The 288,358-nt window shown below is 43.6% G+C and overlaps 8 protein-coding genes and 4 pseudogenes across 17 annotated transcripts; 4 read left to right on the top strand and 8 right to left on the bottom strand.

Moving 5' to 3' along the window:
- Positions 1–2,663, bottom strand: part of LOC109571625 (zinc finger protein 154-like) — a 6,693-nt pseudogene extending 4,030 nt beyond the window's left edge.
- A 4,867-nt stretch (positions 2,664–7,530) lies between these two features.
- Positions 7,531–26,190, bottom strand: LOC109571613 (zinc finger protein 256-like). Of its 2 annotated transcripts, XM_019978133.2 has the most exons (3): positions 22,706–26,190; positions 21,262–21,388; positions 7,531–12,363 (listed from the first exon to the last, which is right to left on the bottom strand). In XM_019978133.2, the coding sequence occupies exons 1-3, from the start codon at positions 22,736–22,738 to the stop codon at positions 10,040–10,042; spliced, it is 2,484 nt and encodes an 827-aa protein (XP_019833692.2). In that variant the 5' UTR covers positions 22,739–26,190; the 3' UTR covers positions 7,531–10,039. The 2 variants fall into 2 exon arrangements, with proteins under 2 accessions (XP_019833692.2, XP_070628501.1); XM_070772400.1 differs by lacking the exons at positions 21,262–21,388; positions 22,706–26,190 and adding an exon at positions 18,898–19,712.
- A 163-nt stretch (positions 26,191–26,353) lies between these two features.
- LOC109572776 (zinc finger protein 154-like) lies at positions 26,354–57,226 on the bottom strand. 3 transcript variants are annotated; one of them, XM_019979861.2, is made up of 3 exons: positions 56,912–57,214; positions 37,043–37,169; positions 26,354–32,404 (listed from the first exon to the last, which is right to left on the bottom strand). In XM_019979861.2, exons 1-3 carry the CDS (start codon positions 56,945–56,947, stop codon positions 30,606–30,608), a joined length of 1,962 nt encoding a protein of 653 aa, XP_019835420.2. In that variant the 5' UTR covers positions 56,948–57,214; the 3' UTR covers positions 26,354–30,605. The 3 variants fall into 3 exon arrangements, with proteins under 3 accessions (XP_019835420.2, XP_019835421.2, XP_070628519.1); XM_019979862.2 differs by lacking the exons at positions 26,354–32,404; positions 37,043–37,169 and adding exons at positions 45,222–51,849; positions 53,389–53,515 and having other exon boundaries at positions 56,912–57,226; XM_070772418.1 differs by lacking the exons at positions 26,354–32,404; positions 37,043–37,169 and adding an exon at positions 45,222–51,849 and having other exon boundaries at positions 56,912–57,226.
- Positions 48,065–48,524, top strand: LOC139177339 (large ribosomal subunit protein P1 pseudogene; annotated as a pseudogene).
- An 8,754-nt stretch (positions 57,227–65,980) lies between the features above and the next one.
- On the bottom strand, positions 65,981–85,333 carry LOC109573040 (zinc finger protein 585A-like). The gene is made up of 3 exons (XM_019980248.2): positions 84,900–85,333; positions 79,528–79,654; positions 65,981–72,299 (listed from the first exon to the last, which is right to left on the bottom strand). The coding sequence occupies exons 1-3, from the start codon at positions 84,930–84,932 to the stop codon at positions 69,541–69,543; spliced, it is 2,919 nt and encodes a 972-aa protein (XP_019835807.2). The 5' UTR covers positions 84,933–85,333; the 3' UTR covers positions 65,981–69,540.
- A 28,947-nt stretch (positions 85,334–114,280) lies between these two features.
- Positions 114,281–117,179, bottom strand: ZNF671 (zinc finger protein 671). The gene is given in 10 exon segments (XM_070770279.1): positions 114,281–114,345; positions 114,348–114,542; positions 114,545–114,790; positions 114,793–115,081; positions 115,083–115,194; positions 115,196–115,263; positions 115,265–115,366; positions 115,368–115,513; positions 116,295–116,444; positions 117,044–117,179. Coding segments are annotated over 10 exon segments (1,407 nt in total). The 5' UTR covers positions 117,078–117,179.
- A 10,900-nt stretch (positions 117,180–128,079) lies between these two features.
- On the top strand, positions 128,080–221,137 carry LOC109572191 (zinc finger protein 814-like). Of its 7 annotated transcripts, XM_070771904.1 has the most exons (6): positions 128,080–128,341; positions 130,134–130,263; positions 194,664–194,782; positions 196,518–196,797; positions 215,333–215,423; positions 220,997–221,137. In XM_070771904.1, exons 1-5 carry the CDS (start codon positions 128,309–128,311, stop codon positions 215,416–215,418), a joined length of 648 nt encoding a protein of 215 aa, XP_070628005.1. In that variant the 5' UTR covers positions 128,080–128,308; the 3' UTR covers positions 215,419–215,423; positions 220,997–221,137. The 7 variants fall into 7 exon arrangements, 4 of the variants coding, with proteins under 4 accessions (XP_070628005.1, XP_070628007.1, XP_070628006.1 ...); XR_011561735.1 differs by lacking the exons at positions 196,518–196,797; positions 215,333–215,423; positions 220,997–221,137 and adding exons at positions 185,161–185,362; positions 186,283–186,321 and having other exon boundaries at positions 194,664–194,793; XR_011561736.1 differs by lacking the exons at positions 196,518–196,797; positions 215,333–215,423; positions 220,997–221,137 and adding exons at positions 185,161–185,472; positions 186,283–186,321 and having other exon boundaries at positions 194,664–194,793.
- LOC109572199 (histone H3.3C-like) lies at positions 203,058–204,599 on the bottom strand. The gene is made up of 2 exons (XM_019978778.2): positions 204,554–204,599; positions 203,058–204,279 (listed from the first exon to the last, which is right to left on the bottom strand). The coding sequence occupies exons 1-2, from the start codon at positions 204,597–204,599 to the stop codon at positions 203,855–203,857; spliced, it is 471 nt and encodes a 156-aa protein (XP_019834337.2). The 3' UTR covers positions 203,058–203,854.
- LOC109572197 (zinc finger protein 154-like) lies at positions 221,098–230,603 on the top strand. Its single transcript, XM_019978776.2, has 3 exons — positions 221,098–221,324; positions 227,351–227,477; positions 227,959–230,603. Exons 1-3 carry the CDS (start codon positions 221,292–221,294, stop codon positions 229,257–229,259), a joined length of 1,461 nt encoding a protein of 486 aa, XP_019834335.2. The 5' UTR covers positions 221,098–221,291; the 3' UTR covers positions 229,260–230,603.
- Positions 230,597–258,826, bottom strand: LOC109572196 (zinc finger protein 154-like). The gene is made up of 6 exons (XM_070771909.1): positions 258,538–258,826; positions 257,117–257,243; positions 253,224–256,011; positions 234,797–242,053; positions 232,808–233,584; positions 230,597–231,432 (listed from the first exon to the last, which is right to left on the bottom strand). The coding sequence occupies exons 1-3, from the start codon at positions 258,568–258,570 to the stop codon at positions 254,687–254,689; spliced, it is 1,485 nt and encodes a 494-aa protein (XP_070628010.1). The 5' UTR covers positions 258,571–258,826; the 3' UTR covers positions 230,597–231,432; positions 232,808–233,584; positions 234,797–242,053; positions 253,224–254,686.
- Positions 258,827–270,115: 11,289 nt separating this feature from the next.
- LOC109572198 (large ribosomal subunit protein uL22-like) lies at positions 270,116–270,700 on the top strand (annotated as a pseudogene).
- Positions 270,701–275,666: 4,966 nt separating this feature from the next.
- LOC109571891 (zinc finger protein 551-like) lies at positions 275,667–278,146 on the bottom strand (annotated as a pseudogene).
- Between the last annotated feature and the right edge of the window lie 10,212 nt (positions 278,147–288,358).

Below are 288,358 nucleotides of genomic sequence, written 5' to 3'. Positions count from 1 at the left end.
CAATCTTGATCTGTGAGCATCCTTGATCAGAAATACTCTGTTCAGAAAATGCCTCCTTATCCTCTTCTCCATGCCAACAACCCGAAAGCAGAGAAATGCTGGTGACATACACATTGACTTTGTGCAAAGAAAAAGGCCCATTACAAATGTGGGTATCATAAACCCTGGAATGAATCAATGGGATTGTTTGCAAGACAAGGTGGTTACATTCAAGTTAAGGATGGGGCTGCTTAGCAGCACTGGGCTTTTAAAGATTACAGAATGGGGGAGTCCTAACAAAGTAAAGGACACAACCATGGAGAATAACACAAGAAGAGGCAGAGTCTACAGCACATTCTGCAAACAATTTTCAGTAGGACCTTGACTAGTAGTGACACATGAATACTATGTAGTAAGTTATATGCAGGCTCAGGAAATTCCAACTGTAACAGAGCAGCTGGTGTTGAAGGATTAAAGATGTACACACTTTATGACATAAATGGTATAGGCTGATGTTGGACAGCACTGCAGAAGAAGCAGTGTGAAAAAGCACTGAGGAATGGAGTCCAGGGAGGTAAGAATTAGCCCTAAGTCGGAAATAAGAAATGACAAGTAACAGTGTTGAGAAGGTGGCTAACCGAAGAGTGGGGAAGTACAGGGAGAAATGAGGTATGGCCACCATTGTGATTGGCACCCCAAGGCTAGTCAGAGAAAAGCTTTCTGGTATGATCTGTATATAGCCCTGACATTACACCCTCCCCCAGGGGTCACTTATTAGGACCAGACTATGTCCGAGTTCCATGTGCTGTAGTCGGAGTCCTTTCTATTCTGTGAACCTCTCCACTTCATCCTCTTGATGAACAACTATGAAGAACCTGGATGATTCAAAGACTATGGTAAAGACAGGACAGAAAAGTAGCCAGCACTGGCCAAAAATAACTCAGCACATGACAGAGCACAAGACATAAAATTAAATATTATAAAAAGAACTTCAGAGGAGTATCTTGCAAGAATAGCCCATGCTCCATATAAAAGGAGCAGATCAATGATGGCAATTTCTGGAACAAGCAAGAATGAGGAAATGTTAGCTACAGAAAGGAAACAGAACCTGGGGTACACTGGTACCTTGGATCTGGAAAATTCACCTGGCTATGGAGAGGGTAAACAAGGTGGAAAGACTCCTGACTCTGGATCCATCCCTGCGAGGCAAGGGGTAGCAGGTCTTGGATCTATCAAGGAGAAAAGAGGGCAGTGCTCAATGCTCAGTCCTACCAGCCACAACACCTACTCAGGGAACTGAGAAAGGAAGCAGTGCCCAGGGTCCTGACATGACAAGGGAGACTTGCCAATGGAAAAAGAGAAAGGGCCAAGACTAGCTCAGGGCACAGGGGTGGGTTTAAGGTTCTTACCCAGGGAGCTTTAAGTGCAAAGTTCTCCAGCATCTCATCATGATACAGGTGTTTCTGAGACTCGTCAAGGAGACCCCATTCCTCCCAGGAAAAGTTCACAGCCACATCTTCAAAAGTCACACTACCCTGTCATAGTCGGGACAGATGAAATCACAAACAAGCCGCTCTCAAGAGGACCTACAATCCATTCCCCCATACATCTATTCTATGACCATCCTCCTCCCAATCTCCCCAGTCAGAGGAGAAACTAGGCCCTGGTGCCATTTTCTCCCTACAGGCCCAGTGATTATGGGGTCCAGCCATCAGTGACAAGAGACAGGTGCACAAACAGATACTTAAACTGTGAACCTGACATGGAGGAATCCAACACTCCTGCCAGGCAATAACTCTGATATGGTCAAGGTCATGTAAATTACAATACCAGGGACCTGGGACCATCAGACACACACCCTCTCCATGTACACATCACTCTCTAGCTTGCACATCCCTCTTATCTCCAGACACCACAGTCATGTGCCCTCAGCCAGCACCACCTCACCATCCCGCTCTATAAGCCTGTCCTTGGCCTCCCCTGATGTTGAACTATGTTGATCACATCCTTTTCCCTCCACTGGTGAGGAGGGGATTCCTGCCTAGAGTTGTAGTGATGACCAAACATAGGACAACTAACACTGGACAGATGCTATCAGTAGCATCTTATTAATCCTATATATTCACAGCTAGAATAGGAGGACACCACACACCACACAGGGATACATGGTGTTACACTCTGGAAAAGAGTGGACAACCAAGAGCTGTGGGATGTAAGCTTTATAGTACCAAGAAGGTAAGGTGCCCGTGCTCTCCAAAGGAGGATGCAATTTTCTTTTCTAAATAACCCCAAAGGGCTGGCTGACAGGGCACTGAAACCCACTACGAAGGGATAAGCAGGAACTATACCTCATCCCCTTTATGAAAAGGGTAGTTTAGTTAAGGAGACCCTATCCACTGGAGCAGAGCAAGGTGGGGAACTGGTGCTCGGGTCATTTGAGGTCCTGCCAGTTTTAACACATGTCCAGGCAGCATATAATACTGGGACTTGATTTTAGGACTTATACCACAATTTAGCAGACAGCATCCAGAGTTATGTTTGGCATATTCATACAGGATCCAGTAATTCCCTAGACCTCTCATGGCTCCTAGTAGCAGTGGCAGTGCCCAAATCTTCTATTAAAGGCCTCCCTGACAGGATCCATTTCTTACCTGAGACTCAACCACACACAATCGTCTGTTCATTTCCAACATCCATGGCCCCACACTATTTTGAGCCTGTACCTGCTCTCCCCTGAATGGTATAGTGGTTTTCCCTACTTTCTTCAATTTAAGTCTGAATTTGACAATAAGGAGCTCATGATCTGAGCCACAGTCAGCCCTGGTCTTGTTTTTGTTGACTCTAAAGAGCTTCACCATCTTTGGCTGCAAAGAATATAATCAATCTGATTTTGGTTTTGACCATCTGGTGACGTTCATGTGTAGAGTCTTCTCTTGTGTTGTTGGAAGAGGGTGTTTGCTATGACCTGTGCATTTTCTTGGCAAAACTCTATTAGTCTTTGCCCTTTTTCATTCTGTATTCCAAGGCCAAATTTGTCTGTTCCTCCATGTGTTTCTTGACTTCCTACTTTTGCATTCCAGTCCCCTATAATGAAAAGGACATCTTTTTTGGGTGTTAGTTCTAAAAGGTCTTGTAGGTCTTCATAGAACTGTTCAACTTCAGCTTCTTCAGTGTTACTAGTCAAGGCTATGGTTTTTCCAGTGGTCATATATGGATGTGAGAGTTGGACTGTGAAGAAAGCTGAGCGCCAAAGAATTGATGCTTTTGAACTGTGGTGTTGGAGAAGACTCTTGAGAGTCCCTTGGACTGCAAGGAGATCCAACCAGTCCATTCTGAAGGAGATCAGCCCTGGGATTTCTTTGGAAGGACTGATGCTAAAGCTGAAACTCCAGTACTTTGGCTACCTCATGCGAAGAGTTGACTCATTGGAAAAGACTCTGATGCTGGGAGGGATTGGGGGCAGTAGGAGAAGGGGACGGCAGAGGATGAGATGGCTGGATGGCATCACTGACTCGATGGACGTGAGTTTCAGTGAACTCCGGGAGTTGGTGATGGACAGGGAGGCCTGGCGTGCTGCGATTCATGGGGTTGCAAAGAGTTGGACATGACTGAGCGACTGATCTGATCTGATCTGACATGTATTAAACTTGATTATCAATTTAGAGATAAAATATATAATGCAATAAAATATTAAAGTGGATTGAAAACTGAGATGGAAAAAATTTTCTCGAATTGGAAAATAATTTAATCAAATCTATACATGAAAAATCATACCTGTATGATTGAGTAAAAATTTTCTCAGTCATTATTCTGATTTATATAGCATTTTATAAAATTGAACAAAATTAGGAAATTGGCAGTACTATAAATATGCCAAGAAATTAGAGTAAGAGAAGTATAAAAAGGAAAAAAATCTCACTCTCCACAAATGGATTGAAAGATCCCTATCAGTGTGTGATCAGGGTATGATTTGTTAGAATAAGCCATCTCATGACTACTAGAAACCTACTGATTCACCATTGAATCATCAGAGATCTTTCTAGAGAGAAGAGAGCAAAATATTAACAATAATGAAGATATTATATATATAAAAAACATGATATCATACTTAGATAACCTTTAGCTTTGAGATTCTTTATATCCCTGATTATCTTGTTATCTGTATCTTACAATCTTATTCATGTTGCATGACTTGCTCTCACTAAAAAAAATCTGACAAGAAATTTTAACACTGGCACTCATCAGAGGCATCTTAGTAAAACTCTCCTACAGATTCCATTTTCAAATGATGCTCCCAAAAGGTAAACAATGCATATCCAACAATTGACATAAATATCCACTCAAAAACTGAATAAAACAGTCTCCTTACTCTTTGTGGGGAACAAAGCCTTTAGAATGGACATTGTGAGGTTCAATGTGTTTGGTCAGCAATGAGAGCAAATATAATCCAGTCTGTTGAGGAAACTACTAGGTAGCCCTAAGGCAAGTGTAATAGATAAGGTGGCACCATGCCTCTTGGTTCCTCAGACTGCATCCCTTCTGTCACTTTGAATTTTGAGACATGCTCTATTTCTTTTAAGAATATGACATGGATCTGTGGATATTAGTTACTTACCAAATTTATACTTGTCAGGATACCTGAAATGTCAGCATCCGTGTAGTGGTAAAAAGTGGGCACCCAACAAGAGATAAAAGTTGTTAATTCCATGATCTCATCTACTTGCTTGGAAGTGATTATCATTTTACCTATAAAAGGAATCATTGTCACTGCAAGAGTACATTAGAGTATCTCAGGAAAATAGCTGTAGAGTGAGCAAATTACAGTTATTAATGTTGATTAATTGGGTCATCCATTGGGCACTGTTGAAATCACTAGAAGAGAAAAAGGATTTGTGAATCCTGAGAAAAGGTTAAGTTTAATGGGTGGTAAATGAAGGACACTGAATCCTAAATTTGAGAGAATTGAGTCCATGATTATGCTAGAAACATGGCTACCATGAAGTTCTTATTTCCACAAAATGTGAATCCTTTCCATTTATGACATCTCTGAGGAAAACTAACTTGAAGAAAAATAGACCAGAAAGGGGTAGAAGAGTAGAAAGAAAGCCACATCATGTTTTATTCTATTGGTAATCACTTATTAAACATCTCATCTGCCTAAGAGGCTCATCTAGATAATGAGTTATATACATCAGCAACCAAAGACATGTGTTTTCATGCAGCCTTGCTTTGCTAAGGACAGGATGTTTGAATTCAAGGAACACAGTTTTATCAATGCCTGCAACAAACCCAACACCTTGTCTGTGCTTAGGGAAACTTGGCTGTGACCACTGTTGTAATTCTCTTTTAAATGACCTACCTTTTATTTTTCTTATGTAGACAGTATCTTAAAAAGAATATTTGTATCTGTTTGCTATTTGGGAAAACCAGTTTGATTTGCAACAAGTGGAAGTTTAACATGAAAAATGAAATCGAAATAATGAAGTCCCAGGGACCTCATGGGGTACGCTCAAGGCTGCTCCCTGTGTTAAAGAGGGACATTAGTTTCAAGTCTGTGTTTGGATTCCCTGCCGCCCCCCCCCCCCCCAAAATGGGGGATATTAGTAACAGTGGGTAAATGGAGGTCTAGCACTATAGTGCAGCAAAACTTTCTTCAGACAGAAGCAAGGGAAAGAGCAGGGAAAAAGGATCGGCAGCTTTCTCAGCATCCAGCCATGCCACTTGATGTTGTATCTGTGCACACTCTAAAAAATGGTCTCAGGCCGCACAAGACTGTGGTCCAGGCCTTAGAAATAAGGAACAATGGTGTAGCACTGCAGAGCCCATTTCAACTGGGATTGTATGGTTTGGGAAGATGCCCTTGGTCAACTGATAGCAAACGGCTTCCAAGAAGTACTGTCTGAATCACCCTATTCTCTGACACACCTATCATCCACGGCCCTGCGAACTTGGAACACGAGCAGGCTGGGCCAGTCAGCTCCTCTTCTGTGGCATCTGGAACAAGGACCTCAGACGTGGCCAGAGCTTGCTGGGCACTCCAGTGAGGATTCGTGTTAAGGAGTGTGTTTTTTTAAAAAAAGATTCTTGGTGTGGACACATAGAGGTTAAAAGAGAGGATGAGGGTTCAGAACATGTGCAGAGTGCAGGGAAGAAGGCTGGTGTATGCCAATGGTCTTCTCAACCAGTCAGTCTTCTCAACCTGCTCCAACAGGCAGTAGGTCCATGAATGGAGCAGAGGCAAGCTGCTACCCAGTGAGACCAAGAGCACAGATTCCCATTATCATTTACTGGTACCAGGTCCTCTGGACTGTCTCTGCTCTTCCAAGCTGAAGGTTACAAACACCTGAGAAAGTTAAACCTCCTACCTGGTTGTTAGATGATGTCAGAGGCTGTCAGTCAACCGCTGAGGGTGGAGACCCAGCTCAGAATCACTGATTCTTGAAGGTTGAGCTCTCTGCTGTGCTCAAATGGAAGATGTGGCCTTGGGGTATAAGCAGTTGCAGCTGAGAGAAAAGCCTCCAGTGGGGGAAGCTACTGGCGGTGACAGACAAGGGTATTACAGTGAGAACTACAAGGGCAGATGGTACAGGGGTACCTTGCTGTGTTGATGATTCCAACAAAGGTAAAGGCAGCTGGGACTCCTTGGAAATCTCTGTGTGTCTGCCTCAGGCTGAGGGCTTCATGTACCGAGGTAAATAGATTAAACATCTCAAGTTTTGGAGCTAGACTGAGGGGTATGAATCCATCTTGACTCAGGTACTTCTCCACTGTGTGACTTTGGGGAACCCACTTCATTGTTTCGACCCTGGATTTTGCCAGGAGTAAAACAATAGTTCCTACTTTCTCAGTTGTGAGAATTAAAGAGAATATGTTTATAAAGCAAACCCTGGAATCTTGGCACTCAGTGTGACACTCACTTAAGTACTCAGTGTTTTGTTACTTCTATTGATTCTCACAGGGACCAAGGTAAGCACCTTCTTCACCTCCACGTCAGTCAGCAAATAGGCTCAGGAAGCTCTAGTGAGTTGCCTAGAGATTCCCAGGAGGGGAACCCATACTGAGATACCAGCCCTCTGCAGCCTCTGCCTCCTTCAGGTGAGTGTGTCAGTGGCTTATGAGAAGCCCCATTTCTTTCTCAAATGCACTCGGTGCCAGTGGGGCTCAGGGACTTTAGGGGAAATGAGGGGTACCTGGCCAGGCTAGTGGGGAGGTCCAGTGAGATTGTGGGTACAGTCACGGGGCAGCAGATGGGTGCTCCAGCTCAACCTCCCACGGTTCATGGGTAGAGCCACATCTTACACCTGTCTTACAAGGGGAAACTGAGGCCCAGAGGTGGGGAATCATTTGCCTGTGAGTCATAATGATGTTTTGTGATCAGGATTCAAACCCAGGCTGCCTGAGCCAGGGCTTGGGGAGTCTGATTACTGCCCTCTTTCCAGCCCAGCTGGGCTCTGAGATTCTTCATTCTGATGCCATCTTGTTCCCCTTCCTCTAGAGTTCTGCTCCAACCCAAACCCCATGATGATAGATCAGGAAACTGGTCAAACACTATTAAGCAAGGGTTTGCGGTTTTATTAAATGCTTGGACTTTAGAAAGTGATGGAGAGTACATTAGTAACACAGATTAAAAGTGAATGATATACGTGTCCGTTACAGTGCACACAGCATAAAAAAAGTGAAAAAATTAGAACACATTATTCCATTATTAAAATACTCCATAAATTAAAAAGTCACAAAATGAGTGAAATTCCAGTATGACTTGGCTGTTTCACTGTTCTTTTGTGAAAGGAAGAAAATAGCCAAAACTCATAGACTAGGCGGCAAATATGAACATTCCACTAAAGATACAGAGATAGCAAATACATATCTGAAACATGATCATGAATCCTTAGCGAAATGCAAACAAAACAACAGTGAGATAGTATGACGAACTTATCAGAAGGGTTAAAATTAAGAATAACTGATCAGAAGAAAAATAAAAATTAAAAAAATTAAGATAAACATATTCCTAATAAAATCACTAATATCCTGGAAGTTTATCCTCTACCCCATTTATGGAGAAAGATATATATATGTACAATATATTAAAGTGACAGCTTCCTTAAGAGGAAAAAAAAAAAGACTGACCAAATGAAGTATTCACTAGGATAAAAGAGGAAATGGACCTTTCAAACACTGCTGCTAAGAATGAAAAACACAAAAATTCCCAGGCAGTCCAGTGGTTAGGACTCCAGGTGTTCACTGCTCAGGGACCAGGTTCAATCCCTGACTGGGAAATTACGATCCCACAGCCACACAATGTGACCAAAAATGGAAGAACAGGTATAATTAGTTCAGATCAAAATTTGATAATTTAACACCCACCTATCTTATGATTCACACTTTGCACTCTGAGTTATTGAAGTAAAGACAAATGAAACATATACCCACATAAAGAATTATACACAAATGTTTTACCAGCTTTCTTTTTCAATAGTCAAAAATTAGAAAAACTTCAAATGTTCATAAACAAAAGAATGGATAATAGTGGTATATTGAAAAACAAGAATATTTCTTAGAAAAAAAGTATGAGCTGCTCATAATTATTGATGACTCTTCAAGTATTTAGGCAACTTAAATAAAAGCAGGAGAAAGAGTAACTTCCCATCATATGAATTCTAAAAAATGCAAAAGTTATCTATTACAATGGAACATAAATCAATGGTTACATGGAGGGTTGTGAAGGGCAAGGAAAGAGAGTATAAAAGGTCGTGAGGTAAATATACAGTAACATAGTCATTACCATGACTATGATGATGGTTTTACTTCCATACATATGTCAGAACTCATCAAATAGCTTTTGAAATGGCTCACGATTAAAATCAACAACAACAAAAAACAAACCTCTATGTCCAACTTTCTGGAAAGTAGGTTTGGCAATTCTATATTCATTCCACTTTCTCAGGCCCTTTGTGGATCAGTTTTACCTCAAGACAGCAAATAGATTGTGCAATGAATGACTTTCCACCTGAGTCAATAGGAATGTGGCCTGGGTCACAAATACATTTGTGGATGAGACTCTCCTTTTTTCTATATTTATTCTTTTTTGCCTGCCTCACTCTTGGTAGGACCTGGGGAAGAAATTCCCCTCAGCCCTAATGACATCCCTTGTGGAAAAGGAAAATATTTATGCTGCTCCCAGAAGCAGTTATGTTGTCACAGCTGACCCCTCCTCAGTGGGATCTAAGTCTCCTAAAACTCATCATAGCATCCAGGCCTGAAATGAGGACAAGAAAGTCCTGCAGCCTTTCACAGGAGGCTATGGGCAGAAATGCAAATTTGGCAAAAAATAGTAAGCCAATTTCTGCCTCTGTATTATCTACTCTGAAGCACAGAAAATTTGATACACCCATGAAAGCTGCACACATCTTCATGCTTGTATAGCCCAATTCTGTTTATAAAGCAGATGACATGGTAAATGGAATGTCCAAGATTAAGGAGGACTTAAACAGTCAAGTATTTGTTATTGTAGAAACCACAGCAATGGTCAGGCAGATCTGCCAGCAGTGGCTGGCAATTCTTAATTGGTGACTCGGAAGCTAGAAAAATTCATCACTAGTATCTTCAGAACAACATGTCCCTGAAAATGGAGGTCCTTCTCTGCAAGCTGCCAGATGAACTCTTGATGTTCTCTGGGCCAATATTGCATCAGGGCCATGCAAAAGGTGCTCAGAAAGGGAATGAAGACATCCCAAGGGTTTATTTAGGCTAATCCTAATTTCCTCCAACAAATGAGAGAACAGAGTACACTTCCCTAAGTGTGTTGGGGTAGTGACTGATGCATACCGTGGAGACCTGCCAGGTTAGAGGTGAAATGGATATGGCGACAGACACTGGAAGTGATGTAAATCTATCAAGAGCAGATTAGTGTGCAACACAGTTACATGTGCTTCCCACATAAGTGAAATTATGATGAAGATTCTCTTTACTCTTGGTGTTTGGATTTATGAGGCAATTAGTGTCTCACAGTTTGGTCCAGTGTCATTACACTGAACAATGAAACTATATATTTCTTATACATCTAAGGCCTTTTTCCAGTGTGAATTCTCTGATGCTGAGAGAGGTTAGATTTTCGGCTAAAAGACTTCCCACATTTGAGGCAGTCATACGGCTTTTCTCCCGTGTGAACTCTCTGATGATAATGAAGGGTGGAACGAGAGGTGAAAGATTTCCCACATTCACTGCATTCATAAGGCCTTTCTCCTGTGTGAACTCGCCGGTGAATAATGAGGTGAATTCTTTGGGTAAAGGATTTCCCACAGTCACTGCATTCATGAGGCCTTTCTCCTGTGTGAACTCTCCGATGTCGAACGAGTATCGAGCTATTGGTAAAAGATTTCCCACAGTCACTGCACTTATAAGGCCGTTCTCCAGTGTGAACTCTCTGATGATAGCCAAGGGCAGAAACAGAAGTAAAAGACTTCTCACATTCACTGCACTCATAAGGCCTTTCTCCAGTGTGAACTCTCCGGTGTTTAGAGAGGTATGAATTCTGGCTAAAGGATCTCCCACAATCCGTACATTCATAAGGCTTTTCTCCAGTGTGAACCCTCTGGTGTTGATTCAACTGGGAACTATCCCTAAAAGATTTCCCACATTCACTGCAGTCAAAAGGCCTTTCTCCTGTGTGAACTCTCTGATGACAACGGAGGGCAGAGTTAGAGGTAAAAGACTTCTCACATTCGCTGCACTCATAAGGCCTTTCTCCAATGTGAATTTTCTGATGATAACGAAGGGCAGAGCCAGAGGTAAAACATTTCCCACATTCGCTGCACTCATAAGGCCTCTCTCCTGTGTGAACTCTCTGGTGTATGTTGAGATGATTTCTTTGGGTAAAGGATTTCCCACACTCATTGCATTCATAAGGCCTTTCTCCTGTGTGAACTCGACGGTGTCGGATGAGTATTGGTCCATTGGTAAAGGATTTCCCACAGTCAGTGCACTCATAAGGTTTTTCTCCTGTGTGAACTCTCTGATGATAACAGAGGGCAGAACCAGAGGTAAAAGATTTTCCACATTCATTACATTCAAAAGGCCTTTCTCCAGTGTGAACTCTCTGGTGTTGAGACAGGTAAGATTTATGGCTAAAGGATTTCCCACATTCACTGCACTCATAAGGCCTTTCTCCTGTGTGAATTCTTCGGTGTATAATGAGATGGTTTATTTGGGTAAAAGACTTCCCACAATCAGTACACTCATATGGCCTTTCTCCTGTGTGAATTCTCTGATGATAACGCAGGCCAGAGCTAGAGGTAAAAGACTTCCCACATTCCCCACATTTATGAGTCTTTTCTCCAGTGTGAACTCTCTGATGATAATGGAGGGCAGAGTTAGAAGTAAAAGATTTCCCACATTCATTGCACTCATAAGGCCTTTCTCCTGTATGAACCCTCCAGTGTTCAATTACATCTGATTTTCGTTTAAAGGACTTCCTACACTCAGTGCATTCATAACTGATTTCTCCAGTGTGAACTGTCCGTTGTTGAATAAAGATGGAGCTATGGCCAGAAGACTGTGCACAATGATAGCACACATGGCAATTTTCTCCAGTGTTACTCCTCTGAGGATAAATGAGGACGAATTCTTGGCTAAAGGATTTCCCACATTTGCTGCACTTGTACTGCCTTGCCCCAGTATGAATTCTTCGATGTTGAATGAGGGCTGAGCTTCCTCTGAAAGATTTTCCACAGTCACCACACTCATAAAGCCTATCACCAGTGTGGGCTTTCTGGTGCACAATAAATGAGGATTTATACTTGAATTTTTTCCCACATTTACTGCACACAAAACGTTGTCTTTCAGGGCAGGCACTGTGGTCCTGAACAAGTGTGTGTTTGGGACTGATGGCTTTCTTGCATTCTCCCCTGGTACAATGACTTTTTTTGCTTTGTAAATTTTCCATGCAGTGGGTGACTGTATTTGGCTTCTCCCCAGTGTGACTGGCCTGTTGCTTCAGATGTTCTGAGGTGCTTCTGAAGTCATCCTCAACTTGCTTGCTGGTTAGAGGCTCTCCTGACACATGGAAATTGGAGCTCTTCACAAATGAAGATCTGTCCACGCTGATTATGGGTGGTTTTTCTTGCTTGTGTGGCTCCTGGTGCTGCCGAAGGTCTGTACTGAAAGAAAATCCTTTTGCACATGCCCTACACTTTAGTAATTTCTTGCTGTGTTGTGTTCCCTGCTGCTCAGCCAAATGGAAAATACCTCTCAAGACTGGACCACACACTTCACAGGGGTGAGTCTTCTGAGAAGAGGAAGGTTCCTTGGAAGTCCTGGCCTGTGACACTGCCACAGAAACACTCTGTTCAAAGGAAGTCTCAACTTTCTCCTCTCCACTCCAGAAGCCTGAATGGAAAGAAATGCTGATGAGGTACACATTCACTTTATTGGAAGGCGCAACTCTTTGCACAAACATGCAAATGAAACAAAAAAAGACCTTGCATGTAACAATGAAGACCCCATGAGCCACAATTAAGACCCCGTATGGGGCATCCTTGGTGGCTCACTAGTAAAGAGTCCACCTGCCAATACAGGAGACACAGGTTTGATCCCTGGTCTAGGAAGATCCCACATGCTGCAGAGGAACTAAGCCCATGTGTGCCACAGCTACTAAGCCTGTGCTCTAGAGTCCAGGAGCTGCAACTGGTGAACCCATGAGCCACAACCGCTGAAGCCCATGCACCTAGAGCTCATACTCTACAATGAGAAGCCTTTGCACTGCAATGAGAACAGTCCCCACTCACCACAACTAGAGAAAAAGACCACGCAGCAAGACAGATCCACCACATCAAAAATAAATAGAAAAATACCTATTTTTCAAAAGCAGGGATTACATAAAACAAGCAGGGTAATCATACTATGTCAGATGAGATACTCTTTAAGTAAATAATTGTCACAAGAGACAGAGGAGGTCATTACGTAACGATAAAGCAATCAATTCATCAAGAGGATAAAAATTACAAATACATATGTGATATTGGAGCACCTAAATATATAAAGCCAATATTAACAAATCTGAAGGTAGAAATAGATAGCTGCAATAATATTAAGGGTTCAATATCCCACTCTGGGTAAGAAAACATTGGACTTGAACTGCACCTAAGACCAAACAGACCTAATAGACATGTACAAAAGACGCTCTCCAATTATAGCAGAATACACATTCTTCTCGAGTGCATGTATCACTCTCTAGGAGACATGACATGTTGGGTCAAAAATCAAATACTAAAAAATTCACAAAGATAAAAATCGTATCAAGTATCTTTTAAAACTACAATGGTATGAAACTAGAAACCATTAATAAGAAGAAACCTGGAAAATTAACAAATATTGGAATTTAAGTGACACGGTCCTGAATGACCTATGGGTTAAAAAGAAGTTAAAAAAAAAAAAAATATATAGACAACTGAAAATGAAAACATAACACACCAAAATTTGTGGGATGCAGCAAAAGCAATTGTAAGAGGATTGTGTAGAGCAATACATGCCTACATTAAGAATAAAAGAACGATCTCAAATAAACAACGTATGCTTATACCTCAAGACATGAGAAAAAGAACTACGATTAAAATTATCAGAAATAAGCAAATAACAAAGATCAGAGCAAAAAAATGAAGTGGAGACTAGGAATATGATAGGAAACATCAATGAAACTAACAGGGTTTTTTTTTGTTTGTTTGTTTGGGCCACACCATGCGGCTTGAAGAATCTTAGTTCCCTGACCAAGGATCAAACCTGGGTCTCCTGGAATGAAAGTACAGAGTCCTAACCACTGGACACCAGGGAATTCCCACGAGTCAGTTTCTTAGAAGACATAAGGCCTTTAGTTAGATTGACAGGCCTTTAGTTAGATTATGAAGAGCGAAGACTCAAAGTCAGAAACAGAAGAGGAGATATCACAACTGATACTACAGGAATACAATCAATCAGAAGAAATTACAATGAACATTTTTTCACCAACAAATTAGATAACCTAAAGAAATGAATAACATTCCTATAAACATAAAACCAACCAAAAATAAATCATGAAGAAATAGAAAATCTGAACAGATCTGTAACTGATAAGGAGACGTAATCACTAATAAAAAAAATCTCCCAACAAAGCAAAGTTCAGGACTAGACAGAATCACTGAGAAATCCACTTAATATTTAAAGACTTAATATTAATCCTTCTCAAAGTCTTCCAGAAACTTGAAGCAGGAACACTTCCAAGTTCATTTTATGAGAACAGCATTACTCTGATATCAAAGCTACTTAAGCATAATACAAGAGAAGAAAATTATAGGACAATATCCCTGATAAACATAGATACAAAACTCTTCAACAAAATACTTGCAAATCAAATCCAACAGCACATTAAAAAGATCATACATCACAATCAAGGAGGATTTATCCTGGGGATGCTAAGATGGTTAAACATCATGTACAACATAAAAAAATGTGACAAACACATTATCAGAATGGAAGATAAAAACCATAATCATATCTATACATGCTGAAAAAGCATTTGATAAAGTTAAATATCTTTTCAAGATAAAAACTCTCAACAAGTTAGATATAGAAGGAATGTACCTCAACACATCTGATATGCCTGCAGCTAACATCACATTCAGGGCTTCTCAGGTGGCCCAGTGGTAAAGAATCTGCCTGCCAAGCAGGGAACAGTTTTGATGCCTGAATCAGGAAGAGTCCCTGAAGAAGGAAATGGCAACCTACCCCAGTATTTTTGCCTGGGAAATCTCAAGGACAGAGGAGCCTGGTGGGCTACAGTCCATGGGGTCAGAAAAGAGTGAAACACAAATCAATGACTAAACAACAACAACATTATATTCAACACTCAAAAGCTAAAAAGGTTTTCCTCTAACATCAGGAACAAGACGAGGATGCCCATCACTTCTGTTTTTATTCAACACAGTACAGGAAGCCCTAGCCAGAGTAAGTAGGGAAGAAAAAGAAAGAAAAGGCATTCAAACCAGAATTGATGTCATTGTCCAGTTGTTAAGTCCCATCCAACTCTGGGCCACCTCTGGGACTTCAACACACCAGGCTTCCCCATCCTTCACTATCTCCCCGAATTTGCTCAAACTCATGTCCAAAAAGTTGGTGATGACATCCAACCAGCTCATCTTCTGTTGCGCCGTTCTCCTCTTGCCCTCAATCCTCCCCAGTATCAGGGTCTTTGCCAATGGGTTGGTTCTTTGCACCAGGTAGCCTAAGTACCAGAGCTTCAGCTTCAGCATCAGTCTTTCCAATGAACATTCAGGGTTGATTTCTTTTAGGACTAACTAGTTTGATTTCCTTGCAGTCCAACTGACTCTCAAGAGTCTTCTCCAGCACCACAATTTGAAAGCATCAATTCTTCGGTGCTCAGCCTTCTTTAGGGTCCAACTCTCACATCTATACATGACTACTGGAAAAACCATAGCTTAGACTGTACGGACCTTTGTCGGCAAAGTGATGTTTCTACTTTCTAATATGCTGTCTAGGTTTGTAATAAAGCTGTTCTTCCAGGAAGCAAGGGTCTTTAAATTTCATGGCCGCAGTCACCATTTGCAGTGATTTTGGAGCCCAAGAAAACAAAGTCTGTCACTGTTTCCATTGTTTTCCCATCTATTTGCCATGAAGTGATAGGACCAGATGCCATGATCTTAGCTTTCTATTCGAGTTTTAAGTCAGCTTTTTCATTGTCCTCTTTCAACTTCATCAAGAGGTTCCTCTTCACTTTCTGCCCTTAGGGTGGTATTATCTGCATATCTGATGTTGCTGATATTTCTGCTGGCAATCCTGATTCCAGCCAGTGATTCATCCAGTCTGGAATTTTGCATGAGATACTCTGCATATATGTCAAATAAAGAGAGTGACAGTATACAGCCTCATCATACTCCTTTCCCAATTTTGAACCCAGTCTATTGTTGCATGTCTGGTTCTAATTGTTGCTTTTTGACCTGAATACAGGTTTCTCAGGAGAAAGGTAAGGTGGTCTGGTACTCCCATCTCTTTAAGAATTTCCTAGACTTTGTTGTGATTCACATAGTCAAAGGCTTTAGCATAGTCAATGAATCAGAAGTAGATGTTTTTCTGGAATTCCCTTACTTTCTCTACGATCCAATGAATGTTGGCAAGTTGACCTCTGGTTCCTCTGGCTTTTGTAAATCCAACTTGTACATCTATAAGTTCTCAGTTCACATACTGTTGAAGCCTAGCTTGAAGGATTTTGACCATTACCTTGCTAGTGTGTGAAATAAGCACAGTTGTACAGTAGTTTGAACATTCTCTGGCATTGTCCTTCTTTAGGACAGGAATAAAAACTGACTTTTGCCAGTCCTGGGGCCATTGCTGAGCTTTCCAAATTTGCTGGCATATTGAGTCCAGCACTTTAACAGCAAGAATAGAAGAAGCAAAACTGTTTGTAGGTAGCACAGTCTCATATTTAGAAACCCCACAATTCTACTCTACTAAATGAATTCAGTAAAGTTGCAGGACCAAAAAAAAAAAAACCCAATATACAAATTGGTTACAGTTACATTTATATACACGAATGTAAAAACTGTCTGAAAAGAAAATTAAGAAAACAACCTTATTTTAAATAGAATCAAAAACAAAATATTCAGGAATAAATTTAACCTAGGAGTTGAGAAATTTATATTCTGAAAATTATATGACAATGATGAAAGAAAGTGGAGAAGACATAAATACATGAAAAGATATCCAGTGTTCTAGGATTTCAAGAATTAATATTGTTAATTTTACCAAGAGCAATTTACAGATAGAAAACAATCCATATCAAAATTCCAAAGACATTTCTGCAGAAACAAACAATCCTAAAATTCATAGGGAACCACAAAAAATTCCAAATAGCAAAAGCAATCTTGACAACGAAGGACAAGCGAGAGGCATCATACTTCCTGATTTCAGAGTAGTACAAAGCTACAGTAATCGACATATTATGTTACTGGCATAAAAGAAGACACATAGACCAATGGAACAGAATAGTGAGCCCAAACTCTAATGGCAGAAAGTGAAGAAGAACTAAAGAGCCTCTTGATGAGAGTCAAAGCGGAAAGTGAAAAGTTAGGTTAAAACTCAACATTCAAAAAACTAAGATCATGGCATTTGGTCCCATCACTTCATGGCAAATCAAAGGGGGAAAATGTGGAAGTGGTGACAGATTTTATTTTCTTGGACTCCAAAATCACTGCAGATTGTGACTGCAGCCATGAAATTAAAAGACACTTATTCCCTGAATGGAAAGTTATAACAAACGTAGATAGCATATTAATTAAAAAGCAGAGACATCACTTTGCCAACAAAGGTCTGTATCGTCAAAGCTACATTTTTTGCAGCAGTCATGTATGGATATGAGAACTGGACCATAAAGAAGGCTGCGTGCCAAAGAATTGATGCTTTGGAACTGTGATGCTGCAGAAGACTCTTGAGAGTCAGATGGACTGCAAGGAGAGGAAAATGGTCACTCCTAAAGGAAATCAACCCTGAATATTCAATGGGGAGACCCATGTTGAAGCACCAATACTCTGGTTATCTGATTCAAAGAGCTGGCTCATTGGAAAAGACGCTGATGTTGGGAAAGGCTGAAAGCAGGAGGAGGAGGAGGCAACAGAGGAGGAGATAGTTGGGTGGTATCACCAACTCAATGGACACGAGTTTGAGCAAACTCCCGGAGACAGTGGAGCCTGGTGTGCTACAGTCCACTGGGTCGCAGAGTCAGACACAACTTAGTGACTGAACAACAATACAAGATCAAGCCAGGCATAACGTTCCCTAAGCCAAAGCCTAAGGGAGTAAATCCCTAACCCTCTCCAATTCTGTGATGACTGAGAGAAGTGAGAAGCTGAAAAAAAAAAAAAAAGTTTGATGCTAGCTCAGGTTAGTTCATGAGGTTCAAGGAAAGAAACTGTCTGCATAACACAGAAGCACAAGGTGAAGCAGCAAATGCTGATGTAGAAGCTGTACCAAAGTTATCCAAAAGATCTAGCTAAGCTAATGAATAAACACTGCGACACTAAACAACAGATTTTGAATGTAGATAAAACAGTCTTATGCTGGAAGAAGATGTCATCTAGGACTTTCACAGTGAGAGAGAAGTCAATGCCTGGCTTCAAAGGATAAGCTAAACTCTCTCGTTAGGGGCTAATGCAGCTGGTGACTAGATGTTGAAGCCAATGCTCTTTGATCTGAAAATCTTGGGCCCTTAAGCATTATGCTAGATTTACTCTTCATATACTCTATAAACGGGACAACAAAGCCCGGACGACAGCGCATAGATTTATAATATGGTTTACTGAATAATTTAAGACTACTGTTGAGACCTACTGCTCTGAAAAAAAGATTGTTTTCAAAATATTACTGTTCACTGAAAATGTACCCAGTCGCCCAAGAGCTCTGATGGAGATGTACATTAATGTTGTTTCCATGCCTAGTATGACAACATCCATTCTGTAGCCCATGGATCAAGTAGACTAGACTGCCAACCTTAAGAAATACATTTCATAAGGCTATAGACACCATAGATAAGAATTCCTCTAATTGTTGTTGTTGTTTAGTCTCTAAGTCACATCTGACTCTTTTTTGACCCCCGTGGACTGTAGCCTATCAGGCTCCTCTTTCCATGGGATTTCCCAGGCAAGAATACTAGAGTGAGTTGCCATTTCCTTTTCCAGGGGATCTTCCCAATCCAGGGATCAAACCCATGTCTCCTACGTTGGCACTTGGAATCTTTACCACTGAGCACTTGGGAAGGCCTGATTCCTCTCATATATCCAGGTCAAGTAAATTGAAAACCTTCTGGAAAGGATTCATCATTCTAGATGCCATTAAGAATATTTATGAACCATGGAAAAAGATCAACATATCAACACTAACAGGATCTGGAGAAAAGTTGATTGAAGACCACTCTCATGGGTGACTTTGAGGGGTTCAAGACTTCAGTGAAGGAAGTAACTGTAGATGTGGTGGAAAATACAAGAGAACTAGAATTAGAATGGAGCTAGAAGAGAACTGAATTGCTGCAATCTCAGAACAAAACTTTAACAGATGAGAAAAGAAAATGACTTCTTGAGATGGAGTATACTGGTGAAAGTGCTGTGAACAATGTTGGAATGATAATAAAGGATTCAGAATATTACATAAACTTAGTTGATAAAGCAGCAATAGGGTTTGACAAGATTGATTCCAACCTTGAAACAATGTCTACTGTGTGCAAAATGCTATCAAACAGCATTCCATACTACAGAGAAATCATTCATGAAAGGAAGAGTCCATTCATGCGAGAAATTTCATCGTCTTATGTGAAAACATTGCCATAGCCACCCCAGCCTTCAGCAACCTGATTAATCAGCACCTCGATCAGTCAAAATTAAGGGATGACCCTCCATGAGCAAAAAGATACAGCTCAGAAGACAGTTAACATTTTTCTAGCAATGAAGACTTCTCTTTAACTAAAGTATATTTGTTGTCATTTTATATATAATGCTATTGCACACTTAGGCTACTGCACAGCGTGAACGTAACACTTACATTCACTGGGAAACAAAACTTTGTCACTTGCTTTAGGGTCATACTCACTTTTTATTGTGGTGGTCTGGAACCAAACCTGCAATATCTGTGAGGTGTGCCTTGCCTGTATCTGCACACGAATAAATGGATAGTCTGGTATTTATACACACTGGAGTTATCACTCAGCCAAAAAAGGAAAGCATGCATTGCTGAACCTGGAGGGCTTAACACAAAGTAAAATAAGCCAGAGAAAAACAAATACTGTATGACTGAATGAATGAAAGTCGCTCAGTCATGTCTGATTCTTTGTGACCCCATGGACCACAGCCCACCAGACTCCTCTGTCCATGGAATTCTCCAGGCAAGAATATTGGAGTGGGTAGCCATTTCCTTCTCCAGGGGATCTTTCCAACCCAGGGATCGAACCCAGGGCTCCTGCATTGCAGACAGATTCTTTACCATCTGAGCCACGAGGGAAGCCCAAATACTGTATGGTATCACTTATATATGGAATCTTGAAAAAGAGAGTTGAAAGCACAGAAACAAAGAATGGGGGCTCAGGTCTACAGAAAATGGTGGTTGGTTATAAGATGAATAAGCTCTGGAGATCTAATATAGCACAGAGACTATAGTTAATAATGCTCAATTGTACACTTCAAATGTGCTAAGAGAGCAGATCTAAGTGTTCTCACACATATGAAAAAGGTAAATAGATCAGGAAACAGATATGTTAATTAACTTTATTATAGTCCTCATTTCATAATACGTGTGTATATATATAAAATCATAACACTGTATACATTTTTTTTTTTTTTTTGGCTGTCTTCATTCATGACACCATCTGTCATGAATGAGATAGATGAAACCATAAGCATTCTCTGAGAACCCACAATTCAGTTCACATCTTCACATCTATTCCAGTCATCCTCCCCCAGAGTTCACCACCTCAAGGTTTGTGGGATCTTAGTTCCCCAAACAGGAATTGAACCCAGGTCACAGGAATGAAAGAACTAATCCTAATAACAGGACCATCAGGGAACTCCCTGTACACTTTAAATGTATACAGTACTGTTAATTATAACGCAATAAGAGAAAAGCAAAAAAGAGATCTAAACACTACAGACAGAACCATAAAGGATATCCTTGAAAAACAGCCCATGATCCAGGTTATGACCATGACAATGCCTTCAACTCTTGGCATACAGAGACATGAGGAAATGTGAGATAATAAAAGGGAACAAAACCAGGGACACAGAAGCGCCATGGATCTGGATACACCACCTGGTCAGGTGAAAGGGAAGGAAGATGCAATCCATTAGCCTCACTGCGAGATTGCTGACTTCAAATATATCCATATGAGGGTTGAGTACAGAAATCCCTATGCTTATTCAATTATTAGTATTGAAATAGTTTCAATACTATATGTATTTCATATATATATATAGATATTTCAATAATATATCAGTATCTCATTTAATTCTTACAATGACCCTGTAAAGGAAAACAGTAATATTATTTCCTTCTTTTTGGAAATAATAATTGGGGCTACAAGGCGAGACAAGGGCAGTGCAAACAACCCAGCCCTACCTATCAAAACAACTAACCAGAAAGCCGAGGAAACAAACAGTGCCCAAGGTGCATGTGTTTGAACAGAGCACCCCTTGAGGAAAGGAGGGTGAGGCAAGATCCAGAGCCTAGCCCAGGTCACTCTGGGGAGGGTGACAGTCTTACCCAGTGAGGATATAAGTGCATAGTTCTCCACCATCACATCATGGTACAGGCGTCTCTGAGCCGCATCAAGGAGCTTCCATTCCTTCCAACTAAAGGACAGGGCAACGTCCTCAAAGGTCACACCACCCTGTCATGAATGAGATAGCTGAAACCATAAACATTCTCTCTCTGAAAACCCACAATCCATCTCACACATCTATTCCAGTCATCTTCCCCCATAGTTCGTCCACTCAGGGTCTGGTGCCAGTGATGCCTGATGTCTCTTCACTGTCCCGTTAATCACTGTTGAGCCCTCAGCCACAAAAGGCGGTGCCCAGGAGGGATAAACTCCACCTAAACTCTGGGCCTGGCATATAGGGCCCCATCCCTCCCACCAGGTAATTCCCCTGAGGACTCCCACATTGTGCCTCTAAGACACAGCCAAACATGGTCTCATTGTTACCCTTAAGTCCCCAGCACCAGGGCCTGTGGGCCCTCAATTCGCACTTCCTCTTGATGTGCACATCAGCTGACCAAAACTCCTTCACATCTTCAGACCCCACAGTTGCACTCTCGCAGCTCTCCCACCACCCTGCCCCACATCACAGGCATCTCTGTGGACTCACCTATGTACCTGGAATATGACATCCAGAGCATGCTTAACAAAATCAAACATGATCTAGTATTATCCCAGAACTCTGAGGGCTCCCACACCCAGAGAAGTCCTGAATGCTGTTTTGAAGCACTGCCTACTTTCCCTCTGAACTTTGTTTCAGTATTAGCCACCCAGAACCAGAGAGGGGCTGGGACATCCTCTCCTGCTTTAGGTAGGTTCCATATGTGCCTTTTCAACCTTCAGGACCTGGGGGGAAAGGAAGGCAACCATGGCTGGGCTCAATGTGTATCAGCTCGCCTGTATCCCCACCTGGCACTGGAACCTAGTGACGTCAACCTAACTAACCTCTGCGCTTCAGTCCTCAGTGCTGCCTCTTATCAGACCCTGAGACCTTAGACGAAGACTCAACTTCCTGTGCCTTTCTCTGTCACCCCATTCCAGTACGTTCCTTCTCGGAGTAGGTTTTTGAAAACTTTTAAAGCCCTGACAGTGTTCCTTGTCCATTCAAAACTCTCCATGGTTCCCAAGTCCCTCAGAATAAAGGAACAACCTCTCTCTGCCAGGCCAGGCCTGATTTCACCTCACACTCTTGTTTACTGCACATATAAGACGGACCCAGGTTTCCCCATCCTCCTGCCTCAGTCCGACCTCCAAGCCTCTGCGCCTGGGGGTCCCTCCGCCTGCCACCCTCTCCCACGAGCCATCACACTGTCAGACACAGGGCCCCACCCACGACCGCCCCACCGTCCTAGATCCCGCGGCTGCGGGCGCTTGAGCTGGAGCCTCGCGCTCGGAGCTTTAGTGTCTGGTGGGGTGAGGGCGGTGCAGGCCCGGAGATCGAGCGTTTACCTGAGGCGGGTCCCTCAGCGCCGCCGCCGCCATCGGACTCTGGCCGGAGCGGGTCCGGAAGCGGCCTGAGAACTCGGGCACAGCAGGGCCTCTCCTGGGCCTAGAGCGGGTCACCCCGGGCGGCGTCGCCGAGTCTCAGATCTGGCTCTGTGCAGCGGGTACAGGCTCTCCTCTCGGACCCTCTTGGTGCGGCGACCTAGATCCCGACACAACGGTCTGCAGCCGGAAAGGACCCAACAGGCGCGAAAAAATCACTGCCCCAACGACGACGCCGGAAGTCCCTCCCCAAAGCGAGACGCTGGCGCAGGAATCCCTCGCTCTGATTGGTCTTTGCCTCTTAATGGAAGCTTCTCGGCATGCCCTCTTCTGGGTTTCTCGCTCTAGAGGCGCAGTGAACGGAGTTATTGTTCATCTGGAGCATTGGTTTTGCAACCCCCTGAGGGACCGTGGCATCCACTCCCAGGTGGCACAGTGGTAAACAATCGGCCAACCAGTGCAGGCTTCGATCCCTGGGTCGGGAAGATCCCCTGGAGACGGAAAGGGCAACCCACTCCAGTTATTCTTGCCTGGGAAATCCCATGTACAGAGGGGCCTGGCGCGGACTACAGTCCAAGGAGTCGCGAAGAGTCGGAGGCGACTGAGCACACACGTAAGCGAAACGGACTAGGGAGGAACGCTGGACTGCTGCTGCTGCTAAGGCGCTTCAGTCGTGTCCGACTCTGTGCGACCCCATAGACGGCAGCCCACCAGGCTCCCCCGTCCCTGGGATTCTCCAGCCAAGAACACTGGAGTGGGTTGCCATTTCCTTCTCCATTGCATGAAAGTGAAAAGTGAAAGGGAAGTCGCTCAGTCGTGTGCGACTCTGCGCGACGCCACGGACTGCAGCCCACCAGGCTCCTCCATCCATGGGATTTTCCAGGCAAAAGTACTGGAGTTGGGTGCCATTGCCTTCTTCGAAGGAGGAACGCTGGACAGTGGTTCTTATACCTCAAAGGAGGGAGAGGCTTTGCTTGTTGGCGAAAAGATACTATTTCAGACTCCATGAAACAGCCAGCTCATATGTGTGTGCTCATTCGCTTCAGTCATGTCCGGCTCTGCGACCCCGTGGACTGTAACCCGCCAGACTCCTCTGTCCATGGCATTCTCCAGGCAAGAATACTGGACTGGGTAGCCATGCCCTTCTCCAGGGGATCTTCCTGATCCAGGGATCGAACTCTTGTCTCAGGGTTCAAACCACCTGCATTGGCAGGTGGATTCTTTACCACTAGCGCCACCACCTGGGAAGCACCAATATACAATATGATTTATCCTAGATAATCCAATCACTTAGTGAGTCCCTAGTTGGCTCCAGAGGCCAAAAATGAGATTTTTGACTCAGAGGCTGAATCCTGCCTTTTCACTTCAGAGGCAGAATCCCAACTTGTGCATGCTGTTACCAGGGTGCACCAAAATTATGGACACGGGTTTCTCTGACAGGACAAGGGAAGGACAGGGAACCCTGGCAAGCCGCAGCCCATAGAGTTGCAAAGAGCTGGACACAACTGGGCGACTGAACCACCACTAGATGCATGAGTGACGGATGGTGGGGTACTACTGGCTAAGTTGGAGAGCCTGTGGATCCCCATGAACTGCGCTGCCTCCCTCAGAAGCCTCCAGGGGCAGATCTGCCAGGAACTCTGGGCAGGGCCTAGCCTTTGGTGATTTTAGAGGGAGAAGCAAGGATTCAGCGCAGAGGGTCCTTTGTGCCTCTCCACAATGGGCAGACACATGCTAGGCGTCTCCTGCGGCCCCTGTACCATCCCAGCCTCCCCAACTGACATTTTGGATCTGGCACTCTCTACTGTGCTCCTCCATCACCACTGTACCCGTATTCCTCCTCCTGAGATACAACCTGAGATCACAGGTGTCCCCACAGACTTGATACATGTCCCTCCTAAGGTATAGAGCGAAGAGTGCATGCCCCAGGCCCCTGCCCTGTACACTCCCACCCCAGTTCTTGAGACCCTGCCCCAACCAGGAGTGAGTAGTGGCCCTGAAGTCCAAGTGTCTGGAAAAGCAGCCAAACGTGGTGAGATCCACAGAAGGTAAAAGCAGTTGCAAATAGTCAACAGTTACAGAAAGGGAGAGAGAAAGAGTTTTGGAGAGTTTGGTGTAAGAAGCCCTTGCAAAGTAACCAGTGAGTCAGACGGGGCAACTCAGAATAGCATGACCACTCAGATACCCTGACGCTAAAAAGGTCAGGCCAGTGAGGGTGTCCAGGGATGCTCCAGTGTGTTCAGGGACACGCCTACCCTCTGGTCAGTAAGTTATGTCTTTGAGGCCTCTGAGCCTCAGTCAGGTCATGGTGCCCTGAGCTGTTGCCTGCCTGCCTTGTAAAGTCTCCTCCTGCACAGGTGCAGTTTTCCACCAAAAGCCTGGTGGAACTTGGGTAGAATTTTTCAGCTCCACAGGACTTCCCTGGCAGTCCAGTGGCTTCACACTCCCAGGACAGTTAGGCCCTACTCGATAGCACAAGGAACTCTGCTCAATGTCATATGGCAGCCTGGATGGGAGGGGAGTTTGGGGGAGCATGGATACATGTATACTGTATGGCTGAGTCCCTTCACTGTTCACATGAAACTATCACAACATTCTTAATCAGCTATACTCTACTACAAAATAGAAAGTTCAAAAAAATAAAAGACTCTATGCTTCCATGCAGGGGGTGCGGGTTCCATCCCTGGTTAGGAAACTAAGATCCCACAGGCCACATGGCACAGCCAAATACAAACACATATACACACAAAGAAAGTTTCAGCTCCTTCTCTGACCACATTCCAAATTAGTGGTGATTGGGAAACACTATAAAGTAAGACTACATTTGTTGTATTATTGAATACCTGGGTTTAAGTAATGGAGGTCATGTTTATAAGGCAGACTGACCTTAAATATGTGTGGGGTGTGGTCATGACATTGTGCATAACTCAGAAAATTTGAAGAAAAATGAGGAAATATCCTACCTGTATTAAAAACAATGATTCCATATGGCAAATGTTACTCATTTAAGAAAGAGTAAAATTCCACATGTCTTTGCTGTTTCAGTGTCTTATTTGTAAATGAATTGGGAAACTGTCATAATGCATATTAAAAAATAGCAAATAAGAAGTGAAACAGCACAGAAACAGATATACAGGTGGCAAAGACTTGCAAAGTGCTCAAAACCACAAATCATTAAAAAATGCAATTAAAGTCACACTGAGATAGCACTCTGTATGTGCATGCTCAGTCACTCAGTCATGTCCAACTCTTTGTGACCACTGGACTGCAGCCCACCAATCTCCATTGTCCATGGGATTCTCTAGGCAAGAATACTGGCATGGGTTGCCATTTCCTCCTCCAGGGGATCCTCCCAACCTAGGGATCAAACTCGTGTCTCCTGAATTGCAGGTGGATTCTTTACCACTAGGCCACTGGGGAAGCCTCGAGATAGCACTATTTAGTTTTTAAAAAGGGCTGCTATAAATCATATCAAGCATTAGCAGGGATGTAGAAGAAGCATACTGTTAGTTAATATGCCAAAAAAAAAAGTACAATCATTTTAGATCTATCCTGTAACTCAGACATCCCAGTTTAAGTACTGACACAAAATCAAAGAAACACACATCCATGTAAACTAACACAAATGTTTGTAACAGGTTTACTTCCAATAGTCACAGCCTAGAAATAACCTGAAGAACCATAAAGAGATGGATAAGTAAATCAACAGTGGCATATCCAAAGATAAGAATATTACTCAGGGAAAAAAAGAGATACCCATATCTCAAAGTAATTACAAAACAAACAAAACCAGGAAAAAAAAAAAAAAGAACAGCTTAGTCCCATGACATAAGAAAATGCAAAGGTTATCTATTATAAGGGAGAGTAAACGGTTACCTGGAGAGGTGGGAAAGCAAGAAGAGATGATAAAAAGACATGAGGTAAATACACCATGACAGATCTGGTCATTATCAAGAGTAGGATGATGTTTTCAGAGGTCTGTACATTGGTCAAAATTTGTAAAACTGTGTATTTTACTTATAAGCTGTTAATTACATGAAAATTGTATCCTTATAAAGCTTTAAAAACTGGCTCAAGAAAAAAAACACAATAAAAAGCCCATGTCCCACTCTTTACGGAAAACAGGCTAAGAAGCCCTGTACTGACTCCAGCACCTTTCTCCTTATGCCCTCTGGAAGGCCAGTCTTGTCTGAGTAGCAGCAAATACAGGGAGCTACGAACATCTCTATCCATCAGGAGGAGTGCCACACTAGCCAAGAGCCACATCCTCGGAATATGAAACCTCTTCCCTTTTTTCCTCCCTGCATGGTAAGGGCCTTGAGGTGAACATCACTGAGAGGCTACAGCAATCCTCAAAGCCTGACTAATTTCCCTGACAGCATCCTTAGCTACATAAGACAGGCGTGCCCACAAGTCCTGAGGTTTGCAGGATCTGTGATCTTGCAGAGTCACAGAAACATTGCTGGCTACACTTTTGCTTTATTTTGGCGACACTTTGAGGTTTAAGGGATTTTAGTTCCCCAACCAGGGATTGAACCAGGGCCCTTGGCAGTGAAATCGTGTAAGTCCTAACCACTGGGCCACCAGGGAATTCCCTCTAGCTACATTTTTAGAAGAGGTACATTTCATCTAATTGGCTGCAGTCTTCTACACTATATACCAGAGTTTCCATACTTATTATGGTTCCCCTTACAACTGTTCTGTATCTATCAGGGTTCTCTTACAACCAATGACAACCAGCGGATTGTGGCCATCAAGGAATGTGGATCTTTGTAGACCTCGGGAAGACATTCTGACAACAGTGGTGGGAATCTCTGTGATCTTAACTCCAAGTAAGAGAAAAAAATGATGTGGTTCTCAGAACCACTCCCCTTCCTTAAGAGTCATCTGAGACTCATAAAAAATACAGCATACAGGCTCCAAATGAAGAGAAAGTCCTTCAGTCTTTCCTAGGAGGCTCTGGGCAGTAATGCAAATTTGGTCAAAACCACAAAGTTACTTCCTGCCATGATGCTGCCCCTCCTCAGGTACAGCATGTAAGATCCATAAAAATTTCTCCCCTCCTTCCTGCCTGTAGACTAGAAATCTGTACTAGTTTCTAAACTACCCTACACAGGAACAGAACTGTCAAGATTAAGGAAGACTTCAACGGTAAGGCCTTTAGTTACTGTTCAAAGCAATGTGTAGCTGAGCTCTGGAGTCCATGACTTGCAAGCTGGACATACTCATCACAAGTATCACATGACACCAACATGTCCCTTAAAACTGTTGTCTTTTTTGGAGCAGTACCAGCAAACTCAAATGACGTTCTATGGATCAGTGTTGGGTTAGGTCTATGCCCAACACTGTAGAGGACAGAAAGACCCCCTAGGGCTCAGGTAACTCCTGATTTGGCCAATACATGGGAGGACAGAGTTCAATTTCCCTGAGCACACTATGTGGACTGCGAGGTGGTAGGTGTGAGATGGCCTTGACCACAGAGATGGCTTAAATTGAAGAAAGTAGGGAAAACCACTAGACCATTCAGGTATGACCTAAATAAAACCCCTTATTATTATACAGTGGAAGTGAGAAACAGATTTAAGGGACTAGATCTGATAGGTAAGACTGCCTTATGAACTATGGACGGAGGTTCGTGACACTGTACAGGAGACAGGGATCAAGACCATCCCCATGGAAAAGAAATGCAAAAAAGCAAAATGGCTGTCTGGGGACACCTTACAAATAGCTGTGAAAAGAAAAGAAGCGAAAAGCAAAGGAGAAAAGGAAAGATATAAACATCTGAATGCAGAGTTCCAAAGAATAGCAAGAAGAGATAAGAAAGCCTTCCTCAGTGATCAATGCAAAGAAATAGAGGAAAACAACAGAATGGGAAAGACTAGAGATCTCTTCAAGAAAATTAGAGATACCAAGGGAACATTTCATGCAAAGATGGGCTTGATAAAGGACAGAAATGGTATGGACCTAACAGAAGCAGAAGATATTAAGGTGCAAGAATACACAGAAGAATTGTACAAAAAATATCTTCACGACCAAGATAATCATGATGGTGTGATCACTCACCTAGAGCCAGACATCCTGGAATGGGAAGTCAAGTGGGCCTTAGAAAGCATCACTACAAACAAACCTAGTGGAGGTGATGGAATTCCAGTTGAGCTATTTCAAATCCTGAAAGATGATGCTGTGAAAGTGCTGCACTCAATATGCCAGCAAATTTGGAAAACTCAGCAGTGGCCACAGGACTGGAAAAGGTCAGTTTTCATTCCAATCCCAAAGAAAGGCAATGCCAAAGAATGCTCAAACTACCACACAATTGCACTCATCACACATGCTAGTAAAGTAATGCTCAAAATTCTCCAAGCCAGGCTTCAGCAATATGTGAACTGTGAACTTCTAGATGTTCAAGCTGGTTTTAGAAAAGGCAGAGAAACCAGAGATCAAATTGCCAACATCCGCTGGATCATGAAAAAAGGAAGAGAATTCCAGAAAAATATCTATTTCTGCTTTATTGACTATGCCAAAGCCTTTGACTGTGTGGATCACAATAAACTGTGGAAAATTCTGAAAGAGATGGGAATATCAGACCACCCGACCTGCCTGTTGAGAAACCTATATGTAGGTCAGGAAGCAACAGTTAGAACTGGACATGGAACAACAGACTGGTTCCAAATAGGAAAAGGAGTACGTCAAGGCTGTATATTGTCACCCTGCTTATTTAACCTATATGCAGAGGACATCATGAGAAACACTGGGCTGGAAGAAGCACACGCTGGAATCAAGATTGCTGGGAGAAATATCAATAACGTCAGATATGCAGATGACACCACCCTTATGGCAGAAAGTGAAGAGGAACTAAAAAGCCTCTTCATGAAAGTGAAAGAAGAGAGTGAAAAAGTTGGCCTAAAGCTCAACATTCAGAAAATTAAGATGATGGCATCTGGTCCCATCACTTCATGGCAAATAGATGGGGAAACAGTGGAAACAGTGTCAGACTTTATTTTTTTGGGCTCCAAAATCACTGCAGATGGTGACTGCAGCCATGAAATTACAAGATGCTTACTCCTTGGAAGGAAAGTTATGACCAACCTAGACAGCATATTCAAAAGCAGAGACATTACTTTGCCAACAAAGGTCCATCTAGTCAAGGCTATGGTTTTTCCTGTGGTCATGTATGGATGTGAGAGTTGGACTGTGAAGAAAGCTGAGCGCCGAAGAATTGATGCTTTTGAACTGTGGTGTTGGAGAAGACTCTTGAGAGTCCCTTGGGCTGCAAGGAAATCCAACCAGTCCATTCTAAAGGAGATCAGTCCTGGGTGTTCTTTGGAAGGAATAATGCTAAAGCTGAAACTCCAACACTTTGGCCACCTCGTGCAAAGAGTTGACTCATTGGAAAAGACTCTGATGCTGGGAGGATCAGGGCAGGAGGAGAAGGGGACGACAGAGGATGAGATGGCTGGATGGCATCACCGACTCAATGGACATGGGTTTGGGTGGACTTCAGGAGTTGGTAATGGACAGGGAGGCCTGGTGTGCTGCAATTCATGGGGTCGCAAAGAGTCGGACATGACTGAGCAACTTAACTGAACAGAGATGGCAGTGACATAAATGTGGCAAGAACTCTGGATAGGTTGGAGAGTGCAACACAGTCACACAGGCTTCACACATAACCAGGGCTTCTCTCACTGTTTATGCACAGATGGATGAAAGTCAATTAAGACAGATTGGCTCCTCAGAAAGTTTCCTCCAGTGCCCATAAACTGAATGCTGAAACCACATTTCCTGCCTATCTATGCCTTTGTGTGAACTCTGATGTTGAAAGGGGTTAGATTTTTCCTACAAAAGATATTCCACATTCAGTGCACTCTTAAGGCCTTTCTCCAATATGACCTTTCTGATGACAACGCAATTTGGATGTGGTAATAAAAGATTTTCCGCATTCACTGCACACGTAAGGTCTTTCTCCAGTGTGAACTCTCTGATGATAATGGAGAGTGGAACTACAAGTAAAAGATTTACCACATTCACTGCACTCATAAGGCCTTTCTCCTGTGTGAATTCTCTGGTGTATTATGAGGTTATTTCTTTGGATAAAGGATTTCCCACATTCACTACACTCATATGGTCTTTCTCCAGAATGAACTCTTTGATGATAATGGAGGTCAGACCTAGAGATAAAAGATTTCCCACATTCACTGCACTCATAGGGTCTTTCTCCAGTGTGAGCTCTCTGATGATAACGAAGGCTGGAGCTAAAGGTAAAAGATTTCCCACATTCATTGCACACATAAGGCCTTTCTCCTGTGTGAATTCGCTGGTGTAAGATGAGGTTATTTCTTCGATTAAAGGACTTCCCACATTCACTGCACTCAAAAGGCCTTTCTCCGGTGTGGACTCTCCAGTGTTGAATGAGTGTCCACCTATTGTTAAAAGACTTCCCACATTCAGTGCACTTAAAAGGCTTTTCACCAGTGTGGGCTTTCTGGTGTTGATTCAATTGGGATCCATACTTAAACAATTTCCCACACTCAGTACACTCATAAGGCCTTTCTCCTGTGTGAACTCTCTGATGTTGAATGAGAACCCACCTATTGTTAAAAGATTTTCCACATTCACTACATTCATAAGGCCTTTCTCCAGTGTGAACTCTTTGATGATAATGGAGGTTAGAGCTAGTGGTAAAAGTCTTCCCACATTGACTGCATGCATAAGGCCGTTCTCCTGTGTGAGATCTCTGATGATACCTGAGGGCAGGCCTAGAGACAAAAGATTTCTCACAGTCACTACACTCATAAGGCCTTTCTCCTGTGTGAGATCTCTGATGGTAAGTGAGGGCTGAGCTAGAGGTAAAAGATTTCGAACATTCACTACAAACATAACTGTTTTCTCCACTGTGCCATGTGTGGGGAGAAATGAGGACAGATTTGTGGCTTAAGAATTTCCCACATTTGCTGCACTTGTACTGCATTGCCCCAGTCTGAATGCTTTGATGTTGACACAGGGATGAGCTTTGCCTGAAGGATTTTCCAGATTCACCACACACATGAATCCATTCTCCAGCGTGGACTCTCTGGTGCACAACAAATGAGGATTTGTACCTGAATGCTTTCCCACATTCACTGCACACAAAACAAGGTCTGCCAGTGCGGACACCCTCGTCCTGAACAAATGTACGTGGGGGACTAAGGGCTTTCTTGCATTCTTCCCATGTGTGATGACTTTTCCTGACATTTGAGGTTGACTCGCACTGGGTGACTATGTTTGGCTTCTTCACAGCTTGTTGCTGCAGGTGAACCATGATGGTCAGGAAGTCCTTTTCAAAATCCCTGCAGGTAAATGGCTTCTGTGACACATGGAAGCTGCAGCTCTTCACAAACGAGGCCTTGTCCACGCTGCTTCTGAGGGTTTTCTCTCCCATGTGCTGCTCCGGGTGCTGCTGAAAGTTTGCACTAAAACAGAAGTGTTTCACACATGCTCCACACCTCAACAGTTTCTGGATGTGTTGTGTTTCATGGTGCTCAGCCAAGCGGAAAACTGGACCACAAATCTCACAAGGGTTCATCTTCTGAGTAGACAAAGCTGCCTTCGGAGTCCTAGCCTGTGACACTTGTAGAGAAGTGATCCGTTCAGAAGGTGCCTCTGCATTCTCTGTTCCACAGCAGCAACCTGAACAGAAAGAAATGCAGGTGAAGTACATATTGACTACAGGGAAGGGTCAAGCTCATCACAAATTTGCATCTGCATCAACAACAAAACAGCCAGAAAACAATAAACAGTGGCCACGATTTCCCTGGAGATCCAGTGGTTAAAACTTCACCTTCCAATACAGGGAGTGTGGGTTCAATCCCTGGTAGGGGAGCTAATATCCCACATGCCTCTGTCAAAAAACCAAAACAGAAAACAGAAACAATACTGTAACAAATTCTATAAAGACTTTAAAAATAGTCCACATCAAAATCTTAAAACAAAAACAGCAATCAAATTAGACCGAATTTTATGTTGTCAAAAAAAGACTCACACATCAGTACTAAGGACACACAGAGCTCAAAATGAAGGCAACATAAAGATACTCCATTCAAATGGAAAACTGGAAGTCAGCATAAATACTGTATAGCTTCAGACAAAACAAACATTAAGTGAAAAACTGCCACAAAAGACAAATGATATGGTATCATGATATAATGATAAAAGAGTTAATCAAGGGTCTATAACAATAGTCAGTGTATATGCATTGAACATCGTAGCATGAAAATGTATGCATCAAATGTTAACCAATCTAAAAGCAGGAATAACAACCCAATAACAAGGGATGTCATAGAACTTTCCTGGTGGTCTGGTGGTTAGGAATTTACCTTGCCATGCAGGGGACAGGGGTTTGATCCCTAGTAAGGTAATTAAGATCTCACATGCTACAGAGCTACTAAGCTGGCATGCTACAATTTCTGAGCCCATGAGTTCCAGAGCCAGCTCACCACAGTGGAGGGCCTGTGTGCTGTGAATACTGAAGCCCATGCGCCACAACTAGGGAGTCCATGTACCTCAACAAAAGATTTCAAGTGATGAAACAAAAAAGATCCTGTGTACTGCAACTAAGACCTGACACAGTCAAACAAATAAATAAAATTAGGGAGGGAAAAAAAAAAGAGCTAGAGGCTTCAATATTCTCCTTTCAACAATAGGTAGATCATCCAGACAGAAATTCAGTAAAAAAACTTTGCACTTGAAAATATACTTTAGATCAAATGGACATATACAAAATATAATGTCCAACTGCAGCAGAATATACATTCTCCTCAACTGCATACAGAACACTGCCCAGAGCAGATCATATGCTATAGGTTATAAAACCAGGTCTAACAAATTTAAGCAGATTGAAATAATATAAAGTATCTTTGCTGACCACAATGGATTGAAGCAAAAAATCAGTAACAAGGAGGAAACTGGGAAAATTCACAAATATGTGGAAATTAAACAACAGAATCATGAAAAAATAATGGATCTCAGAAGAAACCAAAAAATACCTTAGCAGTTCAAAGAGGGAAATTTAGAGCAATAACTGCTTACTGTAGGCATATATAGGGAAATAAAAATCCTGGCTTCACAGGTGACTTTTACCAAACATTCAAAAAAGATTAAATACCTACCCTTTTCAAACTCTTTCAAAATATTGGCGAAAGGAATGCTTCCTAGCTCATTTTACAATGGCAACATCACCAGATATACCAAAACCAGATGAAGACAACACAGACAAAATTATAGGACAGCATCTCTGATAAACACAGATGCAAAAATCCTGAACAAAATATTAACTCTGAATTAAGTGGGTAAAGAAGGAACATACCTCAACATAATAAAAGCCATAGATGGAAAATCCTTCAGCTGACATCAAGCTCAATGGTGAAATGTCAAAAGCTATCCCTCTAAAATCAGGAACAAGAAAAGGATGTCCACGATCTCCACTCTTATTCGATGTAATATCGAAAGTCCTAGCAAAGAGCAGTCAGGCAAGGGGGAAAAAAAAAAAAAGGAAAAAAAAAAACGCATCCAAAATGGAAAGGCAGAAGTAAAACTTTCACTATTTGCAGATATCATGGTTTTACACATAGAAAACTCGAAGGACTCCACCAATAATCTATTAGAAATAACCAACAAAGTTGCAGGGTACAAAATCAACATACAAAAAGCAGTTCAATTTCTAAACTTGAACAGTGAGCTAGCAAAAAATTAAAACAATGCCATTTATAATTCCAACAAAAAGAATAAAATACCTAGGAATATTTAACCAAGAAGGATGAAGACCTATACATGAAAAACTATAAGACATTGTTGAAAGATTGAAAAAGATACAAATGGAAAGAAATTACGTGCTCACTGACTGGATGAATTAACAGTATTAAATTTAAATTAAAAAAAAAACAACTTGAAAAAAAATAAAATAAAATGTCCATACCACCTAAAGCAATCTACAGATTGAATGCAATCTCAATCGAAATCCCAAGGACATTTTTCACAGAAATAGAACAAAAAATCTGACAATTTATATATAAAACCACAAAACTTAGCAAGTAGTCAAAGGATTATTATAAAATAAACAAAAAACCTCAAGAAAACAAAGCTAGGGGAATTCCCTAGAGATCTGATGGTTAGGACTCAGCGCTTTCACTGCAATGACCCTGGTTCAATCCCTGGTCAAGGAACTAAGTTGACCTGCTTGCTACAACTAGAGAGAGTCCAAATGCAGTAATGAAGACTCAGCACAGCCAAAAATAAACGAATCTTTAAAAAAATTTAACCACCCCTCCCCCACCCCCGCACAGGGTAGTCCAGTGGTTAAGAACCCAACTGCCAATGCATGGGACACAAGTTTGATCCCTGGTGCAGAAAGATTCCATATGCTGAAGGGTGACTGAGCCCATGCGCCACCACTAGTGAAGCCCACTTGCCCTAGAGCCTGTGCTCCACAGCAGAAGACACTGCAATCAGAAGCCTATGCATCTTTGACTCAGTTCCAATGAGGTGGATGAAACTGGAGTCTATTATACAGAGTGAAGTAAGTCACAAAGAAAAACACCAATACAGTATATTAACACATATATATGGAGTTTAGAAAGATGGTAACGATGACCCTATATGCGAGACAGCAAAAGAGACACAGATGTAAAGAACAGACTGCTGGACTCCATGGGAGAAGGCGAGGGTAGGATGATTTGAGAGAATAGCATTGAAACATGTATATTATATGTGAAACAGATCGCCAGTCCAGGTTTGATGCATGAGACAGGGTGCTCATGGCTGGTGTACTGGGATGACCCTGAGGGATGGGATGGGGAGGGAGGTGGGAGGGGGGTTCAGGATGGGGAACACATGTACACCCATGGCTGATTCATGTCAATGTATGGCAAAACCCACTACAATATTGTAAAAATAATTAGCCGCCAATTAAAAAAAAAAAAGAAGCCCATGCATCACAACTAGAGTAGCCCCCACTGATCTCAACTAGAGAAACCTCACACACAGCAACAAAAACTCAGTGCAGCCAAAAATAATTTCTTTTTAAAATGAGGGGTAACATGCTAGCAAGGACACACAGAAAAGGGAACCATTGCACATGGCTGCAAAGAATGTACATTAACGTAGTCATGGAAAATACCACAAATATTCATCAAAATATTGAAAGCAGAACTACCATATTATCAAACACACCAACTTCTGGGTATATATCCCAAGGAACAAAACCAGTATCTTCATGAAACAGGTGCATGTGCATATTCATTGCAGGATTATTCAAAAGAGCCAAGATACAGAAACATTTTAAAGTGTTCATTACTGGATGAAGTGATAAAATATGGTACACACACAAACATGTACCAACTTTCCCATGATTATGTGTGCAGGAATATTCAGACAAGAAAAAGGAAAAACTGCCACTTGCAACAAGCATGGGCCTAGAGGACATTATGCTAAATGAAACAAGCCACAGAGAGAAGAACAAACAGTTTATTAAATATAGAATCTTTAAAAGTCAAACTTAGAGAAGCATAAAGTAGAATGCCAAATATTGAGAGCTAGAAAAACGGGGAGATGGTCAAGAACATTTCGTTATGAGTAAGTTCTAAGAACCAAATGTGCAGAATAGTGACTACAGTCATTAATATTGTATTGTATAATTGAAATTTGCTAACAAATCCTAAGTATTCTCACACACACAAAAGAAAAAAGGTTATGTCTGGTGATAGGTGTGTTAATAAATTTCATGGTGATAATTGTTTCATTATATATATATCAAATCATTACATTATATATATTAGGTACATACAATTTTATCAGTTATATCTCAATAAAGTTGGGATGACAGGACGAAATGGAAACAAGAGGTCTAAACATCATAAAAAGAACTATATAGGAGAGAGATCAAGAGTAGCCAATGCTCACATAAGTAGTCACCATGACAACGGCTGCAATTCCATAAACAGGCAGAAACAGAATTGTCAGCTAAAGGAGGGGCAACCGCATGGATCTGGACACACTGACCCATTCAGGGAAAGGGGAAGAAAGCTGCACCCAAAGGCCTTACTGCAAGACTATGAACCACAAACCCTTCCCTGTGACAGTTCAGTATAGCAGGTATTAGGGCTGTAGGGGAGAAAAAAGGGCAGTGCAAACACCCCAGCCCTATTAACCACAACTACCCAGAACACTGGGGAAGCAAGCAGTGCCTACACCATGTGAGGACAGAGCACCTTCTGGGGCGTGAGGCAGGATACAGAGGCCAGCCCAGGTCAGTAGGGAGGCTGAAGGTCTTACCCAGTGAGGATATAAGTGCATAGTTCTCCAGCATCACATCCAGATACAGGCGTCTCTGAGCCTCATCAAGGAGCCTCCATTCCTCCCAGGAGAAGTATACAGCAACATCTGGAAACGTCACACTACCCTGTGGTGAAGGGGACAAATGAAACCTTGAACGTTCTCTAAGAATCCGCAACACATCTCTCCAAACACCTATGCCATTCCCATCCTCCACTGGTGCCACTGATGCCTTCTCTCTCTTCACCACGTGCTTTACTCACTGTGTTCAGCCCTCAGCAGTAACTGGGCGGGGGGCAGTACTACAAGGCTTCTCCAGAATTGTGTGCACACAGATGCCATCTAAACTCTGGGTTTGGCCTGCAATGTCCTGTCCCTCCAAATAAGCAATTCCCCTAGAGTCTCCCAAATTATGGGAATCCAGACACAGCCAAAGATAAGCTCATGCTTCACCTGTAAATACTCAACAGGCCATCAGTTCACACTTCCTCTCAATGGGCACATCATTCTGTAGGTAGCACTTCTCTCACAATTTCAGACTCTACAGTTACACTCCCACAGCACTGCCATCTCCCTGCACCACACCACAGAATTCTTCCTGAACATACATGCACACCTGGTGCTTGCCATCCAGAGGATGCTTGAGAATTTAAAGAAGATTCACTACAACCCCAGTCCTCTGATGGATCTGACACCAGACTAAGCCACACATGCTGCTTAGATCTTGCCACCTGCTGCCAGTCCTTCCTTCAATATTCCCCACCCTAAAACCACATATGATTTTCACATTCCCATAACTCTCTTCAACTTCTTTACTGCCAGCTTTGCCCTTTCAACAACCACAACACGCCTCTCTCCACTCAACCTTTGTAAAAAAAATCCAGCCCTAAAAATCTCCCCTCCAGTCACAGTGACGCACAAATGACATCTGCTCCAAACCTTATCCGCTAGCAAGACTAAAACATCCCAGACCCTGTCAAAGTTCATTGCAACATTCTGGAGAAGCCATATAGTACTAAATGAGAAGCAGCCCCAGCCTTACTGCCTTCTTGTCTCAATTACTCCTGGGTCTCCTCAGCCATATCTCAGACTCCATTCATCCCACTGAAGCCTTGGCCGCCTGCCAAGCTGACGTCTCTTACACGGGTCCCACGGCCACTTCTCACTTCACTTGGGTTTGCAATGCCCTACAAACCCTGAGCAAAAGTACTACTCCTTAGCACACACCCTAGTCTTTCTGACCTACTAATACCATGGCCACTGTAACCTGCATTCCCTTCCTAAATGTGATCCACAGCTCCACTTGTATCCACACAATGGTCATCACTTTTGAAAATTTCCATTCCTAAACATGTCCCCCAGTTTTCCAGACCTGCCTAGTCAACTGCCCACGTTGCCTACACTCAGTCTTCTCGGAAACACTTCAGACTCTTCAGAGAGCCAAAACAAACTCATATTTCCAAGGAAAATTAACCTGCTGCTAAGGTCCCCATCCAGTTGATGGGTCTTCTACCCCTTTGTCTACTAGGGCCAAAACCCGAGTCATCCCTTACAATTGCCTGTCTCTTATCACCAACAACACCCACAATTTTATTTGTCCCTTTGTATGAGAGCAGGATGAGAACAGCCCTTAGCAGGCAGCCATGGCTGTGCCTCATTACTTTGCGCTCTGTAACTAGGCAACAAGTCTTGCTCAGCCACCGGTCAGTGCCTCAGAGGACCCTCCCCACAAGCAACCAACTGTCAATGAGTGACCTTTAGGGAAGTGATTCAGTCAAGGGTCAGTGGTGTGGTGATCATCAGTTGCCGAGTGAGCCAGGATGCAGATTCAGGCCTTCTTCTGGAGGCCCTCCAGCGCAACCAGGCTTGGGCCAGTGGGTCACCTGGAGAGTCCAGGAAACAGGCTGGGGATTATGTCCTGCAGGGCTTCAGCGCCCTCATAAGGCCCTCTACTAGCCGTGGCCCAGGCCGTGAGGCAGTAGTGAACCTCTCTCCCATCCTTGTCTCTGAGATGTAACAGCAGTTGCCGTTACATGGTTTGCAGTCTGTGAGAACTGGTTTCCCACTTTGGGCAGTCAGAAGAGCCCGAGTTGGATTATAAAGAAAGCTGAGCGCTGAAGAGTTGATGCTTTTGTACTGTGGTGTTGGGAGAAGACTCTTGAGAGTCCCTTAGATAACAAGAAGATCAAACCAGTAAATCCTAAAGGAAATCAGTCCTGAATATTCGTTGGAAGGACTGATGCTGAAGCTGAAACTCCAATGCTTTGGCCACCTGATGCGAAGAACTGACTCATTGGAAAAGACCCTGATGCTGGAAAGACTGAAGGCAGGAGGAGAAGGGGACAACAGAGGATGAGATGGCTGGATGGCATCACCGACTCAATGGACATGAATTTGAGTAAGCTCTGGGAGTTGGTGATGAACAGAGAAGCCTGGCATGCTGCAATCCATGGGGTCGCAAAGAGTCAGATACGACTCAGTGACTGGGCTGAACTGAGACTGAGGGCCAGTTGGGTCGGGTGCCTGGCTCCCTCAGGGATGACAACGGGGCAAGTCTGGGGACCTGGCCTTGAAGGAGCTGCCAACTGCAATCTGCCTCCTCTTAGCTAGGACTGAGACATTGGAGGGTTAAAGTTGTGCCTCGGGACTTTGCCCTTTCTTGTCAGGACAGAGAATAACATTCATCTGGTAGAGACTTATAGGAACATCCTTACCTGACCATGAACTGATCGCAAGAACAAAGGATCTGACATGAGAAATTTACAAAAACTAACCACGCCCACACTTCATCTTTTGCTTTTAAAGGGCCTTGCTGAAAGCTTTCAGTAACTTTGGGGCTCTTAGGGCATGAGCCACCCATCTCATTGTACAAACCTGTAATAAACCTCTGTTCGAAACTCTGTTTTAATATTGATGGGCCTGACTGTGTGTAGGGCACAAGGACTTGCAATTTCAGTAACACCTTCTCAAAAAATTGATCCAGAATTCAACCACTTTTCACACATCCAAGGTAGTCACTCTGGCCCATCAATACACACCCAGGCTATTACAATTAATACCTCTGTGCTTCCTGTCTCCTTCCTCCCTCTCCTACTTTGTTTTTTTTTCTTGCCAGTCAGAGGGAGCCTATTTTGGTCTGCATGCAATCACTTCCCGCTTACGATTCAAACCCTCTATTATCTATGAGATAAATGGTCTTTTCTTTTTTCTGGCCACACGGTGGGACTTGTGAGATCTTAGTTCCCCAACCAGAGGTTGAACCGGGGCCCTCGGCCAAGAGAGGCGGAATCCTAACCAATGGGCTGCCAGGAAATTTCCATAAATGGCCAACCTTTCTCGCAGCAGCACTGCAACCTTCACTGGCCCAGCTGCAACTTGCTCCTAGCAGAAACTGCTAGGAGGATGGAGAATTGCTATACCTTAGTCCCTGGTCTGGAGAAGGCAATGGCATCCCACTCCGGTACTTTTGCCTAGAAAATCCCATGGACGGAGGAGCCTGGTAGGCTGGAGTCCATGGGGTCGCTAGAGTCGGACACAACTGAGCGACTTCACTTTCACTTTTCACTTTCATGCACTGGAGAAGGAAATGGCAACCCACTCCAGTGTTCTTGCCTGGAGAATCCGAGGGACGGAGGAGCCTGATGGGCTTCCGTCTATGGGGTCGCACAGAGTCGGACACGACTGAAGCGACTTAGCAGCAGCAGCAGTCCCTCGTCAGTACCACCTCCAAATCTCTGCGCCTGCAGCTCCTCCGCCCGTCACTCTCTCCCACGCGCATTCACAGACTGTCAGACACAGAGCCCCACCCAAGTCGGCCTCACCGGCCTGGATCCCGGGCACGTGGGCAGGCGCCCCCCACCCCCTCGACGCTCGGGGCTTTAGTGACTGGTGGGGTGAGGGCGGGGAAGGCCCAGGGGGCCCAGCGTTTACCTGAGGCGGGTCCCCTAGTGCCGCCGCCATCGGACTCGGTGGGCGGAGCGGGCCCGGAGCAGCTGGAGTACCCCGCCCGGGGGGCCCCTCCGGATCTTGGCGCGGCGCACCCTGGGCGGTGTCACCGAGCCTCACACCCGCCTCTCTGCAGCGGGTACCTTCTCAGTCTCATCCCCGCTTCCCAGCACGAGTAACCGAAGCGCTTGAATTAGGAAAAAGCTCTAGCACTTTCAAAATGACGCTCATAGCGTCGCAGCCGGAAGTCCCGCCCAGACATTATTGCCTCACAGGAAAATGCGGCTTTGTCTTAATTGGCTGATCGTCGCAGCCACCCATCGCACAGCCGCCTGGGTAATGTATTTCCTACAGATACACGAACCAAGATCCCGTTTGAGTTATCCCTGACGTCCAGGAGAAAAGTCGAAGCTACACTGTGAGATTTGCTAAAATAACAACCTAAGTCCAGAGACTGAGGTGGGGCGTTCCTTCTTAAAGAGAATGCACTCAGATGTTTGAGGATTACTATCTGTAACTGATCACCCAAGTGTTTGGAGACATTTTTTTTTCAAAGTCTTCGAAGCTCAGAGTGTTCCTAGAGTCTAAGAGCACCTTTCCAGATGCTCTCAAATGTATCAATCCAAATGCATCCTGGAACTACCCAGGCGGTCCAGTGATTAAGATTCCTCCCTTCCAAGGCAGGAGGCGTGGTTCAATCTCTGATAAGGGAACTAAGATCCCACAAGCATCCCAGCACGTCCAAACAAACAAAAAAACCCAAGTGACCTATGCAGAGTCACTTAGACACAGAATGGAGACACTGGAAACTGAAGCTAATAGACAATAGTGCACTGTTCATCTGTGTTTGATATAGACAAATACACAAGAGTGTAGATAAGGAAAAGGATGCTGAGCCACTTTGAGGAAGGAATACAAAGATAGGTCTCTGATAATGATTCCCAAGACAACAGAAATTCTGCCTTTATAGTTGCTGGGAGAAACAACCTCAGATACGCAGATGACACCACCCTTATGGCAGAAAGTGAAGCAGAACTAAAGAGCCTCTTGATGAAAGAGGAGAGTGAAAAAGTTGGCTTAAAGCTCAACGTTCAGAAAACTAAGATCATGGCATCCCGTCCCATCCCTTCATGGGAAACAGATGGGGAAAGAGTGGAAACAGAGGCAGATTTTATTTTGGGGGGCTCCAAAATCACTGCAGATGATGACTGCAGCCATGAAATTAAGAGACGCTTACTCCTTGGAAGGAAAGTTATGACCAACCTAGACAGCATATTCAAAAGCAGACATTATTTTGCCAACAAAGGTCCGTCTAGTCAAGACTATGGTTTTCCCAGTGATCACGTATGGATGTGAGAGTTGGACTGTAAAGAAAGCTGAGCACCGAAGAATTGATGCTTTTGAACTGTGGTGCTGGAAAAGACTCTTGAGAGTCCCTTGGACTGCAAGGAGATCCAACTAGTCCATCCTAAAGGAGATCAGTCCTGAATATTCACTGGAAGGGCTGATGTTGAAGCTGAAGTTCCAATACTTTGGCCCCCTAACGTGAACAGCTGACTCATTTGAAAAGACCCTGGTGCTGGGAAAGACTGAAGGCGGGAAGAGAAGGAGACGACAGAAGATGAGATGGTTGGATGGCAACACTGACTCAATGGACATGAGTTTGGGTAAACTCCAGGAGTTGGTGATGGACAGGGAGGCCTGGTGTGCTGTAGTCCATGGGGGTCCCAAAGAGTCAGACACAACTGAGTGACTGAATTGAACTGACTCTGTCCAATTCATTGAGCAGTACTTTCATCTATTTAATATATATTACCTCATATCCTCACATATATTCAGTTCCTTTCTGAATCTGTTGTCAATCTCAAAAAAGAGAAGAACAAAACAAACGCCATTTTGACACGTGACAATGGCTGCAGTGTTTTGCAATATTCCAGCACTATTTGCTATTTCATGGTCAGTCTTGTTTCATCTACCCCATGCACCTTAGTATATTATTTCACCTGTAAAGGGGATGACAGAGCGTGAGATGGTTGGATGGCATCACCGACTCAATGGACATGAGTTTGGGCAAACTCCAGGAGTTGGTGATGGATAGGGAGGCCTGGCGTGCTGCGGTTCATGGAGTCACAAAGAGTCAGACACGACTGAGCGAATGAACTGAAATGAATCCCAGACAGCATGTATTTTAATGTATAAACTCTTCAGATTGTTTTTAAAATGTAAGGGTTTTGGGGACTTCCCCAGTGGAGCAGTGGTTAAGAATCTACCTACCAATGCAGGAGACACGGGTTCGATCCCTGGTCTGGGAAGATTCCACGTGGCTCAGCGCAACTAAACCTGTGTGCCACAACTACTGAGCTCACATTCTGCAACTACTGCATAATGTCTTTGTACCGCAAGATCTAAGTTGTTGTTTAGTCACAAAGTCGTGTCTGACTCTTTTGATACCTCGTGGAATGTAGCCCACCAGGCTCCTCTGTCCATGGGATTTCCCAGGCAAGAATAGTGAATGGGTTGCTATTTCCTTCTCCGGGGGATCTTCCCAACCCAAGTCCCTGGCATCACGCTAGGATCCTTTACCACTGAGCCACCAGGGAAGCCCAAGATGTAAGGTTCTGTTGTTGTTGCTGTTTAGTCACTAAGCCAGGCTCCTCTGTCCGTGGGTTTTTTTCTGGCAAGAAAACAGAAATGACAGATGCCATTCGTCATAAGCACAAACTAGGTGTAAAACATCTGATGAACTGTGGTCCATTTTGTTTCTCTGGGAAGAAAGCATTGTCCTTACACCCCTTACATAGCCCAGGACAAAGAGAAACAGCCACACCAGCACTCCAGTGAATTTTACCTAAAGTCTCTGGGAAAATTCTCTGAAGATATTTTTTTTTAATGCTTGCAATGATTATTTTTTGGTGATTTACTAAATGTCAAGTGTTGGGAAGAATATTCCAGAGAGAGAAAAGTACACAAGAAGGACAAGTATGTGGAAGGGTGTGAGCACTCAGGAAGCTGAGATAAAGGGTGGAAAGAGAATGAAGGGTACTTCACATTAAGATGCTGAACTGAGCAGACACAATTATTTGTGGAAATATTAACAAGTTAGCTGACCCATAAACCCAGTGGAGTATATTCATAAATTTCAAATCTTTAGATACTAAATTTTAGTCTTCTATAAACGACAATAGTGTGATAATATTTTTCCATGGTAGAAAATGTAGTTTCTGTTTTAAAATTAAAATTATGAAGTGTTCTTTGTTCAAAAAGTCATCCTGGTACGGCTACTGTAGAAACTTTTAAAAATATAAATTATAAATATCTATATACATAAATCAAATGCTTAAAGACACTTCAAATTATGCAAAAGCTCTGACAGTCTCCTGTTTCTTCTCACCTGGTAACCCATAAGTGGAAAATATTAAAAATTATACTTTTTAAACTTTTGAGAAAACAACTTTGAGCAAGATTGTGTTTACTAATGTGAAGTGCTGACTCCATCCAAACCATTAGAACCTAATGTTTATCGTTCCTTTACTAGCTTAGTATAATTTCTTACATTTTCTAGTGCCCTTTTAAAAACCTTTTTAAAGGGGGGAGGTTGTATTATTTTTAACCTTTAAAGTCTACAAGATTCATTAATCTTCAAATCCTTTTCAGGAAAGGTCTAAGAGATTTTCCAACCAATGTTGTTTTTCTTGTCTCAGTCAGAAGTTGCCCGGACTGTGTGCGCACAGAAGAGAAATGAATGTTCTAATAAACTTTCTTTTCCAACCTGGGATTTAGGAAGTCTTTGACAATGCCAGAGATCTGAACACAACCACGCTGAATGTACATGGAAGGTTTCCTCCATGTGGAAATTGCAAATTCAGGGGACACTGAGTGGCATTTCCCTGGTGGCCCAGTGGTTAAGACTGCGCTTCCACTGTAGGGGGCACAGGTTTGATCCCTGGTCAAGGAACTAAGATCTGGCAAGCCATATGGTTCAGCACACACACACACACACACACACACACACACACACACACACACAGGACACTGAGCTACTTCCACCTAAATCCTGCCCCTTTAAGTAACACAAAAGGGGCAGGATTTAGGTGGTTTCACCAGTGAGAAAGCTTTAACTTATTCATAAATTATCTATAGCTAAGTCCCCCAGATGTTCAAGCTGGTTTTAGAAAAGGCAGAGGAACCAGAGATCAAATTGCCAACATCCGCTGGATCATGGAAAAAGCAAGAGTTCCAGAAAAATATCTATTTCTGCTTTATTGACTATGCCAAAGCCTTTGACTGTGTGGATCACAATAAACTGCGGAAAATTCTGAGAGATGGGAATACCAGATCACCTGACCCGCCTCTTGAGAAACCTATATGCAGGTCAGGAAGCAACAGTTAGAACTGGACATGGATCAACAGACTGGTTCCAAATAGGAAAAGGAGTACATCAAGGCTGTATATTGTCACCCTGCTTATTTCACTTACATGCAGAGTACATCATGAGAAACGCTGGGCTGGAAGAAGCACAAGCTGGAATCAAGATTGCCAGGAGAAATATCAATAACCTCAGATATGCAGATGACACCACCTTTATGGCAGAAAGTGAAGAGGAACTAAAAAGCCTCTTGATGGAAGTGAAAGTGGAGAGTGAAAAAGTTGGCTTAAAGCTCAACATTCAGAAAATTAAGATCATGGCATCTGGTCCCATCACTTCATGGCAAACAGATGGGGAAACAGTGGAAACAGTGTCAGACTTATTTTTTTGGGCTCCAAAACCACTGCAGATGGTGACTGCAGCCATGAAATTACAAGACACTTACTTCTTGGAAGGAAAGTTATGACCAACCTAGATAGCATATTCAAAAGCAGAGACATTACTTTGCCAACAAAGGTCCGTCTAGTCAAGGCTATGGTTTTTCCTGTGGTCATGTATGGATGTGAGAGTTGGACTGTGAAGAAAGCTGAGCGCTGAAGAATTGATACTTTTGAACTGTGGTGTCGGAGAAGACTCTTGAGAGTCTCTTGGGCTGCAAGGAAATCCAACCAGTCCATTCTAAAGGAGATCAGTCCTGGGTGTTCTTTGGAAGGACTGATGCTAAAGCTGAAACTCCAGTCCTTGGCCACCTCATGCGAAGAGTTGACTCATTGGAAAAGACTCTGATGCTGGGAGGGATTGGGGGCAGGAGGAGAAGGGGACGACAGAGGATGAGATGGCTGGATGGCATCACTGACTCGATGGACATGAGTTTGAGTGAACTCCTGGAGTTGGTGATGGACAGGGAGGCCTGGTGTGCTGCAATTCATGGAGCTGCAAAGAGTCAGACACGACTGAGTGACTGAACTGAAGTCCCCCTAAGTGGTTCCTACAGTATTGTTTACTCACAAGGAAAAGAAAATTCTGATTAACCAATGGACCACTTTCCATATATGGTGTGATGAGGCTTCCAGATGCAATTTAGACTAACAATGCCTCCTTTAAAGATGTTAGTTAAGGGTATCTCCTTAGATCCATTTGTTGCTAAAATGTCAATAACCTAAAATGGAAAATGAAATACAACAAACTAAATGTATAAAATGAATACTTGTATAATCACATAGTCAAAAACTATTTCAAATCAATTTATAACATAGAATTTTGACTACACTTACTTACACTTGTGGAAATAAAGATGGCCAACCAAATGAGAACACTCAAAGCCTATTTATTCAGAGCTACAAATCATGGCTTGAAAACGTTGAGTATCTCGATTTAAGAATTAATCAAGAAACAAGGTCAGGGAACTATATTGAATACTCTGTGTGATAAATCATAGTAGAAAAGAATATTTTTTTAAAAAGAACGTATATATGCATATAACTGAGTCACCGTGCTGTACAGCATAGATTGGCACATGCTATAATAAAAAAGTTTTAAGTGATCAAGAATATTAATGATTAAACTTTAAAAGTATATGCTGTATGTGGCTACTGCATTGTGTACAGTACACAAAGTGTTTATGAAATACTCCATTAAAAAAACAATTATTTTTATGCCAGAGAGGTCACATCACTGAAAAATAAATAAAATTCCAACATAAGTTTTTGCTGTTTCACTATCTTTTTTGTTAGGAAAAAAACAGAAACTTCAAAAAAAATTTTTTTTAATATTTAACTTTTTTGTGGTTGCAGCTTGTAGCAGAGACTGAACCTGAGCCCTCAGCAGTAAAAGTGCCAAGCCCTAACTACTGAATTGCTAGGAAATCCCCCCAAAATTCAATAGGAATGCAGGGGTGACATTGCATTCAGTGGGGACAGCACATCCTCACTATCCTCATTTTCCTGCGCAGCAACACATCTGAAGTGAAATCACATAGACACTACAAAACCACTGATGATTTTTTCATCTCACAACAGCTTCCCTATACCAGATACATAGTTCTGAATGCCATGACAATTTCTGCACTGGCTCATCCTTCACAGCTAATAGCTGGAATATTGTGGAGGCCCCTTCAATATAGACACATTTCCACAAACTTGTGGTAGCCTTTCCTCCTCCCTACAAATTCAGTGTTCCTTTAACAGATGATTCCCCGTCTGTACGACTGTATAATCTATCCTGCCACTATCTGGAATTCTACATATGAGGATACATGGCTCCACTGCAGGACCTAGGGAACAGACTTCTCTTACTAACTGGACGCAATCCACGATCCCTGGGAACAAGAAAATTTTCTTGCCTTAGGAAGCAGCAAAGGTATCACAACTGCCCGTCTGAAGACTGACATCTGAACCAACAAAATACCAATGCATCCAGGCTACCAATAAGAACCACAAGTCCCTGCAGTCTTTTCTTGGAGGCCCTGAGCAGCAATGGCAACTAGGACAAACTAGAGAGAGGTACATTCACAGCATACTGTTCCCTCTGAGGCAGAGAGTGTGCAATTCCACAAAAAAACTTTTCAACCCTGATTGCTGCTAGAACCCAGTTGTTTTCAAGTCACCACAGTGAATAAAATCCCAAGACTGAAGGAACTTAGAGTAAGGTCTTGCTTTATCCTCCTCTGCTGCTAAGGTGCTTGGTTCTTCCGAGGAAGCTAAGGCCATTTTGGGATGAGGCCCTCACTTCATCCGGTCACTAGCACCATGCCTGGCAGCCCCCACCTAGCATTTGCCCTCACCATGGCCTCAATCTCAGAGCTCACCTGCATCTACTCTGCCCTCATTCTGCATGGTCATGGAGGATAAAGTCAATGCCCTCATTAAAAGGCAGCCAGTGTAAATGTTGAGCCTTTCTGGCCAGGCTTGTTTGCAAAGGCTTTGGCCACTGTCAACATCGGGAGCCTCATCTGCAACCTGGGGGCTGGTGGACCTGCCATGGCAGCTGGTGCTGCACCAGCAGGAGGTCTTGCCCCATCTATCACTGCTGCCCCAGCTGAGGAGAAGAAAGGAGAAACAAAGAAAGAAGAATCTGAAGAATCTGATGATGACATGGGCTTTGGTCTTTTTGACTAAACCTCTTCAGTAACATATTCAATAAAAATCTGAGCTGTTGGAAAAAAAAAAAAAAGAGTAAGGTCTTCATTTTTCACACAAACCAGTACAATGGGACGCAGACTATTCCTAGGCTTGAGGCAGGAAGAGGAGGAAAATCTCATCACAGGAGCCACAACAGACACTGAGAAAAGTAGGCTCAGTTTGCAAGTCACCAGCAGAGTAGTCTAGGACAAAAACTGGTCAACTCAGAGATGTAACCCATCAAAGGAATTAGAAAGGAATGAGTGCTCATATTTATCACGAAGGCTCCCATAAAAGGGACAACATCAAAATGTTCTTCCTTGGACTCAGGGTGGTTCAAAAATGTACATCATGAGCACCTGCCACACAACAGTGGTGAAATGGCTTTTGCTATGGAACTGGCAATGACACAAATCTGGCAAGGGCTCTGGGCAGGTTAAGAAATGCACTGAAGCTCCCATAAACCTGGAATATTAGTGGTTTGATGTCGGGAGCCGCATTAGGCATTGCTGACAAAATGGAGGCACGGCCCTAACCCCCTTCCCTTTGTTCCATAGGCACGGACCCGGAATGGAGGAGTTAGGCTTTGTGATTCTGACTTGTTTTTTCCTTCCCTAGGCTGAGTTGACTGAAGAGAATATTAAGGTGCTTATTGTTTTTGAGAGGAGCATGAGAAGGCATAAAGCCTTCTGCAGCTGTGCTCAAAGAATAATTCATAAAGTTAATCTGTGACATTTGTTCAAGGACTTTTACAAAAAAGTGTTCCAGAGTGAGCACACAGGCCACAGCTTGAAGCCATGGGAGGGATTGCTATCTGAAGCCCATTTGTGAGAAAAGTGTTTATGGCAAAGGAGTTTGCTGAATTTAGGGCTTAGGAATAATTAAAATAATTAGAAGCTAAAGATTTAAGGATTGCTGAAATGTTAGCATATTCTACTATAGCTTACAGAAATTAGGGACTTTAGAGATACTATTAGCTAGAAGCCCTTTCTAAGAAATATTTCTAAGAAATAGTGAGCTTAGGATACTAGGGGCAAACAGGACTTAGAAAGATAAGAATTAAACTGAGGAATGTGGTATGCAGCCCATACATTAGCATGAATTACAGTGTTTTCACAAGGACACATAAGAAGAAGTTGATAAGAGAATCACTGAGGAAGGAGCTCCTTTTGAGGGGCAACAATGATTTTTGGAGAAAAATAAATCTGGGTCAATGGGAACTAAAAATATCAAACCTCTGACCTAATGCTTTTGTAAAAGTATAAAAGAGAATCATAAGCTTGAAATAAACAGGAAGTCCAAGAAAAATGAGAGGCTGCCTCAGTTTCTCGCCCACACCGCTCACCCCTTTAGGTTGAATCCCTGGCTGCTGGAGATGGACTCCGGCAGTTTATTGCATGTATGAGGTCAACAGAGGCAGACAACACCCTCATAAGGGATCTCCACAGTGTTATACTGACCGATAATTCATCCCTGCACAACCCTTTTTTCTGAACTTTGTGGTATTCAATGAAATAAGAGTGAAGCCTGTGAACTCTCCAGTATGTCATGAGGCTAGAGTTTTGGCTAAAAAAACAACTTCCCACATTAGTCACATCCGCAAGGCTATTATTCAGTGTGAACATTATGGTATTCTATGAGACTAGAGTTGTAGGTAAAGGAATTCAAACCTTTTCTACAATATAATGCCTTTCTGCAGTATGAACACTCCTGTGTTTAATGAACCTGAAGTTTTTGCAAAGTATTTCTGACACTCATGGCACTCACACGGCTTTGATCCAATGTGAGTTCTCTGATTTTGAAAAACAGCTTGGGCTAACCAGCTTCTCAAATTTTCTTTACTTGTAAGATTTTTTCCCAGTGAACTCTCTGATGTCGAAGGAGTGAAGAACTTTGGGAAAACGCTTTCCCACACTTGCTGCACTCATAAGGCCTTTCTCCAGTGTGAATTCTCCTGTGTTTAATGAAGGTGGAATTATCAGCAAAGGATTTCCCATAATCAGTGCACTTATAAGGCCTTGAACCAGTGTGAAGTCTCTGATGCTGATGAAGGGCAGAACGTTGATTGAAAGTTTTCCCACATTCACTGCACTCATAAGGTCTTTCTCCAGTGTGGATTTTCTGGTGTTGAAGGAGCATAGAGTTTTGGCTAAATGATTTCCCACATTCATTGCATTTATATGGCCTTTCCCCAGTGTGAACTCTCTGGTGTATAATGAGGTAGGACTTCTTGCCAAAGAATTTCTTACATTCCCCACACTCAAATGGCCTTTCTCTAGTGTGAACTCTTTGAAGGTTGAGATGGGACTTATTGCTAAATAATTTCCCACACTTATAAGGTCTTTCTCTAGTGTGAATTCTCCAATGTTGAATAAGGTTGGGCTTTTGTCTAAACGATTTTCCACACTCTCCACATTCATAAGGCCTTTCTCCAGTGTGAACTCTCCAATGTCGAAGGAGTGAAGAACTCTGGGAAAACGCTTTCCCACATTTACTGCACTCATAAGGCCTTTCTCCAGTGTGAATTCTCCAATGTCGAAGGAGTGAAGAATTTTGGGAAAACGCTTTCCCACATTTACTGCATTCATAAGGCCTTTCTCCAGTGTGAATTCTTCTGTGTTTAATGAAGGTGGAATTATCAGCAAAGGATTTCCCACAATCAGTGCACTTATAAGGCCTTGAACCAGTGTGAAGTCTCTGATGCTGATGAAGGGCAGAACGTTGATTGAAAGTTTTCCCGCATTCACTGCACTCATAAGGTCTTTCTCCAGTGTGGATTCTCTGATGTTGAAGGAGCATAGAGTTTTGGCTAAATGATTTCCCGCATTCATTGCATTTATATGGCCTTTCCCTGGTGTGAACTCTCTGGTGTACAATGAGGTGTGACTTCTTGGTAACTTCTCCCCAGTTAGGATAAGTTTTTCCCCTCTGAAAGGCTGTCTCACACTCAGTTCTGTTTGACCTCTCCCAGGTGTTAGTAGCCCATTGCTGGAGAAACTGAGACCTGGTCAAGAAGTCCTTCTCAACCACCCTGAAGACTAATGACTTTCCTGACACATGGAATTTGCAGTTCTTCACAAATGAAGTTCTATCCACATCTCTTCTGAAGAGTTTCTCCCCTATGCACTGCTTCTGATGCTGATGAAGGTTTGTGCTGACATACAACTGTTTCCCAGACCTATGTAATTTTAGCTTTGAATGTATTGCTTGACATTCATCAAAGTACAGAAAGTCTCTCAATATTTGGACACATAGTTCACAGGGGTGGGCCTCTTTGGAGGATAGATCTGCCTTGGGAGTCCTGATCTGTGACATTCTTTGAAAAGAAACATTTTGCTCAAAAGAAGTCTTCTTGTTCTCCACTTCATGGCAACAACCTAAAAGCAAGAAATGTTGGTGAAGCACATGTTGACTTTAGTGGGGCAGGGGAAGCCCACACACCAGTGTGTGTCTGACAAACTCATGAATGAGTCCATGTGATTATTTATAAGAACAGGGAGTTGGCTTCTTGATGACATTATCATGAGCAATACTGGGCTATAAAGGCCACAGGATGGGGGAAGACCACATGAGAAAAAAGATAACCATGTGATGTGTCATAGAGAAGAAAAGCAGGGTGAAAAATTACTTAATTGTTGACAGTTAAAATATCAGTTACAGGGACTTCCTTGGTGATCAAGTGGTAAAGAATCTGCGTTCCAATGCAGAGGACATGGGTTTGATCCCTAGTTGGAAAACTAAGATCCCACAAGCCACAGGCAATCAAGCCCATGAGCTGCAACCTAGAGAAGCCCATGTGCCACAATGAAGACCCAGTGTAGCCATTAACAAAAAAAAAAAAAAAAAAGGAAAAAATATATAAATTAGTTACAAACAACTGTCAGCAGGACTGTGTCTGCTGGTAACACATGACTGCAATGTAGATGAGTATTTCCAGGGCCAAGAAAAAAGAACTGCAAAAAAGTAGATTTTGGTCAGGAACATTTTAAGAATGGGTATGTTTGATTATAGAAAGTATATGGGCCAATGTTACAGAATGAACAGATAAAGCAGGGAGGAAACTGGGTGATACAGGAGTTCAGAGATATAAGGATTAGGTTGGACTACAAGTAGAAGAACCACAATGCAGAATTAAGTCAGCAATATTACGAATGGAGGGGGAAAAAAAGGAGAAAAAAGTTGTGGTCACTGGAAATAGCCATCAAAATTCAAGTCGAACAGAACAAATTCCTGGTATCACTTGAACTAGCATCATGCACTCCCATAGGGTGCTACTGTACAGCAGTCCTTTGAGCCTACTTGGTTGAGTTGGAATTCATATCCAGCTTGTGGACAAATAAGAGCTCCCCACTGCACTTCCAAAATGAACAAGTGTATGGGACCTGGATGATGCAAATACAAGGGGAAAGACACCACATAGGAGCAGTTGACCCATATTCATCACATCATAAACCAGAGGAAAACATTTAAATACTATTAAGAGAACTTTTGAAAGGTTCTTGCAAGAAGTGCATGCTCTACACCATAGAATTAATTCCCAGCAAAGGCAGTTACATGGAAATGTTTATGAGAAGAAAGAAGTAGAACCTGAGGAGCACAGATTACTTGCATCTAGATGTCACCCAGTAGGAAGAGGGCAAGTATGGTGGAATATATTAGGCTGAATGGAAGATTCCTGACCCTGGATCCTTCCAGGGGAGGCTGCAGGGTAGCAGATGTGGGGCCTCTTCAAGGAAAACGGATGGCAGTGCAAATACCTCAGCCCAACCAACCACAGAACCAACCTAGAGTACTGGAAAAAAAAAAAAAAAAAAGCAGTGACCATGGTCCTGACATGAGAAGGACAAGCTTGTCTCTGGGGAAAAGGAAAGCACAGATACTACCTCAGGTCATGAGGAAAGGTTTGAAGTTCTTACCCAGGGAGGTTATAAGTGCCAAGTTCTCCAGCATCACATCACGGTACAGGCATCTTTGAGTCTCATCAAGGAGACCCCATTCCTCCCAGGAAAAGGTCACAGCTACATCTTCAAAGTTCACACTGACCTGCCATGATGGTGACAGATGAAACAACAAAGAATACACCTCTGAAGAGTTGCAGTCCATTTCCCCACACATCTACCCTTTGACTGTCTATCACCCAGCCCTTCCAATTCAGAGAAGCAATCACACCCTGGCACCTTGGTGTGGTTGTCTTCCCACAGGCTCACTGATCACTATGTATAACCACCAGGAACAAGAGGCAGGTGGATGAACATATATCTCAACTATAGGCCTGGCATAGAGGGATCCACCCCCTGCTGACAAGCAATTTCCCCTGGTATGGGCATTGCCCTGGACATGTTAGCACCATCAGACATGCTCTCTCTTCAAGCACACATCACTCCTTGGGTTGCACATCCTCAGTCACTATATCCCATAGCCATACATGACCATGGCCACCAAAACCTCACTCTCCCACACCACAGACATCTCCTTACCCTTCCCACACCTTATCTGTATTTAAATCACTTTCTCCTAATCCCAGCATAGGGCTATGATGGTGACCTAACACATGGCATCTGAGACTGGACAAATGCAACTAACGGTAACTTTTTAATCATAAATTCACCACTCACCACAAAGGCCCACAGGGAGCAGTACTCAAAAAAACCCAGCACAATCAGGGTCTGTGCGAAGGAATCTTTGTGGGATGAAGGGGTTGGGATGCTCCAAGGAGGATGTGACTACCTTATTTGAATAATTCTGAGGGCTAGTGCTACCTAGAAGTATCTGGTTTCCTTTGTAAAAATGGTTGTTAGGCTAAGAGACATTATCCATAGGTGAGGAGAGGAACTTGCACTCAGGTCATTTGAAGGCACCCAAGTTTCACCAAATGTCAAAGAAGCACATCACACTGAACTTAGTTAGGCTTTATACCACAACTTGGCAGGCAGTATCCACAATACAAATGGCAAAGTCAAACAGAACCCAATATGACCACAGAACTCTCAACAATTCCCAATGGCACTATCAGAAATCATCTATAAAGGCCTTACTGCATGACTCTGATCCTTGTCTCAGATTTAAAACAACAGAACCGTGTGTGGATCTCAGATACACATAGTCCCATGGTACTTCTGTACTGTCCTTGATGTAAATCAGCAATGACAACCTTTCTTTGTTCCCTTACCCTCATTCAAACTCCAGCCCCATTACTCGCCTACCCCAAGCCCAGTGATTCTTACAGATGACTTGATTGCTCGTGGCCATATAACTAGGTTGAATGAAACACGCCAGGTACCACCGAAGTTCTCACAAAACTTGGTGAGCTGATAAAGTGGTAAAGAAGTACCAGTTCTGGCCTGAGTGTCATATGGATGAATTACCCCTTGCTTCTTCATCCACCTCATGTTAACTCTTCTCTTGGAAGCTTTGGCTGCCTGCCAGACTATCCTGTCTCATACATCAAAACTTCTTGGCCATTTACTTATGTTTATTAAGTAAATGACACCATCACGTATGGAAGCAAGTAAGAAACCCAATCGTCTGCCCCCTTCTTCCATACCTCTTCCCTAAAAGATCTGCCACCACAGCCTGAAGCTTGCCTCTTCCAAATGTTGAGACACAGGTCATTCAGTATGGTCTACACTGTAGTTACATTTTGGATGTCTCTAACCAGAATCACTCTCAAGAATTCCAAACTTGTATGTCAGATGTTCATTTGATGCCTCCACTCATTGGTGTCTAAAATATCTGACTCTTAACATGGTTAAAACAAATCTCTGAATAAACACAATGAATATTACACCTACTACCAACCTGCTTATCTCTACTGATGCAGCTTCCAAATCTACAGCTGCAAAGCCAGGGGTCATCTCCGGTACCTGCGTTTCATTCCCTCACCACCCACTTTACAAAATCTAGCTGCCTCCTCTAAAAACATGCAGCTAGGGACTTGCCTGATGGTCCAGTTGTTAACACACTGTGCTTCCAGCACAGGGGGAACATGCAAGATCACAGATTGGGGAACTAAGATCCCACATGCTGCATGGGATGGCAAAAAATAAAAACAAAAACACGCAGCCAGAATACAGCCACATTTTCCAAGGCATGTCCCTGCTCCATTAACCCTCACCTGGACTATGGTAGTACCCTCCACAATGATGGCCCTTCTTCCTCTCTCAAGCCCACAGTTTGTTTTCCACTCTAAAGCCAAATGAAGCTTTAATCACATCACCTCCATCCCACAACCGAAACTTTTAATTTCCTCTAGAACACAAAAATTGACATCTCAGGCAGTTGTTCCTCTCCTGACTCCAACCCACCTGCTATTTAGTCCTACCTAAAAGAGAGGAGACCTGTGGGTCCTGAATATTCCTGAGCTCAGTTTTACCTCTAGGCATTTGCACATCTTGGGTTAGGTTGACCTTACGCACGTTTACCGTGACTGCCAGAAATGGGAACACCTCTCCATATAACCTCTAGCATGGACTCAGGACGGTAGGTTTGACGTTTTTCAGGAACCTCGGACTCAAGGAGGGGATAAAGGACATTAAGCGTCTCCTGTGTGAGTGTGTGCTAAGTTGCTTCAGTCATGCCTGACTCTCTGAAACCCCATGGACTGTAGCCTAACAGGATCCTCTGTCCATGGGATTCTCCAGGCAAGGATACTGGAGTGGGTTGCCATGCCCTCCTCCAGGGGATCTTCCCAACCCAGGGATAAAACCCGTGTCTCCTATATCTCCTACATTGCAGGTAGATTCTTTACGCTGAGCCACCAGGGAAGCCCATTAAGTATCTCGGGGCGACAACAAGTCCAGGGAACATGGGGGTGAGAGCAGGCCAGTGAGGCAATGGGACACCCCCTACTTTCCTGTTCAGGTTCCATAAGCACTTCTTTAACCCTGAGAATTGTGTGAAGAGGAAGGAATGCATCCAATGTGGGATTCCACCGTTCACCGTCTGTACTCCTGCCTGGCCCTGGAAGCCAGCTGACCTCAGGCTGGCGGATTAACCTCTGGGCCTCAATGCTCAGTGCTGCGTCTTACCAGCTGTGGGGCCCTGAACGAAGATTCAACCTCCCAGGACCTCAATGTCCTCATCAACCCTCTCCACCCCGTTTTTCCCTTAAACAGCTCTTGGGGATTACATCCCGTTAATGCACTAACCCGGGGCTGACTGCGCTAACACTCTTATTTCCGGCAAGCCGAAGGCTGATGCTAGGTTTCCGGAATTCCCCCGCCTCAGTCCGACCTCCAGGCCTCTGCACCTACCGGTCCCTCCGCATGTCCCCATTTCCCATGCGTCACGACGCTGTCTGTGAGACGCAGGGCCCCACCCAGCACCGCCTGACCATCCTGGAGCCCAGGGCCAGGGCTGCGCGCAGGTGAGCAGCCGCCCCGTGGGGCTTTAGTGTTTGATGGGATGAGGGCGGTGCGGGCCCGCAGGACGAGCGTTTACCTGAGGCTGCTCCCTCAGAGCCGCCGCCGTCGCCATCGGACTCTGGGGGTAGCAGGGCTAGGAGAGGCGGGGAGACCCGGGAGCGGCGGACCCCGGGCGGTGCCGCCGAGGTTCAGACCCGTCTCTGTGCAGCAACGACAGCGCCTCCTCTCGGACCTTCCTGTTCTGGTCACTCGGGTCCTGACAGCCCTCTCACACCGAACAGGACCAGCGGACTTAAAATGTCCGCCTCGAGGAGGCGGCCAGAAGTCCCGCCACTTAGTGTTGTGCCCCAGCGGAAATAGCTTTTTTCCTGCGCCATCATTGCCTCAGCAGCGTCGCCTTCGACGCTGGGCACTCTGGGTCTTGTAGTTCCCAGGTGCCGGGAGAAGAGGCCTGCGTCCACCTCGTAAGGCGCCAGGAAATGACCTCTCCCAAGCCACGCCAGAGCAGTGACTCGCCGCCTTTAAAGGGGCCAAACACCAATTGGTAGGGATGCGTTCTGCAACTGATCGCCAAGGAATCCATGCCATGAATTAAGATGACACATCTTTCCCAGAACGCCAAGGGCGCCAATGCAAATTCGCACGAAATATTTTGTTAATTTTGAGTATCTGTAAATGTTTTTGGTTATAAGGCAAATATTTTTAAAAAGTTTCCTTTATGCCCTTATGATTCTCATTTGTGGAATTGTAATTTCTTTTGGATACTAATCTTAAATATAGCAAACTTGTGGAAGTGTCGTAAATATGCCAGATACTCATGTTATTTTTTGAAACTCTTCTATGTAGATAATCATATTTTCAGATAGGCTTGAAAGTGAAAGAAAGTGAAAGTCGCTCAGTCGTGTCGGACTTTTTGCGACCACATGGACTATACTGTCCATAGAATTTTCCAGACCAGAATACTGGAGTGGGTAGCCTTTCCCTTCTCTAGGCAATCTTCCCAACCCAGGGATTGAGACCAGGTCTCCCGCATTGCAAGCGGATTCTTTGATTCACCAGCTGAGCCACCAGGGAAGCCCAAGTGGGTTTTCAATTATTTAAATTCTTTAATGTCTGTGTTAAGGTACCAGTTAGAATGTATAGTATATTTGATCTACACCAATAGTGAGAGCCTTGTTTGCTTGCTAATTTTAAACAAAGCGCTCTTATTACTAGAATGCTAATTTACTGTAGTGTTTTCTTTGGTACATTTTGACTAATTATATATATATTTCTCTGTATAGTTGTGTTGTTTTCTAACATGAATGGATCTGTTAGGGGAAGCACACTGATTGAAACCGCCCACCCTGGCCAGGCACCACAGGAGCCATTTGCATGAGTTGTATTGACAGGAGGTCCTGGTAAGGAACACAGAACTAAATAAATAAGCCTCCACCAACCAGAAGAGTTCGGGAAAGGTCAAAAGGAGACACCACAGGTCCGACCACCTCCCAGAATCCTTCTCTCTGGCATCCATCTTGGCTGAACAAGGCATGCGCCACCAGGAAGGACTCTGAGTCAGAATGATCAGCTAAGGACAACCCAGAAGCTAATCCCATCTCCATAAAACCGGAGACTGCGAGTCACGCAGCAGAGCAGTTCTCCTGGGTTCCCTTACCCTACTGCTCTCCACCCAGGTGCCCTTTCCCAATAAAATCTCTTGCTTTGTCAGCACATGTGTCTCCTCGGACAATTCATTTCCGAGTGTTAGACAAGAGCCCAGTTTCGGGCCCTGGAAAGGGTCCCCCTTCCTGCAACAGATTTATTTTTCTGTACCTATTAATATAAACCTGTTTTATAATTCATTAGTATTATGTCGAATCTGTTAATGTATTTCTAATACTAAACCATTCTTAAGTTACTGAGATGCTTTCAACTTGTATTACATTCTGGAAACACAGCTGAATTTAATAAGTTTTATGAGACTGTTATTCTAGCACCATAAAATTAGTTGAGGAACATGAATCTCTGCAAGATTTAGAATAAGCTAGATTCCTCGTTTCAGTGAATGATTCATGTGACTCCCTTCCTATGAATCAGGGTCTTTCTACAAATCTGTCAGATATCAAGTATCAGCAAGTATCAAAGAGATTTGGTATTTGTTAGTTTGATCAAGAAAGACATGCGTTTTAGGGAGGTTCAAGAGGGAGATGACATATGTATAACTATCAGGCATATGTATATGGCTGATTCATGTTGATGTATGGCAGAAACCAACACAATATTGTAAAGCAATTATCCTTCAATTAAAAATAAACCTTAAATAAAGAAAGACATGTCTAGGAGGTTGACTTATTGTTTTATTTTGTTATTTATTTTTTAATAAGATTTGCTGCTGCTGTTGCTAAGTCGCTTCAGTCGTGTCTGATTCTGTGTGACCCCATGGACTGCAGCCTACCAGGGTCCTCCACCCATGGGATTTTTCAGGCAAGAGCACTGGAGTGGGTTGCCATTGCCTTCTCCTAATAAGATTTATTGAGTTATAATATAAAACTGTAATGTATCAGTGTGTACATCTTGCTGATCTGACATATGTACACCATGTGAAACCATTCCTTCATCTAGTTAATTAATACATCATCTCATACAGTCATCGTGTGTATGAGAGAGAGAACATTTATGTTACACTCTCTTTGCATATATCAATTATAAAGTATGGTTTTATCAACATTATTCATGGTGTTTTACATTAGATCCTCAGACCTTAGTCATTTTATACCTGGAAGTTTGCTTCCTTTCACCAACCTCTCCCTATTTCTTCCACCCCGCCTCACACCAGTAACAACACTTATACTCTTTATTTCTATGAGTTTGACTTTTTAAGATTTTGTATAAAAGTGATACCACAGAGTATTCGTCTTTCTGTTCCACTTCTTTTACTTAACACAATGCATTGAAGGTCCGTTGGTGTTGTCAGAAATAGCAAGAGTTCCTTCATTCTCATGGCTAGGTTGTTGTTCAGTCACTGTCATGTTCAACTCTTTGCAAACCCATGGACTGCAGGCTTCCCAGTCTTCCACTATCTCCCAGAGTTTGCTCAAACTCATCTCCATTGAGTTGGTGATGCTATCCAACCATCCCATCCTCTGTCACCCCCTTCTCCTCCTGCTCTTAATCCTTCCCAGCATCAGGATCTTTCTCAATGAGTCTGCTCTTCACATCAGGTGGCCAAAGTATTCGAACTTCAGGCTTAACATCAGTCCATCCAATAATATTGAGGGTTGATTTCCTTTAGGGTTGACTGGTTTGATCTCCTTGCAGTCCAAGGAACTCTGAAGAGTCTTCTCTAGCTCTGTATCTGGAATTGTTGGATACTAGGTTAGTTCTATTTTGTGTGTGTGTGTGTGTGTGTGTGAAAACTCAACTCTTTACCATAGTGGCTGCACTAATTTACATTCCCAGAATTGATGCACAAAAATTTCACATTTCTCAACATCCTCTCTAAAACTTATTATCCTTTGTTTGATGATAGCCTTTCTAATGTGTGTGATGATATCTCATTACAATTTTCTTTGTGTATTTAGTAATACTGAACACATTTCCATGTACTTGTTGCCCATTTGTACGCTCTCATTGGAAAACATGTTTATATAGTTCCACTGTTCATATTTTAATTGGATTATTTATTTACTTTGCTATTAAGTTGTATGAGTTCTTCTTATATTTTACTTATTAACCACTTATCAGATGTATGATTTGCAAATATTTCCTGCTATTCTGTACATTCCCTTTTCATTTTGTTGATAGTTTTGGTTTCCTGTGCTGTGCAGATGCTTTTTTAGATTGATGTAGTCCCACTTGTTTATTAATATTTTTCTTTTATTAGTTGCTTTTGGTGTTAATCCCCCAAAAAATCAATGCCAAGGCAAATAACAAGGAGCTTTCACTCTATGTTTTCTTCTAGAAGCTTTATAATTCCAGGTTATGTGTTCAAATTTTACATCCATTCTGAGTTGATTTTTGTGTGTGGTGTAAGGATAGGGATCCAGTTCACTCTTTTGTATGTCTCTCCAGTTTTCCCCAAAACCATTTTTAGAAAAGACAATCCTTTCCTCATTGTCTGTTCTTGATGGCTTTGATGTAAGCAGATTCACCGTATGTGGACCTGTTCATTTCTGGGCTATATACTCTGTTCCATTGGCCTACATACCTACCTCTATTCCAATGATGGATTTAAAAGCTTAATTGTAAACCCACATACTATACTGGGAGTATAACTGTGTGTTTCTAAATTTCTATACACTTTGTAAACATTTATTGGGGTTAAATTCCAGGTGGTAAAGAATCTGCCTGTCAAGGCAGGAAATACAAGAGGTTCGGGTTGGATCCTTAGGTAGGGAAGACACCCTGGAGAAGGAAATGGCACCGCACTCTAGTATTCTTGCCTGAAAAATTCCATGGGCAGAGGAGCCTGGTGGGTTACAGTCCATGAGGCCCCAAAGAGTTGGACCTGACTAAGCAAACAGGCACTTCACAATAAGCTGTAATGAGGCTGTGTCCTTCCTATTCCTCCATTTACAGAATCTTTACAATAGAGTCAAGGGTATATTTCAGTAAAGCACAAAGACTTGAATGATTTCCAACTAGCGAAGTAGTTCACCAACTAACTTTTGCTCCCACTAGTCATAAAGTCATTTCTAACCCAGTCATAACTGAATAAATTTATGATGAAACATTCTCCTAAGCCACTTCACTAGTGTCCAACTCTTTGTGACACTGTGGACTTTAGCCTGCCAGGCTTCTCTGTCGATGGGAGTCTCCAGGCAAGAATACTGGAGTAGGTTGTCATGTCATACTTAAGATCCCCTAGGTCAGGGGATCTTCCTGACCTAGGGATTGAACCCGCATCTCCTATGTCTCCTGCATTGGCGGGTGGGTTCTTTACCACTAATGCCACCTGGGAAGCATTAATATAACATTATTAATGTTAATGTATAATGAAATATTAATATAACATTATTATTTTGTCTGATGACAGATAACTAAGGGACACTGTTAAGCAATGAATCCATAGTAAATAAAGAGGTTTATTTACTACATATTTACCATGTGACATGACCACACCAATGTCACAAAATCAGAAATAAGTCCTGTCTTGGTTTGCTAATTTGTCTTTTCCAATTATTTCATTTCTTTCACTTCTATCCCAGTATGCATTTTTTCTTTCTTTCTTTCTTTTTTTTTTTTGGCCAAGCCATGGGCATGCAGGATTTTAGTTCTCCCACCAAAGACTGAACCCGGGGCCCCAGAAGTGGAAAGGTGGAGTCCTAACTCCTGGATTGCCAGGGAATTCCATGATTCATATTCTATTGCCCCTGTGGCAAATTGTTACAAATTTAGAAGATTAAGACCGTTTCTGTAGATAATACTTAGGATCTTGGTTTTCTACCTACCCTGGAAATCTCTTGTATTTAGTCTTTTGCTGTTCAAAGTGACTATGAGATAGTTGGATTGTTGGATTAATATCTACCATGCTGTGTTGTGCTCAGTCACTCAGTCACATCTAATTCTTTGCCACCCCATGGACTGTAGCATATTTGTTACTAATTTGTATTCATTGCCCTTTTCCTTTGTTTAAAGTAAATTCTTTTTTTTTTTAATTTATGTTTGGTGTGCTGGGTCTTTGTTGCTGCATGACCTTTTTCTCTAGTAATGGCAAGCAGAGGCTACTTTCTGGTTGCAGTGTGTGGGCTTCTCATTGCACTGGCTTCTCTTGTTGTGGAGCACAGGCTCTAGGTTGCACAGGCTTAAGTAGTTGAAGTGCATAGGTTCAGTAGTTGTTGTTCCCGGGCTGTACAGCACAGGCTCCATAGTTGTGGCACACGGGCTTAGTTGCTCTGTGGCATGAGGGATCCTCCTGGACCAGTGATCTCCTGCATTGGCAGGCAGATTCTTTACCACTGAGCTACCAGGGAAGTCCCTTTATTCCAATTTTTGTTTTCTACTCTTTTCCTGCTTTTGTGGCTTTCATTATTTTATGATTCCATTCTATCTTGTTAGCATATCAGGTTATACTTCTTTGCACTGATAAAGAACCTGCCTGCCAATTCAGGAGATACAAGAGACATGGGCTTGACTCCTGGATCAGGAAGATCCCCTGGAGGAGGGCATGGCAATACATTCCATTCTTCTTGCCTGAGGAATCCCATGGACAGAGGAGCCTGGTGGGCTACAGTCCAGAGTTGCAAAGTCAGACACGACTGAAGCATCTTAGCACATGGACAATAGAGTTTGAAGTAAACATTGACAACTAAACCAAGTCCACTTTCAAATAATATTCTCCATTTCACAGATAGTGTACCTCATAATACAACAATCCCAGCTCTTCCCTCTAGTCCCTTGAATTAAGGTCATTCATTCTACTTATAATCAAATCCTTTACGATTATACAGTGGAAGTGACAGATAGATTGAAGGGATTAGATCTGATAGAGTGCCTGAAGAACTATGAACGGAGGTTTATAACACTGTATAGGAGGCAGTGATCAAAACCATACCCAAGAAAAAGAAATGCAAAAAGGCAAAATAGTTGTCTGAGGAGGCCTTAAAAATAGCTGAGAAAAGAAGAGATGTGAAAGGCAAAGGAGTAAAGGAAAGATATACCCATCTGAATGCAGAGTTCCAAAGAATAGCAAGGAGAGATAAGAAAACCTTAAGTGAACAATACAAAGAAATAGAGAAAAACAACAGAATGGGAAAGAATAGAGAACTCTTCAAGAAAATTAGAGATACCAGGGGAAATTTTCATGCAAAGATGGGCACAATAATGGACAGAAACAGTACGGACCTAACAGAAGAAGGTATTAAGAAGAGGTAGCAAGAATACAGAGAAAAACCATACAAAAAAGATCTTAATGACCCAGATAACCATGATGGTGTGATCACTAACCTAGAGCCAGACATCTTGGAATGTGAAGTCAAGGGGGCCTTAGCAAGAATCACTATGAACAAAGCTAATGGAGATGAAGGAATTCCAGCTGAGCTATTTCAAGTCCTTAAACACAATGCTTTGAAAGTGCTACACTCAATATGCCAATAAATATGGAAAACTCACCAGTGGCCACAGGGCTGGAAAAGGTCAGTTTTCATCCCCACCCCAAAGAAAGACAGTGCCAAAGAATGTTCAGCTACTGAACAATTGTATTCATTTCTCATGCTAGCAAAATAATGATCAAAATTCTCCAAGCTGGGCTTCAACTGTGTGAACCAAGAACTTCCAGATGCTCAAGCTGGATTTAGAAGAGACAGAGGAACCAGAGATCAAATTGCCAACATCTAGTTGGATCATAGAAAAGGCAAGAGAATTCCAGAAAAACATCTACTTCTGCTTCATTGACTACACTAAAGCCTTTGGCAGTATGGATCACAACAAATTGTGGGAAATTCTTAAAGAGATGGGAACACTAGACCACCTTACCTGCCTCCTGAGAAATCTGTATGCAGGTCAAGAAGCAACAGTTAGAACCAGACATGGAACAGACTGGTTCAAAATTGGGAAAGGAGCACATCAAGGCTGAATATTGTCACCTGGCTTATTTAATTTCCATGCAGAGTACATCATGGAAAATGCTGGGCTGGATTGAAGCACAAGCTGGAGTCAAGATTGCAAGGAGAAATATCAATAACCTCAGCTATGCAGATGACACCACCCTTATGGCAGAAAGCAAAGAGGAACTAAAGAGCTTTTTAACATAGGTGAAAGAGGAGAGTGAAAAAGCTGGCTTAAAACTCAACATTCAAAAAGCAAAGATCATGGCATCAGGTCCCATCACTTCATGGCAAATAGATGGGGAAACAATGGAAATATTGACAGATTTTATTTTCTTGGACTCCACAAAATCACTACAGATGGTGACTGCAGCTGTGAAATTAAATGATGCTTACTCCTTAGAAGAAAAGCTATGACAAACTTAGACAGCATATTAAAAAGCAGAGACATTACTTTGCCAACAAAGGTCCATCTAGTCAAAGCAATGGTTTTTCCAGTAGTCATGTATAGATGTAAGAGTTGGAGTATAAAGAAAGCTGAGTGACAAAGAATTGATGCTTTTGAACTATGGTGTTGGAGAAGACTCTTGAGAGTCCCTTGGATGGCAAAGAGATCCAACCAGTCCACCTGAAAGGAAATCAGTCCTGAATATTCACTGGAAGAACTGGTGCTGAAGCTGAAACTCCAATATTTAGGCCACCTGATACAAAAAGCTGACTCATTAGAAAAGACCCTGATGCTAGAAAAGATTGATAGCAGGAGGAGAAGGGGACGACAGAGGATGAGATGATTGGATAGCATCACCAACTCAATGGACGAGTTTGAGCAAGCTCTGGTGAAGATGGTAAAGGACAGGGAAGCTTGGCATATTGCAATCCGACCAGTGAGTTGGACACACTGAGCGACTAAACAATTGTACTTACATAGAAGCATACATATACAGGATATGCATACACATAAGCATACATAATAGAATGTGTTGGTATTAGTATTTCAAACAAATTGTTATCAGATCAATTAAGAATGAGAAAAATAACTTTACCTTTATTCCTTCTTCAGTGCTCTTCTTTAACTGGACTTTTTGACCTATACAATTTTGCTCATCTCTAATGAAATTTACACATTTCTTACAAGGCAGAAGCTATGGTCTGAATGTTTGAGTTAGTCCTCCAAAAGTTGTGTGTTGAAAGAACAGTCCCAAAGGTGCTAGTGGGGTCTTTAAGAGATTAGGAGTGGGGGTCTTAAGAGATGTTTCCGTTATAGGGTGATGGAGTCCTCGGAAGTGGTATTAATGCCTTTATAAGAAGCTCCAGAGAGACCCCTAACTCTATCACATGTGGACACAGCAAGAAAGCACCAACTAAGATCCAGGAAGTGGGGTGCCATCAGAAAACTCATCCATTCTGGTATCTTGATCTGGTACTCCACAGCCTCCAACTTAATAAGAAATATTCATTAAAAACAAAAAACAAACAAACAAAAACAACTAACAAGGTTGTGGTATTTTGTTATAACACCCCAAATGAACCAAGATGGTAGTCTTACTGGGAAAAAAAATTCCGTTTTTATTTCTCTTTATTTTTTTAAACTATTTTACATTGGAGTATAGCTGATTATCTTTAAAAGGCTTTGCTTTCCCTGCACAATTTTTGAAGATTATTTATTATTGGTTACGGTGGGTCTCCGTTACTGTACACAGGCTTTCTCTAGTTGAAGCCAGTGGGGGTACTCTAGTTGCTGTGGGGCGGCGTTCTCATTATGGAGGCTTCTTGTGTTGCAGAGCACAAGCTCTAAAGCGTTCAGGCTTCAGTAGTTGTGGCCCGTGGACTTACCTGCCCCTGGCATGTGTAATCTTCCCAGACCAGGGATAGAACCTATGTCCCCTCCATTGACAGGCAGATTCCCAAACACTGGACAACCAGGGAAGTCCCCCTTAACTTTTTTTTTTTTTTTGAGGTGGTGGCTGTGGTGGCGGTCTTTGTTGCTTCGTGCTTTCTCTAAGTTGCAGTAAGCAGGGGCTGCTCTCTCTTTGTGGTGAGAGAGCTCCTCATTAGTTTCTCTTGTTCTGGAGAACAGGCTTAGTTTCCCTGTGGCATATGGGATCTTCCAGGACCAGGGAATCCACCCCATGCCACCTGCATTGTAAGACCAATTTCACCCAATCTGAAATTGGTGAATTGTTAACCACTGTACCACAAGAAGTCACTGAAATATTTTATTTCCTTTAATTTCAAAATGATGTCTACATGTAGTTTTTAATCTTTAATCCTTGATTTCCTGGAGTTTCGAACTGATGGCTACATGTCGTCTTTTACCATTTATCCTGCTTAGTACTAAAGTTCCTGATTTGTGCTTTCTTGTCTGACATTAATTTCTTCCTTAATGATGTAGCTTGGACAACCTAATCAATACCAAGATTGAGTCTCCACTTTGCTCCAAAGACTGAAACTCTTGATTCGTGCCTCAGAGGCTAAGCCTTGGTTTTTTGCCTCATCGAGGAAATCTTTGGCATTTACACCATACATGTTGGGCACAAGGTGGGGCCTGCCAGCAGATCAACAAGACTGCATCCTGCCCTCACTGTCCTGCATTGCTCAGGAACCTCCAAGGACAAGAGGGATCTCTGACTTTGGGCCGTGCATCACCTTCGGGATAAGCCATGGTAACCTCACCCCAAGAGAATTGGTTACTCAGCCTGAATGGTCCTACCAAAATTCCCTTAGTGGGTGCCAACACACCTAGGTTTCTCCTGGGTCCCCATTACCACCACTACCTTCCTGCCACCTCCTGCTCTGCACCATACCTGGCTCACCCCTTTCCCTCTCCTGAGATGCCACCTCCAATCAAACATGGCCAGTGGTTTGGAGAATGTGGGCCTTGGACAAAAAGGCCACACCAGGTTCTGTTGGGGAACTTCCTATGCTCTAGATTTCCTGAGAAGTCTCACCAGGGATGGAGAGACCCACAGTAGCCCAATCAACCAACTGGAGCCTTTGAAAAACATCCCAAGTGTTGGTGAACTTCACGTAGGGAAAATACCTGATGCCATGAGTTATTAATTACAGAGAAAGATGACAAGAACCTTGAAGAGAGCATTTAGAGTGTAAGAAGCCCATATCAGGAGATGGTGAGACAGGGAAGCCTAGTGTCCTGCACTTCATGGGGTTTCGGAGTTGGACACGACTGAGTGACTGAACAACATAAGAAACTGGATGCTAAGTTTAGTTTTCCACCGAACACCCAGAGGACCCAAGCAGAATTTATCAGCTGCTTCCCTGAGTACATCCCACTTTCACAACCTAAGAATTTTTAAAATTGGCAAAAGCTACAAAGCAGGGCTAGGTTTATTGTTTCACTGAATGCCTAGACTTAAGTGATGGGAACAGGGATGATACATATTAAAAAAGGCAAATGATACAATCAGCAATTATACAGAAGATATACAGCTGGTAAACAGCACATTAAAAATGCTCAAAATCATGAATCTCTAGGGAAATGTAGTAAAACCAATTGAAAGCTCACTGAGATAGCACTACTCACTTATTAAAAGGACTGATATTAATGACTGGTACAGATGTTGAGAAACTGGAACTCCTACAATGCAGATGGAAATGCAAAGGGGAACAGTCATTTTAAATGAGTTTCTTAGTTTCATCAGGTGTTAAAATTTATCTACCAAAGTGACCCAGACATTCCCCTGAGTTATCAATAAAAGGAACATACATCCACATAAAGAACTGACACAAGTGTTTACAGCAGCTTTATTTTCAAGAATGAAAACCTAGAAATAACCTAAACGCTAAGAAAAAGATGAATGGATAAACAGTTGTACATCTAAATATAAGAACGCTACTCACCAAAAACTAAAGAGATGAGATATTTATATATATCATGGATGAATCTGAAACAATTATGAAACAAAGGAAAACAAAAATAGTAAGCCATTTATGACTCCAATCAGATAAATTCAAGAAAATGCACATATTATCTATTCTAAGGGAAAGTGCACCAATGGTTATTGGAAAGGTGGGAAGGGCAAGGAGAGATAAACATACCATTAACAGATATGGGCATTATTAGGACTCAAGAGGTTCATACCTAGGTGAAAACTTGCTTCAGCATCAGTCCTTCCAGTTAATATTCAAGGTTGGATCTCCTTGCTGTAAAAGGACTTTCAGGAGTCTTCTCTAGCACCACATTTTGAAGTCATCAATTCCTTGGCATTCTGCCTTCTTTATGGTCCAGCTCTCACAACCGTAAGTGACCACTGGGGACACCATAGCCTTGGCTATACAAATCTTTGTCGGCAGAGCAATGTCTCTGATTTTCAGGACACCGTCTAGATTTGTCATTGGTTTCCCGCCAAGAAACAATGGTCTGACTTCATGGCTGAAGTTTGGTGCATGTAAATTATACTTTGATATAGCTTTAAAGATTGGCTCAAAATGAAAAAAACCTTTATGTCCTACTCTTTTTGGAAAAAAAAGATTCTGCAACTGTATGCTGAACCCACCAACACACTCCTCATGTTCTCTGGAGATCAGTCTTCTATCAGTGGTAGCGAAGATGGGGTTAGGGTTTCTGCCTGAGTCAGCAGGAATGCTGCCTAGATCACAAGAGTCACATCCCCTTTTCCTTTCCTGCCTCTGCAGTAAGGTCCTTAAAGTAAAATTCACTAGAATCAGCAGATAAACTGATACTGCACAGTCAATGTCATATAAACATCAGGATGCACTTTAAGGAGAGGCACATTCCATCAAGTTGCCTGCAATTTCCCCCCACTCCCTATTAAACCAGAGTTTCTGTACCAATTGTGGTTTCCCTTGGACCCAGTTGTCATACAAATAATGAGACTGTACAAATAATGAGATTAGCTCAAAGATTTGTGGACATCAGGAAACACATCAGGTTCTTTTAGACTTGGAGAATACATACTTTTCAACAGTGCCTCAATACCCTATAATCTTTAATCTGAATAAGGAATAAAGATTCATGCTGCTCTCAGAAACACTTGAAATGAGATTCAATTCAGACCAATGGCCCCTCAATTTCCTCCAGTGTCCCTAAACTCAACAAGGAAATTGCACATTCACTGCACATTTATGACTTCCTGTAGGGTAAACTCTCAAATGTTCAAAGTGATTTGCTCGTAAAAGATTTCCTATATTTAGTGCATTCCTAAGGCCTTTCTCCAGTGTGAGCTTTCTTATGACAGTGCAGTTTAGTGGTGTTAATAAAAGATTTCCCACATTCACTACATTTAAAAGGCCTTTCTCCACGGTGAACTTTCTGATGGTAATAGAGGCTGTTGCCACGAGTGAAAGATTTCCCACATTCACTGCACTTATAAGGCCTTTCTCCAGTGTGAGCTCTCTGGTGTATAATGAGATGATTTCTCTGGACAAAGGTTTTCCCACAATCACCACACTCATAAGGCCTTTCTCCAGTGTGAGCACTCTGATGATAACAGAGGCCAGATTTGCTGCTAAAGGATCTCCCACATTCACTGCACTCATAAGGCTTTTCTCCAGTGTGACTTCTCAGATGTATACGGAGCTGGTAACTAGTGGTAAAAGATTTCCCACATTTGGTGCATTTGTAAGGCCTTTCTCCAGTATGAACTTTAAGATGACAACGAAGGTAGTAATTAAGGGTATAAGATTTCCCACATTCACTGCACTCAAAAGGCTTTTCTCCAGTGTGGGCTCTCTGATGAACACGGAGGAGGTAATTAGTAATAAAAGATTTTCCACATTCAATGCATTTGTAAGGCTTTTCTCCAGCGTGAGTTTTCTTATGATAGTACAAGGCAGAGTTAAAGTTAAAAGATTTTCCACATTCCCTGCATTCATAACGCCTTTCACCTTTGTGAATACTCTGGTGTTCAATAAACCTACACTTACTATTATAAGATTTCCCACACTCAGTACACACATAAGCACTTTTCCCTGTGTGAACTCTTTGGTGTTCAATTAAGGTACTCCTAAAGAGAAAGGATTTCCCACATTCACTACACTCAAAAGGCCTTTCCCTTGCATGTGATTTCTGATGACACTTGAGGGCCGACCTATACATGAAAGATTTTCCACATTCACTGCACTCATAAGGTCTTTCTCCAGAATGAACTCTCTGATGATTACGGAGAGAACTGATAGTCGTAAATGATTTCTTGCATTCATTGCACCTTACATAAGATCTGTCTCCAGAATGAATCCCCTGATGATAACGAAAGTTGAATTTAGAGGTAAAAGATTTCCCACACTCACCGCACCTATATGGCCATTCACTAGAATGAATTCTCTGATGGTAATGAAAAACAACAGGATTAAAAAAAGATTTCCCACATTCACTGCACTCAATAGGCCTTTCAGTGTGAGTGCCTTCATGAAGACGGAGACTAGTGCTACTGGCAAAAGATTTTCCACACTCACCACATGCATAAGGCCTTTCTTCAGTGTGAACTCTCTGATGACGATGGAGATGGGAGTTAGTAAGAAAAGATTTCCCACATTCATTGCACTTATAAGGCCTTGCTCCTGCATGAGATCTCTGATGATATCTGAGGGAAGGCCTAGAGGTAAAAGATTTCTCACATTCACTGCACTTGTAAGGTCTTTCTCCTGTGTGAGATCTATTATGACAAATGAATGAGGATCTAGACATAAAAGATTTCCCACATTCACTGCATTTGTAAGGCCTTTCTCCAGTATGAGATCTCTGATGATATTGGAGAGCACCGGTAGAGGTAAAAGATTTCCCACATTCATAACATTTATAAGGTTTTTCTCCTGTGTGAGATCTCCGATGATATTGGAAAGAATTGGTAGAGGTAAAAGATTTCCCACATTCATAGCATTTATAAGGCTTTTCTCCTGTGTGAGATCTCTGATGATTACGGAGTTTGAAGTTAGAGGTGAAGCATTTTCCACATTCACTGCATTTATAAGGCCTTTCTCCAGTGTGAGATCTCTGATGAGATCGGAGGATGCGGTTAGTGGTAAAGGATTTCCCACATTCACTGCAGTCATAAGGTCTTTCTCCTGTGTGAGATCTCTGATGATAAATGAGGGCAGATCTACATGTAAAAGATTTCACACAGTCACTACACCTATAAGGACGTTCTCCAGAAAATACTCTCTTATGTCCAATGAACACAAAGCTGTCATAAAAAGACTCTGCACAGTCACTGCACACAGAACTATTCTCTCCATTGTGCAATCTCTGGGGAGAAACGAGGACTGATTTGTGGCTTAAGGATTTCCCACATTTGCTGCACTTCTCTGATCCTGAACGAATATAAATTTTTTGATCCTGACTGACAGTTGAGTTTTGTCTAAAAGATTTGCCACTTTTGATAAACAAATGAAGTCTTTCCCCAGGATGAACTCTCTGGTGGATAATAAACGTTGATTTGTACCTGAATGTTTTCCCGCATTCCCTGCACACAAAACATGGCCTTTCAGTGTAGACACTCCAGTCCTGAACAAGTGTGTGTTCAGAGCTGAAGGCTTTCTCGCAATTTCCGGAGGTATGATTTCTGCTTGGTGAAGTTGATCTGCACTGGGTGACTGTATTCAGCTTCTCCACAGTATAAGTGGCCTGCAGATATCCCACGCTGGCCAGAATTTTCCCAGAAGTAAGAGGCTTCCCTGACACATGGAATCTGGGGCTCTTAAAAGATAAAGCCTCATGGACACAGCTTCTCAAAGACATATAAAATTTTTTTGCACACGCCCCACACCTCAACAGTTTTTGGCTGTATTGTGTTCCCTGCTGCTCCACCAACTGGAAAACATATCTCAAGACTGTACTACACTTCTCACAGGGATGGGTCTTCTGAGAAAATGGAGTTGCTGTGGGAGATCCAGTCCATGAGACTCCTATAGGAACAGTTTTTTCACAGGGTGTCTCCCCACCTTCTGCTCCACAGCAGCAACCTGAATGCAAAGAAACACTAGTGAAGTGCACATTGACTTCATAGGGAGGGAGCTAGTTCACCATAAATGTATAGCCATTTCATATAAGAATGACCTTCAAAGAAATGGGATACTTTTAAAGACTAGGGAGTTGGAAATCAGTTTAAGCAGCAGCTGCTGTGCATTACTGGGACTGAAACTGGTGGAGATCTCAACAAGAAAAGGATACAAAAATAGAGTGTGACACAAGGAAAAGAAGCAGGGTCTAGTGCTTGTTTCTCTGCCCACAGCTTCCTGTAGGACCTTTTCTACTACCGATGTGAAGCTCAGTAGAAGGGTGTGATCACAGCCACGAAAACAGAATCACAAATCATTTGCTTTTCAAGGTCAATTTAAGGATATATTCACACCTCACAGCATGATGCACAATGGGCAAAGTTCAGAGAGTAATAGAGAAAGCGTGGTAAGAGAAAGAGGTAAGATGTTGAGTCCAGAGAGGTGGAGCTGATCCCTGTGCTGGAAGTCATAGCAGAAATGACAAAGTAACAGAAATGACAGGTCAGCAAAAAGTCAACAGCGGAGGAGTAAAGGTAGAAATGGGGTGTGGTCACTGGCAATAGTACCAAAGTTTTCATTGAACAAAGACAGTTTCCTGGTATATTTTTAACAATGCCCTGATGTCACAGTCTCCCCAGCTATAATTCAGCAGGACCAGGCCCACTGAGCTCACCATGCCATAGCTAGAGTCATGTCCATCCCATTATGCACAAAGGATTCCTTTCCCTAAGAAAGTCATAACCGCAATTACTGGGTACATGGAGCACTGAAGGAAAAAAAAAAAAAAAAGAAACACAGAAAGGCTAGTAGTGTTCCAGAGCAACTCAGCATTACAGCAGACCCAGGAAAGAGCACAAGTTGAGTGACATCAATAAAATAGTAGAATAGGAGATACCACCCTTCACTACCAATGAAAAATAAACAGCTATCCATGAAGGACATTAATCAGCCTTGGAAGACACAAGAGTCCAGTGAAGAACGGACTCATATTCATGTATGGAAGTGAGAGTTGAGCCATAAAGAAGGCTGAGTGCCAAAGAACTGACGCTTTTGAATTGTGTTGGAGAATACTCTTGAGAATATTGTGGACTGCAAGAAGATCCAACTAGTCAATCCTAAAGGAAATCAACCCTGAATACTCATTGGAAGGACCGATGCTAAAGCTGAAGTTCTAATACTTTGGCCACCTGATACGAAGAGCCAACTCACTGGAAAAGACCCTGATGATGGGGAAAATTGAAGGCAAAAGGAGAAAGGGGCAGCAGAAGATAAGATGGTTAGATAGCATCACTGGCTCAATGGACATGAATTTGAGCAAACTCCGGAAGACAGTGAAAGACAGATGAGTCTGCAGTGCTGCAGTCCAGGAGGTTGTAAAGAGTAGGACACAACCTAACTGTTGAACACCACCACCACCACCACTACAGTGAAACATAATAAAAGGAAGAAGCACACAGAAAGGATCACTGGAAAGTGTCTTAAAAGAGACATCTGGAAATGACTAGGAAATGAGGGCTGGGCTGCCACTGACCTATTTCTCTCAGCCACAGGGCAGGGGCCACTGCAGTCCCAGTGGCCTCTGCTGCAGAAGACATAGCTGCCTGCTCTACAGAGGACACTGGAACTTTTGCCACTGAATTATCTGACACTCATGGTCAGAGTGGATACCCTGGTGAGTATGAAGCTACTGGTTAACACCCTCGGCAGGAGCTGTTGTGCTGATTCAGAAGCAGGGCTGCCACACCCCCTAAACCTGTGCCAGCATTTCAGACCCTGACTCCACCACTACACCATGTACTTCTGTGTCTCAGGCACTAGAAACAACTTCGCTATAGACATGCCAGTTTGACAGAACCACAGCCACTGTCTACATGTGCAGCCAGGCAGATTCCATGGCTGCTCCCTGCACAGCCACATATCTCAAACAAAAGCCAAGGCTGCTGAGGCTATCCAATCACCCAGACCCCAGAACCACTGTCACTCCAAAAGTGCCTGTATACAACACCCCAGGTCTGTGGATCCTCAACAGATGCACACACCTCAGACACCAGTGCTACTACAACCAATCAGGTACCCAACAGTCGATAGGGCACCAAGAAGGATCCCCTTGGTGACAAAGTCCTCTGGGAGAAAAAGAGATCAGGAGTTTGCTAGCAGCCTTCTCCACCACTTTGGACACCCTCAGCTTTGCTGATTGAGGAATCTTGATTATCTTTACTGACACTGACTTCAGGTGAAGAAGCTGCACAGAGAACAACCTAATTGGGTCTTCCACAGAGCCAGAATGGCCACAGCCCAAACTTGAACCCACCACAAATTGAGATCTTCCCACACCAAAAACTGTAATGTGAAGCCTGGAAGAAATGACTAAACCATCAAATCAGCATAAAGAAATGCAAGGCTACAGGAAACACACAAAAAATCAAAGAAACGTGAAACCAATACAGAAATACCATAATTTATCAGAAACCACACTCAAGGAAATGGAGACCTACAAAGGGTCAAAGAGTTCAAAATAATTGTTTGACCACAGTTCAGTGAAGCAACAACAAAGCAACAATTCAACAAAGTAAGGTAAACAATATATAAACAAAACAAGTTGTTTAACAAAGAGACAAAAATGAAAAAGCAGGTCTTCACTGGTGGCTCGGTCAGTAAAGATTCTGCCTCCAATGTGAGAGACCTGGGTTCAGTCCCTGGGTTGGGAAGATCCCATGGAGAAGGAAATGGCAACCCACTCCAGTATTCTTGCCTGGAGAATTCCATGGACAGAGGAGCTTGGTGGGCTACGGTTCATGGGGTCGTAAAGAGTCGGACACAACTAAGTGACTAACGATACCGGCACTCACCGAACTCATGAAGGTTGGCTGAGAGGAACAGGACTGAAGAATCGCCCCACACTTTCAACCAGTGATATTGGAGGTTCTGGTATGCCCACTCTCCAAAAAGGCCCATAGATGTGAAGAATCAACAGATAAATTGATAAGTGAATATGTGGGAAATCCCTATCACATCATTGATGGGATTCTTAATATGATACAACAGGGAGCTAAGACATATCAAAATAAGAAATGGAACAATACAAGATCATTACATATATTTATAATCAAACACTTTCATGCAGACACAAAACAACTATATCCTCTTAATACCAGTAGAGTGTCAACTAATACATGGGAAAGGCTGTTTTTACATTGACTGTCCTTATTGCACTGATCCTTTAGCAGAATTATTCTACTTGGTCTCCAAAAGAAAACATTCTACTATGCTGAAATAGCACAAACAACTTATGCTTTTACAGTCTGCTCTTACCTATTACCAGAACAGTTTATGTATTCTTACACCTTTGGACTTCTATGGGTATTAAAAACTTGAAAAACTAAAGTTATGAGAACCAAGATGGTATATATATGAAGTATACGCCTTCAGTTCAATTCAGTCACTCAGTCATGTTTGACTGTGACCCCATAGACTGCAGCATGTCAGGCTTCCCTGTCCATCATGAACTCCCGGAGCCTGTTCAAATTCGTGTCCATTGAGTCAGTGATGCCATCCAACTACCCCATCCTCTGTCATCCCCTTCTCCTCCTGCCTTCAGTCTTTTCCAGAATCGGGGTCTTTTCCAGTGAGTCAGTTCTTTGCACCAGGTGGCCAAAGTATTGGAGCTTCAGCTTCAGCATCAGTCCTTCCAATGAATATTCAGGACTGATTTCCCTTAGGATTGACTGGTTTGATCCCATTGCAGTCCAAGGGACTCTTTTAAGTCTTCCCCAACACCACAGTTTAAAAGCATCCATTCTTCAGTGCTCAGCTTTCCTTATGGTCTAACTCTCACATCCACACATGACTCCTGGAAAAACCATAGCTCTGACTAGATGCACCTTTGTTAGCAAAGTAAGGTCTCTGCTTTTTAATACGCTGTCTAGGTTGGTCATAGCTTCGCAAGCGTCTTTTAATTTCATGGCTGCAGTCATCATTTGCAGTGATTTTGGAGCCGCAAAAAATAAAGTCTGTCACTGTTTCTAGTTTCCCCATCTATTTGCCATGAAGTGATGGGACCTGATGCTATGATCTTTGTTTTTTGAATGCTGAGTTTTAAGCCATCTTTTCACTCTCCTCTTTCACTTTCATAAAGAGGCTCCTCAGTTCCACTTCTCTTTCTGCTATAATGGTGGTATATCATCTGCATATCTGAAGTTACTGATATTTCTCCCGGCGATCTTGATTCCAGCTTGTGTTTCATCCATCCTGGTATTTTGCATGATGTAATCTGCATAGAAGTTAAATAAGCGGAGTGACAGAATACAGCCTTGATGTGCTCCTTTTCCAACTTGGAACCAGTCCGTTGTTCCATGTCTGGTTTTAACTGTTGCTTCTTGACCTGCATATAGATTTCTCAGGAGGCAGGTAAGGCGGTCTGGGTTCCCATCTCTTGAAGAATTTTCCACAGTTTGTTGTGATCCACACAGTTAAAGGTTTTGGCATAGTCAATGAAGCAAAAGTAGATGTTTTTCTGGAATTCTCTAGCTTTTTCTATGATCCAACAGATGTTGGCAATTTGATCTATGCTTCCTCTGCCTTTCCTAAATCCAGCTTGAACATCTGGAAGTTCATGTACTGTTCAAGCCTTGCTTGGAGAATTTTCAGCATTACTTTGCTAGGGTGTGAGATGAGTGCAATTGTGCAGTAGTTTGAACATTCTTTGGCATTGCCTTTCTTTGGGACTGGCATGAAAATTGACCTTTTCCAGTCCTGTGGCCATTGCTGAGTTTTCCAGATTTATTAGCATGTTGAATGCAGCACTTTCACAGCATCATCTTTCAGAATTTGAAATAGCCCAACTGGAATTCCATCACCTCCATTAGCTTTGTTCATAGTGATGCTTCCTAAGGCCCACTTGACTTCACATTCCAGGATGTCTGGCTCTAGGTGAGTGATCACACCATCGTGGTTACCTGGGTCATGAAGATCTTTCTTGTATAGTTCTTTCGTGTATTCTTGCCACCTTTTCTTAATATCTTCTGCTTCTGTTAGGTCCACGTCATTTCTGTCCTTTATTGAGCCCATCTTTGCATGAAATGTTCCCTTGGTATCTCTAATTTTCTTGAAGAGAGATCTCTAGTCTTTCCCATTCTATTGTTTTCCTGTTTCTTTGCAATGTATATCCCTTAGGCATCTATTTTTAACTAAGTGAAAACTAGATGGAAATATGGGAGACCCAGTTGATTTGCAGGAAAGATAATTAAGTTTCTATCAAAAAATTATGACTATGGGCTTAAACTTTTATTGTCTTTTTGTGCTGTCTTTGTGTTTTGAATGTTCAAACATATAACTGGTGTATTAGAAGAGTATAAATATCTGTTGAAAAGGGGTAGTATCAATAATCTGATGATATTATCAATCTTTTTGGGGGGAGTAATTGTTTCCCAATGTTGTGTTAATTTCTACTGTACAACAAAGTAAATTAGCCATATGTATACGAATATCCCCTCCCTGTTGAGCCTCCCTATTTCTTACCTTGTTTAACTAAAATTCAGTCACTTGGAATTCTGTTTAGATTGAAAGTCCTTGGTACATTCTTATGTTATGGCTATTGAAAATCATTCCAAAGCAGCTACACTGGAATATAATTAAGAAATGCTCTGACTAGTCTGAGAAAACCATACAATAAAAATGGAAATTTCACGTACTTGCAAAAACTCTGAGTTGATAAAATTACCTTCATCTGTTGGGCATTATGTTTACCTTAGTAATACAATCATGACACTCATTTAAAAGAAACAAACAAGAGCTTCCCTGGTGGTCCAGTCTTTAAGAGTCCACCTGTCAAAGATCCCTGGTCCAGGAAGATTATACATGGCCTGTAGCAACTGAGCCCCTGCACAACTACTGATCCCATGCTCCTAAAGTCTGTGCTCCACAAGAAAAGAAACCACTGCAATGAGAAACCTACACACCACAAGGAAGAGCAGTCCCCGCTCACTGCAACAAAGACCCGCATAGCCAAAACTAACCAAATAAAAATGTGTTTTAAAAAAGAAAGCAAACAAACAAATGGACCCAAACAGAAGTTCTGCTGCTGAAGAATACAATGAAATAAAGCACAATGAAGACAGTATCAATAGCCAAATTTTATTAAGCAAAATAAGTCTAGGAACTTGAAAACAGGTGTTCTAATTATCCAGTGAGGAGAAAAGAGAGACAAAGATGAAGTGAAGAAAGCATACACGGATTATGAAACAAAAAGCAAAACACTATTTGTATTTTCAGAGTCCTGGAAAGAGCAGACAGAGAGAAAGGGGTAGCAAGCACATTTAAAGAAACAATGATTGAAAACTTTCTAACTAGAGAGAAAAGAGTACACATCCAGATACATGAGGCTCACAGGCTCAATCAAAAACTTCATTGAAGCATATTATAATAAAATGGTCAAAAAGCAATTACAGCGAATGCCCTGGAGGTCCAGTAGTTAGGACTGGGCACTTTCACTGCTGGGGCCTAAGTTCAATCCCTGGCCAGGGAACTAAGATCCCAAAGCCTCAAGGTGTGAGGTGTGTCTGGGAGCAGTGGGTCGAGGGGGGGCCGGGTATTACATACTAGTCATAAAAAGAATGAAATAATGCTATTTGCAGCAACATGGATGAACCTAGAAGTTATCATACTAAGTGAAGTAAGTCAGAGAAAAACAAATATATGTGATGTCACTTATATGTAGAATCTAAAAAAAAAAAAGTACGAATGAACTTTATTTACAAAATATACACAGACTCAGATAAAACAAACTCATGTTTACCAAAGCAGAAGTGAGGGAGGGATAAACTGGGAGTATGGGATTAACAGATGCACACTACCATGTATACAATAAACAATGATGTACTGTATAGCACAGGGAACCATATTCAATAACTTACAGTAAACTATTTAACAGAAAAGAACTGAAAACACATGGATGTATACATATATATGTATAACCAAATCACTTGCCCTATGAGAGTTTAGTACAGCAAAGATTGGGGTTGGAGAGAAAAGAGGGCAGTGCCAACACCCCAGCCTTCTACCTACCCCAACTATACAGAAAACTGGGGAAACCAGCAGTGCCTATACCACGTGAGGCCAGAGCACCTCCTTCAGAAAGGTGGGATGAGGCAGGATACAGAGCCCAGCTCAGGTCACTGGGGAGGTTGAGTCTTACCCAGTGAGGATATAAGTGTGTAGTTCTCCAGCATCACATCCAGATACAGGAGTCTCTGAGTCTCATCAAGGAGTCTCCATTCCCTCTGGGAGAAGCGCACAGCAATATCTGGAAAGGTCACACCACCCTGTCATGAAGGGGACAGATGAAAGCTTGAACATTATCCCTCTGAGAACCCACAATCCATGTCTGCACAAATCTATTCCAGATATTCTCCACCAGAGCTCCCAACCTGAGGGAAGATGCCAGGCCCTGGTGCAACAGAGGCCACTGTCTCCTCACAGCCCATTAACCACTGTGTTCAGCCCTCAGCAGTCACTAGGTGGAAGGGGTGGTGGTGCACACAGATGCCATCTGAACTCTGGGCTTGGCCTGCAATCTCACCACCTGCCACCAGTCCTTCCTTCCATATTTGCCACCCTAAAACCAGACGTGAATTTCACATCCCCACAGCTTTCTTCAACTTCTTTACTGCCAGCTTTGCCCTTTCAACCACCACACCTGTCTCTCCACTCAACCTTTGTAAAAAACCCAGCCCTAAAAATCTCCCCACAAGACATCACTTCAGTTCAGTTCAGTCGTTCAGTCGTGTCCAGCTCTTCACGACCTCATGGACTACAGCACACCAGGCTTTACTGTCCATCACCAACTCCCAGAGTGGACTCAAACTCACGTCCTTTGAGTTGGTGATGCCATCCAACCATCTCATCCTCTGTCATCCCCTTCTCCTCCCACCTCAATCTTTTCCAGCATCAGAGTCTTTTCCAGTCAGTCAGTTCTTCGCATCAGGTGGCCAAAGCATTGGATTTTCAGTATCAGTCTCTCCAATGAATAGTCAGGACTGATTTCTTTAAGGATTAACTGGTTTTATCTCCTTGCAGTCCAAGGAACTCTCAAGAGTCTTCTCCAACACCACAGTTCAAAAGCATCAGTTCTTCATTGCTCAGCTTTCTTTATAGCCCAACTCTCACATCCATACATGACTACTGGAAAAACTATAGCCTTGACTAGATCGACCTTTGTTGGCAAAGTAATGTCTCTGCTTTTTGATATGCTGTCTAGGTTGGTCATAGCTTTCCTTCCAAGGGGCAAGCATCTTTTAATTTCATGGCTGCAGTCACCATCTGCAGTGATTTTGGAGTCCAAGAAAATAAAGTCTGTCACTGTTTCCATTGTTTCCCCATCTATTTGGCATGAAGTGATGGGACTGGATGCCATGATCTTAGTTTTCTGAATGTTGAGTTTTAAGCCAGATGTAGTGACTCATAAATGACATCTGCCCCAGACCTTATCCACTAGCAAGACTAAAACATCCCAGATCCCATCAAAATTCATCACAAAATCCTGAAGAAGCCATATAGTATTAAATAAGCAGTAGCCCCAGCCTCACTGCCTTCTTGTCTCAATTACTCCTGGGTCTCCTCAGCCATTTTTCCTCCACTCATCCCACAAACATATCCAGGCCCTGAGCAAAAGAACCACTTCTCAGGACACACCCATCTTTCTGACCAACTAATATCATGCCTACTATAACCTGCATCCCCTCCTAAATGTGATCCACAGCTCCACGCTGCTCCACACAACGGTCATCACTTTTGAGAATTTCCATTCCTAAACACCTTCCCAGTTTTCCAGACCTGCCTAGTCAACTGCCCACTTGTTGCCTACACTCAGTCTTCTCTGAAACATCTCAGACTCTTAACAGAGCGAAAACAAACATAGTATTTCCAAGGAAAATTAATCTGCTGTTAAGGTCCCCATCCAGTTGATGGGCCTTCCATCCCTTCATCTACTAGGGTCAAAACCCTGAAGGTCATCCATCACTACTTCCTTTCTGTCACCAACAAGACCCCAAATTTGGCTTGGCCCGTCTCCAAAAATGGATCCAGAATTCCTGAGACATCGAGGGCAGTCCCTCTGGTCCATGAATACTCAATTCAGTTCAGTTCAGTCGCTCAGTCGTGTCTGACTCTTTTCGACCCCATGAATCGCAGCACGCCAGGCCTCCCTGTCCATCACCAACTCCCAGAGTTCACTCAGACTCACGTCCATCGAGTCAGTGATGCCATCCAGCCATCTCATCCTCTGTCGTCCCCTTCTCCTCCTGCCCCCAATCCCTCCCAGCATCAGGGTCTTTTCCAATGAGTCAACTCTTTGCATGAGGTGGCCAAAGTACTGGAGTTTCAGCTTTAGCATCATTCCTTCCAAAGAAATCCCAGGCTGATTTCCTTCAGAATGGACTGGTTGGATCTCCTTGCAGTCCAAGGGACTCTCAAGAGTCTTCTCCAACACCACAGTTCAAAAGCATCAATTATTCAGCGCTCAGCCTTCTTCACAGTCCAACTCTCACATCCATACATGACCACAGGAAAAACCATAGCCTTGACTAGACGGACCTTTGTTGGCAAAGTAATGTCTCTGCTTTTGAATATGCTATCTAGGTTGGTCATAACTTTCCTTCCAAGGAGTAAGCATCTTTTAATTTCATGGCTGCAGTCACCATCTGCAGTCATTTTGGAGCCCAAAAAAATGACGTCTGACACTGTTTCCACTGTTTTCCCATCTATTTCCCTTGAAGTGATGGGACCGGATGCCATGATCTTCATTTTCTGAATGTTGAACTTTAAGCCAACTTTTTCACTCTCCACTTTCACTTTCATCAAGAGGCTTTTTTAGTTCCTCTTCACTTTCTGCCATAAGGGTGGTGTCATCTGCATATCTGAGGTTATTGATATTTCTCCTGGCAATCTTGATTCCAGCTTGTGCTTCTTCCAGTCCAGCATTTCTCATGATGTACTCTGCATATAAGTGAAATAAGCAGGGTGACAATATACAGTCTTGACGTACTCCTTTTCCTATTTGGAACCAATCTGTTGTTCCATGTCCAGTTCTAACTGTTAGGCTACCGCAATTAATCATTCCATGCCTCCTGCTACCCCTCCCCTGTTTACTTCTATAGTCTGTTCTCTTCTCTGCAACTAGTTGGAGTGTCTTTTGATTTCGGTAAGACTACCTCCTACCTGCAATTCAAACCTCTCATTACTTGTATAACAAATTGCCAATTTCTCAGGCAGCAACACTGCAAGCCTGACTCTGGCCTGACCACATCTGGCTTCTAAAGGAAAACAGAGAAGTTGTACCAGGATTCCGGCTAGTCTGACCTACAAGCCTCTGCATTTCGGGGTCCCTCTGTCTGTCACGCTCTCCCACTAGCCACCATGTGGACAGAAATGACCTGATGACCGCTTCACCATCCTGAATCCTGGGGCCTGAGCTGCAGGCAAGTGAGGATGGGCCCCAGACTTAAGTGTCTGGTGCAGCGTGGCCTTCCCAAGGTGGCAACAGTGGTAAAGAATCACCCTGCTCAGGGCTGGTGCACTAGGATGACCTGAGGGGTGGGATGGGCAGGGAGGTGGGAGGGAGGATTCAGGATGGGGGACACATGTACACATGTACATGATTCATGTGAATGTATGGCAAAAACCATTACAATATTGTAAAGTAATTAGCCTCCAATTAAAATAAATAGATAAATATTTTAAAATGTGTTGTAAGTCAGAAAGCCTTTTCTATGTCTGAAGCTTGGAACTGAAAAAAACAAAATGTATTAAATATAGCCTCTTGCTTTCCTTCCTTAGAACAACACCATGGAGTAAGAGGCAGACTGCTTGAGGTTAAGTTCTAGGGTACTGTACACCAGCTATGAGTCTCTACAACATGCTTAATAGTGAAGTGAAGTCGCTCAGTCGTGTCCAACTCTTTGCGACCCGTGGACTGTAGCCCACCAAGCTCCTCTGTCCATGGGATTCTCCAGGCAAGAATACTGGAGTGGGTTGCCATTTCCTTCTCCAGGGGATCTTCCCGATCCAGGGATCAAACCCAGGTCTCCCACATTGCAGGTAGACGCTTTAACCTCTGCGCCACCAAGGAAGCCCTTAAATACAAGAATACAGTCTCTCAGAAAACCTCCTATAGAGACACAGAACTTCAGATCCAAGTACTAACATCAAAGATTTCAAAGGGAGGAAAGGAAGCCAGGTTGAAAGAAGAAGGGGGAGGAGGCGGGAGAGGGGGGCGAAAGGGGCGGCCTTACAGACGTCTCCTGCCACCTACAGATACCCAGGCGTTATGGAACTTTTCCCTGGGCCTCCAGAGAAGGGAGGACTGGAACTCAGCCCTACCACAAATCAGACCAGACCAGAACCAGAATTTGAGTTCTCTGCCAAGAGGAGGTGATCAGTCTCCAATCCTCAGCTCAGGCTGAGGGCCCTTCGACCAGATTCTTGCGTCCAGGACCGGGAGACTAGAAAAACGGTGAAGGATAGGAAGGGTTAAGGAGAGGAAAGAGAGAGGGAAGGGGAGAGAGTGCTAAAGTTTCCTTCTCTATAAAACAGTTATCACCTACTTCACACGATTACTATTAAGATTAAATAACATATATTGAGGGTTTAAAACAGTTCTTGGTAAGCACTGTGTGTTTACTGTTATTTTTGTGACCGTTGTTACTATCATTGCTATTTACATATTCTAGTCCCTCTGCTCTGGAGAAGGCGATGGCACCCAACTCCAGTACTCTTGCCTGGAAAATCCCATGGACGGAGGAGCCTGGTAGGCTGCAGTCCATGGGGTCACAAAGAGTCGGACACGCCTGAGCAATTGCACTTTCACTTTTCACTTTCCTGCATTGGAGAAGGAAATGGCAACCCACTCCAGTGTTCTTGCCTGGAGAATCCCAGGAACGGGGGATCCTGGTGGGCTGCCATCTATGGGGTCGCAGAGTCGGACACGACTGAAGTGACTTAGCAGCAGCAGCAGCAGTCCCTCCGCTCAGGATGTATTTTCTTTCTTACTTCACTCGGCAAAATACTTCTCATTTTTCTAAACCTGACTCAAAAAAAACTGTCCTGAACTTTTAAAACAATGTCCTTTTTCAGTGCTATCTTAACAACCTTTATATATATAGTTATTAAGAAAATTACCCTGAAATTATCTATTTGAATGTCATACGCCTGTACACACTTGCCTCCTTCCTCCCCCCTAAATTCCTGAAGAACAGCGTCCCTTCTCCATTTGTTCCCTAGAACTGATGCACAACTTATGTATTAGGGATCCACATCCACCCACCCACCCCTCCCCCCCCCAAAAAAGAACCCGCCTGCTAATGCAAGAGACACAGGAGACGCGGGTTCAATCCCTGTGTCGGGTCCCGGGAGTAGGGCATGACAACCCCCTCCAGTATTCCTGCTTGGAGAATCCATGGACAGAGGACGTGGAGGGCTACGGTCCATATGGTCGCAAAGAGTCGGACACGACTGAAGCGACTTAGCACGCACGGGGCGAGGGCGGTGAGGGCCGGGAGGAAGAGCGTTTACCTGAGGTGGGTCCCGCAGCGCCGCCGTAGCCATCGGACTCTGCCTTGCGAGGGACGGGAGTGTCGGTCCTTACCCCGGGTCTGGTGCCTCCTCTCAGACCCTCCCGTCCCCGACCAGCGAGCCAACAGGAGAGACGCCAAAAAAAGGGGCAACCAGGCTGGCTAGGCGGGTGTCCCCTTCTCTTCTCACCATTCCATGAGGACAACCATACCCAACGGAGCACAACGGTTTCCCGGTAGCCTACCCTGCAGCAAAGGATGGTCTAAGCAAATTGAGCGCTAGGCGAGGAGACCGGAAATCCCTCCCCTGACGCATGCTCACTGGGGGAAAGTCTTCATCCTCATTCCTCATTGGTTCAACGCTGGTGTCGCTCTGCCTAGGCTCTTCCTGGTAGTGTGGTTCTGGGTGCTCTGGAGACCCCCATGAAAGGCTGTTTGCCATCCTTAACTTGCAGAGCATTTCCTGTCAGCTCCCCGGAAGAATGCGGGGAAATGGTTCTCCTCCCCAGAGGGAGGAGCTTTACTCCTTAAAGATGTGAAGAGACAGTAATTTAGACTCCTCCCAAGCTCATCCTGCTCTCAGAGGACAAGTCTAATAGACTTTTCCAAATTCTGTTACTGTGGGCAGGCAACGTTGCCCACATTCCTGATCCCATTCTAGTTCTTAAAGAAACAAAGCCGCAGCCACTGCTGCTGTTCCCCAAAGGTGTTCCCTGAGGGGAAATCAGGATGCAGCCAGGCAGGAAGCATTCTGTGCCTGGGACAATGAGCGTTAATAGTTAAGATGCATATCTAAGGACTAATGTTAAGAAGCCCAGATTCTTGCATCCTCTCACATACAGAAGAAAAGCACTAAAATCATTAACTTGAGTTGTCTATTCTTTGTGATTATCAGTGATCCTTTAATGGTCAACTGCCTGTTTTTTCCAGGAAAAAAAAAAAAAACACACACAAAAAACAAAAACGCCTTCTCTATATCCCAGCTTCTCCCTTACCTCTATGGAGCAGTTCCTCAGACCTGTGTGAGAGATTGTTACTAGAGTTAAAATTGTGAGTAACATCCCTAAATAGAACAACTTGCAACTTTTAGGTTGTGTCTTCCGCTTCAATCCACAACTGAGGTATGAGGGACATCGTTCAATAGAGCCATTCAGGCATAAATGAATCCATGGGTTGCTAGAAAATTGGTTATTGCTCTTAAATGTTTGTAGCCTCAAGCATTAGAGTCACTTTTGTGAGTTTCAATGTGAATTGCTAGGAACAACGGAAAAGATCCCTTTCAGGTCCTGACTGGCAAGAAAAAAAAATCAACTGGGTAAATTTAAAAAGTTTAATTGTCTTTATTGATTGGTTCACTAATTAAGCATCAACCCTTCTAGCGAGCAGGGGGGAATTCTGAAGGGCTACAGAGAGGAAAACGTTTTTTTAAAATAGGAAAAGAAAGTCATTAATAAATAGCATGCTTTCAGGCTTAGATAACCTACCTATGGAGAATGGAAGGGGTCTAGGTGCCAGATTACCTCATCTTCCTTTGAGGGGGTTGGAGAGGGCCTCATGTGACATTTTAGTTCATTGGTAACAACAAGAAAATTATTTTTTTTTTCAAACTTTAGACTTTTTATTTTGTTTTAGGGTATAACTGATTAACAATGTTGTGGTAGTTTCAGGTGAACAGTGAAGGGACTCAGCCATACTTATGTTAGGGGAAGCAAACTGATTGAAACCGCCCACCCTGGCCAGGCACCATAGTAACCATTTGCATGAGTTGTTTTATGACCGGAGATCCTGATAAGGAATACGGAACTAATAAGCCACCACCAACCGGAAGAGTTCAGGAAAGGTTGAAAGGAGACAGTACGTGTCCGTCCACTTCCCAGAATCCCTCTCGCTAGCATCCGTCTTGAGCAATGCGTGCACCACCAGGAAAGACTGAATTAGAATGATTGTCCAAAGACCACCTGGAAACTAATCCCATCACCATAAAACCCGAGACTGCGCGCCATGCGGCAGAGCAGCTCTCCTGGGTTCCCTTACCCTACTGCTCTCCACCTGGGTGCCCTTTCCCAATAAAATCTCTTGCTTTGTCAGCACATGTGTCTCCTTGGACAATTCATTTCCGGGTGTTAGACAAGAGCCCAGTTTTGGGCCCTGGAAGGGGTCCTCCTTCCTGCAACACATATACTTTTTTCCATTTCCCCTCAAAACTCCTCCCATTGAGGCTGGCACATAACACTGAGTAGAGGTCCATGTGCTATACAGTAGTATTAGGGGAAGCATGCTGACTGAAACCGCCCACCCTGATTAGGCAGTTTGGTAACCATTCGCATGAGTTGTTTTATGACAGGAGATCCTGGTAAGGAATATGCAACTAATAAGCCACCACCAACCAGAAGGGTTCAGGAAAGATCAAAAGGAGACACTGCGTGTCCGTCCACTTCCCAGAATCCCTCTCGCTAGCATCCATCTTGGCTGAGCGATGCATGCACCCCCAGAAAAGACTGAATTAGAATGATTGGCCAAAGATAACCTGGAAACTAATTCCATCACCATAAGACCCGAGAGTGTGCACCATGTGGCAGAGCAGTTCTCCTGGGTTCCCTTACCTACTGCTCTTCACCTGGGTGCCCTTTCCCAATAACATCTCTTGCTTTGTTAGCACATGTGTCTCCTTGCACAATTCATTTCCGAGTGTTAGACAAGAGCCCAATTTTGGGCCTTGGAAGGGGTCCCCCTTCCTGCAACAATAGGTCCTCATTTCAACCAGAAAATTCTTAACTGATTAGTTAAGGCTACATTTCCAGAGAAAGTTGAAGCGTTGATTAGGTTAGGTATTAAGGCCCGGTTTGGTGTCATGGCCTATCATAAGTAACTTCATATTAAGCCTGTGGTTTTCTTGTGAACAGATGGTGGGTCACAGAAGCAGAACCAGGTCTGCTTCTGGTCCTACACAAAACCTCTCTCTTGCCTGTACAATTAGGAATTTTCTCAGTCATTGAGGAACACTTTTATCTATTGTAATACTTTCTATTCATATCCCCAGATACATGCAGTTCCTCTGAGCAATCAAACAAAAAGCAACTAGACTGAAGTTGTTTTGGGCACTACATAGAAGTTTTGATTTTCAGTTGGAGTGCATGTGCAAAAGGGAGCATCTGAACCCTGAAATAAAAGGGTTTCTGAACCCATGGATCTCATCTTCTAGGTAGTGATCATTATTTCTGCAAGCCTTGGTGTAACATTTTGTATGTGAAGTTGAGATTATCTCAGAAAAACTGTCACAAAATATGCATTTCAGAAAGTAGTTAATAATGTTTATGTAGTTCTTTAAAGATAGTAGCGGGGCTTCCCTGTTGGCTCAGTGGTAAAGAACCCTCCTGCCACTGCAGGAGACTTGGGTTGGATCCTGGGCTTAGGAAAATACCCTGGAGAAAGAAGTGGCAACCCACTCCAGTATTCTTGCCTGGGAAATCCCATGAACAGAGGATCCTGATGACAGTCCACAGGGTCACAGAAGAGTCAGATACGACTTAGTAAACAACAACAAAGATAGTAGCAGAAAGAGCTCCAAGGACACATCAGTAAAGGCTGGAAAAACTTAAGACCTCAAGGTTTGGAGAGGCTCTGTGAAGTCAGGAAATACAGAATCAAGTTAAGCATGTAACTGTCGTAAACTTTGTTCATTGTGTGAATTTTGTCTCCAAAACGTGATTCTTCTTCATCCCTGAAAACATGGAGCAATACTACTTTGCAGTGAGAGTTAAAGAGGACATTAAGAGTATTTGGAATAGTAAAATTAAGAGGGAAACTGAGGTATCATGTGTCGTGGTCTGGGCACGGGTTGGAAAAGAATTTCCAGACAGGAGACAGGATGAGAGGAAAATAAAGTTTATTAGAGTGGGAGGTGCTGTTAGAATAGTGGGCCAGGTCTAGGGAGAACCGACGTTGAACGTCCTTAGTCCAATTTTATACCCAGGGTACAAGGAGTGGGATAGGGATCTTGCAGGTCATTTGCTGATTGGATGAGGCACATATACTGAGCTGGGGGCGGGGGAGGGGGGATGAGGGGTGGGGAATAAGGCAAATACCTTCTCCCTATGAGTAGGAGGGGAAATGGGTTATGCTGCTGCTGCTAAGTCGCTTCAGTCGTGTCCGACTCTGTGCGACCCCATAGACGGCAGCCCACCAGGTTCCCCCGTCCCTGGGATTCTCCAGGCAAGAATACTGGAATGGGTTGCCATTTCCTTCTCCAATGCATGAAGGTGAAAAGTGAAAGTGAAGTCGCTCAGTTGTGTCCAACCCTCAGCGACCCCATGGACTGCAGCCTTCCAGGCTCCTCCATCCATAGGATTTTCTAGGCAGGAGTACTGGAGTGGGGTGCCATTGCCTTTTCTGAAACGGGTTATACTTTTCCATTAATAGTTACAACATGGGGGAGGGAAGGACAATAAGGGTCTGGTTTTTCCATTCCTGCACTCCAAGACCCTCCTTGGTTATCTGCTCTTTCATCATGTTTACTCACTGCTCTAACAGATGATCATTGAGCACACGCTTGAGTTTCAGGACCTTTTTCTAGGTGCATGGGAGAAATTCAGGCACAGGAGAAACAAAGAGCCCTGCTTTGGTGCAGCTTCTATTATGCGTAAAGAAAACAACAAGAAACATAAAATAAGAGATACTAAATTACACAGTATGTTAGAATATGGTAGGTGCAATGGAAACAGGTGGTTTTGCTGAGCAGAAAGGATGGGATGTAATAGCACAGGAAACAGTAAGTCCTCCTTAATAAGAGCACCACTGAGCAAGGATAAGCCCTGTGGGTTTTTACGTCATTGTTGTCTGTTAAAAGACAAGTGTCCTACATTAAGATTTTGAAGAGAGCATTTGAGTAAACATCAATTGAAACTGGACAGCCCCAACCTAACTAATGGAAAGGATTTTGGAGAGCAGTAAGGGAAGCAAAGTAAGGAAATAATACCAATGGTTGTAGCTTAAGGGACAGCCTTATTTGGGAAAGTCTAAGGGGGTGTTTGTGATTGGTTGTTCTTAAGTTTCTATTTCTCTCCTTGGAGACATTTATAAGAATTTACTCTGGCTCAAGTTTTGTTTTGCTTACAAGGCAGTTAAAGCATTGGAACCAACTCCGTTTGATAGCTTTCTTGTTTAATTACACTTCCAAGCAAAAGAAGCAAATGGCTACATAGCTTCAGTGTGGGGGGCTCACACAGTGGTCCTTGGCAGTAGAGGTCTGGTCCTTTTTTTTTTTTTTTTTTTTTTTAGGTCTGGTCCTTTTAGACTTGAGCCCGCTTGGATCCCTGCAGAGACTGGGGGTGGAGGAGGGGATGTCCATTAGAAACCTTAACTCTGCTGCTCTCTGAGTCTGCAGATCAACAGCCCCATGGTCCAGGGTAGGAGGGAGGCAGCCTGGCCTTCCTTGAACAACTTCTCACAGTTTCCTCTCTGTGAAGGGGTCCTTTGGGCCTAGAAAAGAAAACAACAGTTTCAAGGCCCTTGCTGAATCATCGAACTTCGGAAGAAACAAAACAGAACTTTAGGTCCCAACCTGATGCTCCAGGCCGCTTGCATCTATCTGGGACTTACCACCCCCTGTCCAGAAACCTTCCACCCCCTCCACCTGCCCAGGAGACTTCTCACCCCCTGCCCAACTACAAACTGCCCAAACTCCATCTCAACTAAAAAATACCCAAAACGTCCCACCTGATTAACGTTTCCCTTATCGCTTCCACAAGCCTCCCTGCAAAATGGAGCCTCCCTGATCCCTCTCCGCGCTCAGCCTGGTCGTTAGACCGACTGTCGCCCCTCCTTGCCTGAATAAAGGTAACCTATTCTGTTGAGCATTACTTTACTAGCATGTGAGATGAGTGCAACTGTGTGGTAGTTTGAGCATTCTTTGGCATTACCTTTCTTTGGGATCCGAATGAAAACTGACCTTTTCCAGTCCTGTGGCCACTGCTGAGTTTTCCAAATTTGCTGGCATATTGAGTGCAGCACTTTCACAGCATCATCTTTCAGGATTTGGAATAGCTCAACTGGAATTCCATCACCTCCACTAGCTTTGTTTATAGTGATGCTTTCTAAGGCCCACTTGACTTCACATTCCAGGATGTCTGGCTCTAGGTGAGTGATCACACCATCGTGATTATCTGGGTTGTGAAGATCTTTTTTGTACAGTTCTTCTGTGTATTCTTGCCATTTCTTCTTAATATCTTCTGCTTCTGTTAGGTCCATACCATTTCTGTCCTTTATCGAGCCCTTCTTTGCATGAAATGTTCCCTTGGTATCTCTAATTTTCTTGAAGAGATCTCTAGTCTTTCCCATTCTGTTGTTTTCCTCTATGTCTGTGCATTGATCACTGAGGAAGGCTTTCTTATCTCTTCTTGCTATTCTTTGGAATTCTGTATTCAGATGCTTATATCTTTGCTTTTCTTCTTTGCTTTTCACTTCTCTTCCTTTCACAGCTATTTGTAAGGCCTCTTCAGACAGCCATTTTGCTTTTTTGCATTTCTTTTCCATGGGGATGGTCTTGATCCCTGTCTCCTGTACAATGTCACGAACCTCATTCCATAGTTCATCAGGCACTCTATCTATCAGATCTAGGCCCTTAAATCTATTTCTCACTTCCACTGTATAATCATAACGGATTTGATTTAGGTCATACCTGAATGGTCTAGTGGTTTTCCCTACTTTCTTCAATTTAAGTCTGAATTTGTGAATAAGGAGTTCATGATCTGAGGCACAGTCAGCTCCTGGTCTTGTTTTTGTTGACTGTATAGAGCTTCTCCATCTTTGGCTGCAAAGAATATAATCAATCTGATTTCGGTGTTGAACATCTGGTGATGTCCATGTGTAGAGTCTTCTCTTGTGTTGACGGAAGACAGTGTTTGCTATGACCGGTGCATTTTCTTGGCAAAACTCTATTAGTCTTTGCCCTGCTTCATTCCGTATTCCAAGGCCAAATTTGCCTGTTACTCCAGGTGTTTCTTGACTTCCTACTTTTGCATTCCAGTCCCCTATAATGAAAAGGACATCTTTTTGGGGCGTTAGTTCTAAAAGGTCTTGTAGGTCTTCATAGAACCATTCAACTTCAGCTTCTTCAGCGTTACTGGTTGGGGCATAGACTTGGATTACTGTGATATTGAATGGTTTGCCTTGGAAACGAACAGAGATCATTCTGTCGTTTTTGAGATTGCATCCAAGTACTGCATTTTGGACTCTTTTGTTGACCATGATGGCTACTCCATTTCTTCTGAAGGATTCCTGCCCGCAGTAGTAGATATAATGGTCATCTGAGTTACATTCACCCATTGCAGTCCATTTCAGTTCGCTGATTCCTAGAATGTTGACATTCACTCTTGCCATCTCTTGTTTGACCACTTCCAATTTGCCTTGATTCATGGACCTGACATTCCAGGTTCCTATGCAATATTGATCTTTACAGCATCGGACCTTGCTTCTATCACCAGTCACATCCACAGCTGGGTATTGTTTTTGCTTTGGCTCCATCCTTTCATTCTTTTTGGAGTTATTTCTCCACTGATCTCCAGTAGCATATTGGGCACCTACTGACCTGGGGAGTTCCTCTTTCAGTATCCTCTAATTTTGCCTTTTCATACTGTTCATGGGGTTCTCAAGGCAAGAATACTGAAGTGGTTTGCCATTCCCTTCTCCAGTGGACCACATTCTGTCAGATCTCTCCACCATGACCCGCCTGTCTTGGGTTGCCCCACGGGCAGGGCTTAGTTTCATTGAGTTAGACAAGGCTGTGGTCCTAGTGTGATTAGATTGACTAGTTTTCTGTGAGTATAGTTTCAGTGTCTGCCCTCTGATGCCCTCTTGCAACACCTACCGTCTTATTTGGGTTTCTCTTACCTTGGGCGTGGGGTATCTCTTCACGGCTGCTCCAGCAAAGTGCAGCCATTGCTCCTTACCTTGGACGAGGGGTACCTCCTCACCGCCGCCCTTCCTGACCTTTAACGTGGGATAGCTCCTCTAGGCCCTCCTGTGCCCGAGCAGCCACCGTTTCTTGGACGAGGGGTTGGTCCTCCTGGCCGCCGCCCCTGGTCTCAGGCGTGGGGTTGGTCCTCCTGGCTGCCGCCCTGGCCTCACGTGTGGGGTAGCTCCTCCTGGCAGCCGCCCCTGGCCTCGGACGCGGGGTAGCTCTAGGCAATGCCAAAGAATGCTCAAACTACCGCACAACTGCACTCATCTCACATGCTAGTAAAGTAATGCTCAAAATTCTCCAAGCCAGGCTTCAGCAGTATGGGAACTGTGAACTTCCTGATGCTCAAGCTGGTTTTAGAAAAGGCAGAGGAACCAGAGATCAAATTGCCAACATCCGCTGGATCATGGAAAAAGCAAGAGAGTTCCAGAAAAACATCTATTTCTGCTCTATTGACTATGCCAAAGCCTTTGACTGTGTGGATCACAATCAACTGTGGAAAATTCTGAAAGAGATGGGAATACCAGACCATCTGACCTGCCTCTTGAGAAATCTGTATGCAGGTCAGAAAGCAACAGTTAGAACTGGACATGGAACAACAGACTGGTTCCAAATAGGAAAAGGAGTACGTCAAGGCTACATATTGTCACCCTGTTTATTTAACTTATATGCAGAATACATCATGAGAAATGCTGGACTGGAAGAAGCACAAGCTGGAATCAAGATTGCCAGGAGAAATATCAATAACCTCAGATAAGCAGATGACACCACCCTTATGGCAGAAAGTGAAGAGGAACTAAAAAGCCTCTTGATGAAAGTGAAAGTGGAGAGTGAAAAAGTTGGCTTAAAGCTCAATATTCAGAAAATTTAAATCATGGCATTCGGTTCCATCACTTCAAGGGAAATAGATGGGGAAACAGTGGAAACAGTGTCAGACTTTGTTTTTGGGGGCTCGAAAATCACTGCAGATGATGACTGCAGCCATGAAATTACAAGACGCTTACTCCTTGGAAGGAAAGTTATGTCCAACCTAGATAGCATATTCAAAAGCAGAGACATTACTTTGCCAACAAAGGTCCATCTAGTCAAGGCTATGGTTTTTCCTGTGGTCATGTATGGATGTGAGAGTTGGACTGTGAAGAAGGCTGAGCGCTGAATAATTGATGCTTTTGAACTGTGGTGTTGGAGAAGACTCTTGAGAGTCCCTTGGATTGCAAGGAGCTCCAACCAGTCCATTCTGAAGGAGATCAGCCTGGGATTTCTTTGGAAGGAATGATGCTAAAGCTGAAACTCCAGTACTTTGGCCACCTCATGGGAAGAGTTGATTCATTGGAAAAGAGTCTGAGGCTGGGAGGGATTGGGGGCAGGAGGAGAAGGGGACGACAGAGGATGAGATTGCTGGATGGCATCACTGACTCGATGGACGTGAGTCTGGGTGAATTCCGGGAGTTGGTGATGGACAGGGAGGCCTGGTGTGCTGCGATTCATGGGGTCACAAAGAGTCGGACACGACTGAGCAACTGAACTGACTTCTGTTGAGGTTGTCTTTACTCTTTCTCCCTTGGCCCGAACTATACCTTACACACTGTACGTCAGCATCACTTAAGGACCCATTAGAAAAGCTAATTCTCAGTCCAACACTCAGACACCTTGGGAGCAAGGTCCATGTATCAGTGTTTTAAGAAGACTTCAGGTGATACAGATGCATATGTTAAAAAGAATAGGCCCAAAATAGAGTCATTTACTCCTTATGGCAGTAAACCATGACTTAGTGCAGTTTTGGCCTTCTGAAGAAACTTAATCAACGACTCCAGAATTTTCTGGCTGGCAGCCATGAGGTAATCTGTCACTAATGCCCTCTCCATCCCCCACAGGAAGAAGAGCAATCTACCTGATAAAACCTCCACCATTCCTTTCCTCCCATCCCACCCCCAAGATACTGTCTCTAAAGTAATCTTTTTCTTTTGCTAATATCCTTGCCCCACCCTTCTTCTCGAGTTCCTTTTTGTACAACCCATCAGAGTATCCTTTTAGTTGGGTCATGATTGCCTTATAAAACCAATTAGCTCTCCAAAAAAATATTGTGTTTATTAACACAAGTAATAATATAACAGGAGGGAAAGGGGCAGGGCACAACTTTTGAAAGAATGACATAGCCTAAGTGATCCAACATAAACTGATTAGAATCAAAAGGGTCCAAGATGGCAGACAAGACTAGAACTTGATCCTCGATCAGCAAGTGAAATGGCACATGCAGAGGTGCCATGACAGTTCCAAGGCACCGTTAAAAGACCAAGGAGTGGGCAGTGGCCCATAGCCTAGAAATCTCCTTCCCTTCCCAAAATAGTTGGAATAATCCTCCTGATCATTAGCATATGAAATTATCCAGTTTATAAAAACTAACCAGATCACATTTTTGAGGCTATACTGCACTCTGCTATGGCCCATACTCTGTCTGAGGAGTGTGCTTCTCTCTGAATCTGAATAAATCCACTTCTTACCTATCACTTTGTTTCTCACTGAATTCTCTCTGTGAGGAGACATCAAGAACCTGAGCTCCATTAAGTCCTGAAACCAGATTCCATGGGTTTTGGCTGGGTTCGAGTCCCAGCCACATGGGTTCAAGTCCCAAGCAGGGTTTTGGCTGGGTTTGAGTCCCAGCCACGTGGTTTCAAGTCCCAGTCTGTGGCAAATGGTTTCAATAAGATATTCCATTCTCACACTGTGTTTCCTGTGGCCAGGGTGCCTGAGCTTCCTGTCAGTAGCATAAATCTACTCTGTGCTTACTCCCTCAGTCTTGTCCAACTCTTTACAACCCTTTGAATTGTAGCCTGCCAGGTTCCTCCGTCCATGGGATTTTTCAGGCAAGAATACTGGAGTGAGTTGCCATTTCCTCTTCTGGGGGATCTTCTCCACCCAAGGATCGAAACTGGGTCTTCTGGGTCTCTTGCATTGCAGGTGTATTTTTTAACCGCTGAGCCATCAGGGAAGCCCAAACCTCCTCTATAGCTGCAGAATTTCAGAACTGTGGTTGCAAAAGTTTATTAGTGCACATTTGTTATCTTAATTTAAAAAGCTTAATTTCAAGAAGGCGGAATGGAAGGACCTTGAACTTACCTCCTCTCAGAAACACACCAAAATCACAACTAAGTGCTGAACAACTATGGATAAAAAACTGCAACCTACAGAAAAAGACCTACAGCTAAAGGCATAAGGAAGAAACCACAATGAGATGTAATTATATTCCAATTAAATAAAAAAAAAATAACGTGTAGGGATTTCCCTGGCAGTGGTTAAGACTTTGTGCTTTCATTCACAGGAGACAGGAGTTTGATCACTGGCTGGGAACCTAGGATCCTGAATGCCCAGCTGCACAATTAAAAAAAAAAAAAAAATGAAGTCTAGAATGTCGAGTTTGGATTATTACTGCTTTATAAGAAAGTGAAAAAACCTCTAGTCATTATACTTGGTACAGGAAAACAATGTTTGCAATAAAATATCTTTTGCCCTAGACTAAAGGCAGAGGAACCAGAGGTCAAATTGCCAACATCCACTGGATCATGGAAAAAGCAAGAGAGTTCCAGAAAAACATCTATTTCTGCTCTATTGACTATGCCAAAACCTTTGACTCTGTGGATCACAATAACCTGTGGAAAATTCTAAAAGAGATGGGAATACCAGACCACCTGACCTGCCTTTTGAGAAATCTGTATGCAGGTCAGGAAGCAACAGTTAAAACTGGACATGGAACAACAGACTGGTTCCAAATAGGAAAAGGAGTACGTCAAGGCTGTATATTATCACCCTGCTTACTTCGCTTATATGCAGAGTGCATCATGAGAAATGCTGGACTGGAAGAAGCACAAGCTGGAATCAAGATTGCCAGGAGAAATATCAATAACGTCAGATATGCAGATGACACCACCCTTATGGCAGAAAGTGAAGAGGAACTAAAAAGCCTCTTGATGGAAGTGAAAGTGGAGAGTGAAAAAGTTGGCTTAAAGCTCAACATTCAGAAAACGAAGATCATGGCATCTGGTCCCATCACTTCATGGGAAATAGATGGGGAAATAGTGAAAACAGTGTCAGACTTTATTTTCGGGGGCTCCAAAATCACTCCAGATGGTGACTGCAGCCATGAAATTACAAGACGCTTACTCCTTGGAAGGAAAGTTATGACCAACCTAGATAGCATATTCAAAAGCAGAGACATTACTTTGCCAACAAAGGTTCGTCTAGTCAAGGCTATGGTTTTTCCTGTGGTCATGTATGGATGTGAGAGTTGGACTGTGAAGAAAGCTGAGCACCGAAGAATTGATGCTTTTGTTCTTTTTTTTTTTTCAACAAATGTCTTTTATTTATTAATAAAAAGGAAAACATCAGTCAACATCCATTTCAAAATAAGCAACTGGTATTAATAGTCATTAAAGAAGATATACAAGTGGCAAATAAACAGGAAAAAAGTGCTTGACATCATGAAACATCAGAGAACTACAGTTAAAAAACTACAGTGAGATGCCATTACACCCCACCAAGACAGCTGAAATTAAACAGAGTGACAATACTGAGTATCGGCAGGATGGGGAAGAACAGGAGCTCTCATATACTGTTGATGGGAACACAGAAGGATCCAACCAGTTTAGATCACAATTTGGCAGTTTGCAGTTCACATATTCTGAGGTACTGGCACAAGAGAACTAAAACACATATTCATAAGAGAATTGTATGCTTATGTTCACTGGAACTTTATTTCTAACACCAAACTGGAAACAACCCAACTGCACATTAGCAGATGGATGGATAAACATAAATCCTAGACAACGCAAACTAAGTTACTGTTGAAGGTAGTGGCATTCTATAGGCTTGGGAAGGACAACGAGAGATTGTAAAAGGACATGAGGTAAATCAAGGTTGTGTTCATCATCGTGATTCTGATGGTTTTATGACTTTATATTATAGCAAAACTTTTCAAACTATATACCTTAAATATGTATACTGTATGTCAATTATGCCTCAATAAAATTTCTTTTAAAAATGGTTCAAAATTAAAACAAAACAAAACAAAACCCAGACTTCCCACTCTTTCTGGAAACCAGAAGGTTTAACAACTCAATACTGCTGTTGCTAAGTCACTTCAGTCGTGTCCGACTCTGTGCGACTTCATTGACGGCAGCCCACCAGGCTCTGGCGTCCCTGGGATTCTCCAGGCAAGAACACTGAAGTGGGTTGCCATTTCCTTCTCCATTGCATGAAAGTGAAAAGTGAAAGTGAAGTCGCTCAGTCGTGCCTGGCTCTTAGCGACCCCATGGATTGCAGCCTACCAGGCTCCTCTGTCCATGGGATTTTCCAGGCAAGAGTACTGGAGTGGGTTGCCATTGCCTTCTCTGAATTGATGCTTTTGAACTGTGGTGTTGGAGAAGACTCTTGAGAGTCCCTTGGACTGCAAGGAGATCCAACCAGTCCATTCTGAAGGAGATCAGTCCTGCGTGTTCCTTGGAAGGAATGATGCTAAAGCTGAAACTCCAGGACTTAGGCCACCTCATGCAAAGAGTTTACTCATTGGAAAAGACTCTGATACTGGGAGGGATTGGGAGCATCAGGAAAAGGGGACAACAGAGGATGAGATGGCTGGATGGCATCACTGACTCGATGCACGTTAGTTTGAGTGAACTCTGGGAGATGGTGATGGATAGGGAGGCCTGGCGTGGTGCAGTTCATGGGGTCGCAAAGAGTCGGAAACGACTGAGCTACTGAACTGAACTGAACTGAATGGCTGTATGTGTGTTTGTGTGTTCAACATGCCCCTACACACAGTATTTTTCTTAGTACAGGAAAGTCATTCTTTACCCGAGTGTACTGAAATTTTCTCCATTAACCATGAATCATGGATTACCCACTTGCACAGAGGGGCGCTTGGCCCTTACTTACACAGACCGCCGCCTAGAGGCGCCCAAGCTGGGAGCGATGTGGGCTGGTCCAGAGTTCCCGGCGCGCCGGTGGGCGGAGGGCGGAGAGTCAGCAGATGGTGAGGACGGGGCTGAGACTCTCAAGGGCTTCCCCAGACAAGAGTGAGCCCGAACTCTGGGCAGGACATTGCCTTTGGGCTGCGCCGTAGAAAATTCGACCCAGAAGAAGGGAGAACTTAGCTTGGAAGGGCCTCCCTATTAATAAATCGCCTTGGCAGGGCCCGGACACTCCTGTGTGTCGCCCGGGTCCCCGCGCCACCCCTGTTCTCCCAGCCATCAAAGGACTCAACCTGACTCTGCGCCCGCCTGACTCGCACCTTCCTCCTGCTGCTGCTGCTGCTGCTGTCCTCCTGCAGGTCCCCTCTAAGATGCGATCTCCAGTCAGATGTGGCCCAGGGGCTGGGAGCAGGAGGGCCTCAGAGGGAAAGGGCCTCATCACGTTCCCCTGGGAACCTTCTCCCTGGGCTCCTGCAGGACCTTCCACCGGGTGTCTCCGGGCACCAGCCCTCCTGAGAAACCTCACCAGGGACCAGGAGGCCCACAGGGACCCCCTCCCATCAATTCAGGTGTCTGGGAAAGCAGCCCCAAATGGTGTTGAGGTCCATGGAGGGTAGCTACCTGTTAGAGACCATCAGTCAGTAATTACAGAAAGGGATAGATGAAAAGAATGCTGAAGAAAGATGTTCAGAGGGTGAGAAGCCCTTACAATGAGCCTGGTAAATGCAGGGACTGTGGCTGTGTTGGGGACCTTTCCAGCCCTCCAGTCTCTCCCAACCCTCTTCCCACTGTCCCTTTGGGGAGGTTGCATATGTGTTCCAGCACCAGATGGCTGCTAATGTGAGGCCACTCTGGGTTTCTGCTGATCCTCAAACCTGTTCAGGGAGGGCTCTCACCTCTGGCTGGTCAGGATGTTCTTTCCAGCTGGTGAGGCTTCCGGAACCTCTGAACAGCTCACAGCCCCAGATGCTGATATCTGCCCAGCCTTGTAAAGTCTCCTCCTGCACATGCTAAACTTAGTTTTCTACCAAACATTCAGGGATCCCAAATAGAATTTTTCAGCTCCTTCTTTGAACACAGCCCATTTTTGGTGAGATAAATTATACCTTGGAAACTTGCTAGATTTATGGTATTACTGAATACTTGGATGTAAGATGGTGATGGTTAATAATGCAGACTGAACGTAAACATGTAATCTTCTCTGGTGGCTCAGTGATGAAGAATCTGCTTGCCAATGCAGGAGAGCCAGGTTTGATCCCTGGGCTCGGAAGATCCCCTGGAGAAAGAAATGACCCATTCAAGTAGCCTTGTCTAGGAAATCTCATGGACAGAAGAGCCTGACAGGCTGCAGTCCATGGGGTTGCAAAGAGTCCGACACGACTGAGCATGCACACATATCCAGAAAATGAAACAGTTCTCAGCAATAAAAAGAATGAACTACTAGTATAAGGCTTATTGATGACTCTCGAAACAAGACAGCATCATGATGAGTTCATGGGAAAAAAGTAAACACTTTATGATTCCAATCAAATAAAAATCTAGAAAATGCATGCTAATCTACTGTAGAGAAAGGAAGTTGATGGTTGCTGGGAGGGTCAGAAAATGCAGGGAGAGAGACTATAAAAATGCATGAGGTAGGGCTTCCCTGGTGGTTCAAGGGTCAAGAATCTGCCTCCCAATGCAAGGGACACAGGTTTGATCTTTGGTCTGGGAAGACACCACATGCCAAAGCACAACTAAGCCTGCGCACCACGACTACTAAGCCAGCATTCTAGAGCCGTGAGCCGCAACTACTGAAGCCCACACGCCTAGATCCTGGGCTCCGCAATGAGAAACACCTCTGCAATGAGAAGTCCATGCACCACAGCTGGAGAGTAGCCCCCACGCTCTGAAACTGAAGAAGGCCATCCTGTGGCAACAAAGATCCAGCACAGCCAAAAGTAAAAGAAATAAATCGGTTTTTAAAAAGTGCGTGAGGTAAACGTGCAAGCGACAGGCATTATGATCATAGTTTACAGGTCCCTATGTACGGTAAAACTTCTCAAACTGTAAATTTTTTTTTTCAAAACTGTAAAGTTTAAACATGCACACTTTAATTCCTATCAATTATATTTTAACAGCCCTTTAAAAGTAGTTCAAAATAGAAACCTAAATCTCCCACTCTTTTCAGAAAATAAGCTTTGGTCAGTTTTCATTCCAATCCCAAAGAAAGGCAATGCCAAGGAATGCTCAAACTACTGCACAATTGCACTCATCTCACACGCTAGTAAAGTAATGCTGAAATTCTCCAAGCCAGGCTTCAGCAGTATGGGAACTGTGAACTTCCTGATGTTCAAGCTGGTTTTAGAAAAGGCAGAGGAACCAGAGATCAAATTGCCAACATCCGCTGGATCATGGAAAAAGCAAGAGAGTTCCAGAAAAACATCTATTTCTGCTCTATTGACTATGCCAAAGCCTTTGACTGTGTGGATCACAATCAACTGTGGAAAATTCTGAAAGAGATGGGAATACCAGACCATCTGACCTGCCTCTTGAGAAATCTGTATGCAGGTCAGAAAGCAACAGTTAGAACTGGACATGGAACAACAGACTGGTTCCAAATAGGAAAAGGAGTACGTCAAGGCTACATATTGTCACCCTGCTTACTTCGCTTATATGCAGAGTACATCATGAGAAACGCTGGACTGGAAGAAGCACAAGCTGGAATCAAGATTGCCAGGAGAAATATCAATAACCTCAGATATGCAGATGACACCACCCTTATGGCAGAAAGTGAAGAGGAACTAAAAAGCCTCTTGATGGAAGTGAAAGTGGAGAGTGAAAAAGTTGGCTTAAAGCTCAACATTCAGAAAACGAAGATCATGGCATCTGGTCCCATCACTTCAAGGGAAATAGATGGGGAAACAGTGGAAACAGTGTCAGACTTAATTTTTCTGGGCTCCAAAATCACTGCAGATGGTGACTGCAGCCATGAAATTAAAAGATGCTTACTCCTTGGAAGGAAAGTTATGACCAACCTAGATAGCATATTCAAAAGCAGAGACATTACTTTGCCAACAAAGATCCGTCTAGTCCAGACTATGGTTTTTCCTGTGGTCATGTATGGATGTGAGAGTCGGACTGTGAAGAAAGCTGAGTGCCAAAGAATTGATGCTTTTGAACTGTGGTGTTGGAGAAGACTCTTGAGAGTCCCTTGGACTGCAAGGAGATCCAACCAGTCCATTCTGAAGGAGATCAGCCTGGGATTTCTTTGGAAGGAATGATGCTAAAGCTGAAACTCCTGTACTTTGGCCACCTGGGAAGAGTTGACTCATTGGAAAAGAGTCTGATGCTGGGAGGGATTGGGGGCAGGAGGAGAAGGGGACGACAGAGGATGAGATTGCTGGATGGCATCACTGACTCGATGGACGTGACTCTGAGTGAGCTCTGGGAGTTGGTGATAGACAGGGAGGCCTGGCGTGCTGCGATTCATGGGGTCGCAAAGAGTCAGACACGACCGAGCGACTGAACTGAACTGATCTGAACCCTATATTGACTCTCTATAACCTCTCCTCTTAGCCAGGTCAGTCTCATGTCCACTGCTTGAAGCAATGAAGGGTGTTTTCACTTGTATCAGCATGAATGCGGGCTGGACTGGGCCACGGAACCCACACTCCTGGACTATGAGATCTCCCTTCTCTTTATTCTTGTTTTCATACCTGCACAGCAATAGCCTATGAGAATCCAACATTTTTTAGATGATTTTATCTCACAGTGCCCTCTGTCACACTTTCTGTGGATCTGAAGGTTGAAGAATTTCTGTGCACAATGATCTTGCACAGCCATAGCCACTAGAACATCTGTGGACACACTTTAATCTTTTTTTATTCATTTTTAAGAGGTTACTTGTTGTCAGCTGTGCCGGGCCTTCGTGCTGTGCAGTCGGCTCCGGTGTGATGTGCTTGTGTGGGTTCTCACTGCACTGGCTTCCCTCGTGGTGGATCAAGGGCTCTAGGGTGTGGGCTCAGTACTTGCAGCTCCTGGGCTCTAGCACACAGGCTCAGTAGCTGTTGCATGTGGACTTAGTTGCTCCGAGGCACATGAGATCTTCCCAGACCAGGGGTCAAACCGATGCCTCCTGCACTGGCAGCAGATTCTTTACCACTGAGCCACCAGGGAAGCCCTGTGGACACACTTTTAGAATAGGTACACCCCGTTAGGATGGCTGAAGCCTCCTCTACTCTCTATTAATCCAGCCTTCTGGATTACGAATTATGGTCCCCCCATCCCTTAGTGTTACCAGTGAATTCTGTATTTCAGGGCAGGAAATTCCTTTGCAGGATCTGGGGGAGGTTCCACTCTTTCAGCCTGAGCATGATGTGATGTCAACAGAACAAGCAAAATATTCATGGTGCTTCCAGAAGCATTGGAGGTTGTGGCAACTGCTCCCTCTTCTGAGTGATTTTTAAAGTAATTTCTTCATTTTTGGCTGTGCCAGGTCTTCCTTGACGCATGGGCATTTCTCTAATTGTCGAGAGTAGGGGCTACTCTCTAGCTGCAGTGCGTGAGCTTCTTATCACAGCGGCTTTTCTTGTTGTGGAGCACGGGCTCTACAGCCCAGGCTCAGTAGCTGTGGCACAGGGGTTTAGTTACTCTGAGGCGGGTGGGATCTTCCAGGATCAGGAATCGAACCCGCATTTCCTGCATTGGCAGACGGGTTCTTTACCATTGAGCCACCAGTGAAGTCACAGGTGACTTCTGAACCCACAAAATATTCTGGTATTGAGACCACAAATTAGAACCATGAAGCCCAGACATGTGCCCTACTGCTTGTATTTATCTGCTAGAGCAGCTATAACAAAGCACCACAGACTGGGTGGCTTCAACAAAAGAAATTTCTTTTCCCACAAATTTAGAGTCAAGAAATCTGAACTTGTTTCAGCTTCAGTTCCTTCTGAGCCCTTTCTCTTTGGTTGGTAGATAGTGGTCTTCTCCTTAGCTTGATTCTGTGCACATCTGTATCGAGATTTTCAATAACTTTCAGATCATGCCACTGAACTTGGTAAGAAATTAAATTCTAGTGGAAGCCCTAAAGGCTTTATAAAACTGTTACCAAAAGATCAAGGATTAGTTACATGGGAACCAGTGAACTGATGAATACAGACATAATTTTATGGGTTTGTTTGAAGTATTGGAGAAGGCAATGGCACCCCACTTCAGTAATATTGCCTGGAAAATCTCATGGACGGAGGAGCCTGGTAGGCTGCAGTCCATGGGGTCGCTAAGAGTCGGACACGACTGAACGACTTCACTTTCACTTTTTACTTTCATGCATTGGAGAAGGAAATGGCAACCCACTCCAGTGTTCTTGCCTGGAGAATCCCAGGAACGGGGGAGCCTGGTGGGCTGCCATCTATGGGGTCGCACAGAGTCGGACACGACTGAAGCGACTTAGCAGCAGCAGCAGCAGCAGTCTGAAGTATTACTGGCTTTTAATCTGTATTTCCCAGATAAAAGGAAATATTTACCTTTAAGCTAATAATGATTTAAAGCAACTTGATAAATCTTTTATCTCTAGCTGATCCCGCCAAAATTTGGAAACTCTTAGTGAATCTTCTTATTCCCATGGCATTATGGTTACTTCCTTGGTGGCTCAGATGCTGAAGAATCCACCAGCAATGCAGAAGACTCAGGTTCGATCCCTGGATTAGGAAGATCCCCTGGAAATGGGAATGGCTACCCACTCTAGTATTCTTGCCTGGGAAATCCCGTGGACAGAGGAGCCTGGCGGGCTACAGTCCATAAGGTCACAAAGAGACACGATTTAGCGGCAGAGCACACGCCTACGCACTCTGCTTTCAGGATTCACTGGTAAGTGTCGCCACCTCCTGGCAAGTTCAGGAATCACATGATATTGGTTACCTTGACAAGAGAGGGGTTCCCCCTTCGTGGATCACAGCCTTGTTGCGGTGAAGGGCTTGCATAACTCAACGAAGCTACAAGCCATGCAGTGCAGGGCCACCCAAGACAGAAGGGACATAGTGAAGAGTTCTGACAAAATCTGGTCAGCTGGAGGAAGATTAGCCCCACTCCCCCAGGTCGGAAAGTGTCCAATATGCTACCTGGGAAGATCAGATCAGATCAGTCGCTCAGTCGTGTCTGACTCTTTGCGACCCCATGAATCGCAGCACGCCAGTCCTCCTTGTCCATCACCAACTCCCGGAGTTCACTGAGACTCACGTCCATCGAGTCAGTGATGCCATCCAGCCATCCCATCCTCTGTCGTCCCCTTCTCCTCTTGCCCCCAATCCCTCCCAGCATCAGAGTCTTTTCCAATGAGTCAACTCTTCCCATGAGGTGGCCAAAGTACTGGAGTTTCAGCTTTAGCATCATTCCTTCCAAAGAAATCCCAGGCTGATTTCCTTCAGAATGGACTGGTTGGATCTCCTTGCAGTTCAAGGGACTCTCAAGAGTCTTCTCCAACATCACAGTTCAAAAGCATCAATTCTTTGGCACTCAGCTTTCTTCACAGTCCGACTCTCACATCCATACATGACCACAGGAAAAACCATATCCTTGACTAGACGGACCTTTGTTGGCAAAGTAATGTCTCTGCTTTTGAATATGCTATCTAGGTTGGTCATAACTTTCCTTCCAAGGAGTAAGCATCTTTTAATTTCATGGCTGCAGTCACCATCTGCAGTGATTTTGGAGCCCAGAAAAATTAAGTCTGACACTGTTTCCACTGTTTCCCCATCTATTTCCCATGAAGTGATGGGACCAGATGCCATGATCTCCGTTTTCTGAATGTTGAGCTTTAAGCCAACTTTTTCACTCTCCACTTTCACTTCCATCAAGAGGCTTTTTAGTTCCTCTTCACTTTCTGCCATAAGGGTGGTGTCATCTGCATATCTGAGGTTATTGATATTTCTCCTGGCAATCTTGATTCCAGCTTGTGCTTCTTCCAGTCCAGCGTTTCTCATGATGTACTCTGCATATAAGTGAAATAAGCAGGGTGACAATATACAGCCTTGACGAACTCCTTTTCCTATTTGGAATCAGTCTGTTGTTCCATGTCCAGTTCTATCTGTTGCTTCCTGACCTGCATACAGATTTCTCAAGAGGCAGATCAGGTGTTCTGGTATTCCCATCTCTTTCAGAATTTTCCACAGTTGATTGTGATCCACACAGTCAAAGGCTTTGGCATAGTCAATAAAGCAGAAATTGATGCTTTTCTGGAACTCTCTTGATTTTTCCATGATCCAGCAGATGTTGGCAATTTGATCTCTGGTTCCTCTGCCTTTTCTAAAACCAGCTTGAACATCAGGAAGTTCACGGTTCACATTTGCTGAAGCCTGGCTTGGAGAATTTGAGCCTTACTTTACTGGCATGTGAGATGAGTGCAATTGTGCAGTAGTTTGAGCATTCTTTGGCGTTGCCTTTCTTTGGGATTGGAATGAAAACTGACCTTCTCCGGTCCTGTAAGGTAATTACTAATAGCTCCAGAAAGAATCAAGTGGCTGGGCCAAAGGGGAAAGGATGCTCAGCTGTGGATGTGACTGGTGGTGAAAATAGAGTCCAATGCTGTAAAGACAGCATCACTGACAACGCACATGAGTTTGAGCAAACCTAGGGAAATAGGGAAGGGCATGGGAGCTTGGCGTGCTGAAGCCCATGGGGTCACAAAGAGTTGGACACAACTTAGCATCTGAACAACAAACAGAGGAATTCATTCAACTGTTTAGATAGATATCTGACATCAGTCCCTTGGTATGGTTTCCCTTGCCTTGAGAGGCCTCTTAGAAGTTCAATCTGGAGGAGGCAGTCATAAGATGGTGGAGGAATAGGACGGGGAGACCACTTTCTCCCCCACAAATTCATCAAAAGAACATTTAAACGCTGAGTAAAATCCACAAAACAACTTCTGAATGCCAGCAGAGGACATCAGGCACCCAGAAAAGCAGCCCATTGTCTTCGAAAGGAGATGTTTTATCAACAGTGCTGTATAGAAGGAGACGTCTTGAGACTACTGTAAAAATAAGACTGAAAACCAGAAGCAGGAGGCTTAAGTCCAAATCCTGAGAACATCATAGAACACTTGACTCCAGGGAACGTTAAGCGATAGGAGCTCATCAAATGCCTCCATACCTACACTGAAACCAAGCACCACCCAAGGGCCAACAAGTTCCAGAGCAAGACATACCACGCTAATTCTCCAGCAACACAGGAACACAGCGCTGAGCTTCAATATACAGGCTGCCCAAAGTTACTCCAAATCCATTGACATCTCATAACTCGTTACTAGACACTTCATTGCACTCCAGAGAGAAGAAATCCAGCTCCACCCACCAGAACACCGCCACAAGCTTCCCTAACCAAGAAACCTTGCCACCGATACAACCCCATCCACAGCGAGGAAACTCCATAATAAAGAGAAATTCACAAACTGCCAGAATACAGAAAGGCCACCCCATACTCAGCAATACAAACAAGACGAAGAGACAGAGGAATATTCAGCAGGTAAAGGAACAGGATAAATGTCCACCAAACCAAACAAAAGAGGAAGAGATAGGGAATCTACCTGATAAAGAATTCCGAATAATGATAGTGAAAATGATCCAAAATCTTGAAATAAAAATGGAATCACAGATAAATAGCCTGGAGGCAAGGATTGAGAGGATGCAAGAAAGGTTTAACAAGGACCTAGAAGAAATAAAAAAGAGTCAATATATAATGAATAATGCAATAAATGAGATCAAAAACACTCTGGAGGCAACAAATAGTAGAATAACGGAGGCAGAAGATAGGATTAGTGAAATAGAAGATAGAATGGTAGAAATAAATGAATCAGAGAGGAAAAAAGAAAAACGAATTAAAAGAAATGAGGACAATCTCAGAGACCTCCAGGACAATATTAAACGCCACAACATTCAAATCATAAGAGTCCCAGAAGAAGAAGACAAAAAGAAAGACCATGAGAAAATACTTGAGGAGATAATAGTTGAAAACTTCCCTAAAATGGGGAAGGAAATAATCACTCAAGTCCAAGAAACCCAGAAAGTCCCAAACAGGATAAACCCAAGGCGAAACACCCCAAGACACATATTAATCAAATTAACAAAGATCAAACACAAAGAACAAATATTAAAAGCAGCAAGGGAAAAACAACAAATAACACACAAGGGGATTCCCATAAGGATAACAGCTGATCATTCAATAGAAATTCTTCAGGCCAGGAGAGAATGGCAAGACATAGTTAAAGTGATGAAAGAAAATAACCTACAGCCCAGATTACTGTACACAGCAAGGATCTCATTCAAATATGAAGGAGAAATCAAAAGCTTTTCAGACAAGCAAAAGCTGAGAAAATTCAGCACCACCAAACCAGCTCTCCAACAAATGCTAAAGGATATTCTCTAGACAGGAGACACAAAAATGGTGTGTAAACTCGAACCCAAAGCAATAAAGTAAATGGCAACGGGATCATACTTATCAATAATTACCTTAAACGTAAATGGGTTGAATGCCCCAACCAAAAGACAAAGACTGGCTGAATGGATACAAAAACAGGACCCCTATATATGTTGTCTACAAGAGACCCACCTCAAAACAGGGGACACATACAGACTGAAAGTGAAGGGCTGGAAAAAGATATTCCATGCAAATAGAGATCAAAAGAAAGCAGGAGTAGCAATACTCATATCAGATAAAATAGACTTTAAAACAAAGTCTGTAAAAAGAGACAGAGAAGGACGCTACATAACGATCAAAGGATCAATCCAAGAAGATATAACAATTATAAATATATATGCACCCAACATAGGAGCACCGCAATATGTAAGACAAATGCTAACAGTATGAAAGGGGAAATTAACAATAACACAATAATAGTGGGAGGCTTTAATACCCCACTCACACCTATGGATAGATCAACTAAACAGAAAATTAACAAAGAAACACAAACTTTAAATGATACAATAGACCAGTTAGACCTAATTGATATCTATAGGACATTTCACCCCAAAACAATGAATTTCACCTTTTTCTCAAGCGCACATGGAAACTTCTCCAGGATAGATCACATCCTGGGCCTTAAATCTAGCCTTGGAAAATTCAAAAAAATGGAAACCATTCCAAGCATCTTTTCTGACCACAATGCAGTAAGATTAGATCTCAATTACAGGAGAAGAACTATTAAAAATTCCAACATATGGAGGCTGAACAACACGCTGCTGAATAAGCAACAAATTACAGAAGAAATCAAAAAAGAAATCAAAATGTGTATAGAAATGAATGAAAATGAAAACACAACAACCCAAAACCTATGGGACACTGTAAAAGCAGTGCTAAGGGAAAGTTCATTGCAATACAGGCATACCTCAAGAAACAAGAAAAAAGTCAAATAAATAACCTAACTCTACACCTAAAGCAACTAGAAAAGGAAGAATTGAAGAACCCCAGGGTTAGTAGAAGGAAAGAAATCTTAAAAATTAGGGCAGAAATAAATGCAAAAGAAACAAAGGAGACCATAGCAAAAATCAACATAGCCAAAGCTGGTTCTTTGAAAGGATAAATAAAATTGACAAACCATTAGTCAGACTCATCAAGAAACAAAAGGAGAAAAATCAAATCAATAAAATTAGAAATGAAAATGGAGAGATCACAACAGACAACACACAAATACAAAGGATCATAAGAGACTACTATCAGCAATTATATGCCAATAAAATGGACAACATGGAAGAAATGGACAAATTCTTAGAAAAGTACAACTTTCCAAAACTGGACCAGGAAGAAATAGAAAATCTTAACAGACCCATCACAAGCACGGAAATTGAATCTGTAATCAGAAATCTCCCAGCAGATAAAAGCCCAGGTCCAGACGGCTTCACAGCTGAATTCTACCAAAAATTTAGAGAAGAGCTGACACCTATCCTACTCAAACTCTTCCAGAAAATTGCAGAGGAAGGTAAACTTCCAAACTCATTCTATGAGGCCACCATCACCCTAGTAACAAAACCTGACAAAGATGCCACAAAAAAAGAAAACTACAGGCCAATATCACTGATGAACATAGATGCAAAAATCCTTAATAAAATTCTAGCAATCAGAATCCAACAACACATTAAAAAGATCATACACCATGACCAAGTGGGCTTTATCCCAGGGATGCAAGGATTCTTCAATATCCGCAAATCAATCAATGTAATACACCACATTAACAAATTAAAAAATAAAAGCCATATGATTATCTCAATAGATGCAGAGAAAGCCTTTGATAAAATTCAACATCCTTTTATGATAAAAACTCTCCAGAAACAGGAATAGAAGGAACATACCTCAACATAATAAAAGCTATATATGACAAACCCACAGCAAACATTATCCTCAATGGTGAAAAATTGAAAGCACTTCCCCTAAAGTCAGGAACAAGACAAGGGTGCCCACTCTCACCATTACTATTCAACATAGTTTTGGAAGTTTTGGCCACAGCAATCAGGGCAGAAAAAGAAATAAAAGGAATCCAAATTAGAAAAGAAGAAGTAAAACTCTCATTGTTTGCAGATGACATGATCCTCTACATAGAAAACCCTACAGACTCCACCAGAAAATTACTAGAGCTAATCAATGAATATAGTAAAGTTGCAGAATATAAAATCAACACACAGAAATCCCTTGCATTCCTGTACACTAATGAGAAAATAGATAAGTTAAGGAAACAATTCCATTCACCATTGCAATGAAAAGAATAAAATACTTAGGAATATACCTACCTAAAGAAACTAAAGACCTATATATAGAAAACTATAAAACACTGGTGAAAGAAATCAAAGAGGACAATAATAGATGGAGAAATATACCATGTTCATGGATCAGAAGAATCAATATAGTGAAAATGAGTATACTACCCAAAGCAATCTATAGATTCAATGCAATCCCTATCAAGCTACCAACGGTATTTTTCACAGAGCTAGAACAAATAATTTCACAATTTGTATGGAAATACAAAAAACCTCAAATAAGCAAAGCAATCTTGAGAAAGAAGAATGGAACTGGAGGAATCAACCTGCCTGACTTCAGGCTCTACTACAAAGCCACAGTCATCAAGACAGTATGGTACTGGCACAAAGACAGAAATATAGATCAATGGAACAAAATAGAAAGCCCAGAGATAAATCCACGCACCTATGGACACCTTATCTTTGACAAAGGAGGCAAGAATATACAATGGATTAAAGACAATCTCTTTAACAAGTGGTGCTGGGAAAACTGGTCAACCACTTGTAAAAGAATGAAACTAGAACACTTTCTAACACCATACACAAAAATAAACTCAAACTGGATTAAAGATTTAAACATAAGACCAGAAACTATAAAACTCCTAGAGGAGAACATAGGCAAAACACTCTCCGACATACATCACAGCAGGATCCTCTATGACCCACCTCCCAAAATATTGGAAATAAAAGCAAAAATAAACAAATGGGATCTAATTAAAATTAAAAGCTTCTGCACAACAAAAAAAACTATAAGCAAGGTGAAAAGACAGCCTTCAGAATGGGAGAAAATAATAGAAAATGAAGCAACTGACAAACAACTAATCTCAAAAACATACAAGCAACTCCTGTAGCTCAATTCCAGAAAAATAAATGACCCAATCAAAAAATGGGCCAAAGAACTAAATAGACATTTCTCCAAAGAAGACATACAGATGGCTAACAAACACATGAAAAGATGCTCAACACCACTCATTATCAGAGAAATGCAAATCAAAGCCACAATGAGGTACCATTTCATGCCAGTCAGAATGGCTGCGGTCCAAAAGTCTACAAGCAATAAATGCTGGAGAGGGTGTGGAGAAAAGGGAACTCTCTTACACTGTTGGTGGGAATGCAAACTAGTACAGCCAATATAGAGAACAGTGTGGAGATTCCTTAAAAAACTGGAAATAGATCTGCCATACAACCCAGCAATCCCACTGCTGGGCATACACACCGAGGAAACCAGAACTGAAAGAGACATGTGTACCCCAATGTTCATCACAGCACTGTTTATAATAGCCAGGACATGGAAGCAACCTAGATGTCCATCAGCAGATGAATGGATAAGAAAGCTGTGGTACATATACACAATGGAATATTACTCAGCCATTAAAAAGAATACATTTGAATCAGTTCTAATGAGGTGGATGAAACTGGAGCTGATTATACAGAGTGAAGTAAGCCAGAAAGAAAAACACCAATACAGTATACTAACACATATAGATGGAATTTAGAAAGATGGTAATGACAACCCTGTATGTGAGACAGCAAAAGAGACACAGATGTATAGAACAGTCTTTTGGACTCTGTGGGAGAGGGAAGCGGGGGATGATTTGGGAGAATGGCATTAAAACATGTATAATATCATATAAGAAATGAATCGCCAGTCCAGGTTCGATGCAGGATACAGGAAGCTTGAGGCTGGTGCACTGGGATGACCCAGAGGGATGGTATGCGGAGGGAGGTGGGAGCGGGGTTCAGGATGTGGAACACGTGTACACCCGTGGCAGATGCATGTTGATGTATGGCAAAACCAATACAATATTGTAAAGTAAATAAATAAATAATAATAAAAAAATATATATAACATTAAAAAAATAAAAGAAGAGGTTCAATCTGAGGGACTTCCTAGGCGATCCAGCAATTAAAACGACTCTGGGCTTCAACTGCAGGTGTGTGGGTTCAATGACTGATGGGAGAACTAAGATTCTGCATGTCCTTTGGCATGGCCAAAGAATAATAATAATAATAAAGCACAGCATATGATATAAAAAGACAAAGAAAATGCAGAATTACCTTGGGGGGTCAGAGACCTCCAGGCAGTTTCCCAGACTGTTATCCACACAGGGTTGTGATGCACTTCCAGATTAAGCCATGGATATCTGGGTGGTGACTCCTGGCTTTCGGAAGCCTCAAGTCAGAAGATATCAGCAGAGACTTTTATGCCTTTCTGGTAACAGTCAAACCAGACTGCCTAACCATTACCATCAGTAATCAAATTGACCTTAGTGTTGTCACAGGATTTTAGGCCACGCTGTGTGGCCCAACCAGGCATCAAACCCGTGACCACCAAATTGAAAGCGTTGAGTCTTAACCACTGGACTGCCAGGGAAGTCACTGTCACAGGATTTTTTAACATTAAACAATACCGGGGTCCAGCCCCGGTTGGATCCAGGGATATCCTCAGGAGGACGGCGTTGGTGAAAGGACAGCAAAGGGGAGAGACAGAGGCTTGACCTGACTGGGTTACGTGGGAAACCAATAAAGTTCGTGACACCGAACTTGCTCTGACCACGGAGGCCGCAGGCGTCCTCTCGAATAGCTGAAGGTACCCCACCCTAGGCACCTTCTCGAGTGAATCTTAGAAGCCCAGGCAAGTAAGTGGTCTCAGAGAGCCCCCACGCTCCAAATCAGTCATCCTGAAGGAAGAACAGAGAAGAAAAGGAGAGAAAAGGAAGCAAGAACTACACGGGGAGACCAAGCCTGATGAGCAAGGCCCGTAGCTTTATTTTCAAAGGGAGCTTATATACCTTAAGTTGTGCATAGAGGATAATAGAGGGTGTAAAATCATGCAAAGTCAGCAGCCTTTGATTCTTATCTATTGTATACAAATGCTTTAGGTGATTTACATCATCTTCTGGCCAGAAGGCCTATTAACATTTTACGACTGTTCCGATAAAGGTTAGTTAACCAGAAAACTTGCTTTTTTTAAGAGTAATTATTTTAAAGTTTGGCAGCATCCTTCGAAAGTGTTAGATAAAGTTGCATTCCTATAGGGCAAAGGTGCAGTGGGCTTACAACACGGAAAGAATTTATTGCCTTAAGGGTCTAAAGTTGTTAATACCAAGGCCACTACTTATTTTTTCTATATACCAACTATATTAATTAATATACTCCCAAGGACACAATACAGGGGATGTGGCAACTTGGCAGCAAGCATTGGCTCAACAATGGAATCTTCTACTAGTTCTATCCTGATGATTTCTAACTCCCGGAGAGGCTCTATACTATTTGAATATCTTAAGCTTCCCGTGCCTCTCGCGGTTGGGAGGCTGTAAACAGTCGTATGCGTAGCTGTAGGAGTCCGGGTAAACCTGGCACATCTTTGGCACTCAGGAGTCTTTATGGTCCAACTTTGGTCTTTGGGAAAAGGCTTTCCTGCTTCCCTGGTGGTGAAGAATCTGCCTTCCAATGCAGTAGATATGGGTTCGATCCCTGGGTTGGGAAGATCCCCTGGAGGAGAACATAGCAACCCACTCCAATATTCTTGTCTGGGAAACTCCATGGTCCATGGGATTGCAAAGAGTCAGACACAGCTTAGTGACTAGAGAACAACAAAGGCTTTCCTATGTCTGCTGTACTCATAGGCACTGCCAGGAATTCTCAAGTGCACAGTAAGCTGGGAGCATTGGCTAAGAGATCTCCCACATTCCCTGCACTCTCACGGTTCTTCTCCAGTATGAGTCCTCTGGTGGAGAACAAGCATGCATTTGCAGTTGAATTCTTCCCGTAGTCACTGCAAACATAAGCTCTTGCTCCCATGTGAACCTTCCAGTGCTGAGTAAGGTTCGGCCTTTGAGCAAAGGCCTTCCCACACCTGCTACACTCATAAAGCTTTTCTCCAGAATGAACCTTCTGGTGCTGAATGAGTTTAGAGATGCAACTGAAGGCTTTCCCACATTTCCTGCACTTGTAGTCACTGTGTGGACTTGCCAGTGTACATTAAGGTGGGAGCTTTGGCTGAAGGTCTTCCCACATTCGCTGCACTCATAGGGCTTTTCTCCAGTGTGAGTTCTCTGGTGCAGAATCAGTGTGTGTTTGCAGTTGAACACTTTCCCACATTCACTGCACATGTATGGCCTTGCTCCTGTGTGAACCTCCTGGTGTTGAATGAGGTTTGACTTGCTGCTAAAGAATTTTCTGCAGGTATTGCACTGAAAGAGCCTTTCTCTGTGTGAACTCGCCTGTGTTCAAGCAGGCCAGAGACCTGTCTGAAAAATTTCATGCATTCATTGCATTTGTAAGGCCTTTCACCGGTGTGTATGGTCTGATGTTTGAAAAGGTCACAGCTTTGGCTGAAGAATTTCCCACACTTGCTGCACGCATGAGGTCTCTCTCCAGTGTGGATTCTCTGGTGTCGAGCAAGTGTGTGTTTCTAGGTGAATGCTTTCCCATATTCACTGCATTTTTTAATCTTCTGTCCAGTACCAAGGGCTCCCCCACACCTAGTGCTCATGTGGGGGCTTCATTCTGTCATGAGACACCCAGTGCTGAAGGTCAGAGGTGGCTGGCATGTGCATTCTGCCTTCACCGCATTCATAGATCTGCTCCATCACACAGGTTCTGTAGCTTTTCAGAGTCCCTGGTCTCATCCTTCCTGAAGAATTTCTCTCCATTGTGCTGTGGAGAATTTCTCTCCACTGTGTTTCTGGTGCTGATGGAGGTCTGCACTGAACCAGAACTGTCTCCCATAGGCCTCACACTTGTGTGGCTTCTGCCTGGCCTTCCCCTCCTGGTTATTCAGTAGGATGAAAGATGTCTTTTGATACTGGGCCAGACATGTCATATGGCTGGGTCTTCAGACCTGCCACAGGAGTCCTAAATGGTGACATTCCTTCTAAAGAAACAGTCTGCTCGGAGGAAGCAGCCTCAGCCTCCACTCCATGGCAATGATCTGCAACCAGCGGAATGCCCGATGAGACACATGTTGACTTTCAGGGAGGGGACAACCCCACCATAAACATATCTGACACACCCAGGGTAAGTCCATGGGACTATTCACAGGAGAGTGAGGTGGGACAGGTTGGGGAAGGGGTTGCTGTGCAGTGTGGGGCCTCTGAATGTCACAGAGTGGGGGAGGCCTCCTGACAGCAAGGACATGAGTACAGGGTTCAACAAACAGCTTCCAGGAGGAGGTTGGTTATTGGGGAAGGTGAGTGCTAGGGAGAAAGGCATGTCCAGGTCCAGAAAACTCCAGTTACAAGTGAGTAGCTGGTGTTCAAAGATGACTGAAGCATATGTGCACCTCTCATGAGACATGCACTGCAGGCCAATGCTGTAGACGAATGCAGACTGAGCAGTAAGGAGTAGTGGGTGCAAGGGAGATGCTAGGGTCCAGAAGTCAGACTAGAAGTAAGTCACAGTGCCCAGAATATGGGGAAGAATAGGTAGATTTGCTGTGTGGCCATGTGTGTGCATGCTCAGTCACTTCAGTCATGTCCAACTATTTGTGACCCCATGGACTACAGCCCACCAGGCTCCTCTGTCCATGGGACTTCCTAGGCAAGAATACTGGAGTAGGTTGCCATGCCCTTTTCTTGGCAATCTTCCCAACCCAGGGATTAAACCTGTGTCTCCTGCAGTGCAAGTGGATTTTTTAAATGCAGAGCTACCTACATAAGACTTGAAATCAAACACTGGCAAGAACAGTTGATATTTCTGTATTTGAACCCAACTTTGACATCCCACTCTTCTCTGTGTCCACACACCACGTTCCATATGAGGCTCTTTCTCTATGGCTGGAGTCATCTCCACCTGGGCAGGCATCCAGGGCTCCTCCCTCTGTTCCAGCTACATGATGAAGTGTGATCTGGTGGGTATGATTCCTAAGGGAAACCCAGGACAGGTGAGTACAGGCTCAGAGGAACCCATCTTGTGACAGACTACCAGTTAAAAAATAATAATTATCACTGGGACTTCCTGATGGTCCAGTGGTTAAGACTCTGCTCTTCCAATGCAGGGGTTCAGGTTTGATCCCTGGTGGGGGAACTAAGATCCCACATGCTGCACTGCATGCTCAAAATAATAATAATAATTATGAAAAGAACTGTGAAGGAACCATCCAGAGTCTCCATTAAGTAGTGACTATATGAGTGCTTGAAACTCTGATAGGATGGAGTTTCAGAAAAATGTCACCTGGAGCAAGGGGCCAGAACCTTGGGCACAGAGGTGTCATAACTCTGGACAGATTCATCAGCCCAGAAAGCAACTATAATTAATGGGCTCCACTGGGCCGACCATGCCTTGTGATCCCTTAAACCTCGGCTTGTGTGGCTTTGGGGCTGCTCAGTAAGAAGTGAGGACATGCCACAGAGCTCAGCCCTGGCATCTCCTCCAGGAGACACAGCAAGAAAGCAGTGTGGGAAGGACAGGGTGGACCCTGGGGAAAAGGAAAAAAGAGATGGGGTTGGTGTGAGGGCCTTACCCAGGGAGGCTAAAAGTGCCAAGATCTCCAGCATCACATTCCCATACAGGAGCCTCTGGGCCTCACCAAGGAGCCTCCATTCTTCCAGGGAGAAGCACACCAACACATCTTCAGACGGGACACAAGGTCCATGAGAATTATCTCCACTGAGCATCCCCACGCTGCCCACCCGTAGCAATGTCCTGCTCCCTCGTGTCCCCAGGTTGCCAGGTCACAGAAGTACCAGGCACTGGTACCGCTGGACCTCGCTGTCTCCTGACCACCCCCAGCGAGCACTGTATCAGCCCACAGCAACGATGAGTGGGTTGGGAGATAGATGCCATCTAAAGTCCATGCCTGGGCTTTCCTGGTGGCTCAGTGGTAAAGGAGCCACCTGCCAATGCAGGAGACAGAGATTCCATCCCTAATCCAGGAAGAGCCCACATGCCATGGAGCAATTAAGCCCTGTGCCACAACTACTGAAGCCCTTGTGCTCAGAGTCAATGCTCTGCAACAAGAGAAGACACTGCAACGAGAAGCCCTTGTGCCACAACTAGAGAAAGCCCAAGTGTCAGTGAAGACCCAACACAGCCAAACAAACAAATAAGTAAAATTAAAAAAAAAAAGTCTGTGCCTGGCCCAGTTCCCCTTGGGAACCCTGTAACATACTTCCTGGACATAATTCTTAAATTTGGGCTCACTCTTTCTACTTATGGCTCCAATGACAGGGACCATCAGTTAACACTGCCTCCTTGCGTGCACTTTGCTCTTCAGATTGTGTCTCCCTCACATCTTGAGCTACCTACCCCCAGGCTTCTGTCCCACACCACAGATGTCACACTGGGCTCCCCACAGGTCACCCTGCACACAGCATGGAGAGAGCACTTGGCAATGCAACCAGGCTGCCATCTTGTCGCAAACCTCCAATGGCCCCCACTGCCAAAGCCCCCATTCCTGGTCTAAAGGCCCTGCAAGCTGGTCCTTTCCTTTCTTCAAATCCTGGGTACCCAGAACCTCATGCACCCCTCACTTACTCTCAGCCCTCTTCCATTTCTCAGTGTACATTGTGTTAGTTTCCCTATCACTGCCGGAACAGGTGGCTTAAATCAACACAAGTTTATCATCTTACATCTGGAGGGTGTAAATCCAAAATGGGCAAAGGTTCCAGGAATTAGAAAATGGAGGTCATTGTGCTGTTTATCACGCACATGTTGTCCCCACAACGGTCACAATATTTCTACACCTGAGTCTCTGAATATTAACTTGACAACAGACTTCCCCATTTCACTGGCTGGCATTTGCGTCCTTTCAGCAGCTAAACCAAGAAGTTTGGGTTCTCTCGCCTCGACTTTCCTCTCTCATAATCCACTCCAGAAAATAAAGCCAGCTTTAGTAAAAGTACAGCTTGAGTGCCATGGAGCAGCTACGCCTGTGTGACACACTACGGAGCCTGTGCTTTAGAGCCCTAGCTCTGCAGTGGGAAGCCCATGCACCTCAACTGGAGAGTGGCTCCACAGTAATGAAGACCCAGTGGAGTCAAAAGCAGATAAATAGAGTTAAAGTCACAGCCCAGAACCACAGCTTCTTGTACCACTTTCACAGCAATCACCCCAGTGCAGCCCACCGACATTCATTCAGATGACTGCGATAGTCTCTGCCTCTGTGGTGTGACCACATATAAAACCAAAATTCTCAATGCGCGTGTGGTTGCCAGGGGGCAAGGGAGAGTTAGGGAGTTTGGGATGGACACGTACATACTGAGACATTTTAAATGGATAACCAACAAAGACCTACTGTACTGCTCAATGTTATGTGGCAGCTTGGATGGGAGGGGAGCTGGGGGAGAACGTATACATGGATACATGGAGAATGTATGTATGTGTGGCTAGATCCCTTTGCTGTTCCCCTGAAACTATCACAATATTGTTAATTGGCTATGAAAAAGTGAAAGTGAAAGTGTTAATCACTCAGTCGTGTCTGATTCTTTGTGACCCCATTGACTAGAGCCTGCCAGGCTCCTCTGTCCGTGGGATTCTCCCGGCAAGAATACTGAAGTGGATTGCCATTCCCTCCTCCAGGGAATCTTCCCGATGCAGGAATCGAACCTGAGTCTCCTGCATTAACATGCGGGTTCTTTACTGTCTGAGTCACCAGGAAAGCCCCTAACTGTTTATATCCCAATACAAAAAAACTTCAAAAAAAAAAAAAAAAAAAACCCTAAAATTCTGGTCTATAACCTCTGCAGAAACTGAAACTAATTTATAGCCACTTCCAAATTAGGGTTCAATCAGCCCTCTTCCTCACTTGCCTGTGAACCTCAGCTTCAGGGACCTGAAGGTGCCCAACTCCCTTGTTATTACCAAGCTCTGAATAGGTGGCCTTCATTTATCTTGTGTGGATGGGCTTGCTTTATTCCCACACCTGCCCTGGCTCCAACTCCACCATGGCTCTGCCTCCTTTACGGTGTGTTCTCTATGCTGCCCGAGGCAGCCGGCTGAGACTTGCACCAAATTTCCCAGAGCTCCTGTCACCCTCAGAGTAGAGGTCAAGACTCTCAGCCAGCCATTTCAGGCCTGAACTCTGTCCCTCTCTTGTCTACCCCCCAAAAGGAAAGAGACTAATGGTTCATTGTACACTCACAGCTCAGCCTCACCTCCAAGCACCTGAACATGCCTGGGATGCCTTTGATCCCTCACTTCTCTGGGTTCTGTGGGAATCTCTCCATGTAACTATGGCTTTGATTGAACCTGTCTCCTCAGGGAGGGCTTCCCAGGTGGTTCAGTGGTAAAGAATTCACTTGCCAATGCAGATGACATGGGTTTGACCCCTGGGTTGGGGAGATCCCCTGGAGAAGGAAATGACAAGCAATTCCAGTATTCTTGCTGGAAAATCCCATGGACAGAGGAGCCTGGTGGGCTACAGTCCATGAGGTCACAAAGAATCAGACACGGCTGAGCATGTCTCACCCTAGGACAGAGGTGCTAGTCTCTTCTCCAGCATTCTGCACCCCCAGAGATGAGATGGGACTCTGGAAGCTCTGGTCCAAAGTGAATTGCTCACAGGAAAAGGCCACTCTCCTGGGCCATGACTGGCAGAGAGGTGAAACACTGTGGCATCGAGAATTCTGGGTATTGTAGGCCCCAGTTTGCCTCCAGTTGCAGAAGGGAAGCCCCTGGTCAGAAGGTGGGAGCAAACAAATCATTTATGGAGAGCCTCCTGTCTTCTTAGCCTGCCAGTTGCTCCTAAACCTCAGGCTGCATATCACACCTCAGAATCTCTGTAACCATATGAGGCTGGTACCAAACCCAAGTTCAACTTCTTGCCACTGGAAAAAGCAGACAAACGTTGGTGGGAAAGGAAAAGTTGCTTTATTTAGGAGACCAGCTGTCTGGGAAGACGGTGGACTAATGTCCTAAGACCATCTCCAAGCTGCCGGTTAAGAGACAAAGGATTTAAAGGCTGTGTGAGGAAGTGGGCTGCAGCATGTGTGATCTGCTTGTGCTCAATTCTCAGATTTGTTGGCTTCAAGGTGAAATTTCAACAGGCCTGGGTCCATCTGCTTGTGGTCAGCAGTTTTCCCTTGGTGAGGGTCTGCTTCCTGTAAAATCTCCAGCAGGCATTCCATATCCTGAGTGAGACACGCTGATGTGGGCTGTTTTGGAGGTTCACAGACTGAAAAGACCAGCCTCTGAATTTTGGACCCAAGGCCAGCAGCTTCACCTCCATGATGTGGAATGAAAATTGAAGATAAAACCTCTCTTGCAGACCTCTGTGAAGTTGCTTAAATATTCCTCAAACATACACGTCCATTCACTAAAACAGGACCATATCTTGGTGAGGTTGTGTTATTAAGTGCTTAAGCCAGTGCATGGTATACAATTAGTGCTGGCTACATGGTCCTCATCATCAGGGACCTGGGCTCCCAGGCACCTGTGTGCTGGGAGGCGAGGCAAGGCTGCCATGTACAGTTCTGGGCAATGCCTATCAAAATCCACACACACACACCATGGACCTGTGAGGAGCCTTAACAGGAATGATTTTAAATTATATAGGGTGGCAGTGTGTACAATCTGTGCCATTTAAAATTCATTTAGGAAAAAAAATAATCACACATACAGAAGGATGTCATCAATTTCAGGTAGCCAGTTGCATTAGGGGTATGTTCTTCTAGGCAAGATTATACAAGATTTATAGTTTAAGAAATATTTTCCCTCAGGAGTATATTTTTTTTGAAACAGGCAAGAGCAATTTTTTAACTGCACCCCAAGGCATGTGAGATACTAGTTCTCCAGCCAGAGATCAAACCCATGCCCCTGCATCAGAAGTGTGGGTCTTAACCACAGCATAGGGTGGTAGCATAATTTTTCTATATCTTACTTTCAAATTCACAACCTTTGAACTTACACTAGAACCAATCATGTGTTTGGCTTCAAATTGGCAATGCAACCTACCACATGGTATCCAGTGTCTGACTTCAGGGCCTGTAACCCCATTATTGATTATGGTACATTAGCCAGAAAGCCTCACTTCTCTAAGCCTCTGTTTGCTCTTTTCTGAAAGCGGGAAACAACAGTATTCATAGCACATGGTTGTTGGGATTATTACCTGGAGAATTACATGCCATCCTCTAGTCATTCTCCCAACAGTACTTCGAACCTTTCACATTGGAAGACCAGGAAATGACTCCTGACCATCCATACTCTCTTGAGTTGATTCAGAGGCTTTCAGGTGCTCGCTTCCTCCAGGAACCAGAACCTCACCCCCCACCAGCCTCCCTGCCCCTACTGTCCTCAGGTAAACTGGCCTTAGGTGGATATGGGTAGTAAATGAAAGCTCAGCTTTAATTCCCATGACTCAAGCTTACCAGGTTCAGTCTTCAACAGGACACCATCACTTCATACTGGAGTCCAAAGTGAGCACAAAACTCTCAGATGAGGAAAAAGTGAAATCAAATTCTATGAGAAGATTTGCCCCGTTTATTTAGGTCGTCTTTAATTTCTCTGAGTGTCAGGGCACGTTCAGCTTTAAGGAATGCAATATGTTGCACTCTCCTTTGTGTGCCGTTTCTCAAGGATTCTCTATTCCTTACCAGTTCCTATTCTGGGACGAGTAGAGCTGCATGCAGTTCTCAGGACTGACATCATGGGAACGAGTACCTGCTTGGATTCCTTCCTGTAACTCCCTTCAGTGACTCTTTGCAGTGTCAGCGACCTTGTATGTATTAGACTATCCATTTTGTTGCAACTGATGGAATTTCATTCTTTGTAATAGCTGATAATCATTTTACTAAAAGATATATAAGCCTACATTTCTGCTAATAAAATACGTTTGCTCCACTAGAGACCTGGGTCCCCCGCGTCCTTCTTTCTGTCTTCATTCTCTTCAGAGCGTGGAAGCCTGCCGAGCTCACTTTCTTGCCCAGGCTTTCAAGACCTCCTTGAGAGGATGCCCTGTGCCTTCGTGAGCGGTACAAGTCCTGTGCATGGGCTTTGTTGGTTTTCTACGTAACCTGAGAGATATTGCTCTCTCTCTCTCCTGTTCCCTTCTTTTTCGTTGACTCCAGTCAACCAGGCCCCAGTCTGTAAAGAAGACCACATCTGAGCAGAAGTGTTTTTCTGTATATCAGCTAAGCTTTGAAGTTTTCAGTAATACTGAAAAAGGTAATTTTGTAGTTTTCAATAAAATAACTGAGGAATGAATATAATCAAAGAATTTGCATATATTTAATTATATTTATCCCTAAGTATTTTACTTTTTATGCTATAGATTTAGAAATTTTAATTATTCAATTGTTTTCTACGTATTACTAATATATAGAACACAGTTCATTTACATCTATAACCCTCTGTCTACCATATACACACGTGTATTTACAAATATATATAAAAAGAACTGTACACAGGACTTTGCTACATTCAACTATGCTAGTGAGTTTTCTGCACCAAATGATATGTGATTTTTCTTCTTTAACCTGTTAATACGGTGGATAACATTCCTTGTTTTTCTCATATTAAATAAGTCCAACACCACTAAAAGAAATCTCTCTGGCTATGGTAGAAAATTCCTTTTATACATTGCTGAATTTTATTTGCTAATACTGTCTTAATGATATTTATATTTATTTTCATGAGATGTGTGTATGCTCAGTTGCATTCGATTATTTGACTGTAGTCTGCCAGGCTTTATTTTTATGAGGTTGGTTCTAAAAATTTCAGATGTTTTAGAGTGTTCTTTACATTCTGTGTTCTCTAAAGAGTGCTGTATTTGGTATTCAGTTCTCATATGTCAATGGGTTTATCTTATCATATGCCTGATAATCACCTCAATTGCTTCTTCCACTGATTGCTCTTATTTTTGTTATTTAGGTTGGAGTTGTATTTCTTGTTCTAATTAATACAGTTTCCTTGTAGGTCCTGTGTGCTCATCCTTTGGCGGTTTTAGACACTGGAGATATAGTCTTTTACTCTTTACATTTTAACTTTCATGAGCTTTGTGGAATAGAAACCTGCAATTCTAAAATAAATTATTCATCAATTTTCCACACAAAATATTTTGGTTTTTAGTGATACATTTAAATTGTTCTTGGGACTTCCCCAGCAGTCCAGTGGTTAAGATACCAGACTTGCAACACAGGGGGCATGGGTTTGGTTTCTGGTCAGTGAACTAGGTCTCACATGCCATGTGGTACAGTAAAAAAAGAAAAAAAAAGTTAAAAAAATTATTCTTGCCCGTTTAAAAAAGCTGTGCTCCTAATTTATCTTCTGTTGGTTTCCTTATTTTTTTTGCTTCCCTGGTGGCTCAGGTGGTAAAGATTCCGCCACAACGCAGGAGACCTGGGTCCGATCCCTGGGTCTAGAAGATTCCTTGGAGAAGAAAATGGCACCCACTCCAGCATTCTTGCTTGGAGAATCCCATGGACAGAGGAGCCTGGCGGGCTGGGACAGTCTATGGAGTTGCAAAGAGTCAGACACAACTGAGCGACTAACACACAATTTCTCTTACTCTTTGATACTTAATAGTTCTTATTTTAAAACTTACTGAAATTTACCTTATGCCCCCAGAGTTTTATTTAGCTTGGAGGAATGTACTATGTGTACCTGAAAAGAATGTGTATTCTGTTGTAGACTGAAGTAATGTCTTACATATATTTACTGAATCAGGATAGCTGATGATATTGGTCATGTCTTCTGTATCCTTATTATTTTCCTGCCTATTCTATTAATTATTGAGAGGAAAGAATTTTGAAAACCTATTCTTAGGAACAAATATACTTAGCATTTATTTATTTATGGCCATTCGGCTTGCAAGATATTAGTTTGACCAGAGATCAAACCTGTGACCCTTGCAGTAAAAGCACAGAATTCTAACCACTGGAGTACCAGAAATCCCCAATTTAGCATTTTTAAATCTTCTTGATTAAATTACTTGTTTAATATTATAAAATTGCCATATGTTTTCTTTGGTCATATTATTTTTCCTTAAGTTTTTCTTATATTAAAATAACCTCTCCAACACTCTTTTGGTTAGTATTTGCATATTATTTCATTCCATTCCTTTTCACTTAAATTTATATTTGTAATTAAGGATTATTTATTATAGGTTGCATGGAGTTTGCCCAAGAATTTAATCATATGAAAAATCTCTCCCTATGATTTAAATATATGAGATATTTAAAGCAAAAAACTGAAAAATAATTGTAGGAACAAAAGTATAACTTATTCATTCACATCTATCTTCTTAGAGATAAATCAAACAAAGAATAAGCATATAGATGATATTGGTAATATAACATTCAGAAGATACACATTTATCTTGATTTTACACTGTTGAACGTTTGAAAAATCACATTCACTAAGGCAAAAATGAAGCCACGATATAGGATGACAAGGTTTCTGAATTCTCTATGAACACATCCATATTTGTTTACTACAGCAGTGCAGTGATAAGATTTATAACAAGAAATACAAATTTGGCCTTTGTCCAGGTTTCCAGCACAGAACTCATAAAACCTTAGGTCTTTCCTAAGGGAGGAGCCAAATCAAAAACAACACCCATTTGTGGATGTGACTGGTGATGGAAGTAAGTCCGATGCTGTAAAGAGCAATATTGCATAGGAACCTGGAATGTTAGGTCCATGAATCAATGCAAATTGGAAGTGGTCAAACAGGAGATAGCAAGAGTGAACATAGACATTTTAAGAATCAGGGAACTAAAATGGACTAGAGTGGGTGAATTTAACTCAAATGACCATTATATCTACTACTGTGGGCAAGAAACCCTTAGAGGAAATGGAGTAGGCATCCAATTTCCTGAAAAACAACTCTGGCAAACATCTTAATTGTTTAGGCTGTAATGCTTGAATGACATGAAGGCATTTTACAGCTCATTTATTTATTAAGCAAGTTATAGTTTAATGGGCTTCTCAGGTGGTGCTTCTCAGGCGGTAAAGAATCCACTTACCAGTGCAGGAGAGGCAAGAGAGGCGGGTTCAATCCCTGGGCGGAGAAGATGGCCTAGAGTAGGAAATGGCAACCCATTCCAGTATTCTTGCCTAGAAAATTCCATGGACAGAAGAGTCTGGTGACTGCAGTCCATGAGGCTGCAAAGAGTCAGACACGACCGCAATGGAGCACATGGTTTAATAGATCTAACTGATGACTCCTCTCAAGTTTCAATAGTAGTTACGTGTTTTGTGCTTGTCTCAGGCTATTGATAACCAATGTCTCCTTTGCCTGTATCAACAGTGATTGTCCTACCCAGCAAGGAACACTCTTTTTAAAAATCCATATTATATACCTTATTCCTCAATATTCTTTTGCCCAATCATTCCAGGGCCAGGCTCCAGGCAACTAGATATCACTCCTGTACACCAAATCTTTCACCTGAGTTATTCGACTTTATTGTTTTTGTTTAGTCACTAAATGGTGTCCAACTCTTTGTGCCCCATGGGCTGTACCTGCATGGCTCCTCTGTCCATGAGATTTCCCAGGCAAGAATATTAGAATGGGTTGCCATTTCCTATTGAAATAGCCAATCTTAAGCTGTTTGCTCTGCCCTTGTCTTGCCTTTTCCTTGAGACCCTGTAAAGTATCTGGCCTAGACTTTCCCTCCCTTCTGAATGTAAGTTAAATAAGCAGGGTGACAATATATAGCTTTGTCATACTCTTTTCCCAATTTTGAACCATTCCATTGTTCCATGTCTGGTTCTAACTGTTGCTTCTCGACCTGCACACAAGTTTCTCAGGAGGCAGGTAAAGTGGTCTAGTGTTCCCATCTCTTTAAGAATTTTCCAGTTTGTTGTGATCCACACAGTCAAAGGCTTTAGTGTAGTAAATAAAGCAGAAATAGATGTTTTTCTGGAATTCCCTCGCTTTTTCTATGATCCAATGGATGACAGCAATTTGATCTCTGGCTTCTCTGTCTTTTCTAAATCCAACTAGAACATCTTGAAGTTCTTGGTTCACATACTGTTGAAGTCTAGCTTAAAAGATGTTTAGCATTACCTTGCTAGCTTGTGAAATGAATGCAACTGTGTGGTAGTTTTAACACTCTTTGAATTGCCTTTCTTTGGGATTGGAATGAAAACTGACCTTTTTTAGTACTGTGGCCACTGCTGAGCTTTCCAAATTTGCTGGCATATTGAGTGTAGCACTAACAGCGTCATCTTTTAGGATTTCAAATAGCTCAGCTGGAATTCCAGCACCTTAATAGATTTGTGAGCATCTCAAATTTTATTTCCTGGGAGCAGGCTGATCTTCATGGAGTATGAAATTACATCCTTCTCCTGCAGTTCACAAGAAGTAAAGCCCCTCAGTCCATCTAGGTAGGATTATCACTTTCACATATTCCCCAGAGTAATGCATGGATGGAAAATTCTTTAAGAGATGGGAATACCAGACCACCTTACCTGCCTCCTGAGAAATCTGTATGCAGGTCAAGAAGCAACAGTTAGAACTGGACATGGAACAACAAACTGGTTCCAAATTGGGAAAGGAGTACATCAAAGCTGTATATTGTCACCCTGCTTATTTAACTTATATGCAGAAAACATCATGTGAAATGCTGGACTGGATGAAGCACAAGCTAGAATCAATATTTCCAGGAGAAATATCAATAACCTCATATACGCAGATGACACCACCTTTATGGCAGAAAGTGAAGAGGAACTAAAAAACCTCTTGATGAAAGTGAAAGAGGAGAGTGAAAAAGCTGGCTTAAAATTCAGCGGTCAAATAACTAAGATCATAGCATCCAGTCCCATCACTTCATGGTAAATAGATGGAGAAACAGTGGAAACAGTAACAGACTTTATTTTCTTGGGTTTCGAAATCACTGCAGATGGTGACTGCAGCCATGAAATTAAAAGACGCTTGCTCCTTGGAAGAAAAGCTATAACCAACCTAAACAGCATGTTGAAAAGCAGAGACATTACTTTACCAACAAAAGTCTGTCTAGTCAAAGCTATGGTTTTTCCAGTAGTCATATATGGATGTGAGATTTGGACCATAAAGAAAGTTGAGCGTCAAAGAATGGATGCTTTTGAACTGTGGTGTTGGAGAAGACTCTTTAAGAGTCCCTTGGACTGCAAGGAGGTCCAACCAGTTAATCCTAAAGGAAATCAGTCCTGAATATTCATTGGAAGGACTGATGCTGAAACTCCAACATTTTGGCCACCTGATGCAAAGAATTGGTTCACTGGAAAAGACCCTAATACTGGGAAAGATTGAAGGAGTGAGAAGGGGACGACAGAGGATGAGCTGGTTGGATGGCATCAGTGACTGAATGGACATGAGTTTGAGCAAGCTCCAGGAGTTGGTGATGGACATGGAAGCCTGGCGTGCTGCAGTCCATGGGGTCGCAGAGACTCTACACCCCTGAGCGATTGAACTGAACTGCTGCTCTGATAGTCAATACCGTCAACACCCTTTCCCAGAGGCCTCTAGAGCCCTAGAAACTACATTATCCAGAAGGTTGTGTGCCCAGTTGAGCCAATGACAGGACAGCACAAAGGTATTTCCGGGTCTATGGCTCTCTTTGGGGCGGGACTTCCGGCGTCCTCCTCCTGGCGGCCATTTATATTACTTTCCTGTGTGTTGTCGCTCGGGGCGCTACGTTGGGAATGAGGTGACTGAATTAAGACGGTCCAAGAGGCAGCGCACAGAGGCGGGTCTCAAGTTCAGCGACGCCGTCAGGGGACCCCCGCGCTAGGCCCCCAATCGCGCCCGCTGTGCCCGCTTCCCGCCTCCTCTCCCGCCGCTCGCGGTCCTGCTCTGGCCACAGAGTCCGATGGCGGCGGCGGCGCTGAGGGATCCGTCTCAGGTAAACGCTGGTCCCCTGGGCCCTTACCATTCTCATCCCACCAGCCGCTAAAGCCCGAAGTGCGTGGCGCCTGCTCACGTGCCTGAAGCGCGGCCCCGGGGTCCAGGCAGCTGAGGCGGTCGTGGGTGGGGCCCTGTGTCTGACAGTGTGATGGAGCATGGCAGGGTGACAGGCGGAGGAACCTGCCTGCGCAAAGGCTTAGAGGTCGGATATAGGCGAGAAGGTCCAGGAAGACTGGCGTGGATCTGGTGTCTGCAGGGAACAGAATGTGGTGAAGTGAAGTCGCTCAGTCGTGTCCGACTCTTTGCGAACCCATGGACTGCAGCCTAAGAGGCTCCTCTGTCCGTGGGATTTTCCAGGCGAGAATACTGGAGTGGGTTGCCGTTTCCTTCTCCAGGGGATCTTCCCGACCCAGGGATCGAACCCAGGTCTCCCACGTTGTAGGCAGACGCTTTACCATCTGAGCCACCGGGGTGGTTGAGTGGTCTTGATCTAGGGTGGGTCTACCTGCCGTGGACTGAAGCGGGGTGGCTGGGTGGGTAGGCTTCAGTTCCTGGCCAGGGATTGAGGCAGCTTGGTCGTGGTGTGAACACGGAATCCTAGTCACTAGACCAGTGGTCAGTGACAAGGCCCTGGCCCTTCAGTTTTGCAGGAAAAAAAAAAAAATCCCCACAAAGAGGGGAAGCCGTGAAACAGAGTATTTATTAGGAGGAGAAAATAGTACAGTACCTTTTGGATAGACCCACCAGCGGACTCAGGGAGAGTTGTGCTGTGGTGGTTTGAGTCGCTTTTGTGGGGCATTTATTTCTTGTTTCCTTTGGCCAGTCATCTTGCTTTGCTTGGTTTTGAGTCAGTATTTGGTTTATCTCAGGATTTTCCTGCGTGTAAGCGCATCTTTTAGCCAAGATGAATTCCAGTGAAAAGGCTTATTGGGTAGTTGACATCACCTACTTTGAGGTGACGCCCCTTCCCTTTCCAAAAAGGCTTTCTGTGCTGACTTCCAAGGAGCCTTTCTGTTCATGTGTAGTGGGGAGGTCTCCTTAACTTCAGGAATGGAAAATACGTGGTTTCTTATGTTTTATGTGGGCAGGGCCCAGCCTCCATCATCCTGCCCCAGACCTACTCAAATGTGAGTTTCATTTGTGCTGTCTAGAACAGACACCACGTGAACCAGGATTCCAAAGAAAGGTGAAGGAGAGAAGGGTTTTGGCTGCTGAGGGGACAGGGAGTCCAACACAAAAGGGGAAGTGAGTCATGGGCATCTATAACCACATGTGCTTCTGGGTGGCTCAAATTGAAGCAGGAATCAATAAAGGTATAAAAAGGGCCTTCAAAGCAGTTTTCCACAAGTGCAGTTGTGGGAGTGCAGCTGTGGAGTAAAGGTGTGAGAGGGGTACAGTCTACAGAATCATGGGTACGTGGAGAGGAAGTGCTGGCTCATGGCCCCAGCGTCCTGTTACTGGGGACTGAAAGGTGAAGCCTGAGCCCAGGTTTGGTTGTGTATGTGAGTCACAACCTAGAGACTCCAGGGGAGTTGATTGACAGAATGGATGGGACCCTACAGGCCAGGACGAAAGCTTGGATGACATGTCTATGCAGTCCATCCCAACGTTGGTGAGGACTCAACACAGTGAATAAAGGGACCCTGAGGGGTAAGGTGGGCACCAGTGACACCTAGGTCTGGAATTCCTGTTCGGTGGAGAGCTTTGGAAGAGGATAAGGGTGGGATAGATGTGTGATGAGGCGGATTATGCGATCCTAGAATGTTCATAGTTTACTCTGTCTCTCATAGAAGTGCAGTGTGACCTTTGAGGATGTGGCTGTGTACTTCTCCTGGGAGGAATGGAGACTCCTTGCTGAGGCCCAGAGAAGCGTGTACCTCGATGTGATGCTGGAGAACTATGCACTTATAGCTTCACTGGGTAAGACTCTCATAGCCTTCCCAGTGACCTGGACTAGGCTCTGTCCCATCTCATCCCCCTTTCCTCAGGGGGTGCTCTGTTCTTCTACATGTGGACAGTGAGCACTGCTTGTTTCCCAAGCTTTCTGAGTTGCTGTGATAGCTAGCTAGGACTGGGTTGTTTGCACTGCCCTCTTCTTTCCCCTGCAATACCAACCCGAGTACCTGTTGTACAGAATGCTGTTAGGAAAAAGATTCCAAGTCAGCAGTATTACAGTAAACTTAATGGATTCTACCTTACTCCCCTCTCTCTATCCGGGTCAGTGTGTCTAGATCCTTGTCAACTCTGTCCCTTCTTTTATGCTGAGTTGTGCAGCTTGTGGGATCTTAGTTTACTGACCAGGGACTAAATCAGGGCCCTGGCAGTGAAAGCTTGGAGTCCTGGTCACTGGACTGCCAGGGAACTCACTTGATCCCTTCTTTTTAGCTAACATTTCTTTGTGCCTGCTTGTGCTGAACCATGAGCTACTTCTCAGTGTCCTCCAAGGTTGGTAGTGTTTAGATTTGCTTTCTCTTTTTTCCCCAGCCTTGTCCAGATATAAAATTGTATATCTTGATGTGGTAAAGTTTTGACTTGATGTATGAATACAGTATGAAATAATTGTCACAGTGAAATTAGTTAAACATCTGTCACCTCATTAAGTTACATTATTGTTGTTACTGTTGTTATAAACATCATTTTTTGTTAATATTTATTTAGGCTGTTCCAGGTCTTAGTTGTGGCACTCAGGATCTTTGATCTTCGTTGCAGCATGCAGGCTCTTTCTCTGTGTCATTTGTGATCTAATTCCCTGACCAGGGATTGAACCCAGGCCTCCTGCTTTGGGATGGCAGAGTCTTAGCCACTGGACCACCAGGGAAGTCCCAGCATCATTGTTAACTATAGTCACCGTGCTTTATATTACATCCTCAGAACTTATTAATCTTATAACTGAACATTTGTACCTTTTGACTAAAATCTCCCTATTTTCCATATTCCCCAGCTCCTACCATTTTACTCTGTTTCTATGATTTTCCCTTATTTAGTTTTTAAAAATTACAGCCATAGTGGACAAAGATTGTTTCCTTTAAATCTGTGCCCTCACCAATCTCTGCTCTTTTTTTCCTTTTCTTTTTTTTCCCCTGCTTTTTTTTGACAGTAGCCATCTTATCAGGTAGATTTCCCTAAAGTTTAGATGGTAAAGAATCTCCCTGCAGTGCAGTTTGATCCCTGGGTTGGGAAGATCCTCTGGAGAAGGGAATGGCAATCCACACCTCCAGTATTCTTGCCTGGAGAATCCCATGGACAGAGGAGCCTGGAGGGCTACAATCCATAGGATCACAAAGAGCCGGACACGACTGAGCAGCTACTACTGCATCTTACCAGATGTGAGGTATTATCTCATTGTGGTTTTGATTTGCATTTTCCTGATGGTTAGTGATGGCACCCCACTCCAGTACTCTTCCCTGGAGAATCCCATGGACGGAGGAGCCTGGTGGGCTGCAGTCCATGGGGTTGCTAAGAGTCAGACGTGACTGAGCGACTTCACTTTCACTTTTCACGTTCATGCACTGGGGAAGGAAATGGCAACCCACTCCAGTGTTCTTGCCTGGAGAATCCCAGGGACAGCGGAGCCTGGTGGGCTGCCATCTCTGGGGTCGCACAGAGTCGGACATGACTGAATCGACTTAGCAGCAGCAGCGGATGGTTAGTGAGATAGTTAGTGAGGAGGAATATTTTTTCATGTACCTTTTAGCCATTTGTAGATCTTCTTTGATAAAATGTCAGTTCAAGTCCTTTGCTCGCTTAAAAGATTTTTTTTTTAATCTTATTTATTTTTAACTCGTGGGTGTGCTTAGTCACTCAGTTGTGTCCGACTCTTTGAGACCCCATGGACTGTAGCATGCCAGGCTCCTCTATGCGTGGGATTCTCCAGGCAAGAATACTGGAGTGGGTTGCCATGTCCTTCTCCAGGGAGTGTTCCCAACTCAAGGATCAAAACCAGGTCTCCTGCATTGCAGGCAGGTTCTTTACCGTTTGAGCTACCAGGGAAGCCTACTTTTAGCTTAATTTTAATTAACTTATTTATTTTTGGCTGCACTTGTTCTGTGTTGCTGCATGCAGGCAAGTGGAGGCTACTGTCTAGTTGCAGTGCGCAGGTTCTCAGTAGTGGCTTCTATTCTTTTGGCTCATGGGCTCTAGAGCACAGTCTCATTAGTTGCCAGCTCATGGGCCTAGTTGCCTCAAGGCTTGTGGAATCTTCCTGGACCAAGGATTGAACCCATATCTCCTATAATTGGTAGGTGGATTCTTAACCACTGGACCACCAGGGAAGTTCCTTTTCTCACTTTTTAAACAGATTGTTCTTTTCCTGTTGGATTGTAGAGAACCTTATATATTGAATACTTCAGATATTAAAATATAAATTTCACCAATGAAATCTATCTGATCATGGCCTATTTTTGTTGTTGAAGATTACTGATTCAATTTCCTTATTGGTATTGGTCTATTAAATTTTTCTATTTATGATTAAGAATTGATAGGTTGTATGTTTCCAGGAATATATCTGTTTCTTCTAGGTACAGCTGTGTGTAACAGCTCCTAGTAATCTTTTATGATTCTTTGGTCCTGTTTTATTTCTCTGTTAATTTATATGAGATAAAGTCTAGACAAAGGTTTGTCAATTTTATTTATCTTTTTATTTAGTTATTTATTTTTGGCTCTGCTGGGTCTTTGTTGCTGCGCAGGCTTTTCTCTAGCAGTGGAGAGTAAGGACTACACTCTAGTTGCGGTGCTTGGCTTCTCATTGTGGCGGCTTATCTTGTGGAGCACAGGCTCTAGGGCACAAGGTCTTTAGTAGGTGGAGCACGTGGCTTAGCTGTTCCATGGCATGTGGGATCTACCTGGATCAGAGATTGAAACCATGTCTCCTGCATTGACAGGTAAATTCTTTACCACTAAGCCACTAGGGAAGCGCCTATCTTTGAACAAACCAGCTCTTAGTATTGTTAATCTTTTTATCATCTTTGTAGTTTCTATTTCATTTATTTCTGCTCTGATCTTTTTTTTTTTTTTTTTGATTTGGCCATGCTGTGGAGCATGTGGGAACCTTAGTCTTAATTCCCCTTCCAGGGAAGGAACCTGCACACCCTGCACTGGAAGCATGAACTCCTAACCATCGCATCTCTAAGGAATTCCTCTTTGCTATCTTCGTTTCCTTTGTTTTGATAACTTTGATCTTAGTTTTCTTTTTCTAGTTCCTGGAGGTGTAAAATTTGGTTATTTATTTGAGATCTTTCTTTTTTCTTAATGGTGGCATTTATTGCTCTAATCTTTTCTCTTAAAACTGCCTTTGCACATTTCATATGTTTTGTTTCTATTTTTGTTTTTCTCAAGGTATGTTTCATTTTCCTTTTGATTTTTCCTTTTACTGATTAATTGGCCAAGAGCATATTATTTAATGTTCGCATGTCTGAATTTTGAAGCTTTCCTCCTATTGCTGGTTTCTAGTGTTATCCATTGTGTTAGGAAAAGTTACTTCATATGGTTTCAGTCTTCTGAAATTTGTTAAGACTTGTTTGACATAATATATAATCTATCCTAGAGAATATTCTATATGCACTTGAGAAGAGAATGTATTCTGCTATAATAGGATGGAATGTTCTATGCACATCTGTTACATCCATTTGGACTGAAGTATTCAATTCAAATAACTTTCTATCTGGATATCCACCTATGTTGAAAGGGGGATATTGCAGTTCCCTATAAATATCTTGGAAGGAAAGTTATGACCAACCTAGATAGCATATGCAAAAGCAGAGACATTACTTTGCCAACAAAGGTCCGTCTAGTCAAGGCTGTGGTTTTTCCAGTGGTTGTGTATGGATGTGAGAGTTGGACTGTGAAGAAGGCTGAGCGCCAAAGAACTGATGCTTTTGAACTGTGATGTTGGAGAAGACTCTTGAGAGTCTCTTGGACTGCAAGGAGATCCAACCAGTCCATCCTGGAGATCAGTCCTGGGTGTTCATTGGAAGGACTGATGCTGAAGCTGAAACTTCAATACTTTGACCACCTCATGCGAGGAGTTGACTCTTTGGAAAAGACCCTGATGCTGGGAGGGATTGGGGGCAGGAGGAGAAGGGGACGACAGAGGATGAGATGGCTGGATGGCATCACCGACTCGATGTACATGAGTTTGGGTAAACTCCGGGAGTTGGTGATGGACAGGGAGGCCTGGCATGCTGCAATTCATGGGGTTGCAAAGAGTTGGACATGACTGAGCGACTGAACTGAACTGAACTGAACTGATAAATATCCTGTTGCTGAGACTTCCCTGGTGCCCAGTGGTTAAGATTCTATACTTCCACTGCAGGGAGCACAGTTCGGTTCCTTGTTGGAGAACTAGGATCCTGCCTGCCATGCAGCATCCCGCCCCTTCCCCCACCAACTCCAATTTTCTCTTGCTGTCTTTTCTGCCTTCAGAGCTGGTCATATTTGCTTAATTTTTAAGTTATGATGTGTAGGTATCATATGTGTGTGTATGTGTGGTTATAATTGTTACATCCTCATGATGACTAACTCCTTTATTATTATATAATGACCTTTGTCTCTTGTGACATTTTTTTATTTAAAGTCTATTTTGTCTCACTTAAGTATAGCTTATCCTTTTCTCTTCTGATTTCCATTTATGTGGAGTATCTCTTTCAATTTCTTCACCTTCAGCCTGTGTGTGTCCTTAAAGCTGAAGTTACTCTGTTGTAGGCAGCATAGAGTTGAGTCTTGTTTTTGTTTTTTTTTTCTGTTCAACCACGTTGTATCATTTGATTGGACCTACTGTTGTCACCTATTATTGCCCCCCTATTTTGCAGGTTTTTTCCTTCCTTTCTTGCTATCTTTATGATTTTCTGTGGAAATGGACTTTTAAAAATATTTATTTATTTAGCTGTGTTGGGTCTTAGTTGCAGCATGCAGGATCTTCGTTGAATTGGGTAGGATCTTTTGTTGTGATGCATGGGCTCTGTAGTTCTGGTGCATGAACTTAGTTGCTCCGAGGCATACAAGATCTTGGTTCCTTGACCAGGGATCGAACCTGCATCCCTTGCATTGCCAGGCGGATTATTAACCACCTGGGAAGACCCTATGGTAAGATACTTTTATTCCTTACTCCTGTCTTTTGTGTCTATAGGTTTTTGACTTGTGGTTACCATAAGCTTATATAAAACATCTTAAAACATTCTGTTTTATGCTGATAATACTGTAAATTCAATCCCATACAAAATGTCTACTCTTATACTTCCCCTACACATATGTTTTGTTTTTGATGTCACAATTTACATCTTTTTATATTGTATATTGTGTAACCATCAACAAGTTATTGTCGGTATTCAGTTCAGTTCAGTCACTCAGTGATGTCCAACTCTTTGCGACCCCATGAATCGCAGCACGCCAGGCCTCCCTGTCCATTACCAACTCCTGGAGTTCACTCAAACTCATGTCCATCGAGTCGGTGATGCCATCCAGCCATCTCTGTCGTCCCCTTTTCCTTCTGCCCCCAATCGCTCCCAGAATCAGAGTCTTTTCCAATGAGTCAACTCTTCCCATGAGGTGGCCAAAGTACTGGAGTTTCAGCTTTAACATCATTCCTTCCAAAGAACACTCAGGGCTGATCTCCTTTAGAATGGACTGGTTGGATCTCCTTGCAGTTCAAGGGACTCTCAAGAGTCTTCTCCAACACCACAGTTCAAAAGCATCAATTCTTCGGTGCTCAGCTTTCTTCACAGTCCAACTCTCACATCCATACATGACCACTGGAAAAATCATATCCTTGACTAGACGGACCTTTGTTGGCAAAGTAATGTCTCTGCTTGTCAGTATGCTGTTTAGGTTGGTCATAACTTTTCTTCCAAGGAGTAAGCGTCTTTTAATTTCATGGCTGCAGTCACCATCTGCAGTGATTTTGGAGCCCCCCAAAATAAAGTCTGACACTGTTTCCACTGTTTCCCCATAGTTGCTTTTAATACTGTTATTCTTTATCTTTTATGTTTGAGTTGAGTGATTAAGGCAGTTTTACAGTATTAGAGTGTTCTGAATTTGACTATATACTTATTTTTACCAGTGTGTTTTATGTTTTAATATGTTTTCATGTTACTGTTAGCATATTTTTATTCAGCTTGAAGAAGACTTTGTTAGACTTCCTCATTTTTGATAGGGTTAGGTCAAGTGGTGATGAACTTCCTCAGTTTTCATTTGTCTAAGAAAGTCTTCCTTATTACTGAAGAATAGCATTGCTGGTAAAATATTCTTGGTTTGCAGTACCCCCACCCCTTCCCCTTTGGCATTTAGAACACATCTCACTGTGACTGTATGCAGTGTTTTAGCTAAGAAAACCACTTGTATCTTTGTGAGGGTTCCCTTTTGTGATGACTTTCTTTTTTCTTGCAACTTTCAAAATAATTTGTCATCACTTTGAGTTTTATATTAATGTGCCTTGCTGAAGTCCTCTGTGGATTGAGTCTGTTTGGGGACTTACAAGCCTCATGTACCCGAACGTCCATTGCTTTTCCCAGATTTGGAAAGTTTTCATTCATTACTTCTTTAAATAAACTTTCTGCCCCTTCCTCATGCTCTCTTCCTTCTAGGGCTACCATTCAGTTCAATTCAGTTCAGTCACTCAGTCGTGTCTGACTCTTTGGGACCCCATGAACCGCGGCACGCCAGGCCTCCCTGTCCGTCACCAACTCCCAGAGTCCACCCTAACCCATGTCCATTGAGTCAATGATGCCATCCAGCCATCTCATACTCTGTCGTCCCCTTCTCTTCCTGCCCTCAATCTTTCCCAGCATCAGGGTCTTTTCAAATGAGTCAGCTCTTCACATCAGATGGCCAAAGTATTGGAGTTTCAGCTTTAGCATCAGTCCTTCCAATGAACACCCAGGACTGATATTCTTTAGGATGGACTGGTTGGATATCCTTGCAGTCCAAGGGACTCTCAAGAGTCTTCTCCAGCACCACAGTTCAAAAGCATCAGTTCTTCAGCACTCAGCTTTCTTCACAGACTAACTCTCAAATCCATACATGACCACTGGAAAACCATAGCCTTGCCTAGACGGACTTTTAGACAAAGTAATGTCTCTGCATTTTAATATGCTGTCTAGGTTGGTCATAACTTTGCTTCCAAGGAGTAAGCATCTTTTAATTTCATGGCTGCAATCACAATCTGCAGTGATTTTGGAGCCCAGAAAAATAAAGTCAGCCACTGTTTCCACTGTTTCCCCATCTATTTTCCATGAAGTGATGGGACCAGGTGCCGTGATCTTAGTTTTCTGAATGTTGAGCTTTAAGCCAACTTTTTCACTCTCCTCTTTCACTTGTACCAAGAGGTTCTTTAGTTTTTCTTCACTTTCTGCCATAAAGGTGGTGTCATCTGCATGTCTGAGGTTATTGATATTTCTCCCGGCAATCTTGATTCCACCTTGTGTTTCCTCCAGCCCAGCGTTTCTCATGATGTGCTATGCATATAAGTTAAATAAGCAGGGTGACAATATACAGCCTTGACGAACTCCTTTTCCTATTTGGAACCAGTCTGTTGTTCCATGTCCAATTCTAACTGTTGCTTCCTGACCTGCATACAGATTTCTCAAGAGGCAGGTCAGGTGGTCTGGTATTCCCATCTCTTTCAGAATTCTCCATTATACAAATATTATTTTGTTTAACAGTGTCCCATAATTCATGTAGACTTTTTTCTTTACTCTTTTTAGTTGTTTTATCTTTTTTCTCCTTTGACTGGATAATTTCAAAGACCTACTTTCCATTTCACAATCATTGTTTTGATTGATCAAATTAGCTATTAATGCTCTACATTTCATTCATCATACTCTTCACCATAATTTCTGTTTGGTTATTTTTCATATTTTTCTGAATCTCTGTTTAAAACCTTATTTTACTTGTATATCATTTTCCTTATTTTGTTGAATTGTCTGTCTGTGTTTTCTCATAGTTTACTGAGCTGCATTAAAACAATAATTGTGAGACTTAGAGAATGAACTTACGGTTCCTGGGTGGGGAAAATGGGGCAAAGGGATAGTTACGAAGTTTGGGATCTACTTGTATGCTGCTGCTGCTGCTAAGTCACTTCAGTCTTGTCTGACTCCGTGCGACCCCATAGACGGCAGCCCACCAGGCTCCCCTGTCCCCGGGATTCTCCAGGCAAGAACACTAGAATGGGTTGCCATTCCCTTCTCCAGTGCATGAAAGTGAAAAGTGAAAGGGAAGTCTCTCAGTCGTGTCCGACTCTTAGCGACCCCATGGACTGCAGCCTACCAGGCTCCTCTGCCATGGGATTTTCCAGGCAAGAGTACTGGAGTGGGGTGCCATTGCCTTCTCCGTTACTTGTATACAATGCTATATTTAAAATGGATAACCACAAGGGCCTATTGTAGAGCACAGGGAACTTTCCTCAGTGTTATGTGGCAGCCTGAATGAGAGGGAGCTTAGGGAAGAATAGATACATTGTATATGATTGGCTGAGTCCCTTTGCTCTCCACCTGAAACTGTTACAACATTGTTAATCAGCTATACTCTATACTCCAATATAAAATAAAAAATAAAAAAATATTATTGTGAGAGACTTCCCTGGCAGGCCAGTAGTTAAGACTCTGTGCTTTCATTGCTGGGGGCATGGATTCCATCCTTGCTTGGGGAACTAAAATCTTGCATGCCTTGTGGTCTGGTCAGATTATAATACAAAGCTGCAGTCATCAAGACGGTATGGTACTGGCACAAAAACAGAAATATAGACCAATGGAACAAGATAGAAAGCCCGGAAATAAACCCATGCACTTATTGGTACCTTAATTTTGACAAAGGAGGCAAGAATATACAATGGAGCAGAGACAGTCTCTTCAATAAGTAGTGCTTGGAAAACTGGACAGGTACATATAAAAGAATGAAAGTAGAACACTTCCTGACAGCATACATAAAGATAAACTAAAAATGGATTAAAGACCTAAAGGTAAGACCAGAAAATATAAAACTCTTAGAGGAAAACATAACACTCAATGACATAAATCAAAGCAACATCCTCTATGACCCACCTCCTAGAATGATGGAAATGAAAACAAAAGTAAGCAAGTGGGACCTAATTAAACCTAAAAGCTTTTGCACAGCAAAGGAGACTATAAACAAGGTGAAAAGACAGTCCTCAGAGTGGAAGAAAATAATAACAAATGAAACAACTGACAAAAGATTAATTTCCAAAATATGTAGGCAGCTCATACAATTCAATACCAGAAAAACAACTCAATCAAAAAGTGGGAAAAAGACCTAAACAGACATTTCTCCAAAGAAGACCTACAGATGGCTAATAAACACATGAAAAGATGCTCAACATCACTCATTAATAGAGAAATGCAAATCAGAACTACAATGAGATATCACCTCACACTGGTCAGAATGGCTATCATTGAAAAGTGTACAAACAGTAAATGCTGGAGAGGGTGTGGAGAAAAGGGAACCCTCTTGCACTGTTGGTGGGAATGTAAATTGATACAGCCACTATGGAAGATGGTATGGAGATTTCTTAAAAAACTAGGAATAAAACTACCTTATTACCCAGCAATCCCACTGCTAGGCTTATACCCCGAGGAAACTAAAATTGAAAAAGACACATGTACCCCAACGTTCATGCAGCACTATTTACAATACCTAGAACATGGAAGCAATCTAGATGTCCATCAACAAATGCATGAATAAAGAAATTGTGGTATATATAGACAATGGACTATTATCCAGACATAAAAAAGAATACATTTGAGTCATTTCTAATGAGGTGGATGAACCTAGAGCCTATTATAAAGAGTGAGATAAGTCAGAAAGAGAAAGATAAATATTGTATACTAACACATATGGAATCTAGGAAGATGGTAATGAATTTATTTTCAGAGCAGCAGTGGAGAAACAGACATAGAGAATAGACTTATGGACACGGGGAGAAGGGAGGAGAGGGTAAGATGTATGGAGAGAGTAACATGGAAATTTACATTCCCATATGTAAAATAGGTAGCCAATGGGAATTTTCTGTATGTCTCAGGGAACTCAAACAGGGGCTCTGTGTGAGTGGGATCCCACCTAATGGGGTGGGATAGGGAGGGAGGTGGGAGGGGGAAGGTTCAAGAGCCAGGGAACATATGCATACCTATGGTTTATTCATGTTAAGGCTAGAAAACAACAAAACTCTGTAAAGCAGTTATCCTTCAAATAAAAATAAATAAATTTTTTAAAGGTTAAAAAAAATAACTATTATAATTTTTTTTTGACAGCTTGTAGATCTCCATTTCTTTGAGGCAACTGATTATTGTTCCTTCAGGGGTGTCATGTTTCCTCGATTATTGTGTTTGTGTTTCCTGAAGCCTTATGTTGATTAGTACATTCATGGAGCAGTCATTTCTTTCAGGCTTTACGTAAGGTTTTGGTGGTCAAGATCCTCACCTTTGGGTGTGAGTGTGGTAGCTTGATGGACAGTGGCTGCTGCACCCACAACAAAGCCCAGTGGCTTTGTGTTTGCAGCTCTGTCACCTGAGGTCAGTGTCAGCACAGACTGCAGGGTCCTCAGTAGCTAAAGCCGTGGGTGTCCACAGTAATAGAGAAGACTGCTAGGGCTCTCCTGATTTCTTTCTCCCATGGGATATGTTTTGACTGAGGGGGTCCCCCTTAATGTGGAGTTTGGCTCTTAGAGGGGGAATGCTTCATAGTGGTGATGGCGTTGGTGTCTGATGTGTGGATTCTGTGGAGCAGATATAGATCTGGACTCTAGGATGTGAATAGATGCAAGGCAGTAGCACTTCTAGGGTCCCAGTTACTGAATAGTCTGTCTCAGTGTTGACTTTGCTTTGTGAGATGCAGTGGCACCCTGAGCAGTGGTGGAGCCTTGACCAGAGTATGGGTACACACAGAGAGACAGTGTCTTTGGGGTCTGAAGAACTAACTCACCCACAGTGGCCATGAATCTGGCGCCTGAGACATTCAGGTGACAGGCGTGGAGTCAGGTTATAGAATATGAACATCTGTGGTTCAGGTGGGGCTCAAGGGTTTGGGGTGTGTGCAGGGTTTATGGGGATGGAAGCTGTGGTTCTGAAATAGAGTAATAGCTGTTTTTGTGGGGACAGGGATGGTTCAGGATATTATTCTCTTGCAGGTGCCTCATGGTGGTGGCTATTAGTTACCTTAGTGTGAGAGCTTCCAGTGCCCTCTGCAGAGCAGGCAGCTGGGGTTCACACCTGTAAACACTTGCCTTCCTCTGCTCTGCAAAGTTTGGGGTCTGCAAGTGTGCCAGGGCCTGTTGAGGTTCTCTGAGGTAAAAGCTACTGGGATCCTTTGCAGTGCAGGCCATTGGGAATGTGACAGCAGCTACCATTTGGCTGATGCACTTAGTTCCCACCCTTCATCTTATTTCCTGTCCATCTTCACGTGTCTGTTAAGGTAATATGTTCAGTGATCGTTTTCGTGTTGTTCTTTTTCAATTTCCTCTATGTTGCTGCAGTATCTTAATTGGATTCCTGAGTTGTCCAAGGGCAACTTTTGTTTGCTTTTGTGTATTTTTTGTTGGTGGTGAAGGCTCGTGTCCTCTGCTGTTTTGCTGACATCACTCTCCTGGATCTTTTCTCTGCATCTGTTATGTGCTGAGTTGCTTTGTGATGATACAAGCTGTTCATCTGTCCTGTTTTTCCTTTAGGATTTTTATCCTGCATGTCCTATGTAGTTGCTTAACTAGTGCTTATAGATGTCCCAGGATTGACATGACTCCAGTCATGGTGAGGTGGGCTCAGAGGGGGCCTGGTCCTGGTGAATGGCAGCTGAGGAGAGTATGACATCAGGCTGTGTTCAGATCATAGCAGGAACCTGTCTTTGTTCAACCAGGGTTTAGTTGCCATTTCCAGTGCATGGCCATACTACTTCTATCTTTTCTTTTCACTGTTAACACTTGACTGACTTGTCAGTTGTACTGCTTGTCATTCCTACTGTGACTTCAGCCCAGGGATAATCTGGACTGATTATTTGGACTCCACATCTCTGGACTTCACTACTCTCTGGATTCCACATCTCTCCTATTTCTCTCACTACCCTTTCTGTAGTACTCACCAACGTTGATTGTGCTATGATATGTTCACATTTCCCTGAATTGACTTCTAATAGCAGCTGATATGTTGCTGTGGGATTTTAATGAGCTTAGATGACCTTTTCTACCCAGTCTCAGCAGAAAAGTCCTACAGGAAGCCACTGGAAGAGAAGTGAGTCATAGACCCTGCCTCTCTTCCTTATGTCCTATCCTGTATTTGTTTTTTTCTCCTGATGAGGTCTCCACTATTGTGTGACCTTGAGGCTCAGTAATGCACAACAGTTGGCTGTTCTTCCAAATGAATTCCAAGTTCTGTATCTTGAAAAGCATCTCATAGACTCATATCTGGATTAGATAGGTACACTAGTGATGAGCTGGACCCTTCTCTATAGTCAATATGTACTTGACCTGCATTTCTTTCTGTTCAGGTTGCTGCTGTGGAACAGAGAAAGCAGAGGCACCTTCTGAACAGATCACTTCTCTAGGAGTGTCACAGGCTAGGACTTCAAAGGCAGCTTTGTCTTCCCAGAAGATCCACCCCTGTGAGACTTGTGGTCCAGTCTTGAAAAAAGTTTTCCACTTGGCTGAGCACCAGGAAACACAACACACCCAGAAAATGTTGAGGTGTGGAGTATGTGTGAAACAGTTTTGTTCTAGTGCAAATTTTCAGCAGCACCAGGAACACATGGGAGAGAAAACCCTCAGAAGTAGTGTGGATGAGGCCAAGTTTTTCAAGAGCTGCAGATTCCTTGTGTTACAGAAGCCATTTACCTGCAGGGAGTTTGAAAAGGACTTCCCAACCATTATGGGACACCTGCAGCAACAGACCACTCATACTGTGGAGAAGCCAAACAAAGTCACCCAGTGTGAGTCAACTTTACAGAGCAGAAGTCGTCACACCTCAGGAGAATGCAGGAAAGCCCTCAGCCCCAAACACACACTTGTTCAGAATCAGGGTGTCCATACTGGAATACCTTGTTTTGTGTGCAGTGAATGTGGGAAAGCATTCAGGTACAAATCTTCATTTGTTGTGCACCAGAGAGTGCACGCTGGAAAAAACCTTCATGTGTGTGGTGAATGTGGGAAATCCTTTAGGCGAAGCTCAATTCTTTATAAACATCGAAGAATTCATACTGGGGCAAGGCAATACAAGTGCAGCAAATGTGGGAAATCCTTAAGTCACAAATCTGTCCTCATTTCTCCCCACCCATGGTGCAATGGAGAAAAGAATTATGTGTGCAGTGAGTGTTCGAAATCTTTTAGCCATAGCTCAGTATTCATTCCACACAGGAGAGTTCAAACTGGAGAACGGCCTTATAAGTGTAGTGACTGTGTGAAATCTTTTACTTCAATGTCTGCACTCTGTTATCATCAGAGATCCCACACTGGAGAACGACCTTACATATGCAGTGATTGTGGAAAGTCTTTTATCTCTAGCTCTGACCTCCGTTATCATCAGAGAGTTCATTCTGGAGAAAGGCCCCATGAGTGCAGTGAATGTGGGAAATCTTTTATCACTCGTACTGCTCTCCGTTATCATCACAGAGTTCACACTGGAGAAAGGCCTTACGAGTGTAGTGAATGTGGGAAATCCTTTACCCGAAAAAATAACCTTATTATACATTTAAGAGTTCACTCAGGAGAAAGGCCTTATGAGTGTAGTGAATGTGGGAAATCTTTTACTTTTAGCTCTAGTCTTCGTTATCATCACAGAGTCCACACTGGAGAAAGACCGTATGAGTGCACTGAATGTGGGAAGTCTTTTAACAATAGGTGGACGCTCATTCGACACCAGAGAATTCACACAGGAGAAAAGCCTTATGTGTGCAATAAATGTGGGAAATCTTTTTCCTGTAGCTCCACCCTCCAGTATCATGAGCGAGGTCACCTTGGGGAAAGGCCTTACGGGTGTGATGAATGTGGGAGATCTTTTACTACTAGCTCTGCCCTCCGTTATCATCAGAGAATTCACACAGGAGAAAGGCCTTATGAGTGCAATGAATGTGGGAAATCTTTTATCTCAAAGTCTGACCTCCATTATCATCAAAGGGTTCATTCTGGAGAAAGGCCTTATGAGTGTAGTGAATGTGGGAAATCCTTTATCCGAAGGAATAACCTGCTTTTACACCAGAGAGTTCACACAGGAGAAAGGCCTTACAAGTGTAGTGAATGCGGGAAATCTTTTAACAATAGATGGACACTCATTCAACACCAGAGAGTTCATACAGGAGAAAAGCCTTATGTGTGCAGTGAATGTGGGAAATCATTTACCTCCAGCTCCACGCTATGTTATCATCAGAGAGTTCATGCAGGAAAAAGGCCTTATGAATGCAGTGAATGTGGGAAATCTTTTACCTCTAGTTCTACCCTCCGTTACCATCAGAGAGTTCACACAGGAGAAAGACCTTATGAGTGCAGTGAGTGTGGGAAATCTTTTACTTTTAGTGCCAGCCTCCGTTACCATCACAGAGTGCACACTGGAGAAAGGCCTTATGAGTGCAATGAATGTGGGAAATCCTTTAAGGATAGATCGCAATTCAATAAACACCGGAGAGCTCACACTGGAGAAAGACCTTATGAGTGTGCTGAATGTGGGAAATCTTTTAGCCAAAAATCTTCCCTCTCAACACACCAGAAAATTCATAATAGAGAACGGTCTTATGAGTGTAGTGCATGTGGGAAATCTTTCACCTCTATCTCTGGCCTTGGTTATCATCAGAGAGTTCACAGGGGAGAAAAGCCTTATCGGTGCAACGAATGTGGGAAGTCCTTTACCAATAGCTCTATACTGATTCGACACCAGAGGGTTCACACAGGAGAGAGACCTTATGTGTGCAGTGAATGTGGGAAATCTTTTACTAGTAGTGCCACCCTTTCTTATCATCAGAGAGTTCATGCAGGCAAAAGGCCTTATGAATGCAGCAAATGTGGGAAATCTTTTACCTCCAGTTCTACCCTTCGTTATCATCAGAGAGTTCATGCAGGAGATAGGCCTTATGAGTGCAGTGAATGTGGGAAATCTTTTATCTCTAGCTCCAAACTCCGTTACCATCAGAGAGTTCACACAGGAGAAAGGCCTTACGTGTGCAGTGAATGTGGGAAATCCTTTAGAGACAGTTCCCAGTTTAGTCAACACCGGAGAGGTCACACTGGGGAAAGACCTTATGAGTGTAGAGAATGTGGGAAATTTTTTATGCGAAAATCTACCCTTTCTCAACATCAGAGAGTTCACACTAGAGAAAGACCTTAGATGTTTAGAGAATGTGCAGTTTTCTTGTTCAGTGTAAGGATACCAAAGGAAGCTGAGGATCCATCTGTCTGAATTAGCTCCCAGACATCTGCATAGCTATTGGTAATCATGAGGAAAGATTCCTCATGATTTTGTGGGAAATATGTGGCTATGTTGCAGTCTCTAACCTCTCCAGGGTTCTGCCCACATATATGTTACTCCCATCTCTGTGGTCAAAGCCATTTCACATCTAGCACTTGGCAGGTCCACCCAGTGTGCTCAGGGAGACTTACTGTGTCCTCCCATATTTTAGCCAAGTTAAGAGTCACTTGAGGCCTACGGTGCCGACTTTCACTCCTCCATGACTATCTTGGACATGGACCTGGTCAGTGTCAGTCCAGAAACTATCAGAAGTTCAGCTGGAAGCTTGCAGAGAATAGCAGCAGGGATGTGTTGATTTCATGTGATACTAGTAATAAGGTTTTACGGCTTCCAAATGATGAATAAATACTTGCTACAGGTTGCTTTGGCTCATACAACACTCGAGACCTTCTAAGCTCTTAAGTCCTCTTTCATCTTGGACTTTCTATTTACTGTGCAGGTGGTTCACAGATTTGTGCTGTGTAAGCATAAAGGGGAGAACAGTTTTTAGGGGCCTCAAAGTTTCTGTCTGAGGGAGGACGATATATTGACAATAGCTTGCCAGTTATGACCAGGTCTGCCTTGCAGCTGCAGCTTCCTAGAAAAGATTGCGGGGATTTCTGGTTTTCACTTGAAGTTTGGAGGCTTTGTTTTAGGAGTCTCCCAGGTGACACTGAGAAGCAGGCAGATGTGAGAATCTCAAGTGCTTCTGAGCATAACATTAATTTTTTTTCCTTACTAAACGGAGAGATCCCAGGGTGTTTCAGCACTGTGGAGGGAAATCTTCTCCAGGTCTGCAGAGAGCCATGTTCCCTGATTAGTGTAACTGGTGGTAATACCACTGGGTCCATAACTGGTGCAGAAACACTGATTTGTAGGGAGAGGAGAACTGCAGCCAACTAGTGTAATGTGCTGCTTCTAAACGTGCATCCACAAATGTCCATGTGTAAGTGATAGTCCCTCTGTATTGTTCATCTCAAGGCTATTACCACATGGACGGGAAGAAAAAAGGGGGTCTAGTCCCTGGCTGTCGGAGAAGGCAATGGCAGCCCATTCCGGTCTTCTTGCTTGGAAAATCCCATGGATGGAGGAGCCTGGTAGGCTGCAGTCCATGGGGTCGCTAAGAGTCAGACACGACTGAGCGACTTCACTTTCACTTTTCATGCATTGGAGCAAGAAATGGCAGCCCACTCCAGTGTTCTTGTCTGGACAGGGATAGGGGAGCCTGGTGGGCTGCCATCTATGGGGTTGCACAGAGTTGGGCACGACTGAAGCGACTTAGCAGCAGCAGCAGCAGCAGTCCCTGGCTGTGGCTCTTGTGACCCAGACAGCATTCCCATTGACACTCAGTGGAAATATTCTCTATTACTCACCATATTTGTTGGCACTGATGCAAGTTTGACAACCACCCCCGCCCTCCAGGGCATAAAGAGAGAGATGGAGTGTATGGTTGCCATACCTCTCTGTCAAAAAGACTGGGGCATAGAGATCTTTAAGTTGAGCTATTTTTTAAAGCTTTACTAAGGTATAATATCTCTGGCTTTCCTGATGGCTCAGCAGTAAAGAATCTGCATGCAGTGCAGGAGATACAGGAGGCCAGGGTTCGATCCCTGGGTTGGGAAGATCCCCTGGAAGAGGAAATGGCAACCCACTAGAGTATTCTTGCCTGGAAAATTCCATGGACAGAGGAACCCCGCGGGCTATGGTCTGGATCACAAAGGGTCAGATACGACTGAACTACAAACATACACACACACACACACACACACACACACACACACACACAAAATGTACAATTTACATTTGCTAAACCGAGTATATTTAAGGTACAACTTGACAAGTTTTGACACAGGTGTGAACCTCTGAGACTATCACATGGTCCTGATAGTGACCATATCTGTCATGGTGTATTTACCTCATTTGTTCTATAATCTCCTTGCCTTTCTCACCTTTCCAAGTAACCATTGATTTACTTTCCTTAAAATAGATAACTTGCATTTTCTTGAGTTGATATTATTGGAATCATATGCTATTTACCATATTTTTCTTTCCTTTATATATCATAATTACTTTGAGATTCATCAGTGATTTTTGTTTTTTGACTGACAAAAATATGACATTTTTCAATATGCCACGGTTAGTTTATCCATTCTCTTTATGGATATTTGACTTGTTTCTAGAATTTGACTTCTGAAAATAAAGCTAGTATAAAAATTGCGTTAGTTCTTTTTATGAACATGTATTTATCTTTTGTCAGTAACTTAGAATGCAGTGTATGAGCCACGGCTATTTTATTCTTGTTGGCTGCAGTGGATTTTTATTGCAGGCCGAGGCCTTAGTTGCCCTGCCACATGTGGAATCTTAGTTCCCTGACCAGGGCTTTAACCCCAACCCCTGCATTGGAAGGAGGATTCTTAAACACCGGACCACCAGGGAAGTCCCACGACAGCTTTACTTTTGAAGAAGCTAATATTGTGATCTAAAATGATTGTGCCTTTTGCATCTTACCAGCAATATATTGAGAATTCCACCTCTCCCATATTCTGAATACTTGGTTTATTGATTGCTTTAATTTTAGCTTTTTTTTTTTTTTAAAGAAGTATTTCACTTTTTTTGTTTTAATGGAGTTTCTGTAAGGATTTATGATGAGCAGTTTTTCAGATGTTCATTTCGTATCTATGTATCTTTGTTAAAATGTCTGCTTAAATCTTTATTGGCCTTTGGCTATTTTCCTTTAACAAATAGGACAATGAAACCATAACGATGTATATTGGAATTTCACTCATTTTTTAATATTGTGAGTGATTTTGCTTTATGGAGTAACTTTTCAATACTGGCAGAATTTTCTAACCTAAAAAGTTTTTTTTTTTTTTTTTTTCCAGTGTTCACAATGCAGTGGATACTTAGACATATGCTTTTAAATTTTACCTGCACTGTTAACACATTCTCTATCATATTCTTGATTTTAGTCACTTAAGAATACAATAAAACCTTGCTTTATAGTGCTTATGCTTTTTCTTGGTTCTGTCACTATAGAAGTTGGTGGATTGGAGATGGGGACAAGGTTTCATCAGGATGGACTGGTCTTTACTTTGAGTTCCAAAGCCTGGTTGGGAGGGAATGGAGATCAGTGGTCAGACTCCTCAAGTCCTCATCCAGGCTACCTGGGTTTAAATTCTGTATCCCTGATCACGGACCCACAGGCAAACACTCTTTCCCAAGCCCTTTTCCTTTTATGTAAAATGGAGATTAGGGTCTGCCCTGCCTCTGGCCCACTGAAAGATGTGAAGAGAGGAGCTGTCCATTCCCATGCAGCTCCCTCTACAGGTGAGATCCTGCTGCCAGGAAACTTTAGCTCCCCCTGATATCCTCAGACCCCTCTATCCCCAGGTGCATGCATTTCAGAAATAAATGGAGCTTCTCATAATTCCTGACCTGGGTCAGCCCAAAGGGACTTATCTGCATCAAGGAGGGGGTTGCTGGTTACTGAGGTCTCAGTGTGGATTTGCCAGTGGGAAATAATCTGGGAAACTTGCTAAAGCTTCCTGAGCCTCATTTGGCTGATTTTGACATTGAGGTGTTAACTTTGGCCCTGGGAGGATCAATAAAAATAACACAACACTGAGCATTTACACCAAAATTCCAGGCTTCATATTTTGAACTTGTACGTGCCATTTATTTAAAAAATGTTATATAAAATATTTTTGTAACTCTCCTTTTCTCAATTCTCTTATTGTACTTAATTAATTTATTCTTTGTATTAGTTATATCCTTATCTTGTTGCATTTTATAGAGTGCCATGTAAATTAGTATAAATGCCATGTAAATATACTGTGAAATTTTATTCAGACTATATGTGTTCATGGTTATAGCTTATTTTTCCTGAATCCATTGACTCTTGAGATTGAGAGCACACTCACCAGTTGATGGATTACCACAGAAGCATTTTGATTCTTTTTCAACTGTACTGGGAGATCGTTTCTCTCTATTTGCCCTAGCTGGTAAACTAATTCTCTTCAGATCCTCTTTAACCAAATTTCATTTATTATGCTGAAATGTGAAATGACCGATTCTATTACAATATGTTTTTTCTTTCCCCTGAAAGTCAATCAATGCAAGTTTTGCTTATTTAAAAATAAAATTTTAATCTAAGATCATATAAACAACAAATAACTGCTTAGAAAGACAGAAAATATACTTATTTCAATCAATATTCATTTGATTGTACTGGAGAGGTTCCACATAAGCTTTTTAAAAAATTCAGTGAAATGTGACTGATGAAAGTATGTGATAAAGTAATAAGTATTGTAATGGTGTATCATATATTCAGAGTAAGTATTCTATAGTCAGAGTGTTTTGGAAACATTTTAAATTGTCAGGCCACCTTAATTCTGGCTGGTTATAGGTAAATTTTGAAATCAAAATGAATTTTTCACGAATTATTGTATAGCATTTGAATAGTTTTCACAAAAACTGCCTGTTGCAAAATATTGCCCAATGTTTTATGGATACTTAAAATACATTTTTTTTTGTTTGTTTTATACAAGTAATTTTTGTCATTTGAATGTTTTTGTATTTTGTTGCAGCAGTGAAAGCTCAGAATCCTAACCACTAGGCCACCAGGGAACTCTGTATTTTTATTTACAAAAGTCAGAAGTATATTTTATGGCCTGAAATTGGGGCTTAGCTTTGTAATGACTTGCACACCTTAGTTTATTTGAAAACAATTTTTTTTTACATTTTTATTATAAAAGCTACAGGTGTACAGTATAGTGAGTCATAAATTTAAAGATTATACTCCATTTATAGTTATTATGAAGTATTGGCTATATTCTCCATATTGTACAGTATATCCTCATAGTTTATTTTATACCTAATTTTTTGTACCCAAGTTACAGATGCACTTGTGGCACCCACTCTCCTCTCTGATTTACTATTGGCATTATCACCATGTTCAGGATTCCTCCTACTAATACTAATAGAACCTCCCCCTGGTCCACAGACTGTCCACCAAATTTTGTAGATGTGTCCATCCAGAGATCCTCCCCATAGTTCCAGACCTGTGTATCCGGCTACGTGCTAAATAACTCCATTCTTTTGTTTTCTGAAATATACCCCCAAAAGGAAACTGCTGATACACCAATGAGAATTATTACCACTACGGAACACCCAACATGTTGATGGAGCTTCTGTCCTTCTACCTCCCAACACCAAAAAGCTTGGTGTCAAAACCTGACACCCACCTTACTTTCTCTCACAATCAGAAAAACCAGGCTGTCTTGTTTTTAAAAGTGATTCCAAAGTTCGCATCTTCCACAACCACAACAATGGGTCACACTAACGCTCACCCCTCACTCCTGTATTTCCCACTTCCTCCTTTTCTAATGGAAATGTCTGTCCCTGCCTGTTTCAGTATTACATTTCCTTAGCATGAAACCTTTGGTTTCACAGCTGGAGAGCAATTTTGCCTCAGGGTTAATTGTGCATTAGGTCTCAGTCATATCTGAGTTAGATGACATGTAGATGAGTCTTTGAACTTTCTAATATAACATTAAAACTAATTAGACACTTTTTCTTTCATGTATCCTTTCTTGTTCATTGAAGAATGTAAGCTGCATGAAAAAAGAATAGGTTTTCATCTGTCATGGTTTCCATACACCTAAAACAGTGCCTGACACTGTATTTTGTATAATGAAAATTTACTAGAGCCGTGAATAAACATGATACTCCAAATTCTTGTTCACATTTACTAGTTTTGGCTACTTAAAAAAAATAAAGTTAATTAAGATTTTTTTATTCACTTATTTTGGTTGCAGTGGGTCTTCCTTGCTGTGCACTGGCTTTCTCTAGTTTCAGCGAGCAGCAGCTTCTCTTGTTGCAGAGCAGAGGCGCAATAATTGTGGCACACTAGCCTACTTGCCCCAAGGCATGTAGAAATCTTCCCAGACCAGGCAGGGGTGGAATCCATGTCCCCTGCTGTGGCAGGCGGATTCTTATTAATGTACCATCAGGGAAGTCCTAGTTTAGCTAATCTTAACGTCCACGTCAATTCTTTCTCCAAGTTGGTATTAATGTTTTCAAGAATAAAAGCACTATTGAAAATTCTCTGATGTTTTCAACATCACTTGCTGTATCCGCAGGGCGGTATCTGCTACTGTCTTTGAGTAACAACACACACATTAATAACTTTCTGAAACTTGCATGTCAAAACTTTCTGATATTATCTCATGTCCCTGTAAAGAAGTGTGCCTGCAGTCACTGGAAAATGATAGTCACTTACCAGCAGGGACACGAGATCATAAGCTTAAGATGCCTTCTTTTATATAAGTGTTCAGATACTCCCTTCCGTATGTGCTGCGACTCTAAAAGTTGCAGCTACTGACCCATACCAAAATAACATTAGTTCTGTTGCTTTCAGTTTGAGATGGATATCTGTTCACTAAAAGGAATTGAGTTTATGTTAGGAAGTGGAATAAGAGATAATATATGGATGAAAGTGTTTCTCAGTGGATAGAACACAATCCCTGGTTCTGTAGGAAAGAAAGAAGCTTTATTGTGGAACCAGAAGTAAAACTCCTGCTTGACCACCTAATTTAGAATATCCATCTTCTTTCCCCCAGTCATGACCCTGTACAGACTGTTTTGCTCATAGCCAATCATAATACAACACAGAAAACTGACTACAGCTTCAGTACATGAATTTAAAGAACAATTATATAATGTGTCCAGCTACTTGCTGACTCATTTCTGAATGGCTCTAGAATAATATCGGAGAAAGCAATGGCAACCCACTCCAGTACTCTTGCCTAGAAAATCCCATGGACGGAGGAGCCTGGTGGGCTGCAGTCCATGGGGTCGCTGAGTGTCGGACACGACTGAGCAACTTCACTTTCACTTTTCACTTTCATGCATTGGAGAAGGAAACGGCAACCCACTCCAGTGTTCTTGCCTGTAGAATCCCAGGGACGGGGGAGCGTGATGGGCTGCTGTCTATGGGGGTCGCACAGAGTCAGACACGACTGAAGTGACTTAGCAGCAGCAGCAGAATAATATGGCCATTGAGAGGCCATTTAGAGGACATCCTGGACGGTGAAGTCAAGTGGGCCTTAGGAAACATCACTCCGAACAAAGCTAATGGAGGTGATGGAATTCCAGTTGAGCTATTTCAAATTTTAAAAGATGATGCTGGTAAAGTGCTGCAGTCAATATGCCAGCAAATTTGGAAAACTCAGCAGTGGCCACAGGACTGGAAAAGGTCAGTTTTAATCCCAGTCCCAGAGAAAGGCAATGCCAAAGAGCACAGTTGCACTCATCTCACATGCTAGCAAAGTAATGCTCAAAGTTCTCCAAGCCAGGCTTCAACAGCATGTGAACCGTGAACTTCCAGATGTTCAAGCTGGATTCTGAAAAGGCAAAAGTCAGAAGAACCAGAGATCAAATTGCCAACATCCATTGGATCATCAAAAAAGCAAGAGAGTTCCAGAAAAATATCTGCTTTATTGGCTATGCCAAAGCCTTTGATTGTGTAGATCACAACAAACTGTGGAAAATTCTTCAAGAGATGGGAATACCAGACCACCTGACCTGCCTCTTGAGAAATCCGTATGCAGGTCAGGAAGCAACAGTTAGAACTGGACATGGAAAAACAGACTGGTTCCAAATAGGAAAAGGAGTTCGTCAAGGCTGTATATTGTCATCCTGCTTATTTAACTTATATGCAGAGTACATCATGAGAAATGCTGGGCTGGATGAAGCACAAGCTGGAATCAAAATTGCTGGGAGAAATATCAATAACCTCAGATACAGATGACACCACCCTTATGGCAGAAAGCGAAGAACTAAAGAGCCTCTTGATGAAAGTGAAAGAGGAGAGTGAAAAAATTGGCTTAAATCTCAACGTTCAGAAAACTAAGATCATGGCATCTGGTCCCATCACTTCATGGCAAATAGATCGGGAAACCTTGGAAACAGTGAGAGACTTTATTTGGGGGGGCTCTAAAATCACTGCAGTTGGTGACTGTAGCTATGAAATTAAATGACGCTTGCTCCTTGGAAGAAGAGTTATGACCAACCTAGACAGCATATTAAAAGCAGAGACATTACTTTGCCAACAAAGGTCTGTTTAGTCAAAGCTATGGTTTTTCCAGTAGTCAGGTATAGATGTGAGAGTTGGACCATAAAGAAGGCGGAGTGCCGAAGAATTGATGCTTTTAAACTCTGCTGTTGGAGAAAACTCTTGAGAGTCCCTTGGACTTCAAGGAGATCCAACCAGTCAATCCTAAAGGAGATCAGTTCTGAATATTCATTGGAAGGACTGATGCTGAAACTGAAACTTCAGTACTCTGGCCACATGATACGAAGAACTGACTCATTGGAAAAGACCCTGATGCTGGAAAAGATTAAGGCAGGAGAAGGGGATGACAGAGGCTGAGATGTTTGGATGGCATCACCAACTCAATGGTCATGAGTTTGTGCAAGCTCCGGGAGTTGTTGATGGACAGGGAAGCCTGGCGTGCTGCAGTCCATGGGGTTGCAAAGAGTCTGACACGACTGAGCGACTGATCTGAACTTGCTGACTCATATCTGAATGGCTCTAGAATAATATGGCCATTTAGAAGAATGACATTTGAGTGCATCTTATTGACTTAAAAAAATTGTACAAGTGAGAGTTGCAAGTTAAGTTTTATTTGGGGGCTAAATTAGGACTGACCCCCAGGAAACAGCACCTCAGATAACTCTGAGAAAGTGCTCCGAAGAGGTGGGGGTAAGGTTAGTGTACATGTGATTTTGGTGAAGGGAGAGTACATGCAATCAAGCGCATATTTTTCTGAGAAGGTTTCTGCTAGTTTCGGGAAACTTTCTGAGAGTCACGAGAAAACAGTCATCACCATGAAGGATTTTAGTGCCTTTCTAGATACGAGTAGATATAAGAATTGGGCTCATCATCTGAAGACCTGTCCTGCAAGTTTGCTGCCCCCGTTCCACGCCGCCCCCCCCCCCCCCCCCCGCCCCCCCTGCCGCAAGCATAGAATGCTTCATTTCTGCTTTCCACTCAGAACCACTTTCAGAGGGTGTTGAAGTCAACAGCTGGAGCAGCACATGATTTAATCCTTGTAGAGGTAGGCGGCAAGCACCATGGCAAGTGCCAATCTGTAGTTGACAGTCTCAATATTTTTATCTTCTGGGAGCTGAGTGAGCTTCAGGAATTCTGAAATTTTGTCACTTTGCTGCATTTAACAAGAAACAGAACCCTTCCTTCCTCAAGGTAAGATGACTGCTTTCCAGCATCCTTCCGGGTGCCAGTTGGCACAAGTTACGGTTGGTCAGAAAGGAGAACACACTTTCCGGCAATCGCTAAAGCCCTGAGAACAATACTACAGGGAAGAACCTGCGCCCAGGAAGGAAGATCCACATGAATGCATTTCCGGGGAAATTCTTCACACTGGGCCCATTGGGGCGGGACTTCCGGTATCTTGCTTGTGGTGGCCATTTTAAACTGCTGTGAGTGTCCTGGTTGGGGGCCGCTGATTCCTCACCGGGTGACCCGATCTAAAAGCGCGAGAGCAGGCGGTGTCCCCGCACCACATAGTGGGCTCTGAGGTTCTGCAACGATGACCGGTACCCTGCGCCAAGCCGAGGAGAGGAAAGTCCTTGCCCGCGTTCCCCGGCCGCTCCTGCCAGAGTCTGATGGCGGTGGCGGTGCTAAGGGATCCACCTCAGGTAAAGGCTGGCCCGCAGGGCTCTCACCGCCCTCACTCCACCAGACACTAAAGCCCCGAGTGCAGGGCGCCTGCTCCTGTGCCCGCAGCCCAGGCGCCGGGCTCCAGGACGGTGAGGCGGTCGTGGGTGGTCCCTGTGTCTGACAGACAGTGTGATGACGCGTGGGAGAGGGTGATGGGCACAGGTACCTGTAGGTGCAGAGACTTGGAGGTCGAACTGAGGCAGGTAGGTTTGGGGAACCTGGATTCCAACTGATGTCTGCAGGAACCCGAGTTGAGGGAGTGTACCTGAACTGGCAGAGAGGTTTCTTTTTCTGCTTGACCTGGAGGCGGTGGAGGCTAGTGGACAGAAGAGGGACACTTATGTGTTAGGGGTTTGTTGTTCTTGTTTTTACACTGCATGGGGTCTTCGTTTCTGCCCACTGGGCTCTTCCTTGCTGCTGGAGGGCTTTCTCTAGTTGCAGAGGGTGCGAGGTGGCTTCACTTGTTGGCAGAACTCCGGCTGTAGCTGGAGTGAGTAGTTGTGGTGCAGGGACTTAGTTGCTCTGCGCCATGTGATATCTTCCCAGACCAGGAATCAAACCTGTGTCCCCTGCATTGGCAGACAGATTCTTTACTACTGAGCTGCCAGAGAAATCCCATATGTGTTAGGCTTTTAAAGGTCACCAAAATCCAGTTCAGAGAGGCAACAGATTGGAGGTGGTTGACGAACAGGTTGTGGCAAAGAGAAGTAGCACCATTTTCCAAGGTCAGGGATCTGATAAGAGGCTGCTCTGAGGACTGAAACACAGAGGTTATTAAGTTAACCCCAAGTCCAGGTTCAAGGCCTGGTGGGGATCCAGGGGAGTCCTGCATACTTGGGAGTCCAGCCACAGTTGTCTTCCTCATCCCCCAGGTTCTGAAGGTTGGAAAAGTACTTAGGGATCTTACACAAGGCAGGAGATGATGTCCCAGTCCCTCACTGATATTGACACCACCCATAGAGAGTGGTCAGCTGATAAAGAGTCTGCCTGCAATGCGGGAGACCTGGGTTTGCTCCCTGGGTTGGGAAGATCCCTGGAGAAGGGAAGGGTTACCCACTCCAGTGTTCTGGCCTGGAGAATTCCTTGGATCATACAGTCCATGGGGTCGCAAAGAGTCGGACACCACTGAGCAACTTTCACTTTCACTTTATAGAGTGTCAGGGTATTGTGTCCAGAGACTTGCCTTGATATAATCTCAGCTCTTGAATGTGAGGGCCATGAATCCAGCTCTGGGTCCTGACTGCAGAACAAAGGTAACATACACATATTTTGTTTCCTGATGACTAAACTGGTATGGAAGGTTTTCCCAGGAACAGATCAGATCAGATCAGATCAGTTGCTCAGTTGTGTCCGACTCTTTGCCACCCCATGAATCGCAGCACGCCAGGCCTCCCTGTCCATCACCAACTCCCGGAGTTCACTTAGACTCACGTCCATCGAGTCAGTGATGCCATCGAGCCATCTCATCCTCTGTCGTCCCCTTCTCCTCCTGCCCCCAATCCCTCCCAGCCTCAGACTCTTTTCCAATGAGTCAACTCTTCCCATGAGGTGGCCAAAGTACTGGAGTTTCAGCTTTAGCATCATTCCTTCCAAAGAAATCCCAGGGCTGATCTCCTTCAGAATGGACTGGTTGGATCTCCTTGCAATCCAAGGGACTCTCAAGAGTCTTCTCCAACACCGCAGTTCGAAAGCATCAATTCTTCGGCACTGAGCCTTCTTCACAGTCCAACTCTCACATCCATACACGACCAAAGGAAAAACCATAGCCTTGACTAGACGGACCTTTGTTGGCAAAGTAATGTCTCTGCTTTTGAATATGCTATCTAGGTTGGTCATAACTTTCCTTCCAAGGAGTAAGCGTCTCTTAATTTCATGGCTGCAGTCACCATCTCTAGTGATTTTGGAGCCCAGAAAAATAAAGTCTGACACTGTTTCCACTGTTTCCCCATCTATTTCCCATGAAGTGGTGGGGCCGGATGCCATGATCTTCGTTTTCTGAATGTTGAGCTTTAAGCCAACTTTTTCACTCTCCACTTTCACTTCCATCAAGAGGCTTTTTAGTTCCTCTTCACTTTCTGCCATAAGGGTGGTGTCATCTGCAAATCTGAGGTTATTGATATTTCTCCCAGCAATCTTGATTCCAGCTTGTGTTTCTTCCAGTCCAGCGTTTCTCATGATGTACTCTGCATATAAGCGAAATAAGCAGGGTGACAATATACAGCCTTGACGTACTCCTTGTCCTATTTGGAACCAGTCTGTTGTTCCATGTCCAGTTCTAACTGTTGCTTCCTGACCTGCATACAGGTTTCTCAAGAGGCAGGTCAGGTGTTCTGGTATTCCCATCTCTTTCAGAATTTTCCACATTTGATTGTGATCCACACAGTCAAAGGCTTTGGCATAGTCAATAAAGCAGAAGTAGATGCTTTCTGGAACTCTCTTGCTTTTTCCATGATCCAGCGGATGTTGGCAATTTGATTTCTGGTTCCTCTGCCTTTTCTAAAACCAGCTTGAACATCAGGAAGTTCACGGTTCACATATTGCTGAAGCCTGGCTTGGAGAATTTTGAGCCTTACTTTACTAGTGTGTGAGATGAGTGCAATTGTGCGGTAGTTTGAGCATTCTTTGGCATTGCCTTTCTTTGGGATTGGAATGAAAACTGACCTTTTCCAGTCCTGTGGCAACTGCTGAGGTTTCCAAATTTGCTGGCATATTGAGTGCAGCACTTTCACAGCATCATCTTTCAGGATTTGGAATAGCTCAACTGGAATTCCATCACCTCCACTAGCTTTGTTCATAGTGATGCTTTCTAAGGCCCACTTGACTTCCCATTCCAGGATGTCTGACTCTAGGTCAGTGATCACACCATCGTGATTATCTGGGTCGTGAAGATCTTTTTTGTACAGTTCTTCTGTATATTCTTGCCATTTCTTCTTAATATCTTCTGCTTCTGTTAGGTCCATACCATTTCTGTCCTTTATCAAGCTCATCTTTGCATGAAATGTTCTTTGGTATCTCTGATTTTCTTGAAGAGATCCCTAGTCTTTCCTCTGTTTGTTTTCCTCTATGTTGTTTTCCTCTATTTCTTTGCACTGATCGCTGAAGAAGGCTTTCTTCTCTCTTCTTGCTATTCTTTGGAACTCTGCATTCAGATGTTTATATCTTTCCTTTTCTCCTTTGCTTTTTGCTTCTCTTTTTTTCACAGCTATTTGTAAGGCCTCCCCAGACAGCCATTTTGCTTTTTTGCATTTCTTTTCCATGGGGATGGTCTTGATCCCTGTCTCCTGTACAATGTCATGAACCTCCATCCATAGTTCATCAGGCACTCTATCTATCAGATCTAGGCCCTTAAATCTATTTCTCACTTGCACTGTATAATCATAAGGGATTTGATTTAGGTCATACCTGAATGGTCTAGTGGTCTTCCCTACTTTCTTCAATTCAAGTCTGAATTTGGCAATGAGTTCATGGTCTGAGCCACAGTCAGCTCCTGGTCTTGTTTTTGCTGACTGTATAGAGCTTCTCCATCTTTGGCTGCAAAGAATATAATTAATCTGATTTCGGTGTTGACCATCTGGTGATGTCCATGTGTAGAGTCTTCTCTTGTGTTGTTGGAAGAGGATGTTTGCTATGACCAGTGCATTTTCTTGGCAAACCTCTATTAGCCTTTGCCCTGCCTCATTCCATATTCCAAGGCCAAATTTTCCTGTTACTCCAGGTGTTTCTTGACTTCCTACTTTTGCATTCCAGTCCCCTATAATGAAAAGGACATCTTTTTTGGGGTGTTAGTTCTAAAAGGTCTTGTAGGTCTTCATAGTCCCGTTCAACTTCAGCTTCTTCAGCATTACTGGTTGGGGCATAGACTTGGATTACTGTGATAGTGAATGGTTTGCCTTGGAAACGAACAGAGATCATTCTGTCGTTTTTGAGATTGCATCCAAGTACTGCATTTCTGACTCTTTTGTTGACCATGATGGCCGCTCCATTTCTTCTGAGGGATTCCTGCCCGCAGTAGTAGATATAATGGTCATCTGAGTTACATTCACCCATTGCAGTCCATTTCAGTTCGCTGATTCCTAGAATGTCGACATTCACTCTTGCCATCTCTTACTTGACCACTTCCAATTTGCCTTGATTCATGGACCTGACATTCCAGGTTCCTATGCAATATTGCCCTTACAGCATCGGACCTTGCTTCTATCACCAGTCACATCCACAGCTGGGTATTGTTTTTGCTTTGGCTCCATCCCTTCATTCTTTCTGGAGTTATTTCTCTACTGATCTCCAGTAGCATATTGGGCACCTACTGACCTTGGGATTTTCTCTTTCCGTATCCTATCATTTTGCCTTTTCATACTGTTCATGGGGTTCTCAAGGCACGAATACTGAAGTGGTTTGCCATTCTAGCACGTGCAAATACTTGGAGGTGTGTCTGAACTGGTAGCAGGGTACAGCAGGTCTTTAAGAACAAACAGCAGGGGATCTGGTAATCAGGTCTTTATTTTGTAAATAATTATATTTGGTTGTGCTGGGTGTTTATTGCTGTAAGTGGGCTTTCTTTAGTTGTGGCAAGTGGGGTTTACTCTTTCTTGAGGTGATCGGTCTTCTCATTGTGGTGGCTTCTCTCGTTGCAGAGCTGGGGCACTGGGACTAGCAGGCTTCAGTAGTTGTGGAGCATGGCCTTAGTTTCTCCATGGCTTGTAGTACTCTTCCCGGACCAGGAATGAAATTTGTGACCCCTGCATTGGCAGACGGATTCTTAACCACTGTACCACCTGAACTTGTCACAGCATTGTTAATCAGCCATACTCCAATAGTAAATAAAAAGCTTGAAATATTGAGGAAATATATGTGTGTGTGTGTGTGTGTGTGTGGCTTGGGAGGCAGAGAAATAATTGAAACAAATTGGCATTGAGGCCAGTGCTCCTGCTAACTTAATATTATCCAGATTCACCAGAATTGTGCAGTGAGCCTTGATGGAGCCGAGTATTTTCGTCTTGTTGGAGGATAAGGTCTGTGGTAAATGTAGTCAAGAGTCATCATGTCGCAGGGAGACTGTAAGGGCTGGGATTTTAAGGAAGGTTGAGTAGACGGTTGTGACTGTTGAGGGGACAGATGATGAGTGTATCCCAGAACTGGAAGAGTGTCATGGGTGTGTGTGATTCACATGTTGCATTATACATGGCTAGTATTGAATCAGGGATCAGAAGCAGGTAGAGAGGCCTGCAAAGCAGCATGTGGGACTGTCCCTTGCACTGAGATTCATCAGAGGTCTGGGGTGGTCGTGGACAGTTTTAGAGTGTCAAGCAGTCTCTGGAGGCTATACGTTGGGTGTATGAATGAGTCCAGGGTGAATCTTGTATTATAGAGCAGGAAGGTGGCGGAACGGTGGGAGTGTAACCCCACACGGTGGGAGTGAGGAATGATGGAGTTAGAGACAGTCTATAAAAGGATGTGCGCATGCACAGGTACTGTGAGCTGATGGCCCCACAGGCCTGGTATTCAGGACTTGATAGTGAGGCGTGAGCCCAGGTTTGTCTGTGTGTTGTACAGACAACAGGGGAGACTCCAGGGGAGTTGCTTGATGGGAGGGGTGGGGCTCTGCTAGCCAGGCCCAGAGCTTACATGGCATTATTGTGTATTATTGCTGAGGGCTGACTTCAGTGATGTATGTGACCCAAGGATGACCCAAGGCTGCATCAGCAGCCCCAGGTCCTGGTGTCTCTTCTGAGGTGAGGAGTTTGGGAGGAGAGGATGCCAGTGGGGTAGATGTGTGTGGCAATGGACTGTGGGTTCTCAGAACATTGTTTCCTCTGTCCCTATGTTGACAGGACAGTTTAAGCTTTAAAGACATTGCTGTGTACTTCTCCTCGGAGGAATGGAGGCTCCTTGATGATGCTCAGAGATGCCTGTACCTCAGTGTGATCCTGGAAAACTTTGCACTCGTTTCTTCACTGAGTAAGACTCTCAAAGCCTTTCCAGATACCTAGAGTGAGCTCTGTATCCTGGCTTACCCCCCTTTTCCATAAGGGTGCTCTGCCTTCTGACAGGTGGACCTCCAGCAGTGCTTGTTTTCCCAGCTTTCTGGGTAGTTGCTATGGAAGTTGTGGCTGGGTTGTTTGCACTCCCTCTTTTCTATACTGAATCCTCACGGGGAAGAATTGGAGGTCTGTAGTCTTGGAGTGGGAGAAAGCAATGGCACCCCACTCCAGTGCTCTTGCCTGGAAAATCCATGGATGGAGGAGCCTGGTAGGCTGCATTCCATGGGGTCGCTAAAAGTCAGACATGACTGAGCGAATTCACTTTCACTTTTCACTTTCATGCATTGGAGAAGGAAATGGCAACCCACTCCAGTGTTCTTGCCTGGAGAATCCCAGGAACGGGGAAGCCTGGTGGGCTGCCGTCTATGGGGTAGCACAGAGTCGGACACGACTGAAGCGACTTAGCAGCAGCAGCAGCAGTCTTGCAATGAGTTTAATGGACTGCACCATCTTGTAACTGAAGATTTGTCCCTTTTGAGCAACAACTTCTCTGTTTCTGTGAGTTAAACGTGTTTTGCTTTTTTGTTTTAAATTCTACATGAGTGATACCATACATAATTTGGCATAATGTCCTTCTGGTTCATCCATGTATATGGGAGGACTTCCTTTTTTTTATGGCTGAATAATTTTTCAGATGTGCATGTGTATGTGTGAGTATATTACACCTTGTTTATCTATTCACACATGGATGAACACTTAGGTTGTTTCCACATCTTGTTTATTGTCTGTCCATAATGCTGCTGCAAACATAAGACTGCAGATTATGTTTTCCCCATTTGATTTCATTTCTTTGGGCTATATTCCAAGAAATGGGATTGCTGGATCGTATGGTAGTTCTATTTCGAACTTCTGAGGAACTTCCATACTGTCTATCCATAAAGTCTATACCAATTTATCTTCCCACCAAGGGTTCCCTTATCTCTGTACTTTTGCCAGCACTCATCTCTTCGATGATAGCCATCCTGACAGTTTTGTAATAATATCTCATTGTGGCTTGGATTTACATTTCCCTGGTGATTAGTGAGAAAGAACAGTTTTTCATGTACTTGTTAGCCATTTGTATATAACGTCTAATCAGATCCTCTGTTCATATTTTAATAAGATTATTCTGTTTTTGCTGATTTGATTATGTTATGTGTTTAAAGTATCACCACCTTACTAGGTTCATGGCTTGCAAATAATTTTCTGCAGTTCTGTAGATTACATTTTCATTTTGTTCATTTTTTTTTTTTTGCTCTGCAGAAGCTTTTCAGGTTGATGTAGTTTCACTTCTAATTTTTTTTTCCACTGTACTTTCATGTAATATTAAAAAAAAAAAGAATCATTGCCAAGACCACTGCCAAATAGCTTATTTCTTGCTTTTGCCTCCAAGCAAGTCTACACTTTCAGGTCTTAGGTTTAACTCTTTAATTCACTATGAGCTAATTACTGTTAATGGGTTCAATTTCACTGTTTTCTTTTCTGAATATTTGTTGATTTATCTGCATGCATCAAGTCTTAGTTTCCGCGCACAGAATCTTCACTGTGTCGTGAGGGGTCTTCCGTTGCAGCGCACAGACTGTCCAGTTGTGCCGCACAGACTGGAGCACATGGGCTCAGGCTTAGTTGCTTCACAGCATGTGGGATCGTAGGCAGTGAATCTGCTTCCTCTGCCTTGCAAGGTGGATTTGTAACCTCGGAGCTACCAGGGAAGTCCCAGTTTCATTGTTTTGCATGTGGAGATCCACTTTTCTCAACACCTTTTATTTAAGAGACTGCCCCCATTGTGTGTTATTTGCACCCTTGTCAAAGATTAGTTGACCATATATGTTTGGGACTTTTTCCTGGGTTCTTTATTCTGCTCCATTCCTTTGTGTGTCTGTTTTTATGACAGTGAAATACTATTTTGATTACTTGAGCTTTGCAGTGTATTTTGAAATCAGGAAGTTTCATATCTTGAGATTTGATCTTCTTGCTCAAGATTGCTTTGGCTCTTTGAGGTCATTTGTCGCTCTATATGAACTTTAGGATTCATCTTCTATTTCTGTGAAAAATTGTTACTTTGATAGGAATTGCATTGAATCTGTATATTGCATAGGGTAGCATGGATACTGTAATGCTATTAATTATTCCAGTACAAGGACATGAGTTATCTTTTCATTTATTTGTGTCACTTTCTTTTATCAGTGTCTTATAGTTTTCAGTGTTCAAATCTTTTTGGTTAAATTTATTCATATGTATTTCATTGTTTTTGATATTACATATGTAATTGCTGCCCTAGTTTTTATTCAGATATCTTATTGTTTTTAGAGATGCAACTGATTTTTACATATTGATTTTTGTATCCTGCGACTTTACTGAATTTGTTTAATAGTTGTAACAGTTTTAAGGGGGAGCCTTTAGGATCCTCTGAATATAAGATCTTGTCTTCTTCAGACACAGTTTTGCTCCTTTGTGATTTTATTATTAGTTTTTTCTCATGAACTGGTGATCTGAGCAGGCCTTCCAGAACAATATTGAATAGAAATGAACATAATAGGCATCCTTTTCTTGTTCCTTGAAGAGGCAGTCTCTTCATTCATAGGTGTTGAGAAAGCTTTTAGGTTTTAAACTTTGAGTGTGGGGGCTTGCCTGGTGGTCCAGGGGCGAAGACTCTGTGCTTCCAATGCAGGGAGCTCAGGTTCAATCCCTGGACAGGGAACTAGATCCCACGTGCCGCAACTAAGATCCAGAGTAACCAAAATAATAAATAAATATTAAAAAAATAAAAATAAAAAGAAATTTTGAGTGTGATGTTGTGTGTATGTGTGCTCAGTCAGGTCTGACTCTTGGTGACCCCATGGACTGTAACCCACCAGGCTCCTCTGTCCATGGGATTTCCCAGGCAAGAATATGATGTCAGCATGGACTTATTGTATATGTGTTTATCATATTGAGTTACATTCCTTCTACACACCAAGTGTTAAGAGTTTTTGACAGGTAAATGTGCTCTATTTTGTTAAGGGATTTTTCTGCATTTATTGAGATGATCATATGATTTGTATCCTTCATTCTATTATGTGTCATGTTTATTGATTTGTATATGAAAAACTATCCTTGTATCCCAGGAGTAAATCACAGTTGATGATGGTGTAAGATTTTTAATACACTGTTGAGTTTGGTTTGCTATTTTCTGTTGGAGATTTTTTTCTTCTATGTTTATCAAGGATGTTGGCATATAGTTTTTTTTTTTTTTTTCTTGTAATTTCCATAACTTTCTTTGCTATTGACATATATTTCTAGCCTGGGAAAGTGAGTTTGGAAGTATTTCTTCAGTGGTTTGGAAGAGTTGAGGAAGGATTGACATTAGTTTTTAAAATCATGGTAGAATTTACCAGTGACTCTGTATTTTTCTTTGTTGGGACAGTCATTATAAATTATTTTTTAAAAATTGAAGCATAGTTGGTTTACAATATTATATCAGTACCAGGGTAAGACACAGTGACTCAATATTCTTATTAATTGGGAAATTCTCTGATGGTCCACTGGTTAGAACTGTATGCTTCCATTGCAGGAGGCATGGGTTTGATCTCTGGTTGTCAAACTAAGATCATGCATGCCATGCAGCATAGCCAAAACATTTTTTTATAAGTTATACTAAATTTAACATTATTATAAAACGGTGGCTATATTTCCCTGTGCTGTAAAATATATCTTTGTGGCTTAGTTTGTTGGGAGATAATTGATTAATGATTCAGTTTCTTAACTTGTTACTGATTTATTCAGATTTTTTTTTCTTCAAGTTTTATTGTTGCTGGGTTGTCTGTTTCAAAGAATTTATTCATTTTTTTCTAGTTTTTCCTGTTGGCAGTTAATTGTTTGTTTGCGGCTTTACTGAGTCTTCGTTGCTTGTCACAGGCTTTCTCTAGTTGTGGCACGGGGGACTACTCTTCATTTCAGTATGTGGGCTTCTCATTGTGAGGGATTCTCTTGTTGCAGAGCACAGGCTGTAAGTGCTGGGGCTTCAGTAGTTGCAGTGGGTGGGCTCAGAACTTGCAGCACGTGGGCCCTAGAGCACGCAGGCCTAGTAGTTGTGGTGCATGGGCTTAGTTGCTCCTCAGCGTGTGGAATCTTCCACATCTTCGTGGCCCAGGGATCAAATCTATGTTCCCTGCATTGGCAGGTGGATTCATAACAACTGGACCACCAAGGATGTCCTGGCATTTAATTGTTGATTGTAGTTTTTTATGATCTTTGTGTGTCTGCAGTATCAGTTGTAGTATCTCCTTTTTCATTTCTGATTTCATTTACTTGAATCTTTTCTTTTCGTGCAGCTAAAGGTTTGTCCATTTTGATTCTTTTCAAAAACCAACTCTTAGCTTTGTTAATCTTCCCATTGTATTTTTAGTCTGTATTTTATTTATTTCTGCTCTAATGTTTGTTATTTCTTTCCTTCTAGATTTGAGTTTGTTTTTTTTAAGTTGTGGCATATTTTGATTCCATTTTATTATGGTAGGCTGCAGTCCGTGGGGTCGCTATGAATCGGACACGACTAAGCGACTTCACTTTCACTTTTCACTTTCCTGCATTGGAGAAGGAAATGGCAACCCACTCCAGTGTTCTCGCCTGGAGAATCCCAGGGACGGGGGAGCCTGGTGGGCTGCCGTCTATGGGGTCACACAGAGTCGGACACGACTGAAGTGACTTAGCAGCAGCAAGATAATCTTTTCTTATTTTTTTTTTCCCTTCAACACATTCAGGAATGTATTCTTTAATGGCCATATGTCTTTTTTAACGTCCATATATTTTTGAGCTTTCCAGCATTCACAATGATAGTATTATGCTATTGGGGACTTCCAGGTGGTGCAGTGGTAAAGAATCTATCTGCCAATGCAGGAGATTAGGGAGATGTGGATTTGATCCCTGGGTTGGGAGGATCCTGTGGAGTAGGAAATGGTAACCTGCTCTTGGTGTTCTTGCCTGAAAAAATTCCATGGACAGAGAATCCTGGTGGGCTACAGTCTATAGAGTCACAAATAGTCAGACATGACTGAGCAACTAAGCACGTTACGTTACTGATTTTTAGTTTCCAACCCTTATGGATGGATAAAATTCTTGACATGATTTAAGTCTTCTTAAAAGTGTAAAGACTTGTTTTGTGACCTAATATATGATCTCTCTTAAAGAGAATGTTCTGTGTCCATTGAGAAGAATGTATTCTGTTGTAGTTGATTGGGATATTCTGTGTGTTTGTTAGGCTCAGGTGGTCTAAAGATTCATTCAGTATTTTGTCAGTGCTTGAGCTAAGGTGCCATTAAATATTTCCTTATCGATTTTCTATTTGGTTAATCTACCCATATTCTTGAAAGATGGGTATTGGAGTCTGCTAATGTTATTTCATTGTTGTCTTTTCTGCCTTCCAGTTTCTTGATATTTGCCTTATACATTTAAATGCTCTGATGTTAGATACATACTACTTATAATATGTTCTGCCCTCTTGATGAGTCAACACCTTTATCTTTATTTAATGATTTTTTGTCTATTGTGATAGATTTTGACTTAAAGTTTATTTTGTTTGGCTTAAGTGTGGATTATTTATAAGTATAAGCTAGTGTTTTGTTTCCATTTGTATGGAGGTTTTTTTTTCCCTTCAATTTCTTCTCTTTCAGCCTATTTGTGTTCTTAAAGCTGAAGTAAGTCTCTTGAAGCCTTTATCCTCAGGCACTGTGTGTCTTTTAAAATTTCTTTGGTTTTTACTTTGCCAGGTCTGTGTGGCTGCAGGTGAGCTTTTGCTAGTTGCAGTGAGCTGGGACTACTCTTTGTTGCAGTGGACGGGCTTCTCATTGCAGTGACTTCTCTTATTGTGGAGCATGGGCTGAAATGAGTCTCTTGAGGGCTTTATTGTCAGCCACCGTGTCTTTTGAATGGAGAGGACTTGCCTGACAGTCCTGAATGTCCACTGTAGTGGGTGCAGGTTCTATCCCTGGTCAGGGAACTAAGATTGTGCATATAGTGTGACCAAGAATTAAAAAGCAGACAAACCAAAAAGCACAAAAAAGAGAATGGAGAAAATTTTGTCAGGACTTTACAATTGCCAACTCGTTAATTTTTGTATGACTGACTTGTAGTTCCTTTGGTGTTTCCATCATTTCTTCTTTCTTTCTTTTTTTTTAATGTTTAATTGGAGGATACTTGCTTAATAATATTGTGTTAGTTTCTGCCTACATCAACATGAATCAGCCATAGGTATACATATGCCCCCACCCTTTTGAACCTCCCTCCCACCTCTCACCCCATCCCATCCCTCTAAGTTGTCACAGAACCCAGTTCCCTGTGTCATACAGCAAATTCCCACTGGTTATCTGTTTCATATATGATAGTGCATATTTTTCAGTGTTACTCTTTCAGTTCACCCTCCTTCTCCTTCTCTGCTGTGTCCACAAGTTGTTTTCTGTCTGTGTCTCCATTGCTGCTCTCAAATAGGTTCATCAGTATCGTCTTTCTAGAGTCCATGTATATGTGTTAATATATGGTATTTTTCTCTGAATGACTTCACTTTGTATAATGGGCTCTAGGTCATCTGCCTCATTAGAACTGACTCAAATGTGTAGCTTTTTATGGCTGAATAATATTCCATTGTATATATGTACCACAACTTCTTTATCTATTCATCTGCTGATGGACATCTAGGTTTGCTTCCATGTCCTAGCTATTGTAAATTGTGCTGCAGTGAACATTGGGATACACGTGTCCTTTTCAATTATTGTTTCTTCAGGAACAAAACAAGGGTGCCCACTCTCACTACTATTCTTTGTCACTTTTGTGGTACTTCCACAATGTGAATATTATTTTCCTGGATAACATCCCATAATTTACTTCAATAGGCTTTCTTCAGTCTTTCTTCCCTGTGGTTGGATGGTTTGAAATCACCTGACTCAAAGTCACAGGTATTTCTCCTGCTTGATCAAGTGACTGTTCCCTATTATATTTTTAATTTCATTTATTGTAGTCTTCAGCTACAGAGTTTAATTCCTTTATTTTCCTTCTATTTCAGATCTTTTTTTTTTTTTTTTTTTTGCCACACCACATCACATGCAGAACCTTAATTTCTTGACCAGGGATCAAACCTGTACCTCCTGCGGTGGAAGCACAAAGCCCTAACCATTGGACAGCCCAGGAATTCCAAATCTGTTAATTTGCTTGTGTGTGTGTGTGTGTGTGTGTGTTTCCTGCTTTCATTGAGTTTCTGTCTGTGTTCTCTTGGAGCTGGCTGAGTTTCCTTCAAGTATTTATTTTGAATTCTTTGTCTAGTTATTTATAGATATGCATTTTTTGGGGTTCACTTGCTGTAAAGTTATGCTCCTTCGGTGATGTCATGTTTCCTTGATATTTCATGTTTCTTATAGCCTTTTGGTCATCTTTTTGCATCTGATGGATAAGTCACATCTGAATTTACAGACTGACTTTGGTGAGGAAAGACCTTAACTTGGATTGATTGCAAAGTCACTGGCTAGGTGGGGTGTGCCAGTTTGGGCTGTCAAGAGGGACTGGCCATATAATGGCTCTGCAACTTTGTCAGCTGGGGTCAGGGGCACCAAAGATTGTAGGGGTTCTGAGTAGACAAGGCTGCAAGATGAACTCATAAGTACCTTTTCTGGGAAATCTGGGGAGGGTGTGACATCAGGACTGTGTTCAGGTCACATAAGGAATGTTTCTCATTTAATCGAGATTTTTTGGTTTTTGCTAATGTCACATCCCTTGTCTATTTTTCTTGTCCTGTTGTTAGTACTTGGCTGAGTAGTCAGTTTTACTCCACTGTTATATCTACTCTGACTTCAGCCCAGGTATAAGCCTCATCTCTCTGGATTTCATATCTCGGTCCTTTCTCTCATACTTCTCATCTCTTGCTCTGCAGCTTTGGTTCACATGTGCTATGAGGTGTCCACTCATCCTTAAATTGGCCTTGAACAGCAGCTGGGTTTCTCCTGGGTTTGGACATTTGCTTCTACACGGTCTCATGTCGTTTCAGAATAGGTCCTGCAGGAATCCTCTGGCACATGAGCAAGCTCTACAGTGTGCTGCTCAACTTTGTGTTGCGCCATATTCTTATGTCCTTCTCCTGGTTAAGGATACCATCCTTTTGCCTTAGAGGCACAGTCATGGCAAGTAGTGGAATGCTGCTTCCCCAGTGGAATTACAGATCTTTCTGGAAAACCATCCTGCAGACTCACCCCTGGATATGACTCATTACCTTTATGAAGGTATTGCTCCCTCCTCAGAAAGTCGACATGTTTATTTGCATTTATTTCATCACAGGTGTGTGTGTGTGTATGTGTGTGTGTGTGTGTTTTCAGGTTGCTGCTGTGGAGGAGAGGATTCAGAGGCACCCTTTAAACATAACATTTCTATAGGCATGTCAAAGGCCAGGACTCCTAAGGCACTTTCGTTTTCCCAGAAGAATCACATTTGTGAGAAGTGTAGTCTGATCTTGAGACGTATTTTTCACTTGGCAGAGCATGAAGAAACACAACACAGCCAGAAAGTGATTGGGTATAAAATACACATGAAACAATTTCATTTTGGTGCAGACCTCCAAAACACCAGAAGCAGTTCATGGGAAAGAAATCCTTTGGAAATGATGTAGACAGGGTCTTGTTTGTGAAGCACTGCAAACTCCATATGTCAGAAAAGCCCTCTTCCTGTGAGAAAGTTAAGAGACTTTCTGGCCACTTCAGGACATCTCCAGCAACAGTCCACTCACACCAGGGAGAAGCCAGACAATATTGTCTAGTGTGAACAAACTTTACAAAGCAGAGAAAGTCATGACAGCCTGGGAGAACACAAGAAAGCCCTGAACCCCAAACACACACTTGTTCAAGACAAGAGTGTCCACACTGGAAGACATTGTTTTATGTGCAGTGAATGTAGGAAAACGTTCAAATACAAATCCTTATTTGTGTGCACCAGAGAGTCCACACTAGAAAAAGACTCCCTGTGTGTGGTGAATGTGGAAAATCATTCAGGCGAACCTCAACCCTCAGTCTGTATCAAAGAACTCATCCTGGGGCAAGGCAGTACAAGTGCAGCAAATGTGGGAATTTCTTTAGCCAAAACTTCGTCCTCATTTATCCCTGGAGAAGTCATATTGGGGAAATTACTTGTGTTGTGAGTGTGCACAGTCTTTTAGCTGTAGATGCATCTTAGTTTGACAGTCAATAGTTCTCAATGGAAAAAGGCATTGTGCGTGTACCCAGTGTTGGATAGCTTTTAAATGAAAATGTTATCTCATTGTACACTGGAGAGTTCACATAAGAGAAAGGCCTTAATTTTGCAGTGAATGTGAGAAATCATTTACCAATAGCTCAGTTCTCATCCTACACCAGCGACTACATAAGGGGGAAAGAAGGCCTTTTGCATGTGGTGAATGTGGGAAATCTTTTGCCAATAAGTTGATACTCACTCTCCACCAGAGAGTTCACACAGGAAAAGGGCCTTATGAGTGTAGTGAGTGTTGGAAATCATTTAGTATCAATCTTACCTCATTCAACACTGCAAGGTTCATAGTGGAAAAAGGCCTTAGGAATGCAATGAATGTGGGAAATCTTGTTCTGGCCCCCATTATCATCAGAGAGTTCACAGTGGATCAAGGCCTTATGAATGCAGTGAATGTGGGAAATCTTTTACCTCTAGTTCTACTCTCTGTTATCATCAGAGAGTTCACACAGGAGAAAGGCCGTATGAGTGCAGGGAGTGCGGAAAATGTTTTATGTTCAATTCTGCCCTGTGTTATCATCATAAGATTCATGCTGGAGATCGGCCTTATGAGTGTGCTACATGTGGGAAATGTTCTTCTTCTGGTTCCACCTCTGCTGTCATCAGACTTCACACAGGAGAAAGGCCTTATGTGTGCAGTCAATGTGGGAAATTCTGTATCCAAAGATATTACCTTGTTATACACTAGAGAGTTCACACAGGAGAAAAGCCTTATGTGTGCAGTCAATGTGGGAAATTCTGTATCCAAAGATATTACCTTGTTATACACTAGAGAGTTCACACGGGAGAAAAGCCTTATGTGTGCAGTCAATGTGGGAAATTCTTTATCCAAAGATATTACCTTGTTATACACTAGAGAGTTCACACAGGAGAAAAGCCTTATCAGTGTACTGAATGCAAGAAATCTTTTACCACTAAGAGGAGCCTTATTTATAATCAGGGAAATCACACTGGAGAAAGGCCTTATGAGTGCCATGAATGTGGGGAATCCTTTAAGCAACAGTCTTCTCTTATTGAACACTGTAGACCTCACTCTGGGCAAAAGCCTTCTAAATGTAGTGAATGTAGGAAATCTTTTGCATCTAGGTAGGGTTTCTGTTATCATCTGAGCGTTCATATGGGATTGAGGCTGTATGAGTGCAGTGAATGTGGGAATCTTTTGCCTCTAGTTCTACTCTTCATGAGTATCAGAGAATTCACACACACAAAAGACCTTATGAATGCACTGAATGTGAGAAATCATTTAAGAAAGAGTGTCCTCTCATTGAACACTGTAGACTTCACCCTGGAGAAAACCCTTATAAATGCAGTGAACGTGGGAAGTCTTTTGCGTCTAGGTGGGGTTTCTGTTATCATCCACAAGCTCACACTGGATAAAGGAAGTATGAGTGCAGTGAAATCTTTTCCCGAAAGCTCTGCAGTCCTTCAACATCAGTGCTCACAGACGTGAAAGGTCTTTATGTGTGTTGCGAATGTGGGAAAACCTTTACCTCTAGTTCCACCATTTGTTCTCAACAGAGAGATCACAAGAAAAGTTTTATTCATGACAGGAGTTTGGGAAGTTTTTTCCTAAAGAATTGCCTCATTATATGTGATAGAGTTTACAGTGGAGAAAGGTCTTGAATGTGCAGGAGAATGTGCAGTTTTCCTTGTCAGGATAATGACACTGGACGAAAATGAGGAGCTGTCCATCTGAATTCAGTCTCCTACTTCCAGCTGTCTGCAAGGGGATATACCCGTTAAGTCGCAGTTTTGCAGGAAGCACCTGTGGCTATTTGCACTTCCTGACCTGTGTGCGGCTCTTCCTGGATTTGTGTCGCTGCCACTTCTCCATTTTACCTCTGTCACCTGGCAGGGCTACACAGTGCCTCAGTCACCAGCCCAGTGTGCTCAGAGAAGCTGGCCTCTGTTCTTCCATGTGTTAGAGTCCAGTCCTTATGAATTCAGCTGACAAAGTGTACAGAGAAGGGCCACCTTCTTCATGGACATGTTCTCACACGATTTATTTTTCTAGCTAGCAAGTCACCAGCCCAGGCTGCGCGCCACGCATTGTTTTGGTTTGTGCAATATGGATGCCTTATTGTTTAAGGACTGTTTTATTTTTGAGTATTCTATATACTGCAAGAGGTTTTCTACAAGGAGGTTTGGGCTCCGCAGGCACGAAGGGTGAATGGTTTTTAGGGGCCACAGGGAGGATAGTGTGATGGCAAAATATTGGCTTGCCAGTTTTGGCCAAATTTGCATTGGTGCCAGTGAAATCGTAGGAAAGAGGGCAAGGCATTCTGGTCCTTGTTTGAAGCCTCTATGTGTTTTAGGAAACTCAGACATCACTCTGGGGAGGGGTGAGATCTGATAATCTCAAGTTCTTGGAGCAGCGTGAAGTTTTCCCCCTGTTCATAAGGGATATCACAGGAGGTGTCAGCACTGTTGAGGGGAATCTCCTGTCTAGGTCTTGCAAAGAGCATGTGCCCTGATGTCCACAATTCTGTGAGTGACAGTCACTGGTTGTAAGACTACAGGGGCCAGGGGAAACCGAAACTGCTGCAGAAACTGCATTATTAAGGAGTAGAAGAGACAGAAGCCAACTCAGTGGGATGTGGCTCTTCCAAAAGTGCATCCACAGGTGTGTTTGTGACAATGGCTGATGTGCAGGATAAGTGTGTACACAAATCTCGGGACCTCCAGCATGTTTTTCTTAACCACTGGACCACCAGGGAAGTCCCGAGGACCTCCAGGTGTGTGTTTCTTGTGTAGCTGAGGTCACTGTGAGAGAAGATAATTGGAAAGTTTTGCAGATTTTTGTAACCTCTCTTTAATGTTCACCTCAAGGCCAGTGCTACATAGGCAGGAAGTGGAAGGTAGAGAAAAGTAGTCCAGGGATGTGTCTCTTGTGACCCAGTGAGCATTCCTGTTAACTGAAGTGGAAATATCCTCTATTACTCACTAGTATTTGCTGCCACTGAGGAGAGATGACCCCCAGAGGTCATGACTAGAAAGATGGTGGAGTCAGAATATGTAGGGTAAGGGAGTTAGAGAAGGCAAGGTTCGGAAAAAGAACAAGACCGGCGCTTTACAAGAACAGATCACCTTTAATGAGGCAAGAAGGGCCAGCAGTCAGATTAGTGAGCTGCTGCACTAACCCAAGAAAAGAGTGAGTATATATAGGAATATATATGGAAATCTACTGTCTTAAGGGGGCCTGTTTTTCTCCAGGGTTGTTCGGAGTAGTTATCTCTTAAATGGCTGGGTCAAGGAATTCTGGAGATCGGCCTGAGGCTGGGACCCACTAGAAGCTGGGTGTAATTAACCTTAATGTCCATGTTTTCCTTCTGGTGAGAGAGTTCTTTGTTTTGCATAGAATGGTGGGGAGGAGCAGGAGGGGAGTTTTAATTCCAGGCTATTTTGGGCAGTGTAACTTTCCTTCATTCCAGACCCTAAGGAATATATATACATGGAGAAAGAGAGGTGGGTGTCGTTAATGTTCAGGGCTTCTTCGTACTGATAAATGAGGGTCAGGGGTTTGTGGTCTGGGAGGAAGGAAGTCTCAGGCCCGTAGTATTAATTCTCTTATTTTAGCCGTCAGGGTCTTGAGCAAAAGAACAGTCTTGACTTGGTCTTGGGAAATTGCTCGGATTTGGTCTTGGAGGAATCCCTGGAAAAGATTCAACAAACAAGGTCCAAAGGTGAGTAGGAGGGTGATAAAAATGAGTGGTCCGAGAAGGGGTAAACCCCAAGGCGTCCAGTTACAATCTGTTAACCGTGACTGCCAGGAGTTGCTTAGTCTCTGGAGGATGCGTGAGGCTCAATCTGGGTAAGGTTTTTTGCAGCTCCTTGGACAATACCCAACTGGTTGGCCTAGAAACAGCAGGATTCTTCTAGAAAAAGGCACAGCCCTCCCTTGTCTGCAGTGAGTAGATCTAATGGCCGCCAAGGAATTGAGTTGATTTTGGATAGTTATTAGGCCTTGAGCTATTTCCTGGAGGCTGTCTGACAGGTCTAGAGATAGTGTCTGGTAGTTTTGGATGGAGGTGGTTAAGCCGGCGATTCCTGTTCCAATTCCAGCCACTATTTCCAGTCCTACTGAGAGTGGAATGAAATGAATGGCGTGTTTTATTCACTTGTGGATGAGAGAAAGAGGCAAGGGTTGGTCATTGGGGGCTATTAAAATGTTTGGACTGGAGTATACCAGGGTGCAGGTCCTGGTGCAGTTAGTAGGTAGACAGAGGCATGTAGATGTCCCACACAGGAAAAACAGGCCAGATGTCGTAGTACAGCAGCTGAAGTCGAGGCAAAGAGGACTTGAGGGGGGTTTGATCGTTCGTTCAAGGACACTCAGATACCCCACTAAGGTGGCCCCAACAACAGGAGAGGAGGAGGAGTATGCAGAGAGAAACCGCCCTGTAAAGGTTAAAGAGTGTCCTGTAGGACCAGAAACAAATATAGCCTTCCCAGTGGCAAAGAGTAAGGTGGAGATATGGTTGCACATGCAGTTAGGGATTGTGCCCACAGGTTGGTCGTATGAACTGTTTCAGTAATTTCTGGATGTGCAAAAAGGAGCTGGTTGTAACAGTGTTACTCTCTGGGCGATAGGGCCTCCTATTGGAGGTTTTCCATTGAAGGAGGGGAGTTCGGTGAGTAAAGATTCTAAGAGTATGTCTGAATTTCGGATTTGGTCACTAGTGTGAAGATATTTAAGATATGAGATGACTAAAGGCTCCCCATGGTATGAGTGGTGTAGGGACATGTTACCTGTGGTCCAGTCAAGGATGGATGTGGAGAGGGCTAAATCTCCCAGGGGAGTTACAGATAGACGTATCCAGCAGTCAGTTGTGGGTTAGAAGCCTTGAGAAGGGTATGGGTTAAATTAAGGGTCTGGAATAGATAGTTGAGGTTAGGATTTTGAAGGAGCTCGTGGGTCAGAGGAAGAAGGGAGGATAAGAAGATGATGTTGAACAACATTTGGGGAAGTGAGTATAAGATAGATTACTATGGAAAAGAATTGGATTTCAAAGGGGTGGAAGTTGTAAAGGGTCCCCTGCAGCCACAGGGTGAAGATGTAATCTTCAACATGTTCGAACGTGGATCCTTGAGGACTCAAGACCCAGATATCTGCCAGAAGTTGTTCCAGGAATAATTGCAGCTGTGAAACCAACAGGCTCATCCATCACCAGTTGGGGCCGGTGGAAGCCGTGAGAACTTTAGAGTTGTAGGGCCTGTATGAGAAACTTGATAAGTATTAGTCTGGCAAGCATTTTCATCATTGGGCTGCATAACCTTTTTTTAACTGAGTGATGTGTACCCAAGGGGTGATTTCTTTTAATTTTGCAATGGTAGGGGTCAGCAGAATTATCGTGTAGGGACCTTGCCATTTTGGGGTTAGATCTGAGTGGGACTGAGTTGTCATATAAACTTTGTCTCCAAATGAAGGTATGGGTATGGACGATCAGGGTGTGGTCAAGGGAGTAAGTCATCCTTATGTTGCCAAAGGGCATCTCGTATCTGGGCAAGTAAAGGAAAAGGAAGGTGGGATGGCAGTCTGGGACTGTCCTGGGAGTGGGGAAGACCCAAAGGTACTATGGGCCTCCCATACATGGCCTCAAATGGACTGATGTTTAAGGGTTTTTTTTTTTTTTTTTTTAAGTAAGGCCCAGACCTTTAAGAGGGCTAAAGGGAGGAGTTTAGTCCAGTCTTGATGAAATTCAATTGTTAATTTGGTCAGTTTCTTTTAGGGCTCAGTTAGCTCTCTCAACCTTACCGGAAGACCAGGGATAATAAGGAATGTGAAACCTCTAAGGAACTTGAAGGGCTCATGCAATATTTTGGGTGATTTGGGATGTGAAATGGGGCCCGTTGTCAGACTGGAGGGAGGAAGGCATTCCAAACCTGGGGAGGATTTCAGGAAGAATAAGGCAAGCCACAGTAGGGACTCGTTTGTTAGTAGTCGGGAAAGCTTCGATCCATTCAGAAAATGTATCTACGAAGACTAGGAGAAGTTTAACCCTTTTTATGGGTGGCATGTGGGTGAAATCTACCTGCCAGTCTTGTGCAGGAAGATGTTAGCAAATTTGGTGGGTGGGGAAAGGAGGGAGGTGAATGTTAGGATTTGTCCACTGACAGATGGTACAAATTTGGGTCAGATTATTTAAATAAGTTGCATTGTCCTTAGCTCAATAAAGTTCTGAAGGAAAGCCTTAAGTATTAAGTACTTTTGCAGAGGGGTGGAAAAGGGAATGTAAATATGAAAGTAATGTGTGGATGTTAGGCTCGTCAGTTTGGGCTATAGTAAAGACAGGACTAACAGAGGTGGCCTGCCGCTGTGCTTTGTGATCTGCTATATGGTTATAAAAGGAGATATGACCATGTTGCTGATGTCCCCAGCAATGTATTACAGCAGCTTGTTTTGGGAGCTGAGCCACATGGAGGAGTTCAGAAATAAAAGAAGCATTGAGAATAGGTGTGCCCTTCTGAGTGAGGAATCTCCTGTCCCTCCAGATTATAACGTTAGAATGTAGTATGTTATAGACATATTTGGAATCAGTGTAAATGTTTAGCTTTTGGTCTTTGGCTAGGGTCAAGGCTTGTGTAAGAGCTATCAGTTCAGCCTGTTGTGAGGATGTGTGAGCTGGGAGTGTGGCTGACTTGATGAGGCAAGGGGGAATACCTTTGCCAGGCCGTCCCTGGACTACAGCGTATCCAGCCCCAAACGGGGCTTACGTCTGGGCACTGCCGTCTGTGAACCAGGATGGGACTTTGGGGTCAGTAAGGGGCTGATCAGTTATATGTTCAAAGGGATTAAGTGTCATATCTAAGGTCTGAACACAATCATGAGATAGGTGTCCTGCTTCTGGATCTGGTGTAGGGAGTAAGCTAGCAGGATTGAGGTTTACAAGGCATAAAAGAAAGGGATGGGTCGAGGAGGTGTACGTGGAGGATCTGTAGTCGAGCAAGGGGCAGAGAAAGGAAAGCCTGATGAGAGAGCAAATCTTTGAAGGAATGAGGTGAGCATACATTTAGAGGAGCATTTCGGGTTAGGGTGGTTAACAAGAGGGTGGTTGCAGCTAAGGCCTGGAGACAGGGTGGCCATCCGAGTGTGACGGGATCGAGTTGTTTAGATAAGTGAGCTAGAAGGCCCCATATGCCCCCGCTTTTTTGGCACAGAATCCCTGAGGCATGTCCTTGTCGAGAATGTACAAAAAGGAAAAAAGGCTTGGTGTAATCAGGGAAGTAAAGAAAAGGGGCCTGTAATAAATGTTTGATAAGAGTTTGTATGGGGGTGTGGAGAGAGGTGGGGGCCAGTAAGTGTTCGTCTAAGTTTCCTCGAGTAGCTTGGTAGAGAGGTTTTGCATGGAGGGCAAAATTTGGGACCCATATTTGGAAGAAGTTTAATAGACCTAATAGAGAAAGAAGTTCCCTCTTGGTTTGGGGCCTGGAGGTCTGTGTCAAAACATGAAATCTCTAAGCTGGGATTATTTTGGACGTGGGAGTGAGAAGCAATCCCATGTAATTGATGCTGGTGGAAGCAATTTGTGCCTTGGAGAGTGAGACTCTCTAGCCCCAGTTGCCTGGGGCATTTAATACTGTCTCAGTGTGGACTACACAGTCACGGAGAGAGGAACTACATAACAATAAATCATCTACATGTTGGAGTAAGGTCGTAGAGCCTAAGTCTAAAGTTTGTAGGTCTCTTTGGAGGGCTTGACCGAAAAAATGAGGGCTATCGCTAAACCCTTGTGGTAAAACAGTCCGAGTTAACTGTTGAGATTGATATGTGTCTGGGTCCGTCCAGGTGAAGGCAAATAGGGACTGTGAGGAGTGGTGTAGAGGTATAGTCAGGAAAGCATCTCTGAGGTCCAGTACCGTGAAGTAGGGTGTGTCAGGGGGATATGTGAGAGAAGGGCGTAGGGATTAGTGACCGCGGAGTGTATGGTATTATGGCCTCAGTAATCTTGCAAAGATCTTGAACTAGACACCAGGAGTGGGGTCCCTCTTTGACTGCCAGTTTAGGAGTATTATGAGGAGAACAGATAGGTTGCAAAAGGCCGGCTTTGAGCAGTTGGGAGATTATTGGTTTAAGTCCTTGTCGGGATTCTGTGGGCAGGGTATACTGAGTTTGGGTTATCACCTGAGAGGGATTTTTAAGAAAAACCTGTACCGGGGAATGGTGTCGGGCTACCGATGGGGCTTCAGTGTCAGATCTGAGGATCTGTTGGGGAAAGGTCGGGGGGCAGGTTTTGGGAGTGAAAGCTGGCCATGAGTTCGGGTGCCACTTGGATTCAAAGAACTGATATGGGATCTAAGAATGGGAGGTTTATAGAAGTTTGCAGCTTAGCCAGAAGATCACGTCCCATCAATGCCATTGGGCATTGAGGAACTACTATAAAAGAATGTGTTAGTGTTGTTTTGCCAAAGGAACAAAGGAGAGGAAGGGTTATTTGGGGATAAAAAGGGATGCCTGAGACCCCTTTGACGGCCACTTCTGAAGGTTGGAGAGGGCCCTTAAAGGAGGTTAAAAGTGAAGAGGCCGCTCCAGTGTCTGTTAGGAACAAGACTTTGTGTCTGGCCACCGTGCCAATTAACCGAAGCTCCAAGTCCGTCTGTACGGGGCGACTTGGGGTCTGGAGCTTGGGCTTTTCACTGGAATAACTCAGGCACAATTGGATCATCTCTCACCTCATCCGAGGAACCATGGTCTGGGATGCCAGGGCCCCCCTGAGTCTGGTTCCCAGCCCATTGTTGTTGGGCCTGGGGTGGACCCCGAGATGTGGTGGGTATTGCCTGAGGACAATCCATTTTCCAGTGGCCCCATTGTTTGCAGCTGAGGCAGGGTTTGGTGGGTGGCCGGGATTGGGGCAGGACTTAGCACAGTGTCCCGTTTGGTTGCATCTGAAGCAGGGGCCTAGAGGGTTAGGTCCCATACTTGTGGGCTGAGGTTGATGGGCCAAAGGGGTTGAATTTTTTTCTTGGCTAGCTGCAGCGAATAAAGCATATTTGACCTTCTTTCCTTTTCTTTTTCTTTTTCCGCTTCTTCCTCCCCATTGTTGAAAACTTAAAAGACTGTTTCTAGGAGATTTCACTGAGGGGTTTCGGGGCCCTTCTCTAACTGGCATAGTTTTCAGTGAATATTGGGGGCTGACTGGCTTATGAACTGGACGTGTAGGTACAGAAGTCCAGCGAGGGTGGAAATATCTAGATTAGTGTATTTTTGGACTGCCTCACCTCAGTAAGCTGTGAAAGAAAGAGGGCAGGATTTTCATCTTTTTCTTGAGTCACTTCCCTAATCTTATTGTAGTTAACATGAATGTGAGAGCTTTTTAGCATTAACAGTGCGGGAGACCTGGATTCAATCCCTGGGTCAGGAAGATCCCCTGGAGAAGGAAATGGCAACCCACTCCAGTATTCTTGCCTGGAGAATCCCATGGACGGAGGAGCCTGGTGGGCTACAGTCCACGGGGTCACAGAGTGAGACACGACTGAGTGACTTCACTTCAGTTTCTAGTAAACAGGTGATCATGTGAGGCAGGTACAGGATGTCGGCATCGCCCGCTTGATATGTCTACCATGGCTCAGTTAAAGGGACTGAATCATCAGCCACCGGGTTAGTCCTATCTTGGTTATGGAGCTGATCAGCATGAGCCCAGTCTGCCTGCCAGATCCGTTCCTTTTCATCGGAGTCAAAGTGGCATTTAGGATGTAATAAGATCCTTCCAGGTTAAATGATATGCTTGGCTAAGGCCAGGGAATTCCTTCCTATATCTAGTAGGATTTTCTGAAAAGGATCCCAATTTTTCTTCAACTTGGCTTATATCAGAAATTGAGAAAGGCGCATGATCCCATGTAGGGCCATCTGGTCCCACTACCTCTCTGAGAGGAAACTTGTTTGCTTTGGGTCCTGGCTGATTGGGGGCCGGGGGGTGGGGGGTGGAGGGTAGAAATCTCTTTTGGGGTTTTGGAGTCATCGCTTCCTGTTTTGGAGGAGGAAGGGCTAGAGGGTGGGGTCTTGTGTCCGGAAGCCTCATCTCCAGGGTGATAGGAAGGAGGCTTATCTGCTGGGTCAAAATCGGGGGCTGAGGGTTTAGTGGGCCTTTTATGGGCTTTAGATTTGGATTCTTTTTTAGTGGAGTGGGAGAGAGAGCAGAGGGGGATTTGATAGGTAGAACAGTCATTGCAGAGAGAAGGACGGCTTTTAAGGTCCCAGAAGGCTTGAATATAGGGGACCTCCAACCATTTGCCATTCCGTTTGAGGAAGTTTGTGAGATCTGATAAAATATTGAAATCAAAAGTCCCAAACTCAGGCCTGTGGTTTTGGTTATCCAGTTTGTGTTAAGGCCAAATTTGAGTGCAAAGTGACTCGCGTTTATCAGCCTTGAGATTGGTCAAGAGTAGAGGTTTGAGGTTTCGTTTTACGCAGGCCAAGGGAGAGTTCCGCAGGACGGATTGGCTTGACCCCATAGCAAATGGCTATCAACTGTCTGATTAAGAGAAAAGGTCGTCACCTAATCTTTTGACCCAGCAGAGAGAAGGAGGGAGGGGCATCCCCCAGGTACCTTCCCCAGAGGGCCTTTTGGCCGGAGGGTTCCCCGGGAACCCGGAAAGGACGATAGTCTATGGCACCCTAGAGTACCGTCCGAGCTTCCCTGGGCTACTGGATCAGGCAAGGATTTATGGTGGATGGAGGGAGGTTGAATGGCAAAAGGCCTCTGTCCTGGAGTTGGTCAGTCTCACGGAAAAGAAAGTATAGAGAAAAGAGGAAGAGAGAGAGAGGCCAATATTCCTTGGGGTATGTGGAAAACCAATAAATCCCTTAGACAGGACTTGTACCACTCATGAAGGCACAGGGTGTCCTCTCAAGGAGGTCTTGAAAGCCCGGGCGGGAAAGTGAGCTTGGCAGGCTTCCATGCTCTGAAGAGGTGGAAAAAGAGAAGGAACCTCAACCTCCCAATGAAAAAGAACCAGACCAGCACTTTACAGGAACAGACCACATTTAATGAGGCGAGAAGGGGCAGCAATCAGATTAGTGAGCTGCTGCACTAACCCAAGAAAAGAGTAACTATATATAGGTATATATGTGGAAATCTATCTTAAGGGGGCCTGTTCTTCTCCAAGATTGTTCAGAATAGTTATCTCTTAAACAGCTGGGTCAAGGAATTCTGGAGATCGGCCAGAGGCTGGGACCGGCTGGGCCTAATCAACCTTAATGTCCATTTTTTTCTTCGAGTGAGAGAGTTCTTTGCATAGAATAGTGGGGAGGACCCGGAGGTGAGTTTTAACTCCAGGCTATTTTGAGCCTTGTAACTTTCCTTCAGTATAGGGTTGCCAAATCTGTTTTCAAAGAAAGGAGGATGTACATCTCGGTGTTTTTTGTTTTGTTTTGTTTTGTTTTTGTTTTTGTTTTTTAAGCTTTATATAGGTATAATTTACATGTAGTAAAGTGTACATATTTAAAATGAAATATTGAGACTTTCCTGGTGGCACTGTAGATAAGAACCCACCTGCCAATTCAGGGGACACAGATTCAGTCCCTGGTCGAGCAAGATTTCACACACCTCGAGGCAGCTGAGCCTGTACACCACAACTACTATTTGCTTTCCTTTATAATAGATACCTTTACATTTTCTAGAATTTATATGATGGAATCCTTAAGTGTTGCTTTTTTCCTATAATTATTTTATGTGATGTTATATTTGTAATATAGATGTTATATGAATGGTTCATCCCCCTCCTTTTTCTTGGTTCAATCCTCTTTAGATATACTGCTATTTAACCATTCACTTGTTCATGACAAACCTAGGCAGCATATTCAAAAGCAGAGACATTACTTTGCCAACAAAGGTCCGTTTAGTCAAAGCTATGGTTTTTCCAGTAGTCATGTACTGATGTGAGAGTCGGACCATAAAGAAAGCTGAGTGCTGAAGAATTGATGCTTTTGAACTGTGGTGTTGGAGAAGACTCTTGAGAGTCCCTTGGACTGCAAGGACATCAAACCAGTCAATCCTAAAGGAGATCAGTCCTGAATAGTAATTGGAAGGACTGATACTGAAACTCCAATACTTCAGTCACCTGATGCGAAGAACTGACTGACTGGAAAAGACCCTGATGCTGGGAAAGACTGAAGGCAGGAGGAAAAGGGGACAATAGGGGATGAGATGGTTGGATGGCATCACCGACTCAATGCACATGAGTTTGAGCAAGCTCTGGGAGTTGGTGATGGACAGGGAAGCTTGGCATGCTGCAGTCCATGGGGTCACAAAGAGTCAGACACGACTGAGTGACTGAAATGAACAGAAACATTCACTTGTTTATGTGCATTTTGGATATTTCCAGATTTTGACTGTAGAAAATAAGTTGGTGCAAACATTTGTATACAGTTTTTATAAGGATATTTATTTCTTTTATTTTTTGGTCGAAGAATATTGCTGTGTCTGAATCATGAGGCCTGTGACTATTTAGCTTTTGAAGAAGCTAACAATTTGTGACCTAGTAATTGTGTTTTTTTACATTCTTTCCAGCACTGTATGAGGGTTCCGGTTTCTCCACATCCTAGTGAATACTTTATTTGGTCAGTCGTTAGTAATTTTAGCCCTTTTAGTAAGTTTATCATGCTGTCTTGCTGGTTTGTTTTTTTTTTTCCCTCTAAGAATTCATGATTAGCATTTTTTTTTTTTTTCATATGTTTGGTCTCTTTCTTCATTTGCTCTATCTTATAAAATACCCACTTTTGTCTTCTGCCTACTTTATGAACTTTGGCTATTTTCGTTTCGTTTTTTCTTTTTTTTTTTTTTAACAAGTAGGACAAAGATGTACATTGAAGAGTCATCCATCTTCACTGGTTGAATAATGTGATTGTTAAGATTTGCTTTCAGTGGTGGAAAACTGTGTCCTGAGCTTTTTCAGGTTTTGTTATGCATAATGGGACACATGTACCATACATTTTTAAGATTAATATACCCTGGGAATTTCCTAACGGTCTAGCAGTTAGGACTTTGCTCTTTCACTGTCTGAGGCCCAGGTTCAGTCCCTAGTTGGGGAACTAAGATCTCACAAGCCACATGCCACACGGCCCAAGCAGGGGAAAATAAAGATTAATCCGCCCTAATATGTCGTTCGTCAATTTCTAAAGTCCAGACTGAATAATAAACCCTTGCTTTGTAGTGTTTGCCCATTTTCCTGTTCCATATGGGTGATGGTGGGTTGGAGCAGGACCGTTAGATGGATTAAGTGCCATCAGGATGGACAGTACATCTCAAAAGCCCAGTGTGGAGGGAAATAGGACGGCAGGGGTCAGTCTCTCCAAGCCTGGGTCAGGCAGCCTGGGTTTGCAGCCTAGTTGTTGGGTTCACACCCTGGGTCCCATTGCCTTGACTCACAGAGAAATGACAGTCACCCACCCTCTACCCTCCCTGACCCCCTGTAAACAGGGATAAGCAGAGATCCTGTCCCCTGGTCTTCAGAGGAGGGGAAGGGCCGAGTCGCCCGTTCCCATTAGGAGGGTGTGGCAGTGGTGACACACTGAGCCCAGCCACCCTGCGCTCCTCCTGACGCTCACAGTCCAAGCTGACGCCATGAAGCCACGCTTCGGGAGGCCAGTGCTACAGGACACTAGGGTGTCAGAATGGGTTTTTCACCTGAGAATCTTCAGGTGACTTATTGGAGCTCCTTCAGGCTCAGTTCCTGACTGGGATTTGCAGGCAAATGATAGCATTTAACTTGTTCTTCGTGAGAATCAATAAAAAGAGACTGGGACTTGACCGTGCAGGAGCCACGGGTTCCATCCTGGTAGAGGATCTAAGATCTCATGTGCTTCCGGACAAGCCCACGCATTGCAACTGAAGAGCCAACATGCTGCAACTAAGATCAGACACAGTCAAATACATAAATATTTTAAAAAGCACCCCTAACTCAAAGACCCCGCGGGAGTGGATTTGAGTCTTGTCCCCCACTCCCTTGCTGGGTGCCCTGCAATAAATTTTGTACTTTCTTTCATCGCCACCAGGTGGCGCTAGATCGGCTTTGTGGAGCCAGTGGACAAGTTCCGTTTAGTAACACAAACACTTCGGTGATCCACTGCAGACTGATCCCACAGATTCTAGTGTGGCTCCTTTATGAAGAAGAAAAGCCGCGTCTCTGTCCTTAGAACTGGAGTCATCGTTTCCCAGCGACGCTCACTGGGGAGCTTAGCCTTTTCTCTTTCTCCTCAAAGTCTCGTAGGGAGAGCCTTTGCCATTGACTTGCTCGTGTGTTCGAACTACATTACCCGGGATGTTCAGAGTAAAGGGCAGCATGGATAACGAATGAATTACCAGGAAACAGGCAATTTCCGTTCAAAGCACACCTCGTTGGGGCGGGACTTCCGGCCTCCTCCCTAAGGCGGCCGTTTTAACTGCTCTAGGTCCGTTCAGGTCCGGAGGCCTGTTAGGACTGGGCGATGGGACCGAGAACGTTCGATGGGAGGGACTGTCGTCGCTGCACAGAGACGGGTCTGAGCTTCGGAGACGCCGCCTGGGGACCGCTTCGCCCGAGTCTCCCCGCCGTTCCTGGGCCCGCCACGCCCAGAGTCGCTGGAGGCGGCGGCGCTGAGGGACCAGCCTCAGGTAAACTTCGTCCTTCGGGCGCGCACTGCCCTCACCCCACCGGACACGAAAGCCCCGAGTGCGAGGCTCCTGCTCACGTGCCCGCAGCCCAGGCCCCGGGCTCCAGGACGGTGAGGCGGTCGTGGGTGGTCCCTGTGTGTGATGGACTGTGTGATGGCGCGTGGGACAGGGTGATGGGCGGAGGGACCCGCAGCTGCAGAGGCTTGGAGGTCGGACTGTGGCGGGAGGATTCAGGAAACCTGGGTGCATCTGATGTCTGCAGGACCCAGACAATGAGAAGCGGAGTCATGCCCGGACTGTCAGGCTGACAGTCTTTGTATCTTTATTGTCGGGACCTAAGAAGGTGTGGGGAGAAGGACATGGCAACCCACTCCAGTATTCTTGCCTAGAGAATCCCATGGACAGAGGAGCCTGGTGGGCTGTTGTCCATGGGGTCACACAGAGTCGGACACGACTAAAGCGACTTAGCATGCATGCTTGCATGCATTGGAGAAGGAAATGGCAACCCACTCCAGTATTCTTGCCTGGAGAATCCCAGGGACAGAGGAGCCTGGTGGGCTGCCTTCTGTGGGGTCGCACAGAGTCAGACACGACTGAAGCGACTTAGCAGCAGCAGCAAGAAGGTGTGGAGAGTTTTGAACAAAAAGGGGAACAGGATTTACATTTGCTTTTAAAATGTTTCCCAAGGCTATTCAAAGGAAAAACAGATTTGAGGGGAGTGATGAGAACGCTGAGGCACTAGGAGGTTGAATCTTGTTCAAGGTCACACTGCTGGTAAGGATCGACAAAGTGCACCGAGGTCAGACGACCAAATTGAGGTCACCTGGCTTGGGCTAGGCAAGGATGCATATGGGGTGACATGAGCCTCAACCTTTCTGTCCCCGCTGTTACATTTTTCTAAGGTCTGTCTCTTTCCACAGAGTCCCAAGGCTGCAGAAGTACTTATAGAAACAAAACGGGTATGTAGAGGGTCCTAGTTCCTTTCTGGCTCTAACCCTCACTCACATGTTTTCTGGTTTGTGGAATCCAGGAACTCTTAGGTGCCATCTTCCTAATCCTTGGCTCTGGGCACCCTTGAGAAACCCCATGCCCAGAGTCTTAAGTCCATATTAGAGGTTATATGGTTATATTTCCATTTCTGGCAACCATCGTAAAGTAGTGTGGAAAGTTAACCCAGGAGCTGGTACCACCATGTGCAAATACTTAGTATTAAAATTAAGGTGGGAAAAAAAATAATAAAATTAAGGTGGGGGTGTTGAGAAAGCACAGGTATCCTTATCTGGTATGAACATGAAATATAGGATGAATACCTGAGAAATTGAGCATCTATTCTGGAGTTATTGGGTGGTTTCAATCAGAGGAGGGAGGTGATATTATCAAGGTCTTCAAAAGCTATCTCTGACTGTATGTAGAGTGGAAAACAGACTGTGGGAGTGAGAGGAGTGAGGCAAATCCCGGTAGAGGCTACTGACATAGTCTAGCTGAGAGTTAATGGGCCAGAGTTGTGGTTTAGTAGATGAGGTTGAAGTCTGGATGCATGTTCTAAAAAGGGGCAACTAGATTTTCTATTTTGGACAGTGAGAAGTGAAACAGAGAAACCAGAGATAACCCCAGGGTGTTTGGTCTTAACAGCTGTAGGAATGGAAGCTCCAACTGAGATGAGGAGTTGATAGTGTGAGTAATAATCACTGGGTTTATCAGAAGCTTTGTTTTGACCATATTAAGAATCTGAGGTATTTCAGGGACCAGTAAGTGGAGGCATCAAATTGGCAGCTGGACTCACAAATTGGGAAATCGAAAGAGGGATTCAAGTGGAGATATCCAAAATGTGGTAGCTACTATGTGGACCCAAGTGAGTGACCTGTGGTCACATTTAGGAGGTATAATCTTCATGTTACAGTCCTAATGCTGTTCAGGGAATGGGAAGTGGAGGATAGAGGCTGAGCACTGGGGCTCTTGCTTGAGTACCTGAGTGATGGTATTGGGTTTCTTGGTGGCTCAGATGGTAAAGAATCTTCAGTGCAGGAGACCTGGGTTCGACCCCTGGGTCAGGGAGATCCCCTGGAGAAGGGAATGGCAACCCACTCCAGTATCCTTACCTGGAGAATTCCACGGACAGGAGCCTGGCAGGCTACAGCACATAGGGTTGCAGAGTCAGGCACAACTGAGCGACTATCGCTTTCACTTTTCAAATGCAGTTGAGGGAGGGATGTGGCCATAAAGGTAGGGTGTATCAGACATGAGAGCCTGGTAAGTGGCCAAGGCTTCCAAGAGAAGAGTAGATATGAGTTGGATGCCAAGGCATAGCAGTGATTGAGGCAGGATGACATGCAGACCGGAGCTATTGCTTATTCACTTCACTAGGGACTCAGCAATATTTTGTGAGGACGTTAATGGGGCCTGGAATGATCCATTCAGCCTGGTGGATATGGACAGAGGCAAATATGGTCATTTGTGATAATTAGCGGGATTGGGGTGACTTGAATGAGGGTTAGCTGGACAGAGAAGGCTGTCATTGCTGAAGGACAGCGAGAGCTGCACAGAAATGGAAGCGGGCCATGGGCATCCAAGATTGACTGGTGGGTTTGTGTGGCTTAGTCTTAGGCAAGGAGCAGCCATACAGGAAGAGAGGCCATAGAAAGCTTAGATGTTTCCACCCTCAATGGGTGCTGTGGGAGGTCTAAGCTAGTATTGAATCCTGTCTGAATTTGCTGAGCAAACCTCTGTGCGTTCTGCAAAGTTGTATGTTAAGACCTTAAATGAAGGGCTTCCTGGTGGTCAAGTGGTTAAGAATCCACCTGCCAATGCAGGGGACACAGGTTCGATCCCTGGTCTGGGAGGATCCCACGTGCCACAAGGCAACCAAGCAGGTGCACCACAACTACTGAGCCCGTGCTCTAGAGCCACGAGCTGCAACTGCTGACCCCTGTGCGTTACACTTCTGAGAGGAGTGGGGTCAAACTGATGAGGGTCACGGACAGTTGTACCTTGATGCTGGAGGACCTTGAACTTAAAACCTCCCTGGGTGAGGTCCTCACACCCACCTCTGTGCCGGATGTATTCCCTGCTCTCTCTTTTCACCCTAGAGCCTGGTCTGCCCTTCCTACATCAGAACCACAGACAGTGCGTCCTTCCCCAAGTCCCTAAGTAGGTGCTGGGGTTGGTTGGATAAGGTGTGTGCACTGCCCTCTTCTCTCCTTGAAAAGCCCCAACTTCTGCTTTCATGAAGCCTCACAAAGAATGATTCAGGGTCAGCCATCTACTGGTCACTGTAATGGATTCTATTTTGCTTGCCCTCTGCCTGACCTGGTGACTTTGTCCAGATCTAAAGCACTCTAGTACCCTAGATCCTATTTCTGTCTTCTAGCTGACATTTCCTCATGCCTGCCTGTGCCAGGATTTGCCATCATTGACATGTTTACTAATTACGTGGACCATGGTCTTTTCTTGCAAGACTCTCTGAAGTTTTCTGTAATAGTTTTCTTTCCTGTGTACTACTGTGTGCTGAGCTATTCTGGCCTAGTACTGGCTACACTTTGTAATGTCTTTCTCTAAGTAATTGCATCACATGGTTGCCATGTGTATTTGCTCATCCCGGGAGTAGAATGGAGTGCATTCAGTGGTTCACAAATGACTGTTCATCCAGTCACAGCAAAATGCATCAGGAGGCTTCTGGTCTTAAATGGCACCTGGGGGAGGGCATGACATAAAGCCTGTGTTCAGATTATAGAAGAAGCTTACTGTGTTTGATTAGTATTTTGTGCCAGTTCTAGCAGCTACACCTCATTTCTGGTGTTGCTTCCCAATTCCTGACATTTTGATGACTTGTCTATTCTACTCGTCTGTTCTACTCTCACATACCATACAGGACTAATCCTCACCTCTCTTGACTCTCACCTGCTTTTCTTACTGCTCCTTCTGCAGTGCTCTCCAATGTTGACTTTTACATATTGTGTCGTGAGGTGTGCACCTATCTTTGAATAGTCCTTGAACACAGACTATTCTATTGCAATTGGATATTCTTGGTCCTGGACTTACCCTTCTACTCTAGTGGTCGTGTGTCACCAGCAAACAGGAGCCCTAGATAAACTGGTTGTAGGCCCTGTTCTTCTCCAAATACCCCATCCCGTAGCTGTGTCCTTCACCTTGCAAGGCCTTCCCTTCTGTGCTCTTTATTTCCTAGTACAGCAAAGCGGCCTGACCCTTAGCCTGCATCACCTCCCCGGTCCTGCGGACAATCCCGTGGACTTACCTTGAGTTGTGTTCAGGTGGCCCTCTCCAACCATGTACTGTGTTATCTAGCATCATCTACAAGAGTGCATTATAGAAATGTACGTGGCTCTGCAATGTGAAGAGGCAACAGAGGTTTTCAGAAGGCAGATGGAAGAGCGTAAAACAGAAATACAATGGCATTATAAATTTTAAGTTTCGTAACTGTGTCTAAACACACATCCATTCTTCTGGATTCCACTAAATAGTATGAAGAACAGAGAGAGAGAGAGAGAGAGAGAGAGAGAATGTCTGACATCTAGAACCTGTCTTGACTTCAGCTCAGTAACACTTCCTCATTTTGCCAGAAGTACATCCATATGGAGAAGATTCCAAGTCCGGACGCCACTCTAGATGGTTCATCACTTTCCTGTGTTCCCTTTTCATGGAGCCTGAGTACAAGGTCACTGCATACATTTAGTAAATTATTTCTGACCAGGTGTGATCTTGGATCAGAGATAGAGAACAAACACGTGGGGTAAAACAGGAAAGAGAAGAGGGACAGAGAGGGGAAATGAGAGAGATGCATTATGGTAGAAATGACACATAAATATCAGGAAGTGGCACAATGCTGAAAATGAGAGACTGTTAAGAGTTATATAGTTTTTGAACATGGAAACACTAACGTATAATATTTTGGGTCAATTAATTCTTAAGGTGTAGAGAATGAGAAGCAGTTCATTAAAAAGAACAAGAAGCAAGCTATAAAGAGTGAAACTATGGTCTAGACTCATGAAAATCCAGCTTCTTAGACAGATGGGAAGGGATGATAAGTCTTCAACAATGAAAATCAAAAATTGACATAACTGAAAGTAAGTAACTGAGGGAAAATACATTTTCTAACACATTTGAAGTGAGATAGTTCTCAAAGGAGAGTAGTCAAAATAGAACTCGAATAAAGGTTTATTTTGCTAAGTCAACAAACTGTCTGCCTTGCTGTCAAGAGAATTGATAGAAGCAGTGTTTGCAAGCAGAGTGGATTCATAAAGAGAGGAAAGTTTCTTCAAAAACAGCAGCAACAGGAACAGCCTGACATTGCTGTGTTGCATGTTGGGGTGTTACTCTATGACTCTATGAATCCCAGTCCGTGTGGGCTATAAAACTGGCACTCCCCTCCATCAGGATATCTGAGGTTCTGTTACTCTACAGAAGAGAAGGCAGGGCTATGCCCTGTGGATCTGAATGTGACTAGAACTTTCTCACACCTTCCTTCTAGAATTATGAGCTTATATCCTAAAACTCTTCTTAGATTCAGTGTACACTTGGATGACAATATTGCACCTTCCTTTCATAAATATGAGATGTCTCTTCCATTTATTTAGTTTTTCTTTGGTATCTTTTATCAGAATTCGGTAGTTTTCTCCATATAGCTCTTGTATATGTTTTGTTAGATTTGTACCTGAGTATTTAATTTTGGGGGATGCTAATGTAAATGGTAATATATTTTAAATTTTAAATTCCATTCATTCACTGCTGACATATAGCAACAACCTTGCTATAATTTCTTACTGGATTGAGAATTTTTGTTGTTGTTGATTCTTTCAGGTATTATACATAGAGACTTTCTTATCACTTGTTTACAGAGACAGTTTTATTTCTCCCTTCCCAATCTATACCTTTTCATTTTATTTTCTTGTCTTACTGAATTAGCTAGGACTTCCAGGACAATGCTGAAAAGCAATGGGTAGCAAGACATACTTGCCTTGTTCCTGATTTTCGTGGAAAAGCTTTGAACTTCTCACAAGTAAGATTAAGCAGCAGTTTGCTTCTAAGTATATCTGATCATCTCTGCTTTTGTTTATTTGAAATTAAATGCATCATTTTGAGTAAGATCTTTATTTCACAACCTGATACTTATTATGCTATGTTTATTATGTCTATTTATTGTATTTTTGTAGATTTTCTTCAAATGTTGGATTTTCTCAAATGTTTTTTCTGCATCTATGATATGATCATGTGATTTTTCTTCTTTTAGCCTGTTGATGTGATTGTTGTTTTTCAGTTGCTCAGTTGTGTCTGACTCTTTGCAGCCCCAGGGACTGCAGCACGCCAGGCTTCCCTGTCCTTCACCATCTCCCAGAGCTTGCTCAAACTCATGTCCATTAAGTCGGTGATGCCATCCAGTCATCTTGTCCTCTGTCGTCCCCTTTGCCTACCTTTAATCTTTCCCAGCATCAGGGTCTTTTCTAATGAGTCAGCTCTTTGTATCAGGTGGCCAAAGTTAATTTGTATTTAAATATTAAACTAGCCTTGCATACCTAGGATAATTCCATTTGGTTGTGGTGAATAATTCTTTTTACACATTGTTGGGTTTGCTTCTGTGCTCATGAGAGATATTGGTCCGTAGTTTCCTTGTAGTGTCATTGTCTGGTTTTGGTATTAGAGTGATATTGGCCTCGTAGAATGAGTCAGGGAGTGTTTCCTCTGCACTTTTCATCTGGAAGAGATTGTAGATAACTGGTATAATATCTTCCTTAAATATTTGGTAAAATTCACTAGTGAATCTCTTTGGGCCTGGTGCTTTCTTCTTTGGAAGGTTAGTAATTATTGATGCAGTTCTTCACTAGAAAGTAAGAATAGACAATCTGAATAAGCCTGTATCATTTAAAGAAATTAATAAATGCTGTAAAAACATTTGAGAAAATCGAACACCCATGCTCTCCTGTTTTCCATTTCATTGGTTTCTATTCTAATTTTTATTTCTTTTTCTGTTTTGGATTTAATTTGCATTTCTTTTTAGAGTTTTCTAGGATGGAAGTTCAGACTAATGATTTTGTATATTCTTTTTATGCTGTAAATTTTCCTCTAGGCACTGCTTTCTCTGCAACCCACAAGTTTTGGTAAATTGTTTTCATTTAGTTTCAAGCAGTTTGAAATTTCTCTTGAGATTTCTCCTGACTCATAAGTGTCCTTGAATTATTTAAAACTATGTTTTTTTCAGCTCCATGTATTTTGGGATTTTCCAGCTATCTTTATCTTTTTGATTTCTACTTTAATTCCATTGTTGTCTGAGATCAGACATTGTGTGATTTCTATTCTTTTAAGTTTGTTAAGGTATATTTTATAGCCCAGAAAATGTGGTAGTGCATATTCCATGTGAGCTTGAGAAGAATATGCAATCTGCTCTTTTTTGATGAAGTAGTCTTGTAGATATCAATTATATTAAATTGATTGAAGGTGCTTTGAGTTTAAATATGTCCTTAACTGATTTTCTGCCTGCTGGAGCTGTCCCTTTCTGGTAGAGAGATGTTGAAGTCTCCCAAATATAATAATGGATTCATTTATTTCTGTTCATCTGGAGCTCTAGGTCCACTTTCACTCTCACAAAACACAGTTAATTCCTTCTCATAGTTTCCCTCTGAATTCCTCTATATTCTAGCCACAGCAGGAGATTGTCAAGTAGAGAATTTCTTCTCCCACTTCAGATCTGCCTGACTTCCACTTCTGTTTCAGCCAGAACAAGTTCTCTACGTTAAGAACTCATGTGATTACATTAGGCCAACCTGAATAATCTCTGTTTTCAAGTCAAACAATTAGCTACTTGAATTACATCTGCAAAGTTCTTTTATCTTGTAACATAACGTACTCAGGGGAGTAACTCCAGGGGTCAGAGCCACAGCCATCAAAACTCTGGTAGTTGTAGTCTTTTTTCCTAACTCACTTCTGGTGTTTTATAACACGTTTAAATTTTTATCTTCTCAACCTAAGTCTGAAATTATTTGTATTATATAAATCTACTCACAGCTTATCCACACATCTCAGTCATGGGACAAATATCCATATAGAACTGCAACTACCATTGTTTGGCACAAGTTGACTTAAATTCCAGGTTTTCCATGTTCAATACAGTGCTTAGATTAAGCAGTAGTTTGCTTCTAAGTACATCTGATTATCTCTACTTTTGTTTATTTGAAATTAAGTGCATCATTTTGAGTAAAGTCTTTATTTTGCTTATTTACTTTGATTTTGTGGACTGATCTTTTGCTCTTCTCATGATATTAACTTGGGGGTTACTCTCTGAGTCTGTGAAGAATTGATACTGATGCTGCCTTTGTGTATAGGTGTTACTTCTGCCCTCCTGACAGGGACCTCACTTGGACAGACCTATCACATAAGCCTAGAATCTACCCAGTATTCTACATGATGAATACTCAGGCAGTGGTGCTTTAGATTTCCACACAAAGGCCTGCACATATACAAAAGCCAAGTTTATAACTGTACAGCGTGATTGTTTACTGTTCAGTGTTGTGGTGTTCTAAGGTAGGAACTGTTGTGGAAACATAGTTTTAAATAAAGTGTCCTGCTAACCCAGAAGACTTCTTCACATAAAAAGAAGAGAGAGAAACTTTTTTTTTTTTTTTTCCTGTTGAAGAAGCATTGAGGCAGAATGTGATATGCATTACAGGCAGTCTAGTAAGGAGATCATGAAGTCAGTAAGGAACCTCATCCTTTTATGTGACCATGCAGTACAATGTGTTACATACATGTTCTTGAGATAAATGAGAACTAGTTCTCCAGTAAGAGGATTTGACAGTACCATTTTTTTGTATCATTCATGCTAAATTACCTTGTAATTGGAGTGACCATTGGTGTTTGCCAAGTGTCTTTATCTAAAGAAAAATACATTTCTTATACCTTTATGACAGGAGGTAGTTTTATAAATTAGAGCCTGGCACCTGCTGAAGTCAGGCTCCTTCTCTCCTATAGAAACTGGAAGATAAGGGCACGCTCTTATGTAATGATTGAATTTAAAAGAGCAATCTCTCAGGTCCTGGAGCAAAAGGTATCCAGAATGCAAATCTGGCAAAAGGCTTATATAGCTTTTAAAAATATATCATAATGGGCAAAGGAAGAAAAGACAAGTTTTCTTAAGTAAATGCCTTAAGAAAAAGTGGATGATCGGTGATGAAACTCTCCTTTTGCCTCAGAGGATTTATTTTCCTTTTTTTTAAATTTTAACAGTAAGTTACAAAATTTACTGTTAATTTGAACTTTAAGCTGATCTCCAAAAAATTTATTTGCATTTTCTAAGCATATTGGCTGGGTGAAGTTGCTTTCAAATGGAGAAGAAGAAGTCCTAAAAATTTACTGACTTCTGGAAGCTTTAGAAGACTGGAAGAACTGAAGGGATGTCAAGAATTCTGTGTGTGGGTATGTGTACGTAAGATAAAGCCAGGAAAGTATGTGATAACTTCTGACAGGTTTTGATGGAAACACCAAAGGAGAGAGATTTTCCAGAAGAGACATGATGTGTCACTGTGTATTCATGTAGGAGAAATTATAAGATTCCTTAAAAAATTCAATTAAAACAAATTGATTTTATTAAAAATTATTTTTAACCCTTTTAGTTTTAAGTATTAAATAAGTATTTTTAATATAAGTAATGTTTAGCAAAATTTGACAGCCATTAGCACCTAAAAGGAGAAGGCAGTGTCTTCAGAATAATTATTCTGGTCACATGCTCAGCTTAATTGTATCTCTTCTCAGACATCACTGCTAAAACTTCTCTAAGATTTTCACATTTTTAACCATCTACTGATACTCCTCTGAGACATTTCAGACACAATCTCTGAATCACTACATAGTCATTAATAGCTTTCTGTAATTTGAATTTTATAACTTTTTTCAGGTAATAGTTCCTCATGCAGAGCAGTTTCTGTAATCCAGGGGAAATGATAACGACTTCCCAGTGATGAGATCATAGTTTCAGTTACTCTGTGCAGTTCGGGGTTCAGAACACCTTTTTCATACATGCTCCATCTGTGAATACCACACCTGTTAATCTGTATGAAATCTGCATGTCTTTCATTGTTCTATTTTTGAGAAATTGTCAGACTATCCAAAAAGAAACTAAATGATAAAAATATTATATGCTTGCTAAATTGGACACAATAACTTACTATGCTGTTAGAAGTATTTTCTGAAGTGACTATAGAGATCCACCTTTGTACTCCCGCTGACCTACCTGGAGTGTTTTTTCTCTTCTTCCTGACCAAACATACAGAGACTGATCAAACTGAGTCTAACACTTCATAGTGTATAGATTTAATTGCAACATGGTAATGTTTATTTTTCATTATTAGTTTATTTTTATTGAAGTATAGTTGTTTTACACCTGGAACTAATCCAGGTATATAACATAGTGATTCAGTATTTTTATAGATTATACTCCATTTAAATTTATTAAAGACAAGGCTTCCCTGGTGGTCTAGTGATTAAGAATCCTAGAAGGCAATGGCAACCCACTCCAGTACTCTTGCCTGGAAAATCCCATGGATGGCGGAGCCTGGTAGGCTGCAGTCCATGGGGTCGCTGAGGGTCGGACACGACTGAGGGACTTCACTTTCTCTTTTCACTTTCATGCATTGGAGAGTGTTCTTGCCTGGAGAATCCCAGGGACGGGGGAGCCTGGTGGGCTGCCGTCTATGGGGTCGCACAGAGTTGGACACGACTGAAGTGACTTAGCAGCAGTAGCAGCATGAAATGTTTATTAGCTTCTGCTACCAGCGGACACATTTTGTATCTGAAGGACTAGGAATGATATGTGTACTTGGTTCTGTGTCCTCTGAGAACTTCAGAAACGGTACAGGTAGCCTCAGGCAGCATGATGAAGTTCACAGAAACTTGGGTGAATGTCTTCAGACAACACAACATCCCCTAGAAGTCCTGAGATCTGCCCTTTTAAGAACGAACAAGAGGCTTCTAAGTCCTTGGATGGGTGAACTCCATTTCCCAGCGCCCCTCGGGTCTAAACTTGTCAGGGTGCAAAGGGGTGGGGTGAATTACCCCCAAGCGTGAGAACTACATTACCCAGAATACTCTGCTGAGCAGCCTAGCTGAGCCAATGAAGGCTCAGAACAGAGGCGTTTCCGTGCGTGTCTCCTAGCGAGGGGCGGGGCTTCCGGCGTCCTCCTCCGGGCGGTCATTTTGGCTGCTCGGGTGTGTTCGTCCGGATAGAAGTTCCGGAGCCGTGAGACGGGGCCGACGGGACAGGACCGAGAAAGCGTCAGAGGAGTCCCGCTGCACAGAAGCGAGTCTGAGGTTCGGCCGCAGCACCGCGAGAGATGATTCGCACCAGGGCCGGTTTAAGACCCGCCGGCCCGCTCCCGGACCCACTCCGCCCAAAGGCCTGGATGGCTGCGGCCGCTCGGAGGGACCCGCCGCAGGTAAGCGCTTGTCCTCGGGCCCTCCCCGCCCTCACCCCACCAGACACTAACGCCCGGAGTGCCCTCGTCCCTGCAGCCCAGCCCCCGGTGTCCGGGACGGTGAGGCGTTAGTACACGTGCTCTTGTTTCTGACAGTGGTTGTGAATAAACATTTCAGTTTTCCAGTTTAATCTTACTATCTGGGGTGTGATTAGATGAGGGAGAGGGATACAGGCAGAGGAACCGGGATGTACCAAGGCCTGGAGCTGCGACTGAGCTCTGGGAATTCGGGAAATCTGGGCTCCGTTGTGCCTGGCGAGGAACAAAGTTTGAGGCGGAGTTACTCCTAGAATAGCAGGCTGAGGGCTCTGCATATATTCTCAGGAATTCTAAGAGCTGTGGGAAATTTTAAACCAAACTACGTTAGGTTTTCAAAAGTCTTCCAAAAGCTGTTTAACAGCCTTTGGATAACCAGACCGAGGAGGAGGATGAAGACGTTGGGGCACCAGGAGGTTGGATCTTTGTTCAAGCACACAGAGCTAGTAAGGTGAGACACTGAGGCACATAAGTTAGGCATTCAGCCCAAGGGCCAGGCGTGCGCGCATAGCGGCCTGAACCCCGTGAAACCTGACATTGTATTCATTCATCTGTAGCCTGTGTCTTAAAACATGACTGCAGAAACGTTTGCGGGACCTGTAGGTATGTGTAGTGTGTCCCAGACTGCTATTGTTCCCTTCCCCAACCCATATATTCTCTGCATTGTGGTGACCCGGGATTCTTTTTATACATTGCTTATTTATGGCTGTGCTGGGTCTTCCTTGCTGCGCAGGCATTTCTCTAGCTGCCCTGAATGGGGACTACTCTTTCCGAGGTGTATGGGTTTTTCATTGTGGTGATTTCTCTTGTGGAGCATGGGTTCAATAGCTGTGGTGCATTGTCTTAGTTACTCTCGCAGCTTGTGAATCTTCCCAGACCGGGGATCGAACCTGTGTCCACTGCTCTTGCAGGCAGATTCTCATCCCCTGCACCACCAGGGAAGTTCCTGCCGTGGAATTCTTTAAGGACCTAAACCTAGGGTCCTGAGTCTACCAAAGATGGTATAGAAGTGTTTGCATTTCTGGCACCTAATGTAAGTGGATGTGGAAATGTTATCCAAGTACCAGGATGTGAAAGTGCTTAGAGGTAGAGCTGAGGTGGGATCATTAAGATCTTTCCATTAGATGGGAAGAAGGAGCAAGAGAACAGAATTCAGTACTGGAACGGCTGCCTAAGAAATTGGGTATCTGTTCTGGAGGTGATAGGAAGTTTGAATCAGAAGAGGGGGAATGACCTTGCCTAGCTCCATTTATAGGAGAAGGAAATGGCAACCCACTCCAGTGTTCTTGCCTGGAGAATCCCAGGGACAGGGGAGCCTGGTGGGCTGCCGTCTATGGGGTCACGGAGTTGGACACGACTGAAGCAACTTAGCAGCAGCAGCTCCGTTCATTTATTTATGTTGGGGGGTCGGGTGGTGCTTCTCATTGCAGTGGCTTCTTGTGGCAGAGTGTGGGCTCTGGGGCGAGTGGGCTTCAGTAGTTGTGGTACATGGGCTCAATAGCTGTGCCTCTGGGCTTAGTTGCTCTGCAGCATGTGGAATCCTCCTGACCCAGGGATCGAACCCCTGATCCTGCATTGGCAGGTGGACTCTTTAACACAGCCTCCAGGGAAGCCCTTACCTACCTCTAAACAGTCTCCGTATGGCTGCACAGTGGAGACTAGATTGTGAGACTGAGGGAAGAGAAAGGAAAACCAGTGTGGAGGCTCCTACAGTAGTCCACTTGAGGGTTTATGGAACAGAGTGGTAGCTTGGAAGTGGCTGGATTCTGGATATGTTTTTATTATGAGTTAACTGGATTTTCCAGTGGGGAAGGAAAGTGTCGTCTTCTGCATGGTTGGTTATAACAAAGTACCGTAAACTAGATAACTTATAAACACCAGGAGTTTTTTTTCTAGAGGCTGGAAGTCCAAGATCAGGGTGCCTGCATGGTCAGGTTCTGTGTCTGGTGAGGGCCTGCTTCCTGGTTCCTAGAAGCCATGTTCCGTGTCCTTATGTGGTGATGAGCAGAGAGGAGCAAGCTCTCCTGTCTTTTATAAGGGTGACAGTCTCTCCCTTGTGGGGCCTACCTTCATGGTCTCATCTAATTTCCTCCCAAAGGTTCTCGCTTCTAATACCATAAAATTGGGAGGTTCTGTGTCAGGTATGAATTCTGGGGGGAAATAAACATTCACTCTCTAACAGAGAGTGAAACAGATAGATCTAGGTGGTTTTTTTTTTTTTTTTTTTTTAACATATTTGTGTGATTGACTTACGTTAGTTTCAGTTGTACAATATAGTAACTAGATACTTACATACATTACAAAATGACAGGAAACATTCTGTTACTGTGTGTTACCATACAGAGTTACTACAGTATTATTGACTATATTCCCTACGCTGTACTCGGGGTCCCCAGCCTGTGGGCTGCGGACTGCTACCTCTTGTCAGATGTGCAGCATCAGTAGATTAGAAATAAAGTGCGCAATCAATGTACTGTGCATCAGTCAGCCCAAAACCAGCCTCCCCTGGTCTGTGAAAAATTGTCTTCCATGGAACCAGTCCCTGGTGCCAGAAAGGTGGGGGATCACTGCTTACATCCTTGACTTATTTGTTTTATAGCTGGAAGTTTGTTTTGCAGTTACCATGAGGCTTTTTTGTTTGTTTGTTTGCATGTGATCTTTGTTGTGTCATGAAGGCTCGTTTGATGTGGCGCAAAGAGTCTAGTTGTGGCGCTTGGGCTTGGGAGCGTGCAGGCTTCAGTAGTTGCTGCTCGCAGGCTTAGTTGCTCTGCAGCACGTGGGATTCTGGTTTGCCACCAAGGGATCGAACCCGAGTGCCTTGCACTGCCAGGCAGATTCTTAACCACTGGGCTGCCAGGGAAGTCCCTACCATGAGGTTTGTATATATGTATATATGTACATACATATAACATAAAAATATATTTTTTATATGTTTTAAATTGCTGGTTTCTTCATGTCACATGTGTTTCCAATAGCCTACATTTGTACTCTCCACTTCTCATAATTGCTGGTTTTGATACCATATTTGTGTGTGGGTGATTTCCTACCTTGACTGTATGTGAGCTTTTACCAGTGAGCTTTCCCATTTGTAATTTTCTTGTTTCTAGTTGTGGCCTTTTCCTTCTAGAGAAGTTCCTTTGGCATATGTGCTAAAGCTGGTTTGGTGGTGCTGATTTCTCTTAGCTTTTGCTTGTCTGTAAAGCTTTTGACTTCTTGGTCGAATCTGAACGAGAGCCTTGCTGGGTAGAGTATTCTTGGTTGGAGGTTTTTAGCTTTTCTGCCTTGCAGAGTTTCTGCTGGAAAATCAGCTGATAACCTTATGGGAATTCCTTTGCATATACTTACTGCTTTTCCCTTGTTCCTTTTTTTTTGTTCTGGGCACACTGAGCAGCTCTCGGGTCTCTCTTAGTTCCCTGACTACACATTAAACCCGGGTCACAGCTGAGAAAGCACAGAGTCCTAACCACTGGACTGCCAGGGAATTCCCAAGTTCTGTATATTTTAGTGATGTATTTATGATTATATGTGCTGTCAAAATATGCAAAATTGTACATTAGACAGAGTACATTTTACAGTATATACTATAGAAAATTAAGACAAATCCCAGAGACTTTTATTCTTTTAAATAGAGTTGTCATGAAAGGACTCTAATAAAAAGACATTAGGACTGGTGGTCTAGTGGTTAAGAATCCATCTTCCAACGCAGGGGATGCAGCTTTGATCCCTGGTAAGGGAACTAAGATTCCGCATGCCCCAGGACAAGTATGCCCACGTGCCACAACCAGAGAGGCCTGCGTGCTGCAGTGAACAGCCCACACATCTCAACTAGGGCCTGATGCAGCCACATAAGCAAATCTTAAAAATAAAAAAGATGTTAGACCACGTAGTCAAGTGGCTAAGCTTCCAAGCTCCCAATGCCAGGGGCCTAGTCAGGGAACTGTCAGGCAGATTACCTCACTAGTGCTGACCACGAAATACCAGGTTGACTGATTTAAGATTTGGTTTCTGGGGAAGGCTGAAACTGAACTTAGGTAGTGTTGGTTTGGTGAGTAAAGCTCAGTTCGTGACTCCGTTTTGGGCTAGTTGTCTCCTGTTTTTTTTTTTTAAACAATTCTTTAAATTTTTATTTTAGATTGAGGTATAATTGATGAAACATGTATTACTGTCAGGTGTACAGCATAGTGGCTGAGTTATACATATATATGTATCCGTTCTTCTTCAGATTCTTATCCCTTATATGTTATTACAGAATATTGAGTAGAGCTCTTGTGCTATACAGTAGGTCCTTGTTGGTTATCTGTTTTATTTATTTGTGTGTGTGTGTGTGTGTGTTCAGTTGTGTCTGACTCTTTGTGACTCTATGGACTGTAGCCCACCAGGCTGCTCTGTCCGTGGAATTTTCCAGGCAAGAATACTGGAGTGGGTTGCCATTCCCTTCTCTTTATTTATAGTAGTGGATATGTTAATCCCAAACTCCCAGTTTATCTACCCACCACCTTTCCCCTTTGATAACCATGATCCTTTTCAAAGTCTAATCTGTTTCTATTTTGTAAATAAGTTTCTTTGTAAAGATTTGTATCATCTTTTTAAGATTCTGCATATTAGTGATATCATATGATATTTGTCTTGCTTCACTTAGTATGATAATCTCTATTGTTTCATTCTCTTTGATGGTTGAGTAATCTTCTATTATATATGTGTATATGTCTGTGTGTGTGTGGCGTGTATGTGTGTGTATATGCCACACCTTTATCCATTTCTCTGTCGATGGATATTTAAGTTGCTTCTATGCTTGGCTGTTGTAAACAGTGCTGCAGTAAACATTGGGGTGCATGGGTGCATGGATTTTTCTTGCTTGCTTTCTCTTCCTTCCTCCCTACTATCCTCCCTTCCTCTCTCCCCGGCTTGCAGGATTTCAGTTCCCTCCAGGAATTGAACCTGGCCCAGAGCAGTTAAGCCCAGAATCCTAACCACTAGGCCACTTAAGGAACTTTCTTAAGTGGCATGTATCTTTTCAAATTACAGTTTTCTCCTGTTAATATGTCCAGGAGTGGGTTTTCAAAACAACTTTAAGGAGAATACGTTTTGTGAAACACAAGTAGTTTTCCCAAATTTACAGTCTTTAGATTTGACATCCACAGTGTTAGGGCTGTTGGAGATATTTCATTTTTCTTGAACACAAACTACAGTTCAATTTTAAATGGATGCAATATCATCTCCATGGTGTATCGTAGCAGTTTGCAGCAGACGTTGTAATTCTTATTTGTAACTGAAACTCTCCTTATACCACAACCACCAATTAGGGGAGTGGAATTGGATCCTACCCCAGTGACTGTAGGCACAGTTTCATGCGCTCGTCACTCACTGCCTGTAGCATATGTTGGCTTAGAGAGAAAATTTTCAAAATCACTGGCTAGGGTCTCAGATAGGTTCTCTGCTCTTTAGAGATGTGAAGTCTTGGGTTGATCATCACTGCTCTAAGATGTCACTGTTCCCAATTGGCTAAAAAGATTCCACGTGGAGATTTCCTTTTTAGCCTTACCACCTTCACTTAGCTGAGGAACATTCAGAAAATCTAGGACATCTTCCTCTGAACTGTCTTAGTAATTATAAATATCTCAGTACTTTGAGGTCAGAGAGCTCACGTCCGTCATTTAAAACTTCCAGAACCCCGCTCACCTGAGCCCCTGTGCACACGTTGTCCCCGGACCAGCAGCTTTCCCATTTCCTGGTGTTTTCCTCTCCAGATTGCAGTTCTTGGCTCAGTCTCTTTATTAAACTTTCAGCAGGGCCAGCAAATCTTAATTGTTACTTCATTAAGTTCCCCGGTATGACTCCCTTCTCTGTTGATATTCAGCTCCTGCCACCCACAGAAAGAGCAGAGCTCACCATGTGAAAACAGTTTCTGCTTCCTGACCTAAAACAAATCAGTTTAACTCAAATGCCAGCTAAGAGCCATGCCCTCATGTCTCAATTTGTCTGCAGACTGGTTCTTGATCAAATCTCATGACTGGTGACCTGTTACTGCTGTCTCTTTCAGTCTCTTTTTGAACTAACTTTATAAACACTTATTCCTTCTAAAAATAGTTTTTTCTCTCTTAGTGATCCAGTGCATTTCTTGTTCTACTGTTTCTGTCATCTTTTACAACTGAACTTTTGTTTTATTTATTTTTAATATTTAATTTATTTTTCTGTGTCTGGTCTTAGTTTTGGCATGAAAACTCTCAGTTCCCAACATGTGGTATCCAGTTTCCAGATCAGGATTGAACCCGGACTCCCTGCATTGGAAGCGTGTAGTCTTAGCCACTGGACCACCAGGAAAGCCCTAGAACTGAACTCTTAAAGAGCATTGTTTTTTTCTCTCTCCTGATTACGTTGACAATATAGCTCTACTTTTTCAAGTTTCGTGTATTAGCCTCACAGCTCATTGTCACTAACAAAGTCCTAAATCCAATGGTAACTTGAAGATTTTGTTTAAATTTCCTCTCCGAAGCTCTTGCCGCAGTTGACATTTTTATTCTTTTTCACTCTGCTATACCTTCATTGCTGCGGGCTTTCTCTAGTTGCAGTTCACAGACTTCTTGTTGCAGTGGCTTCTCTCTCTCTTTCTCTCTTTTTTTTTTGCAGTCAATAAGAAATTTACTTGTTTTAAAAAAATCCAAATGCTGGCATTGTCCAGAAAAATTCAACAGGTTTATTTATAATTGTTATAAAGTTGAACTGCTGAAACTTGTTGACTGAAACATTTTGACTTTCATTAATGCTTTATGTCCCCACATTTATATTAAAAATTCACACACAAATGAAAATGGAAAAACTGCCAATACCTGATTTCTGTCCCCTATTTTCCACTTGCAATCATATATTTAGGTACCTTTTGACCCCATGGAAAAAAAATATCTAACGTTCAGAACTACTAATAACAGGAAGAAGAGAATTTTTTTTTTTTAAAGAATGAAATGTTTCCCGTTATAGTGGATTCTTAAGCACGTTCTCCATGTATGCGGCGTGCTAGCTGGATGTCTTTTGGCATAATTGTTACATGTTTGGCATGGATAGCACACAGGTTGGTGTCTTCAAAAAGGCCAACCAGATAGGCCTCATTTGCCTCCTGCAAAGCACCAATAGCTGCACTCTGGAAGCGCAGATCTGTTTTGAAGTCCTGAGCAATTTCCCGCACCAGACGCTGGAAGGGAAGTTTGCGAATCAGAAGTTCAGTGGACTTCTGATAACGTCTAATTTCATCGAGGGCCACAGTACCAGGCCTGTAACAATGAGGTTTCTTCACCCCTCCAGTAGAGGGCGCACTCTTCCGAGTGGCTTTTGTAGCAAGTTGCTTCCTCGGTGTTTTACCACCTGTCAATTTGCGGGCAGTCTGCTTTGTACAAGCTATGGTATAGGGACCTCCTTACTTACCCTCCTTCTCCTTCGGCTGGAGCTCGGCGAGCTGGAGGCGGCACTGGCGTTGGAGAGTGATGGCGGCGTGGCGGCGGCTGCGAACACCAGGGGCTCCTCTTGTTGTGGTGCACAGGCTTAGTTGTTCCATGGCATGTGCGATCTTCCCAGACCAGGGGTCGAACCAGTGTCCCCTCCATTGCGGTGCTAGTCACATGACCTGGAAATACCATGACAGTTATTTGGGGTACGTGTATCCTTTAGAACAATGGTTTTCTCCAGGTACTTGCCCAGGAGTGGGATTGCTGGATCATATTGTAAGGAACCTCCATACTGTTTCCCAAAGTGGCTGTACCAGTCTTATCAGGTTGGCAAAAAGTTCATTGGGGTTTTGCTGTAATATCTTACAGAAAACCCAGACAAACTTTTTGGCTAACATATACATTCCCACCAACAGTGTAGGAGGCTTCAATAACAGTCTGACCTGATGGTAATACAAGTGAAAACTTGGTGAGAACTCTGAAATAATCCACATAGTTGGGTCTTCTCTTCCCTACTTTGCACCTCTACTGGCACGACTGAGTATATTTCTCTGTCTTACTTCTCCTGAGGTTGAAGGATTTAGTATTTTTAACTTTGCTAAGGAAAACTGATGAACAGTAAAATAATACTGGGGCCTCCCAGGTAGCTCAGTAGGTTAAGAATCTGCCTGCAGTGCAGGAGACACAGGAGGTGCGGGTTCGATCCATGGGTCAGGAAGATCCCCCGGAGGAGAGCATGGCAGCCCACTCCAGTATTCTTGCCTGGAGAATCTCGTGGACAGAGGAGCCTGCCCAGCTACAGTCTATAGGGTCACAAAGAGTCGCACAGGGTATTCGAAGCGGGGACGGCGTTGGCGACTTATTTAAATATTAATTAGAGATATAAAGAGTAATAGAATGAGGATAGCTCAGCAGGAAAATTCAGTGGAGAAAAGAGGCTGAGTAGCTTGGTTTATGCGGGAGACCAATAAAACTTCAAGACAAGAAGCTTGCATCACTTACGTAGGCCACAGGCGTCCTTCCGTTCTCCCGAAGGAGAGGAGACACTGAGGCCTCCCCCGTCAGATCTTAGAAGCCCAGGCATAATTAGTAAGCATGGCGGGCTCCGCGCTCCAGATGGAGACTCAGCCAGAGTTTGAGAGAGAGAGAGACATGGGGAGACCAGTCTTTCGAGGAACTGATCCCAATTCTTTATTTTCCAAAGTCTGTTTTTATACACTGAGATATTATACAAAAGTCATGCGGGGACAGCAGTCCTGACTTTTATTAAAGTCAGGTGCTTCACACAAATGTATACAGAGGTCTTAGGGGTGTTGCATCATCTTCTGGCCAGGGGGGCCTGCTGACAATTTATGACCCTCTCCTTGTGACAGCGGTCAGTCAACCAGAACACTTATTTCTCCAAGGCTGATTATTCTTAAAACAGACGCCACCCAAATAAAGTTACATTCCTATAGGGTGAGGGTGTAGTGGGTTTTAATTAAGGAAAGAATTTACTTAGCCTAAGGTCTAATGTGATTTATATCAAAGGTTAATACTTATTTCTTCTATATATTCATTAATGTGTGTAAGGGCAGGGGATATGGAGACTTAGCAGTAAACATTGGCTCAACAAATGAAAAACCCTTCACCAATACAATTTCTAATCAGCCCACTATACTTATACTAATAGTTTTCTAACTTCTCTAAAGAACCTGTTTTTAGAAGGTTTAAAGCATTTCGAGCCTCTCACGGTTGGGAGGCTGTGAGCAATCACATGTGGCCAGACAAGCCTGTCAGGCAGGCTAGAGAACCTTCAGAGGAGTTTGTAGGTTGAAACACTCCTGTCACGCCCAGGAATTATTATTAACTGGAGCTCTAAGTTAATTCCTTCTCTGAAAGAGGTGGTGGGGGACAGCCCCCCGTAAAGTCAGAGGTGTAGGTGAGAGCACAAAGTAGTAAAGTAGGCAGGCTCTGGTTATGGGGGTAGATGCTCGAGGATTTCCAGGGGGACTCCTGAGGCTCGATCCCGCCTTTGCGTATGTCGAGCCTCCTTCCTCATGACCTTTGCCACGGGCAGAGTGCCTCCTGCTGGCTCCCCACATACTGGTATCAACATGACAGGTTTTGAGCTATGATACACTTCAGAATAAAAGGGTAGTATATAGCAAATGGAAAACAAGCTCAACATGTTTGATTATTAATATAAAAATTTTGTAAGTAAGATTCAGTTCAGTTGCTCAGTCAGGTCCGACTCTTTGTGACCTCATGAATTGCAGCACGCCAGGCCTCCCTGTCCATCACCAACTCCCAGAGTTCACTCAGACTCATGTCCATCAAGTCAGTGATGCCATCCAACCATCTCATCCTCTGTCGTCCCCTTCTCCTCCTGCCCCGAATCCCTCCCAGCATCAGAGTCTTTTCCAATAAGTCAACTCTTCAAATGAGGTGGCCAAGGTATTGGAGTTTCAGCTTCAGCATCAGTCCTTCCAAAGAACACCCAGGACTGATCTCCTTTAGAATGGACTGGTTGGATCTCCTTGCAGTCCAAGGGACTCTCCAACACCACAGTTCAAAAGCATCAATTCTTCAGCGCTCAGCTTTCTTCACAGTCCAACTCTCTCATCCATACATGACCACTGGAAAAATCATATCCTTGACTAGACGGACCTTTGTTGGCAAAGTAATGTCTCTGCTTTTGAATATGCTGTCTAGGTTGGTCGTAACTTTCCTTCCAAGGAGTAAGCCTCTTTTAATTTCATGGCTGCAGTCACCATCCGCAGTGATTTTGGAGCCCCAAAAATAAAGTCTGACACTGTTTCCACTGTTTCCCCATCTATTTCCCATAAAGTGATGGGATCAGATGCCATGATCTTCGTTTTCTGAATGTTGAGCTTTAACTTTTTCACTCTCCACTTTCACTTTCATCAAGAGGCTTTTGAGTTCCTCTTCACTTTCTGCCATAAAGGTGGTGTCATCTGCATATCTGAGGTTATTGATATTTCTCCCAGCAATCTTGATTCCAGCTTGTGCTTCTTCCAGTCCAGCGTTTCTCATGATGTACTCTGCATATAAGTGAAATAAGCAGGGTGACAATATACAGCCTTGATGTACTCCTTTCCCTATTTGGAACCAGTCTGTTGTTCCATGTCCAGTTCTAACTGTTGCTTCCTGACCTGCATACAGGTTTCTCAAGAGGCAGGTCAGGTGGTCTGGTATTCCCATCTCTTTCAGAATTTCCCACAGTTGATTGTAATCCACACAGTCAAAGGCTTTGGCATAGTCAATAAAGCAGAAATAGATGTTTTTCTGGAACTCTCTTGCTTTTTCCATGATCCAGCGGATGTTGGCAATTTGATTTCTGGTTCCTCTGCCTTTTCTAAAACCAGCTTGAACATCTGGAAGTTCAGAGTTCACGTATTGCTGAAGCCTGGCTTGGAGAATTTTGAGCATTACTTTACTAGTGTGTGAGGTGAGTGCAATACAGAATCTTAAAAACTCCTGGAAAAGTGGACACGGTAATAGGAAAAAAGAAAAAAACCCACAAGAAGTCATCATATAGCAACAAATGAACTGACTCACAGCCAAAATCACTTCATTTATAATCCTGCTCTATTTCCCTCAGCAATTGCTTATCTTAAGGCAAACTCCAAAAGCCATATCATTACATCTATAAAAGTTCAAATAAGGGAATTCCCTGGTGGCCCGGGGGTTAGGACTCCATGATTTCACTGCTGAGGGTGTGGGTTCAGTTCCTGGTCAGGGAGCTAAGATCCTACAAGCCATGAGATAACACGTAAGTGTATGTAATAGGCTAGGACTTTTTTTGTTTGTTTAATTATAGTATCTTTATCATGCTGCTGCTGCTGCTAAGTCACTTCAGTTGTGTCCGACTCTGTGCGACCCCAGAGACGGCAGCCTACCAGGCTTCTCTGTCCCTGGGATTCTCCAGGCAAGAAAACCAGAATGGATTGCCATTTCCTTCTCCAATGCAGCAGAGTGAAAATTGAAAGTAAAGTTGCTCAGTCATGTCCGACTCTTCGCGATCCCTACTCTGTCCGTGGGATTTTTCAGGCAAGAGTACTGGAGTGGGGTGCCACTGCCTTCTCTAATCTTTATCATATGTAACTATAAACAGTTTCTCCGTATTATGCAGTACCAAACAGTATTCAAATTTTCCTGGGTATTTTATTTTTAATATTTATGTTATTTCTCTAGTTTTGGCTGTGACAGGCCTTAGTTGCAGTGTGCAGGCTGTTCATCACAGACTTTCCTTTAGTTGTGGTGCGAGGGCTCAGTAGATGCAGCGCCTGGGCTTACTTCCCCTGTGGCATGTGGGTTCTTAGTTTCCTCAAACCTAGGTTCCCTGTTTGGGAAGGTAGTCCTTTTCTTTTTTCTTTTTTGAAAGAAGGCATATTTTAACTACTGTACCGCCAGGGAAGTCTCTAGTTTTTTTTTTTTTTTTTTTAATATTTATTTATTTGGCTTCACTGGGTCTTGTGGCATGTAGGATCTAGTTCCTTGACTAGGGATTGAACCTGAGGCTCAAGCAGGGAAGTCCTGCCGATGATGATTCTTGCCTGTACCATCAATATAGGTGATGGTTCTACCCTCCCGTTTCCTTTATTAGGTGGAATATGTTTTTTACAAATAAGAAAGTTATGAGAGTAGAAGTTCAGATAGAAAAAGATACAAAAATATCTTGTTTTATTTCTCCTTTCACAGTGTGATGATTCGGTCCTTTGCCTTTTTCCAAAATGAGGTTTTGAGGGTTTTTTTTCATAGTAGTAGTAATAATAAATGTAAAGGAGTTTTACAGATTTTTACTTTGTAGATACAGTTGACCCTTAAACTGCAGGAGTTATGCGTGTCAATCCCCTACACAATCACAGATTTGCGTATAACTTTTGATTCTCCCAAACATAATTACTAATAGTCTACTGTTGACCAGCATATATATTTTATTTTATATGTATTTTATACTTACAGGTAGAGAAAGGAAAATGCTCTTGAGAAAATCATAAAGAAAAGAAAATACATTTATAGTATTGTACCATATTTATGCATAGCCACCAGGCACATGAAAAGATGCTCAACATTGTTAATTAGAGAAATGCAAATCAAAACCACAGTGATATCACTTCACAGCTGTCAGATGGCTGTCATCAAAAATACCACAAATAACAAGGATGTGAAAAAAGAGAGAGAGCCTTCCTACTCTGTTAGCGGGAATGTAAATTGGTACAGCCACTGTGAATAGGAATATGGAGGTTCCTTAAAAGAACTAAAACTAGAACTACCATCAGATCAGATCAGATCAGTCACTCAATCGTGTCCAACTCTGCGACCCCATGAATCGCAGCACGCCAGGCCTCCCTGTCCATCACCAACTCCTAGAGTTCACTCAGACTCACGTCCATCGAGTCAGTGATGCCACCCAGCTATCTCATCCTCTGTCGTCCCCTTCTCCTCTTGCCCCCAATCCCTCCCAGCATCAGAATATTTTCCAATGAGTCAACTCTTCCCATGAGGTGGCCAAAGTACTGGAGTTTCAGCTTTAGCATCATTCCTTCCAAAGAAATCCCAGGGCTGATCTCCTTCAGAATGGACTGGTTGGATCTCCTTGCAGTCCAAGGGACTCTCAAGAGTCTTCTCCAACACCACAGTTCAAAAGCATCAATTCTTCGGCGCTCAGCCTTCTTCACAGTCCAACTCTCACATCCATACATGACCACAGGAAAAACCATAGCCTTGACTAGACAAACCTTTGTTAGCAAAGTAATGTCTCTGCTTTAGAATATGCTATCTAGGTTGGTCATAACTTTCCTTCCCAGGAGTAAGCGTCTTTTAATTTCATGGCTGCAGTCACCATCTGCAGTGATTTTGGAGCCCCAAAAAATAAAGTCTGACACTGTTTCCACTGTTTCCCCATCTATTTCCCATGAAGGGATGGGATCAGATGCCATGATCTTTGTTTTCTGAATGTTGAGCTTTAAGCCAACTTTTTCACTCTCCACTTTCACTTTCATCAAGAGACTTTTGAATTCCTCTTAACTTTCTGCCATAAGGGTGGTGTCATCTGCATATCTGAGGTTATTGATATTTCTCCCAGCAATCTTGATTCCAGCTTGTGTTTCTTCCAGTTCAGCGTTTCTCATGATGTACTCTGCATATAAGTTAAATAAACAGGGTGACAATATACAGCCTTGACATACTCCTTTTCCTATTTGGAACCAGTCTGTTGTTCATGTCCAGTTCTAACTGTTGCTTCCTGACCTGCATACAGGTTTCTCAAGAGGCAGGTCAGGTGGTCTGGTATTCCCATCTCTTTCAGAATTTCCCACAGTTGATTGTGATCCACACAAGCAAAGGCTTAGGATTCAGTATTTCCACCCCTGGGTATTTATTTAAAAAAAAACAAAACCCATTGATTTGAAAAGATACATGCACCCCAGTGTTCATAGCAGCATTATTTACAATAGCCAAGAAATATATGGGAGGAACCTATGATGATCAAGAGATGAATGAATAAAGATGTGGGATATCTATGTATAAATGCATATATCTTTTATGTATTTATTATATATACTGTGTGCATATATTTAATGGAATAAAATACTACGCAGCCATCAAAGGAATGAAATTTTTCCATATGCAACGTGGGTGGACTTGGAGGGTATTATGCTTAGTGAAACAATTCAGAGAGAAAGACAAATACTGTATGATACCACTTTTATGTGGGATCTAAACAAAACAAACTGGTGACGATAACAAAAAGAAACACTCACGATGTAGAGAACCAACTCGTGGTTACTAGGGAGGAACAGGGCCTGACAGCAGTAGCACACGGGAGGTGCAAACTACTGGGTGTGAGATAAGCTGCGGCATATGTTGTACAGAGTGTAGTCGATGTGTTACAGCTGTAAATCAAGTGGAAACTTCAAAAGTGGCGGTCTCTGTGTTGTACACCTGAAACTTATATAATGTTGTAAGTCAACTCTACCTTAATTAAAAATAAGGTAACGTGAAACAACTCATATTTACACATATTCATGTGTTAATAATGAAGCAGCAATATGATTGGTCCATGGTAGCCTAGCTTATACGCTAAGGAATGGTTGGTTATAAGAGTTTTTACTGATTTTCATGTTTTATTCATGGTTATCCTTAAATAAAGGGTGAGCATGTACAAATTAAAGCATAGGATTAAAAAATGGTAATAGATTTCTGGTTTAATTAATAAGATTTGCTGCAATGGATTTGAGATTTTTTGTCAAAATATGTTCAAATGAATTAAGCTTAATAAGAACTTTTTAGTTTGATATTGTTTTATTGTCATCATGACCAGTTTTACCTCATTAACGTTTTTATTTATGGCTGCATTGGCTAACAGAGATGTATTCCTTCATGTGATCATTTATTCAGAAAACATTTTATCATGACATCCTATTTAAGTAGTTACTTTGCTTACGTTGTGGTTGCTAGTTTTTGTTGCGGATCATTCCAGTTCAAGAATGGGAACTATTTATAAAGACATGGCAACTCCTAACATTGAAAATGTCTGGATTGCCCTTTTTTGTAGCAGGTATTATGACTAAAGGGCTTATTCTGTTTTCTTCATTTCATTTTCTTTTTTAAATTTATTTGTAATTGGAGGATAATTGGTTTACAATATTGTGTTCATTTCTGCCATACATCAACGTGGATCAGCCAGCTTCTGTCTGACTTTTTAAATTTTTTCATTTCTCAAAAAATGTTTCTGTATGGCACCAATTCTTCTTCCACTGTTTGTGTTTGCTCTAGTTTCAGTGCCCATATCATATAAGTCTCCATCTTATAAAAGAAGTCAAAAGCAGTCTTGAGTAATCAGAACCCTTCTGCTGGATTGTCTAAGGTCATTTTGTTTTCTGGCACTGCTGCATCATATTCCTCTAGCACGGGTTCAGAAGCACTCATCTCCATCAAGTTGTCTTCTGTTCATTCCTCTGGTATGGGGTCAGTTAGCTCTTGAATTTCTCCAAGATCCATATTGTGAAACCCTTCACCTTCTTACCTGCTCCCCTCCCCCGGCCACCATACATAACAGTCTCTCTCATGATTTTCTTGACTGCCTTTGTTTTAAATCCTATGAAGTCATCTGGACACATTTTTCTCCAGTAGGAATTTATTGTTTCAGGCTTTATAGCTTTCACAGCTTTTTCTATAACAAGAGCATCTTAAGTAGTATAATCCTTCCTGACTTCTGTGGTGATTTCTTGATCAGAATTCTCGTCCATCGTAGCACTGATAATCTTTCCATAGAGTGCTGTATGTCATGGGCCTTACAAGAACTGTAAAAGGCAGTCCCTTACTTGCAAGATACTGATTTCAGAGACAAAGCAGCAACGGAACCAATTCAGAAAAATGGTTCTTCTTGTCTAGGCCTTCTTGTGTAACCAAAGACTGGTGTTTATATTTTCCCAGGGGTTAGCAGCTTTGTAATCGGGAGTCCTGATTATCAACCAGACTGCATTTGTACAACATGGTCAGAGGGTTTGGCATAGTCGATAAAGCAGAGGTAGATGTTTTTCTGGAACTCTTTTGTTTTTTCTGTGATCCAACAGATGTTGGCAATTTGATTTTTGGTTCCTCTACCTTTTCTAAATCCAGCTTGAACATCAAGAAGTTCTCATTTCATGTACCGTTGAAGCCTGGCTTGGAGAATTTTGAGCATTACTTTGCTAGTGTGTGAGCTAAGTGCAATTGTGCAGTAGTTTGAACATTCTCTGGCATTAACTTTCTTTGGGATTGGCATGAAAATTGACCTTTTCCAGTCCTGTGGCCGCTGCTGAATTTTCTAAATTTGCTGGCATATTGAGTACAGCACTTTCACAGTATCATCTTTTAGGATTTGAAATAGCTCAACTGGAATTCCATCACTTCTGCTAGCTTTGTTCATACTGATGCTGCCTAAGGCCCACTTGGCTTTGCATTCCAGGATGTCTGGCTCTAGGTGAGTGATCACACCATCGTGATTATCTGGGTCATGAAGATCTTTTCTGTCCAAATCTTCTGTGTTTTCTTGCCATCTCTTAATATCTTCTGCTTCTGTTAGGTCCATACCATTTATGTCCTTTATTGTGCCCATCTTTGCTGAAATGTTCCCTTGGTATCTCTAATTTTCTTGAGAGATCTCTAGTCTCTCCCATTCTGTTGTTTTCCTCTGTTGCTTTGCATTGATTGCTGAGGGAGGCTTTCTTATCTGTCCTTGCTGTTCTTTGGAACTCTGCATTCAGTTGCGTATATCTTTCCTCTCCTCCTTTGCCTTTTGCTTCTCTTTTCTCAGCTATTTGTAAGGCCTCGTCAGACAACCATTTTGCCTTTTTGCATTTCTTTTTCTTGGAGATGGTCTTGATCACTGCCTCCTATACAATATCACGAACCTCCGTCCATAGTTCTTCAGGTACTCCGTCTATCAGATCTAATCCCTTGAATCTATTTGTCACTTCCACTGTATAATCGTAAGGGATTTTATTTAGGTCATACGTAAATGGTCTAGTGGTTTTCCCTACTTTCTTCGATTTAAGTCTGAGTTTGGCAATAAGGAGTTCATGATCTGAGCCACAGTCAGCTCCTGGTCTTGTTTTTGCTGACTGTATAGAGCTTCTCCATCTTCTCCTGCAAAGAATATAATCAGTATGATTTTGGTATTGACCATCTGGTGATGTCCCTGTGTAGAATCTTCTCTTGTGTTGTTGGAAGAGGGTGTTTGTGATGACCAGTGCGTTCTCTGGGCAAAACTCTGTTAGCCTTTGCCCTGCTTCATTCTGTACTCCAAGGCCAAACTTGCCATGCCTCCCTTGACTTCCTACTTTTGTATTCCAGTCCCCTGTGATGAAAAGGACATATTTTTTTGGTGGGTGGTAGAATTAGCCTATCCTTTTCTGCCTTAAATCCTGGCGCTCACTTCTCCTCTTTACTAACAAATGTTCTTTGTAGTATTGCTATATGATATTCTTAAATATATAGTAAGAATGTACATATTTTTACTGTTGATATTCTTACTTGTAAGAGTAGGTAAGAATATGTATTAGATATTTTTATTAAGATATCTGTCTTAAGATATTCTGAATATGGCATTCTTTTTCTGGAATGTAAATTATGGTCTGAAGGCTCAGCAGTAGAGAAAATTTATTGATCATGTCCACGACTACCTAATGCTTATTATGAGGATGCAGCATGATTTATTTAATCTCTCTTTATTATTAGTCACTGAGAGACTAATAATCCAGGTTGATTATTCTTTGTTACTATGAAACAGTCTATACCAAATAGCTTTGTTATTACAAAAGATTGCTCTTATTATTAAATTAAAGTGATTTGTTATGTGACCAACCAAGTTAATTTTCTGGTATTAGAATTACCCATTATCTTTGTCACCGGATTCCTCTGATTCAAATAAAATCAGTCTCTAACATACTTTCTAAATTGATGGAGTAGTTTCTACTAACTTTAATTTGGCTATTATCTTCACTCAGACTGGGTTGGGATCCTTGGAAATTCCTCACTATAACTGTAATTCCAATTTGGGCATGAGATGAGACCTCTTTGGATCACTTGGTCTTTGCTAACAAGTTGGTCCTTTCTCTAAAGGGATCATGTGGTGGCAGCTTTTGGATAGAATGAAGCTGGATGTAAACACATCTTCTATTTACATGGAAAGAATATGGGACTTTCTCCCAGCATGACTTGCCTCCTGAGTAGTTTCTAGGCCATTAAGCTTTGTATGCACACCTCTTTGGGATCAAAGTCTTAGCTCCATCCACTGACTACTCTGACTTCTCCTGTTTCCTAGACTGGATCCTGAAACTCCTGGTGTAGATTGACATTCCTGTTAGCGTGGTGAGGAGCAAAAACAGCAATATGGGGTGTGGGTATGTGTGTACATCTCCCTGGGGCTTTCCAGGTGGACTGAGAGGAAGTGTTGTCGGCGTCTGTGGTACTGACGTGGTGTGTTTGGGCCTTGTCGTCTGGGCTAATGCCTCCATTGTCTTTGTTCTTTGCAGGTACAAGCAGTAAGTCCAGTACATTCTCAGCAGTAGACTTCCTTCTGGACCTGCCTGTGAAGTCAGAGCCACGTGTACCATCCTGATCCTGGTAAGCATGTTTGGCTTTTTCTTACTTACTCACTTCTATCTTTGTCCTTTGGATGACTCTGGTTGTAAACCCAGGCCACTGGCAGATGAAAACCTTTCTTGTGTCTTTATGTTTCTCAACATTTTGTCACTTTGTGCTGATTAGCATTGACCGCTGTGTCTATGTTCTGCTCTGTCTGCTGGGTAGGGAGAACACCTTTTTCCAAAGATGTGGGCTCAGAAAGTTCCCCCTAGGATATTCAGTCATGTATTTAATATAAACTTTCCTTTTATGTTTATAATCTCGTGAACTATTCCAGTTAATCTGTTGGGAATTTTACATTCACTATTGAATAGCAGTTGAAGCCATTCAGTAGTTGTAGGCTACACAAGAATCTGTTGCAGGAAGGGAGACCCTTTCCATGGCCTAAGAGTGGGCTCTTGTCTGACACTCAGAAATGAATTGTCTGAGGAGACACATGTGCAGGAGACTTTATTGGGAAGGGGCGCCCTGACTGAGAGCAGGAGGGCAAGGAAACCCAGGGGGACTGCTCTGCCACGTGGCTCACAGTCTCAGGTGTTCTGGTGATGGGGTTAGCTTCTGGTGTGGCTCCTGCCAGTCATCTCACCTGGCCCATAGCCTGACTCGGGGGCCTTCCTGGTGACACGAACATCTCTCAGCTGAGGTGGGTTCCAGTGAGAAGGTCTTTGGAGGGTTGGTCATCTCCTCCCTCTTTTGCCCTTCCCTGAGTCTCCCAGTTAGTTTTCGGGTTAGTTTTGTCTTGCAGTACATGTTCTTTTTTGAGACTTCCTTTTGTGAGACAACTCAGGCAAGCGCGCCTGGCCAGGGCGGGTGGATTTGGTCAACAGTTCCCTAGCAAAAACTGTTTTGTAAATAATTATTCAGAGATGTTGCTCTGAAGTTAAATAACATACGACTTTTTCAGATTTGGGGAGTTTGATGGTTGAAATCCAATGCCGCTTTGAACTTTTTTAATAACTCCAGTTTTCTAATCATTAAGGAAAGAGCCCTGAATCTACTGCATCGTCTTTTTTTGGTAATTGGAGGGTGATTACTTTACAGTGTCATGATGGTTTCTGCTGTACAACAAAGTGAGTCAGCCATACGAATACATACATCCCCCCACGCCCCCAAGTCATCATGGAGCACTGAGCTGAGCTCTCTGTGGTGTGTCACAGGTTCCCACTAGCTCTCTGTTTTATACACGTAGTGTATTGATGTAAAATGTAATCTCCCAATTCATCCAATCTCTCCCCTTCCCCTCCCCTCATGTCCATTCGTCCATTCTCTGTGTCTGCATCTCTTATTTGTGCCCTGGCAGTAGGAGAAGGCAATGGCACCCCACTCCAGTACTCTTGCCTGGAAAATCCCATGGATGGAGGAGCCTGGTGGGCTGCAGTCCATGGGGTCGCTGAGAGTCAGACACGACTGAGGGACTTCACTTTCACTTTTCACTCTTATGCATTGGAGAAGGAAATGGCAACCCACTCCAGTGTTCTTGCCTGGAGAATCCCAGGGACGGGGGAGCCTGGTGGGCTGCCGTCTATGGGGTCGCACAGAGTCGGACACGACTGAAGCGACTTAGCAGCAGCAGCAGTAGGTTCACCTGTACCATTTTCTAGATTCCACATACTTATGATGATTGTCTTTCTCCTTCTGACTTCACTCAGCAGACTGTAGGTCCACCTACATCTCTACAGGTGACCCAGTTTTGTTCCTTTTTATGGCTGAGTACTCTATTGTGTGCATATTTTCCTTCTCCAATACACATAACACCTTTATCCATTCATCTGTTGATGGACATCTATAGGTTGTTTCCATGTCCTGAATATTGTAAATAGTGCTTCAATGAACATTATCTTATACACACGTATATATATCTTTTTGAATTAAGGTTTTTTTCTAGTTTTTCAAGGAACCTCCATACTGTTCTCCATAGTGACTATATCCATTTACACTCCCACTAACAGTGCAGGAGGGTTCCCTTTTCATCACATTCTCTCCAGCACTTAATGCTTGAGGATTTCTTCATGAAGGCCTTTGTGATTGATGTGAGGTGATACCTCATTGTAGTTTTGATTTTCATTTCACTAATAATTAGTGATGTGGAGTATTTTTCCATGTGCCTCTTGGCCATCTGTATGTCTTCTTTCAAGAAATGTCTATTTAGTTCTTCTGCCCATTTGTTTGACTTTTGATATTGAGCTGCATGAGCTGTTTCTATGTTTTGGTTTGTTTTAACTTTTTATGTCTTCATGTGGGCCCCAGTTGCAGCACATGGAGTCTTCATTGCATCGTGCTGGATCTTTTGATGTGGCACGTGGGCTCAGTGCTTGTGGCACTGGGCGTAGTTGCTCTGCAGCATGTGGGGTCTTAGTTCCCCGACTGAGGATTGAACCCACGTCCCCTCCGTTTCAAGGCAGATTCTTAACCACTGGCCCATCAGGGAAGTCCCTATTTGTGTATTTGGAGACTAGTCCTTTGCTGCTTTGTTTGCAAGTATTTTATCCCATTCTGAGGGATATCTTTTCTTGTTTGTGGTTTCCTTTACTGTGGAAAAGCTTGTAAATTTAATTAGATCCCATTTATTTATTTTTGTTTTTATTTTCATTACTGTGTGAGGTGCTTCAAAAAAGGTCTTGCTGTGATTTATGTCAAAGAGTGTTTTCCCTAAGTTTTTCTCTAAGAGTCTTTTAGAAGCTAGTATTACATTTTAGATCTTTAATCCATTTTAAGTTTATTTTTGAGTATCGTGTTAGGCAGTGTTTTTCTTGTTTTTTTTTTTTTTTAAAGGTAGTGTTTTAATTTCATTCTGTCCAGTTTTCCCAGCCCTACTTACAGAAGAGACTTCTTTTCTCCGGTATGTGTTCTTGCCTCCCTTGTCATAGACTAGATGGCCCATAGACGTGTGGGTTTGTCACTGGGCTTTCTGTCATGTACCATCGATCTGTATTTTTTTTGTTCCAGTGCCGTGGTGTCTTGGTTACTATAGCTTTATAGTACAGTCTGAGGGTGGGGAGCCTGATCCTTACAGCTCCATTTTTCTTTGTAGTTTGCTGTAGCTCTTGGGAGTCTTCTTGCTTTCCATACAAATGGTAAATTTTTTTGTTCTAATTTTGTGAAAAATGCTGGTGGTCATGTGATAGGGATTGCATTGAATCTGTGGATTGCTTTGTGTACTTTAGTAATTTTCACAATATTGACTCTTCCCATCCAAGAACTTGATATCTCTCTCCATCTCTTTGTGTCATCTTTGATTTCTTTCATCAGTATGTTATAGATTTCTGAGTACAGGTCTTTTACCTCCTTAGGTATGTTTATCCCTAGGTATTTTATTCTTTTTCTTCCTATGGTAAAAGAGGTTATTTCCTTAATTTCTCTTTCTGCTCTTTTGTTGTTAGTGCATAGGAATGCAAGAGCTTTCTGCGCATTACTTTTGTATCCTGCAACTTTAAGATTCATTGATGAGCTCTAGTAGTTTTCTGGTTTCATCTGTAGGGTTTTCTGTGTCTAGTACATCGTTTGCAAACAGTGACACTTTTACTTCCTCTTTTCCAATTAGTATTTCTTTTCTTTTTCTTTTTTTGAGTGCTGTGTCTAGGACTTCCAAGTCTGTGCTGAGTAGTAGTGGTGAGCGTGGACATCATTACCTTGTTCCTACTCTTAGCAGAAGTGCTTTCGGCTTTTCACCATTGAAAATGATGTTTGCTGTGGGTTTGCTTTATACAGCCTTTATTATGTTGAGGTAGATTCCTTTTGTGCTTATTTTCTGGAAAAGTTTTTTTTTAAACCATGACTGGGTGTTGAATTTTGTTCTGCATCTACTGAGATGATCATCTGATTTTTAATTTATTAATATAGTGTATACATTGATTGATTTGTGTATATTCTTTAATTGCATCCCAGTTTTTCCTTGAATCCCCGGGATAAATCCCACTCAGTCAAGCTGTATGATCCTTTTAATGTGTTGTTGGATTCTGTTTGCTCATATTTTGTTGAAGATTTTTGCATTTATGTTCATCAGTGACATTGGTCTATAATTTTTTATATGTGGTATTCTTTTCTGGTTTTGGTGTCAGAGTGATGACTTTCATAGGACAAGTATGGGCATATTCCCCTCTCTGCAGTTTTTGTTAAGAGTTTGATAGAATTCACCTGTGAAGCCACCTGATCCTGGACTTTGTTGGAAGATTTTTAATTATACCTTCTATTGAATTACATGTTGTTTGATCTGTTCATATTCTCTAATTCTTTCTGATTCAATCTTGGAAAGTTATACCTTTCCAAGAATTCGTCCATTTCTTCATGCTGTCCATTTTATCCTCATAGAGTTGCTTGCAGTAGTTTTTATGATCCTTTGTATTCCTACAGTGTCAGTTTTAATTTCTCTTTTTTCATGTCAAATTTTATTGATTTGAGTCCTCTTCCCCCCACCACCTCTTTTTTGGTAAATCTGGCTAAAGGTTTATCAATTTTATTTATCTTCTCAGACAATCAACTCTTAGTTTTATTGATCTTTGCTGTTGTTTTCTTTGTTGCTATTTCACACATTTCTGCCTTGGTCTTTATGATTTCTTTTTCTAATTTAAAAAATTTTTGTCTGTACTGGGTCTTTGTTGCTGCACGAACTTTTTCCCTAGTTGTGGCAAGCAGGGGCTGCTCTCCAGTTGCAGTGTGTGGGCTCCTCATTGCTGTGCTTTCTTCTGTTGGAGCGTGAGCTCTGGGCATGCAGGCTCCAGTAGTTGCAGCACGTGGGCTCAGTAGTTGCGGCTTCCGGGCTCCTGAGCGTGCAGGCTCAGCAGCTGTGGAACACAGGCTTTGTTGCTCTGCAGCATGTGGGGTCTTCCCGTGTCTTTTGAATTGGCAAGCAGGTTCTTTACCACTGAGCCACCTGGGAAGCCCCCAAAATTTCTTTTTTTATACTAACTTGAGGGGGACTGTTCTTTCTCTAGTCACTTTAGGTGTAAGGTTTGGCAGTTTTGAGATATTTCTTCTTGTTTCTTGAAGCGAGGTTGAATCACTGAGACAGCATTACCACTTATTAAAAAGGCAGACGGAACTTCCCTGGTGGCACAGTGGGTAAGAACCCACCTGCCAGTGCACGGGATGTAAGTTCAGTCTCTGCTTCAGGAAGATCCCACACGCTGTTAGAGCCACTAAGCCCATGCACAGCAACAGGAGAAGCCCCTGCAATGAGAAGCCCGTGCAGAGCAGCTAGAGAGTGGTCCCCGCTCTCTGCAGCTAGGGAAAGCCCGTACACAACAACCAAGACCCACACAAGCAAAAGTAGAAAATTAATTAAAAAAATACATTCAGTTAGTAGCTAAAATACTGCTGTTATTTAGTCACTAAGTCGTGTCTGACTCGTTTGTGACCTCATGGAGTGTAGCCCACCAAGCTTCTCTGTCCGTGGGATTTCCCAGGCAAGAAAGCCATTTCCTTCTCCAGGGGATCTTCCCAACCTAGGGATCGAGCTCACATCTTCTGTATCTCCTGCACTATGGGCAGAGTCTATACATGCAGGCAGAGTTTTAATTCACTGCTTAAATCACTGTTTTATTTATTTAATTCAGTGTTTTATTCACTGCTGTGAGAACCACAGTGCCCAGAGGACCCCGAGCCAACACAGGCACATCAGCGTGGAACCAATGAAGGTCCAGGAGAGGGGCATTTCTGTGTATACCATCGTGTTGGGACAGGACTTCCAGCATCCTCCTAGTGGCGATCTGTTTCCTACTCAGAGGTTCCAGAACACTGGGTCTGTTCCAAGGTGACCCAGACTGAGAAGGAGACGTGAGCAAGAAAAACCATTGCGCCTGCTTCACAGGGACAGATCTGAAGCGCTAGGCTGCTCCACCTCGGAGTCCGATGGCGGCCGCAACATTGAGGGACCCGCATCAGGTAACCCTCGTCCTCTGGGCCCTCACCCCAGCAGACACTGAAGCCCAGAGTGTGGGGCACCTGCTCACATACCTGCAGCCTTGGGATCCAGGATGTTGAGGTGGTCATAGGTTGGGCCCTGTATCTGACAGACAGTGATGGCGTGTGGGAGAGGGTGATGGGCAGAGGGCACCACAAGTATAGCGGCTTGGAGGTTGGACTGAGCTGGGAGCATTCAGGAAACCTGTTTCTTTAGGGAACAGTGAATTAAAATTAAATGGCACCTGGATTGGCAGGCTCAGGGGTTATTTCTTCATTTTGAAATCCCTGGGGACTATTGGAGAATTTCAGCAAAGGAGAAACGTGAAGTTTCCCAGGAGGTCTTTAGATGAAAAACAAGCTTAAGAGGGTTGGTAACAGTGAAGTACAGGGAGACTGAGTCCTGTGGCTGAGGACTGAGTCTCCCAGGGTGTAGGCAGCTGGAGGGCTCTCTGCTCCGGGGTGAGCAGAGCAGAGCCCATGAAGCTCCACCCTGGTCATCCGCCTCCACTTCGTCTACCTCATCGTTCCCACAACAGCTGAAGCACCTTTGGAACCTTCACAGTAAGGCAGGGTTCCCAGGGCTCACTGATGGCAGCCCTATCCATGTGGTGTCAGGGCCCTGGAGAAGCATCAGGACAAGGCCGGAGGTTACTATATGGAAGTGTTCCTCATTCCAGAGATCAGTAAACTGAAGTGGTCTCGGGCATACCTACCAGTATGTCCAAGAAGGTGAAGGTGAAGCCGGCCTGGAGTATTCAGGGAAATGTCAGTCTCCTTCTGATGAGAACAGAGCAGGGAGGTAGGACTCAGACCTGGAATATGGGTGTTGATTTTGGAGGTGGTAGGAATAAGGGGAGATTTGGACCATAAGATGGAGGTGACCTTTCCTTACGCTGCCCAGCATGTTCCATTTTAGGTGGGAGGGTGAGAGGAGGCTGCCACACTAGTTCAGGTGGGATGTGTGTAAGACACAATTGTGGAGGTGAAGTTGTTGGATCTTTGTTAACTTGCTGAATTATGTCCGACTCTTTGCAACCCCATGACTGCAGCACACAATGTTTCCCTGTCCTTCACTGTTTCCTGGAGCTTCCTCAAACTCATGTCCATGGAGTTGGTGATGCTGTCCAACCATCTCCTCTCTGTCACCCTCTTCTGTTGCTTTTCCCAGCCTTGGGGTCTTTTCTAATGAGTTGACTCTTCACAGAAGAGGCCAAAGTGTTGGAGCTTCAGCTTCAGCATCAGTCCTTCCATTGAATATTCAGGGCTGATTTCCTGATTCCTTCAAACCAGGGATGGACTGGTTTGATCTCCTTGCAGTCCAAGCGACTCTCGAGTCTTCTCCAACACCAAAGTTTGAAAGTATCAATTCTTTGGCACTCAGCCTTCTTTATGGTCCAGTTCTCAAATGACTACTGGAAAAACCATAGCTTTAGCTCTGTCTGTTGGCAAACCGATGTCTCTCCTTTTACATATACTGCCTAGGTTTTACATATACTGCCTAGGTTTTTCATAGTTTTTCATAGCTTTTCTTCCAAGGAGGAAGCAAGCATCTTTTGATTTCATGCCTGCAGTCACTGTCTGCATTGATTTTGAAGCCTAAGAAAACAAAATCTCTTGTTTCCATTGTTTTCCGATCTATTTGCCATAGAGTGATGGGACCAGATGCTATGATCTTTGTTTCTTGAATGTTGAGTTTTAAGCCAGCTTTTTCACTCTCCTCTTTCATTTTCATCAAGAGGCTCTTCAGTTCCTCTTTGCTTTTTGCCGTCAGGATGGTATCATCTGTATATCTGAGGTTATTGATATTTCTCCTGGCAAGCTTGATTCCAGGTTGTGCTTCATCCAGCCCAACACTTCACATGATGTATTCTGTATATAAGTTAAATAAGCAGGGTGACAATATACAGCCTTGACTCCTTCCCCAGTTTTTTTTGTTGTTGTTGTTGTTTAATTTCATTTGGCTGCATCTGGTCTTTGCTGTTGTAGTGAATCGGCTCAGGCTTAGTTACTCCAAGGCATGTCAGCATATGGGATCTTAGTTCCCTGACCAGGGGTCAGACTGCATCCTTTGCATTGCAAGGCAGATTCTTAACCTCTGGACTACCAGGGAAGTCCCCCTTTCCCAGTTTTGAAGCAGTCTGTTGTTCCATGTCTGGTTTAAACTGTTCCTTCTTGACCTGAATACAGATTTCTCCGGAGGCAGGTAAGGTGGTCTGGTATTCCCATCTCTTGAAGAATTTTCCAGTTTGTTGTGATTCACACAAAGGTGTTAGCGTAGTCCATGAAGCAGAAGTAGATTTTTTTTTTTTAATTCCCTTGCCTTTTTTATGATCCAACAGATGTTGGCAATTTGATCTCTGGTTCCCCTGCCTTTTCTAAATCCAACTTGTACATCTGGAAGCTCTCAGTTTACATACTGCAGTGAGTGCAAATTGTACAGTATTCAAATGTTCTTTGGAAGTACCTTTCTTTGGTATTGGAATGAAAACTGACCTTTTCCAGTCCTGTGGCCACTGCTGAGTTTTCCAAACAAATTTACTGGAATATTGAGTGCAGCACTTTCACAGCATCATTTTTAGGATTTGAAACAGCCCAGCTGGAATGCCATCACCCCCACTAGCTTTGTTCGTAGTGATGCTTCTCTCAAAGGTCCACTTGACTTTGCCTTCCAGGATGTCTGGCTCTAGGTGAATGATCACACCATCGTGGTTATCTGGGTCATTAAGATCTTTCTTACATAGTCCTTCTGTGTATTTTTGCCACGTCTTAGTCTCTTCTGCTTTTGTTTGATCCATAGCATTTTCTGTCCTTTATTGTGCCCATCTTTGCAGGAATTGTTCCCTTGGTATATCTAATTTTGTTGAAGAGTTCTCTCTAGTCTTCCCCATTCTGTTGTTTTCCTCTGTTTCATTGAAGGTTTTCTTATCTCTCCTTGCTGTTTCTCTGGAGTTCTGCATTCAGTAGGGTAAATCTTTGTTTTCTCCTCTGTCTTTTGCTTGTTTTCTCAGCTATTTATTTGTAAGGCCTCTTCACAGATGACTCCTAAGGTTTTTGTCTTTACAGCTGAACATGGGGGTCTCCATTCACAGGGCTGGAGCAGTCAGTGAAGGGAGTAGGAACAATTTCCAGTGAGGATAGTGGGAGTTTTGTTTTGGGCCATGTTTAAGAGCCTGATGTGTTTCAGAAAATATAGAATGGAGGTATCCAGTTAGTTGGAGGTTATAAAAATGTAGAAATCTGAAACAGTTCAGCATTAGAGCCACATAGGTGGTGACCACTGGGTGGAAGGAGCTCAGTGTCACATTTAGGAAAGGGAATTCTCACCCTTGGTAATGTTACTCTCAGGTCAGAAAGAACAGGTCATTCTGCATCTCTTTCTGGGGCACCTGGTTGGAGGAGATGGCATTTGTGGGAGGAAGGGACAGTCTAACAAGTGGCCAAGACTCCCAAGGGAAGAGTGGACTGTGGTGAATGCAGAGGCCCAGGAGTAATTGGGGCAAAGGGACCCTGAGACTGGAGCTGCTCTTGTTCAGCATTTTCTTGACTCACAAGAACTTTGTGGTGATCTTTCATGGAGCCTGATGTATTTCACTCACACTGCTAGATGAGTTTAGAGGTGAATGGAAACATTTGTGTCCATGTAATGAGAAGAATTACATTCCCTGAAGTTTTTAAGTTGAAGTGTTAACCCCCAGGACCTCAGAATGGGACTGTATCTGGAGGTGGGATTTTTAAAGAGGTAATTAAGTTAAAGTGAGGTTATTAGCACGAACCACTAGTGTCTTTGTAGTAAGAGGAAGTTAGGACTCGGGTATGGGAAGACTGTGGGAACTCACATGGAAAGTACCAGTGAATTTTAATCCTTAATAAGCCAAAGATTGAGACTGCAAATGTTTCAATAATGGTAGTAGGAAAGAGAAGGGCTCTGATAGTAGGGTACATCAGTGCATGCATGCTCGGTTGTGTCTGACTCATTGCAACCCCATCCACTGTAGACCACAAGGTTCCTTTATCCTTGGGATTTCCCAGGCAATATTTACAGTTGGTAGTCATTCCCTTCTCCAGGGGATCTTACCAGACCAGGGATCAAACCCATGTCTCCTGCATTGGCGGGCAGGTTCTTTACCATTGAGCCACCAGGGAACCCCAAAGGGGAAAGTGCAAACAAATTGGGAAGAGGGCTATGGTATATTTTAAGATCCATGCATGGTTCTGGGTGCCTGAGACTGAAGCACAGATCAGAGGCAGACAAGGCGGGGGGCCTGGATTTTAGGCTGCCTCAGATGGTTGGACTTCCCTGGCTCAGACGGTAAAAGCATCTGCCTACAATGAGGGAGACCTGGGTTCGATCCCTGAGTTGGGGAGATCCCCTGGAGAAGGAAATGGCAACCCACTCCAGTATTCTTGTCTGGAAAATCCCATGGACAGAGAAGCCTGGTAGGCTACAGTCTGTGGGGTCACAAAGAGTCAGACATGACTGAGTGACTTCACTTTCAGGTGGTTGGGTCTTGCACAGGGCTGTAGCAGTAGGGGGTTCTCTTTATCGAGGCCTCTTAAGCTGTGTGATGAGTCAGAGAGTTGGGACAGCTGTGCCTGCAGATGAGAGATGTGCACGTGGAGAGGTAGTAGGAGCTGATGATTCCACATCCTCAGCATTGGACTGACAAGTGCAGGTTGAGCCCATGTGATTGTACCTGGGAGGTGCCCTCTGGGTTCCCCAAGGATGGGGCCTGGCTGGCAGGGGTTAGACACCCCCAGCGAGGCCTTGCACTTGGATGGTAGCTATTGGCCCACCTGCCTTTACAGCTGAGGACTGGATACAGTGATTCATGGGACCTGAAGAGAGAGTGCTATTAGTGGCACCAGGTCCTGGGCAAACGTGGTCATTTGTAAGAGTCACAAGGCCGGGGGTGGTCCACTGCATGGGGCTGAGCTTTGAATGTGGCTTGGGTGAACAGAAGAAAGTTGTGATGGCTGAGAGTGCAGCCCAGAAGTGGAGAGGGCCACGTGTGTCTGAGAGCAGACATGTTCTGAATGCAGAGTCTGAGGCAAGGACCTGCCCCTAAGTAATGAGGTCTCCAGAGAAAGATCTGGGGCTGCTGCAGCTCAGGAAGTCATGAGAAGTCCCTGGGAGTATTTGAATCCTGTTTGAATTGTCAAAGTATACTCTGGATGTTTTTTGCCAGGTTGTGGTGTAAGCCTAAAATTAAAGATTAAAGCCAGTGTTATTTAAGTGCTGTGTTGTGAAACCATGAGGACTTCAAATGGCCTGAGTGCTGGTTCTTCTCACTCTGCTCCTACACATAAGGTCTCCTAACCCAACAGTCTTCTTTCTCACAGGGATTAAATGGACTTTCTGCTCATCCCTTCTCAGGTGGTTTCAGTTCCCTGCCTGCCCCTGGAGGATCATTGTTCACTCTTTCCATTCATGTAGCTCCACTCTGGCTCTGTGAGTGTGTGGTCTCCTCATCTCCCAGACTGAGTAGATGATTAATACGTTGCTGTTGATCTCATCTGACCAACATTAGGTCTCCTGTGTTTGGTCATCTCTATAACCATAGGACATGATCCCATCCTCCCCCCTGGGGTAAAGTAGGAGATGATTGAACTACCATAATTTATAGGGATGCCAAAGAGGCACTTAAGCTGTGGGGTGGTCAGATGGTGGCCTGGGACATGTGGCTGTGGTGTCTAGAGATGTGAGGGATGTACCATATTAAGAAGGATGTGCATTTGCAGAAGGAGTAAGTCTCAGGGCCCCAGTGGGAGACGTACATGATTTGCCCACAAGTTAGGGACATTGCCTGGCAGCTGTGCCATGTCTTTTTGCCTGTGTGCCTCCTCTTGGTGACTTCTGGCCCCAGTGATCAGTGGGGCCATTTGCAGACAGTGGGTCTGGTTTCATCTCCCGAGTTGGAGAGAGGGTGGGCATAGGTCGATGTGTCAGTGATGGGTTGTGGTCTTTGGGAGAGTTTGTGATTTCATCTTTTCCCCCATCATGGCAGGGCAGTGTGACCTTTGAAGATGTGGTTGTGTACTTCTCCTGGGAGGAGTGGGGTCTCCTGGATGAGAATCAGAGATGCCTGTACCACGATGTGATGCTGGAGAACTTTGCGCTTGTGACCTCACTGGGTAAGGCCCTCACACCTACCCCAGTACCTTGTACTCAACTCTGCTCACTTCAGACACAGGTGCTGCCTCCTTTCCCCAGTTGCCTGGCTGGTAGGCACTAGGGTCAACAGGGCTGGGCTAAGCTACCTCTTCATGAGCCTGCCACCTCTAATTGTGCTGCCAAAAAATCCAACCAGTGTCCCAGGCTGCTGTTCATGAAACTCTCACATAGCGCTGAAATGTCACTCAGCCAAGGCTCTCATGAAGGGTGTTGGCAGAGAACTTGAACTGGATGTTTCTTTCTTTTCTGCACCTCTCCCCTTTACATTCTTTATCTTATGAGGCTTCCTAATTCTTAAGACTTTCAGAGCCTCAGTACTGCACATCAACCTCATATTGAGAACAATCCAATGGGCTGTGCTGAGTCTCACACAGAATTGTGTAGAGGCTGCCCCCTCCACCACAGACGACAGGCATCTCACCCGCACGTCTGTGCTTTCAGGTTGTTGGTATGGAATGGAGGAGGCAGTGGCATTTTCTGTGGAGAGTGTTCCTGTAGAACAAACATCACGGGGCAAGACTGTAGTTCCATACCCATCCATGGAGAAGACTCAGCCCTGTGAGGGGTGTGTCAGGGCCAGGAGAGACGATCTACAGCTGCCTGAGCACCAAGGCCTGCATCCTGAGCAAAACTCACAGCCCGGTGAGGAGTGTGAGAAGCAACCAAGGTTCAGCCCTGGCCTCCACCCAGAGCCCAGCAATGAGAAGCCATCCAGAAGGGACACAGACAAGGCATGTGTGAGAAGTTGCAGATTTCACATATCAGCAAAGCCCTTCACTTGTGAGGAAGTGGGCAAGGATTTCCTGGCTATGCTGAACCTCCTCCAGCATCAGGCCACACTCAAAGGGACAAAGCCACAGAGCAGCTCTCAGTGTGCAGAGCCCTTTCTTGGTGGAAAAAGTCAGTACAAGTGCAGTGAGTATGAGAAACTGTTTAGCTGTGAATACACACTTTTTCAGAATCAGCAGATTCTCACTAGAAAAAACTATCAGGACTGTGATGACTGTGAGAAACCTTTTAACCAAAGTTCCCTCCTTATCAATTGCCAGAGACCTGATAACACAGGAGCAAGGCCTTATGAGTGCAGCGAATGTGGGAAGTCCTTTAGCCAAAGCTACAGACTCATTCAACACCACAGAAGTCACACTGCAGCACGGCCTTATAAGTGCAATGAATGTGGGAAAGCCTTTAGCTACAAACTAAGACTTGTGCAGCACCTACAGATTCACAGTAAAGTGAGGCCTTATGAGTGTGGTGAGTGTGGGAAATCCTTCAGCTACAGCTCTACTCTCATTAAACACCAGAGAGTTCACACTGGAGCCAGGCCTTATAAGTGTGGTGAGTGCGGGAATTCCTTTAGCCAAAGCTCCAATCTCATTCAACACCAGAAGATCCACAGTGGGGCAAGGCCTTATAAATGCACTGAATGTGGAAAATCTTTCAGTTACAAATGCAAACTTGTGCAGCACCTGCGCATTCACACTGGAGAGAGGCCTTATGAGTGTGGGGAATGTGGGAAATCCTTTAGCCACAGTTCCACCCTCAATCAACACCAGAGAATTCACACTGGAGCCAGACCTTACAAGTGTGATGAATGTGAGAAATCCTTCAGCCAAAAGTCCAATCTCATTCAGCACCGGAGAGTTCACACAGGAGAAAAGCCTTATGAATGTGGGGAATGTGGGAAATCCTTTAGTCAAAGCTCCCACATCATTCAACACAGAAAACTGCACACCAGATAACCTCACGAATGCAATGACTGTGAGAACACCAGTCACAGCCAGTGTCTATATTCAACTAGAAAATTATGCAGCAGATTTGGGGAAACCATCTTAAAGGTCTAAGCCCAACAGGGAACATGGGTTTCTTGGTGAAGGGGCCATCTCCTAGAAGTTGAGCATTATACAGCTGAACATACACAGCAGAAACATTCCCTTTGCGTTTGTAGGTTGGTGGGAAGCTTTTAGAAGCCTTTCTGCATATTTCACTGCTGGCTCTGTTTCCTCAGTTATATCCCTTCTGGTTTCTGTAGCAGAAGCCTCACCCCTACCAGCCAGTAGTTTCCAGGTTCCAACACTTTTTATCAGTCCTGGCAGTTTGATCAGGGGAGGGAGATGTCTCATCTCTGTCCCATTCTCTACAGAACAGTATGAATAATTTTCAGGGGTACTTCATATTCCTTCCCCTCTGACAAATTAGGGCTCAATCCAATTTTAGCGAAGTGTGGGTAACATTGACAGCAATAGGCTTACCATCTTCCCCTAGAGGTCCAGCTTGCATAGCTGCCAAAAGTCTCCTGGGAAAGAGAGAGGGCTTTTAGTAAAGGGCCCTAATTTATGGCTTGGATGCAGGGAATATGGGGACCCAGAGGTCACCTGTAAGAAGCACCTCTGGTGCTTCTGTGAGAAGCATAGAAATCAGTTCCCTTTTCCCCAGTATTACACATAATGCTGAGCACTGTTGTGGAGAAGCTCCAGGTACTGCAGAAATCATGTGCCTTCAGGTCTCGAGCTGGGTTTTCTGGTGTTACTGAACGATTTCAAGGGTGAAGCCAGAAACTTCACACAGAAATGCTGGATGTGGTTATGTGCACTGGAGGAGGCTGTGGCAATGAAAGGACGTGCCTGCTGTAAAGGCACCTCCACAAATGTCCCAGTGACTGTGGTGTGTTAGATGCGTGAGTACACTCCGCTCATGTATTCTTCCTTTAGTTGCAGTCATTGTCAGAGCAAATAAAGCTTTGCTTATTCTCATAACCTCTGGCCTTTTCACCCTAAGCATCATGCTGCACAGACAATGACAGACGGGGATGAAGCTGGAGCCCAGGGATATAGCTTTTGTGACCAGTTTCCTGCTGACTCAAAAACAGTCTTTACCAGTATATTTTTTTCCTTGATGGAGGGCCTGCCAGGGAAAGGCAGGTTTCTAAAGCTCTGGTTATGGGGGAAAAAAAAAAGACTAGGAAAATTTCTACATAAAACAAATTTCTACAAAGTTTTATTGAAATATAATTGATTAAAATTGTACAATATGATACTGTTTACTTGTACACCCATAAAACTATTAAAAAACATATCTACAACAAATAGTTTGCTTGTTCCCTTTCATTTTTTTTTTTTTTTAGCCACCCTGCATAGCTTCTGGGATATCTCAAGTCAACCAGAGGTTGATCTGGGGCTGTGGCAGTGAAGCCCAGGTTTCTAGCCTCTAGGCTACCAGGAAACTCACTTGTACCCTTTTAAAAACTCTCCCTTCTGTCCTTTATAGTTGCTATTGATTTTACTCTTTCACAGTAAATTAGCTTGTTTTATAAAATTTTATATAGTTGGAATCATTAAACTGTTTACTTTTTAATTGATACTGTGCTTTCTTCCCTGTGCAGCTCACAGTGCTGCTTATGTAAGTGCCTTCATTTCTCAGCAGAGTGTTCCTCTATAGAGGCACCGTTTGTTTACCCACCTGATTGCACATTGGCTTGTTCCCGGTTTTGGCTGTTACAAATAAAGCCTTATGTTATAACCGCTGGAAAGGAGTGGGTGACGGGAGCTTCAGCTTTCTGAAGCTTTCACTCTGCCTTCATCTAGCTCACTAGGCCCACTATAATAGTGGATTGTAACACCTAACATCTCGGGACCACTCTAAGATAAAGAATCTTCATTGCTCCAGGTAACTTATACACAAAATACAGTACTGAGGTATCCCAAGCTGCTTGCAAAACACATCTTTAGAAGCTTCTATGTTTCATAAGTTTCATCCATCCTTCCAGTAGAATTTACCACATTCTAGATGTGGTTCGTTTGGTCTCTCTGAAGCTGTTTAAACATACTGGCTGCACCCAGGCCCCGTGCTTGTAAGCTGGCTGTTCTGGAAGTTGCTGATGGTTTGTCCGTTTTGCTGTCCCCCACGCAGCATAGCCTGGAAAACATTCAAGTGCTTGTATGTGCCCCAGTGTAAGAAACCCTTCCTTCCAGTCTCCTGCACCCTAATACACCCTTGAGCTCTGTAAACCTACTCAGGACAAGTGAAAACCATGAAACCCTAGAGACCACCACCCTTGGAAACTAATAAAGGCAGAGCTTCAAGTCTGTGTTCCCTTCCTTTCCCTCACCACCTCACTGTGGCATGCCCCCAGGACACCCTCCACAGGCTCTCAGTAATGTCTTGTTCCTCAAGTTTCGGATCAGATTTTGTTGACGTTCTTCCTACGGTTATAGTAAGAACCACAAGCACTGCGGTGCAGGGGGAATGGCAGTAGGACTCAGTGAAGTTACAAGGTCTTCCAGTGAGTGCCTGGGGCATCCCAGCTGAGAGCATCCATCACTGCTACCAGTGGCTGGGACCTACAGCACATGGTGAGTCGGCCAAAAAGTGCAGTCAGTTTTCTGCATAACATCTTCATAGCAAAACCTAGACAAATTTTTGTGCCAATTCAATATTACTAGCTCTTTAAAGGAGTAGGGAGAGAAAAAACCTGGTATTTTCGTGTGGTATTAAAAAGTACCTACAAGTTACTTCGCTATAAATAATCACTAATTACAATGTGAATTAAGACTTGGATGATGTCCCTGCACAACATTATCACAGTAAAAAGTCAAAACTTGTAAATTTTTGCCAGACATACTAAGTGAAACACCAAGGGAAAGAGAGTTGAGTGCTGGTTTTGGCAAGACTTTAAGGTCACTGTAGTAATAAGGTGAATCCCGCCTAAGAATGGAAGAACTGCTTATGGACTCTATTGAAGTAAGTCACTTGTTTGGGAAAGTTGGAATTTTGACAAGGAAATTAAGAAATAATCCCTTGTACATCACAACAATTTGGGAAGGACACAGAAATAAGACAGAGCTTAACTCCAGCAAAGTACTTAAATGGGGAGGAAGGGGATTTGGGAAGAAAACACTTCTGCTTTGAAGTGGCCTGGGGACTTAACTTGCTTGAGCTGCACCAGGTGTCAGTTGCAGCACAGGGGGAATCTTCGATCTTCGCTGTGGCGTGCAGGATCTTTAGTTGCAGTATATGGGATCTCAGTTCCCTGACCAAATGTCAAACCCTGGCCCTCTGCATTGGGAGCATGACGTCTTAGCCAGTGGACGACCGGGAAGTCCCCACTCAAAACTTACTAACTTCCACAACAGGGGGAAAAAAGCCAACTTCAAACCAGCCAAATTAGAGAGAGAACATTCTCTAATGTTCAAACGAGCCAGTTGGAACATTAGAGAATGCCTTTGCTGCTTTTGAACGCATCTGTTAGAATCGCCTGGCTTCCAGGTGGCACTGGGGGTACAGCACCCACCTGACAACAAAGGAGACGTGAGAGACGTAGGTTCCATCCCTGGGTCATGTCATGAAGAGCCCCTGTGGGAGGGCAGGGCAACCCACTGCAGTATTCTTGCCTGGAGAATCCCAGGGACAGAGGAGACTGGTGCGCTACACAATCCATGAATTTGCAAAGAGTCAGACACGACTGAAGTGACTTTGCACACACGCACACTAGTCACCACTGTGTGCCATGCATTAGTCCAAGCGTGTGGTGCACAGGAGACAAAAAGCGAGGAGGCCTTTGTGGTTAATAGGTGAGGGGGGATTCTGACCTCACACCTTGGGCTCCAGCTGCCTGCGTCCTGCAGTCCCCTCCGTGCAACTGTGTCCCTGCTGCTGCTGAGAGGCTTGGGAGGCCAGGCTGGCCGCTCCCAGCGCCGCGTGCCCAGGTCCACTCCACGCTTCCAGGGAGCAGCTCCAGCCCATGGGGTGTCCTCACTGGGCTCACTTGGCTTCCTGTGCTTCCTCCTCCCACGAGGCTGGGCCCCTGCACACCTGGAGAGCTACAAGAAGCAGGAGGGGTGGGCACTGGCCTCCCTCGCCCCATGACCTGGCCACTGTGTGCCCTGGCCACCTTGGCCTTGGCTCACCGTGCCTGCTGTGTTCCTGGCTGGCTGGCCTCCCCTGGACTGTGTCCTTCGGTGATCTCTTCTGCCAGCATGATCTTGGTTTTTCTCCACAGTGACCTCTTTAGATCACATGCATTGGCCCTGCTCTGTAGGGCTTCCTTTCTGACAATAAAGTGTGGACCCTGAGGTGGGGGGGCGGGGTGCGGGGAGTCAGGAAGACAGAGAATGAAGAAAAGAAATTAATAGGATGAAAATTTCCAAGGAGAAAGAGTAGTTTCGTGTAATAAATAGTGCAGGGGGTTGGGTTATAAGTCATATAAACTAAAAACGGGTAAGAGCACACTCCAGTCTAGATGTGATGAAAGGGCAGGCATGAGATTCAGGGGATGAAAGGAGAGGAAGCACCACTGGAACGTGTCTGAGGCCAGAGTACACTCTCAGTACTTGGGGGAAAGTCTCAGGGCAGTGCAGAGGTGTCTCCAGGCCACAGGTAAGACTCGGTCCCTTCAAGGACTCAGGTAGGTGGGGACACACCGCCAGGGAGGGGACACGCCCTAGTGCCCACGCAGTGAGTTGCGTTCCTCATCAATGCACCAGCAGTCCCCTCACCAAATATCAAGACAAGTTTTGTGGGCAGAGGACCCCCTCACCGGCATATCCCCAGCGGATGCCAAAACAGATGCAAAGAGGCCCAGCTCAGCGCTCACAGGGTTTGAAACCCGCGTACGCAGCACCGTCTCAGGAGCGAACCAAACAGCCCATTGGGCTCCGGGGGGGCGGGGGGGGGGGGGGGGTCACTGCCTCCCCGGAGACACGGGGCCCAGGAGACCCAGCGCCCGGAGTCGTGGCTGCGGGGGACGGAGTCCACAGGCCGGGACCAGGTGGATCTGCAGCCCGGCTCGCCCCGGCCTCCCAGCCAGGCCTGGCCTGATTCCCACCTCTGGTCCCGGGAGACCCTCTCCCGCTCCCCGCGCCGGCCGGAGGGGCTCCGGTGGAGGCTGGTCGATCGGCCGGGCAGCCCCACACCCAGGCCTGGACTGAGGGGCCGGTCTCGGCCTCCGCCCCCAGAACCTGCCGGCACAGCCTCCGGAGAGAGGAGGAGGCCCACCGCCCAGCAACAACCAGCCGATTCCGCCTGCCCCGGCGGCCTCCCAGGCTTCGGTTCCGAGCCAGAGTCAGGGCGGCCGCCACGGTGAAAGCACCAGATACTACCTAGACCGGTGGTCGGTGACAAGTGTCCCAACCCTTCCGCTTTGCAGAGAAGAATGCCCGCAAAGACAGAAAGTAGTGAGTATTTACTAAAGAGAAGAGAGTACAGGGCGCGTGGATAAACACTCCGGCCGACTGAGGGAAAGGGAGTCACTGAGTCGAACCCTCGCGGCAGTTTTACTTACTTAGTCGGGGCATTTCTTCCGGGTTTCCTTCGGCGGGTCATTTTGATTTGCCTGGTTCACAGGCCGTATTTGGTGCATCTCAGGATTCTCCTGGATGTGCGCACTCGTCTTAGCCAAGATGGGTTCCAGCGAAGAGGCCCGTGGGTAGCCTGGCATTAGTTAACATCACTCCCCTTTGACCTCCGAGGAGACTTTCTGTGCACATGTGGTCAGACAGGTCTCCTGAGAAATGTGTGGTCTGGGCAGGGCCCAGCCTCCTCCCTAAATTGTCCTGCTATTCTCAACTTGGAGTTTCAGTCCACAGGGAGTGAATCTCCAGTGCTCACCTGGGACCCACCCACCTCCTGCCTCATTACCGCCTGAACCACCCCCTTCCCCATTGTCCATGGGAAATTCTCTTCCATAGAACCAGTCCCTGGTGCCACGAAGGTTGGGGGCCGCGGCTGCAGAGGGAAAGGACGATATAAAAGAGGCTTCAGGTGGCGCCCGACAACCGGCAGGAACGTCAATGGGACAGACCCAGATCCTGGGGCAGCGGGAGCGCACTGTGGGCAACGGGGATCCCTGGCCTCCTCCAGGCCCACCTCTGAGCCTGGACCCTCAGGCGGGCTGCCCAGAGTGAGACCAGAGAGTTCCCAGGCTCCGCAAAGGGCTTAAATAAACTCTGCAGCGGGCAATGTACAGCTAAAGCTTCCAAGGGGGCTTCCCTGGTCGTCTAGTGGTAGAGTCTGCCTGCCAGTGCAGAGGGCAAGGCTTGGACTCCTGGTCCAGGAAGACTCCACAGGGCAACTAAGCAGACTCTAGTGGTAGAATCTGCCTGCCCGTGCGGAGGACACGTTGGACTCCTGGTCCAGGAAGACACCACAGGGCAACTAAGCACAATGAGGCACCAACTACTGACCAGATGTGCTGCAACTACTGAAGCCCCCTTGGCCGGAGCTCATGCTCTGCAACAAGAGAAGCCATGGCATTGAGAAGCCTGCACTCTAGCATGAAGGGTAACAAAGATCCATCACAGCCAGAAAGTAAAATAAAAATAAATAAATAGATCCTTATTAAAAAAAAAAAAAAAAAAGCATATAAGGATGCATAGACAACAATGGATTAATGGTTTCGTTTGTGGGAAGGTGAGGTTTGTTTACTTTGGCAGAGCCACGTGGCTTGCAGGATCTTAGTTTCCCAAGCAGGAATTGAATCTGGGTCTTCAGCAGTGAAACACCGCATCCTAACCACTGAGCCACCGGGGACTTCCTGGATGAACGTCTGAATCCCATCATTTTGAGCAGAGGCCTTTTTTTTGGTTGTGCGGGTTCCCTTGCTGCACACAAGGTTTCTCCAGTTGTAGCTCTAGTTGAAGTTTTCCACTTTAGAGGAAAAAAAAATCCCAAGAGAAAAACTGGGGATCTAGAGTCAGTTGTGCATGCGTGCTAAGTCACTTCAGTCATGTCCAACTCTTTGCAACCCTATAGAATGTAACCCACCAGGCTTCTCTGTCCATGGGATTCTCCAGGCAAAAATACTGGAGTGGGTTGCCATTTCCTCCTTCAGGGGATCTTCCTGACCCAGGGATAGAACCTGTGTCTCCTGTGACTCCTGCATCACAGGCAGATTCTTTACCACTGAGCCACCGGAGAAGCCCAGGGTCAGGTACAGTGATTTTAAAATTTGACACCACAAGTGTGATCCATGAAAAGAAATAGAGACACTGAAAGTTGTCAAAATTAAAAACCTACGCTCTGAAGCACCTTGTGAAGAGGATGAAACGACCAAGGACAGAGGCCAGGAGAGAAAACGTGCAAACCACGTGTCAGATACGAACATGAAAAATTCTCAAAACATCATGGTGTTATCTTTTAAAAAATCCAAATATAGAATAGACAAAATACACATAATATATTTTACCCAAGAGAAGGAGATACCATTAAATGGCAAATATGCATATGGAAAGCTATGAGGCATTTCCTAGGAATGCAAATGGAAATCATAGGGATATACCTAGGCAGATCCCTCAGAACGCCTCAAAGAAAATACAGAACAGTAGCAAAATGGTGAGGAGGTCAAGGGAAAATCAATCATTCATCCTAGCGGTGATGTAAAGTGGTACAGCCACTGTGGAAAACAGTGGTGGTTTACAAACACAACAAAAAACTTTCCAAGTACCATACAATCCAGAAACTCAACTCCAGTCAAATTAAAATAGACCATGTAGTAAATGATTGACTCAGCAGGCCCACAGTGTTCAAAACCTGCACATTCCAAGGAAACTCTGGCCTTGCCTGGCTCCCAGGAAGCCCTTGGAATACCTGACGAGGGTTCTTGTATAGTTGAGGCTTGCAGGGCCTTGGGCCGTGGGCCATGGGGTAGCAGTTTCACCTGCAGGAAGTCAGCTTTGTGGGATCATGTGAGTTCTTCTAGGGAGTGAGGCATCAAATAAGAGGGTGGTCTGGAGGAGCTGCCCCAATCTCTCCCCAACAAATAACATTTATCATCCCCCAAAATCTTGAACTTGCATGGCCTTAGCATCTCTTGTTCATCAGAGTGCCAAACTGGAAACAACATGGATTCCTTCAAGGAATGAGTGGTTAAATAAATTAGTTGGTGGCAGGGGTAGCTGTGAAGTCAAGTGGGCCTTAGGAAGAATTACTAGGAACAAATCTAGTGGAGGTGACGGAATTCCAGGTGAGCTATTGAAAATCCTAAAGGATGCTGCTATATTAAGTGCTACACTCAATACTGTCAGCCAAGAGCCGGACACAACTTAGTGGCTGAACAACACCAGGGGGTAGCTGAGGAACTAGAAGTGTTTGGAGATACAAACGGAAGGAAGAAGGGACAGGACTGGGCAATGGGTTGTCCGTGTCATGTGGAAATACAGGATGAGGGAACGCTTCCAGGGTCTAGAACAGTCACTGGGTGAAGAGTGGTGGAATCCATTCAGACACGGCACAGTCTGTGGCCCATCCAGGGTGAGAAAGAACAGGGTTTTCATGCTGCACCACTTTTAATATGTCGTTTCTATGAGGCATCCAAGTCAGAAAACCAAGCAGATGGTCGTATAGCTAATTCTGGAAGGAGATAAGATCTGGGGGTTATAATGCCTTAAAACAAACTAGGTCACTAAGGCTATTTTTTAAATCATTTTGGTTATGGACTTTAGGATCCAGGGTGGAACACTTCCAGTTTTAACGTTGAGGTGGAGGAGATTATGCTGGCAAGCAGTGCTATGGAGGAGCATCAAGAAAGGCAGCACTGAAAGAAGCCTCTGGCATCAGGAGCCCAAGAAACCAAGGCTGGCGAGCCCCTTTCCCTACTGTTCTGAAGGAAACCAGGACACTTCACCCCAAAGTCTCCCCCACACTTCGGTACATCAATTTTTTTTGGTTGTTAGTTTTTAGATTAATTTATTTACATTTAAGGCTGTGCTGGATCTTCGTTGCTGCGCGTGGGCTTTCTCCCACTGCGGTGAGCATGCTGCTCTTCATTGGGGTCACAGTCTTCTCACTGCGGTGGTTTATCCCGTTTCAGAGCCTGGGCTCGGGCTCACTGGTTCTAGAGCACAGGCTCAGTAGCTGAAGCACATGGGCTCCGCTGCTCCACAGCAAGTGGGATCTTCCCAGACCAGGCACCCACCCCACGTCCCCGCGTTGGCGGGCGGAGTCTCTTCCCTGGACCACCAGGAAAGCCCCGGCACAGCGATTATTTTGAATTCCAGGCAGTTACGATGCAGCAGGTGTGAGGAAGACGCTCTGACTCTAAAGCTCCCATGTGAAATGCACCCTCCCTTTCCCCAGAGGAAGACATTTTAAACACCAGAGATAGGAAACAGGGTTGTCAAAGGGAGAACTGGGGACTGAGCAGTCTGCGCTCAGTTTCACAAACCTTGTTAATCTCATCCTTATCTTCTATTTCTTCACCATGAAATACCCACAACCCAAATCCCTTTTCCTTCTCAATTTTTCACAAATTGATCCTTTGACTAAAAGGTGTAGAAGCTTCCTGTTCTTGGTGTACTTGGGTCTTCATTCTTTCATGAATGCTCCCATGGACACATAAACATTTAATAAAATGTGCATGCCCTACTCCTGTTAATCTGCCTTTTGTCAGTTTCAACTTTGGGCCCAGCCATAGACACTAAGAGGGGAGAGAATTTTTCCTTCCCTACGGCTGTTAGGAAGTCCAGTACAATGGTAGATGGCAAGTGAGCACTGTAATGTTCACCAAATGAGTCTCTGGTGCCAATGGCGAGAGACAGCAGTGTTGGGAGCGATATGGGGATGCTAGGTGAACATACTGAAAGCATGTGTGTTGAAAGAAGTGTTCACAAAAGGTCGATTCTGTATTGCATTTTTTAAAGAGGAGTTTAGGTTCACAGTAAAATTAGAATAGAGAGTCCAGAATGCCCCGCCCCCCTCTGCCACTGCGGGTCCTTGCCTAACTCCACTCCCCACAAACAAGAGCCAGAGAGAGAGACTCAGAGCCTTCTCCTCTGCCACTCTTCTACGAATAATTCCACGCCAGTGAGCTGTCTGTAAGCATCAGAATTCACTTTTTTAAATAGAAGACTCTTTTTTTTTTTTTACGTATTTCTTTTTATTTATTTACTTGGCCGTGTCGGGTCTTACTTGTGGCATGTGGGATCTAGTTCCCTGACAAGGGATCGAACCTGGAACCTGGGGCTCCTGCATTGGGAGCATGGAATCTTAGTCACTGGACCATCAAGCAAAGAGAGGGAAAGTGAAGGTTACGCTATGCTACGCTAAGTCGCTTCAGTCGTGTCCGACTCTGTGTGACCCCATAGACGGCAGCCCACCAGGCTCCCCCGTCCCTGGGATTCTCCAGGCAAGAACACTGGAGTGGGTTGCCATTTCCTTCTCCAGTGCATGAAAGTGCAAAGTGAAAGTGAAGTCGCTCAGTCGTGTCTGACTCTTAGCGACCCCCTGGACTGCAGCCCACCAGGCTCCTCCGTTCATGGGATTTTCCAGGCAAGAGGACTGGAGTGGGGTGCCATTGCCTTCTCCGAAGTGAAGGTTAGAAAAACATGAAGATTAGTTATAGATACTGGGACTCCAGCACACGGGACTGACTAACTCTAAGGTCAGACTCTAAGGGACTGACTTTGAAAGATTTCTGAATGTGTGTGGTCGATTTGACATGCAGGCCGTTTTGAATTTACACTACCATCTAGCCACTTCTGAATGTCACACACTCCCTCCTCCCCACTGAAAAGGAAGATGGATAAACATGACTGAACCCCACAAATGGCACCGCTGAATGAAGATGGGTGCTCTCTTTGTGCCAACTGTGACTCTGAGTTGTGATACCAGGGTGTTTTATTTTATATTTTTACGCTGACCTACACAGCTTGTGTGATCTTAGTTCCCCGACCAGGGATTGAACCTGGCCCCTGGTGGGGAAAATGTTGAAACCTAACCACTGAACCACCAGGGAATTCCCACTGGGGCTGTTTTAAAGATTGATTTAATAGTTTTAACACAAGGAGAATGTAAACGTACTTCATGCCACTTATAAATAGCAAAATAATGTTATGTGATACATATTTTTAACTACAATTCAAAACAAAACACCATCTCCCTGACTTGGACTAAGGGAGTTTCTGGGTCTGCTGGAGCGGGTCATAGGCAGTGTGGAAAACCAGGGTCAGCAATTCAAAATATTTTATTCTTCATAAGGTGAATAAAAATTATAAATGATAGCAGTTGTAGATGCTGTAATTTAAGAAGGAAAAGGCAGGGATTCATTTGAGCATTTAAAAGCACAACCTGGGCTTCCCAGGTTATGTGGCTTTCTGTAAAGAATTCTCCTGCCAATGCAGGAGCCACAAGAGACTCAGGTTTGATCCCTGGGTTGGGAAGATTCCCTGGAGAAGGAAATGACAACCCACTGCAGTATTCTTGCCCGGGAAACTCCATGGACAGAGGAGTCTGTGGGGTCACAGTCAGACTCGACCGAGCATGCACACACTGTACAAGAACGGTCTGTTTTATAGTCGGTGGCATCTTAGCTTTGGTTTAAAAAACAAAAAGACAGTTGAGCCAGTGCACAGTCTTACCAATTATTACATAATCTAAAGTACTGTAAATGTTGGAAAGTCAAGTTTCAGTGACTACGACAAAATGTAAGTAGTGGACTTGACCTAGTCTGAAGGCTCAAGAAAAGATACCTTGAGAAAAACTTCCTATATATTGAGTGTTGGGCAGAGTATTCCAGTGAGAGAGAAAAGCTGGTATTGGGAAGCTGAGTGAACATTCAGGAAAGATAGAGGGGCTGGGACAGAATGAAGGATGCTTCATGTTCAGACACTGAACTAAGGACTATGTGGAAATAATAACTCAGTTGACCCATAAATTCCATGTATGTAATTTATAAATCTGAAATCATTAGAAACTAAATCTTAAGTCTTATTAAACTACAATACTGTGATTACATACTTTTAAACATGGTGATAAAATCAGCAAAAGGTAATTCCATTTGTCAAATAAAATTATTAAATCGATTTAATTTGTTCAGAAAGTCAATATACTGAGAAACTTTAAAAATACATAATTTGTAAACATCTGCATACATAAACAAATGTTTAAAGACTCCTGAAAGCAAATTTTGTTGAGTTTCCTACTTCTTCTTATCTGGTAACCTGAAAGTCAAGGCTATTATTCAAAATCACATTCTAACAATTTTTCCTTCAAAAATATCTTTCACTAAGAATTTATGTAGCAATATAAAGAGCCTGCCCAAAAAACACTGTAAACTGTTAGTCAATAAAGGATAAATAAAAAAATAAAGAGCCTAATCTTCGTAAAGCATTAGAAGATTAATGGTAAAAATAAATAAATAAATAAATAAATTTTTTAAAGATTAATGGTTATCTTTCTTTCATCCTATGTTAGGACACTTTCCCCCTGCCCCCCGCCCCCGATATCATCAACACGTCCTTTTCAAAAGTTTTCTTTTCTTTTCAACTGAGTTTTGTTAACCTACAAATATATTTCAAGTGAGGTCTAGCAGACTTTTTCAAATCACAGTTTGCATGTCTTGGGCCAGTTAAAAGGTGAGAGTGACTGTATGTGCGCAGGAGAAGAATGATCTAACAGACTTTTCTTTTCCCACCTGGAATCTGAGAAGGCTGACAATGCCAGAGATTTGAACGACCAGACTCAACATCCATTCTCTGAGAATGTGTCTCCTCCAAAGAAACTGCAAATTCAAGACACACTGAAGTACTTCAGCCAACTCAGAGCACTGTAGAGGAAAGCAAAAGAGTGGATGAGAGGGATACAAACAGGACAAAGAGGGACAGGGTTTAGATAGACTCCCTAGTGAGGAAGTTTTACACTTGTAACATCGTGGTTCCCTAAGTGAGCCCTGCAATGCTTTCAATTTTCAGGACAAAAAGAAGTAAAAATCTGATTACCCAATGGCCCTCTCTCTACACTTTGGTATGAATAGGCTCCCAAATACCACATAGACTCTCAGGGCTTTTCTTAGGCAGATCCATCAGTGGCTAGAATGTCAAATATACTCCGTGTTTCTGGGTGTGTGAAAAACAAATTAAATAGAAGGAGCTTAATTCTCCCTGTAGAAAATGTGGGGATTCTCCCCGCCTTTTGTCAGAGCATTTAGCTTAGAGCTAAATCTAAGCACTTCCTCATCTCTTTAAAAGGGATCACTTTGAAGACTAGATGGGACTTTTGTCCGTTGGGCTTTTTTGTTTTTCATTTTCATGAGTTTCTTAAGAAACTAGGAACCATTTCTTTAAAATGGAAACATCTTGAGAGCCAGTTTTTTGAAATGTAAACATCGAGGGAGCCCGCTAGCTTGCCTCTCTCCAGGTTTCTATGGGAGGGTAAGGGACTAACTTCGGTGGTGCCTCGCTCCAATATGAAAAAAAACAACTCCTGTCACAGGGATGAAAGTAGCTTGTCTTTCCTCTAGATAAAGCCAATAAGCGAGGGCGACAGACGGCCACCCCGCTTACCAGGGACACTTGGGACACACTGGGTGCCATGTCAACACGAAAACACAGGCAGAACTCAAGGCGAAGCATTTACTTGTGATCAAAGAATTGCCGTTCAAGGTACACCAGATTTGCAGAGCAACCTAACTCAAATAGGTTTCATTTGAAGCAAGTGAAAGTCAGGAGTTTTTAAAGGCAAAAAGGGGGACGTCTACATAATTCCAAGTATTTTGACTGGCGTTGGCGGCAGAAGGCTAGTCTTGGCTAAACGTGTTTGGTCGCTAAATATCACTAAGCAAAAGTCTGTTCCTGGAGCAAGGTACTTTTGCTGAGCTCTTGAAAATACTTGTGGTTTGACCCTGTCCAAAAGTTCCCAGTTCACGGGGTGAGGACATGCATAAGAATCAATTCTTTAATGGTCCCTAGGCTCCATTTAAAAACTCACTGACATGAGCAACTCATTTTATTTCATCTTTCATGGTGCCATCAAGTCCTCTTACTTGTTATACCTATCTTGAAAACAAGTATATAATGGGTTCTATGTGCCTGTGTACATAAGAGAGTGAGGGGATTTTTTTTTTCCTGTCTTTGCAATTTCTTAGAGTTTGCTTGTGATGTACATCACACTCTGGTTTAATACTGATCCAATAATATGGTATAATGAGAAATTTATTTGGTTTTTGCTCACAGATCCTGGCAGAGGTCCTAAAATCCTTGGAACTTCCTGATAGATAGGATTACCTTTTGTCACTAATACGAGGTTCCCTTAAATTGAAGAAAGTAGGGAAAGCCACTAGACCATTCAGGTATGACCTAAATCAAACCCCTTATGATTATACAGTGGAAGTGAGAAATAGATTTAAGGGACTAGACCTGATAGATAGAGTGCCTGATGAACTATGGAATGAGGTTCGTGACGCTGTGCAGGAGACAGGGATCAAGACCATCCCCATGGAAAAGAAATGCAAAAAAGCAAAATGGCTGTCTGGAGAGGCCTTACAAATAGCTGTGAAAAGAAGAGAAGCGAAAAGCAAAGGAGAAAAGGAAAGATTTAAGCATCTGAATGCAGAGTTCCAAAAAATAGCAAGAAGAGATAAGAAAGCCTTTTTCAGCGATCAATGCAAAGAAATAGAAGAAAACAACAGAATGGGAAAGACTAGAGATCTCTTCAAGAAAATTAGAGATACTAAGGGAACATTTCATGAAAAGATGGGCTCGATAAAGGACAGAAATGGTATGGACCTAACAGAAGCAGAAGATATTAAGAAGAGATGGCAAGAATACACAGAAGAACTGTACAAAAAAGATCTTCACGACCCAGATAATCATGATGGTGTGATCACTGACCTAGAGCCAGACATCCTGGAATGTGAAGTCAAGTGGGCCTTAGAAAGCATCACTACGAACAAAGCTAGTGGAAGTGATGGAATTCCAGTTGAGCTATTCCAAATCCCAAAAGATGATGCTGTGAAAGTGCTGCACTCAATATGCCAGCAAATTTGGAAAACTCAGCAGTGGCCACAGGACTGGAAAAGGTCAGTTTTCATTCCAATCCCAAAGAAAGGCAATGCCAAAGAATGCTCAAACTACTGCACAATTGCTCTCATTTCACATGCTAGTAAAGTAAGGCTCAAAATTCTCCAAGCCAGGCTTCAGCAATATGTGAACCGTGAACTTCCAGATATTCAAGCTGGTTTTAGAAAAGGCAGAGGAACCAGAAATCAAATTGCCAACATCCGCTGGATCATGGAAAAAGCAAGAGAGTTCCAGAAAAACATTTATTTCTGCTTTATTGACTATGCCAAAGCCTTTGACTGTGTGGATCACAATAAACTGTGGAAAATTCTGAAAGAGATGGGAATACCAGACCACCTGATCTGCCGCTTGAGAAACTTGTATGCAGGTCAGGAAGCAACAGTTAGAACTGGACATGGAACAACAGATGGGTTCCAAATAGGAAAAGGAGTTCGTCAAGGCTGTATATTGTCACCCTGCTTATTTAACTTATATGCAGAGTACATCATGAGAAACGCTGGGCTGGAAGAAGCACAAGCTGGAATCAAGATTACTGGGAGAAATATCAATAACTTCAGATATGCAGATGACACCACCCTTATGGCAGAAAGTGAAGAGGAACTAAAAAGCCTCTTGATGAAAGTGAAAGTGGAGAGTGAAAAAGTTGGCTTAAAGCTCAACATTCAGAAAATGAAGACCGTGGCATCTGATCCCATCACTTCATGGGAAATAGATGGGGAAACAGTGAAAACAGTGTCAGACTTTATTTTGGGGGCTCCAAAATCACGGCAGATGGTGACTGCAGCCATGACATTAAAAGACACTTACTCCTTGGAAGGAAAGTTATGACCAACCTAGATAGCATATTCAAAAGCAGAGACATTACTTTGCCAACAAAGGTCCGTCTAGTCAAGGCTATGGTTTTTCCTGTGGTCATATATGGATGTGAGAGTTGGACTGTGAAGAAGGCTGAGCACCGAAGAATTGATGCTTTTGAACTGTGGTGTTGGAGAAGACTCTTGAGAGTCCCTTGGACTGCAAGGAGATCCAACCAGTCCATTCTGAAGGAGCTCAGCCCTGGGATTTCTTTGGAAGGAATGATGCTAAAGCTGAAACTCCAGTACTTTGGCCACCTCATGCGAAGAGTTGACTCATTGGAAGACTCTGATGCTGGGAGGGATTGGGGGCAGGAGGAGAAGGGGACGACAGAGGATGAGATGGCTGGATGGCATCACTGACTCGATGGACGTGAGTCTGGGTGAACTCCGGGAGTTGGTGATGGACAGGGAGGCCTGGCATGCTGCGATTCATGGGGTCGCAAAGAGTCGTACACTACTGAGCGACTGAACTGAACTGAACTTTGAGCACAAGTGAATTAAAGCTTCAAGAGGTGATTTAGGGTGGGGCTCCTGCATAGCCCCACCCACTGACCTCCAGGAAGGGAGTGTGAGGAGACCCTCATCTCTGGATGAAAAGTCTGTACACATGCCTGAACAAGATTTAAGGAGTTTCCACGTCTGTAAACATGCTGTGCCCAGCGTGGACAGGAGGACTGAAGTGCCTATGCTCCAGACCCTTCTAGACTTCACACTGTAGACTTCTTCATCTGCCTTTTAAATTTAAGTACATGCTTCCCTGAATTGTGAGCCCCTCTAACAAAATAACACCCCAGAAGAGGGACATGGAAACCTCAGAATTATAACCAGTCGATCAGAAGCAGAGTTAACACTCTGGACTTTTGAAAGGTACCTGAAGTTGAGGCTCATGGAAAAGACCCTGATGCTGGGAAAGACTGAAGGCAGGAGGAGAAGGGGACGTTAGAGGATGAGATGATTGGATGGCATCTCCGACTCGATGGACTTGAGTTTGAGCAAGCTCTGGAAACTGGTGATGGGCAGGCAAGCCTGGCATGCTGCAGTCCATGGGGTCGAAAAGAGTCAGGCATGACTGAGCGACTGAACTGAACTGAAGTTGGGGCAGTCTCCTGGGACTGAGCCCTTAACCTGTGGGATCTAATGCTATCTCCAGGGAGATAATGTCAGAATTTCTTACTTGGTGAGATTAGAAAGACACACATTGCAAATACTAACCAACGTGTTTTCTGTCCCTAATACCATTATGGACAGGATCTTTGGCATGGAAGATTTTGTTTCTATTTTTCCAAAAGCCACCATCAAAATCTGTTTACTAGGAGGAAACCTCACTCACTGGTATCTAGAGTATAGGAAATATGAGGTAAGGAAGGGTGACCACTTAAACATCAGACATTCAATAAGCCACATCTAGCATATGACAAACAACTCAGCGACTTCAACAAAAATAAGAAAAAAAGGTAGGTGGAAGACTTATGAGACAGCTACTGAAAGACATAAGGATCCATTCTCGATCTTAACTGCAATTAATCTGATTTAGGAAAACACATACATACTTTTGAGATAACTGAGAAAACTGAGCAGCACTCCACTCCAGTACTCTTGCCTGGAAAATCCCATGGAGGAGGAGCCTGGTAGGCTGCGGTCCATGGGTCGCTAAGAGTCGGACACGACTGAGCGACTTCACTTTCACTTTTCACTTTCACGCATTGGAGAAGGCAATGGCAGCCACTCCAGGGTTCTTGCCTGGAGAATCCCAGGGACGGGGGAGCCTGGTGGGCTGCTGTCTATGGGGTCTCACCGAGTTGGACACAACTGAAGTGACTTAGCAGAGCAGCAGCAGTAATATATTTAAAATATTTTTTGTGTTACGGCTATTGGGTTTATAAATAGCCCTCACATTTTAAAAATGAATTCTCAAGAAGTTATGCATTAAATGGTGTAATGTCTGAGATCATACGTTAAACAATCCACCAGTGTACATGAAGATGGATGAAACAAGAATGTTCATTGAATGACAAATAACGGAAGACTGGGGAAGTGTTTGGTTTCATAATAGTCTTTTCCATTTTTGTATATATTTGAAAATAACAAAAGACAGAATGTGTCTTAGTCTGTTCTGGCTGTCATACCAAAATATCACTGACTGGCTGGTTTATAAACAACAGATAATTATTTCTCACAGCACTGGAGGCTGGAAATCAGAGCTCAGGATGCTCAGCATGGTCAGGGTAGGGTTCACTTCATGGCGGTTGATTTCTTAATCTATCCCCACAAGGTGGAAGGGGTTAGGGATCTCTCTGGAGCCTCTTATGAGGCACTAACCCATTCACAAGGGGTCCATTCTCATGATTTAAGCACCTCCAAAAAGCCCAACCTCCTAATACCATCACCTTTGTGGGTTAGGATTTCAACAAGTAAATGTGAAGGGAACACATTCAGACTGTAGCAGTGTTGCTGTAACAGAAATTTAATATGTTCAGAAAGAACAACAACCAAAAAAAGATAGAAAAAAAAAGGGGGCGGGGGGAACCTCTGGTTTCTGGTCAAGCATATAACAAGCTGGATTTCTCCACTCCATCCTAACAAGCAAAAGGCTAAATAGACTGAAAGAATAAACAATTCTTCTCAGATTTCTAAGTGTGGTCACAGGGCAAGCCACTGTCTCCAAATTGGAGGACTGACAGGGAAACAGAATCATGACTCATTGACTCAGAAACCAACAAGCTGAAACCACTGTGTGAACCAATGCCAGGATAGGGAAACTGGAACTGTAATTGACAAATTCCTGGAGGCTCAGAGGGGCCAAGTCTGAGAAACAAAAACTCAGGGGAACCAAATCATGGGGAAAAAACCCACACTTCTATTGACATTTTTATCTCCGAGAATGATCTTGGCCAGGAGAGAGTTAAAGGAACCATATTCAACTAGTTCAAAGCATTTCGTTTTTTACACAAAGTGTGCTCCAGGAGAAACTTTTAAAGCAGAGCCTTAGGTTTTATCAGAGCCTAAGTGACCTGGGAGAAGGAAAATGCCCAACTCCAGACACCTTGTTCCACGTAATGCAGAAAGGCAAACACACTGAGACCTATGTGTCAATTTAAATTATTTTTTTAACTTAAAACTTTAAACCACAAACAAAACTTCCTATGTTTGGGAACTTTTAAGAAATCATTCCTTGGCAATGAAACATGTAAAATATCATGTAGGAAACGTGTTGCCAGTTCAGGTTCGATGCACGATGCTGGATGCTTGGGGCTGGTGCACTGGGACGGCCCAGAGGGATGGTATGGGGAGGGAGGAGGGAGGAGGGTTCGGGATGGGGAACACATGTATACCTGTGGCGGATTCATTTTGATATTTGGCAAAACTAATACAATTATGTAAAGTTTAAAAATAAAATAAAATTAGAAAAAAAAAAAACAAAACAGACTAAGGATGTTCCATCAAAAAAAAAAAAAAAAAAAAGAAAGAAATCATTCCTAAAATTAAAAAAAAAAAATAGAAATCATTCCTAAGGATTCCATAGGTTAATGAAGAAGTTATAATGCAAAAAGATATACTGATAACTAATCATAGGACTACAGAACACTTCCCCTCTCCCCACACCTTAAAATCACCTGTTGATTGTAGTTCCACTTACTGAGTACATGATAGCTATTAAGAAAAAAGTGTAAGGCATAAGGAATTTTTTTTTTCAAAGTTTGAAGAGAAAAAAGAAAAGTCTGAATAGAGCAAGTATCAGAATCAGACTCAAGACAAGTCAGACATGTGGAATTATGAGACCAGGAATTTAAAACAATTAATATGTTTAGCACTCTGCTGGATAAAGTAGACAAATAACTGAGATAGAAATTCTACCACAGAACCAAGAAGAAATGATAAAGATAAAAAATTCTGTAACAAAAGTAAATGCTTTCAATAAGCGTATTTGTAGACTGGACACAGTGAAGAAAAGATTCTGACTTGAGGGTATCTCAATAGAAACCACCAGAACTGGGGGTGGGACAAAACAGGATACTCAACTGTAGGACAACTACAAAAGCTGTAAATTATGGGTAACAGGAATAGGAAAAGATAAAGCAACAGAGAAAACTGAATTAGTAATTAATAACTTCCTAAAACAGAATACAACATACTAAAATGGGTTCACTGGTGTATTCCAGTAAATGTTTAAGGAAGAAATTATACAAATTCTCTACAATCTCTTTCAGAGGACAGAAACAGAAGGGATAATTCCTAACTCATTCTCAGAGACTAGTGTTACCATAATACCCAAACACAAGATACCAGAAGAAAATTTCAGACCAATATCATTCATGAGCATTGATGCAAAAATTCTTCACAATGAGTACCATTACACATCTATTAAAATCCAAAGTCTATGACACTGAAACACCTAATGCTGGTGAGGGTGTGGAACAACAGGAACTCATTCATTCACTGCTGGGAAGAACAGTATGTCCACCTTGGAAGACACTTGGCAGTTTCTTAGAAAACAAACAGACTCTTACCAGCAATAGGGCTCCTCAGTATCTACCCGAAGGAGTCTAAAACTTATGTTCACACAAACACCTGTACACGACTGTTTACATTAGCTTTATTCATAATTGCCAAAACCTGGACGCAACCAAGATGTCTCCTTCAGTAGTGTTTGGATAAATGGTGGTATATCCAGACAATGGAACATCACTCAGTTTTAAAAAGAAACGCACCATCAAGCCATGATGGAGGAATCTTTTTCATTTGTTTTATGGAGGAAACTTAAAAAGCACGTTAGTAAGTGAAAACAGTCATCTGAAAAAGCCGTATACTGTGTGACTCCAACTATACGGCATTCTGGGAAAGGCTAAACTATGGAGATGTAAAATAAGATCACCGGTTCCCAGGCAATGTGGGGAGGGACGAACACACAGAATAGAGGGATTTCAGGGCAGTGAAACCACTCTATGTGATCCTATAGTGATGCACTGGCTGTTGTTCAGAAACGAAGTTGTGTCCAGTCCTTTGCAACCCCACACCCCGCCAAGCGCCTCTGTCCATGGGATTTCCCGGGCAAGAATACTGACTAGAGTGGGTTGCCATTTCCTCCTCTAGGGGATCTTCCCAACCCATGGAATGAACCCACGTCTCCTGTATTGGCAGGCAGATTCTTTACTACTGAGCCACCAATTATAAATGTATTCAAACTCAAATTATAAATTTGTTCAAATATATTGAAACTCAGAATATACATCACACACAGTAAACCCTCATACGAACTATACAAACACTGGGGGACAGGAATGAATCAGTGTAGGCTCGTCAGTTGTAACAGAAGGCCCACTCTGGCGGGGGATGTTGACAATGGAGGTGATGCATGTGCAGCGGCAGACACTTTCCTCTTAATTTTGTTATGAACCTAAAATTGCTCTAAAAAATAAAAACTTTAAATAAAACAGTTAAAACTGTGAAATGAAAAAACACAAAACATTGGACCAAGGGGTTACTAAGCCTGGGTTTAATTCCAAGTCTGCTACTAACTAGCTCTCCAAGTCACGCACTTCCCCTTTCTGGGCCCTAATTTACTTATCTGCTGAAGAAGGAAAGTGGGAATGGTGATATCCAAGGCCTCTTCCTGTTCTAATTTTCTATGTTAATGCTATTTTTTCTATTTTAAAGTTACAAATGACCTCGAAATCTGTGTAGGGTTTTGTGTATCAGTTCAGTTGCTCAGTCGTGTCCAACTCTTTGCGACCCCATGAATTGCAGCACGCCAGGCCTCCCTGTCCATCACCAACTCCCGGAGTTCACCCAAACCCACGTCCATCGAGTCAGTGATGCCATCCAGCCATCTCATCCTCTGTCATCCCCTTCTCCTCCTACCCCCAATCCCTCCCAGCATCAGAGTCTTTTCCAATGAGTCAACTCTTCGCATGAGGTGGCCAAAGTACTGGAGTTTCAGCTGTAGCATCATTCCTTCCAAAGAACACCAGATAAAATAAAATGGAATAATATTGCCACATAAACATGAAAAGTGATAGCTATTAAAATAAAAACAAGATTAGGAAGTGACGAGTTTGCTTAAAATATCCATTTTGACATTTATATTCATAGTTTCAAAACTCAGTTTCTTCCTGGCCTTTTACATTTATCCTCACCACACAAATTTAACAGCACATACTCTACCCTTTGTAATGGCTGCTTTCAAATATATCCCAAAACAGAAGACTACTGGGAAGTAACATCTGTCATTATTTATCCTATACTACACAGCTTGCAGGATCGTAGTTCCCCAACCAGGGATCAAACCCAAGCCCTATGCAGTGGAAGCCTGGAGTCCTAACCACTGGATTGACAGGGAATTCCCTATTTATCCTTTTATGGCTCTTATTTTATCTATCCCCATGCAGTTAGTGGTTTATTTATAATCACAGACACCATGTCATTTCACACATAACCTCTTTAGGAGGTGTTTCTAAAACGTAAAGATCCTTATATAATTCCATTAATTTGTTGCATAAAATCAAAATATTTATAAGTGCTAAACTGTGTAATTACCATACTGCAATCATTACTTAATGCAGACTGCAGTCTGGATACAAAATTTATCTTAGGCAACAAGTAGGTGTGTCTTGCAAGTTTTTTAACCTCTATGTACCACTCACCTTTAAGAAAAAAAAATGCTGAGAACTTTGGCTGTAAACTGTTGTATTCAGGGTAAACTGATTAGTTCAGTTACTCTTAGTGGGCAGTGGGTAGGGTAAGTTCTCCTAGAGTAGAAGTATCTACTGGAATTTCCTTAGAGGCTTTCTTTTGGCCAGGCCATGCAGCTTGCGGGAATCTTAGTTCCCCAACCAGGATTGAACACATACCCCCAGCAGTGGAAGTGCCGAGTCTTAGCCACTGGATGGCCAGGGAAATCCCCCACTTACCATTTTCTTTTAATCATATTATTCACTTGCCATTTGTTTGTTAGAATTTGCCATGATCCAGATTTGGCTTATTGGGTCTTTTGAACTGTTTAACGTGTTGACCCTTCTTCTGTATCTCCTATACACCAACTATGCTCAACATCATGAAATATAAGGGAAATGAAACTAAAACCAAAGTGCTCTAATATTATATACATTTACTCACAGAGTCAAATGTTTAAAAGCAAATCATATTCACTTTAGCAAGGATATGAGAGAATTGGAACTCACACTAAAGATGGGAATACAAAAGGGAGCAATCATTTTAAAAGACAGTTTGGTGTTTCTGGAAAAGTTATATATTTACCTACACTCTGGTTCAGGTATTGCATTTTGAGGTATCAGCATGAGAAAAAGGAAACGATTCAATATGAAGAACTGTATCCAACTTCTGTACGGCTTTTATTTGTAACAGCCAAAACCAGAAATAATTAAAATATCCATAAACAGATGAATAAATAAATTGAGACGTAGTGACAGAACATAATTCTCAATAATATAAAAGAACTACTCATAGAGGCACCACTGATGGACTGCAGAGTAAGCATGTCATGTAAAGGCACCCAAAAGGGGGGGGGGGGGGGGGAGACTAAACACTTCATGACTTCAATCATATAAAATCCTAGAAAATGCAAACTCATCTGCTATAATGAAAAGCAAACTAATGGCTGCTTGGAGGACAAAGAGATTCAAGGTAAGTATGGCGTGACAAACTATCATGATTGTTTGATGGTTTCATGGGTTTACATAACTGTAAAAAATCACCAAATTGTACAGTTTAAATAGGAACAGGATTTCCTCATTTAGAACATCAGGTTCGGCAACCATACTGACTCAATGGACAGGTTCAGGACTTGCCTCAGGGGCAGCAAAAACAGGTGAGCAATTTTTGAGGTGGAAACTTCATTCAACATGGATACTGGATGGGTCACAAATCTCACAGAGCTGACTAAGGAGCTCTCTCCTCTCTATCCTTGTTCTGTCTGCACAACAATGGCCTTAGATGAACAGCCCAGAAAGGCCAGAGGAATCCACAAAACCTTTATTTTATTTTCCTTGACAAGGCCCTAAGTTGTACAGATAAAAAGTTTCAAAAGTTCTGAGAATTTCCATACCTGCTTATCCTCCAAAGCCATAGTGGTTAAACATTTTGAGTGACCTTTTGAAAGGGGCACATTCTAATCAGTATGCTGCAGTCTCCTCCACTATTAATCCAGTGTTTATATAATCTTAAAATCACTGCTGTTACTCTACAGAATTCAGGACATCAGGCACGGGGCTCCACTGCAGGACCTGGGGAACAGATTTCCCTCAACAGTGCTGAGCAAGGTGCAATATCGCCTGTGAACAAGAGAACAAGTGTATGTCGCTCTCAGAAGCACTGAGAGTAGTCACAGCAATCAGAAATGGCCCCCTCCTCAGTTTGAACTCTGAACCTGAAAAATATCATGGCATACAACTTATAAATTAGGACCACGAAGGTGGTCCTTGAAGGTGGTCCTTTTCCTTGAAGGCTTTGAGCAGCAATGCAACCTAGGCCACAATTGGAGAGGCATATTCTGCCATCATACTGTCTCCACTGAGGCACACAATTCGGGATCCTCACCAGAGTATTTCATCTCTTCAGGCTAGCAAACCCAATTAACAACAAACCACCCCATACAGTGAAGGAACTCCTAAGATAAACGGTGGCTTAAACAGTAAGACCTTTACCATTCTACAAACAAGAGCAAGGGGAAACTGACTGTTTCCTGGGTTGATGTCTTGGAAGCTAGAAAATCCCATCACTAGAGTCTCATGAGACCAATAATATCCCTGAAAAGTGTAGTCCATCTTTTCAAATCACCAGCAGAGTCCTTTAGGCCAAAAGTGGGTAAGGTCCATGCTTTAATTCATGAAGGAGGGAAAAAAACTGGGAAAGACTTAAGTGCTCAAGCTGCTCATGAATCATCCCATAAATGGGTCAGAACTGGGGTTTCCTTCCCTGAACACACTAGGCTGGGTGAATGTGGCACACAGTAGAAATGTGCCTGTGGTTAGGGGTGATATGATTTCTGCTACAGAACTGGCAGTGACATCCATCTGGCAAGGGTTCTGGAGAGGTTAAAAAGCGCAACACAGTTCCCACATACCTGAAGTTAAGTGGATGTCTGGATGAATGAGGTTTAAAACAGGCAAACGGCATCTTCATAAGGGATTTCCTCCAGTGTTGTTGCACTCAACAAAGAAATCATATATACCTGCACATTGAAGATAGTGCTCCCATTTGAAATTGTGGTATTCAGTGAAATACATTCTTCAGCTGAAGGCTTTCTCACATTTGCTGAACTTATAAGGCCTTTCTCCACTGAATTCTCTGGAGTATACTGAAGCCAGACTTCAGCTACATGATTTTCCATGTCTGCCATACTCAAAAGGCATTCATCCAATGTGACATTATGCTGTTTTAGGAGCCTAAAGATTAATTTCCCACATACAAATACACACAAAGCATGTCTCTGACATAAACATTCTAGTGGTCGCTGAAGCTGGACCTATGGGTAAATGATTGCCCCAATTCACTGCACTTACCAGGCCTTTAACAAGTGTGAACTCTTCGGTGTTTAATAAGGCTAGAGCTATGGCTAAAAGATTTCCCACATTCACTACACTCATAAGGCCTTTCTCCAGTATGAATTCTCCTGTGTTTAATGAGGCTGGAGTTTTGAGTAAAAGATTTCCCACATTCGCTACACTCATAAGGCCTTGATCCCGTGTGAACTCTCTGGTGTTTTAAGAGACTGGAGCTGTAAGTAAAGAATTTCCCACATTCATTGCACTCATAAGGCCTTTCTCCAGTGTGAACTCTCCGATGCTGCAGAAGTGCAGAGCTTTGGCTAAAAGATTTCCCACATTCACTGCACTTGTAAGGCCTTTCTCCACTATGAACTCTACGGTGTTCAATGAGGCTGGAGTTTTGGGTAAAGGACTTTCCACATTCATTGCACTCATAGGGCCTTGATCCAGAGTGAACTCTCTGGTGTTTTATGAGACTGGAGTGGTACGTAAAGAATTTTCCACATTCACTGCACTCATAAGGCCTTTCTCCAGTGTGAACACTCCGGTGTTGAAGGAGTGCAGAGCTTTCGCTAAAGGACTTCCCACATTCACTACACTCATACGGCCTTTCTCCAGTATGAATTCTCCGATGTTTAATAAGGTTGGATTTGTTGCTAAATAATTTTCCACATTCATCACACTCATGAGGTCTTGCTCCAGTGTGAACTCTCCGATGCTGAATGAGGCTAGAGCTCTGTCTAAAGGATTTCCCACATTCCCCACACTCATAAGGCTTTTCTCCTGTGTGAACTCTCCAATGGTCATTGAGGCTGTAGCTTTTGCTAAAAGATTTCCCACATTCATTACATGTGTAGCATTTTTCTCTAGTGAGGACTCTCTGATGCTGAGGAAGTATATGTCTGCAACTGAAGTCTTCAGTGCATTCTCCAGGGCTGTAATGAGTTTTCCCCCTGTGAAAGGCTGCTCCACACTCAGTTCTCCTGTTTGACTTATCCCTGGTCTGTGTGGACTCCCCACAAGAAAGTGACTTCCCCAACACAAAAAGTCTGCAGTTGGTCATAAATGAGGCTTTGCCCATCTTGCTTCTGAGGTATTTCTCTCCAGTGTGCTGCTTGCGGGGCTGATACTTTACACTGAAATACAAGTGTTTCTCCCATGCCCCAATATCATACAGTCTCTGCCTCTGATGCTCAGTCAAGTGCAAAACGTCTCCCAAGTCCAGGTCACAAAAATGGGCCTTCTGGGAGAACATGCCTGCCTTGGGAATCCTGACCTGTGACATTCCATGTACAGAAATGTTCTGTTCAGAAGATGCCTCTTCATCCTCTGCTCCATGCCAACAACCTGAAAGCAAGTAATGCTGGTGAAGTGCGCACTGACTTAGGTGGGAAGGGGTAGCTGCTACACAAGTTCAGTGTAATAAACCCAAGAACCTGTCCATGCGATTGTTTGCAGGAACAAAGAGTTGGTTCTGGTTGAGGATGGGGCTGCTTAGAACTACTGGGCTATCAAGATCAGAGAATGGAGTGACCTTATGAGGTGAAGGGCACAACCATGTGGTGGACACAAAGCAGAGACACAGGGTCTGCAATTCATTCCTCAACAACAAACCTTCAAAAGGAACTTGTCTGCTGGTGACACATGAACACTGTAGAAAAAGGCTGTGTCACACACACATTCAAAAGAATAAAAATTAAATAATTTAAAAAAAGCTGTGTCAAGACCCAAGAAAATACAACTGTATCAGGACACCTGGTGTTGCAGGACTATTTAAGAATGTGTGCACACCTCATGAAACAATACACAGAGGCCACTGTGGAAAGCACTGCAGACGCAGTGGTGAGAAAAGTCCAGAAATGTGAGGTTAACCACAGGTTGGAAGTAAGAGTACAAGCGACAAAGCAAATGAACCAGCGAAGTGTCACGAAAGGGGAGAAAGGAAAACACAAATCAAGTGTGGCCACTGGGATCAAATTTTAGTCAACACAATGGGTTTCTGTTGCAGTCTGAATACAGCACTGTCATCACGTCCTTTATGTGCTACGATGCAGGGCCAGGCTCCATCTGAGCCATCTCGCTTGATTCATATACATCCTGTGAAATTCTGTGGGCTCTCCAACCTGATTCCACTCTCTCAGCAATCAAATACACGGCACTCTGATGACACAGTAACCAAAGAAATTCAAAATCCATGATAAACCATGACGGAAAAGAATAACGAAAAGAACTAAAAAAATAATAAGAGTGCAAGTCGACAGGAAGGCTAGTGTTGGGTATGCTAAAGGAAGGAGAGCACAGTGCGCAAATCTCAGCCCACCCAACCTGAGCACCAACTCAGGGAACTGGGGAAAGGAGCAGTGTCCAGGGTCCTGACGTGAGGATAGAATGCTCCTGGGGAAAAAAAGGGCAGAGGCAGTTCAAGGAACAGAGATGAGTTTGACAGTCATACCCAAGGAGATTATAAGTGCCAAGTTCTCCAGCATCACACTGTGGTACAGGCATCTCTGAGCATCATCAAGGAGACTCCATTCCTCCCAGGAGAAGTACACAGCCACATCCTCAAAGGTCACACTGCCCTGGCAAGATGGGGACAGAGGAAATCATAAATAGCCCCCTTCTCAACAACAACTATCCACTCCCCCCCCACACACACACATCATCCACATGCCCATCTTCTTCCCAAACTCTCCAACTCAGAGAAGAAACCAGGCCCTGGCACTACTAATGCCACTGTCTTCAAATGGTCCCACTTATCACTGGAACCAGTCATCTATAGGAAGAGGTGGGTAGGTGGGTATCCAAGTTGTGGACCTGGCATGGAGGGATCCACACACTCGTGCCAGGATATCCCACTTATGTGGCCAAGGTCACATAAGTCTCAATTCCAGGACCCTGGTGTCATCAAGGATATTCCCTTTTCAGGTATGCATTATCTGTGAGACTGGATCAAACAGCGACATGCCTACAATCACCACCTCCTCACTGTCCCACACTCCAGACTTCTAGACTTGGGTATTTAGCTGCTCAATTAATGCCAGAAACATCTCAGAAGTTTCTAATATCTCTGGAGAACATTATTATTGCCAACTTCCTCATGTCAGTTAATAGAGCTGCCATTACCACACCTGCTCAAAACAAAACAAGAGGAATATACCTGAATCCTGTTTTACTCCCTCATGGTTCACATCAGAAAATACAACGTGGGACTTCCCTGGTGGTGCAGAGGCTAAGACTCCAAGCTCCCAAAGCAGTGGACCTGGGGTAAGAGTTTGCATGCTGCGACTAAAGATTCCTCGTGCTGCGACTAAAGATTCCTCATGCCACAACTAAAATCCTGCACGCACAATGAAGACTGAAGACCTTTCACACCTGTTTATGATGGCTGTCAAAAACAAAAATCCCTCCATATAACCCTGGCCGTGGGGTTTCTCCAGGGCTTCCAGATCCCAAACTGGGAACAAGGCAGCAATAGATCTCAAGAAACCACAATCCAGAGACCATGTGGCTGGTGGTCAGGGCCAGTGAAGAAATGGGACACCCTCCCAACAGCACTTGGCGTGCTGGCTCCAAAAAGTGCCTCTGTAGCCGTAGGATATGTGGAAAACGCCACCTCTTGAGGGATGAGTCTATGGCGGGGTTCGATGGGCTCAGGCCTCCCGATACCCGTGCCTGGCCCTGAAGGCTGGGACGCTGGTACCCATTCGATCTCGGTGCCGCAGCCGTCGGTTCGCCCTTTAACAGGTGCCTGTCACCCTCGCCCACGCGCCATCACGCTATCAGAAACAGGGTCCCACCCACGACCGCCTCACCGTCCTAAACCCTGGGTTTTTAGTGTCTGGTGGGGTCAGGGCTCGGAGAACCAGCGTTTACCTGAAGCGGGTTCTTCGGGGCTGCCGCTGCCATCGGACTCTGGGGGCGGAGCGGGGCCAGGAGAGGAGAGAGCACACGGGCGAGGCGGTCCCGATCCGAGGCCTGGGGTGGGGCACCCCGGGCGGCGGCGTCGAGCCTGAGACTTGCCTCTGTGCAGCGGGGCCAGAAGCTCTTTCTCGGACTTCCTAAATTCCGTCACCTCAGGATTGGCCCAGAATTCCCGAACCTTTCACACCCGGTAAACAAAACCACGAACAGCTAACATGGCCCCGAGCGGAGGAAGCAGGAAGTCCCTCCCTCACGTTACGCGTCCTCCTCGTTCTAAGTTCTCATTGGGTAACATAGTTGCCGCTCGACTCTGAACATTCTGGGTAATGTAGTCCCCATGGATCCACAGAGAGCTGGGTCTGGGCGTCTTGCGAGGTTGGCCAGGAGGGGAGTTTGGAAAGTGGCACATCCAGGTGAGCTTCGCCCCCTGTTTAAAGGGATCATGACCGCATTTCTGCCAAGTGTTCTCTGCAGCTGGTCACACCAGTGTTTGGAGACGTGTTTCAGACTCGGTGAAGCTCAGCATGCTCCCAGAGGCCAAATACTATTTTTTGGCCTCAACCACCACCCCCTCCCCTCCGTCATAGATGGGGAAACAATGGAAACAGTGCCTGACTTTATTTTTCTGGGCTCCAACATCACTGCAGATGGTGATTGCAGCCATGAAATTAAAAGACGCTTACTCCGTGGAAGGAAAGTTATGAGCAACCTAGACAGCATATTAAAAAGCAGAGATATTACTTTGCCAATAAGGTCCGTCTAGTCAAGGCTATGGTTTTTCCAGTGGTCACGTATGGATGTGACAGTTGGACTATAAAGAAAGCTGAGCACCAAAGAATTGATGTTTTTTAACTGTGGGGTTGGAGAAGACTCTTGAGAGTCCCTTGGACTGCAAGGAGATCTAACCAGTCCATCCGAAAGGAGATCAGTCCTGGGTGTTCATTGGAAGGACTGATGTTGAAGCTGAAACTGCAATACTTTGGCCACCTGATGCGAGGAGCTGACTCATTTGAAAAGACCTTGATGCTGGGAAAGATTGAGGGCAGGAGGAGAAGGGGATGACAGAGGATGAGATGGCTGGATGGTATCATCGACTAGATGGACATGGGTTTGGGTGGACTCTGGGAGTTGGTGATGGACAGGAAGGCCTGGCGTGCTGCGATTCATGGGCTCGCAAAGAGTTGGACATAACTGAGCAACTGAACTGAACTGAACCCCCATCAAGGCTACAGATAAAAATAAAAAGATTATTTGTAGAGTCTTTCAGACATAAAACATGTCCACTGTTCAGTTCAGTTCAGTTCAGTCACCCAGGCCTGTCCGACTTTTTGCGACCCCATGAATCGCAGCACACCAGGCCTCCCTGTCCATCACCAACTCCCGGAGTTCACTCAGACACGTCCATCGAGTCAGTGATGCCATCCAGCCATCTCATCCTCTGTCATCCCCTTCTCCTCCTGACCCCAATCCCTCCAAGCATCAGAGTCTTTTCCAATGAGTCAACTATTTGCATGAGGTGGCCAAAGTACTGGAATTTCAGCTTTAGCATCATTCCTTCCAGAGAACACCCAGGGCTGATCTCCTTCAGAATGGACTGGTTGGATCTCCTCGCAGTCCAAGGGACTCTCAAGAGTCTTCTGTAACACCACAGTTCAAAAGCATCAAGTCTTTGGTGCTCAGCTTTCTTCACAGTCCAACTCTCACATCCATACATGACCACTGGAAAAACCATAGCCTTGACTAGACGGACCTTTGTTGGCAAAGTAATGTCTCTGCTTTTGAATATGCTATCTAGGTTGGTCATAACTTTACTTCCAAGGAGTAATCATCTTTTAATTTCATGGCTGCAATCACCATCTACAGTTAGCAGGAGCTAATAACCTTTATCATATTTCAATTCACATACATTGACCCCAAAGCATAAAGTCAGTTTTCAGTTTTCCAGTCTATGTACATTTGGTGAGGGACAAAATACTCCAGACTACCTTCTGTTCTGTCATGGGAAGAGAAGTGGGCGACAGAGGATGAGATGATTGGATGGCATCACCAACTCATGAGTTTGAGCAAATGCTGGGAAATAGTGAAGGAAAAGGAAGCCTGGCGTGCTGCAGTTCATGGGGTCGTGAAGAGTCAGGCAGGACTTAGTGACTGAAAAACAACAGCAACAAAGTTCAGATTACAGAGGTAAAACTGTTAGGGGGTCAGACAGGGGATGGTGGAGACTGTGCACTAGGTGTTTCTGTATGAGTGCCTGGTTTGGGGCTTTACAAACACACTGAGGCAGGTAAGTGGCCTTGAAAGGAATGTGTTGCGGACAGGATAGTGTGGCAGGTGGCCAAGCTTCCAAGGGGAGAATAGGCATTAGATGGATGTGTGAATGCAGAAACAAAAGGTTATTGAAGCAAGATATCACTCAGAATGGGGCTGGTGCTTATTCACCATTTCAAACACTTACCAGGATTCTGTGAGGACTTGGGATCTGGGGTGCTTTTTTCAGCCTGGAGACTAAAGTCTAGGGCGAACCTGGTTATTTATGAGAGTCATGAGGCCTGGTGTGTTCCATTAAATGGGATTCAATTTTCAATGTGGGTAGAAGAAAGTTGTGATGGCTGGGAGTGCAGCCCAAGAGTGGAGAGGGCCACATGTGTCTGAGACCAGATGTGTTCTGAATGGCAAAGTCTGAGGCAAGGAACTGCCCCGCGTAGTGAGGACTCCATAGAAAGATTTGGGGCTGCTGCAGCTCAGGGAGTCATGAGAAGTCCCTGGAACCACTCAATCATGTCTGAATTGGCAAAGCGTACTCAGGATGTTTTTGCCAGGTTGTGATATAAGGCCTAAAATTAAGGCTGGTATTACAGTGCTGTGTTGTGAAACCATGAGGACCTCAACGGCCTGAGTGCTGGTTCTCCTCACTCTGCTCTTGCATACAAGGTCTCCTAACTCAACAGTCTTCTTTCTCACAGGGATTAAGTGGAGTTCCTGCTCATCCCTTCTCAGGCAGTTTCAATTCTCTACCTGCCCTGGAGATATTCAGGTAAGCCAACAGCACCCTCCCATGGAATCAGGAGATATCCCTTCCTACCAACATTAAAGAAGCTGATCTCACAAACACTACTTGTTCACTCTTCTGAGAGCGCAACTCTGATGTAGCCCTGTGTGTGTGTGTGTGGGTGGGGGGTGTGTGTGTGTGTTTTCCTCCACACTTGTTCATCACCAGAGAGTTCTCGCCAGAGAAAGATATCACATGTGCAGTGAATGTGGGAGATCATTTAGCCAAGCCTCATTAGACACTGGTGAAAAAGTGTTAAGAGTACAACCAGCGTGGGTGACCTTTTAGCCAAAGCTACAGCCTCAGTAACCACTGGAAAGTTCACACTGGAGAAGGGCCTTATGAGTGTGGGGAATATGAGAAATTGTTTATAAAGATCCAACCTCATGAAACACCAGAGTTCACACTGGAGAAAAAGCCTTTTAAGTGCAGTGAATGTGGGAAATCTTTTAGTCAAAACAGCAGCCTTGTTCTATATCTGAAAACTATACTGGAGAAAGGCTTTACATATGAGAGAATTGTTTAGTCAAAGATCTAACCTCCTGAAACACCAGAGGATTTGCACTGGAGACAGGCCTTATGAATGCAGTGAATGTGGAAAATCCTTTAGGGGAAGCATCAATGACTGTAAGAGTTCACATTGGAGAAAGACTTAAGTGTGACCAGTGTGAGAACCTTCAGCCAAAGCTCTAACCTCACTTGACACCAGAGTTCACATTGGATTGAACTTATGAGTGTGTTAAATGTGAGGAAGCCATAATCCAAAGGACTTACCTGCTTGCTTACAAAACTCACACAGGAGAATCAACTCAGATTCTCCTGTGCAGAAAATGTTGTATTTCCTCCTTCAGTAAAACAACACTCAAGGACATGCCTCTTGAAGGCATCATCTGCCTGAACTGAACCTCCTACATCAACATAAAATTCAGGGATGTGGGAGGTGCATAGCACACCTTAACCAACCCAGCCCTTTTTTTTTTTTTTTGGCCACACCATGAGGCCAGAGGGATCTCAGTTCCCCAACCAGGGATCAAATGCCTTCTCCCTGCTGTGGAAGTGTGGAGTCTAACTGCTGGACCCCCGGGGAAGTCCCAGTTAACCTACCCAGGTTTCTGTGGTATCATCTCTACCACCTAGGAGGTGCCCAGACTGTGCATCATTCACCCACCCCAGTGTGTTGGGAACAGGAAATTGCAGTGTTCCCCCATTCCCTTGGGGACTTCCTGAGAGGCTGGAATACTTTCTTTTCTGATTAGTTTGGACAGGGACTTGACACAGCTGTGATCCAAAGGACTCCATCTGAGTTCTGCTGGTGACCTGAAAAGCTGGAGTACCTTTTGGGGGGGATATTGTTGGGGGACTTTCACATGACTTTCATGTTGGAATATCCAGCCTCCAAAGCACTGACCCAGGAGCAGCCTGCCTCCAATGTTCTGGTTTTCTGTTATAACAAAGGCCTTATGGTTTCAGTCACCTTTAATCTTGAGTGTTCTATTCACTTTATGGGGTAGTTTGAAAACAAGTAGATTCTGCCCAAATACAAGAAGCAGAATTTCATGGGACGCTAACCCTTGTGTACCTCATGGGGGTGGTGGGAGCTGGAATGGTAGCAGTTCTCATGGCAGTTTGGGCCTGCTTTGCCTTGCTTTGAGCCAGAATGCTAGAATTTTTTGTGACAGAGTATATCCTAAGGAGGGAGAGTGTGACAACCTCAAGTACTTCTGGAAAAAGCATGAAATTCTGTCTTCTCCACAGGAGATACTGCTCAGCACTGGTGAGGGAAGTCTGTTCCCTGGGTCCTAGAGGGGAGCCATGTGCCCTGATGGCCACAATTCTGTATATCTGGGAGTGCGTGTCACTGGTTGAAAGATTACAGGGGGAATTATAGTCATTCAGAGAGCATGGGAGACTACAGCAGATTGGTTGGAATGCTCGTCTTTTAAAGGGGCATCCACAGTGCTCCAGGGGCCATGGCTGTGAAGGATGAGCAGCTGCACAAATTCTCAGAACCCTCAGAATTGTATGTCTTGTGTAGCTGAGGGCCTCGTCAGAAAATATCTAATGGTCTTAGGGATTCCTATAGCTTCTCTGGGCTGTACACCCAAAGGCCATTGCTGCTCAGACAGGAAAACAACAAGTTGATGGAAGATCTCTTAGTCCAATGACGTGGTTTTTGTGACCCAGCCTGTAAATGGTCTTCACTGCTCACCAATGTTTGCTACTATTGAGGTAAGGTGCTGATCTCAGGGCATTACAAGGGATATGGTGGTGTCAATAGAGGTTTGCTAGCTTTATTTTTCTAAAAGAGTAAGAATTCTTGTTTGTTAAAGCTTTTTAGGTATAGTTAATAAACAATTATGTCCATATTTGAACTGTACCATTTGATAAATTTTGACATTCATATAAACCTATGAAACCATCAAACAATCATGATAATTAACTTATGCATTACACAGTATTTACCTCATGTCTTTTAGTAATCTCTGTCTGCCCTCCCCGGCCTTCCAGACAAACATTGATTTACTTTATAATAACATACTCTGCATTTTCTATAACTTCTTATGAATGGAATTACATAAAACGGTTAGTCTTTTTTCCCCTTGGTGTCCTCCTCATGCAGTGTGTTTATTTTGAGATTCATCAGTGGTTCTTATGTGGGTAGTTCATTTTTATGTTGTTGAGGAGTATGATGTTCTTTGCATATACCAATATTTGTTTATTCTTCCATTTGTTTTTTGGATATATGAATAGTTTCTGGTTTTTGGCTCTATCAAGCAAAATTGCTATGGACATCTCAGTACAATTCTTCAATATGGATATATTTCATTTCTCTTGTCTAATACCTTAGAGTGTGATGCCTGAGTTATAGGATAATAAATATGTAACTTTTCAAGAAACATCAAACTGTGAACTAAAACTTGTTTCCTATTGTATTTCTGTCAGCAGTGACAGACTGGTTCTTCCATATCTTTGCCAACAGTTGGGTATGGCTGGACATTTTAAGTTTTGGCCCTTTTAATAAATGTGTATAACAATATCTCACTGTAGTTTTAGCCCCACTTCCCTGATGTTTCATGATGTTAAGCATTTTTCTTTTGCTCATTTGCCACCTTTATGTCTATTAAAATGTTGATATATTTTGCCTGTTTTTCAAAAATAAGTTTTGGCTATTTTTGTTTTCATTAGCCAGTAAGAAGATAGCGAAACAATAAAGACTTATGTTGGAACTTTGTTCATTCTTCTTTACTAAGGAGTAATTGTTTTTACTATTCTGGAATTCTGGAAGATATCTCCCCCAACTTTTTTTTTTTTTTTTTGGTACAATTACCTCATATTACTTACAGTTAATTTTAACTTTTGTCTGAATTTTGAATATATTCTCCATTACTTTAAGTCAAAATATTCAATAATAAAATAAACAAAAGGAAGGTCCCTGGTGGTCCAGTGGTTAGGACTCTGGGCTTTCTCTATTGTGGCCCAGGTTCAATCCCTGGTCGGGGAACTGAGATCCCGCAAGCTGCCCAGAAACAACAACAAAACAAAACAGAACAGAACCCCAAACAAAACAAAAAATAACCCCAGAACAGTAGGGCAAGCCACGGTTTGTAGTGTTGCCAGCGTCTCTGGTGTCCCTCTGAAAAGAAGCATGGGGGCGCTTATGGACTGAAGTGTATGCCCCAAAATTCATGTGTCGAAGTCTTAACATCCAGTACCTCAGAATGTCCTTGTACCTGGAAGTAGTCTTTAAAAAAGCTTAAATAAAGCCACGAGGGTGGATCCTAATCCAATGTGACTGGGGTCCTTAAAAAAGAAAGAAGGTAGGAAAATGAGGAAGGTAGGACAGACACACAGAGGGAAGACCGCATGAAGACAGAGAGAGAAGACGGCCATCTACAAGCCAAGGAGCGCCATCCCAGAGGAGTCGATGCTGTTAACTCCTTGATCTCAGACTTCTAGCCTCCATATCTGTGAGAAAATAAATTCCTGTTTAAGCTTCCCAGTTTCAGGCACTTTGTTATGGCAACTTTTGCAAACTATTAGAGGGGCCATCAGCATCCCGGAAGGAGAGGGTCTGAGGCACCCCAGGGAGTAGGGAGGCTGAGGACACTCAGAGGAGCCAGAGGGAACTGGGAGGGGCTCCCCTGGGGTGGAAACAGGCCTGGAGGGAAGGCGGGGACCCTGGGTTAGACTCCCTGAGATGCTGGGTTGTGGGCTTGATTCTGGGGTCCCCACGCATCAAGGGAGGGGTCACAACAAAAGATGTTCCCTTTAAGCCCCTGCCCCAGTATGAAGTGGGGAGAGGGAGCAGACTTGCCTTGGGGGTTGCTGGACGATGGTTAAAAGCTCCTGGGGGTGGGCAGTGGGGTCAGTGGAGGCAAGTGGAGCAGTGAAAGTCCAGGGAGTTACTCAGCAGGGTGACTGTTCACAACTAAAGAAAAGACGCAGAGTTTCACACAATCGAAAGGCCACTCAAATAGGGGACCCCAAACAGGATTCGCAGAGAGCCTCCAAGTGCGGGTTTCCCGCGGAGGCACAATCTTGTTCCTTACACATATCCTGCTCTCTCTGGGAAGCATGAACCACATTCCAGATGGTGGCATGAGATCTGGAGTCTCTGCCTGAACCAGGAATTTACCACGTACTGTATCACTTACCATCATCTATATGAGTGCATTATAAGGGCTTCGCTGGTGGCTCAGTAGTTAAGAATCCACCTGCCAGAGCGAGAGACACCGGTTCCATCCCTGATCTGGGAAGATCCCATATGTCGCGGAGCAACTGAGCCCTTGAGCCACAACTATTGAGCCTGTGCTCTAGAGCCTGGGAGCGCCAACGAGAGAAGCCAGGTCAATGAGAAGCCTGTGCACCACAACGAGAGCATAGCCCCTGCTCCCTGCAACCAGAGAATGAAGAGCCTTCACAGTCATAAACAAACAATGAGGGAAAGCCGAAAACATTATAAAATTTAAAAAAAGAAAAAAGTGCACTATACAAATGTCCCTAGCTCTGCAATGTGAAGAGACAACATGCTGTTTCCAGAGGGCACCTGGCAGAGCAGAGAGAAGACAGGAACATAGTCTGAAATCACACTACAAAGATTCAGTTTCATAACTATATCAAAACTCGAACAACTTTAATCTTGAAGAGTCCACTAAATAATCAAAGAAACAGATATGGTATGACTGACATCCAGGATCTTGTCCTGAACTCAGTGAGAAACATTTCCTCATCATTTGCCAGGAATAAATTCACAGGAAGAGTCTGAATATTGGAACACACTCCAGATGGCACATCATCCTCCTATGTTCATTTTTGTGGAAGTTTAACACAAGGTTAGTACGCACATTTAAAAAATGATCTGTGACCAGACTATGGGTCAGGGAGCTAGTGAGGAAATATACAGTGCACAGCATGAGAGAGTGACCAAATGGACACATCAGAATGGAAGAAGAGAGAGAATTGTTTTCGAAACCACAAATAATGAAGAGGAGAAGGAAGTGGCGTAATTCTCCTAGTGTTACAGATGTGACTTTTGAGTATGGAAAGCTTACAGAAGCTTACAAAATAATTTCTTCAAGCTATAGAAAATTCATCGGAAAGGATGGAGGAGAGGGCAGAGCTATGAAGAGAAAGGAAAATCTAAATTCAAGAAAATCCGAATTCAGAGACAGATGAGACAGTAGGAAACATCTTCAACAATGACAATTAAGGCTGACATAACCACAGGTTGGGAATTGAATGGAAGTTCACTTTCTAACAAAACTGTAATGAGATAGATTTCAAAAGAGAGGAATCAGAATAAAATTCCAATGAAGGTTTGTTTTTCTAAGCTAGTAAGCTTTGTCAGCCGTGACATCAAGAGAGTGAGTAGGAGCAGTGTGCAAGAGCAGTGTGTGAGAGCAGTGGATTCACGAAGAAAATATTTTCAGAGAGTAGTGGCAGAAACTACAGCCTGATACTGCCATGTTCCATGCTGGGTGTTACTCTCTGAATCTCAGTCCATTTGGGCTATAAGCCTGGCACCACCAACCCCATCAGGACATCCGAAGTTCGATTCCTGTATAGAAGAGATGGCAGAGCAACATGCTAGGGATCTGAATATAAGTGACTAGAACCCTCCTTCACCTTCCTTCTACAATCATGAGCTTATGTCCTAAAACTCTTCTTAGAGTCAAAGGACATGCATGATAATTAGTTAACAATCAGTTTTCTTCATTTAGATTTCAATCTTGATTATTTTAATGGTTCTGCCTACTGTGAAGAGTTAGGAATAAGCAGTGAGATTTCCCCCCTCACCCCAACACCCCACAATCTAAAGGAGGAGAATGTAGACTGTGAGTGGCTCACATACGACATTGGGTGTTCCCATCACACGTCTGCCCAGCAATCTATGGCTGCAGTAATGTAAGCACCTCCACTCATCTCACAGGTCCCTGGCATGCTTACACGCACCAGAGTGTGTGGTCTGTGTTTGCCACACGTCTTCTCTCTTGTGGATGTGGTATGCACAGGTCTGGTTCCAGGCAGTGAGAAGCATCAGCATTCCATACCTGAATAGGCTGGTGTCTCCAGAGCGTTCATGGAGCACCCTCAAGTTGTGCTGAGGTGTGTATCACACATCCAACCCACTGTGTTCCACAGAAGTGTGCTGCGGATTTCTGAGCGTGACGTGGTGTCACCAGCTATGGCACCATGTGGCATACGAGGTGGAAGCAGAGGACACACGGCACTTACTGGTTTGTCATCATCACAACACTGTCCCTCTGGAAAAGACCTCAGGCAATATCTACTGTACTAACGGGGAAATATGGGGGAAGGGTGAACAGATTAAACAGAACAGAAAGTTGAGATGTAATTGACATACATTATATTCAGGTGTACAATGTGATGATTAAATATTTGTATATGACAGTCATTTTGTGAATTTAGTGAAATCCCACATTTTGTTGACTGGGATTCCAGTAGCAACTGGCCTAACTCTGGTGCATGTGTTCATTGGTGAAGCTGAGTTAGTAGAAATTTCAAAAGCCTGTATCCCTGAACATTTAGAATATTTTAAGCATGCAGAGAACATCATGAGAAACACTGGGCTGGAAGAAGCACAGGCTGGAATCAAGATTGCCAGGAGAAATATCAGTAATGTCAGATATGCAGATGACACCACCCTTATGGCAGAAAGTGAAGAGGAACTAAAAAGCCTCTTGATGAAAGTGAAAGTGGAGAGTGAAAAGGTTGGCCTAAAGCTCAACATTCAGAAAATTAAGATCATGGCATCTGGTCCCATCACTTCATGGCAAATAAATGGGGAAACAGTGGAAATAGTGTCAGACTTTATTTTTGGGAGCTCCAAAATCACTCCAGATGGTGACTGCAGCCATGAAATTAAAAGACGCTTACTCCTTGGAAGGAAAGTTATGACCAACCTAGATAGCATATTCAAAAGCAGAGACATTACTTTGCCAACAAAGGTCCGTCTAGTCAAGGATATGGTTTTTCCTGTGGTCATGTATGGATGTGAGCACCGAAGAATTGATGCTTTTGAACTGTGGTGTTGGAGAAGACTCTTGAGAGTCCCTTGGACTGCAAGGAGATCCAACCAGTTCATTCTAAAGGAGATCAGCCCTGGGTGTTCTTTGGAAGGAATGATGCTAAAGCTGAAATTCCAGTACTTTGGCCATCTCATGAGAAGAGTTGACTCATTGGAAAAGACTCTGATGCTGGGAAGGGTTGGGGCAGGAGGAGAAGGGGACGACAGAGGATGAGATTGCTGGATGGCATCACCGACTCGATGGACATGAGTTTGAGTGAACTCCGGGAGATGGTGATGGACAGGGAGGCCAGGCATGCTGCCATTCATGGGGTCGCAAAGAGTCGGACAAGACTGAGCGACTGAACTGAACTGAACTGAAGCATCCTGTATCAAGAGGGATTGCCCAGACTGTCTTTGATGATCCTGAAAAGAATTATGAGAAAATAATTGCTAGCCTTCAAACTGAAGCTGAAAAGGCTGATTTACAGTTTAAAAAGCTAAAAGTATGAAGACTGTGTGCCAAACTATTAAAGTTATGAATTCTTATATTTTTAGAATGCATGCTGAAGAGGTTATACACTGGTATATCTGGGATTATAAAGTAAATATAACCCATTAATCTGCTGATGCTAAGTCGCTTTAGTCATGTCTGACTCTGTGCGACCCCATAGACGGCAGCCCACCAGGCTCCCCCGTCCCTGGGATTCTCCAGGCAAGAACACTGGAGTGGGTTGCCATTTCCTTCTCCGATGCAGGAAAGTGGAAAGTGAAAGTGAAGTCGCTCAGTCGTGTCCGACTCTTAGCTACCCCATGCACTGCAGCCCACCAGGCTTCTCCATCCATGGGATTTTCCAGGCAAGAGTACTGGAGTGGGGTGCCATTGCCTTCTCCAATGAAGATAAAGAACACCATGAAAATGATACATCATGCTTTTTTCCCAGTAAGCGGCCTGAGGTGACCCCTAAAAATGGTGCGCTCTTCACTTGACCCAGAAAACCCCACAAAATCATGCAAACCAAGAGGTTCAAATCTTCGTGTTCACTTTAAGAACACTCGTAAAACTGCCCAGGCCATAAAGGGTATGCATATCCTAAAAGCCACCAAGTAGCTGCAGGATGTCGCTTTAACGAAGCAATGTGTGCCATTCTGTCTTACAGTGGTGGAGTTGGTAGGTGTGCAAAGGCCAAACAGTGGGGCTGGATGCAGGGTCGGTGGCCCAAAAGAGTGCTGAATTTTTACTACACATGCTCAAAAATGCGGAGAGTCGTGCTGAACTTAAGGGCTTAGATGTAGATTCTCTGGTCATTGAGCACATCCAAGTGAACAAAGCCCCCAAGATGCGGCGCAGGACTTACAGAGCTCATGGTCGGATCAACCCCTACATGAGCTCTCTCTGCCACATCGAGATGATCCTTACTGAAAAAGAACAGATTGTTCCTAAACCAGAAGAGGAGGTTGCACAGGAGAAAAAGACATCCCAGAAGAAACTGAAGAAACAAACACTTATGGCCCAGGAATAAATGCCGCAAAAAATAAATGCAAATAAAAGTGAAAAAAAGAAAATGATACATCATGATGAAGACTGGGAAAGTGTTCATGGGGTTTCATAGCGAAGTATTTATGGATATATGTGAAAAGAGCCATTATAAAAGGTAGAATATGTGTGTATAATTTTATACACATATAAACGGAAAGATAAACGGAAATAGGCAGGAGAAAATCTGGTTTCAGGGATGTAATCATGTATGGAAATACCAAAATATGTTTTATTTTTTCAAATTTATTTATTTAAATTGGATAATTACTTATCAATATTGTAATGGGTTTTGCCATACATCAGTACAAAGTGTACATTTTAAATATGTACAGTTCCAGCTAATCTTAGGCTGTTCAGTCACTAAGTCATACCCAACTCTTTGTGACTCCGTGGACGGCAGCATGCCAGGGTCCTCTGTCCTCTACTGTCTTCTGGAGTTTGCTCACACACACACACATGCCTATTTTTCCATGCTTTGCAGCTTGCAGGATCTTAATTCCCTGAGCAAACACTGAATCCAGGCCTACAGCAGTGAAACTGCCAAGTCCTAATCACTGCACTGCTGCCAGAAAATTCCCAAAGTTAATATAAATCAAACTATTTTTAAAAAGCAAGTATTTAAAACATGACACTTTCTAATCACTTGACTCTTTTGTTATTATCTGGTTTTTTTTTTTTTTTTGAGGTTATTTGTGGCTACTGTATCAGCATGCTGGAAATAACTAATAATGTGCTACTGAAATAGCTTACCAACTTGATGTTCAGTGACACCATTTTGGCAGTTTGAAATTGACCATGACAATATGTATATACCATGACAGGAATATTTACACGAGAGAAATTAACACAAAGACTACAAACCTGGGACTTATTTAATGTATTACTGAATATTTAGTCTTAAGAATGTAGTAGAGAATGTGTTAATGCAGATTAAATATAAAAGTATATGGTGCATGTGGACTTCAGGTTGTGCACAGGGCAAAAAATTGAGGACAAATAGTTTCCTTCTAGTATTCAAAAACAACCGTACCATAAGATAAAGAAGTCACATTGCTGAAGGAAGAGTGGAATTCCAACATATGTCTTTGTTTCTACACTGTCTTATTTGTTAAAATAATAAATAAACACATAAAAAGAAAGTAGTCAAAAGTTATAAGTAGTCTTTTTACCAAAGAAAATAAACAGAGGGCAAATAAATGCATGAAAAAATGCCCAACATCATGAATTCTTAGGAAAATGGAAATAAAACCAAAGAGCTACAACCACACACTCATTTTAAGACCTAAAATTTTAAAAGATCAACTATATCAAGCATTGGCTATGTTGTACAGGAACTGCAATTCTCATACACAGTTGGTAGAAAGACAAAAAGGAACGAACGCTTTAGATCAGAGGTAGGCAGATGTTAAAATGTTAAACATCTACCTACACAAGTAACAGTCTGGGAAATACTACATATTCATACAAAGAACGAATTCAAGTATTTAAAGCAGTTTTTTTTGTAATACTCCAAACCTTGAAATAACCCAATGTCCATACACAGATGAATGGATAAATAAGGTGGTTATCCAAAGAATAGAAGACTACTCAGCAATTAAAAAAAAAAAAAGAACTACTCTTATAAGCATCATTGTTGAATCACAAAATAATCATGCAGCATGAAGTAAATCAGTTTTTTACAAAAAGGATATACATCTTATGGTGCCTATTTAAAATTACAGAAATAACAAACTAACCTATTATAGAGGAAAATAAGTAAATGAATCAATGATTATCTGTAGGGCTGAGGAGAGTAGGGAATGAAATTCCAAAAGGGCATGAGGTAAATATGTGAGTTAAATTAACTTTAATGATTGTGATGATGGTTTCACAGCTTTACAGAAATGTCAAAGTTTATCAAATCTTACCCATTAGTTAAGTGCACTTTGTAGTATGTCAGTTATACAATCCGTGTTGTTCAAGGGTTACCTTACCGTTTGCTAAATCTTAATAAAGCCTTAAAAAGTGGTTCCAAATAAAAGCCTAGATGTCCCACTTCTCCTGGTTAATTAGGTTGGGAACCCCGTATGGTCTCTACCATCTCTCTCCTTATGCCCTGGGAAGCAGCCTTGCCTCAGTGGCAGCAAATATTGGCAAGCAATATTGCTACTTGAATCAACAGAACTGCTGGCTGGGTCACAAAAGACATATCCTTGGACTACAGGATTGCCCTTCTATCTTTGTTTTCCTACCAGTAGAGCAGTGGCCTTGAGGGGACAGCACAGAAGTGCTATAGGAGCCCACAAATCTCACCTATAGGAAATACAGTTACAGAGGTCCCAAGAATTTCTTACACATAGATCCCACAGTATATGGTCACTGGAACATTTGTGGATGAACTTTCAGAAGAGGCATATTCTGTCTAATTTACTGCAGTCTTCTCAACTCCCGAATAATTCAGTGTTTCTGCACCAATGAAACCAACCCCCTTTAAAACTGAGTTCCCCTGCCAAATTTATGGTTAACATCTCTACTCAAAATTGTATTCCTTTTCTTGTCCTGTCCCTGTTCCACCCAGGATTGAGGACTATCAAATAAAAGCAGGACCCCATGGGTCCTCCTGGGCACAAAAGTTCCTCCATGTCCCTTGTTTGTTAGTATTGATAGAAAAAGGCTTTAGTTTCCAAGGCTTTCTCTGAGTTCCAAAGAACAGATTCAAGCAGCTCCTAATTAAGGAAGTGGGGGAAAAGAGAAACAAAGGAAAAGCAGTCAAGAAAGAAGAGTAATGACAGCTTAAACAATGCTGCCATTGCTGCTGTTTAGTCTCTAAGTCCTGTCTAACTCTTTTGTGACCCCATGGACCGTAGCCCACCAGGCTCCACTGTCCATGAAATTCTCCAATCAGGAATACTGGAGTGGGTTGCCATTTCCTTCTCCAGGGGATCTTCCCGACCCAGGGATCAAACTCATATCTCCTGCTTGGCAGGTGGATTCTTTACCACTGAGCCCCCTGGGAAGCCCATCATAAACAACAGCCTAGCAATAAAACAGAGTCCTAGTTCCTCCTCAAGGGATACATAGAACAATCTGACACATACCTTTGAGCTGTTCTGTAGAAACCAAGACCCCCACCCAGGTGGAAGATAGTGACTACATGCTGATCATAAGCACACAGACCCCAGGCTGGTTGAAACTAGCAGGTTGATGATTAAGAAAACCCAAACATCACCCTATTAACTCAATACAAGCAATCAGAAGAAAGTCCATGAGAAGCAACACTCAAACCAGATGTTTCCTTTAAAAACTCTTCCCTGAAATCCACTGGGGAGTTCAGGTATTTTGAACATTAGCTGCCCATTCTCCTTGCTTCTGTATGTGCGTGCTCAGTCCCTTCAGTCATGTCTGCCTCTTTGCAATTCTATGGACTGTATCCCACCAGGCTCCTCTGTCCATGGTATTCTCTGGGCAAGAGAATTTCCTCCTCCAGGGATCAAACCTGCGTCTTCTGCACTGCAGGTGGATTCTTTACCACTGAGCCACCTGGGATGCCCTGTCCTTGCTTAGTGCCCTGCAATAAATGCTATGCTTCACTTCACCACAACCTGGAGTCAGTAGACTGGCTGTGCTACACCTGGGCAAGTGGACTTGAGTTTGGCTGAGTAACACCAATAATGATTCTACCTGATTCTTATGGTCTAACAATAAATGACACTAGCCTGTTAAACGGAGAAGGCAATGGCAACCCACTCCGGTACTCTTCCCTGGAAAATCCCATGGATGGAGGGGCCTGGTAGGCTGCAGTCCATAGGGTCGCTAGGAGTCGGACACGACTGAGCGACTTCACTTTCACTTTTCACTTTCATGCATTGGAGAAGGAAATGGCAACCCACTCCAGTGTTCTTGCCTGGAGAATCCCAGGGACGGGGAGCCTGGTGGGCTGCCGTCTCTGGGGTCGCACAGAGTCGGACACGACTGAAGCGACTTAGCAGCAGCAGCAGCAGCCTATTAAAATTTGCACATCATGGTACAAAACCTGGGGGAAAGCCCCCCTCAGTGGGGCTAGGAAGTATGTAAACAAGGGAATAAAATTTTCATGTTGCTCACAGAAGCACTGGGGGTCCTCAAAACAAAGGCCTCCTCTTTAGGGTGACTTCCGACCTCTCCAAAAATCCTGGCAGCATCCACCAATTAGGACCACAAGGCCCTGCAGTCTTTCTTGCAAGGCCTTGGGGAGCAATGCAAATTAGACCACAGCTGTACAAAGAGCTGTTTATTTCCTGCCATAATAAGGTCCTAGAAAGCACAGCAAGTTTGGGATTCTCACAAAATCTGTTCTCTCCTACCTGCTCATCGATCATAATTCTGCTTCCAAATCCCTGTGGATGAGAGAATAGACCTGCCAAAATTAAAGTTGCAAGAGTGGGCCTTTACAAAAGATCACAATCCAGAGCAATGTGCAGCAAGCAGTTCCCAGGTTAGTAAATTAGAACCTGGAAAAATTCATTACAAGTATGACATAAGAACAATAATGTCCCTTGCCGGGAGCCAGCACGGGAGATCCCACCCATGACAAGGTCATGCAGAGGAGATCTGACAGGCAAGGTCGAGGGACTCCCTGGACCTGCTCGAGCATCTACCCCGAAACCAAAGTCTGTCTGTCTACTGTTTACTATTTATGCCTTTCACCAACTCTTCTGACATTAACAGGGGGCTATCCCCGACCACCTTTCTCTGAAAAAGATCAACTTAAGGCTGTAGTTAATAAGTCTTCTGGGCATGAAAGGAGTATTTCAATTCAAACTTCTGTTGGCATTCTAGCTTGCCTGGCATACCCTTGCAACTAACACACATGATTGTTCACAACTTCCCAAACGTGAAATGCACGGAAGCCTAAAGCATTCTAAAAGTCCTAATGGGCATAGAGCCCTTTGAGGGGTGAAAAATTATTAGATAATACTGGTGAACGGCTTCATTGTTGAGCCAGTGCTTGCTGCCAAGTCTCCATATCCCTTACCCACTGTGTGCCTGGGAGTGCATTAGTTAATATAGTCAGAATGTAGAAAAACAAGTAGTAGCCTTGACAATAGCAACATAAGACCTTTGAGTTAATAAGTTCTTTCTTTGTTGTAACCCACTGCACCTTTGCTCCATAAGAATGTAACTTCATTTAGTACTTTCGGAGGGTGACACTGATTGGAAAAATAAAAAGAAAACACTTCAAAGGAAAAACAAGTTTTCTGGTTGACCAACCTTTATCAGAAAAGGGTCATAAAATGTTAATAGGCCTCCAAGCCAGAAGATAATGAAAAGACCCTTGTAAGTGGAAAGGTATGCAGAAAACATCCTGGTTTCGATAAGGGTTAAACAGATGTATTGTTGAGCTGACTCTGCATAACTCTACATCTTTCACTTCTGGAAATGTGTAACTCAAGGTATAAAAGCTCTTTTTGAAAATAAAGCTGCAGACCCTGTTCCACCTAACCTTGATCTCTCCGTGTCGTTTTTTCTTTCTTTCTTTCTCTCTCTCTTCTTTTTTCAGGTTGATCCCCTGGAGCGCAGAGGCTCTCTGAGTTCACTTTTCTGCCTGGGCTTCTAAGACCCAATCGAGAAAGTGCTCTGCGTTTTCACTCCATCGAGGGGGCGCCTGTGGCCTCCGTGAACAGAGCAAGTCCTATGTCAGGGGCTTTATTGGCTTTCTGTGTAAACCAAGGAATATCAGCCTCTTTCTCTTTTCTTTATTTTCTCTCTCGCCAACACCGTTCATCCTGAGGGTATCCCTGGATCCTGCTGGGGCTGGACCCCAGTAGTCCCTGAAAAAGGTAGTTCTTCTTAGAAAGCTGAGTATAGGTCCTTTGGACTAAAACTGGGTCAGGACCATTCCCTGAAAAATCAGAAAGGAATGGTAATCTGGCTAAGGACCTGGGCTATTTATAACTTTCTCAAGCAAATGCGAGAACACAGTTTTTCTGAGATTATTGAAGTGGTGACTGATCTAGAGAGGTGAAATGGCTTCAGTCAGAAACTGAGTGTGACATAAATCTAACAGCTCTGGGCAGGTTAGAAAGTACAATGCATTTCCTTAAAGTTGCAGATGTAACTGAAACTTATGAGGAATCTTGCATGATATATGCTTGAATTAGAGAGGTTTAAATTCAGGTAAATGGCTCTCACACAGGCTCCTCCAGTGTTGTTATCCTGAATGAGGAAATAAAACATTCCCTGAACATTTAAGACTTTTCTCCAGTGTGAACTCTCTGGTGTCTAAGGAGGCTAGATTTCCAGCTAAAGGATTTCTCACAGTCACTGCACTCATAAGGCCTCTCACCAGTGTGACCTCTCTGGTGTTGAATGAGGCTATCACTTCGGCTAAAGGATTTACCACATTCGTTACACTCATATGGCTTTCCTCCAGTGTGGACTCTCTGATGTTGAATAAGGCTAGCATTTTGGCTAAAGGATTTTCCATGTTCATTACACTCATATGGCTTTTCTCCAGAATGAATTCTCTGGTGGTGAATAAGGCCAGAGTGTTGTCTAAAAGATTTCCTACATTCACTGCACTCATAAGGTCTTGTGCCAGAATGAATTCTCTGATGTTGAATGAGCTCAGATTTTTTGGATAAAGGATTTTCCACATTCAGTGCACTCAAAAGGTCTTTCTCCAGTGTGAACTCTCTGATGTTCAATGAAGACAACTTTGCGACTAAAGGATTTTCCACAAACACTGCACTCATATGGTCTTTCACCAGTATGAACACTCCAGTGTTGAATGAAGTTAGACAACTTTCTAAAGGACTTTCCACATTTACTGCACACATAAGGCCTTTCTCCACTGTGAATTCTCTGGTATTGAATGAGGTCATATTTGTAGCTAAAAGATTTCCCACATTCATTGCATTCATAAGGCCTTTCCCCAGTGTGAACTCTGGTGCCATAAAAGGCTAGAGCTGTGTCTAAAAGTCTTCCCACATTTGGTGCATTCATGAGGTCTTTCTTTAGTGTGAACTCTCTGGTGTTCAATGAGCTTGGATTTGTAGCAAAATAATTTCCTACATTCACCACACTTAGAATGAATTCCTCCAGTAAGTTGTCTCTGTCAGTGAATGAGTTTGGATTTGTGACTGAAGACTTTTCTGCATTCACAAGTCCTTTCTCCAGTGTGAATTCTCTGGTGTTTTGTAAGACCAAAGTTGTGGGTAAATAATTTTCCGCATTCTCTGCATCCAGAAGGCTTTGTACCACAGTGAATTCTCTGGTGTTTAACAAGGCCAGAGATTTGGCTAAAGAATTTCCGACATTCACCACACTCATATGGCCTTTGTCCAGTGTGAATTTGCTGGTGCTGAACAAGTCTGTAGTTGCAGTTGAAGCCTTTACTACATTTGTTACACTGATAAAGTCTTTCTTTAGAGCAGACACTTTGATCTTGAACAAGATTGTGGTTGTGGCTGTCAACTTTTTCACACTCACCCCACTTGTAATGACTTTTTTCACTGTGAAAGGCCTGCCCACTCTTCCTGCCACTCTGTGATTCTTCATTGTTGCCTGGTGCTGGAGAAGGCCCAAGGTGGCTGGGCAGTCCTCCCCAACTTCCCTATCGGTGAAAGGCTTCCCTGACACAAAGAGGTGGCAGCTCCTCACAAATGAGACCCTCTCCACATCTCTTTCCCAGGGCTTCTCTCCACTGTTATCCCTGTGCTGCCAGTGAAAGTCTGCACTGGAACAGAAGTGTCTCAAACATGTACCCCCCAGTCTGGTTTCTGAAAAGAGTATACTGTTCAGTGCTCAGCTTGGTGTAAAATATCTTTTAAAATAGGGACACACATCTCACAGGGGTGGATCTTCTGGATGGATGGACCTGCCTTGGAAACCCCGACCTGTGACTCTGCTTCTACAGATAAACTCTGCTCAGAAGGGGCCCCTTCATCTTCTGTTCCATGGCAACAACCTGAAAGCAGAGAAACGCTGAGGAAATGCATGTTGACTTTGGTGGGAGAGGAAAGACCCATTACAAAGGTGTGTCAGACACAACTGAGAATGAATCATGGGTTTTTTCTAAAAACGGGAGCTGGGGGCAAACTGAGGAAGTGGTTGCTTGGCAGCAGTGGGCAGGCCTGTGAAGATCATAGAATAGGGGAGACCTAACCAGACAAAGGACACAAGGATGGGGTGCACCACATGGCACGGAGGCAAGGTCTCCAACTCTTTTCTCTGCCAAAAACCTTCTGCTGTGGGGAAAGCTGGTTGTGTCCTGAGTGACCAGGATTCAAGGGCTCTTTAAGGATATGTGCACACCTCATGATACACATGCAGGTCAATGTGGGAGAACACTGCAGAGGGAGCAGTGCAGAGGAACAGGTGATCCATGGAAGCTATAAAGGCGAAAGTGGTCAGGAACCGGAAGTCACAGATGAAATGACAAGACAGCAAAGTGTCAGATATGGGGAAAAGGCAGAAATGAGGTATGGCCAAAGGCACTCCTGGACACAGGGCAGGTTCCTGATTCGATCTGAAAACAGCCATGATGTCATGTCCTCCCCCAGCTGCCACGCCCCAGGCCCAGGAGGCTCTCTGCTGAGACCATCTCACCATGTCTAGTCTGAAAGAACTAGGATTCTCTCTGTACCCTCCACTGTGTAACTACTCAGAACCTTAATACTTCAAGTCTTATAAAAGATTGTAGCATCAATGAGTGGCTAGCACTGGCTTTGAGCAACTAGGCATTGACAGTATTCAGTAAAGAAAACATTACAAAGAACAACTGAAGGAGAGTTTTCCAAGAACAGCCCATGGTTCATGTAAGTAATGACCATGACCTGGCACAAGCAGTCACAAAGAACTCTTAGCTAGGAGAAGGGGGAAGAACTGGAGACCAGGTGTTGGGAGCCGCATTAGGCATTACTGACAAAATGGAGGCACGGCCCCACCCCCCTCTCATCATCCTGCAGGCATGGTCCCAGGATAAAGGAGTTAGGTCTTGTGATTCTGACTTGTTTTTTCCTTTCTTTGGTTGAGTTGGCTGGAAAGAATGTTAAGGTGCTTATTGTTCTTGAGAGAAGCATGAGAAAGTACAAAGCCTTCTGCAGTTGTGCCCAGAAAATAATCCATAAAGTAAGCATTGACATTTGTTCAAGGATCTTTACAAAGAATGTTCCAGGATGAGCATGTAGGCCTCAGCTTGAGACCATGGGAAGGATTGTTATCTGAGACCTGTTTGTGGGGGGAATGTTTATGACAAAGGAAGTTTGCTGAGCTTAGGGTTTAGGAATAATTAAGAATAGCTAGAAGCTTTTTTAGGAGATAGTGAGCTTAGGATACTAGGGGCAAGCAGGATTTAGAAAGATAAGAAATAAACTGAGGGATGTGGTATGCAACCCAGATATAAGCATGAATTACAATGTAATTCTGGTTGAAGGGCAACAATGATTTATGAAGATAATAAATCTGGGTCAGGGGGAGCTGAAAATGTCAAACCTCTGACCTAATGCTTTTGTCAAAGTATAAAAGAAAACCTGATGCTTGAAATAAACATGCAGTTCCACACCTTGAGTCAGAGGCTGCATCATTCTCCGCCGACACCGCTCATCTCTTCAGGCTGATTCCCTGGCTGCTGGAGCTGGACTCCGGCAGCCGAGGATCTGGATGTAGTCACTCCACCAGGGAGACGGCAAGCAGGATGGGATTTATTAGGTGGCCTGCTAGACTCCTGACTCCCAGACCCATCTCTGCACTTCTGGAGGCAACAGGTGTTAAGGCTGCTTGGGGAGTCCATTGCTCAGAGCACTACACACAGCTCAGTGCTGGCATCCACAGCACATCTGACAAGAAAGCGGAGGAAGTCAGGAGAGCCTGTGGTCCAGCTGTGGGAAAGACAATGCTAATTCATGGGAAAACGGGAAAACAGGACATCTCAGAACACGAGGAAGGATGTGAAGGTCTTACCCAGGGATGCTACAAGTGCAAAGTTTTCCAGCATCACACTGTAGTACAGGAGTCTCTGAGCCTCATCCAGGAGCCCTCACTCCTCCTGGGAGAAGTCAATGGCCACATCCTCAAATTTCATACCCTGTCATAATGGAGATAGTTCATTCCACCATCAGCTTCTCTCCTAGGATTCCAAGTTCACTGTGCCACGTTCCCCCTACCCTGTCCCCTCCCTGTCCCCCTCCCCAATTTATCCTCTGCTCACTTTACTTCTCAAGAATTCAGAGGAGATATCCTTGATGCCATTAGAGTCACTCTCCTTATAGTCTCACTGATACTGTATTTTCCCACATCAACAGGCAGATGAGCAGAGAGGTGACATCTGACCTCTGGGTCTGGGATGTAGGGCACATGACCTCATCAATAAGGTGAGTGTAACGAACACAGGTTAGGGAGATAGGCTAGTCACAGGGAGGGTGTAATGATCTGACACTGGTCCTTCCTTCACCCTTATATCCCCACAACAGGGTCCTGGGGCCGTTAGTTCACACTACCTCTTCATATGCACATCATTCTTTGTTTTTTGTTTTGTTTTTAATCAGTGTAGGAAATTTTATTATTCAAGATTCCAGGCTCCTGGCCCACCTTGCAAGCAGGATTTTTTTTTTTTTTTTCCCTTTCTTTAAAAAAAAAAAAGTTTTAGTTAACTTATCTATTTTAATTGGAGGCTAATTACTTTACAATATTGTAGTGGTTTTTGCCATACATTGACATGAATCAGTCATGAGTGTACATGTGTTCCCCATCCTGAACCCCCTTCCCACCTCCCTCCCCAGCACATCATTCCTTGAACTACACTTTGCTCCCACAGCTGTATGCTGCAACTTCAAAGGTCACACAGCCCTGCCATGATGGGGATAGTTCATTTCATGACCAGCTTTCTCCATCAGATTCTAATTTCACTACCTTCCCAGTCCATCACCTGCTTAGCCTGTCCCTTCCCCGTGATGGTGAAGATTTCCAAGCTGAGGTGGCACTGATACCCACTGTCTCATCATGGTCCTACTGATCACTGTGTCAACCCTCAACAACAGGCAGATGGGCAGATAGATGTCACCTAAGCTCTGGATTTGGCACATGGAGCCTCACTCTTTTCAGGCAATTCCCTGTGTGTTCCCCAGATTTTCTCCCAGACATCACCAAAAATGGGCTCTCACCCTTCACTCTTAGGCCAATACCAAGGCCCTGGAGCCACGAGATCAAGTTCGCTCTCCATGTGTACAGCACTCTGCCCACCACAACTCTCTCACAACTGCACTCCCATAGCCGCAGGCCCCTCCTGCTTTATGCCATAATCATCTCCTTGGCATCTCCATTCGTAACTCAGCATATGTGATCTATACAATGCTTGCCAAGTTCAAACATGATCAAGTTCTACCTGAGACAGTAAAGGTCCCCACTGACAAAGGCAGCCTAGAGTCCTACTGTGAAAGCCTCCTTCCTTGACTGCCCCCTTGCTTCAACCTCATCTACTGAGAACCACATCAGCTCTCAGATACCCATGGCCGCCTCCACTTGTGTTGCATTTGATGAACCCTCACCAGTCACAGCTTTCCTTTCACTACCTAACCCTCATTCAAGGCCCAGCACCTGCCCTTTACACCATCTGTGAGTTTTCCAGATGACTATTTGTGTCTCAGATCTGATCTGGTAGCCAGACTAGAACACCCCAAGTCCCACCAAGGGTTACCACAAAATCCTGGTGAATTGGTAGAGCATCAGCTTCTTTGAAATACTCCTGATGATGCCTCTGCATCCAGCTCACATCCACTGATCCCTCAGAGACCTTGGTTGCATGCCAAACCATTTGCCCTCACAACCCTCTCTGTGACCACCTCCCTCACCTGTGCAGCGACACGCACCTCCCATAACCAGGGGTTCAAGCAAGAAATCCAGTCCTCAGACCTTCCCTCTTCTTCCTGGGCTATTATTACCATTATCATCCTGACCAGGATTTCCTATAATCTACAACTCCTCCCTTGTCTACACACTCTCTACTACCTTTTGGATAAGCCTGCACCCCAAACTCCTCCTCAGAGTTCCATATGCCCACAAACTGTCCTCTGAAACATCTCATACCCTTAAGAGGCCAAGAATAAAACTTCTGATATCCCCAATGAAGATAACCATGTCTATGGACTTCCCCATCTCAGTTGGTGGAGGCTTCAGATGCAAAAACCAAACTTTCACTTGACCCATGACTCCTACCTCTCCTCTCAACCTCAAAATCAGAAAATCCAAGTTGCCATACCTAAAACCCCAATCCAGAATCCAGCCACTTCTCCCACGGCCACCACCCTAGTCCAGCAACCAGTAGCCTCACCCAGACTATAGCAGTATTCTTCTTGCCCTTCTGATCACCACCCTGAGGCCAGTACTGTTCTCAATGCTGCAGCAACACAGAGTGTGTTGCGACCTGGGGCAGATCACCTGTCTCCACTGCTCCAAATCTCTCAATGCTCCCAACACCTTCAGAAAGTATCAGTCGTTCAGTCATGTCCTACTCTTTACAACCCCATGGACTATAGCCCATCAGGCTCCTCTGTCCATTGAATTCTCCCGGCAAGAATACTGGAGTGGGTTGCCATTTCCTACCCAAAGGGATCTTCTCGACCCAGGGATCTTCCCGACCCAGGGTTCCAATCCCCGGTCTTCTGCATTGCAGGCCAGATTTCTTTACTGTCTGAGCCACCACCTCCAGAGGAGACATCCAGTTCTCACAAGGCAGTTCCAGAACTACCTCCTGCTCCGCTGCTCCCAGTCCCATGAGAAAGAAAAGATACCTGCAGATCCCTGAACCGTCTCTATGCCTCTTCCAGGACTTTGTACTTTCTAGTACTTATGCCTAAGCTGGTACTTTCCTTATCTCATTCGACTGGTCGCCAACAATGGAAACCACTCTATATAACTCTAGGCCTGGAATGTGTTCATGGTCCCCAAGCCCAAGGCCCAGAAGAGCGGCAGATCAATACCAGGATGCTAATAGCGACCAGAGACCATAAGAGTGGGGTAAGGACTAAGGAGAGCCTGAAATAAACTGCAGGAAGAATTATCACTAAGTGATTCCACGGTACAGAAATCTGTGGGAAAAGGGAGGTCATTTGAGAATTGGAGACAACCACGGCCAGCATCCTTAGCTCAGGACGCTTAGTACCCTTGGCAAGCCCAGGACCCAGATGAGCTTGAAGTGTCTGAGCCCCCACACTGTCTGTCAGACACAAGGCTCCAGCCACGACGGCCCCAACATCCTGGACCCTGGAGTCTGGGCTGCAGGCACTTGGGGATTTAGTGTCTGGTGTGGCGAGGGTGGTGGGAGGACGAACGTTTCCTTTACCTGTGGTGGGTCCCTTAGCGTCGCCACCACCGCCATCGGACTCTGTATGGAGCAGAGTCTATAAGGAGCAGAGATCTGGATCTCTGCCTGTTTTGGGTCACCCCAAGGTACGCCGCCTGGTGGCTCAGCTGGTAAAGAATCCAGCCTGCAACGTGGGAACTTAAGAGACAGAATCCAACACCACAAAAAAGAGTTAACAAAATCTTTCCACTCCTCAAAGCCTGTTCCAACTGGCCCTCCCTTGGTTGCTCTCTTTCTTGAGACCATTCATTTCAGTTCAGTCACTCAGTCGTGTCCGACTCTTTGCGACCCCATGAATCGCAGCACGCCAGGCCTCCCTGTCCATCACCAACTCCCGGAGTTCACTCAGACTCACGTCCATCGAGTCAGTGATGCCATCCAGCCATCTCATCCTCTGTCATCCCCTTCTCCTCCTGCCCCCAATCCCTCCCAGCATCAGAGTCTTTCCCAATGAGTCAACTCTTCGCATGAGGTGGCCAAAGTACTGGAGTTTCAGCTTTAGCATCATTCCTTCCAAAGAAATCCTAAGGCTGAGCTCCTTCAGAATGGACTGGTTGGATCTCCTTGCAGTCCAAGGAACTCTCAAGAGTCTTCTCCAACACCACAGTTCAAAAGCATCAAGTCTTTGGCGCTCAGCTTTCTTCACAGTCCAACTCTCACATCCATACATGACCACAGGAAAAACCATAGCCTTGACTAGACGGACCTTTGTTGGCAAAGTAATGTCTCTGCTTTTCAATGTGCTATCTAGGTTGGTCATAACTTTTCTTCCAAGGAGTAATCGTCTTTTAATTTCATGGCTGCAGTCACCATCTGGAGTGATTTTGGAGCTGCCAAAAATAAAGTCTGACACTGTTTCCACTGTTTCCCCATCTATTTCCCATGAAGTGATGGGATCAGATGTCATGATCTTCGTTTTCTGAATGTTTAGTTTTAAGCCAACTTTTTCACTCTCCACTTTCACTTTCATCAAGAGGCTTTTGAGTTCCTCTTCACTTTCTGCCATAAGGGTGGTGTCATCTGCATATCTGAGGTTATTGATATTTCTCCCAGCAATCTTGATTCCAGCTTGTGCTTCTTCCAGCCCAGTGTTTCTCATGATGTACTCTGCGTATAAGTTAAATAAGCAGGGTGACAATATACAGCCTTGACGTACTCCTTTCCCTATTTGGAACCAGTCTGTTGTTCCATGTCCAGTTCTAACTGTTGCTTCCTGACCTGCATACAAATTTCTCAAGAGGCAGGTCAGGTGGTCTGGTATTCCCATCTCTTTCAGAATTTTGCACAGTTTATTGTGATCCCCACAGTCAAAGGCTTTGGCATAGTCAATAAAGCAGAAATAGATGTTTTTCTGGAACTCTCTTGCTTTTTTGATGATCCAGTGGATGCTGGCAATTTGGTCTCTGGTTCCTCTGCCTTTTCTAAAACCAGCTTGAACAACTGGAAGTTCAGGGTTCACGTATTGCTGAAGCCTGGCTTGGAGAATTTTGAGCATTACTTTACTAGCCTGTGAGATGAGTGCAATTGTCTAGTAGTTTGAGCATTCTTTGGCATTGCCTTTCTTTGGGATTGGAATGAAAACTAACCTTTTCCAGTCCTGTGGCCACTGCTGAGTTTTCCAAATTTGCTGGCATATTGAGTGCAGCACTTTCACAGCATCATCTTTCAGGATTTGAAATAGCTCAACTGGAATTCCATCACCTCCACTAGCTTTGTTCATAGTGATGCTTTCTAAGGCTCACTTGACTTCACATTCCAGGATGTCTGGCTCTAGGTCAATGATCACACCATCGTGATTATCTGGGTGGTGAAGATCTTTTTTTGTACAGTTCTTCTGTGTATTCTTGCCACCTTTTCTTAATATCTTCTGCTTCTGTTAGGTCCATACCATTTCTGTCCTTTATCAAGCCCATCTTTGCATGAAATGTTCCCTTGGTATCTCTAATTTTCTTGAAGAGATCTCTAATCTTTCCCATTCTGTTGTTTTCCTCTATTTCTTTGCATTGATCGCTGAGGAAGGCTTTCTTATGTCTTCTTGGGACCATTAGTACTTATTATCTTACTCCTCTTATTTGGACCCTGTTTCTTCAATCTCTTTCAAAGGTTTCTCCAAGATCGGATTTGGGCCATCTCTTGAGACCAGGTCAAGACCATTCTTGAGAGCCTCACCTCGACACCAGAAAAAGGGGACCCTGGGCCCTAGTACAAGCCTCTGTTTCAGACCCAGAGCTCTGGCCCCGACCCAGCACGAAGTAGCCAGAGAGATACAGCGCCCTTTTCCCCCATCTTTTTATGACTTCAGGGTCTGGAGTGAAGGAGTCCTCGGGCCTAGAAAAGAAGATAACGACCTCAAGGGCCCTTGCTGAACTACCTGACTTCGGGGATAACAAAACTGAATTTTAAGTCCCACCCCGATAGTCTGGGCAGATTGCATCAGCCCGGGACCCTCCACCTCCTGGACCCCCCCACCCCCTGCCTCTGTTCATCCACAAACTGCCATCTCAGCTAAAGATTACCCAGAATGCCCCACCTGACTAAATCTTCCCGTATAGCTTCTGCAAAACCTCCCCTTAAATATGAAGCCTCCCTGATCCCTCACGTGCTCAGCCTGGTTGTTAGACCGACAGTCGCCCCTCCTTGCCTGAATAAAGGTAACCTGTTTCCGTTGAAGTCGTCTTCCTTTCTTCATTGCCTCGTCTTGAATTATACCTTACAGCCTGGGCTGCGGTCACTGGGGGATTTAGTCTGGTGTGGCGAGGGCGGTGACTCCTCGGAGGACGAACGTTTCGTTTACCTGTGGTGGGTCCCTCAGCATCGCCGCCACCGCTGGAGCGGAGCCGAGTCTGTAAGGCGGGGAGATCTGGATCTCTGCCTGTTTTGGGTCGCCCTGAGGTATGCCACCTGGTGGCTCAGCTGGTAAAGAATCCAGCCTGCAATGTGGGAGACCTGGGTTCCATCCTTGGGTTGGGAAGATCCCCTGGAGAAGGGAACGGCTATCCACTCCAGTATTCTGGCCTGGAGAATTCCATGGACTATATAGTCCATGGGGTCGCAGAGTCGGATACGACTGAACGACTTTCACTTTCACGAGGTGTGCCGCCGCCAAGTCTTGGACCGGCCTCTGTGGAAGCCTCCAGCTCCTTCTTTTTTAGGATCCCTGGCTCTGAAACTCTAAGCTGGCAATCTGACCTGCCTGAGTGCGTGCTTAGTCGCTTCAGTCGTGTCCGACTCTCTGCGACCCTATGGGCCATGGCCTGCAGGCTCCTCTGTCCATGGGATTCCCCAGGAAAGAATAATGAAGTGGATTATCATTTCCTTTTCCAAATCTGACCTCAAACAATCCAAAACGACCGCCACAAGGAGGACGCCGGAAGTCCCGCCCCCACGCCAAGCACGCGCAGGGAAATACTTCAGTCCTGGGCTTTAATTGGCTCAACTCCGCCACCTTCCGGCACATTGCCCTCTGGTTACTGTAGTTTCCACGTCTGTGCAAGCTAGAGTTAGGGAAACCTGACTGGCAGCCACCTAAGCGAGGAAAAGTTCTCCGCAGCACGGAGAAATATGGCCATTAGTTTGTAATAACTTTAAAAGAAGTTCACCCTATAAAAACATTGTCATGAGACTTCGCTGGCGGTCCAGTGGTTAAGACTCCATGCTTTCGCTACAGGGGTCATAGGTTTTGTAGAAGCTGTGTCTGCAGAAACTCCCAGACTTCCCCAGCGCCCAGCTGTAAAGAATCCGTCCGCAAATGCGGGGACGCGGATTCGATCCATGGTTCTGGAAGATCCCACATGCAGCGGAGCAACTAAGCTTGGGCACCACAACTTCTGAGCCCGTACTGTAGAACCCACTCACGTAACTAGAGAAAACATAGTCGCAGCAAGGAAAACCTAGCACAGACAAAATAATAAATAAAATAAATACACACAGAAACTCCCCAAATGTGCTAATCTGGACTCACAGCAGAGTCTCCACCTCAGCCGAATGCACAGGAGGTGACCAGCGGGAGCCCACCTTTGTATTGCTGAACTCTACCTATAACCACTGGGATTGGAGCTGCTGGAGGCCCTGTACTCTTTCTGTTTATAATTTCCGTACCTGTATGGTGCCAAGTGGAGAAGGCAATGGCAACCCACTCCAGTACTCTTGCCTGGAAAATCCCATGGACGGAGGAGCCTGGTGGGCTGCAGTCCATGGGGTCGCTAAGAGTCGGGCACGACTGAGTGACTTCACTTTCACTTTTCACTTTCATGCATTGGAGAAGGAAATGGCAACCCACTCCAGTGTTCTTGCCTGGAGAATCCCAGGGACGGGGGAGCCTGGTGGGCTGTCGTCTGT

The sequence above is a fragment of the Bos indicus genome, chromosome 18 (genome assembly GCF_029378745.1).
Source record: "Bos indicus isolate NIAB-ARS_2022 breed Sahiwal x Tharparkar chromosome 18, NIAB-ARS_B.indTharparkar_mat_pri_1.0, whole genome shotgun sequence".
Classification (NCBI taxonomy): domain Eukaryota; kingdom Metazoa; phylum Chordata; class Mammalia; order Artiodactyla; family Bovidae; genus Bos; species Bos indicus.
This window is presented reverse-complemented; position numbering and strand designations above follow the sequence as displayed.

Coding starts and splice junctions, on each gene's coding strand:
- LOC109571613 (XM_019978133.2), bottom strand. CDS start 22,738: ATGGCGGCGGCGGCGCTGAGGGACCCGCCTCAG. Junction 21,389..22,705: donor CGCTGAGGGACCCGCCTCAG/GTAAACGCTCGA, acceptor CATTCATGACAG/GGTGGTGTGACCTTTGAGGA. Junction 12,364..21,261: donor TGCACTTATATCCTCACTGG/GTAAGACTGTCA, acceptor CTTTCCATTCAG/GCTTCTGGAGTGGAGAGGAG.
- LOC109572776 (XM_019979861.2), bottom strand. CDS start 56,947: ATGGCGACGGCGGCGGCTCTGAGGGAGCAGCCTCAG. Junction 37,170..56,911: donor CTCTGAGGGAGCAGCCTCAG/GTAAACGCTCGT, acceptor CCTTCACCACAG/GGTAGTGTGACGTTTCCAGA. Junction 32,405..37,042: donor TGCACTTATATCCTCACTGG/GTAAGACCTTCA, acceptor CTTTCTGTTCAG/GTTGCTGCTGTGGAACAGAG.
- LOC109573040 (XM_019980248.2), bottom strand. CDS start 84,932: ATGGCTACGGCGGCGCTGCGGGACCCACCTCAG. Junction 79,655..84,899: donor CGCTGCGGGACCCACCTCAG/GTAAACGCTCTT, acceptor CCTTCATGACAG/GGTGGTGTGACCTTTCCAGA. Junction 72,300..79,527: donor CACACTTATATCCTCACTGG/GTAAGACTCAAC, acceptor CTTTGCATTCAG/GTTGCTGCTGTGGAGCAGAA.
- LOC109572191 (XM_019978771.2), top strand. CDS start 128,309: ATGGCGGCGGCGGCGCTGAGGGATCCGTCTCAG. Junction 128,342..130,133: donor CGCTGAGGGATCCGTCTCAG/GTAAACGCTGGT, acceptor TGTCTCTCATAG/AAGTGCAGTGTGACCTTTGA. Junction 130,264..142,821: donor TGCACTTATAGCTTCACTGG/GTAAGACTCTCA, acceptor CTTTCTGTTCAG/GTTGCTGCTGTGGAACAGAG.
- LOC109572199 (XM_019978778.2), bottom strand. CDS start 204,599: ATGGAGGTTCCTTACAATATGATCCAGCAATCCCACTCCTGGGCAA. Junction 204,280..204,553: donor GCAATCCCACTCCTGGGCAA/GTACCTGGAGAA, acceptor AGGGTAAGTAAG/GAGGTCCCTATACCATAGCT.
- LOC109572197 (XM_019978776.2), top strand. CDS start 221,292: ATGGCGGCCGCAACATTGAGGGACCCGCATCAG. Junction 221,325..227,350: donor CATTGAGGGACCCGCATCAG/GTAACCCTCGTC, acceptor CCATCATGGCAG/GGCAGTGTGACCTTTGAAGA. Junction 227,478..227,958: donor TGCGCTTGTGACCTCACTGG/GTAAGGCCCTCA, acceptor CTGTGCTTTCAG/GTTGTTGGTATGGAATGGAG.
- LOC109572196 (XM_070771909.1), bottom strand. CDS start 258,570: ATGGCAGCGGCAGCCCCGAAGAACCCGCTTCAG. Junction 257,244..258,537: donor CCCCGAAGAACCCGCTTCAG/GTAAACGCTGGT, acceptor CCATCTTGCCAG/GGCAGTGTGACCTTTGAGGA. Junction 256,012..257,116: donor GGCACTTATAATCTCCTTGG/GTATGACTGTCA, acceptor ACTTGCTTTCAG/GTTGTTGGCATGGAGCAGAG.